The sequence below is a fragment of the Passer domesticus genome, chromosome 1 (assembly GCF_036417665.1).
Source record: "Passer domesticus isolate bPasDom1 chromosome 1, bPasDom1.hap1, whole genome shotgun sequence".
NCBI lineage: Eukaryota > Metazoa > Chordata > Aves > Passeriformes > Passeridae > Passer > Passer domesticus.
This window is the reverse complement of record NC_087474.1, coordinates 40,955,832-41,243,267: the sequence shown is the minus strand read 5'-3', so window position 1 is coordinate 41,243,267 and position 287,436 is coordinate 40,955,832. Positions and strand designations below refer to the sequence as shown.

The window sequence follows — 287,436 nt, the reverse complement described above, 5'->3', positions numbered from 1 at the left end:
ACCTTCAGAGGCTGCTTTTCCATTTCTGGTCACCTGACACAAGATAACAGGAGAACAAGGGAAGGAAGAACTGCAAGGTAGACGTGCCTGGCACTAGGCACTGCTCTGTGCTCTGAGTGTTGGTGTAGCAGGAGATACCCACAGAGAATTCGTTCCCCCATCTGTTCCTCTGTAGATCACTTTAAAAATTAACTTACTCTATTAAAAAGAAAATGTGATTGTTACCGTTAAGTGGCTGCAGCGCTAGAGATAATTTGTTCTACCCCCCTCAAATTATATCCAAAAATGCACAATTAATAACACATTAACTTAGACAGGAGTGAGAATAAGTTAAAATTTTGTGATAAATACATTATATTTTATGTAATAAACAGATTTTTTTTTTCCTGGCCTATAATGTTGCAGAAGAGATAATTCCTCCCGACAGCATATTTCACACTTACCCAGTTTCAAACAGATTAGCACAAATGACATTTCTTGCTCAACTCATCTGATTTTGGAAAGCACTCCTCCATCAAGTTACACTACGTTCAGATAATTATTCTATAAATATATTCTTAAATGAATAGTATGAATGGAGCAAAAATACAGCCACATCAGCCAGACACTCCTTCTGAGCCCAGCAGAGGAGGAGAGCACAGGGAGCTGCCAGGGTCCTTCCAGCAGTGGAGGCAGTGGACAAGGTCAGTATTTGTGCACAGTTCACAAATAAGAGAGCAACCATTAAAATCAAGGTAATACAAATAAAAATAGGTTTTAATGTTTCAAAAAGCTCAAAGGAGACTTATAAATCCATGAATTTTTCATTAAGACTGAATCCATTGGAGCCCAGATCCTTCTTTCTAATAAATTCAGTTGTCAGATGCAGAGGCCTTTACTGCAAATGCTGACAGTGCTCTATCAGTACCCAGGTTAGGGTCTGCTACAGCAGGATTGTCTTCCTTTGTATTTAAATTGATCATGTAATAAAACCTGCTGTTTGAGCAGTGGGTCTTGCATCAATTAAACCACTTAGTTTATCTCCTTTTTATTCCACACCATATAAAAATAAAATGGCTACAGGTAGCATTTTGTTGTCTTCAGAGCTAATCTGGGATCAGTTCTCTTATGAGAAAAACACTGCCTGAAATGAGATGTGAGTTCTGCCTTGTTACACTCCAGAGCACAGAGCAGCATAGTAGCACTCCAGAGAGCCATTTTCCAAAACAGTTTCCTGGCAAGTATTACACTGATATCTTGGGCAAAGCAAAATGTAGAAACATCTTTGTGCAGTTATCAGTAAATTTGACCTTGGAACACTGAGTTCTGTCTCTGTTTCACAGAATGTTTTAACCACCTTTGGATAAATCCTACATGAATTTTGCCAGTAATGTTTGTCCTGGCTGATGTTGTGTCAAATGCTTCTCTAAAAGATTCTTTGCAAGCATGTCACTGCAGTTCTGAGTTTCTGACTTTTTTGATAGCACTGCCTGTTAGTATCAATCCTTGCCCTTCATTAGGTCTCCAACCTAACTTTCCACAAGTTAAAAGAGGTCATAAAATCATAGAATGATTTGGGTTGGAAGTGACCTTAAAGACCATCTAGTTCCATGGGCAGGGACACCTCCCAGTAGTCCAGGTTGCTCAGAGCCCCATCCAACCTGGCCTTGAACACTTCCAGGGATGGGGCATCCACAGCTTTTATGGGTCCCCTATGCCAGTGCCTCACCAAGCTTGCAGAGAAGGATTTCTTCCTAATAATTGAACTCCACCCTCTCTGAGTTTGAAGCTACTCCCCCTCGTCCTATTGCTACATGCCCTTGTAAGAAATTCCTCTACAGCTCTCCTCAGCCCCTTTAGGTACTGGAAGATGCTCTAAGCTCTCCCTGGAGCCTTCTCTTCTCCTGAACAACAGCAACCCTCTGTCTTTGCAGAAGAGTGCTTCAGCTCTGATCAGCAGCCATTAGCAGTCAGAACAGCATTTCACCCTCCGAGCTGTAAACAGACAGGAGTTTGTGACCATTCCTTTTCTGTTTCATGACTGCACCTCCGTGCCTGTGCATGGATTGCTGTTCTTCACTTGCTGGTTCACCTGGAATCCAGTTAGCTGGTTAAGAGGATGCAGGAGCTGGTGGTAGTGCTCTTTGCTTCGAGCAGTGTCTGTGCTACAAAAAGGTGCAGTGGATTCCTGGGTGGCTCCTATGGTGAGAAACTTAACTTCAGGATTGCCTCACCACTGATGCAGCTTGGGCAGCACCTGGAAGTTCAGCCAGGGAAGATATTTGGGATTGAGTCTTCATCCCACCCCCCATCTGCAAATGCAAAGCTCAATTAAGTGCCTCAAAGGCACACAGGAGATCTGCAGTGAGACAGGCTTGGGGTCCACTTTCTTATATATTATAATACATTTGAAGAACAAAGTACGACTATTCTAAAAGGTATGTGAAAATTATTAGTACTCAGCTGATTCAGAAAATGTATGGAGAATAACTCTAATAAAGCCTATGACAAATAAAGATGTGAGGGATAAAAATCCCCGCGGATTTTTAATCCAAGAAATAAAGAACATAGTGTTAATACAGCATAATTGTTTCATTAAATATTTAAAATATACCTTCCATACTAAATTCTTATTTTAACAAATATCTATTCCGTTTATAAACTTGTAACACATTTTATGAATATTGCATACAGGCAGGAGAAACTTCCTCAATAAAAAGAACTTAATCCTTACATATTCAGCTTCTTGATCGAACATTTCCCTTTCATGTCAGGATACATTTGTATAATTCATTATAATTTATAAATTTTCTACTTAGAGATAATGCAATTACAAATGTTTCTTGCAAATCTTTCTTACTGGCCTTACATACCGTTTCATTTAAATATCATTCTGTTATTTACAATTGCTTCATTTTAATGAGAAAAGATGTTCACAACCAATTATTTAATTGCATGGTGCTTTGCCACACACTATTCATCTCATTCAAAACAATTTGCATTTTGTGTATTTGGAGCAGATATCAGAAAACATTATTGTAATTTTCTCAAATAACATTTTTGCAACGTGCCACTACTTGGGGCAAGAGCTGATACAACAATGGAAATCAGCAGTCTCAGCAGCCTTACCAAGCTTCTATCCTCCTTTACTAGGTGGAATAAATATCCCACTGTAAGCAGAACTTTATCCAGCAACAACTTTAATCCCCTGGAAACTGAGCTGAAAATGTTCATTTGGATGGGGCTTGTAAATGTGCCTTATTTTTCACGTTCCTAAAAGAGTGGGCAAATCCACCAGAAACTCTTGCTGTGAAGGAAAGCTTCTCAGCCCCACCATATCTCAGTAAAGACATCCATACAATGCTCCTTTTTGTTCTTTTTCTCTTTATTTTTTCCTTTTTTTTTTCTTTTTTGTCTCTTTCATTTAATGAAAGTCCAGGTTGTTAGAGGAAAAGGAGCTGAACAAAGAAATCATCTGTAGGCAGACAGCATCTCTATAGCACAGCAACACCTTTCAAACAGTTTTGGTGAGGTTTTTTATGGTGTCTTTTTGGGTTTCCCCCATTTCCACATCATTAAAATTCATATGAAATAGTAGTTGCAGGAGGCCATCCGACATTGCCAGCAGAGGTGCTATCTGTGCCTTGATGCTCTTTGAAACACCAGTGTCAGTTTTTAATCTGATATAAAAATATCAATATGGATGCAATCATATTTTCTTAGACCAAGGGGATGTGCTCAGACCTCACTTCTGCAAATACTAAAGCAACTGGTGAATGGTATTACACAAGACCTCCTAAATGAATGTTTAATTTTGCATGGTTGTCTGAGCAATTGTTACCACTTCCTATGGGCACATGGGTTACAAAACATCTTTAATTACTTCACTATACGACTGAGGTTTTTTCCCAACTGACCTCTCCCTCACTAATTGCTCCTCAAAAATCCTGCCTGTCCTCATCATCAATGCATGACTGTCTTATTTATTGCACACTTTTCACACCCTGCTCTGAAAGCAGCATTTCACAAACACTGCACTGACTCTCACGGTGCTTCTGGTGAGATGAATTATCAGTGGAGATGGTTCTGCATAGAGAGCCGAGACTCTGAGCAAACACTCCAAACTACCCACTAAGTCAGGATGGAAGGTTTGAAATGCCTAAGGCTTATCATTTCATAGTACATCATATTTTCTACAGCACTTTATAGGCTCAGAAAACAGCTTCTATTGATTTCAGATGCAACTGTGCATGCCAAGTACTCCTGCAAGACCAGTCCTGAGATTTCAAGCTGGGTACCACAACGTGCAAACTGCCATCTCTGAATAGCTTGGTTCATGTGCCTTTCCACCATCACAAAGGCATTCTGTGGCAGAAGACAAGGCTAGGCTGAGGTTCCAGGTGAGGATCCAGCTGTGCCATAGAACAGGCCCTTGTCTGCCCACAGTGCATGGCCATGTGCAGCCCATGTTCTGCTGCTGTGAGAAATGAGATGTGGAGAACCACTCAACTGCTTTTGCAGCTCTGATTGATTCCAGAAGCAAACTCTTGGTGTACACAGTGCTGATCTGTTGCACTCCATGGCCCAGTTGTCCTTTAGAGTTGTCTTTTAGTGTCATTTCAGTTTGGCCCTGAGATACTGTAGATGTACCACAACCGAATGACAGTGGTCCAGGCTGTCTTAGCTTTGGCAGCTTTTAATGTTTGAGGCATTTCCTTTATTGGCTTTAAGACAGTTCCTTTTTCATGCAGTCTTCTGCATCCTCTTTCTGAGAAAGATATTAAAAAATTAATCCCATCATTTAGTGTCAGATAACACCCATGTGGTCAGTAGGACAAGTGGTTAATAAGCAGACCACAATACAGGGGCTTTTTCATATTCTTGTACTTTAAAGAAGTTTGGGATGGGGATGGTGAAAAGGATGTCCTGACACAAGATCTTGGCCACAAAAAATTGTCAGCCCTCATCGTGAAGCTTTCAAAATTCAGCTGAGAGATGTATGTTTTTCCTCAGTTTCTTTCTGAGAAAAAATAATGAGCAGCAAACATCCAGCACAGAAAACAATATGCAACAATAAAATAAACACTTTTCTATGTACAGAAAGAAATGTTTTATCACATAAAATACCAGCAAAAGGTAATGGCCCCAATGTCTTCTGTAAGTAGAATAGCTTCTACACTTGTAAATAGTAATTTTAAATAATAATATTTTCCGAGGTTTTTTAATTGATTAAATAACAAGCAACAATCAGGAATCTAGAAAGATCACTGAAATAGTTGTAAGCTATTTGATATGCAATCCTGAGCCTGTGGGCAGGTGAGTGTGGCCCTCTTTGGGAGGGGGAGGCCAATGCCTTCCATGAGCATCACCTCCAAGTGATCACTGAAACCCTTTTAATCTAACATTTCATGTTACACCTTTCTTTATGCCTGGGGCTCTCTGACCAACAGCATTAGGATAGATTTCCTGTACATGCATGGCATGGACAGATACTGGCTTCATTGACATGATCTGTCTTCCTTTCCTGGTCCCCTACTTTCAGGCAGGTTTGTGGTACCTACCTGCAAAACCTCTGGCAGATTCTGCTGCGAAAGGTTCAAAAGTTAAGCAGAGAGGGCAAATTGACATGATGAGGTCACAAGCATTTTTATGAAGGAGCTGGAGTTAGGAAGGTGTGTGCATACATGGTCACAGAAGGGCACTGTATACAGAGCACAGCTGGAACAGCTGGAGCCACGCCAGTTGACAGGAACAGAAGATTTGGCACATAATTTGCGTGGTGTGCGAATGGTTTCCTTTTCTTAAAGCAGTGCAACACTTGAAGTAGATTTCTAGGGCATAATTGCTGTAGCTACTGCATGTATTTATTATCTTTGCACAATAACTGACTCCAAAGCTTAATAGAATGGGGTATCATTTCTTGCACAATAGTGATGTCTTGTTAAATTATTCACATTATTTATTTGACAGATACTAATAACCGTTATTTGGTATTCAAGAGGGAGACAAAAATGGCTATTTGTCACATTCCTCCATTATCTAATATTCATAAAACGTATGTGATGCAAAATGTCTCTGATGGATGGCTGTCTAGGATGTGTTTACATGTTTTGTTTTATTAACAGAGAAAACAGCTACTGAAACTTATTTACAACTGTCCCCCGGTGCTCAGGACAGAAAAATTGATTTCTGATCACCGGTCCTCCTTCTTACACATTCAAAAAATATCCTGATTTGGACCATATCCCACTCTCACAACATTCCTCAGCCTTTCACTGTGTGGTTGCCAGCCTGATCTCACATCTGCTAAAATGTGGGCATTGGATTCGTGCTCTGACCCCTCCACACAGGGCTGAGATCCCTCAGGAGGTCTCATTTATCCCAGAGGTAAATGATGTTGACATTTGCCTTCAGAGATGAAAACCTATTATATGAACATTGGCTGTGCTTTCCACCCCAGCCAATACCCCACCAAGAAACCGTACCACTCATAGGGTCAATTCATATGACAGAATGGGCTGCAGGCAGGAATTTATTTTCCCATTGTCAGTTCCCATTGAGGCAAAGGGTATTTAAGTGTTTTAACAGACATTAGTCATGTAAATCCCCAGTTCATCAATGGGAAAAAAGGACTCTGAAAATTGTTAAATCTGATTTTCCACGCTTAACCTGCTGCTTCTATCACAATTCTTCTTTTTGTTGTTGTTTTTAAGAATGTTATTTTGTTTATTCAGATATAATGACCTAAATATATTCAGCTATGCATAACAATGAAGGGAAATCAAATGTCCTTGATTCCCTGACATGCTCCTATGGAAATAACTGATTGAATTGTTCAAAGCAACAGATTTACTCATCCTCCATTTTAATTGTCACATTACATACCACTACTGTTCGAAGGCAAAACTAGAAATTTCTTTTTAAATGGACATCCAGCAGCTTCCTTGTTTGATTTAATCTTTTAACCCCCACAAACACGTTTATCAGCTGATTTTATAACCTCGAGCAATGGTCTAATTAGCAAAACAGGACCAAACAAATCCCAAAAAAGAACCATTCCAGGTTTCCTTTCCAGTACACCCCAATAATGGCACAGGAACCAGGATGTAAGCTCAAAAATGGGAGTTCCTCAGATTTCTTTGAATAGCTTAGATATTTGTTTTACTTGCAGAAAAGATCAAACTAAATATGTTTACGAGCAGGCTGCAGGTTGAGATTAGCCAGCTTGGAAAACCCAGGGTCTTTTCTCCAGCAGCAGAACCCAACCCAATAAATACAAGAACAAGATAGGAAAAATGCACTGTACAAGAAAAAGGGTGGTCAGGCAGCAGTGCTGCAGGGAAGGCTGTGGGCTTGAAAGGGTTTTTTGACCCAAACATTATCCCTGGTGGTGTGCTCTGGAACAGCCGAGACATGAAGCCATCCCTCAAAGAAGAATCAAATCCAGTCTTGGATACTGTTTCTAAGCACCCACTGTATGTATTGTAGCTACAATATTTATGAGTAAGAACCCATTTTTTTCATTATTATTGCCTCTGTATATCACATAGCACTGTGGGGTTTGTGTTAAGCTAAGGCACTCTGTTAGTGATGAAGATGATGATGATAATGATGATATTTACTGACTCCACATCCCCAGTAGGAGCTCCAAGACCTAGTGAGGTTTGTCCAAGTGGGGCATGAGCCACAGCGCAGGTGACTCTCCTCTTCCTCAGCCCCTGCAGAGCTCGGTCCAGCTCACACACAAGGGTGAGAGCAAAACTCAGTGCATATCATCAGCACTACCACCACAGAGACTCATCTGTGTGCTTTCCTAAACAATAAGCAGACACCTGGGTGACAGACCTGTCATCACCTTTTGGGGAAGCCAAATAAACTGTGGCCAGAGAGTCATCCTCATCCACAGACCTACCAGTTCTTCTCGAGGGCTGTAACAGATCTTTGGTATCAATTCAACCTGTCTCTCTGGTCTTTTTTTCATCACACTGCCTGACAATTTTCTTGGAAGGGAAGGCAGACAGACAAGACTGTGGTTTCCTAAAGCTCCTTTTTTTTTTTTTTTTTTTTAAGGAAAGTATCCCATTTACCACTTCCATTTCCTGGCACATGACTGATGGAAGGCAGGGGTTACACACTGTAGTCAGTAGTTTGGCAGTCTCGTAATTGAGTCTCCTCGGGAGCCCAGGCTGAACCCCAGCTGGACCCAGTGATTTGTTGCTATTCATTTCATCAACTTCTTCTAAAACCTCCTCTTCTGACAGTTCAATCTGAGGCTGCTTCTTGCTCATCTACAGCTGGAAAAAGCTGTGGCATGGGAAGTCTCCTGAGGCTCCTCTCCAGCAAACACCAACACAGAGATCTTGTCTGCCTTTGCTCTTAGGGTCCTGTCATCTTTAAGTGCTCCTATTACCCGCCAGGCCTCTCCAGGCCCTATGTGCTGGCTGGCAAGTAGCCTCTGCCTGATGTAGCTGAAAATGGTTTTGTTGTTGGGTTTATGCCCAACAATGAAATTATTCCACAAAAATCCATTTTGGCTGCTTTTACTATGGGTTTCCACCTGTTTGCTTTTCTGCTTTCCCTGGTGTGGACACAACCTATGCTTCTTAAGGACAACTCTGACAGTCTATCCAGCTGCTTGCCTTCTGCCTGTTTTCATTTCCTTTTAAAACATTTCCTCATAACTGGAAATACCTTTACTGTAACCAGGTAGTAAGGTGCCTTTTGAGAGAACCTGCAAGCATTTTACCCTCTTGGCTGTTGCTTCTAGTTCCCTTCTAACAAGCTGCACACCAGCAGCTCCTTTTGAGCGTCCAGCTGCTCTGCAGGCTGCATTGCTGCTGCACCTCGAGCAGGCATGGTAACCCACATATCTGCTAAGCACTCAGAGGATGGGCACCTCCACTTCCCACTGGCCTTCCCCCTCTGCTCTGCTGTGCCTGTAGTCCTTGGCAGGGGGGCTGGGGAGGAAGGGAGAAGACTGTTTCTTAATTACCCACCCTACTTTAATGCATCTGGTATGGGTGCCGGGGAGTGAAGGACTCTTTTTTTTGGAGGTGGGGATGAAGACTCTTCTTTCCTTCTTCTCCATCACCTTGTCTCACTCAGCCAAAGCAAGAAAAGTGACCAAGGCTGCCCTACAGTGCTGTCCTGCTCCTCCACAGCTCCACACCACCATGGCCCAACAATGAATGAGACAAAAAACTGCACTGAATGTGGAAACCAGCTCCACTGTGAATTCTGTGGTCACAGCAAGAAATTACCTCTTCACAGCCTCTAATTTTGACTCCTATAAAGTCTTCTTTTGTGATGCCTGCTCACTAAATATTAATCTTCAAAATGCAATGGCTCATCTCTTAATATGCATGTGACTGGACTCATGCCTGTGTGCTTCCTGTGCATTTCACAATGCAATAAAAAACCTGCTCCCTGCTCTTAATGACTTTGTGATTTATTGACTTGCCCATCTTTCCTCACTTCAGCTCGCCAAGCTTTATTTATCCCTTTTGTACATCAGTTGAGGGAAATAAACAGCACACACACCCCACCTTTGCAAGCAAACAAATGCCTGATGGTGATACAAACAAAATCATCATTAAAAAAAGTCCTTCCTTGGAGGTATTCACATTCACTGCTTTTTTAGCTGCTTGCATAACCAGGCCTTCTAAACACTGAGTAATTATCCCTGCTTGGGATTCTCCCTAATGCCATTATGTCTAACAACATTGGCAAAGATTTTGCTTCATGTACAGCCTTCAGTGATCATGTAACCACAAATATATTCACACAAATTGTCTCCTGCATGTTGGAAGAAATGTCTTGGTATAAATTGCCGAAATTCAAAAAACTTTCAGCACAAAATTTCTCAAAACTTGTTCCCTCATTATCTCTTGTGGTTATCCACAAAGCAAACTATTCCTCTTTTCTTGAAAAGAGCTTCCCAGCTCTGATCCCAAACCACACTCCCATTTTTTTCCCCAGAGACCCAAAGACCTAAACTGTCTCTGATTCGACAAGTCTTGCAAAGTCCCTCTAGATTTCCGGGAAACCTTGTTTGTTCAAAGAGATCCTTCCCTGGGCGACGTGGACATGGTGCAATGCTCTCTGTGCTCTGTTTCTCTCTGGCTACTCCTGCACTTCATATTTGCTGGTTAGTCCTGTATGTATGAGAAAGGGAATCAATAAAACCTGTTAATCTACGCCCCTAGAATCCCTTTGCTCTCACAATGTAACAGACACTAAAAAATAAAGGGCCAAGATTAAGCAAGTGCCCGGACGCCTGACTGAATGGGACTCAGCAAAGAACGGGTGAGCCCGCTCCAGAATAGGAGGAGGGATCTGTATCCTGAAAAACAAGTGGTGGCTGTGGGGACAAGCAGTGCAAGGTGAGGTGCAAATGCTCGATGCTTCTAGAAAAAATGTGTGCAGCCTGGGATGGGTCCTTCAGAGAATCCAGGGACCCCAAAGCCAAGGATAAAACAGCTATCTATTAAAAAAAAATCACATCTGTATGCAGCACTGACGAAACTAAACTGGGAACACTGAGTGTATTTCTGACATCCATGTTACCAGAAGTCTTTGGAAAGAGAAAGCAAAGAAGAGAGCTCCAAACCAACTGGACAACCAGGGAGTGATTCTCTGGTGGAAGGCTGGGAGTTCAATCTGTCTAGCTCATCAGAAAGATGACTGAGGAATGATTTGAGAGACAGCAGCTTTTTCCACTCTAAGAGAGGAAAAATATTGCGCACATAGGACCTCCTTTAACCTCATGGAGGAAAAGGACAGCAAATATCAAAGACTGGATGGTGAGATCAGACCTGTTTAATTGGAAATATGGCACACATTTTTAGCACTAGGGTTGATGGGCAGTGGGAGCAAACTGCCACAGAAAGTTATGGATTTCCTCACCCTTAATTATTTCAATGAATTATTAAAGTTCTTCTGAAATATGTGCTTCAGGCAAACATGAACATCCTGTGCTTCATACAGAGATTAACTGTGCTACACCGAGGGGCAGAGGAAGCAAGAAGAAATGAGAGTAGCCTTCTGGCCTTGGACACAACCACCATGACTACCCTCCTTCATGCTCTTAGGGGCCCTGATGCCCCTTCAGAGGAGAAAGATTTTTCTGGGTGGCAGTGGCCAGATCTGGGGGCCTGTTTATTTCTTATACAGGGAGGCTCTGATGACTCTGGTCCTGGACTTCTGTGCCTGAAGACCTTTGGAAGCACTGAACAAGGCAGGAGAGTATTGGTTTCGTTTGCATCTTGGTATTTGCAGAAATGTCTCGTCAATTAGCCTTCCCTTCTGACATATGTCCAGTCAGCTGTCACTGATTGAATTATTGCCTTCTGGATTTTATTTCTTTTTTTTTTTTTCCTACTAAAGAATCCATCTTGCATATCTGGTTCTGTAAAATTAGCATTGTTTCATAGGATTTTGCTGGCATTTTCTTGGTTACCCTTTAAAACTCTCCTAACCACCACCATGTGTCAACATTGGTGTCCAATGGTTGCTGGCTGCTGTTGGATACACTCAACCAACACTAGCTGGCAGAACCACATTGCCTGCATGCATTGGCATATTAGCCTATAGAGAGTTATTCATACCAAAGTGCATTTCTGCTGCTTAGTTGAAATCCTATCATTTTTACCCTTGCAGGGCTTTTCTTGGCTGAAGATGCAGTTATTTTTGTCGTTTCCTTGCCAGGCGCAACACAAAGGCCTTATTGACTATTCTTGCTGGAGCCAAGGGAAGATACCAAGCAGAGTTTTGCTTACCTGGTAGACTTCAGCTCATAAAAGACTTAGCCTGATACTATTTTCAGCACAGTGGGAGCCAGGGTTGCTGAGAGCCTGGGTTAGTCATACCAGGTTTTAATTTTTTATTATTGCACCTACTACAATTCATCCATTGATAAAAATAGTTCTTTGTACACACACTTCCTATCCTGTTTCCACCTTTGGGCAGTCAGTGTCCACAATCCTGTAAACTGGGAATCATCTCTGGGAACACATTTTTTCTTTTTTGACAGGCTGAGAAAGCTGAAGCTGTTCCTCATCATGCAGAGGAGGAGCCTGGCAAAAGGTGTGCCGGAGTGGGGGGCCCAAGGCAGCAGACACCCCATGGATGCTCTCTGGGGTAAAACCCACGAGAAGGCATCTCTCTAGCACAGGAAGAGATGCTTTACTCATCCTGCGAGCTCACCTGGGGACCCTTGCACTGCCAGGGCAGCTGACATGTGCTGGGGATGACCTCAGCTGCAGAGCTCTGCTGTTTCTCAGATGTTGTCCTGTACAACCTCCTGATCTACAAAATCCCCTGGCTGAAGCTGGGTGGCATTTCTGAGCCAGGCAAACTGCCAGGGCATCCACTTCCAGCTGAGCTGGTGAGGATGCAGGTCATAAGCATTTGCATTGTGCTGGTCCCTCAAGACCTGCACAAGGATGGGTACAAGTTATCTCCCACTGAAGGCAGGAGGGAAGAGGGAAGCTTAATGTATGGCGCTTGGGGCAATATATGCCATGTCCTTTGCTTTCTGGGATCTAGCCAAATGAAAACACTCTAATTTGGAGCTGGGAACTGCTGGTGTTGGCTCTGAACACAAGGACAGACACAAGAGGTCAAGGTCCCCATGGCTAAAGGCAGAAGAGCAATGTAGGGAAGTGCCTCTCCTTTAGACATTCAGCTGCCAGACACCGACAGCTCAGAGGGTACCTGAGGCTCAGCTGCTGCCTTCACATTTAACAGCCTTTGTGGGGACTTCTTCCCATCAATCTACTTTGCAATCCATGTCATTTTGGAGGCACCATTAAAAATGTCTGCTGCTGCAAAAGCTACCACAGACATAATTCTTGCTTTGGAGTCAAACCATTCCACCAAGACTTTAAGCCGTGGTATAAATTACAGCAACCTTTGGTCCTTCCAACGCAGCAGGTGGCAGAGGAAGAGGAAATTGAGACTCGTCTCTGACAACCACCTTCATTCCCTTTGCTGAACCGCCTCCAGCTTTGGCTGACAGTCAAGCTCTGCAGCACAAAAATTCTGAGACCTTGTACATGTAGCTCACGTGAGCAGCTCTTCCTCCAGAAAAAGTCCCTTGTAAGCCAGGGAGCTGGCCCACAAACAGGTTTTCTTTTCATCAGAAAAGGTTGCAGGTTCAGGCTCTAATTTGTTTGATAATTTTTTTATTGTGCTGGCCAACATGCTAAAAGGAGATTTATTCATGAAAAGGACAACGTCAGCATCTATTCCCTGTGCAAACAGATGAGAAAAAAAATCTGTAAACAGCAAAAGTAAGACACAAAGCACAAAGAGCAGCATACTAAATTACCCCTGCCATGTGGGTCACTTTGGAGCATGTTTTTATTTTATTATACAGCTCCTGCACAAAGTGTGGTTTTGCTCAACTAAGGCATAGTACATTTAATATTAAAATGATGCTGAGGGTTGTAAGTGCTGGGTGCATGGGGAGAGTGGATACGCCCCTTTTATTCCTGGAGTTATTGTTTTACAAATATAAGGTGCTGATGACACTGTGTGTACAACACAGATAGGGCATAAAAAAATCACTGCAGTGGCTCGATAGGGATGATCTGTAGCTGAAAACCCAGTAATGCAGGTGAGGCAAATGTGCTGAAATGTCAGGATGTGGAGTGCCAGGAGAACAACCCTTAAAATAGTTGCACCAAAAATAGCCTCTGTGGACAATAGGAGGGGGGTTCGCCTTCATTTATTTCTATTACCAGCTTCTTGACACGCTGTCCCTCGAGCACTCCTGGTCCCAGACAGTGCAGGAGGCACCCCTTTGTCCCACAATATGTGCCACTGCTGCAGTTCCTGCAGGGATGGGAGCACCCACCAACAAGCAAAGTGTGCTGGGGCTGCCACCGCCAGGGGAGGAGACAGTCCCTGGCGTGGCTGCAAACACACCCGCTAAAACTACACCTCCCAGGAGCTTCAGAGCAGCTCTCTGCAAATAGCAGCAAATCCTCTGGCAGGGCCCAGAGGAAATAAGCTGAATGGTGCCTGGTGAGCTGGCAGGGTCTGCACAGGAGCAGGGGACAAGCAGTGATGGTGCAACTCTGGCGGGGGAAGCAGACTCCTACCTCCATCATGCTATCCAGTAACCTGAAAAAATCACCTCTTCCCAATATATCTGCCCTGCAAAGCTGGGCCAGCCATCAGGAACTGCAGCGGTGCCCACACAGTCATCATTCCTCTGGGCAAGCACTTAGATGGTTCTGGAGGAAAAGCCATCCCTCAAGGCTAAATCGGCACACAACTTCAGAGTGAATCAAGAGATGCTGAACAGTACCAGTGTGACCTTAGCAAGGTTTAAATGGAAGGACCTTTGTTTTCTTCAGGTAAAAAAGTTGAAAAACCAGATGTGTAGCCAAGTCACCACATGTCTGAGCACAATGGTCTCAGGACTAGTTATGCCAGACTTAACTCTCGGTAAGAGGCAGGACCCAAGGCAGGGAGGGGAAACCTCCAAGGAGAACAAAAACATAGGAAATACTCACATTTTGGCACGCAGTGAAGTGCAGCTATGTCAGCAAAACTTGTTTTCCAATACATGCAATGAACATAGGTGGGAATTCAGAGCTGGATTTGCAGCCAGCAGCTTACAATTCAGTGTGATGACTCAGGACTTTCAGTTGCTCTGCAAGCAAAGGCTGCTCTGAACGAACTTACTCAGATAGAATTTCTATTTTCCATGACAAGAGGCCATGTCTCACTCTCCTAGCTCTTTTCCTGATAAAGCTAATATTGCTCACTCACAGCATTTCAGAGATTTTGTATGCAGTCACCACAGCCCTGAAGTGCTGTAACCATTGTTTGTTGGCTTTATAGTCACCGTTTCTGTTCTTAAAAGCGATGTTGTCACACTTTTTCTGAAATCTATTATCTGATGCTGTATCTGCCAGGTCTCCCTGTGATCAGAGGGTGAAACAGTCATTCATTCTGTCATTCCTCTCCCTCGGGATGAGCTGTTAGAGGCGACTCCTACTCCTGATTTTGGTTTTGTAACAGGGTCGTGGTGTATTTCTATGTTCTCCCTGTGCAGCATCACCCTGTGCAAGTCCAAAGGGTCCAACCTCTCCTTGAAGCAGAGGGCTCCCAACACCTCCAGTGCTTTGCCTGCCTCCAGGTGACAGCAAAGATGGGAGTAAGATTTATTCCTAGGTCAGGGGTAATTAGGTAACACAGGGTTTGGAATAAATGAAGCATAAACAATTCAGGTGTTGGTAAGTATGACATAGAAGTAAATCTGAGTGAAGCTTTGACTGTTTCTAGAGTTGAGTGAACACAGACATTGAAGTGCTTGGGAAGGTACAGGAAGGAGGCAGATTGTAGCCTTCGGAAGCATAAATCATAGACTGTATCTATCTTCTCCAGTCATTAGGAAAAAAGAATGAATGGCAGAAAAAGAGAAAGGAGAGTAGGTCAACAGAGAAGGGTTAAAGGTTAATTTCCTGATTGCTGGGATATGAAAGGTAATGGCCCCACATGCCTGTGAATTTCCTTTCAAAAGAGGCATCATCATTTAATGCACTCTTTTATTGCCCCTTTCACATCAGTTTCCTCGTATTCCAAAACAGCCTTTTCTTCTGCTGTTAAGCATTACATTTCACATACTGTGGACCATGACAGTTTTGACATGCTAGGTAAGGGCAGTAAATCTCCTAGAAAAATAACCTACTCCTGCTGAAGGTAACGGGACCTCTGCCACTGGTGGCTGTGGCAATGCGGAAGGTCCACTTCTGATGACTAATGGCATTAGTCACATTTTTACTGGAACCCCTTGTTTCTGAACAATTCCAAAGCATTTGTTCAGAGAGCTCAATTTAAATGCAAACATTGCAGCTTGTGTTCCATTTTATGACATCATGAGCTCCTGAACTCCGGTTTATGTCACCTGTAGTCTGCAGGCTGCCCACTGCTCTCATCTTAAGTGGAGGATTTGCATTTTGGAGGGCAGGTGGCAAACAAAGGACTCTTTCTTACAAACATTGTATGTGAAACTATGGGAAAACTATATGGGAAAGCACAAGAAGCAGTCTATGTGTTAAACCAAAGTTTTACAAGGTTGAAAGGTTGCAAGGTGATGGTGGCAATCGTGATCCCTCCCTGGTCATTTTCTGCTGTTATATGAATTGGCAGGCCCGTTGAAAATGATGAGCATTGACCCCTCCCGCCAGATTCAGTCAATTCAACTCAGACATCCTTCAGTAATAAATTATTTTTTTAGGCCTTCTGCTATGGCCCAGCTCCATCATTCCTGATAGAGGACTAAGGACACGACAAGGGATGCCCCCCGGGCCACTCTGCAGCTTTGTAGCCATATGTGGGAATCTCCCCCAGGGTTTCCTAAGTCCTGTCCCTTAGAGGGTTTCCAGACCCACATGTGCTGCAGAAGGGTCCAAAAAAGTCCTTCCTGGAGTAGAGGGAGGGAAGCAGAGGGCTGTCTCTTCCCCAAGCCCCATGGGAAACTGGCAAGCCTCTGAAGGTCTGAGCTGCAGCCTGCTGCTTTTAGCACTTCTATTACTGCAAGTGTGTGGCCTCATGTGGGTTCTAGATGGGCAAATCATTTTTGCTGTGCCTTGATCTCTCAGCTAAGTTCAGGGCCCCATTTTGTGTATGATTATTTTGTGGTCACTGGTGTCTAGGTCCTAAATAGACATGGCAGAGCAAGGCAATATTATCTCTCTATTGCAGGGAAAAGGGCTGGCAGCTGACAGGAGAGCAAGGCAATGGTACCCACAGCTCAGGGCAAGAATAAAACCAGATCTACAAAGTGTGCCCCCAACACAACCACAAGCTCACCCTTTGTCTTTGTAAGGCTTTTCAAGTCAAGCTCTGCTGCTCAGAGAGAAGAGCCCACAGGATTATAATGGGTAAATGGGGTTTGCCAGCTTCTGACAGGGCTAATACAGCACCCACCCTGTTCTCACATACTGCAAATAAATCAGTGTTCACCTGCTGCTTTTTGGAGAGGAGCTAGAAGTGTCTGGGTAATCAGAAGGCAGCTCTGAACATGTCATGAAGGTTGCCTGATGGCTGAACTGCCTGCCCCTAAAAGGATGTTAAATGATGACGTACAGATCCAGTGCATGCAACTTACTTTTGTGTCCTCCAACTATGCCAAAACACTATTTTCACTCCAGCAGAGAGCTGGGATCTACGTAAACAGGCCACTAAATGGAGTTACGTGGTATTGGCATTTCTCAGAACATCAGACACGGATATTGCCATTTTTTGAGACGTGGGATGTAAGATGAATAGATTTCATACCATGACTTCCAAGCCTCCATACCAGGACTTCTGATCAACTGCCCTATTCACTGTAGTTATGGAAGTTATTTATGTTAAACAGATTAAAGGCTGAGCAACTTAGATTTTCTCTGAGTGATTTGTTGTTTCAGCTTCTTTTATGTTAACATCTGTTTGCATTAGTGCGGAAATACCATTCTTGCCTTCCCTTGAGAAAAAAATTTGCTTGTGGACTCAAGTTTATCTACTTCTTGTTAGAGTAGCAATGTCTACTGGGGTGGGGCCAAACAGGCTGGTTCTTGGTGGCCATTACTCAAAAAGCACTTAATTCTTTACACACCTGGTGAGGAAAATTCTATGGCAGAAGCAGTGAGAAAGACTCCATCTTCTTCCACAAAAATAATTTTAGCAGGTTTTCAGCCCAACTCTTTCCCCACTTAAGTCACCAGCCTAATTCCTAGAAATGTACCTTAAAAGCAATTTTATATACTGTAAGTTGCAAGACTCAAAAGTAATCAAGTCCTTCTGCTATTTGCAGCTTTGCTATTCGTTGGCATTAGAGGCAGACTCTTTGGAAACACTTCATAGCACTGTTTAAAGACTTTCAATTTTCTGTTTTGTGTAATGTAACCTAATGTATTCAAAAGTGACTCTGAAAGTATTCTTCTACCGTAAGTATAATGGGATGATTACATTACTACGGAAATTTAGGACATTTATACAAATATGATGACAAATTCTCTCTTTGACTCAGGCTGCTTGTGCATGTTCTCCCCCTCTCTCTCTGCCCGCCCCGCCTCTTGGTCTGTGCTAGTCATGGATTAGTAGATTGGTTCTTATTTTGGAACAATTACCAAAACTCCTGTAGTCCCTCTTGAAAGAGTCTCTTAGGCAAGGAGGGAGAAGCTACAGGTGTATCATACTCAAGCAGGGACAGAGCCCTTGTTCTTCAGCGCCTTTGCCAGGCTCCAAAGCCCCATGTCCCCACCATGGGCAAATGCTTAATTCTACTGGCTGTGCAGCCTGGCTGGGAACACCTGAGCAAGGGATGAGGCAAAGATGTGTCAAAGGGGTGTTTCAGGTGAAGGTGAGCCAGAGGTTTAACCTGAGTACTGCTAGGAGCAGAACAAAGCAGAGTTTTGCAGTATACTTCTTTTGCAACCTGCTCCTCCCGAGCTTTGCTGCTTCTTAGTAGTGCTAAGGGTTTAGAGCATCTGTGCACCAGAAAGCTTTCCTAAATCAATAGTCTCCTGCAGCTACATAAATAGCTAACTGGAGCAAAGATGTTTATTTTTGAAGTGGGAGATGCTGCTCCCGCGACAATGTTTTATTATAATGATTTTGATCCTCAACCTGCAATCTTTACACCAAGACAAGACTCCCCTTGATTTCAGTGCAAGCTTTGTCTGACTAAGGATTTCAGAATTAGCTCTCTGCTTTTATTTTTATTGAAAAACAAGCCTGCACTTGACAAGGAAAAAACAGTAAGTGGATCATGTCAGAGAGACAAGTTCCTATGAGAAATTTCTAGCAGGAAAAACACAGCTTTTTGATTACATAGCAGGAAACTGCAAGGTTAAAGCTTCAAGAGTTTTCTGGGAGAAAAAGATGCTAATGTACTAATGTGAAGGGTACCTATTCCATCAGGGAAAAAAGATGCAAGCCAGCATACACCTCTGCTTCCCCTGTGTCAGAGACTACACCAATGAGTAAAGGCTGCAGCAATGAAATTAATAAAATATAAACATTAGAAATATATTTCCACAAAAATTTAAAACATCCATGGAAATGGACACATTTTGATCTAAGGATTTGATCTGAAGAATACACATCAGTTTAGACATATTTCATGACACTAAAAGGGCCCTGATCCCAAGGAGGATATGATCCTACACAGGAGTGGCAGCTCGGCACCAGCGCATTTCCCTCCAGGAGAACCACCTAAAAACGTGCCATTTGCAGGGAGGAGCCACATGACAATCAAACCCTGCAAAGATGGGGAGCACATAAAGCTCTACAGCTATCAGCAATTGCAGAGACGTGGAAATGGCAGCAGAGGGGCTGGGGTGTGCCTGCCCAGGGTGGGGGGCTGCCCACCAGCCCTGCTGTGTGGTGCAGACAGGCAAGAGGAACCAGGGAAGAGGGGCGGCTGCAGGTCTGGAACACTGGGAATGGAACAGGCAAATGCAGAGCTGGGGCTTCACTCTGGACTTGTCCCCTGCCCCCCAGCATCAGTGGACCCAAAAAACCCCCTATGATAAGATGTCAGCAGGGTAGGGGCATCTACTGCCTGGTCTGGCAAACAGAGTGTCTGGGTGGGTTTGGTGATTGGGGTTTTTTTGGAGGGGGAAGTGCAGTTTGGGAGTCATGGGGTTTTTTCCTGCTTTACATACTAAATCTCCCCTGGAAGCAGAGGAGGGTTGTGAACGTGTCGCTCAGCCCGCTGCTTGCTGAGCCCTGGTATGTGCTGCGGTGCCCTGCTGATGCAGGTGGGTGCTCCCAGAAGTTCGTCCCAGCTCTCGCTTGTCCCAAAGTCACGTTTGACACAAAATCGGGATGCAGGCACAGACACAGCAAGGTGAAATGTGCGGGTGTATTCTCCGGAGGGGTGGGGGTAGCGAGATGCCACACTGAAGAGCAGCAGCCCCGCTGCCCAGAAGAGGGGTCAGGAGCCTGGATTAAGTAACTCGGTGTCCTCAGGCACCAGATTTCAGCGGAGGGGAGCAGCGGGGGTCAGGTGCCAGCCAAGCCTGCTGCTTCTCCAGCTCTCGGCGTGGGCAGCAGGCAGGAGACAAGGACCCTGGCAGGGCGGGTGTTCCCCGCAGAAGGCTGCACCAAACACTCATCTTCAGAAGCGCAGGTTCACCAGCACCACGCTGTAAAAGCGAGCTGTCAGCTCACCCTCACCGCGAGCTGACAGTCCCTTTCAGTGAGAACGTGCAGCCCTCCCGACCCCGCTTTTCCAATAGAAAACCCCGGGGTCAGCGTGCTTAATGAAACTCATCCCACCATAGGCGTGGACCGCAGGCGCTGTCCCCACGCCAGCAGAGCGCGGGGTGCGGGGACAGGGGCGGCTCCTCCCGCCGTCCCCCCCGCACACCGCTCTGCCCGCCTGGGCACGGCCTGGCCACGCCGGCTCCCGTTCCCCCCGCTCGCCCGAGCCGCGGAACCTTCGCCACCGGGCACTCACTGCGGCGGCGCTACGCAGCGATCGGTACCGACCCCGGGGGGGCCAGGGCAGGGCAGGGCAGGGCCCCCCGGGAGCGGCACCTCCGACGGTGCGGACCGGCCGAAGCTGCGCGGGGTCCCCGGCCGGCCGGGATGGACGGGGGTGGGGAAGGGGCGTCGGGGACGCGGCGCTCCGGAACGGAGCCGCTCCCGATCCGCCCCCGCTCCTTTCCCGCGGCATTCCAGAGCGCGGCGCGTCCCGCCCGCGGCGTGGCACGGCGTGGCACGGCGTGTCGCGGTGCTCCCCCCGCCGCCCCCCGCGGCCGCCGCCCGGCGGGTCCCGCCCGGCTCCGCAGTGCCGGGGGCTGCCCCGTCACCTGATCGCCGCCGCGCGCGCGCGCTCGCCGCACCGCCCCCCCGGCACCGGCCGGCCCCCCCTCCCCGCGAACGGGGGCGGGGGTGCCTGGTATATACGGCCCCGCCGCCCCCGCCCCTGCCTGCCTCCTGCAGTACGGGAGGCTGCGAGCCGCCGCCGCGCCGCGCCGGGCCGGGCCCCGGCAGGTGGGCGAGCCGTGCCGAGCCGGGGCTGCTGCGGGGTGAGTGCGCGGGCGGCGGGCGCGGGGCTCCGGCCCCCCCATCCCATCCCATCCCATCCCCTCCCCTCCCCTCCCCGTGGGGGGCGGGGGAGCGGCGCCGCTGCCGCCGCCGCCGTGGGAAGGTGCCGGGGGCGGCGGCCCCGGGGCTCTCCCGGGGCGAACCTGTTGCGGGGCTCGGGGGGCCGGGGGGCGTGGGCGGGGGTGCGGACTTCGTGGGGGGCGCGGTGCAGCCCCGCGGACCCGCAGCGGTGCGGCCGGCCGGGATGCGGAGCGGAGCGTCTCGTCCCGCCCGCCCCGGGGTCGCGGTGCCGCTGCGGGCGGATGCTCGGCCGGGGCCGGGCACCTGCACTACGGCAGCCCGGGGGCGCCGTCCTGGCTGGCCCCGGGCGCTTCCCGGAAAGTTTCTAGAACTCCTTAAGATGGGGAGTGGCATTAACAAAACCCCGATGCCGGGGCCCGCCGGCCGGTGAGGATGCTGGGGTGCGGCGCTCGCCTCGGCGCGCTGCCCTTCCCGCAGCGCTGCGCTGCGCGGAGGAGCCGTGCGCGGCCCTGCCCGGGCAGCTGCGGGGCGGTGCGGGGCGATGCGGAGCCCGCTGCGGGCGCGGCGCAGTCGGGGCTGGCAGGACACGCGTCCCTGGGAGCAGCTGCGGGGAAGAGGGTGCTGCTGTACCTCTGCTGTCGGGCTGTGTGCTTCTGGTCTCAGTTGGGTTTTGTGGGGTTTTTTAGTTAAAATTCCTCCAAACTTAGGGGGCATCACGTTCTAGGCACTATGTACCCCATAAGGGGCAAGCAAAAGCACAATTAATTACTTTAACCTTTCGTTGGGAAATACAGTATATGAAAAAGCGCTCTTCTTGAAAAAGCTGGTGTGTCGGGAAGGGCAGCCGCTTTCCAGGAGTGCGCTTTTGCCAGGCAGATTTTGGGATGCAGGCACTGGGCTGGCATGCGCAGGAAGGTTCCAGAACAGCGGTGGCGCCTGTTGCCCGGGCAAGGGGACACTCCAGAGCGCCCACCTCTTCCTGGGGACTGCGCGAGGGGAATGAGCAATCAGGCTTCCGCACCGACACGGCACATGTCGCTGTCACCCGGGAGGGGGATGCCAAGGGGAAGCTCGAGCGCTGCGTGCTCGGGATGAGGAGAGCTCGGCTGCCCTCGTGCAGTCGTGGTTTGGTGACCAGGCTGGAGCTCGGTGCAGTCATTAGCGGGGAGCACGCCTTTGCTGTGCTGCTTCTGAGGACGTGGTGTTGAGAAATCCAGGTTGCCACAACCTGAAAGAAGTCTAAAATGGCCATAGTGGGTGATGCTGCTCCCTTTTAGCAATAATGGCTTCTAGCAAGCCCTCTCCCTCTGCAGTAGGGCACGAGCTCTCCCGGTAGCATATGCTGCAGGATGGGTTCTTTTTGCTTTTTAACAAACTAGACCAATTACACAAAATCAGCTGAGAGGGGTGACCTACTTGGAGGGAGAAGAGGGAAAAAAGTGTTTGAGAAGGAGACCTTGATTTTAAATGTCACCTTGTGTGTCCTACCTTTGTCCTAACCAAGCAGGGTCGTGAGCTCTGAAGGTGTGAACTGCATGGCTCAAGGGCTTGCTCCCCACCCACCCCCGACCCCCTTTCTGCTTCAGCAGGAAAGAAATAGTTACTCATGAAGGGACATTTCAGGTGTTTCTTAAACATTCTTGCATTAAAGCTGTAGCATCAAGAGGTTAAAATACCTAGAACGTTTCTCCTTACCCTGCCTTTCACACACCACGTTTAAAATTAGAACGTCATTAGCAAAATTGTAGGTGGCTCTGGGGAAGCAGGGGATATTTTGTGGCTGAAAGTCACAAAGCCATCAAATAACCTCTTAAAAAATACCTGGGTCTTGCAGGTCTTCAACATGGCTGGCACTGACACAGCTACCTTCCTGCATGCGGCTCAGTGCAACGTGTAAGTACAAGAGACTTTTCCATGAATTTTGTGTGTGTATGTGTGTGTTTGTGTCTGTGTGTGTGTGTGTATTTTAGTAGATTAATGGTCGCTTCCCCCCGCTTTAAATAGGTGGGTTGATTGCGACAAACGGGGAACGTAGCATATTGCAGATGTTTTTGGTTCTGGGGCATCATGGGTAATATCTGAAAGGCTCTGCTTTTCATACCAAAAAAAAAAAAGTAATTAGGAAAGAATTTACCTGTGTTTTCCAGTGCTTGCATTATCAGCACATGTCCTGTGTTAAAGAATGAGATGTATTTCAAATAATTTGTGACAATGTGATGGCCTTGCTTGAACCATTAAAATGTTGGAAGGTAGGTACCCAAGGCTCCCATTAATACCACTCAACAGCCAAGGAGCAAATGAAAACTGAAAAGTAAGGTATGGTAACGAATTCAACTTATTTAATGCGGAAATAGTCTTTTTAATGTAAAAACAATTAAAACTGTCTTACCAGCATGAAACATCGACGTATTAAATGCGCGTTCAGAAGGGAAGAGTTGGCCGCATTTCACCGCAGGTTAAGTAATTGTGGGTTCACACGGCTCTGTCAAATACATCCTGAGGAATATTAGTTCGAGAAGTAAGGTTTCTTCACAATATGCCTGCATTTTACCTTAAAAAGAAGTCCATATTTCTGAAAACTCTTGCTACTGCATATAGGCATGATGGCTGTCTGGCTGTGTAAGGGCGGTTTTTAAAAGATGCTGTGGAGAGGAAAAATAATGGGTGCTGATAAGATCAGTTTTAAAAATAGAAGGAATGGAAGAATTGGGCCTTCTTGTGAAAACTGTGTCCTACCTTACTATTTCCCCTTTAATCCATCAAGCTGAGATGCTCCATTTTGACTTGTATTAACATAATATTGTTGGCCACTGTTAGAGAGTCTTGCGTTTTAAAAGATAGATGAGGGGTTTAGTTAAACAGAGAGTACATAAACCCGGGAGAATGTTCTATTACTTTAAATTGTTTTGAAAACAGAACTTGTTTTCTGTACTCTAGCAGTGTCTTCAATATTCTCTCACAGTGTGTACTTGGTATTTCATGATAAGGTATGTCTGCCTCAAATCACATAAATGGGGGTTAAGTAAATGTGACATTCTTTCGTGATAAACTTGTCCTTTACTGTTCTTATGAATGGTTAAATTCATGTGTTTATTGAAAATCTCATAACCTGGGTTTCACAAGCATAAAGTTTTTAACATTCTTTTCACATACTGTGCGTTTGCGTAGCGTCAATGTGTATGCATGGTGCAAGGAGAGAAAAGAGCACTATTTACTTCATCTTATTTCACCCATTGCATTTGATAGCTCATATGCAGATAGAGTGAGGTTGATATACAGGATGTGTGCGTGGAAAAATCCTCGTTCTTGAAATATATTTAGAATTAAAAATTGACCAATATAGGCTTGCCTGGTTTTGGGGAGGAGTGGGTGCTTTGAAGACGGGTTGTGTTTTTTCCTTCCGGTAATTAATTTTTAAAGAAGTGGTTTCCTAGTTTAAGAAACCAGCAAGGGAGGGAGAGATGCAAGACGTTATTACAAGAAAAGGTCAGTACTATCCTGTTCCTTCATTGTTTCATTCATGGGTTTGGTTTGGTTTTTTTTTTTTCTCAGTGTCTGACGTGCCAAAAGATTATTCTGGAGGGGAGGGAAAGAACAGAATGTGTTTATAAGGTAGACACATGTATCGGAGGGAATGCTTAATTAGGAAATTGTGATACAGCCCTACAGCCTAATGGAGTGAGAAGATGACAATTCTCAGCCAGCTGGGTGGGGCACAATGCAGTGCTAACTGTAAGCCTTTTGTCTAATAAAAATGCCTGAAACAAAGTGGTTGACTGGCAGTCAGCATCCCACTTGACCTTTTTAAAACCAGGAAAACAAAGTTAATGAATGTATCTTTCAGTCGCCATCCTGTATATCGGGATTTTTGTGCATTACTGGGAGAGCCACGACTCTGGCAGCTTTGGTTCTTATCGCAGCATGGCTGTTCAGAGTTTGAAAGATGATTTGTGAAATTGTGCCTATTGAAATTACTAAAGCCTCGAGCGAAAGAAAGCCCTGTATACAGCTGCTAAACTACTTTGCCTGACTGGTTTTGAGGCTTCTTTTCTTGTCAGTGCAATGAACTAACTTCACCAGAGTTTCGCAGGGCTGCTGGAAAATACAAATCTTCCTGTTCCTAAGCTGTGCTTTAAGTCTCCTGTATTACTGAATAGTTGGAATTACTAGATAATTACAGCAAACCCAGTGCATTATGTAAGTTAAATGTAGACATTGTTTAAAACTTTATTTTAATGAGGTAAGGCATTCCTAAACGCTCTTGCTAGAAAAATGATTTTGAGCTTTTTTTTTTAAATGCTGAAAATACTGCATGACTATTAAAGAATTTGTAGCATTTCGTAAGCAGGATACTGACAAGACGCTGTTGTTTTTTAATGCTCTAGAATGTAAAATCAAGTCTAATAGTCCCAGATATGTGTGAGCAGCTATTTACGTGTTGCTAAATTTGAAACAGTATAAATTGTATCGCTTGTGCAAGACTCTGGTAAGCCTGCATCTATTGAAAATGGTGTAGAAGAGTCTGTTCTGATGCAGATCATCAGCGTGAGGGGAATTTTATATGGTTGTGAGATACCTTGGAAACAGAACTAATATTTGTGCTGGTTTGTTAGTACATTAAATGCTTAATTACTTCCTTTGAACGCGATTGAGGAGGTTGATTTACAAATTAATACTTGTTTTTAATGCTAGGTGACAGTATCGCCGCTGAAATGCAGAATTCTCCGTGGTTTACACTTTCTGTAGAGACAAACAATTTAATTTGCATGTATCAAAAAGAAAATGGTGGCTTCTCATCTCTCGGTGAAGACTGAATAGAAAACTGATGTGGTGATGCCTTAACACTGGGGCACTGTTTCGCAGAGAATAATGTATGTGCTGAACTGTCATCATAAAATTAGACAAACTTTTTAATGAGCAGCGAACGTTTCAAGATGCAGTTCCTTTCTGCTGCACTTAACGTCTGAATGTTATAACGGGTGTCTGTGTTAACAGAACACACTCAGGCTCACGTATTGTGTTAGAGATAAAACAGGGAATAGGCTAGAGAGGGGAAGTGTGAGTGCTATCCAGGAACTGATTTTTCTTAGGCTTGCTGTAGAATATTCAATAAGATGAAAAAGTATAAATGGTAAATGGTACATATTTATCATCTGAGCATTATTGATCTGGATGAAAAGAAAACAAGTAAAAATCAGCATTTTAAACAGAACTTAAAAATGAATCTCTAAGACTTTGAAACCTGTAATCAATGTAAATTGGAGGGGAGGAGAAGGAAAGGATTGGGGGAACAGTTGCAGGCACTGAGCACATGTTCTACTTCTTCAGCTTTGTCAAGGAAATAGGTATCGTGATGAAGAAGATAAAGCAACCACCTAAATTTACTGGATTTCAAATCAACTAGTAGCACTTCTGAATTTTGCGGGGTATTGCTGCAAATCAGCAGTGTTGTGTCTGTGCTTTGTTGGAGCAGCAGACCTATTTGCAAAGCTGTTTGTCACACTGTCGTTTTTATTATAATAAGGCTTATATGGAAATACTCCTGCAATGCATCTGAAGAAAAGACGAATGGCAGCATTTATAGGAGGTGGCAGATTATACCACAGTGCCTGCGTGGGGAGGAGGGGGTTGGTGTCATTTCTCCCAGCCCCCGTACTAAAGAGGGATTGACATTACTTTGTTTAATTATGAGGCACGTTGCGCTGGACTAATGTAAAGATTAACACAATGGGGCCCTTAACCTGGTTAAGGAGCCGGGGTCCTGCCCCAAGGTAAATAATGAATACGAGTTTGTTTGCCCAGTGGGTCTTACTGGGTGGAAAAATGGCTGGGAGTCTGCTCCTTTTTCTTTTTAACTGTTTGTCTAGCATATAAATCAATTAAAATTAGGAGTGTTTTGCAAGAAGGCTGGCCTTTCTAAACAAACCAAGAGACTTGGATTTTGTTGTTTTATTTCCACTGAAGGGTCTGATCCCATTTTAATACTTTTGAACTTTAAAAGCAAACCCATCAATTTCAAGATAAGGAAAAATAAATGGTGACCACTTTAGCTGATATAAAGCCACAGCTGCCCTTGTGGACTCATTCTGTTCATCCTCTGTAGTGATTGTGGTCCTCTGTAATGCAGCAATATGATGTTAATTCTTGCAAATTTGGAATTTAATTTTTCTTGACGCATAAAGGAGACAAATCTGAGCAGGGAGGTAGAGATGAGGAAAAAAATGTGGATTTTCTCTTTGTGAAAGACTGTTTTCCCTCCTGAATATATTTAATTTCTCCGTCTTACTTAAGTGAAGGATGTAAATCCTGAAGGAACATGCAGGCTTTATGTGCAGGAAGTTGCAAAGCTGGACTCAAGTTCCTTGGCATTCTGATGGGTCACACATCCCCTGTGGACCTCACCTGGGATGAATAGCTTTGGCTGAGTTTTCGGCTGTTCTTGATTCTGCTGAAAACCTATGTTTGTCTTGGAGGCTGACAGATAAGAAATCATTAATTTTTAGGATTTACTAAAGTGTGAGCCTAAATTAGAATGCTTCTGAAAACAGATCTAGTTTAGATTTAGGCTACAACTGGGGGTGAAAAAAGATTGTAAATTATCATTTTGGTTAACTATCAAGGCAACGATGCCGCAGACAGTTTTGGAGCACTCTGCAGGAAAATGGCTGCCTTCGTTTTTCTTGGCTGGGCTGACAGCAGTGAGCTCTGCCCCAAGTCATCGCTGCTGGCTCGTGGTCCCAGTAGCTCAGCTGAGGTGCACCTTGCACTCCTGGCATCCTCTGCTAGCACCGGCTCCGTGCTCTCACTCACACTGCCAGCAGGCTGTGAACTTTCATCCTGAGCAGCTTGACTCATCGAGACCTTTTAAAGCAAATATTAACAAGGCAGGGACCAAAACACTGCTGGGGAATGGTGCTGCTGACTGCAGTTGAGCCGAGGTGTTCCCTGCTGGTGGCCACATTGTGGCTGTGCATCCCCTTCCCCTGGCACAGCATCCTCCTGAGAGAGGAGGGTCTGCAAAAGGCAACAGAAAAGAGTCTCTTACCACCTGTTTTCCAATTTAGAGTTAGCCAGCTTACCAGAACAGGGTAGTCTTGCCTAAAGAATGAAAAATCTAGCCCTCAGTGACTGATGCCACATGTGTCACAAGTGATCATCAGCCTCGCTGTGCCAGAGCAGGTACCAGTGCTTTGGCACTAGCTCTGCTTGCAAGTCACCATTAAGGGCTTGCAGATCCATTGGAAGCCAGTGGAAATGCTTTTGGCATGCTGTGGCACATGTGGTGTAGGTGAAGATGCTGGTGGCTGTACCTTTACAGCTCTGCTCTTGGCTGATGTGCAGGTGCAAGGGGGCCAAGCAAAGACCAGACACGAGGCTGGACAAAACCCCACACTCCTAGTGTGGGTTATGCCCTGCTTTCCCCCCATCCCACTCTGGTATGTTACTGGTTTTGGGAGCTATTGAGTGTGGGCACAGCCTGAGGAGCCTGGAGCTGGTACTGGCAGGGAAAAGCTTCCTCCGGAAAGGGAGGATGGTGTTGCAGCTGATTTCAGAAGTACAACCTCTTCAGGTCTTCCAGTGGGTTTCCAGCTAGGCTGTAAAAGTTTTTTCTTTTCCGTCAATGCTTCTTCTTTAAAAGTTAAAGGCACTGCCTGGTGTCTAATTCTAGGACTGAAGGCTGGATGTGCAGGGACTTAGGATGGCTCAATCTGTCACAGATGCCAAGCCTGACCTTGGACACACAGATAAGCTTCCCTCTAGCATTACTTTTTCAGCAAAGACTCAGGTGAGGTGGCAGAAATGATGTTTATCGACATCTTCCAAGCATGCTGTGAGGTCTAATATTTGTAAATATGTTTGTGGTTCTTTGAGAAGAAGGGCAGTCTGCTTCTGGCTGGCACTCCTACTTCCTAAGCCACTTTGGTTAGGAGTGAGGTGGGAAGCATGGTTTGAATCTCCACTCCTCAAAACCTACTCACCAGGGGCTCCTTTAGCAAACAGGGACAGATTTCCTGGATAAAGGGTTTGATCCCCAGAGTGCTTGAATGCATTATCCAGCTGGCTGTCAGTATCAGAGCTGCTGGAGTGGGGAGTGTACAGGGTTGCATGCAGTGTTCTTTTGGATAACGGAAGATGCTTTTTCCTTTGTTTTGTGTTTCAAGTGAAAACAAAGTCTGCTGGCAAGAGAAGACTCAGAAGCACAGTGTGCTCTGTAGTCTGCAAAGGGGGCTTTGACACTGCTTGGAGCCGAGCAGCTGGAGTGAGGATGGGATTTACTGCTGTGAGTGATGTGCTCTCTTCCCTCTGTGGTGTTCTCAGTGGGAAGGCTCCACATCTGCCTGTGACTTTTGCCCCTGGACAGCAGCACTTGCTGGATTATGGAGGCTGTCATTTATCATCACTGTCTCCGACTGTAAAAGACAGTCCAGTGCTCCTGACAAAGTGATGGGAGGACTGGGTATGGTCGAGAAACAGCTTGCAGGCTTTTTTAACTAAAAGTGATTTCAGAGGAAGTAAAGGAGGTTGGGAGAGAGGTAAAGACTCCCGAAGACCTACAGCAACAACTTTAAAACCTTGCACAGAGGGTTGAAATTTGCATAAAGAATGGGAAGTTGAAAAAATAAGTGTGGCTGGCTACAACTGGAGATAGGGATTATTTAAGAAAATAAAGACCGGAAGGACTTGTATTCAGAAAGGTCAGAAGGATTAGGATTCCTTCCAGGGAAAGCCAGTGGTAGGGGAGTTCTCTGGGAGGGAAGATGCAGCATATGTCAGAAAAGGGAACTGGTGGATCACCCTGGTGCTGCAGGGGACTCATCAGGGGTTGTGGGTGCACCAGGTACAGGGAACCTGGGAGCATTTTCTTGCTCTTCATGTGCCAGGAGGCTGGTGTCCAGCTGGGCAACAAGTAGCCTGTTTGAGGGGTGCAGAGGTTGAATGGTAATGGGATTGTAATCCACTTGTAATCCAAAAACCAACATGTCCTGGTACTTGCTAGTTCAATTCTACTCCGATTAAAATCTGCTGGTTTTCTTTTGGTCTCAGCAGGTACAGCTACTATGCCAAAAAGTGTATAAACTACCCAGGTTCAACATGAGCATCTCTGAGAAAGGTGCTGAGTATTCACCTACCTCTTTATATTGAGAGCTGAGGTGCACTGTACTGGTTCTTTTGATTTTTTTCATTTTAGGGCTTGTTAGGTATTCATGCAGTGTCAGTACTCTGGAGACCTCCTGGTTTTCCTCCAGACATGTTTTCAGCAACATAACAGTGACTGTGCAAAACTCATTTGCCTAAGTCCTGAGCAGGGTTGATCAGTTTAAAAGATAATCCAAGAGTGTTAGGAAAGCAAGTTGAAGGTTCCACAAAAATGCAGCAGACACTTCTGTCTGAGTGCATACGGTCACCTAGCAGGGTGCAGTGTGCGGCACAGACGAGTGCACCAGGAAAGTTCTGCTTCTGTCTGGTGGCTGTGCTGCCCCAGAGATACAGGCAGGACCTCTGGTCACTGCCACCAGGTGGGGGGAGAGAAGCTGCAGATTTTGTGCCATGTGTGTCCACTGTATGTCAAATCCTGGTGAGGCTCACAGTTTAGCAACTCACAGTGGAGCAAGCCTGTGGAGTTGGGGTGAGGGTCCCTCCTCCCACACTCCCATACCATGATGCCTTCACCAGCAAGGTGCCTTAAAAGCCACTAATCTGCTCTCTTGTGGAAAGTGGGGTTTTTCATGGCAACTGCCAGATCCTGCCCAGTTATATCAGTGTCACACACTCTGCTGCCTGCCTGTGTCTCAGTGTCCATCCCAGTCTTGGTGAGTTCCCTTCATGGCTCATCTTCCTCTCTCCTGGCTGCCACTGTGCCCGCAGCAGGTCTGGGTGCTGTCACAGGCTGGCATCCCCATGCAGCGGTGATGCAAATAACAGATGGTGCAAGAAGCTGCTGTCTTCAGTGCGTCCCAGCAGAGGCACAGATGAAAGTTCAGGCTTCTCCTTAGGAGCAGGGATTTCTGGAAACACCTACCCCATTAGCAGCAACGGTGGCAGTAGCAGTAGAAAGCTTTAGTAGGTACCTCCGCCCACACCCTATTTCAAAATAGTAACGAGAACATTCAGCAGTTGGCAGTCTAATATGTCCAGGGATATACAGATTGATTTTTTTTTTTTTTAAGCTGTCTTTGCTGGTTATTCAACAGTCATGTGACCAAAAGTTAAAAGGGTTTTCTTTTTCTGCATCTCGAAGGTTCAAGTGGCAACAGTTTCTTTGATTCTGCGTCAAACGGTTTTGTGTTTGACGCAGAATTTAGCCACAGCCCAAGAGCACCGTGGCTTCCCTTCAGTGGTGCGTGGCTGGTGGATGATAACATATCAAATGCCAAGGAACAGCTGAACAAAAGCTCTTTTTAAAGCAAACAAAACAAGCCCTACACCAAACCTCACAGAGGCCATAGCATTGCTTGTTAAGCTGTTTTGGACAGCTGGGCTAGGATTGGGAAGCACATTGGATACATGTGCTGTGTCAGGGAAACAGAAAAAAATAAGTAATCCCTCTACCTCTGCTTGCAAAGATAATCCAGGCTAATTCATACCATTCCTTAACTCCACCTATCCTGAAAGCCACCATTCCTGCTACTTTTATTAGGTCAGGAAGTGTAACTTCCATGCCTCAGGAGATGCAGAGGGACAGGGCTGCATTGTTGACTCTAAAGATTCTTAGGACCTACCCGCTCCTATGGAGCCACCAAAAACACAGCCAAGTTGTTGCTACACCTCGTGGTTGGTGGGGGCAATGTTAGAAGCTGTAGTGTTTGATTGCCTCCAGACTTTTTGGAAGAAATTATTGAGGTGATGGAGGAGATTTTTTCAGACAGGCAGGAAAAGGCATGTGCGTTGCTTTGCGGGTAACAATTTTTGCATTGTCTGCATCTCTCTTTATATTGCTTGGTCATTTTGTACATAGATCCAGTCAGGAATATGCCTTTATACAGATCTGCAAAAAACATTATAGCTTTTTGTGTGTTGTGTAGCCAGCCTACAAGGGATTTTGTTCTTGTATCTGATTCTGGAGAGACCAGTGTGTGTGATTTGCAGTGCTGATGGGGATATAAGCAAAAAATGAAAGGCAGGAGGGTCTTTGTGCAGAGCAGTGGACCAACCAGACCAGGAGGAGTTCAACCTTGCAAACTGCCAGCTGTTGGAGGATTTGAAGAGGTGTGATAGGGAACACATGATTTGGCAAAAATCTGTTAGGGGTTAATGCCACCCAGAGCATTTCAACCTCACAGGCAGGCTCCTGGGGCTGGTGGGTAGGGGGGCCAGGCAAGGGGTTTCAAGGAGTTTCCCTCTTGTTGTACCATTAGGTTTTGGGAATTTTTGGTTGGTTGGTTGGTTGTTGTTGGTTTTTTAAAAATTTTTCTGCCTTCAAATCCTCTGGAGGCTATGGCCTCTCTGACTGGGTAAGCAGGGTGAGGTCCCTCATCTGCCAGCACCATCCCAAGCAGGGCAAGGGAGCCAGGTTATAGGATGCTGAAGCATCCCAGCTCAGGGACTCGCCACACTGTGCAAAATGCAGCAGCACCTGCAATCCTCCTTGGTCCCTTAAAAGTAAACCCACATGGGATTCAAAAAATGGAGAAACCCAGGGTAGTAATTCTAGAGAACAGCTATTATTTTATTATTGGGAAGAAATCGTCTCTCTGTGTGGGAAGGAAAAAGGAAAATGTGAGAAAGAGTGTGTTCTGCAAGGACGCAGGGTGTGGCTCAAGCATCAGTAACAAATGCTGGAAGAAAAAATGCTCTTTGTTCTGCAGTCAGGTGGGTTGACAACTATTCTCACCCATCCCCTGGCATGCATAACACCCAATGCAATTAAAAGATCGAGGAAGGCTTGACATGCTGAAACTGCTGCAAGTGCAGCAAGCAGAGAGATTCAGCCTGGAATCCGCTTCTTTTTTTGCTTTCCAAACAAGTAAGTTCCGAAGGTTGTAGCTATCAAAATCAGTATGTTTGTTTCATACTGCTGCATTGTTTTAATGTCCACGTTTTGTGTGTTTAATGCTTCAAATGGTAAGTTAAAGCTCTCTAGCACTAAAATTTATACTGGCCTACATGAGACTAGAATTGGACCAAAGCGTGCATTAGAGTGTATTAAAAACCTGTACATCCATATATGCGTGCAGTACAGCAAATTGACTTGTAATGACAGTCTCGCTAATTGGAAAATAATTTCAAAGCTATTCCTTTTAAACTACCCTTGTTTGTCTCGAAGGTTTAACACTTTTTATTTTCCATTTATTTAACTAAAAAAAAAAATTACATTCACAGTTGCTTTTAGATTGCTACAGGCTAAAACAGTACCTTGAGCTTAAAAAAAACCCTACTATCCTGGTTTTTTATGCTTTGTTCATTCTGCTGTGGGTTGGTTTGATTCAGTAACTAAAATGCTGCTGTCTTTTCTCCCCCTAAGCATCGGAACTAAAACTTGGTCTTATTGCAGTTGCTGGCAAGAAGTGAAAATCTCGTGCAAGTGAAATACTGTATGAACTTGTTCATAGACAGGCAAGTGGGACTGGCTGTGTAAAGCAATGAAAAGAAGATGTGACCAATATACATCTTCTCTCTTGCAATTTTAAATAAATTCTCCTAAATTTGGGGTCAGGAATTTGGGCGGTTACTTATTTTCTGTGTCTGTATAAATATATATTTCTATCTTCTAAAAATGTCTTATTTCTTTTTCTGTGAGGATGAGAAATCTACTTGCAGATTTACATCTTGTGACATTTCCTTACAACTGCACGCTGGCATATGTACTGCTAGAGGCCAGCCCATCATTTCTTGGTAAAAAGAACCTTTCAGCTCGGTTACCTCCTGTAGAGAGCTAATTTTCCAGCAGTCAGGCTTGATCTGGATAAATAATTAGAGAGCGCGAGAGAGAGATGAAGATGATCACATCAGCGCTGTCTGTAATTCAGTTAATACAGCCAGACCCTGTGATTTTGCGTCTGCAGCGTACTTGCGTGGTCTCAAAAGCCACAGAGGCGAGCAGGCAACAAAGCCAATCGGTTACATTTGTCTTGGAAGAATTAGCGGCACTTTTCATTCATTTGTGGGAAGCCAGCAAACAGCTGCAGCATGCATCTGCAGCACAAGAAGGTGATTCTTGACACGTTCACTCTCCCCAGCCTGCCCCCGCATACGCAAAAAAATTTCATCGTGCAATTAATGCTGGGGTATTTCCATCCTTAAGGATGGCTTTTTCTTTTCCTCTGCAGTTTGAGATGTTGAGGTGGGGGTTTTTTATTTCAATTAAAATAGGTATTTTGTGTAGTATAGTAAAAGCCGTCTTGGGGAAGCCTACTGTTCTGGCATTTTTGGATTTTTAGTTTTTTGGTTTTTCTTTTTTTGTCTTTTTTCTTCTTTTTTCTTTTTTAAGCTGTTCAAAATTATCTGACAGCAATGCTAAAGTGCAGAGATGTGCCTGGCTCTCTGAGAAGCAGTAGCATTTCACATGACTCTTAACACCAGTGGAAGAGATCCAGTTAAAGCAAACTGCATTCTCGTGCAGTCTTTGAGGGTATGTTTGTTATTGATGTGCATTTGTTCCTCCTGCGTACGGTGCTATAAAGGGGTTAAAAATACATCTTTGGTTCACTTTATTCCCAGTGGTAGCTCCATTGCATTTATACACGGATCAGATTAAAATAGGTCAATATCTTTTGTGGAAGGTCTTTTGACACTTTGGTGCATGACTGCAGTACACCTACCTTGAGGATGAATGGACCCGGAGGAAATCCAGGCGTTAACAAAACACAGCCTAGGGATACTTTAGGATCACATTCCTTTATTCATCAACTAAATCAAAGGCTCGACAGAAGATTCTTTATCGTCGAGTCAGTCTAAATTATACTTTTTGAGGTGACAGATAACTTCTGCTGAAGAAATAAACTAGGTATTTTGGTAAGAAAAATTTGAATGGTGTGGGATTATGCTTTTCTTTATGCTGCATCATTTGCATGGGAATAAATGTATGTGCTCTAGCTGAAACATTTCAGAACCTTATTAAAAAGAAAATTGTGCATTCAGGAGTTGCCTTATGGCAGGAAGTCTTTGTCTGCCTGTTTGCTTTATTGCAGTTGTTCGCTGCTTTGAATCGATTTTGTCTACCAAATCAGTGTATTGAGGATGACTGGGGAAGGCAGGGTGAAGCGAGAGGGTGCAGCTCTGCAGTTTGCAGGACCAAGAAGCTCTTTGCTGCCTCATGGTGTGTAGGGTTTTTTGCTGCCTTTTTTTTTTTTAATTAAAAAACCACAAACAAACCTAACTTGGAATTTCGGAATTTCCATAATATAAAGAGGAAGAGGCTTCTTTTCGATATAATGGCGCCATTAACATCTATTAATAATGCAGACAGGGTAAGTAGCTGGAGTTGGAGCTCCCTGGGGGCCTCGTAAAACAGATGTGCACTATATCTTCCCGGATTTGATAGCGGCTGGGGTCGAGGGGGTCGCTGTGGTTCCCGTTTATTTCCTCTGGCAGCGGTTTTCTAATTTAAGCACCTCTGTCTCCTGGCTACAGTTGCCTGCTGTGCCGTGGAGGGGGTGTTGGCGCATTGTCGTGCCTGCTGCCGGCACAGGGGCCACGGCCACCGTCGCCCCTGCCTCGCTCGCCGCCGCCTCACGGCTCCACTCGCTCTCGCCAGCGTCTTCTCAGATGCGTTTGCTGCTCAAGGGGCTGGAGACGGGCTCTTTTGTTGATATTTATCATTATTATTATTATTTTTCTCCAAAAAGAAATTAAGGTAAGTGTTTCGTCCTCTGCAGATTTTTTTTTTTTTTTGTCATGGGAAGGAAGAAATCTTCCACCTTGCGAGAGCGTGTGGTGTATCACCTGAGGTGAGGTCTGGCTCCTGGTGGGAAATGCAGTTGCCGTATCCCCTTTTTCAAGATGATGCTTCGCAGTTTTAATTGAATGCATTCACAGTGCTGCTTCTGAATAGAGAGCTCTGCATGTTCTTTCTCTAGCTGTCAGCATTTAACTCCGGGGGTGGGTTATACCAGAAGGACTCAAAAATATTTCATTCTTTATGCTATCTCTTTAATTGCGGATTACTCTGCAAAAGTAGTGATAAAATATTAGTGGTCACGGTGTATGGCAAAAAGTCTTTACAATTGGTTCTGTATCAGATGTATTCCTATCTAAAGGTTCAGGTTTGCCTCCAGTCCAGTGTGAGATGTGAACATCTGTCCTTGTGTGCACTTCCTTTGCAAGGCAGTCTTCCTATTCGTATTTAAATGTAGAGGTATGCACTTTTGCTAGCTTGTCACAGACATACGGCAGGGGAAAATCCTGGTATCAGGTCCAGATCCTTTTCAGCTGCTTCCACCCTCTGCATTATTCCAGTTGAAAGTTTTGAAATGTGCAGAAAGGTAGTGTAACTCCTTGAAAAGAAAGAGAAAGAGCAGTTACTTCCTTGCCTTTTTTATTCTTCCATTACTACATATGCAAATGACCAACAGCATCTGACTGCGAGGAACACCATATTGTATAGGGAAGCATGATGTCTGCTGTATACACTACAGTAAGCCCCTCGGCTGAGAATCAGGTTGCACAGGTTTTTTCAGCAAGATGAGGGTATGTCAGGTAGAAGGAAACAGCCGAGGTGTGTGCAGGATGTTTTTGGAAGTGCTGCGTAAGCCGCTTCATGGGATTTCAGCAGGCAGCCTTTGAGTAGGATGGATGGACCTTACTCTTCCCCCACATTCACTGAAAACTTAAAATACAGTTTTCCTCTGATTTATCCCGTGCTTTAAAACCCCTTGCTGTACTGCTGTCTCCTCCACACCGAGGCAGTGTCCTTGGGTATGTGCCCTGACAGACCAGTGCCTCACTTGAAATGGCACCGCGTGGTTTCGACCAGACCCGTGGTAAACTGGGCTGTCAGTGGACATGCTCATAACTTCACTATCTGCCATAATTTAACAGCATAAATATTTATAACATTTGTTCCTCCAATATTTTATTTGTCTAATAGTATCCAAAGCTAACAGTTAGAAATTAAATTATTTTTTAAATGTATGTGAGACTCAAAGTCAATTTAAAAGCAAAACTGCACTTTATATAAAACTTTAGGGTTTTTCCATTTTGTTAGTCCAGGCTATACTTGCAGATGGTTGTCTTTTTTTTTTAATATATCGATTGCTCTTATCTTTCTGATAGAATTGCAGTATAATGCTAATATCATTTATACTTCAAATGTAAATGCGCAGATTTTACTGGTTAAATGGGTTTAATTTTAAAATGTGAGCACATTTGCAAATAACTTTTAAAAACAGAGCCATTTTTCTTGGGGAAATTTGCTGTCTGTTACTTCTGGTAATTTTGTTTGCTGAATAACACAGAACATTTGCCCCCTCATTACAGAAAAGGTCAATAAGGCTCATAATTGACAGGTTCAAAAGAACAATAAAATGCTCTGTGTTTTTAATCAGATACTTGAGTCAATGGTTTTTATTGATATTTTGCTCATTTATAGTCTATTCAGTAAATTCTGTTACAAATGTATACAATATTTGTATCGTTGAGACCTTTCTTTGTGAAATTGGTGTGTGAAGCTATGACTGCTGTTAGTGCTCAGTGAATCCTTTTCTCCTGACTCTGGGAAACAATCCCTTCAGAATTAACTGAAGACCTAAACATTAACCAGCATAAGGAGAGATGGTAGGACCAAGATTTGCGTTTTATAATTTATACACAAAACCAACAAACCTAAAACCTCTTTTTTTTTTGTTTGTGGCATGAGTTGTATATTTGGGGCTCCTTTGGATTATCAGTGGCAAATATAACATCTGAAATGCTGTTCAGATGCATATTTGGTGGCTTAAATTTAATGACTGATTATGATTGAGTTTATATATAATTCTCCTTTGCCCTGGTAAGATTTTATCCAGGAAATGAAGTCAAGACTATATGGATTTTGAGGCATTAGTGTACATTTTCCTCTTATTTTTCTACAAGGGGAAAATATACACACAGATACAATCAGTAATAGGAAATAAAAAAATTAATTACTTTTATTGCTGTCTGGATAATCAAAGCATTTTTTTTTTAAGGTAGAATAATAAACAAATCTAGAAGCAAAATTGTCCGCTTAGGGAACTTCTCTGAATATAAAAATACATTGCCAGAATTCAGGCTTCCGCATTCTTTGGGAAACAAAGGAAAGATCCTCTTTCCTTTGTTAATGGTATTTATCATCTTTAACTCATTAGTTGCTGAAGGCACAGATGAAATGTTGGAGGGACTGGAAATGATCCATTGATAAAATTCACACAAGTTCTTTGAGGACTGCCTGTGTGCTGGTATTTTGCAGTTAAAATACATGCAAAAGCACACAAGCTGCTGGCATTGCTCCTCTTTAATGCTCCTTCAAGAACATAGAAATTTTGTCTTGTGTTGATGCATGTTTCATGCCTTCTAAATAAAGAAGAACAATTGCAGGATTCCTCTTTATCTGAACTTTGGGTGCGCCCTTGTGTAAAATGGAAGTGCTTTGTAAGGCATCCACGAGAAGGGAACAAAGTAGAAGGAAATATGGGGCTGCTTTACATGACAAGCTGCGATTTGGCCTCTGCTGAAAAAATATCATTTTAGTTTTGTCTGAGCCCTCTTAATTTCTTGAGAAGTTAACCTTTTGTAAGTGACTGTCTACAAAGCAAGGTCAATTATGTCTTGATATAGAGCAGTATATACATATATATAAAAGTATATAGATCTCTTTATTTTAAAATTATCTTCATTTTTCTTTTTATTTACATGTTAAGGGAAAGGATATACATCCAAAATGTGAGGGATATTTTTTCCTTTACGTGAGTGTAGCACTTCCGCATGACACATATTCTTTGCTTTTTCCAAGTCCATAGAGTTCTCCTCTAAATTAATTTTAAAGAATGGTGTTTTGGTGGATGCTTCACTACACTGTCTTGCTTATAAACCCACAAAGAATTTGCACCTTTTTTTTTGTTTATTTATTCCCAGTAAATTGTATGTACATGTTCCTTAAACTTTCTGTTAAAGGGATAAATAATTTCTCCATCTAGCAACTCTTACATTTTTGTGTGAGATTTTGCAAATCTCTAACCAGGATCTGTACTGTAGCTGCTTATGATAACTGCCAGCATATTGATGTGAGGGGAGGAGCAGAAATCTTAACAGCTCACACTCCAGACACCCACACTGATTGCAATAGAGGAAACTCTGCAGCAGCAAAACAGAATAGTAAATACAGAGTAAGAAATCGTGAAAATGTGGCAAGTTATAATTACAAAGAGGGCACTTGCATCATGCTGAATGCTTTTTTTTCTGTGTATGATACAAGTGAGATTTTTTGCATGGGGAAAATCCCCAAATTTGTCTGTTGTATTTTTTGTAATTGCATGTTTTATGTCTCCTAACTGAGTGACCTCAGAAGGAGGGCTGCTTGTTCTCTGGATTGTGACTGGTTTCCTGCTCCTGACAGTCAGGACCAGGTACAAAAAGAGGCAGCATTGGTGGTAAGAGTTGAAGAGCAGCAATGATTCCGTGAGGATACAATTTTCCCCTTCTTTCTCTTTTGCTTAAGTCAGATGTACACAGTCTTACATATATTTCTGTACACGTGGCACGGTGGCAGTGGATGCACCCTGGAGCCTGCAGGGATTCAATGTGCAGGTACCAAGGATGTGCAAGGACAGCGCTTCCAATGTCCCTTTTGGGTTTCCACGTGTGGGAATTTGAATTACTTCAGCGAGGTTGTTCCACAGGGATAAGGTTATTTGCATTGCAGAAGGAGATAAATTAGTTATCAAATGTGCCTGGGAAGATGGGAGGCTGCATTTGTGTACAGAATAGGAGACAAGTACTGATTAATTATGCTGTAAAGCACACATAGCTTATAAATGTGCGCATGATAAATGTCTGTATCGTGCACCCTTGTCCACTTTATCCACGGACAATCCATTTGTCTCCCTGAGGACTGCTGCAAACATTCAAAACACCCACCCCTTTTAAAATAAAACCAGTCAATGTAGTGAGTTTTTTTCTTTCTCCTCATTGAAATAGTGAATTCACCCGTTTGTTGCTCGTAAAAAGTTTGGAAATGATTGGCATGTTATAAGCAGCCTGACCTGAAGGAGTGGGAGCAGGGACCTCCAGGCTGGCTGTGGGGCACAGCCTTTGCAGGAGAGATGAGCACTGGGCTTGGTGTGAGAAGGGGCTGGAGACAGTGTTTTGGGTAGAGCCTCTGGTGTCCATTCCTTCCAAGGCCTCTGGTCTTGGTGCTCTGACAGGGAGGGGAGCGCTGCCTTTTGGGGTTGAAGGAATTAAGAAAATGTGATTCTGCACCAACTTGCCTTTCATGTCTGCATTTACAAAATTGTATTTTATTAAAAAACAAGGTCACTTTCCTGACACTAGCTGCTTTTGCTCTGACCTTCCCCCAAGGGCACCTGTTATCACAAAGGTATGGTTTGCTTCCTTGAGGAAATAACGTCGCTGTCCCTCCCTCCTGCCTGTTTTATGCCCCAACAATTAATTTTCGTGAGGATCAATGTATCTTCTTTGTGTGTTTAGACCACGAACGCCGCGTAGGGAGATTAAACTGCTGTGCATGACAATTAGGTGTACATGAAACTCTTCATTAGCCTCCGTACTAAAGAAAGGAGAAAATAGATGTCACAGAAAAATTTCTGCCCAGTTCTGCTTCCTCAGCAGATGAGTGGGAGTGTTGAAGTACCTCTTCTGACTCTGGAGCGGCAGCGTGCAGGTTTCCAGGCAAACCTCATCCCCAGGGATAGATGAACTGCAGCGTGGGAATGTAGGCAGGGACTGCAGCGTGCTGCCAGGTGGTCCTGGTTGTGTGGCTGAACAAGTGGCTGGGGCACCTCGTGAGTGAGGGAGGTGCCTCTGTGCCTGAGCATCTCCATCCATCTGCATCGCTTTGTCCGTGAGCCTTTGCTACCTCTGAAATGAAGCAGCAAAAGCCAATCCTTCATGAGACTGTGGCCCCCAGCAGAGGGGCTGGAAGGGCTCAGGGTGTGGTGAGAGAGCTCTTCATGTTGAGTCACTGCTGAAAGTCCGCTGTGGCTGGTAAAGTGATGCATCATTTTCTGCTTGAACAGTGGAGACATTTTTCTCAACACCTTGCGTGCTCCTTGCTCTGTTGGGGTTGTGCTTTGAACTGGTTTAAATTCATAAAACATCAAGGAATATGCAGATTTTTTGTATCAAAAGTCTGATCCAAGAGGCTATTAAATACTATAAGTACTCTATAATTGGCTCGATTAGTCTAATATTAACTCTAAGTGACACTTAAGTGACATCAACTGTGACAACAGAAGTGACATTTTTGAATTGCCTTATTTTTAGGGAGAATGTTGATCATGGCTTTTTCAATTGTCACTGTGGCATAATGCTCATAGACCAACATATTTCTGGCAAGCGTGACGTGTCCCTTTTCTCTGGTGTCAGGGGTGTGGACAGTGAGCCTTGCTGCTGCTCAGTAGGGTTCCTGCACTGACAATATGCATTTGTGTCAAGAGGAAACCATGGATATGGTTTTCTAACTATATTCAGAATGAACATATTTCTTGAGAAACATTTTTTGATTACTTACAGTAATCTTTACTGAGGCAAGGAAGAAGAAAAAAACCACCTCTGTTAATGGCAAAGCCTCTGAGGCAATGACTTCAGCAATCTGAGTGAGTGATAAAAGAGCATCAAGATTGCAGCATCCTTTCTTTTTCCTCCTGGTCAGTAAATTCCATATTGTTGATTCTGCTGCAGCTTTCTGAGGTACAGTTCCAAGTACTTGGCATCTAGAGAGGAGCAGTTTTCACCACTGTCTATATCCTTGGTTCTGGTGCTCTGGTTCCCAGGCTGATACCAGATATAGAGAGTGACCTTCTCTGCCTTTGCTAAGCCCTGCTTTAGATCTTGAAGGTTGTGTTAGCCTCAATCATATAGGCCAATACTATTCTTCGAGCTTATGTTCTGGCAGGCTTAAATCCCAACAGTCTAAGAAAGAGATCTCTAAAAGTGTTTGTCCCCTAATCAAGACCCAGTGGCTGTAGGCAGTGTCTTTATTGAGGGAAAAAAACAACAGTTCCAGTGAAATTCGATTTTTTTGGTAATGATTGTTTCACCTACATTTATAATCATGTGGAAGACAATAGATGCAGAATAATTCTAATAATGAAAAAGATGGTTTAGCTAATTTCCAGTCCTGGTGGATTTCTGTGATTTTGGTGACTGTTTCCCAAAAGATTCAATGCAGAATCTCTGGTTGGTTTTTCCTGTAGGAAGTGCAACATGGATTGTAGATAAGCAGATTGAGGACTGTCACTGTCTCTTCTGATTGACTAGAAGTAGCCACATCCACTGTTTTATTACTCTGTTCTTTTCACCTAATAACTCTTAACTTAAAAGGCCTTTGAGATACAGGCTTGCACTTTTTCAGTCCGTTTCCTGGACAATGGAGCCTTGGTCAGTTTGGCCGATAAATTCTGCTGTAATACATGTCATAAGCCTGGGTAGGAACCTAATTAAATTTGCCTGTGGTTCCCTTTTGCTTCTTCCCTTCTCACAGTCATTGATTGGACTTTTATCCAATATCTCCCATACAGCTTGAAGGAGTGCAGCTGTCTGTGCAGAACCTGTGCTGCAATACAGCACAGATCCAACTTTTCTTAGTGCACCCAGCCATGTATGCAATAATTTCGCTTCATATCCAGATCTTAAATACACTTTCTTGCTTGATATATTTTATACAAAGAACATTTATGAACTAATAATTTTTTTCTATATGTTCCTGTTGTATTTATTTTCCAGTGGGCTTCTTGAAGTTAGGCCTGTGCTAAGTCTGTCACTTCAAAAAATCAGAGATTCTTGACTGTCATTCTCATGATTACATGAGATAAAATCTATTAAATATATATTTACTACATATTTGGTTTCATATAATTAGTTGATTTATAAAAATTAGGCGTTTTTAAATTCCTTGGGTTTTGTGGTCTTAAATTCTGACATAAAACATTGCCTCCTTCACTGCCATTGTTGATGGCAAAGTGTTTTATTCATAATTCAATATTTTCCATATAAGCATTCCAAAGGCCTTTTCCTCAGTGCTTTGGATATGACAGGGTGGAATCTCATGTGATTAGCAAGGGCAGTATGTGTTGTTATATGCCTCTCCACTGACATTCTCTTCATTCATCTCACATGTTACAGCTCAAAGGCTGATTATCCAAGAGTCTCAGTCACGGTCAGTCTGCTTGAGTGTGATGTGAAGTCTGTCCATTTCTGCTGTATGATATTCCAGAAGACAACTTACTGCGATAACTTTGTAATTTCAAAATTGTTCCATGGCTGTGTACAGGTGAAGCACAGCTGTGCTGTGTGTCCTGCTTTATTTAAAATGTTTTTCTTGCCTGATCATTGAATTTATTCCATATGCTAATGTAAGACTCTTCTCTCCGGTTTCCACCACAGAACTGTGAAGCTTGGAACACCATTACAACTGGCAGGATTGTTTTTATTTGCTAAGTCCTGGAAAGCAGTCTGTTATCCTGAAGTCAAGGGAATGCAGTTCATGCAAGAACCAGGAACAAGACGGTTTTCATGGGGTTTAACACCACAGTGGGTCACAAGGGTTTAGTTTAGTTGGGTGGTGTTAGGTAGACATGTTATGTTTGCCATTTGACATCTTAAAGGTCTTTGCATGCAGCTCTGTTTGTGTTCCCAGCAAGGATCATTAGGTAATAGCAAAGTTCATGTGTTGGATTGTCGAAGCACATAGAGGTGACTACCAACCCAGAAGAAGACTCTTGTGAATTCTGAATAAGATTTGAGTTCTATTTTCAGGACTGATCTGTGTTAGGATAATGAAAGGCTCTTGCTGGCTAAGTGGCCGACAGGTGCTGTACTGTGTGTCCCTTTTACCTAATTTAAAAATCTCTTTTAAGCACTATCACCAAAGATCCTGCTTAATTGTTTCTTTGGGGATTTTTAACTATATATAAAAAGAAGAAAGATAGGGCTGTTTCTCTTTGAAACGACACAAAGAAGAAGAGGGAGAAGCACATGGATTAATCGTTACCTGGACTGGAACATCTGCTAGGTGTTCAAATAAAGAGGTTGTCTGGTTATTTCTAACCAGGCCTCACAAAAGGTTTTCTCTTCCAGATGTAGATCTGTAAGACCTCTGACCACACAGATGATCTTCTTAAAGTATCTGGTCAGTTGTGCTGGTTTTGCTTATATCTGAGAAAAGCCTGCAGGAAACAGTGGTAGAGCTGGGCTCCACAGTCACACCCTAATACCTCACTTGCCGAACAAAGCAAACCCTTAATTACAAACTCAACCACATTAAAAAAACTGTTGAGGGCTGACATTTCTGCATGAATTAAATGTGTGATGTGTTTGTTGTGGAGGCATGAGGTTGTAATTAGGGTTTTATACGATATTGTAAAAGGAGATTAATGTATAGTGTGTTTCCTTATCAGCAGGAAGCAGGAACCAGTTCCCTGTGACAGCACAGAGACGGTCCCTGTCCCCAGATGTGTGCCATGCAGGCACAGGCTGTAGGAGCCTGTCGAAAGGGTTTCCATTAAACGGAGTTTAAAAACACTGGGGAGGCAGAGGTTGGTGAGATGGGAGTTGAGAGCGCTTTTTGAGGTTAGTTCTAGGATTTCCTAATTAGCTAGAGTAGCAAAATGCCTCCTGTCTGACCATCATATGGTGCCTGGCAGTGCCAAGCAGGTCCAGCTGGCTCTTGGGCCAGCTGGGAGCCCAGTGAGGAAGCTGCACAGGGACAAGACTGGGCAACTTCAGGTAAAGTCCACTTGTCTTTTGTTTCTGCCGTGGTTCCCAGATTTTGCTGCACTGCAGAGTTTACAGAATTTCCTGTTTCAGCCCTAACCCATCACCAGCCGATTTTTCAAAGCAATTTGCTTGTACAGCCATCTCCCGCTTCCCACACCTACACAAAAGTTTTAAAAATTGTTTTCTTCTTGCTGCCTTCTCCCAGCTTCTCCCTGTACGAACTGAGCCACACAACAAAGGTGGTTATGAAATCCTTTGCATATGGGCAGGATTGATGTTTTCAACAGCTGTCCTCCACTGAGTTAAAATTATGTTTATAACTTCATCTATGAGTCTTGCTTTTTATGTCCAGCACAATGGATAGGACAGGCCCAGCCCTCTGCATGCACTCCTGTTCTTTCTCTCCTTCCATGGGAAGCCCCCCGTTTCCCCATCGTGTTGACATAATTTCAGGATTCTTGAAAGCCACCCACGTGCGTACGTAAGCGGTGTGCTGAGCCGTGCATAATGTGGTCACTTGAATGCTTCTGGAATGCCTAGGTATCATGTGAAGATAATGATCCATATAAATGCATTTCATAGCAAGAGACTCATCTATGGATGGTGTGCGTGTAGGTTGCCTTAAGCATTGGAGCTGCTTTTGCGTTTTGTTCCTCTCTCCGCTCACTCGGCCTTAGATCCCTTTTTTCAGCTTTGTATCTTTAAAAAGCTTTGCTTTTGTTAGCTGCACTAGAGATATTAATTGTGCTCACAGAAAGCCACAGCTAGGTGCATATATATCAAAAGCCACTGTGCTCTTCATCTGGAGGAAAATTGCAGATTGTTTTTTTTAGTGATTTGAGTGGTTGGTTGCTGCTCAGTGGGAGAAGAAAGGGGGACTGGTTTTCGTACAATTTCTACATTCTTTCCTTTTTGTGTGTTTGAAGAAAAATGTCAGGTTTTCCACACATCCTGGGTCTGCAGCCCTTCAAAAAAGTTCTGTTCCTACGGACTGAAGAAACAAAAAAATGTAGATTTGCAAAACTATTATTAAAATCAGCTCCAAAATTCATTTTTCTCTTTCTTTCTCAGTGAGACAGCTAAGACACTTGTCAGTTTTAGGTGTTGGCTGGTGAGGGGTGGAACTTCCCATTCCTGTCTGTGTGTATAAAAACACATGGCTTGTCTTTGATGTGCCAAAGCCTCATGGTGGAGTCATCCCCACGGCCCTCAGTCTTCTCACTCACTTTTGCATCATCCTTCCTCCTGCTGCCAGGAGGAGCATGACAGCCCCGTCATTTCCTGCTGACACTGTGAATCATGCCCTTCAGATGCCTGAAGCTGGAGAGCAAATTTCTGCAATTAGTGAGCACAGAAAGTAATCCTGCCCTCGCCGTGGCCTTACGAAGACTGCAGTCTGATGTATGAGCCAGTTCTTTGCTTAACAGGGACTGTGCATACTACCAGCATGGTCTGGTTAGGGCTTCTTTGATACTTCATGTGAGATAGACCCATCTCAAACACATTTTCAGTGTTTTCTTATTTTAGTCTCCATATTGAATTCCTGTGAAGCCTCTCTTGACTTGTGCCTGTAACCCTGTTTGTTCATGAGGGCTGAGAGTTACCATCTTCAAATGCCACATCGTTGGCATTGAGTGAGAACAGGCTGGCTACCAGGCAAGCTGATGGGTCATGAGGTGTCATCAGTCTGGAAGTGCTTCATTTGAAGCATATTGCAAAAAAAGAACTCCAAAGCTGGACTGGTTCTTGGTTGGGAAATCCGTGCATCCTCTGACCTCATATCAACGGGAGAGTTCAGTGATTTCTTACTTGTATGTTCCAAGAAAAACCTCGCTACAGACATATGAACTGGAGAATAGGATAAGATTTAAAATAGTCTCTAAAAGATATTTTCTCAGTTAAAGAGGAAATTAAGTGATTTTTGATTCTGATAATCTTGCCTTCATTTTGAAAAAACACGGCCTATGAAAGTAAACCTGCTAGTCACAAAATAATGCTTTCATAAAAGTTTAAATTAAAAAGAAAAAGAACCCCACTATTAGCATAAATATGATCAGAAATGTGAAAAATAACTCAATTTAGAGCACCACGTTAACATGATTAATCAAAATACTGAAGACAGACTGCTGACAACACTGATCTGTGTGCAGCATATTACGGAAACAAGGAGTAAGGCTTGTATTCTGGGATCATCTATATTCTGCAAAGCCAGGATGTATCCATCATGTCACTAAATGTCATTTATTATCCATTGTAGAATAAACTCCTGAGTTAACACTTTTGCAATGCAGGCTGCCAGGAAAAGCAAGAAGCTTCTTAATGCTGTTCAGATTTGAAAGCATTCATAATTTGGGATGAAGTTAAAAGTACTGATAGAGCATCCCTATCAGAGTCTGTGAATGAAGAGGATGCACCCCAAGAGAATCCCTGCCACACAGCAGATTGTTGGGTTTTCAGGACAGTAAATGGATAAGCTTTTCTGGTAGCCAAATAACTACCAAGGCATTCCTCCTGGGCCTGAAGTGGCAGTGGCATGAAATCAGTTTGTAAATCACATTGTGTATCACAATGCTACCTCTAGTGATTTTATGTATTCTAACTTTCAAATAATTTCTTCTCCAGAGTCTTCAAATATTGCCTTACCTAGTCAAGCAAAACCTTTTTTAATGATGCGCTCTGTCAAAGGAAAGCTGAGACAGGGTTCTGGGGCTCCTGAGCCAGTGGTTTTCCTTCTACCGGCTGACCCAGGAACACCAAACTGCTGAAATACCCAACTTTCCTGCCTGGCAAATCCTGACTAGAACAAACTGTTTGTTCCAGTGCTGCAACATCAAATTTATAGCTTCTCCTTGGAAATAAATGCAGCACTGGAAAAAGGTGCCTGCCAGAGAGCAGTAGCAGGATTTTGGTATCATCCCCTACTGAGGAGACAGGGAAGCCATGCCAGCTTCTGCTAGCTTGTCATGCTCTAAAGAGACTGAAGGGACAAGGATACAAACAAGCAGGTTTTGGCTTCCCTGCCAAGGTTGCCACTGGTTTTAAGGGCAGGGCACCTAACCCCTGCAAGTGCAGTAATCCCCCTGCTGCATATAATGAACCACCAAAGAGCTGGTGTGGTCTAGTGACTTTTGGGTTCAATTGTGCAAGAATTGTGTCTTGCTTGGTAAAAGATGCTAAGCTGTCATCATGTTGGTTTTTTTCTTTTACCAGTTCTGTATGACTCTTTTTAACATCATCAGTGTGAAAGACAATAGCTTTTGTCCTTCTTCTGTCTTATGCAAATATATTTATTATATCATTATTTATGTCATGAAACATGATCATCACTTTCATTCTGGTCTGTGTCTTTTTGGATTTGCTGCTAATTCCTTTAATGTACAAGTAAGACTACAAAATTCCCAATAAATGTTGTTTTCTATGAGTGCTTGAAAGAAAACTTAAAATACTTCCTTTCAGAAAACCTTCGGAACCCCTGTAAAAGACATAGTATTTTGTACAGATATACAAAGATGTGATTCAAATTGCTGATAAAGTACATTAGTGAAGAATTCCTACCTGGTTCATCACATTCCCTGCAGTTTCCAGGTGTGTTTGCAAGTTCTGTCACCAGTGTTGATGCTGGCACTCGATACCTTTGTTTGACTGTCTGGTTTAGCACTTGCCGTGGCAGTGGACTTACACAAACCAGATGCAGGAAACAAATGGCACAAGAAGCCTTGTGCTCCAGTCAGTGTTTGATTGCAGCTAGAATATCTTTACAAGTTCAATATTTTATACACTTAATTAAGCAAACGGATCTTTCCCATGAAGCAGATTCTGGGTGTGTATCCACTCCTGTTGAAGTTGGTTGGCCTTGGGGGCTGTGTCAGAAGAGATGAATGTGATGCAAAAGAGAGTGCCAGGGTTTACAGGAGAAAAACCTTGACATTAGCATTATCCCTACAGTTAAACCATGAACAGTAATTTCTTTCTTGCTGAAGAAATCCCCACTGATGCGGGGGTTACCTAAAACTATGATACCTGGCTTCTTTGTAGTACGTGTTGAGGTCCTAATTCTTTAGATGGTTTTAAATTTGCATTGAAATACTACTTTGCACTAGGACAAATATTTCAAATCTTGTTTTCACTTTACTTACATGTCGCTGAGCTACGATTCAATGTCCTTTTTTCCAGCCAGCCTCATCAATGTCACTTAGGTCAGAACCCAGACATGTGGCCCCAATATTACCTAGGTGTGACATAATTTTCAGTTGCTAAAGAAATACAGACTCTGAAATGGAGGAGGAGGTGGAAGGGAGGCAGTTATAGACTACTGCAGGCTGTAGTCTATAATTGGGAATCTTTACTTTTATTAAAATATGTCTTAGCAGAAGCTTTGTTGTTCATCTCTCCATATAAGTGGATATATTCTCATTGTCTCCTGTTAAGAGGAGTATTTTTAACAGCTATTGAAAGGTCGTTGGGGTGCATGTGTGTAATAATAATTTTTTACTTTTAAAGGAAATCATCTGTAAATCCCATTAGTTATCATTTTTCAATTTTCATCTTTCTAAGCGTGATTTAACTTCAAGTGTTGCAGTTCTTAAATCTAATTAAAGAATCGCCTTTAGTTCCCATCAGAAAGTCGACCTACTGTAGATTGTTTGATTGAACGCTGGAGATGAGCAAATTAAAGGCTGTACCCATTCTGGTATGAAAGAACCGTGGGGACATTCCCAGGGAGTGGGACAGGACTGAATGTGGCTGTTGTCCCACAGGAAGTGTAGATCTGATCTCACGCCAGTGGGGCTGCAGGAGGACCTGTGGGGCTGGCAGTGGGTGCACGGAGCAGGCACCATTCTCCTGATGCCTTCCTGGGAGGACATCCCTGCCGAGGGGAGAGGGCCAAAACCGGTCTCTGCCCCTTCAGCCAGGGTCCTGGTGGGCAGCAGTGATCCCTTTCCCCACCAGCACAGTGTGTGGCTTCCCCCTGCTGCTGCAGCCCCACTTTGTGCTCTGCAATATCCGATAGCAGCAACCATGGAAACCGCTGCTGACGGTGGCTTACAAAAGAATTTGTTAATTAAAACATGTTTAAAATTATAATAAACTCACTATCTTAAATCCACCAGGGATATTGCAAATGGTATCCCACTCTGCCATCACTCTCCAAAGCTGAAATGCAGCTGGAGATGAAATGCCCCTTTGCATCCAGTTCTCATCTTCTGTTATCTTAGGACACAGTCAGAAGGCATATATTAGTATTAAATTTGTTGTAGTTGAAGCAATGAGGGCTGGAGCCAGCCCTGTGGCCACCCATAACTCTGTTATCTGTCCCCCAGTTTAGCAGTGCAGGGTTTGTCCAGCCCTTGCTGGAGGAGGCTCTGCAGTGGAGACTTTCTCAAGAGAACAGGGAAGATAAAGGGGAGCAAGCAAGGAGACAGCTGAATAGGCTGGAAAACAGGGCAGAAGCACTGCAAAGATGATGTGAGACTGAAGATCAGACTAACTTCACGCTGACTGAAGGGAAGTAAAAAGCTAAAATCTCATGGAAACTTGTGGGTGATTGAGCTGAGGAAATACTGCATGTTCTGAGTCCAGTGGGGTCTCACAGGAAGTAACCAAGCTGCCTTTGTGCGCTGGATCTGTGCTGCGTGTGAATCCAAACATGGTTTGCTGCCTTGGCAGGCAGGAATCACATGGTGCAAGAGGGCTGTGAACCTGAGAACCCAGCAGTCTTTGCTAAAAACAGCTCTGAGCATCACTGAGTGAGCACCTAGATGCTGTTCTTTAAGAAAAGGTGATGGTTTTTACCACATGGAAAAAAAGCAGGGAAGAGTAGAAGCCAGTAAGGAACGCTCTTTGTGGCAGAAGGGTTAATGAAGTTCGAGTGTGAGTCTCTTGACTGATCTCTTTCCTAGGGCAGTTAAAGGTGAGCCTGTGAGTAGATGGGCAGAAGCACCAGCACTTCTGCAGGAGCTCTCTTCCAGCAGGGTTTGTGGTATGCAAGAATCTCTGTAAACTGAGGAAAGCTTTTTTGGCATTCTTATGTACACATGGACAGATGAGTTCAAACCCTGCTCTGTTTTAAGGCATCCAGAATACAGAACATTAATTTATTAGTGTTTTCTGTTCATCAAGGTAATGCAAATTGCCTTTTTAAAAATTATTATTAGTTTCCTTTATAAAAGACTGTATTCAAATCTTTCCAAGGAGAATATTCACTTACACTAAGGTCAAAATTTCTCAAATTCTTATCCTTGTTATTTCTTTATAATTCTTATCACAAATTGATCTTTTCTCCCAGTAGAAATAATTGGTTCTGGTCAATAACAAACCCTCATCTCAATTTCAGTGGCTTGTATCTCGGGCGACACAAGAGACATTGTGTAATGCCTCAAAATATCCCTACTGAATAATGCAGACCACCAAATTAGTCCTATTAAACATTTTAACCTTTCAAATTTAAACCCCAGGTATTTGAACACTGCCCACAAACAGAACTAAACACGCTGAAATCTTTTTTCTGTATGTAATTTTTCCATGTTATCATACACTTAAAAATGCAGTGATCTCTGTGGGCAATTTCTGTGCAGTGATCTCTGTGGACAGTTTCCTACTGTCACCAATAATTAATTTTGTGGGTAAAATAAATATATTAAAATAGAGAACTGCATTCCAGCAACATACCTACAGTTAAACAGTGTTGCACCTCTATGTGTTGATGATTCAAACCAGTCAATTTGTAATTTGCTTCCCAACCTCCAGGAGGAACAAAAATGAACTGTACAGAGAAAGAAAAAGGATAGAAATTGTAATGGCCTGTCTTGCTAAGTAAAGTGATGGACAAAAAGTAATTCTGTGAACAGCATAACTTGTTTTATTGCGGAATGAAACAACATGCTTGGAAAATTCCCTCTATGACATGGTTGTTCCACATCTGACACCAGCAGTGCCCCTCACAAAAGTGCTAATGGCAGCTAAAAGTTGCATTAAGGGAACGTTTTCAAGCTGACTCATTTCAATAGGTGAACAAAATGGCTGGATCATCTGACAATGGCATGTAAAAAGTACATGTTTGTGTTTTTCCTTTGCTAGCAACATGAAGTAGAGGTACCAGGATTTTTTTCAAACCCTTCCCCTCCTCTTTTATTTAATGAGGTTGATGAGTGATGAAAAAGAGCAGGGAGCTCTGTAGCAAGGCCCCGTGTCATTCAGACTGCAAGAAGACAAGAGGCTGCAGTTTGCCTCTTGTCTTTTTCCCTGTAGAAATGAGGCTCTCCATCACTGATATAATAATCCCCAAGAGTATAAAAACTGTAAAATGCCTGTTTGCACCAGGTACAAGTGTACGTTGCTTTGACTTGATTTCATGAAACTTAACAGAGTTTTTGATTACTTTTTCTAGCATGTCATTGTTACTCAAGTTCTGTTTGAGATAGAGGTGCAGCAGAGAGCTGTGTTGCTGCAGGCTGCAGCCAGAGGAGACTCCCTCGGCTCTGTGGCCTGGAGAGGAGTTTGCATTTCAAATTCACTGTAAAAGTCTAATGCAAGTCAGAAGTGGGGAGGGATGGAAAAACCCACAACCCAGAAAAAAGAAAAATCCTTTTAGCCAGCCACCAAGATGGTGTTTTGGGAAGAGCTATCCCTAGGCCCTCCTCAGAGCTTCTTCCTCAAGCAGAGACCAAATTGCAGAGGTCTCATTTTCAGGTTCCTGGAGAGATGCTGAGCTGTTTGATGGGAAGCAGGTGCTTTGTTGTGGGCATTGGCTGGGTTGTTTCATATCACTGGTTGGAGTCAGGCGTTGTGGTTTGCCTTCCAGCTGAGCTTGGCAGCGGGCACCAAGGATGGTGTGAGAGGCTGATGGTGAAAGGTGAAGTTCAGCACTTCTTCAGGTACAGCTCCCTGTAGGGGAGGTGGCTGTACCAGTCTTCTGTGGTCCACTGGCACACCATACTCTTGTGGAGTGTGAAGTTCCATGAGGCAGAGGGTAGTGTTCAGGCTGCTCAATTCACTGTCCAAGCAGGGGATGACTCCTGAGGGGTGTCTTTCTGTAGTCTGAAAATTAGGTGTTAGTTGGCAGTGACATACTTGAGCAATCTGACAGCTTGCTGGACGTGAACAGTGTTGCATGTGCGACACATGGATTAATCTTCTAAGGTAGCTGGTCCTGAGAAGGACTCGGCTGGGGCCTTTGTGTGTCTGCTTTGGGGCACAACCCTTCAAGGAAAATATAGGGAAGGGCAAAGGTTAAACAAGAACGACAACATATTTAGGAAATAGGATGTGGGACAGCAAGTTGAAGTCATGGAAGCTGTCATCGGGTCTCTTGGCTGGGCTGTGTGACCCTGGAAGGTGTAAATGCCTGCTGGAGAGAAGGAATGGCCTGTGATGTGTCTGCTGTGAGTTGGATAAAGAGCAGTAAGTTGCAGCAAGGAAAATGTAGGTCAGATTTGAGTAAAAAACTTTGCAGCAGAGAAGGGAGAGCAGCACCAGAGAATCCGATTGCAGCATTCCTGCACCAGGGGAGTTTGAGGAGAGCTGGATAAATGCTGGTCAGGAAGGGTTTAGTTCACTGGTACTGCTGACAGGAGATGGGAGGAGGTTTCTTTAAGCCATGTGTTTCCCGCATTCTCATTTTATGATAGTTAGCATTGGAAAATTACCACTGCAGATGTTAAAAGTGGGAACCTGCCTTATGTCTGGCAACTGATGGACACTGTGTGCACACATGAGGCTGGAGGTGAGCAGTGCAGGAAGGCAGCTCTCCCAACCTGCTCACCCCATCACAGCCACTGCAGATTGCTGCATCAGTAGGTAGCTCTGCTCCTCTCAGAAATATCCCCTTCTTTGCATAGAAGTAATTTCTTAAACCTTTCCAACCCTTTTGATTCTGGGATTTTTACCGGTGGCTAAGTAGTGGTTTTGTATCTGATGTCTGCTGCATAGAAATAATATCAGCACATCTTCCAGCCTGGATTCTGCATTGCCTCGTTGGGGCTTTTTGTCATGTGTCAGGTCACTAACATCACTTCAGTAGGGTTTTCTAATTGCATTTAATATGTCACTTACTATGCACGCCTCATCTGATTTCTATGGCACTAATGAGATAATTTATCTTTGCTGGGTAGCAGGCAGTTGTGTGTTGATAAGGCATTTAATTTTACCAAGTTATAAAATCTTGGCTGATTTTAGAGAAGGGTCAAAGCCAAGATAATTTTGTATTTTAAAATGCTTATCAACTTCAAGTCCCTTAATGTTAGCTTTCTTTTTGTCTTTTCAGCTAGGGCAGCTCCAGCCTGAATTTTATTCAGAGAATTCATAAAACTTCTTTTGTCATTTGAGTGATAAAGGAAACCATGAGAAATTCTGTGCTAATATTTATTAGCTGTTTAGGGCTCATTTGGGGAGAGGGAAGGTGGCAGGGAGACAGAGCCAGTTTTCAACTACCAAAGCAACAAGACTTCTTACCGTGCAGCAGTGAAAGCCCAGCAAGCAAATTAGTGTGTGGGAGGAATATCTTCCACTAGTTTAATTTTTTTTATTTTGTTTTAATTTTCAGGAGTATCTAAAGCTGTGTTCTGTCATTTTAGCCTGATTAAGGGATATCATTTGTAGGAAGAGTTTTAGATTTTAGCCACTTTTTCAAGCACTGTATTTCACTCCTGCACAACAATTTTCTTGCAAACTTAATTGCTCTTTTATTTTACAGCAATGCTGACTGTGTTTCATATCTGAAGAAAAACGACATTTGGGTTTTCTAATTTAGAAGCACAAAAGGGGTTGATAGAGGCGGTGTTAGTACCTGATTCGCATGCTGAGAAAAGGTGCTTGTGTTAAATTGCAGGCTGCTGAAGCTGGGGCCAAAGATAACGTTATTAGACTTTCGGAATAAATGCAATTAATGGGACCACGGGGCTATCATGTGGGTCACCTCTTATGCAGATACCAGATTCATTTTCATGAGTAGGACTTCATCATTTAAATCAAGTATGTGCATGTGTGTATTTTTTTTAAGCTTTCTTGGTTTCCTCACATTTGGGGATTTTAAGTGTCTAAAAATGTTACTGTTTTCTTAAGTCCACTCTGGCAGAATTTTGGAAAAGGAGACATCTTCACTTATGTATTGTCTCTTCCTCTAGGTAAGATCTGTGAGATTCAGAATACAAGTTACATTTTGTAATGGAAAAAACCCTCTCCTGAGATATGAAAAGAGTAGTCAATTAGAGAATGCTACCATGTTTTTCAAGGCTATGAAAAGGTAGGATAAAATGAGCACTCTGGCTCGTGCTGAGCTCCTTGGGAACAGCTGCTGTGCAGGATTCCTCCTGAAAACCTTGTCCAAACAAATCATCATTTAAATACAGAGTTGTCACTTTACCAAAGCCTCACTCTTGCAAGATCTTTCACGTCTGTGTTTGAGATGGATGTATTGTAGTACGGGAGCCTACAATACTTATTTCTGTAGTCTCTTTAGCTCCGTTTGGTATGAGGGGAATCAAAGCATAGGGCAGCACTCAGCTCCTGATCACTCCTATTTCCCAATGGCTCAGGGTTTGTTAAACCTGTGAAGAAATCTGGGGTACAGCAATGATGTTTCTTCCCCTTGCATTGCCTCTCCAAGAATGGGTACAGATTGTGTAATTTTCCCACTATTTTTAAGACAGGGATAAAGGAAAAAATATCCTATCACAAAACCTAAAGGTTTTTTTAACCTTTTAGATGCACAGGCATGGTAGATACTGGTGGACTGTGGTATCAGTGTGATGGATTGGCACAGTTCCCATGTCTCCCATGGGGCCAGCAGAAGCATGTATTATTCTGACATGCCATTTTGAGAAGGGAAAAAAAAAATCATTCAGATCCTTAAATCATCTTTTGTGAGCAAAGATCAGAAAAAAATTGCTCCGGTGGCAGACACAGACATACCAGGTTTTTGAGCCACTCCAAACATTGCAGTGTGCTTTGTTCCCCACTTCATTGCCTTGGTTTCAGTCTGCAGGACAGGGTGCTGTGAATTCCTTGAGTATGTCTGATTTTGCACCAGTCTCCATCACATTTGTGTTTTGAAAATCAGCGTGCCTGTCATGTCTCCCCTGGGAAACAGCTGATTTCTTTGTTTTGGCAAACCAAAATAAAAGCTGAGAGCAGTATAAGCCCTTTCTTCAAACAGTGGTAGGACCTGATATGCTGAGAGCTTTTGTTTACTCTGATGTCTCTGACCGAGATGTTAATCGCCATCTCAGAAGTGTAAATCAGTTAAAATGGCAAAAAGAGATTTGACCTATCTGAAGGATGAAATTCTGATTTATTTATTTATTTATTTAATTAGGGTCTGGAAATCCCCTACCTGTTAGCAAGATGAAATAATTGGAAAAACTTCCTAATATTTAACAAATGGCCAAAAGCATTTAGGGTACTTTTTTGCTTTTGGTGGAAAAAAAATGCCTTTTAAGCCTGTGGATTTGAAATATTTTCTGCTTGTAACTACCTGCAGGTGGTAATTGAGTGTGGGCTGAGTTCTAGCAATAGTTTGAGATGAAAGGAGGTGGCCACCCATCCTGCTTGGAGTTCCTCTCCAGATTGCTATCACCGATGACTTTGGGAGTCGGGGTTTAGCAGGGACAAAGGCAGTTGTTCTTGGGTAATGTGCAAAGTGTTCTTTGCATTTGCAAACTTCATTGGGGATTTTACCAAAATTGCTTTATTCTGGTGTTGAGATTGCTGCCCATTGCCATTTCACCCACCAGTCAGCAGAGCTGTGTTTTTTCACCAGACAGCTTTTTGCTGAGGTAGTACATCAATTCCAAATCCCGAAATGTTGGTCCCTTTCTCAGCCCCTCTTGTGCAGAGAATAAAATAGGAAGTGCAGCTCCCCAGTGCAACATCTTATCTCCACCATCCAAGGATGGATGAAGTGTGTTTGAAGGCATTGGCTCCCTTCTATTACCACTGTTTGAAGCTGGTTTCCCTGCTGCAAAGCTGGCTGCCTTCTCCTCAGTAAAATACAGTGTCTGTTCAGGAACTGAGTTTGAAAAACCAGTTTTAATCTCTGCATGGGGTGTTAAACTGCTGTAAACCTCATGAAGGGTCTGTCCCAAGAAGCACAGCAGATTGTAGTCCATTCTCTAGCACGTGCTGTCTTCTAGGCTCTTGCTTTTTAAGGCAACAAAGCTAAACTTAACCACAAAGCAGGAACAGCTTGGCTTTTTGATCCCTATGCTGAAAGACATCCTCATTTCAGGATCAAGGCAGCTCTGGAAATTCCTACATCTTGAGCAGTTACATGATGTCAAAAGCTCCAAAATGAATATACATGTGTGCAAAAGAATTACTGAAGTGCTGAAAGCAGCGTAACTGTGTCAGTCAATGCCAGAGCCCAAGTGAATAAATCCAGGCCCTGGATTCTTCCTGGCTGGTGAGTGGGTCTTGCTGTGGCCATGCTGCTCACCCTCTGGCAGAGCTGGGGCTTGGCAGTCTGCACTACAGGCCCTGCTCAGCTGAGATGTGGGCTCTGATTTACACCTGATATTGGAAGGGACTGTCTGCGGGGAAGCCCTTCAGAGAAACACCAGGACTGGGTCACATCTATTTCTGCTCTCTGTAAAGTGGCTCTCAACTGATGGATGTGATGCTTAATGGCAGTGGTGAATGCATACATATTTCCCAGGTTCTCACCAGAGTGGGGGAAAAGAGCTAAAATGTAGTACTGTGTCTTCAAAAGAATGTGGCCTCTGTGCTTTTTACTGACACAAATGTGGGCTTAGAAGGGAAACCTGCCGGGTAGTTCTCATCCCAGATACTAAGGCAGTCCTGTACCAGTAACAGAAAAAGGCTCAGATAACTCTTCACAGAGTCGCTCTGTATTTGGTATTAGAACCCATTCTTCTTTTTTTTTTCTTTTTCTTTTTTTTTTTTTTTAAGCAAGTGAATATTTTTATTAAACATCTTGATATTCCCTTGTATTAGCTGAGTGAGTAGGTATTTGCATCTGGCTGGTCTGTGGCCAGTTTAAGAAGTGTCATCACATAAAGAATTTATCTGGGAACCACATTTAGCTCTTGAGTTGATAAATATAGAAGAATGCGTGAATTTCCTGAAAACTGGTGCATGAAGAAATTAAGGGAGAACAGGAGGAAGTTCAGTTTTAATTTCTGGCAGGTCAGGGCATAGAATTACTTACTCGTATGTGTCTTATTTGCAGCATCAAAGACACACAAATATTTTTCCTTATCTAGTATGCCGGTTAAATTATCGGCTTGGAAATGAGATGTGCATTGAATTTTGACACCAGGGAGAGTCCAAGAAAGCGATTGGTATCATTTTGGTACCAGGTGACATGGCTGTACCATAGTTTAGCAGCTGGCTTAGTGATCTCCAGGGTACAAATTTCTTCCACTTCATTGCCATCATCCTCTTCCGAGGAAATCAGCGCGGACTCTTGCAAATAGCTTTGTCCTCTCTCTGACTGACTGTGCTCTTAATAATCAAAACGAGTTGCAGGCATTCCATTAATTGTCCAGATAATTAGCTTTAGGCAATCTGGCATTTCATCTTTGTCTCCGACTTAATCTCAGCTAGTTTTTGTTCAATCGCTGGCATGTGTAATTCCTCATCTATTTTGACATTTCTCTGTCACATTACCATTTGTCGTATTTCAATTCCTCCGGACTCGAGCAAGCTTCGATCAGTCGTGCTGGTCTGCAGCTTACTTATGCTACATAAAACGCAAATAGTTGTAACTTTGTGTGCCAGCTGACTTGATAAATGTGCATTTTGTGCTCCTGACATGCGCTCGCAGCCTTAGCTGGCTTGCCTTGCCCGTCCCGTAGCGCCTCCACGCAGGTTGTTAAAACCTTCTGTAAGAGTTCTCATTCCCTGGGTGCATATGTGGTGTTTTAAACCTAATTTTATTTTTCTTTTATTAATCCCTAGAAGGATGCCAGATGGCAAAACGCAAGGATACGTGATAGGGCTGCGTGTGCACACACACACACACACGTTTTATTTCTCTGTGTGTGAAGGCACAGGGTGATTCAGTGTGATGGAAGGTTTTATTAGATAATAAAGCTGCTTTTTTAAGTTATGCAGGTCACTTTACGTGAGGACTAAAAAAAAAAAAAAAATTATTTGGCTCTATGCAGTGTATGACTTTATAGAAAAGCGGTTTAAAAATATCTGCTACTGCTGTATGGGAGCACTTACATTACTGTTCCCCAGAAGTTGGATGCCTTCTGCTGCTGGGTCCAGATGAGAAAGGAAAAGCTGTTATTCTGTGTTCATTTGGAAAACTGTGAACCTCCCAGTTAGTCACATTGGTCCCAAAGTGCCAGTCTGAAATGCTGCATGGCCATCAGGGGCTAGCTCTTAAATCTGTCACTATTTCCCTGGGCATTGCACACTTCACATCTGGAGCCAGTAACGAGGTGGAAAGATTTGGCAGTAAAAAAGAGGAAAACATCTTTCTGCTAAGTAGATTTTTTTTTTTTTAATTAGGTTTGAAACTGCTGAGAAATTCAAAACATTAGATCAGTGTCAGGTGGAGAGGTGTTGCATGTGCAGAAGAAAACCAGAAGTGTGTTTCCTGTTTGAAAACTGAGAAAGACATTTGTTTTGTGCTTTACTGAATTTCCTATCCTCAGTTTGCTCTTAAAGGGAATGCACTGGGCTTCTTCCCCTGAGGATAGAAAACATCTCCCCTGGTCTTTGTTTTGTTGGGTTTTTTTGCTTTATAAGAGCAGGAGATACCAGGCAGAGAAAACTTTTCCAAGATACAAGTGCTTTGAAGATCTGTATATGCTGAAAGTGCTGTGCTTGGGACCTAACCCGGACCAAGCACTGCGCATCCCAATATTGCACAGCTGCTCAGAGATCAGAATGTATTTTTCTCAATGATGCCTCCGAGTCTTGTGTCCATTTCTGTGTGGGAAAAATGCCTTGGGCTGCTTGTCTTTGAGACAAAAGTGCAGGAGGCTTCAGAGCTGCTGTTTTGGCCATGAAATGCAGGGCTGTGGCTCAGCAGTTCCCCATCAGAGACATGGGCTTCTCAGGAGAGGTGTTATGTGCAAACACCAGTTTGGGGGAGAATAACATATTGGGCACTTACTCTAAATGTAAAGGACAGAGAGCTAAATTTCTGCCTTTGTGCACACAAGTCGTCCTGTTAAATACATTGTCAAGTGGAATCATGAAATCCATTCCTTCATTTATAACTAGCTGTTGTGTAAGTTTCTAAGTGGAGTTTAAGGGCAGTTAGGCTTTTTAATATATTCTAGTTCCCTTCGGACTGAGTGGAACAGGATGCAGCATTTTCTTTCTTTGGTTTTTTTTGGGCTGAACCTGATATGGTCTCTGAAGGGCAGGATGCTGTGTAATGGCTGGATTTTTCATGTTCAGGGTTCAGTTTCTGAAACACTGTGCTAAACTAGGTATTTTTAGCTTATAGTAGAGTTGAGTTCATACACTCTTCCTTGTTATATACAATTTCCTCTTCAAATATAATAGTGTTTTATGGCAAGAAGCATTCTTTTACATAGTCTTTTAGAGCTTAGTACAAACTCATCAAAAGTTGCAGGCTCTGAGATTTTACCAAAACTCATCTTTTTCGCAATGACAAATTCCTCACACACTGGATTATGTGGGGCTGTGGTTGATTGGTTTTAAAAAGCCCTGTTTATCAAGGCCAAGCTTACTCTTCTCTTGGTAAAAAGATTTACCACCTGTGATGCAATACGTAGGTAGATTTTATGGGCAGAAGAGGCTGCTAAATTATTTTGTCGGTGTGACACAAGGTATAAAATGTGATTTAAACACATTAAATGTGATTTAAACACAGGTAGTTTCTGCAGTGAATCCCCCAAGTTGAAGTGGAAGCTGTTTCAACCCCCTTGGCTGGAAAAGCATATCCTTGGTCTGCTCTGGGGGAGCTGGAGCTCTCCTTGCGATGACTGAAGGAAGGGAGACAGCTGAATTTGCTTGTGTACTGTTTTGGTAAATACAGTTTGTTTTTAATAAGGACAGCTTTAAGAGGTGTGAATCCTTGTAGTTATGGGTGACTCTTTCTCAGCCTCTTCACACATTTTGCAGCCGTGGGAGGAAGTATTTGAACACAAACATGATTTGGGATTTATGGAGACTGCTTGTGTGAGTAGAGTTATTCATTTGCAATGCTTTTTGCCTGACTAAGCTCATGCATTACGCTTTGCCTTTTATTTTCCCTCCATGGACCCACTACTACCCTTCACCACGATGAACTTGCAGGGAGGAGTACAAGCACACAGCGGGATTTGGATTCAAGTTCCAGCTTCAGCCAGGCTGTTACACTCTTGCCTTTCAACACCTGGGCTAAGAGCTTTTCTCTGATTTACTGCAGGTGTTTCTGAAATAAGAGGTGAGCCGCTGCATCCCTGCTACATGTGCTGGCTGGAGATAGGCGTTTGTGTGAGATTTCCTGAGAAATGGGGTAGGGAAACCTTAAAGGCGGCAGCGCTAATCAGCATCCTGCATGCCCGCTTTATCAGGCACATCAGATCCAAGGCAAGGACAGAAAAGTGCGTGCAGGAAATAAGGGTCAGGAGTGACAGGTGGGGAGGAGGGAGAGAGACGGTTAACAACCAGCCAGCAAGAAAATGGAAAGACTCAGAAATGCATTTGCTGTAGCTGCCAAAAATCAGAAGCTGGTGCATGCTTATAAAAGAAGCCATTTTTTGCTTTAAGATTTCAAATTCTAGATTGCTGCTCTTCATTCTGCAGTGGTTGGACAGAATATACCACACTGAGGTCCCAGGCTGTGATTCTTTGGTTGTCAGTTTTGTGGTACTCTCCTAAATTAAAGTAGCAAATGTAATAGATTAGAGTAATAAGATACAATGCTGCATTTTTTTTTTCTGGGTGTGACAACAACAATTTACCTTGAATGAAGAAGTTATGTCCTCCTGGAATTTAATTTATAGGCTGTTTCCTAAAATTAGGAGTCTAGACTATTTCCTGTCAGTCTTATTCTGCACAATTTCTCCTAAATTATTTAAAGATATTAAAAATGCACAGCACATATACTGTACAAAGTCTAATGAAAGAAAGGATTGATCCTGACTTTACATTGAATTACACATTAGCTGTTATTTATTGTTGCACTTTATTTCATTTTGGAAAGAGAATTAACTCAGATGAATACTGTCTGATGGACACTACTCAGTAATCCCCGCATGTTATTTAATGGGTTTTGTAGATCTACACATAAATGTATGCAAAGAAAGCTCATTTTCCATTTAAATTGAAATGGGCAAAGTCACCCCTTTTCATTACAAGAATTCACCATGTTAAAATCTAGTGTATGTGTGTTGAGCTGTTTTGGTTTTTTTTAATCATGTGTCTGTTCCTGTCTCCAGTAAGGGAAGAAGGAGTCAAATAAAAATTTAAGACAAATCCCTTCTTCCTTGCCTCTGTCTGCCATTCTCCTCTGTGATATATTTACCTTTTGAGGGTGTGGTGTTTTGCCTTGAAATAGTAGAAGAATGTCATGAGGAAGCTGCAACCTTGTTAAAATACTATGGAATTAAATGAGTCTCATATAAATGGTTAGTTATTGTATGAGATTTGTCTGATGGTTTGGAACCTTCCTTTGACTGGAGAGTCTAATAGGTTGGTAAATAGTGAAGCAATTCCACTGCTAACTGCACATGTATTAGCCTGTCTTGATACTGAAATATATTCTTGGAAAAGCATATATATCAGTTACAGAGAGACATAATATTTCTCTCCTGATGTCATCCATGCAGATTGAGGCAAAAACTGGCAATGCTGGGGACTGTGGCTGAAGGCCTCTGAGTCATGGCTGAGCTCTGGGGTTGTGCATCACAGTGGTGGGAAGAGCATTTCCTGGCTGTGTCCTTCTAAATCATGCACTTGTTCAAGAGAAAAAGAAGTAATTTAAATAACTGTTCACAACAAGGCAGTAGTTTTGTTCCTTAGGAGAAGGACCTGTCTACAGTTGCCCTGATCTCTCTTTCAGGCTTGTGAGGTTCTATTTGTCAAAGGGCATCTTATGTGAAGCTTCTTTTCAACCTGTGACCAGGAGTAGGATGGTCCCTCTCCCAGCCTGCAGACCATCCAAAGCCCAGTCAGTTCCTGCATCTCTCACTCAGCATCTTCTGATGGGTGCTTGATTTGAGGGCTCAGATCCCCATTTGCTGTGGGACTCATCTCCTGCCCGCCTGACATCCTGTTGTGTTCTCGGGCAGCTGAAGAAATGGTCTGTCTTATGGAAAGACATCCCCAGCCAACGCTGATGGTCTCCACCAAGAAAATCTCGGCCAAAGCAAGAAGTGACCTTGTCAGTCAGGCCGGGCACGGTAATTATGCTCATTTGCATAAATGCCGCTAACATGTGCCATTGCTTCTAGATGAGCGGGTCCTCACTTAACAGTGGCACAGCACTAAGCCATTAATTACAGGAGTCAGAGGAGAGGTACAGCTGCAGATGTGCCCCGTCAGGGTTTATCAGGCTCCATTTTATAATCAATGGTTTATTTATTAAACCATCACAAATGGCGCATGCGCTCTAGCCACGGCCGGCTGCGGCTCGGCTTGGATATTTCATCTGAATCAATGGAAGCAATCATCTGCTTTACATCAGGTATTGAACCTGTGCGGGTCCTTGAGTGACAAATGACTTTATTGTCTGGGTGGAATTGACTGGAGCTCATGCTTAAAGCTGGGGATGGGGGGAGAGGTGATGAAAACACTGAATTCCTCCATAACTGGTGCTTTTGTCTGGTTTTTTTCCCTTTTGATTTTTTTTTTCTTTTCTCTCTCTCCCTAGCTCCTGAAAAACAAATCAGAGTCTTTATCTCTGTGTGGCTGAGACTGATGCAATGAGGGGAGAGGCTAGTGATCTTGGGGTGAGAGGGAAGCTACTGGAAGGCAAAAGGGAAGGGGATTTGTCCTGCTTTGAATGTGTTAACATTCAAGAGAACAGCCAGAAGCAGTGGCCACTGCACTGGTCTTGGCTCTGACCTCTTTGGAGCACACATCACACACAAACAGTCCCAATGTGCTTTGGGGATGCCATGGGGCCCTTTGGTTTTAAGGGCTGCTGCCAAAAAAAGGCAAATCAAACAAAATTTCATTTGAAGCAAAGCAGTGTCCAAACCCCTGAAAAGCCCCCCTCAGCTCTTCTCATTAACATTGAACAGGCAGGGAGTTGACACTAAAGCTGTATGATTTGCATGTTGCATGGGGTCTGTTATTGACATAATGAGGTTTTATTGGATTAAAGGCCTTGCTGCCAGAACTAATTGTTCAGCAGAATATACAGGTTTTTATAAACCTCCAAAACTAGCCTTTGTAAGATCTGTGTTAATATATTTCACACCCATGCTAGCAGTAATTCAGACACACCGTTCCTATGTACAGCAAAGTAGAGGACTGACAGGGAGACATTTCTCCCTGTAAGACTGTGGCATCCCACAATGTTATACAAAGAAAAACTTGGGCCAGTGTATTATAAAAACTCTGTATTAAGTAAGTATTTGTACTGTATTTGTACACAAGTACAGTAAGTACAATACAAAAAATATTTGTATCTGTATTTGCTAAGTTATATCCATGATACTTTGTACCCAGTTTGCCTGAATGTAGAAGGGGGTGGGAGAGAAATTTTGGTTTCACATGGAAATAACGTGATCTTTTGCCTTTTCAAAACAGTTAAGTCTGAGTAGACTTTTATATGGGCTACTGGTGATGTTGTTAGAAGAAAACACAAGGCATTGAATACTCCAGTGTATTCCTCACCATGCACTCATTTTCAGAAGTGTATGCCAAACTTTAAACTAGCAAACATCGCTACAGTCTGCACCATGTGCAACCCAGGCTTATATTTCCAGTTCTGCTGCTGGCATTTCACACTGAGCGAGGCATTTAACATCAGTCTGGATGTCTTCCCCTTTTCTGGGGCTTGTTTGGTGATGCATAGCTCTAAACTTAAATGAGCATGTGGCAGCTTACTTCCCTGAGTGGGAAGAAGCAGGGGAGAGAATTAATTTACCACTGGAGTTCACAGTTGAAGCTCCATGATGGGGTGGCACCAGGGACTGGGAGATATAGATAGATAGATAGATAGATAGATAGATAGATAGATAGATAGATAGATAGATAGATAGATAGATAGATAGATGATAATTGGCCATCTGGCAGCCCCAGCCCACTCCCTACAGCTCTACAGCTTCCTCAGAAGTGCTGCCTGGACCATATGAGCTTGACCTGCAGAGTGGGAGACAAGGGACTACCCTTTAGTTACATACTAAACCACACAAAGAGATAAATATTCACCTGTCATCTTGGCAGCTGTTCCAAAAACCTGCTGCCAAAGGGCAGTGTTTTCAAAGATTTGCACAGATAAAGGAAAAAATAAACAAACAATCACCTGAATGTTTATCCAAGCAGCAAGTGTCAGCATAGGAACAGAAAAGCACAAATATTCCTTTTCCTAAAGACTTGCTCCTGCCCATCAGTGGGAGATCTGTTCTGGGGGGAACACCAGTGTAATGTGTGCATGGACAGGTCTGTTCCTGCTGGCACAAGGCTTTTGGGGTGTGTCCCTGAGAGCTGCAGCCCAAACACACATTTGCTCCTGGCTGAACAGTCCCCTGGGAGCAGATGAGGATCACATCAGCATCAATTAATGCCAGTGCCACCCCAGCAGTTGACATCCAACCAAGGAAGCTTTCCCACAGCAGCCTCAGTCGTCACGATGCTTCCTGCTCTTACAGTCTCCAAATGTTCACAGCTGAAATTCAGCTCAAAGTCACGCTATCTGATTTATAAAAGGCAGAGCTGCTCTTTTTCACTGTAAATGTACATCCCAGTCATTTCTGGTGGTGTGTTATAGTGAGAAGTTATGTACGCAATGGAGTTCCTAACTGGTGACTAACACAGTGAGACCTTTCACGTGTGTGTTTACTCTTGATGTTTTCCCCTCCAGAACTACTAGCAATAAAAACTTGGTGAATGTAGGAAATGTGTAGAGCTGCAGATGTTATATCTTCTTTTCATTGACCTATTTTCTGTATAAAAGAGGTCAAATCACATTAGGTTTTCACTACTGAGATCCCAGGGCTTCAAACATGAAAATTAAACTAATGTATGCTTATTTAAATGCAGAAAAACCTGCACTGATACATTTTCTTTTTTCTTTTTTTTTCATTAGAGAAGTTAATTATCTGACCATAAAAGTCCTTGGTAAAAGATCATAAATAGAAAATGAATGCTCTTTTAAGCATTTTATTTGACAGTAAGGTACGCAAAAAGGATGGATTGTTGCTTCAGAGTTACTGTCTTGCTCCTCACTTTGGTATTAAATGCATTCAAATTTATACTAGCCAGTTCTTTGCTGTGCAATTTGTGTGCATGTTGATAGGGTTTCAAAAAGTGGTGGGTTGTTGTTTTTTTAACCCTCCAGGGACTTTTTATGTGCAAGCCAAGTGCTTCTGCACGCATGATAGAGCAATTTCTTCGCTCCGGAAAGTGCTACTAGATAGAAATACGATAGCAGAGCAAACATCGACTTCCTCAGAATTGTTACTTGTTCAAATAGGGATACCATAGCAGAATCTTACACGGGGTCAAAAGTGCTCGTCCCTGTACTGATGAAATCTCTCTCAACAATTTTTGGTAGGTTTCCAAACAGGGAGCATAGTTTATTGCAAGTTGGCGCACAGTGTAGAAAAAAAGCTTATATATCCTTCTGACGTGGAATATAACTTAATTTAAAATTTGAATAAATAACTAAGTATTTTTATAATTATTTAGGGTTTGTTCCCTAGCTAGAATAGATCGGTAGGGTTTCATTTTGGTCAGAGGATTTGTACTAATTAACCCACTTGAGAAATCTGAATCTTGATGGAGATGTTTTGGCAGATTTTTTTTTGAAACAACTTCGTCTTACTGGAATTCTTTAATGCAGTGCCAGCAGAGCCTGGAGAGTAAGGGTGGATAGGTACAGGTATATGCAAACACACATGCATCCTTGTAAGAAGAGTGGATTAATACAGGCTACTGTTGTACAGAAGTCTATCATGAAAACCTGAACCCCAGCTAAGCATATGTGCATATATGTAAAGCTCATTTCAATAGCAGATTCACAGCACAGACCTATTTTAAGGGGATTAATAATCTATGAATAATACATATCCAAGATAAACAGCAGCAGTGTGGGTTTGGAAATGGAAAAAATTTCTGTGACTTTTGGTGGAGGCTGTGTCCACACTGAAAATGGACTTACTGGGGCACATCTTGCAACAGTAAAAACCAGCTCGAGGTCTGCTGGCTTTGGAAAAGGAATAGTGATATAAAACAATGGAGCACCTAGTTCAGTCTGTCTAGCATACAGATCTATTACCATTGCATATAAGTAACAATTTCATACTAGCATTTTAAATTACTACTCCCTTCTTAAACCGTATGCTAATTTTCTTAAAGAGAAGTCTAATTGCTCTCTTTATATGCAACTCCAAGTCAAAAGCTTAATTTATCCCTCCAGTTGGATAATTAAATCATACAATGTTCATCTCTTGTGACTCTTCCTGTCCCAGAAATCTTAAATTCTTCTTCTCTAGCTGTCTTCCACAGAGCACAGCTCCTGACAAAGCTTTCACCTTCAATTTACTTGTGCCAGGAAGACAGCCGTTTGTCCCGATTCAGAAGCGAGGCTTCATTTTCCTTTATTTGAGTTTCCCTGTGTATTTCTTTTCCTAGAAAAGAAACCCCATCTCTCCCACATCTACCTTCTCCAGGCATTACAAAACAGGATTTTTTTTTTCCCCTCCCTGTGACCTGGTTTTGCAAACCTGCAAGTATTCCCATTTAAATCAGCAGCCTGGCTTGTATGCTTGTGGTTTGGGAAGTGGAAAGAGTGCAGTTTGAGTTCCTGTGTAGTGCAGTTTGGGTATTACTGCTGGTGGGCAGTCAGAGCTCAAGCTGCAAGGGTGAAGCAGATGATGACAATCCCCTGCTGCAGGGAAGTCCTAGAAGTCACTGGTGCATTGCACCCCACAGGAGCGAGCTGCAGGAGTATAGGCTTGTATTGGAAAATAAATTGAAGGTATAAAAGTTCATGCTTGGTGAGGCATTTCTATTAGAATTCCTTCCTTTGTAAGGTTCAACCTCCTTGCTTCATTTCTTTACTTCAAAATAAGGAGTGTTTTGAAAGCTCAGCTGTAGATTAGGTGGACCTGGAAGTGAGCGCCCTGCTGAAATCAGGAGGACCATGCACATGTCAAAAATGAAGACCTCCTAGCAGCTTTGCTCCAACATTTTGCAGGATTGCATCCAATAAAAGGGATCTCCAAAGAATTTTCTTGTTGTGCACTTGTGGCATTGTAGGAAATGGTATGACAGGTATTTTGCAGAATGGCAATTCTGGTGCTGAAACATTGGTTCTGTTACTATTTCTTGGGCATAACAGTGCCTACAACTGAAATCGTGTTAGCTTTTCTTAGCCAGTATGCTCTGGGTGGAACTGCTGTGTCACTGTACATTAAGGCAAAGGGTTGGTGAAGCACGAGAAGCTGACCCTAGGAAAGCTAACTAAAGGACTGGCTTTGTGCTTTGCTCTGTGTTAGGGTCCTGGTGTGCTTCCACAGCCTAGCGTGCGTACCGGCACTGCTGACTGTCCTTTACTGGAACTGCAGATCAGCATCTCATACCTCCCCACTGATTTTTAAATGTTTTGTGTTTTCCAGTACATTTCGTTCATGTCACTATTCAACACTGGTATTTAAACATCATTTAAAACGACACCACTGGTTTGGTAGGGGCTGAGACACTGCTCACCCTCCTTCTCCATCTTCCCCATAGGATCCTCTGCATCTGCTGTCCTCCTCACAGCTGACTCAGGATGATACCCCAGGAATTCCTGATGGAAAAGCTGAGACTTCCTTGGAATTTAAATTAAATGTGCTTTGCACCCAAATGTACGTAAAGTACATTTATTTTGAGTCATGCAGCAGCCTGTCTTGTGGTGCAGTATCTGGTTGAAAAAAGCATCACTGTTCCTGGTGACATTTGTAGTGTTGGCTCTCACTGGTAAAGCTCTGCCTGCTTTGGGCTTAAATAGGACCACAGAAGTGATCGAAATTCCATTCTCCCTGCAGCTGGCCAGAGAACAGAGGTGGGAGTCGTCACAGCTATGGATTTTTCTTCCCTTCCCTTTGATTCGGAAATAGCTCATTTGTCAGATCCCAGGCAAGGATCTTTGCTTGTGCAAAGGCTGTGGGTCCTTAAGCGAGCGGGTTTGAGTGCAGATGTGCTGCAGAAGGTGGGTTCATTTCTTCTCTTGAAATCCAGTGGTACCTACACAGGCATCATTAATGGTTCTTTTTAAGAGTTGTTTTAAAACTTGTTGAAGAGTGATGCTTAAAGAATAGCCTGCAGTTGAAAGATGGCACTGAATTGCCTGAACTACTTTCCAGAATAGTGCAGTACATGCTGCGGGTCAGCCTTAGTTCCTACAAGTACATTTTTGGTGTGTGTGCATATTATCCTTGAGACAGCAAGGAGCCACGCAGGAGAAAGCACTGGGATATGAGGGCAGTGACTTTTGTCAGAGGTCTTGTGTGCATCTTGAAGGGTCTGGTCCTGAGATTACCCAGATTGCTGAAGTTGCACAGAGATATAGACAAGGAATCCCTTTGAACACTGACCTTTTGCTTTTCCCTTTTTAGTGATAAAATATTCAAGGGAACAGAAAGTGACCCATTTTGTGCTCTGCCTGTCAAGCCAAGCAGAGGAAGGAGAGTACAGTGAGGGCCCAGGTGGAACCCAGTGAATGCAAATGATTTATGGAGTAGCTGCTTTAAGCATTTCAAATTACTTCTAGCATCATCCAGTAGAGTCTATTTATGTGTATGAGCTTAAGCACATTGCCCAGAACAAACTGATGGCATAGGCAGCTGTGAGACTGATACATGCTCCAGCACCTCTCTTTGTCCCTCTGCTCACCAGGTATTCCCTAGGGCTTTGCAGAGGGAAGAGATGCCCTGCTTGGCAACCCTTTCACATGAGCTTGGCTTTTCCTCACTGCACCTCAACTAAGCAAGCCAAGTTAGGTTCTCAGTGCACCCTGAGCTCAGAAATATTTTGCCAGCTTTAGCAGGGTCTTTTCTTGGAGGCTGCAAAGAAAGGTAGTTCACCTGACCAAGCTGCAGAAGAGCAGGGAAGATCTTTGACGTGGCAGCTGGGCACACAAGTGTGTGTTCTTTGTGTCTGACCCAGAAGCATCTGTGGGGTCTGCCTATCTGAGGAGAGTCTGGGCACCTTTGGGATTCACAGGCACACCATACCATGGGTGTGGAAGCATGGCAGTCAGCTGGCTCAGAAGGAGAGCAGGCTGACTTGTCTTTAATTTCAGAAAAGGTCCAGGGCGTGTCTAGTGGTACACATTTTCCCAAGGACTTTTTTAGAGTAACTTTATGTAAAAGCCAGCATATCACTCCTTCTAGGTGCCAGAGGTTTCGTCTGGGGTTAAGCAAACAAGCAAGAACACGGGGATCAACCATCAAAACTCCAGCTCCACATTTTACACTGTTTAAGGGGCACTTGGGAGATAGTTTGTGAAGCTGAGCAGCTTGGTGCACCATGGAGCTTTTATAGGGCTTCAGCATCAGTAAGCAGCATGCTTCATAGTCCTGGGAGGCCTGAAGTACTTTTTCCACCCTAGTATGACCGTGTGAAGAACATATGTACTTACAACTGATGCCAAGAAATCAGCTAAAGGTAGGACTTCTGGATGTGCTTTAAAGGATGTTGCCAGTATTCTGCCTCTGTGACAGAATTCTTGCCCATTCTCACTCCAAAGGAGAGCTATTTCAGGGCATCTTCTTTATATTCCCTGCCAGGTTTTACTTTTTTTTTCCTTCTATTAAGCTGTGTCCTATTTCTGTTTAATGCACCAAAGAGCATTACACTGATGATATACCTCCAATTCCTTAGCGGCATCTTTAGGAAATGAAAAGTGATCAAATTCCCTTGTCAAGTAGGACGCTGATTTGGAGATTCCTCTTTTCTTAAAAATCTAGCCTAGACATAAAACTTCTAAAAAACTTGCAACCCAGATAGTAATTATGTACTTTTGAAATGTAAGCCGGGACAGTCCATCACACAAAACCATTCAAATAGTCCCCAAAAAACATTATTCTATCTTTTCTTCACGGGCATTTAGGTCCTATACAGTAACCAATTTTATGAAATACAGTATGTCTGTTAACCAAGAGAACTGAACACTTCAGTTGCTTAGTAACTAATCCAATCCAAGGAGGAAATAAAAATAGCATACATAATTTTAGAACCTTTAGGACCTTTGCCAAGCAAAATATTCTCACCAGCAGCAGCCAGGTTTGTGATTTGAATGGGTTATCTTAATAGGGTAGATTCTATTTGTTTTATGTAGATAGATGGTCCTTCTTTTCAAATCTGATTAATTACATATCCGGGCCATTAGGTCTTGTAGCTTCTGTACTTTTCCACAACTTTATTTAACTAAAAATACAACATAACTAAATATAATACAAATAAAAAAGGAAAAATGTTTTAGTTGCTGGCTTCTTTTTCAGCCTTAATCTGGTTAAAAAGCCGAAGACTGCAGTGTAACTCAATAAATCACATTATATGGCCAGGAGGAATGTCATAAGCATCTGCTTAATTCAAGTGTGGTTTTTTTTTCCTATACTCATCTGTAAAGCTTGTTGAGGGGAAAAAGGATATTATTTTTATAAAAAGATATTATTACCACCATTGGTGGAAATTGCCATATGGTAGCATAGCGTATTCAAGCAAGGTAGGAACAGTTTCTCTAAAATTATGTTTTAGCTGACAAAATATGACTCCTGTTTTAAAATATGTCTTCAAGAATTCAGCATTTGCCTACATTTTTAGAGGCTTGCTCTGTTCATGCACATTGCCCATGCGTTTGACAAGTTTCCTACACCAGACTTTTGCAAATTACGGCGAGGATCTGCATTTCTTCCCCCCACATTTTTATCAGCCTCGCCACTGGATGAAGGATCTGCAGGACTAAATTATAGTGTGTGTGAATAGCACGGCCAAGGTTGGGTCTCTTGCCTTACCCCTGAATGAGGTAGGCAGTTTGGGATCTGACATTCATGTAATGCCTGTGTCCTGCAGCAGTCATGGAGCTTTGGGTTATCCAAACAGATAGAGCACTCCTTTCACAGAACAATTTGCATACCAACTTCTGACTACATTAATTCTGATTTAATTCCCCGCTCCTCTGAAGCATGCATTTGGGAAGGTCTCGGGTTTTCCTTAATTTCCCTCAGTTCAGTAAGTATTTTAATGTAGGGTGAAAAGCACTCAGATTCAGTGTTACATGGCTGGTACATTTTGCTTGAAGAAGAATAGCTTTTTTTAGATGTAGTGATTCAGCACATTTTTCCTTCCACTTTAGGATTATCATCCTGTAGGGTAAAAAGGCTAAATATAGCAAATAAGTGCCTTGCACGGTAGTTTTAATACTTTTTGCTTAATGCTTTTTTCTCTTTTTTTTTTCTTTTTCCAGTGCAGTTTCAGACACTGCTATTCTTATTTTTGGTGTTTTAATTTATTAATACAGCTGATGAGATCGTCTGAAGGAAATTAAGATTGTTCATCATTGTGTGCTGAAAGAATTGTGTGCCATATCTAAGAGGAAGTTTCCTCTGGAACATCATTCTAATTAATTTACAAGGAGAGATGCAGTAGGTATGTCTGTGACAGAAGCAGAAGCACAGGATTTACCCTGCAAGCCCATTGCTTGGCCCATGGAGCTGCCCAGAGGGAAATTTCTGAGCATGGCAGCAGGAGCGTGGTGTGCTCCTCTGTTGGAATTTGGGGTGAAATCCACAGGAAGGGAGCTCTTGCATGGAGCCAATGTCCATTTTCTGCTGAGAGCTGCTGCTCATTGCTGCCCTGGCTGCTCGTATGACCTTAGAGATCTGCTTTAATGTTTGTATTTCACTGACAATAAAAAAACACGAGCGCTGTGGTGAGATGCAACTTGATACACAACTGATGTTTTTCTCTAAAGAAGTTCAGAAAACATTGCCTTAATACCAGGATTTCTGGCCAAAATATATTATGGAGTTAATTCAAGTAAATTGCAGTTACTCTGTAGCAAATAATTGCCACCTGTTTCACATCTGTCTGAAATCCGCTCAAAATACAGCAATCTAGTCATCATTCTTGTATTATTTATGTCATTTTATTATTTGCTGTTAGACTTCTATTTACTTACCCGATTCACAACAATTTTTTCATGCCTTCTGCACACAGAATGATGAATTTAATAACCTCCTTTGGATTTGTTTATAAAACCTTTCAAAATATGTTTGCAATGCATGACAGGGCTTCTGAAAAGCCGCAGACACCCGGTGGCCTGTTTCATCGGGAGCTGCTGCTGGGAGCGTGCCACTTGCTGTCCTTGCACCTCAGCCCCTCCGTTTCACCTTCAAAAAAAGTCCACATTAACCTGTCACATGCGTGATCTCATGAGCATTTTCAGTCACATTTTACTCTGTTAATCTGGGAGCTTCTGGGTTGCTTGCTCAAAGCATTGGTGTGCTTTGATGTTGGATGGACAGTGAGGTAAATGAGGGGATTTCAGCAAGAATGATCGCCTCCTGCCAGGATGCCCAGGTACAATAGAAATCCAAAGGAAGGACGGGAACAAAAGTCAAATGTGGGCTGCTTTAAAGTACTCAAGCAGTCTGCAAGTAGGGCTTGGGCTTTTTGTGCTTTGTGCTGCTCATTCTCACGCACAGCGAGACGTTGTCGTAGTGGTTTCTTTCGATATTACACTTCACAAGAAAATGGCAAGTGCAGGAAGGAGGGTGAGGGGTTAATTCCTTGCAGCACATCTAGGCCATCCCCTGAAATCACAGGAGCAAAACCAGCTGAGTGGTGAATCAGGGCACCCTGCCTCTCCAGGACAGGAATAGCAAGAATCAGAAATCTTGCCCTCAGCTGTGCTGGCATGCAGGGATGCAGAGGGAAGGCATAGGGAGATACAGCCAGTCACTTGCCTCTGAGTTTCATGGTCTTTTCCATTACATCCAACTGCTATATGTGGTTTTGCAGCTCCCAGTAGTGAGAACAAAACATGGTCCCCTGTATACTTCCAGCCTGAGTTAGGGTGATTGGCCTCCCAAGATGTGTTGCTGTGTTAACACCCCATCTCACCCTGGATTTTTCACCTTAACTCCTTTTCATTTCTGTAGTAATTCCTTCACATTAACCTCTCTCATAACAGGAGCGGTGTTCTCCTCCACTAGAACCAGTCCTGCTCAGCTGTGATGCAGTGCCTGTGCCCAGCATGTGCAGATGAGGGAAATCTGGATGCATGTTCTAACACCTTTCCTTGGGAAGGAAGGGCAGCAATGGGTTGGGTTCTCCAAATAATCATTGGAGGTGGAAAAAAAATAAATTACAGCTAATAAAAGTTAAGCTTGGAAGATTCCAGGGGAGTGAGTTACAAACTCAGCAGCACTATTGCATGTCTTTATGATACCTCTCAAAACTGCCTGTCAAAATCTCCCATTAAGGAGCATCGCAGATTAGTAATTATGCGCATCTATTAACTAAGCATCCATTCTTTCTCTCAGATGCTTTGTAGCAATATCTCTCCAAAGAAGCACATATCTCATCTAGGTGTCTGCTAGATGGCCCTAACCCCTCCCCAAGGGAGATGCCTCTGATAACACTATATTAAAGACAGGGCTTGGTTTTGTCTCTTAAACCGCTATCACACAAGCCAGTGCACAAGGAAAGACACCTATTATGATTTTATAGACAAATGCTAACAAAAGCTGCCTGCACGCATGCAGACACAGAAAAAATTAATGTTAGCATTGCAGGAGGCTGTGGTGATGACAGGAGTACTTTTATTGTCAGCTCTGCTGGGGAAGGGAAAAAAACCCTCTTATTTGTGCAAATAACCCCAGCTTAGCTTTATTCCCAAGCATCCTATTTGCACATATGAGTATGTTTTGTCAGCCATGTCTTTAGATACAGGTTTTCATCTTCAGCTGCTTATGCTTGTTTGTGTTAAACAAATTAGTGCCATAATAACACACACCTCCATAGAGACATGAATATTGTATAGTAAGAATCCAAAACACACGGTAGTCTTGCTTTTTTTTTGTTGTTGCAGGTTTGTTGTTCTGGTTTGTTGGGGCTTCCAAACCACACCCACTTCCCCCCCCCGAAAAAAAAGCTTAATTAAACTCTTTTATGTTTAATTTTCCTGATTATATTTTGTTCATTAATAGAGAGCAAATATGAAAAGAACTAAGAGCAAAACTGGAGGCAGTGGATAATAAAATCTATGGCTATTAATTAAACGGAAATCCTCAAACATGCCTCCTTCCAGCTTGCTCTCTTCCAGATCCTAGATTGCTTCACTCTTTCAGTGACTACTGCTAGACAGACGCATCCTGTTCTGATGAAGGAGACCAGCTGGATTTAGGACTGTGACTTTGTGCGTGTGGTACAACTGACCATATGTGATTCTCTGTCAAGTTTGCAGCTTTAATGGGAAATCTCTGAAGTATTTCCACTTTGATTCGTATTTTCTCACTGGTTCAATAACAAAAGAGGGGCTGGCTTTGTGCAGCTGGGTTGCACTAACATAGGTTGTATTGTGACTGCAAAGGAAAGGGAAGCTTTTGCATACTTATCCTTCGGAGTTGCTTTGGGCTGTTCCAATTGTTTGTTTGTTTGTTTGGGGGATTTTTTGAGGGTTTTGGGGGGGTGGGATTTGGTTAGCTGGTTTTGTTTTGTTGTTTGTTTGGGGTTTTTTTTAGGAAAAAGTATCTGGGATCAGAAACTACATTTCATTAGGGATATAATTTTGAATTCTTATGCAGATCGTGGTTTTTATCTGGCTTCAACAGAACTGAATAATTCTGTTAATTGTTATTGTCTTCCTGCCGGCTTTGAGAAGTGTGTGTCTCCAGCCTCGCTAGGTCTGGCAAGAGAAGGGTAGCTAGTTGTGAAAAAAAGCAAAAACAAACAGCAGACAGAATATAAAGGAGTGTGGGATCTTCTTTTCCTGAAGAATGATTTTCATTTACTGATCTTCCAGACCTGAGAGCAGTATATGTAGGGGCAAAGGACCACGATGGTCATAGGGATATGGAGGAAATGGGAATCAGAAAATTCCCTCCCTTTTGCACTCTGTGTAAGTTTTACATAGAACATGCAGTGAATTATCATTTGTAGTGGGTTACTTTCACCTGTATTCTGTCTGCTCCTCAGCTCTCTGGGCTTCAGGCAGAAAAGTCAAACGCCGCAGGAAAATCTCATCTTCTAAGATTTGGAGCCTCAAGGCAACTGGCGAGGCATCAAAACTTCCAAGTCAGCCAAGTGTCTGAAGTCTCCTGTTAAACAGGCACACAGAAGGCAGAGGTTAACACTCAGTACCCAGCTCTGGGCTCACCATGTGTCCTTTAGTCGAGTATGTATCACTTTTGTATTTTACATTGCCAGTGAGTTGTGACCAGACTGTATCTTCTTTGCACCTTATCAAACACAGCATGTTTGAACAGTGCCTTAATTATAGCAATCAGTGTTTGCAAACAGCATCTTCACACTTTTCATCCAGATTTTTTTGGCAAAGGAGGGGCAGAGAGGAGACATCCTCAGAGTCATGCAGGTGCCTCTGCTCACAGATGTGGAAATCTCCTTGCTGGTGGTGAGGGAAGATGCCCTTTGCTGTGGCTGGGAGGGAGGCAGAGTTGAGCCGCTGGCCACTCAAACGCTCTTCCTGAAGCATCCATCATTTCAGGTTAGATGCCAGCACCCCTGGTCCAAGGGCTCTCCCTCTGTCGTGCAGGGAGCAGATAAATAGAGGTGGGAGGATTCAGAGCAAATGATTTGTAACTTGGTTTTGCTGGCTGTTCCTATAAACAGTGAACAGGCAATCTGGTAATGGGCTATAGATTTCCCAGATGAAAGCCCACTTGTTACCACATCGATGTATTTTCCAATAAAGAAATTCTAAAATGGATGTGTTGGCATCCAATTCTTTATTAAAATCATATATATATATATATATATATATATATATATCCAAGTGAAGACTGCATAATTTGAGTCCACTGAAAGAAAATGGTACACTTGGGTATTTTGGTGGATATTTGAGGTCTCTTTTCCTTTGAGGCAAAACTTCTATTTTTGTGGAGATAAAGAATGTTTAAATTAGAAAGGAGCAGTACAAAATAAAAATGATCAGCCTCTGTCCTGAAAGAGGGTATACCACAGCAGAGCATTTATCAAGGACTGCATTGTTACCAGATGCAATGGTGGGATATTGATGGGAAGAAGGATGTTTCCAGATCTTCACAGGCCTTGCATATGAGGCTGCAGTGTTGGCAGTCAGGGAGATAATACCACACCTGCATTTTATTCTGAAGTGTGATTATACTGGTGCTGTTCTCTATTGCTGTAAATCAGTTTCCTAAAATATATGGGTGGCTTTTTCTCTTCTCAGACATGTACAATTCAATATTTCTGAATATTTGGCCATGTAAGCCTTTGACCCTGTGAAGCAGCTTGTATGAAGTACCACAGAGTGAGGTCTGTCGTGAATGGTAGCAGCTCTGTCCTGCTGCTGTTTGCCTAATGGGGAAGAGGGTGCTGACTTGTCTCAATATTGCACTCAGCAAGCAAATCTTCATATTATTCCTCTATCAAATCAAAATGGGCAGCAGCACCCTAGACTAGTATGGTGCCTATCAGAAGTGTACGTTCCATCTGAACATGTCTCAGAGAGTATTTATTTTCTCATTATAAAGAATATTCTGGCCCAGTGTAAATGTCAGTGAGCTCAGTGCACTTTGTGCAATGAAACAGATGGATCTAAAACAGTAGAAAGAGGCAGGCCTGGGTCCTCAGAACTGCTGAAAAGCACATACTTATCCCTTTTTGTTTTTTAAACATTGTGCATTTGATTCCCTATGCCCACTAATTTGAGTCTTGGTTGGCCTCAGAAGGGCAGTAACTTTGCACATACCTCTTTCTCTGAGAGGGCAGGAAGTTACTCTTCATGAAGAGGATGATCTAGCAGGTTGTGCTGTGGGGGTGTTTGTTGGTTTCTTAATAAATATTTCCTTAGTCTGGATTTTAAACATCCCCACACACATAAGGAAAATGTGAACGAGATGTCGTTCGTGACTGGATGTGTTGGTGAGAAGGAGTCTCCTGTAAGCAAACCAGGCAGTGAACACATTGACTTGTGTGGTGTTCAGTCTGGTTATCTGCAATCAGTAATGCTTAGCAGGAGACAATAAAGCATCTGGAAGATTATTTTGAAGTACACATGTATTGTTTCAGTGAAAACATCAGAAAAAAAACAGAAAATCCTTTTGAATTTTGTTGTGATCAAACAGAGTCCCACCATCAGGACATCCAAAGGCAATCCTACAGTCCTCAATGTTAATGATCAACATTGATTACAAGGTGATTTTTCCAACAAAGAATCAGCTCACCTAAAAAAGCATCTTGCTGTGCATATATAGCATGTACCAGCCTTTATTAGAAATAAGCTGATTATTATTCTGCTACTAGCTTTTATTTTCTTTTACTCCCTCCCTTGCAGGAAGGCTGCATACAAATATAACAATCGATTGAGAGGAGATGTTCTTCCTTCACGAGATTAATTACAAACACAGGGATGCTGTGTCTGGCCCCTGTGTGTATGATTGATCTTGCAGGAGGAAATGCAATAGGAAACTAATGCTTCCTTTTATCCAGTAAGCAAAGTTCAGAGATGTTTGCATTCTGCTAGGTAAGCACAGCTGTCCAAAGATGTGAAGACGGATGGACTGTCCTGTCAGCACAAATTCATGCCGAGGTAATAGGCTATGCTGTCTCTGCGGACCTCTCTCTCTGGCCAGGAGGCTGTAGGGCCAGAATCCTTCATTTAGCAAACAGCTTAATTGTTTCACATTTTAATTAGTGGGGAGATCCAGAGGCAGGCAATGTACTGCAAGGGGAAGGTGCTGGTGCACCCGCTGCCGGGGCCGGGGGTGAGGAGGAAGGCTCCTAGTGACACCGGGCATGCGGCAGCCGTCACAGGGCAGCTGCTCAGAAATTGCAAGGGTTTGTTCTCTAAAACCTGGCTGGTGTAAGGAGAGATCTGCGTATTCACTCACTGCGTGTGGCTGTGGAAGCATCTGCAGAAAGTGCAGCACTTTGCTGCCCTTGTTTCTATTTGTGTATAAATATAATCTTAAACCTCTGGATTTGGCTCAGGGTACTTCTGCAAAGATTTGTTCTGTTCTTGGGCACAGGCTAGCACTTGTGTTTAGGCTGAGAAGCAGTGTCAGAGGTGACAGATCCAGCTTAGTGTGACTCAGCTTTCTTCCTCAGAGTATTTTAAATAATGGATGTGCTACTGCTGGCATTTAACTCCTGCCAGAGCTGCTGAAATATATGGTGTCTTTAAAATACTGCTACAACATCGAATCTCTGCTCAGGCAGGGGAGGAGGCCTCCACCTGGGATTGGTTTTCTCAAAAAGAAAAAGAAATCTGAGGAAGAGGGGAAGGGAGGAGGAAAAAGCCTGAGCCATGATATCTGGTAACTGTGAGGATGCCCTTCACCTGAGGCAGTGAGCAGTCAGCTCCAGCAGCGTGTTGATGGAGAATCCTGAAATCGATGCTGCAGTCTGCGTTATATTTATACAAGCATATGCACTGCGCTGATGACGAGGGAGAGAAAGGGCTGTTCCCTGCGTTAAAATAATTAGTGTAATAAATACAGCCTGGCAAGCGCCAGAGGAAGTAGGGATCCCTTTGTTCACATCTCGCCACTTAGAGCTGGGTAAGCAAGTCTTGTGGAGTTAACCTCAGAATTTACTCACGCTTTTATTCTCTGTCTAGAGGTCTTGAGCAGGTCGTGCTGCTGATGCCAGACTTAACAAGGGACACTGGATCTCTCCTTCTTTACAGTGATGTTGAGGATTTTATGGGGTTCTTTTCTTTTTCTTCTTTCTGTCCACGCAAATCCTGGCTGGTAAACGAGGATCTGTTTGCTGTTTAGCAGTCAGTTTGCTTGACTTGACAAAGGTTATTGCAATAATTGATGTTCCTCTTCTAATAATTAATGTTAATGAGTCCACTAAACAGTAAACAAGACAACAAAGAACTGTTAATGAGACAGTCTTTACTCATTTGTTTAATCTTTTACTAAGATAATGGGCTATAAATATGTCGCTATTCAGCCATCTTCAAGTCCTTAATGCATGGGGAGTGTTTTAAAAGGAGATTTGAGCTGATTTTTTACACTTGCATTTAGTAAATTCAGCTGACTGGGTAGGTGGGGCGCCTGAAAGAATTGGGAGACCTATATAATTAAGTGCCTTGACATTCTGCTTCTGAAGGACACTGGCAGATATCCAAATGCTATGTTCTGCTCTCAAACTATTTAATTGAAACCATACAAAAGGGAGGGGGGCGGAGGGGCAAAAGAGAGGGAGATCTTGGCAAAAACCTTATGTGCGGTTTTTCGCTATTGGATTGACCAGACAAGGCAACAAAGCTGATAAAACAGGATTAGCAAAATTGCATTGTTGGATATTATATGCTGTGTGACATGTACTACAGCAAGGGAATTTGGCAGGATTAACCTGCAGAGGATAAAGATGTACCAGACAAGAGGGCTGAATTAATAGACTGCTGTGACCAAAGCAAGAAAATCTATTTGCATGGGATATTAGGGGTGATAATAACCTTTCAGGGTGGGGTTGCAGTTAATGCCCCGAGTCTAGTGCTGACCCCATGCCCAAGTCCTGCTCACCACCTGCAACTCTGTGTACAAAAACCAGTTCGTTGGCACAGCTTCTTATTACTCTTTCCTGTTTCTAAATATATATATATATAAATGTATACACACACACAAAAAAAAAAAAAGCTAATTCCTAGGCAGGATTATCTGTGTTACCAAGTGGGTTTGTGTTGGTGGATTTTTTTCCCCACAAACTGAGAAGTTTATTTTCCTATTTATAGGAGATGACTTTCCTCTCCTAATGCACTAGTGTTATCCTAAAGTAAATATTTGGGTTTGGTGGTTTTCCTCAGGGCTCCTGGACCCAGCCGGCCATGGGGGAATGCTGCTCCCTCGCTATGTGTTGTTACTCAGCTGTTCAGGAGATTCTACACTTCCCTGCCTGCAATCGTGCTGAAATCATAAAAAAGCTTTCAGACCATGTAGTGCCAAAGAACCTGAATGCTATTGCCAGTAGATGACTAATAAAATCGTACTAAGTAAAAAAGGAAGAATATTAAAATTAAAAAAATTTAGATGTACACAAAGACTACTTTGGACTATTTGACCAAGGGGATACAGAAGCAGAAAACCAACCTCCATCTTTGATGTGTTAAGGGGAGAGAGAGTAGATTAAGCGTTCATTTCTCATTTGTACAATATATAATTCTGGGTTTTAACTTGAAAAGGCCTTTAAATTTGCTTCTTCTGAACTACAAGCAATGCATATATGGTAGTGTGCTTTTTTAAAGTAATCTGATATGCTTCAGCACAGATTGTATTCAAGGATTCAGAAGGATTTCAGCAACCTTGAAAAATGCTTGTATCATTTGCTTTCCCTTTTCCCACCCACAGTACTAGTGGCAGACTTTAGTGTTCCCAGGGAGCAGAGAATGTACTAAAAGTATTTGGCATTGCTCTGTGTGTGACACAGTGTGGCTCACTGAGTGTGCTCAGTGCCACCACAGACAGTGAAGGATCCACTCTGGTGAGATGATTCCCCTTCACCCAGCATTAGCATGTCACTGTTGATCAGCACCAGCCACAACACAAGTTCAGCTTTCTGGTTCTTCCTGTCAGAGTTGAAGGCTGGTGGGAATATTAGATACACTTAAAATGTAAATACTCTTTTTTTTTGTTTGTTTCAACATGTTAAAATTTCGAAAACTGCTCTTTAAATAAAACTTCTGTTAGTACAACATTACTGGGACTTTACAAGTGTGCACACATGCACAAATGTCAAGAAATTTATTTCCATTTCCTACAGCAACTAGATTGCATAACCTGTCTCTCTGGAATATTTTTTGCTGTTGCATATGTTACTCGTTTCTCTGCCCAGGGACTATACACATCTCCCTTCGCTGCAGGGACATGAAGTTTCCCTTGGATTAAATTGGGCAGTGGGCATGGAGTGGGGGGGATGCTTCCTACTTCCAAATACAAACCATTTCAGGAGAACTATTAAAAACCAGCACTTCTCCCTCGAGGTGTGTTGGGCTGTATAACACTTTCTTTTATCCATCCACTGTGCTTAAGGACTTCCTCAATGAATCCTCATCCCATGGATAGTCCTGTACTACCTCACAGAAACTCTGCCTTCTTCTGGACATTGGTTGCTGAGGAAGGTCCCTAATACACAAGATCAAGTTTATAATTTGCTTATTTTTCATGAGTGCCTAAATTAGTTAACCCAAAAAGGAGTTGTTGGTGACCCCTTAAGAATGACCCAGCCCTGACAATTGAGTCATTGTACCACCAGTGCAGCATTTTGAGGGGAATCAGGAAGAACCGCATGTCTGTTTCCACCTCTTTCTGTCTGCTTGAAAAGCTGCAGGAATACCTGGACCAATTGCTCTCCCCAAGACCAATTCTGGTGCAGCATTTGAGCCCTGAGCCCTTGTGCTGCTCCAGAGACACACTATGTGCATGCTGTGATGGTTGGCATGCTCACCAGTGTCAGTCCTGCACAGGGAGGGAGATTTCCTTTTCCCTTGAGTCCCAGAATCCATAACTTCCCCTGTGATTTTACAAGAAGCTCATTTTTCCTGGTCAGCAGTGGGTTGTGTCCTTCAGTTTCTGAGAGCTCCTACGGGATGGGTGCCTTGGAGGGGAATGAAGGACCTGCAGGCTGGGACATTTGTGGGGTGGGGAGCACCTTCCTGAATGCCAGTGTGCTGGGAAGCTTCTGGGGATGGACCACACACATGCTGGTGTCTCACCCACCTCAGAGGAGCAGACAGGGTGCAGGCATGAAGGTTCATGGCCACGGTGCACTCAGGAAGCAAAGCGGTCCCTCGGGCCCTGCTCTCCTTTCAACAACATCCTGGGATCTGTGAAAAAGCAGCCTGCTTCTCCCATGTCTCTGAGGGCTTGGCTGAGTTTCTAGGTTGCTTCCTCCACCTTCCAGCCTCCGGCTCTCATGAGATGAGCTCAGCGAATGAGTTGCAGGAGTGCAGCTGTACACGTTTGCAGTACTGTGCTGCAATGGCCACCTCTGCGAAGCCTTAGATCTTGAGTGCCAAGCCAGTTTGCCACTTCTATTTCTTTTTTTTTTTTTCCTTGGAGGCATACACCCTTGACACGTTTGTATTTCAAACAGACAGGGGTATATAACTGCTGGGGTCGATGGATCTAACCCTGTCCCTTTGCTTTCCAGCACTCGATGGTGTAGAAGATGGACGCAGAGGAGAAGGACAGAGCACAGAGGAGCCCAGGAGCAGGGAGCCTGGCCAGGGGCCCCCTCAGGTGCTGTGCAGCAGCTGGTGTTGTGAATCAGGCCGTCACCAGTCGGAGAACGGCTACTTCACAACACCAGGGTCGCACCGCACCACGCTTCGACCGCGGCTGGACAAGAGCAGCTTTCCTGTGGGCAGGCAAGGGACGTGGAGCACCTCCTGGCTGCTTCCACGCGAGCCCAGACCTGCAAAGGTAATCAGGTGCTCAACTCCTATTTAGGCACCAGCCTCCCACTGAAGTCTGAAATAGAAGTTAGGCCCCTAAATATCTCTGTGGGTCTGGCCCCGAAACCCTGCGTCGCTGTGCAGTGCAGAGCTTCAGCAGGCACAGGGCAGCACTGTCAGCAGCATGGTCACTGCCTGTTCGCATGCCATATGAAAATAAGCTTTTATTAAGCTGTGGAAAACAGTAAAAAACTCCTCTGCATGCTCCACATGTGATTCTCCCTGACAGTTGCATCTGTGGTCCTTGCCTGTGACTTGTTCTGATCCCTTCCCTACCTCGACACCCAACCGCGTCGTCTTTGTAAAAGGTCATGGACGTACCAGGAAAAAATGGGCTCCTTGCTATTGATACTGCACCTGGTCAGTCTCTGCCAACGTGCCTCTATCTAAACCAGCCCTAGGTGTGTTGCGATGAATGAAAAAATAAACGGTGGCATCAGCCAGAAGTGGTACCAACAACTGCAGTCCTTAAAATAAAGAAAATGTTGCTAAAGCAGTGCCTCACAAATTCTTAGGTGTAGAGGGACAGTGAGCACACTCAAACCAAGTGACCCGCATGTAACATGTGCCATGCATTTCAGATTTTAAAAACAGGCTCTTCTCTGTCTCCTCCTTTGTACCACACCACCAGTGTGATGCTAGTTTGAGAGGAGTGGGTTACAGAAAAGTGCTTTCCATCCAAATCTGGATCATGTACATGGAGGGTGGCACACACCTGATGGCTGGGGTATACAATCCCTTAAGTCAAACTGAAATGCTGTTCAGTTTTGATCTCAGAAAGCAGGCACGTGGTCTTGGTCTCAGGATGGGGTTTTCTTTGGTGGGTTTTCCTTCTTCCCACCCCTCAGGATGGCTCTGTGTTCTCAGGTGTGTCTGGTTGTTCCCTTGTATGATACAAACCACTAGATATGTCTAAAGCAAAGAGTGGAGAAGTGCAGAGAGAAATAATTCAGGTAACATAGAACCAGTGACAGTTTTTGTGAAAGTTTTCTTCATTATCCTAACTCACCTGATGATGGCTGTAAAAATTATTTAAATTCCATCCTGGATGTATTGTTGCTGGTAGGGAGATAGATGCAGGGGAGAGTCAGGATATGCACAAGATCTGAAATAGTATGGGACAGCCTGGAAATGCAAATGAAAGATAACAATTGTGGTTTCACTCGACCCATCTAATCTTTCTGTTCAGGTGGACTCCCTGCACAAGTAGCCCTGAACTCCTTTTATAGCAAAAAGTCAAATACCTTGAACAATGGGAGAGGTGTATGGGAGGCTCATTCGTATGTTAGGAAGGCAACCTGTGGGTTTTTGGCATTGATGGAAAGAAAAACTAGATCATGTTTCTCGTTCATGCACTATGAATGTGTGAATCCAACATGCAAGAACACTGTTTTATTAAACTTGTTCTCTGCTAACACAAACTGTTTTCTCTGTGTGGTAATCTCACTGGTTGTTATAACCTTGTTTTAAAGCTTGAAACTTTTCTCTACAGAGTTTGTTTCTTGAGGCAATGCACAAAATTCTTTATAAACAGGAGGCATCAAGGAAATAGTCCCAGCAACCCTTGCATGCACACACACTGATTTACATGAGCAGCTATTCGTATATGGAACTAAACACCATTTCATCTTTTATTGTGAGCCAGAAACCTGACCTATTCAGTTTCTGTCAGCAAATACACATAACATTTGAAATACATTAATGTCTAATATCCATTGTCAGGTGACCTGATAGACTATCTCCATACTTCTCCAACTGTGATATGTAGAGACAGGTAATTTTCAGCTCCTTTTGTTAAAGAATTTCATGGAAAAAGCCCACTTCAGAGGTACCTCTGGAGCACTTACTGTACTACAACTCTAACTCGGATACATCACCCTTTATGCTCTTCTAAAGTGATTTCCTAGTAAATTAATGCAGGCCATAATGCAGCTCTGCAACTGAAAATCGAGCACTTCTGCTTGCCATCAAGCAGCCTAATCATGTCATCTCATGAGGAGGATTGCTGGTTGAAAACCTGACTGTCAGCTTCAGGTGATAGAACCCATTTCTGTTTGCTCCCTTCAGCAGTTGGCACGTGCTGCAGTCAAAGGTGAATGCACAAAATATAAATAGTTCAGTATAGGTTTTAAATTTGTGGAGTGTTATTCTTAATTAGCACCTACAGTTCATCTTCACGTCAACCCCAGTCCAAGATGCTGAGGTGGAAAAACAGGTGCTCACCAGGTTTCTGGACAGCCCCCCAAAAGAGAGGCAGGCCTCTGCAGTGTGGGTACACTCAGAGAGTTTTCTGGTGCTTTACAGATCCTTTCTCCTACTTGTGTATTGTCGTTTTAAAAAAGTGGAATTTTATCCTGCAAAAATACCCAATTAGAATTGTAGAAAGGCTTGATTTTATAACCTTAATAAAACACTGTGCTCAGCAGTGAGGGATAGAAAGAAGAGCAAAGGCTCTCAAACTTGAAATGCTCTTGAAATGCTGGGATGTATTCTCTTGTGAGATTTTTTTTATGGGGTTGTTATTCCAAAAGTGGTTCTTATATCTAAGCAAATGCTATTTAATTTCACCCTTGAACCCTTTGAAATTTGAATGTGATGGGTTTATTTTCCCAGCACATCCACGCTGTTCTTCAATTGTTTTGAATAGTTTTTTTGTTTCCTTCTCGGGCTCACCAGCAGCTCACATACCACTTCAGAGAGCAGCAGCCTTGTAAATTTTGTTCTCTTTTTCCCTGCATACAACAGCCAAGCTGACAGGCACAGTAGGGCTCACCATCTCTCACTTTCTGTGTTCGCATGCACGCTGCTTTGTTACTGTGGTGTTCCTCATGAAAAGTGCCATTAACAGATTTCTTCTTCGTCTCTTTAATTGGGCTTCCTCTTTGGCAAGCAACTAATGTGAAATTAAAATGATATTTCAGGCAGAATTGCAAAGCAAACAGTAGGTGGGGCTGAATTTTGGTACCCACAAACCTGAGTCAGGTTTTATTTCAGTTTCAGCTATAAAAGCTTCACAACAGGAGGGGAAAAATACAGAAACAGTCTTCAGGCATCTTAACATGGTGAGCAAGAGGTGAGATTAAGGAGGAGGAAGAGAGGCTTGTTCACAGCTACTGCTTTAAACACAGCATATTAGGTGTATTAGATAGGTATTTTTAGAAAAATCAACAGTCCTTACAGTATATAGTCAGGCCCCAAATGTGCACATAAAAGGGTCAGAAACATCCCCATTGTGCAGTGGAGTGGCACCACAAAGAGCATAAAAATCATTAGGCTAAAAAACCAAGGCTAAATAACTTTCACTCAAAGGTTGATGTAAACAACAGAAGGGAGCAAGCAGTCTCTGAAGATCACATAAACTACTTGAAGAAGTTTTATAACCTATCCTCTAAGGAGATTCTCTCTACTTAAAAGCCAAAGCAGCAAAGACTGCTGTGTCATACTCTTTGTGTTTATGTATATGGGAAATTCCAAAAATTAGGATACTTCTTAGAAAAACAGTTGCCTCCTTCCTTAACAAGACTAACTACGTGTGCCTCAATAAATGAGTTTTTACCGTTGCATTTGATTAGACCTAGTTCTCCAACCATGCATTAGCAGGAAAGCGCTGCCCACGCATGCAAGCTTAATGCACGCAGCTCTTGCTGTCAAAGACCATTTTGCAAAATATGATGTGCAAAGCAATCTAGCCAGCTGCATTCTGATACCCACTTCATGCCAGGAAAACTCAGAGGGATGTGGTCTGGGTGTCAGGAGGGAGGCTGGCACCAGGTGGTCACTCTTTTACCACTGCAGCTTTGCCCCTGCTGCTGCTCCGTCTGCAAAGTCTGGGGCAAGGGCTTGGGATGGTCTGGTTCATTCCAGGTCTGGAATAGTACAAAATAAATGGAGCTGGGAAGATGTCTGAGGTATATATTAGTACTTTGAGTGTATGGCATCTCCGTGATTCAGCTAAAAATTTTGGCAGTTTGGGAAGAAAAGCTCCATTTTAGAGAATTCTGGCATATGTCAAAAACTCAACATCCCACTACGTTGCCTGCCATGTGCCTTTAGTGAAGTGGTTATTAAGACAACGAAACCTTAATTCCTTCCCTTGCATTGGGGTGTCATGCCCTGAGCTCTTCCTACCCTGGTCTCTCTGCCACTGGGGATGTGTAGCTGTGGCAGCATGTGTCCCTGGGCTCTTCAGGACAGCCAGCATCCTCTCTGCTGTGTGAATAGCAGCTGTGGACTGAAACAGCTGTGAACTCTGCAAATGGTGTTTCATTTCCAAATCTCCGGCGGAATCTCACCACTGCAGATGTGAGATCTGGTGGAGGTCTGAGGAGGCAGAGCTTTGTGCTGGGTTTTGTAGGTGCCCACCACCCTCAGCTGATACTGAGCAGGACAGTCTTCTGGAAAAGGTGCTGCTATCCCCATACACCTGGCAGTCCTATTCCTTGATAAATGGCAAAAGGCTTAAACCTTTTTTAGGGCGTTTATGTGACTACTTTTTACTATGTTAGAATAATGGTTTCCATTGTAACAGCCATGTGGGTCAGCACATACCCCAACTCTGAAGATATGTTGCAGAAGACTCTTGGAGATTAAAAATCCCCAAATGCCTGGGGAACCAGGCACATGCACAGGGTGTTACCAGGGAAAGTACTCCTGCACTCCATAACCTCTCCCTTTGCTGGATTTCAACACATCTAGTTTACTGTTTTATTGTTCCAAATAAACTTCTTGTTCGACTGTGGGGACCTCCAGAGAGACCTGTCACACAATGACAGCATCTCCCATGTCAGCTGCAGTGTGTGATAAGTCTCTGGTGAGAAGCAGCAGCTCTTTTCCTCTAGGAATGGGTTTTGATCTCTTCCCACTTTCTGCTAGTCTAAACCCAAAAGTATTGAATCACATTCTGGAAGCTGTGTTGCTGTAAGAGCCCTTCTAGTTTTATCACTCAAATTAAAATCATACTGGCTTCGAGCCTTGAATTCAAAATGGCAATGTCTCTGCTGCTTAATGACAAGGTAAGGGAAGCGGAGCTGGTGACTGCTCCCAACAGCACATGCAGAGGAACAGCATCACTCATCCTGTCATGGGGGAGCTGTGTCTGCTGTCAGGAAAAAGAAACGCAGAAATCCTCTCTGCCCACAGCAATGCAGCAGCGAGCATGCAGGCAGCTGCCTGCGTGGGAGGTGGTGCGTGCCCCAGGGCCAGGGCAGCCACAGGCTCGGTCCTGGGCAGCTTTGGGTGGAGTTGGCTTGTTTTAACCTGTGAGAAAGACAACCCACATGGTTGGGGTTGTTTTTTTTCCTTTAGGAGTTAAATTTGTGGTGGGGAAAAGCACACCAAAAAAGCCCCCCTGTCCCTGCCAGGATGAGTAAGCAGATTCCCAATGGCCAAATACTATTAACACTGATGCTTCCATCATGATGAAGCTGAGCTTCCCCTTCAATCCCTGTCCTTGCCTGCCACATCACAAATTCAGGCATCTTCAGCAGGGCTGCAGCTTCATCCAGAAGAAGCTGAAGATTTATTATTTCCAAGGCAAGACCCCAAAAAATACCAGACTGCAAAATACAGATGTTTATAGTGACTGAAATACTCAGTGACCAAGAAAACCCTCACATGAGCTTTCTTTTTTAATAAAGCAAACTGCTCTGCCTTGTCATGTGAATTAATATCCCCGCAGCATGGCTTTGTCTATTTACTCCTTGCTGATGTTGTTTTTGATCACTACTAGATGAAAATGAAATCTTGGATGCTTTGGGGCTGCTCTTAGGACAGATTCAATGAGATGAAAACGCATTTCAGGAAATATCACTGAAGCCAGTTTTTGTTTTAATTTCCAGGGACACACAGGGCTCCAATTCCCTGGAGTCAGGAGGGATTGCAATTGAAGAAAGGCACACTGAAAACACATTGGAAGTGTGTCCTTCCAATCCTCCACAGCAAATGTCACCTAGAGGCATTGCTGTTACGCCTCTCTTTCAATCAAACTCTTCTTTAGAAGGCAATGCTTTGGCAGTCCAAGTCCCTTTCTTCACAGGCTTTTTGAATATTAAATGATCCCTGGGCACAGACAGGGGCCAGGGCTGTAGCACCCTGGCACACTTGCTACTCGCTGGACCCACAGCATCTGTCCTTCTGTCAGTCTGTTCCATTAGTTCTGTCACCAGGTTGTTCAAAGCCCCATTTCAGTGGCTGTTTGTCTGGCTTGCTCGTGGCCTCACAGGCAGGTCCCCAGCTGAAGGGGAGCACGGGGACTTCACCCTGCACTGAGGTCCTCTTCTGACTCTGTTATGGGGTAGCCTCTTTTCTCTTGTTGAGCTCGCGTCCCCACATCTCCAGCTGGGAGGTGTACCTGGCTGGGGGGCGGTATGAACATCAGGTAACATTCTCTAAGTCAACACTTGTCATTACACAACCAGCCTAAGGCAAAGAGTGCCAGACCAGATGATTCGCACTGTGTAAATCACTGTTTCTCACAATCTGTTTGGTTCAAACCCAAGACAAATCTGACTCTGCATCTGAAGAATTAAGTCTCTGAATTTAAGCACATGACTGGTGTCCACCAAGTCTCATAGCTACATTTGATCAAGGGGAAAAAAAAGTACTTTTTCTCATATGTTTATAGAAGGAAAAATCCATATTTGGAAACAGTTTGATAGAAAAAGTCAGACACTGTTATTGAATATAACCCAGGTTAACAGTGACAGACTCTGGGATTTTCTTAGAGGAAAATAAAAATCCAAACCATTTCTAAATGACATTTTTCTGACAAAAATAAGCATTAAGGCGGAGAGCAAAACTTTTGCCCACACTGACCTTGCTCTGCAGTGCAGTGGCAAGGGTCTGGGTGCCCTGAGTCGCCTCCACAAGGGAGCAGGGTGGGCAGCCATGGGTCTCTCCTTCTGCCACTCCTGTTGCCAAGGGAGCTTAAAAGGCCAAGAAATTTGTCCCCTTTCAGATTTCCTTTCAGCATTTCCCCAGCTTTCTCTGTATATGCATCACACACAACACAGCAGGGTTATGACCCACAGCAGGGTTTCTTTAAACACTTAAATTAGTAATAATTAAAAGCCCAGACCATCCCCATCTTGCAGAAATGTCTCACAGAAATGGATTTAAGAGAGACTGACCAAGTCCCACCACTGCAAGCTGGGGAAGAGGCCTATGATGCTCTACAGCCCAAAACTGCCTCTCAGCCACCTGCTTCAGCATTTTGGCCCAGTTTAACTCCTGATGCCTACACCTCTCCAAAGACTTCCAGATTAGAGAAATAAACAAATTAAGTTTGCTGCCACATCACCCCAAAAACCTCGCAGCAAGGAAATGGTGCTTTGACCTAAGATTCTTAGCAAGACCTAATGAAGCTGTCCACCATGTGTGAGGCTTACTGGGTTGTCTTTTTATGTGCAGGTCAGCATCAGTCATCTGCAGTGTAAATACAGTGATGTAAACATATCAGTGAAGTGATTCAGGACCTATGGAGTGAGGAAACTTACACTTCCCTCCCATCCAAAACTGTAGGTTGGGAGAGGAGGAGATAGCTGAGCACCTTTGGGAAGCAAAAATATTTATATGGTGTTAATTTCAATTGCCCTGTGATGGAGCACAGCAGCCTGGGTGAGTCTCCTGCTATCCCATGGCACGGTGTTGTTTCAGCATAGTAAAATACAGCAGAACAAATACCAACCCCCACATGGGAGTTTCTGAAACTCTCCATCAAGACTTTCCTCTTTCCCCAGATAACCCAAGTTCTCCTACATGGCCACAGCAATTTCACCTTCATTTAGAACAGAAGATACTGAAATGGAAACTTGGGCGGGGGGGAGGAAAGCCCTTCCAGACTCAAATCAAAACTAGTCACTTTTTTGCATATTAATAAGTCTCCTGATTGAAAGTGTTCTGGCTGTTCAAGGAGGAATATCAACAGTAGATGTTGCTAATTTAAGCCTGGCTAATTAAAAGCAAAATGAAAAAAATTACTCCCGTAGAAACACCCTCATGCAAAATGCACTCACCCAGCACATTTCATCAAGCTGTGCTTATTATATCTGGGTTTAGGGAAACAATCCCATTACTTCTTTCTCTCTTTCTGGGTTGGGTTTTCCCACTGCACATTGCTTCCAGCACCCTGCCCCTCTGCAGAGCCAGCAGCAGCAACCAGCAGGGCTTGCAGGACATCCACAGCTGTGACCTGTGTGGGGCTTTGACCAGGCTGTCACCAGTGGCATGGGGCACTGAGTCAGGACCATCCCTGCCTGTAAGAATTGACATCTGCCATCAGGAGCTTGTCATGGGTGTGCTCTGTCTCCTTACCCAGCTCATCAGAAGGAACATTGAACTGAAGCATCCCCAGAAATGACCCCCTAACCACATCTCACCAGTCTGGCTACAAGGGTAGTGTGGGCTGTTGTGGCAAAAATATGCTACAGCAGGGACAAATGGCATTCACCACCACCCCCCCCAGCCTGGCAACCAAGGTGGTCATCTCAACACAGCAAGTGATCTGGTTGGGAACAATCCTGCTTCCCCCCAAAACTGATTACAAACTGCTCATAGAATCATAGAGTCATTAAGGTTGGAAAAGAACTCCAAGACTGAGTCCAACATTTGGTGGAACACCACCATGTCCACTAAACCACAGCACTAAGTGCCACACCCAGCTGTTTCTGAACACTTCCAGGGATGGTGACTCCAGCACTTCCCTGGGCAGCCCATTCCAATGTTTAATCACTTTTTTAGTGAAGTTTTTTTCTTTATGATGTCCACCCTAAACCTCCCCTGGCACAGCTTGAGGACATTTTACCTTGTCCTGTTGCTTGTTACCTGAGAGTCAGAGGCCAACCTCCACCTTGCTACAACCTCCTTTCAGGTAGTTCTAGGGAGCAATAAGGTCTCACCTGAGTGTCCTCTTGTCCAGGCTAAACAACCCCAGCTCCCTCAGACATTCCTCACAGGATTCATGCTCCAGACCCTTCCCCAGCTCTGTTGCCCTTCTCTGGACTCACTCCAGCACCTCAATGTCTTTCTTGTCGTGAGAGGCTCAGAACTGGACACAGGATCTGAGGTGTGGCCTCACCAGTGCTGAGTACAGAAGGACAATCCCCACCCTGGTCCTGCTGGCCACACTATTTTTGCTGGAAGCCAGGATGCCATTGGCCTCCTTGGCCACCTGAGCACACGCTGGCTCATGTTCAGCTGGCTGTCAACCAGCACACCCAGGTACTTTTCCACTGGGCTACTTTCCAGCCACTCTTTCCCCAGCCTGTAGCAATTTCATTTGACAGCAGCACATACAAATTATGTAAAAAGTCTGGGGAAAAAAAAAAAAAGTCAGACACAGTGTAGGAGGAAGGAAGGCTGTATCCCTCCTTCCAGAGCACTGGCAGTGTCCAGCAGGAGTCAGGAGAGTGGGTGGCAGTGAGATGTGCTTTACACAAGCAGCAGTTTTCAAACAGAGCTATTGTAGGAAAAGCTGCTGCTGGGCTCTAAAAAGCCCATCAAGAGCTTTACTTTAACAGCTTGGAAGGCTTGGGCAGCATTGCTGCTTATGTTCACTGGTTTGAAATAGATGAGGGGAAGGGTTTGGTCCATAACCATGGGTTCTACACACACAGGGGGTCCCTGCAGTCAGGCAGTGCCCATCCACAGCTGCTCTTCTCCCTGAACAGGGTGTGTCCTCTGCAGCCCAAGCAGGGAGGAGAAATGTCTCCATGAGTCTGCTGTCGATCAGCAAATTACCACTGAAATGGGAAATGGGTTTCTGTCCTCCTTCTTTCCTTTTTTTCTTCCTTTTACAGTTATTTACTGTGTCTCTCTGAATTTGCATCCCAAGGGCTCTTGTATGACAGAGTGTAATAGTATTAGTCACCGTTATACACATTAGAGAACATAATATTTAGCGTTCATAACAATTTCTAGCTTAAAAGTGCCACACAAACATTAAAATATACTGTATTTTTCCCTGTGTTTTTAAGGGATAACTTGTTCTTGCCTGAAGCTATACAACTTCCCTTTTTATTATCCCTCACAAGAACTGGGGTGTTTCTGTCACCACCTCTGTCACACAAGAGAATGCCAGTTTTGTGGCCTCTCCCTCACAGCAGCTCTGAAGAAAAGGAACTTCCCTGGCTCCTTCTTCTCCTCATCCATTCACAGTCCCCACACACCTGCCATATTCCCAGCTCCTGAAATCCAAGTCCAGCATTAGACAGCACCAGCAGCAGTCAATCATTCTTTTCTTTGGCAGCTTGTCCTGCTGCCTGTATTATAAAAACTACAAGATATTAAATTTCTTTTTCCTTTTCCGCTGATGCTTTTCTCATGGTGCCAATAAGCTCATTCTCTGTTGGGCACTAGAGATGTGTGCTGTAACCCACCTTACAGCCCCGTGGTTTGAGGCATGGCAGGGTCCAGGAGCTTACAGCTGGTACAGTGGAGGTCTGCAGAGCTCCTGGAGGTAATGGTGAGGCTGCCCTGCACCATTCTGGGGAGGAAAAAGACCTTATCCAATAAATCTGCTTTCTGAGAGGAATGCTGAATGCATGTAATGAAAAAGCAGTATCTATCATGTTTATGTGGCAATATCCAACTTGTGATACAGTCTCATAAATTTTATTTGTGTATTTTGGAGGCCAGAAGAAATACAATTTATATAATTAGTAACATAATGTTTTACATCCTATGTTAATGGTATTATATGACTTAGTCCCATAGAGCAGCATATGAAAAGTAGTTAAGAATTTAAAATCTGTCCTCTAAGCATCAGTGATTTTTCTACCTGCAAGAATCAGAAGTTTTCAGAATCTATAGAGCTACTCCAAGTGTTCTGCAAAGGAGGACTAAGATAAATGAGCTTGTCATTTGTCAGTACATGTCTGCATATCTTACCTTTCCAAAGCACCTCTGCTTTTGGGAACCCCAAATCAAAAAACACCTCTTAATGCTATGCCTCAAAAAACATTTTTTTATCCTGTGCTTAGCAGGTCTTAATCTCGCTTTCAATTTTACTGCCTTTAGACAACCGAGAAAGGAAGATTAAAAATATGTCTCAGTTGGAGACATCACACAGGATTTGTATTCATTCCCCAACTGTGATTTGTAGTATGATGAATTCTCAAGAAATATCATAGCTTGGCAACTGTATTCCTGAAAAAGAATGATTTAAGCTGGATAGAATCTCTCTTGGGTCATCCAGCCCAGTAGTGATAGCTATGCTATGGCCTTCATTGTGCTGGAAGGTCTTCCATGACAGAAAAAACAACAAAAAGTCTGTCATGATATGTATGACACACACACACACCAGATTTGACAAACCAAAATTCCAAATCTAAGAACAATGAAGCATATAAATATGCCAATTCAGGAGTCATAACAATCCACAGTTTCCACAAATTGCACACATTTTTCTTCTACCAGCCCCAGTCTTACACGCCTCATGCATTTTAATGCACACTTGCAATGCAAATGAGTTTCCAATAATTCCTGTTTGTCAGCTGAACAAAAACCAAAAGTCTCAACCAGAAAAAGTTTCTTCAGCCTCAACAGATGATCAGCTGTGCCTTCAGCCTCAGCCTCTGCAGGTGAGTCAGTGCCTGACTGGCTGGGACACTGATCCTCAAGCATGCTGCTTTGGGAAGGGTGGAAAACTTGAAACAGGAAGTTTTTCTCTCAAATTAAATTTCTTGTCTATGTGCAACTGCCAGGCAAAATTAGTTCTGGAGACCATTTTGAAGTGGAATAAAACATGCTGCCTTTTGAACCACCAAGAAGCTCCTGTAGTTTCTACAGTGTTCAGTGAGCTTGTAGACATCTCAGCTGAATGGGAACCAGAGACCAGGGCTCATACAAGCCCATGGGACCCTGGGCCCTCACCTCCTTCCTTAGTGCAGGCAGCCAGTGGACAGATCCTTCCATGATGGAATCCCTTCCCTATTTCATCTGATGTCTTCTGCTACTCCCTTAATCTTATTTCATGATGACTGGGGGAAAAAATTCCATCATGGCTTATATTTCACCAAGGGCTTTGTAAAATCACTCATTTGCAACAGAGGTAAGCATGGATGGATTCAGCACAGCTTCTCAGCCACACATGAAAATCTCTCCAGTCTGATTATGGAGGCACTGAGTCTCAAGATACATGTGCATACATACATACATACATCCCTCTTCTTTTCCTGGTTGTCTGCAGGGACAGAGCCCTGTAACATGTTGCCACTACCCTCCTGCATCTCCAGAGTTCAGCTATGGGCCAGAAGGTGCCTGCAATTTAGGCCCAGTACGACTGGTACCCACTCTCAAACTCTCTCCTCTCTTGTCATATTTAAGTGTCTTGTCCAGTTAATATTTGTGTATTTTATTACCTCAAGGGAAAAATAGGGGGATAGGAAAGAAAAGACACCTCTAAGTTAGTTGTGATTGACTACAATGAAGTGTTTGTCAGCTGGTGTAAGTCAGCAGCACCTGTCCAGGGTGCAAACCACTTGTGTTGAGGGTCTTCATGGGCTCTGCCTCTAAACCTGTGAAGTCTGAAGCTCTGTTTTGCAAGATAATTGAGCTTAGACCATAGGACAAGTTGAGCTTGATGAGCCTGACATGCTTGAGCAGGGAAGCTGGACTTGGTGACCTGCAGTGGTTCCTTCAAACCTTACCCATTCTGTGACATTGTGATATAAAAACAGTTTGGTGCAAATTATGCGCTGTAGTCTCCCTGTTTAAACTGGATTTTATCACGACCCCTACTACATGGCTGTCTCCAGCCTAACCAGTGGTCTTTGCTCCCAGGCTGGAGGAGATGTGGTGAAGCAAAGTCCCTGTGCAAGCATAATTTCTAAACTCCTCCTAAGCCTTTCTCTTTGCTCCAGTCACCCAGGAAGCTCCCAGGAGGCAATGTGATCACCTCGGCTCTAATTCACTTCTTCAGCAAATAAAAAAATTAATTATACAGAGTACACACATCCCATTGCTGTAAGAGCATAGAGGATCTCCGTGGAGAGGACCTGTGGAGCTTGGATATATGGGATCAGGTCCATTCATATGTGTGCCACGAAAAGATCAGCTGCATGAACCATTCTCATCTTTGGTTACATCTAAAAAGTCTGTGGAGTATGGGCTTCACCAGAGGCCTATCACAGTTTTGAACACTCTTACCAGCTGTGTTTGAAAAGTCCTCCCCCAAAGTAGTCATGGGGTCCCTAAGATTTTGCAGGGATAGACAGAACTTTCTGATACTTAGTTGTGTCATAGTTTAACCCCAGATGGCAACCAAGCACCACCCAGCCCCTCACTCATGTCCTCAGTCCCAGTGGGATAGGAAGGAGAATTGGAAAAAAGTAAAAACTCATGTGTTGAGATAGTAATTGAAATTAATAAGAATTGAAACAAAGTAAAATATAACAACAACAACAATAATAATGAAGTGGTGGTGATGATGTTGTTGTTTGTTATTATTATTATTGTTACTATTCAATGAAAGCAGAAAAACAACCCCAAGAAAAATAAATCCCAAGTAAAACAAGTGATGTTTGATATACTACAGTTGTTCACTACCCACTGACTGATATCCAGCCCCTCCCTCACTGAGCAGAGATTGGTACTTCTTGGCCAGCTTTCCCCAGTTGATATACTGGGCCTGATGTTTTGTGGTATGGAATTGCCCTCTGGCCACTTCTGAGCAACAGTCCAGGCTATGCTCCTTCCCAGCTTCTTGTGCACCTCCTCAGCAGCAGAGAATGGAAAACTGAAAAGTCCTTGACTTAGTGTAAGCACTGCTCAGCACCAACCAAAACATCAGCATGTTATAAACTTTATTCTCAAAACACAGCACTGTACCAGCTACTAAGAAGAAAATGAACTCTGCTGAAACCAGGACAAGATGGAGATCTTTAAAGTATTTATTTCTTTGCAAAATGTCATAATTTCAATAGGGAACACAAATGTAAGACTCCTCCCACTTTGGGACAGACATTTTCTAAAGGCTTAACTGGATGCCTGTACCCCCTGGGTACCCAGCACTCTCCATATTAACATTTGTAAATGATGCTTTGAGGTATTTCAGATCTTTTAGGGCAGAGAGATTTCTCAGAAAGGCAAACCGAATAGGCTGTGATACACTGCTCTGTCTCCTCCCTCAGCAGCTCTGTAGTACCTGGATATTGCACTGACAGGCAGCTGGTGAACTGCAGGCAGTTAAGAACAGCCCTTTTTTAAGTTGCTGATTCTTGTATGCAAAATGTGGGTACACGGAGGCACCTAAGATCTAATATGAGGTTAAAATCAGGTCCTGACCTTGTGCTGGCACACAGCAGAAGCAGGTAATTCATGGGTTATTGTCAGGAGGCTTTGCTCCAGTGACACACTTAGAGAGCAGCTGTGAGCAGGTGAATCCTCCCCATTGCAACACAGCATCAGGGCTGTTCAGGTTTACACTGTACCTAGTAAAGAGATGGTAGAAACTGCTCAATTTCTGCCCAACCCACAAACCTAAAATAGACTCTGCAAAAAGCTACAGCCTTGTGACCCCCTCTTGTGCAGACTGAATTAAAGATATAATTGAAGGTGCCCTATTGGCAAAGCTCAATGTCTATACATACTGTGTTTGGACAATGCAAAGAACTCATAAAAGGCATTGAATAGCTTTAAAACTACAGATGCATGCCACCTGAAGAAGGAGGCATTCAACCAGAGCCTGTTCATTCCCTGTGACCCAGATGCAGGCTACTAACTGAGCAAACCAAACAGGAGAAGTAGGCAACAAAGAGAATTTGGAGTGACTGAAGCTCAGAATGGGTAGAGAGGTCATAAAATAAATAAGGAGATAAGGACCAGCCGTGAAGCAGAGACATCACGCAGAGCATCAAAATGAGCAATCACCAGTGGGCAGCACATCCATCACAAAGACATGGTGTGTCACAGGGATCTCACAGGTGACATGGGGAAGCAGAAGAAAGCCCTGCACTGCTACAGGACCTGCTCCAGGCAAGGGGTTGTCACTCCTCCAACAGAAAACAGCACTGTTGGTGAGTAAAACAGGGCCATAGGTGAGTATGAGCAGTCTCAGCCTGTTTCTGGGAGACGGTTCATTTAATGCTGCTCACAGCATAACTGCAGCAAGAATGCAGAATTTCAAGTGTCAAGTAAGTAAATTTGTATTAAAGTAACTGCAATTATACACAGCCTGCACTCACTCCCACGGGAGGCTGTGGCAGGTTTGTGATGGACTTCACTGAGAGCAGAATTAGGATGATAATCGATACAAGCACAGCCATCATTTTGCATTTTCTTGTAGCTGCCAAAACCTACCATAGTAAAAGCAAAGGGCTTTTTAGATTACAGAGCAAAGGCCTGCAGAGATTTCAGCTAGTCTCTGAATAATGGCATGTGATCAAGTCCTTTTGTGAACAAAAAAAAAGAGAATTTCCCAATACGTGAATGTCATTCCAATGCTGTGATAAGTTATTTGTTTCACTGCGTAGTGTTCAGTGGCACAGAAGGTTTTGGTCAATCAATGCATTTTTAATTTCTCACCTCTCATCTAAATACTGGTTTGTCCCTTAACTGTGTTAGTGGCACATGTATCTTTGGTCTAATGAAAGAAAAACTAATTTTAGTCCTGTGAATAACCTACTGTGCTCAAAAATTATCCACTTCCTTCAATTACACAAACAACCAGGTAACTGAAAAAGTAATTCAATTTATTACGAATTTGGTTGCTTTTTGAGTTTTTTTTTTTAAGGTAATAACAGAAAGAACTCATCCAAATGGCAGGAGGCCAAAGGGAATTAATGGGAGGCAACCAGGGCTGCAGGTATCCACCAAAGGTTGCTCCTTTGGTGCACCTGAAGCCGGCTCAGAAGAGAAAGGCTTGCTGAGCACCACTACCAGAGAAAAGCTGAGGCTGTGAGACTGAGGTCATTATTACATCTGTGAGTGGCCAGTGCTAAATATGACCATATCTTCCCAGGTAACTGCAGCAGATCCCATACTTCTGATCTGAAGACTATGCATAAAATAAATCCCCATTTGACTGCTGTGCCTGACTAACCTGAAGAAATAAGTTCTCTAACAGGATTTATTTTCCAAGTAATTACCTTGACCTGCTTCAGGATGCGCCCATGTTTGCCAGGGGGAGCAATACACAGGGCATGCTTGCTCCAGGAGGAGCTGAAGGACATGAAGGAGCTTGAAATGGAGAAGAGGCTCTATCCAGCAGTAGGGCATGCAGAGACCCAGCCCCAGGCAGGGCTGAACTCCCTTTTGCACAGTGCTGAAATTAGAAAAATATTCATACACAAGAAGCGTTTCTTGTAGTGCCTGTTGTAGAGATTGGCCAGGAGCAGGTGAAGACAGGGAGAGGACAGTGACAAAGAAAATCTTTACCTTAAGCTGCTATTTGCAAACTATTCAAAAAGAAGAGAAGAAAGGTAATGATGAGGACATGAGACTTTAGGCTGGGGAGTTAGCAGATTTTTTACCTCTGCTGTATGTTGAAGCTCAAGGGAGTTGCCAGCCTGCTGCCTGAACAGAGGTGAGAAATCAGGGAGTGGACCTTCATGGTGGCCATTCGTGACAACAGGGAGTGGAAGACAGAAAAGGGTATCCAGCTCCCTAGTTTCTTACCAGTCCCAAGGCAAGCACCCTGCTCTGTAACAAGAAAAATCCTTTCAACAAGAGCTCTCAGGATTTCTGCAGTTTTCACAATCTTTGGGTTCCCTCTATAGTCTTGGGGAGATACTGTCTCCTTTTTCCTAAGCTAACCTCTTCACTGCAACGCCTCCTTCTCCATCGACTCTAGAGCAAACCTTTCCTCTTTCCCCTGCATCCCTAGTTAGAGGGGCTCCTTGGTACCAGGGGGCAGAAAGGGATATACCCTCCCTTGCTCCTGCACCTTCTAGAATTTCTCCCAGAAAGACAGAGATGAACAGAAAGAACTGTTCAGGCTCACTTATTCTCTGACTCTGTGAGGATGCGATACTGAGATGAAGGGCTGAGACACTTCCAAATTGTCCTGGACTTTGTTTCTCTATCAAAAAAATGCCAGTACCTGGAAAGGTGCACTTTTCTCCACTCCCCACCTGCATGCAGTCAGGAGGAAGGATATGGCTAAAAAATGGTTGCACAGTTCTCTTGGTAGGAAGTCCTGGTAATATGCCAATTGATCATTGGGATTAAAAGTGTTTCAATTCCCAGCACTTTGCTCTGTATACACTCTCTTTTGACAACATGATGTCCTATTGAAGCTATTCTGCAAATCTTTTTGCTCTTTGCGTGGGAGGTGTGATGGGCAGATTTGGCTCTTGCCTTGTGCCCTCAGACAGGCACAGGGATAAGGGGGGTCATGGCTGATCTCTGCCTCCCACTGGTTGCCCTGGGGTCAGCTAGATTAATGTTTGCATTTTGTTTGATTCATTCACCATGCTATCAGGGTAACCCAAGACAACACAGGTGACATTTATTGTGAGCTGGCCCTTCTTTCATTAAGAATTGGCCTAAATCCACACACATTTAATGGTAATTGCTAGGCAGGCAGCACAGAGCAAATACCTTTTATTTCAAATCCAAGACAAGTCAGTGCTGGCTGATAGTTTGTTGGCACTTTCCTACATTAATTAAGTACCTCTCATCTAATATTACATGCGGTCTTTCTGAAAACCTCTAGTGAAAAGTCTATTTGTTAAAAGTGCCAGTTGAAGTCAAAACAACATCCAATATTGCAAATTAGGATTCCAGATTCCAGGATGAGATCTATTAGTCTTTCCCTGCTTAACTAATTAAAAACATGGAGGGACAAAATTTGTTTTGTCATTCTTCCGTCCGTAGGAGTCCTTACAGTAACTAAGAAAAGAAAACAAAATTCCCCTTCATTTATCTTAAGATATCGGCTGGCTTACCCATCTGTGAGCAAAGAATGTTTTTGCTTAGCTTGCTTAGCTAAATGAATCTTGGTTCACTTGCTTGCAGCTGAAGACAAATTAGGCTGATTATACACGAAAGGGCATACAGTACATCTAGGAATTAAACTGCGACTGGGTATTTAGGATGAATGAAATGAATAGGCAGCAACAGCTTTGCGTGGCTCTGAACAATCAGCAGTCCCCTTCTCTTGCAATCTTTTTAAAGCACTTTCAAAATAATCCTCGGTGTTATTCTTGTGTGTAAGTCGCTGGTTTGCAAGTATGGATTTTTAAAGAAACAAAAAAAAAAAAAAAAAAAATCCCCATGCAAACTTTTCCCCCTTTGGAATGGGAAGCATTGCCGAGCTCAGCAGCTTGCTGCGACTGCCTTTCCCACTCAGCGGAGGAATTCCTGACACGCTGCTCCGTGCACACATCGTAGAGGCGGGCAACAGCATCGCCCCCTCCAGCAGTTTGATTTCCCACATCTCTTACCCCGTAGGACTCTGCAGGATGTGTGCTGTATCTGCTGCAAGCGCTTGACAGGTGGTATTTCACATTCACCGCTCTCGCCGGTATCCGGAGCGGGCTGAAATACTGAGTTCTTCACGTGTCGGTGGTTTTCAGTAATTAGCATAATTCAGCCCAAATCACAAACATCCTCCCTTGAAAAGAATGATAATTGGTGACAAAATCCATGGCATGCAGTTACATCAAATGCAAATTTGGGCTAGTAAGATAGATGCTGGGCTGCACTAGGAGAATTAAATGCACCACTGTTAGCAAAAATAATTTTTGCTAACGTTTTGGGCATAATGATTTTTGAGAAGACATTTCTAATTTTAGTGTTTAGGTGATAAAAGGAGGGATTTGAAATACACAGATTAAAAAAGTCTTATTGGACTGTTCTTGTGGCATACCACTGACCATTCCCTGTATGACTGCTTCTCAGTATGACCATGAAAGACCAATAAATCTCAAACAAAATGGAGATTTAGATGTTCAGTTCCTCTTTGAAACACACATCCTCATTTGTTCTATTCCAGATACTTGCTGACATGCAGTAATTCCAGTTTTGTGCTCTCTCCGCTCACTGTGCATGTAAAAGGAAGATTGGAGAGTCTCTCTGGTTTGTTTTCTGGTGTTTTTTTTTTTTTTCTTTTTTGAGCCAGCAAGGGCTTAGGTTCATACTATCTCTTTTGCAGTGCTGGTTTTAGAGCTCCATGACCCAAGCAAGGGTTCAGGAACATGTTTGATACTGTGATTGGTGTCAACAGGGGAGAGAAAAGCAATCCCTCTAGCAAGAGAAAACATACCTTTCTTGAATGGTGGGTGTTTCCCATCTACTGAAATCAGATGAAAACTGAAAGGTAAATATTTGTACCCAGATAGGACAAACGTGTATTTTGAAAGCAAGAGACAGCTCCTGGGAAAAGTGGTAGAGGCTTGAACTGTACAGAACCCCAGCAAGGAAATTCCTTCAAACAAAGAACACTACTAAGGTGTTTAGAACTTGCTGACCAGAAGTTTTTCTACATTGTGATCATCTTAAGCCTTGAGAAACTCCTTGGGTGCACATGGGCAACTGAAAGACAGAAATACTGCACTTGTTTTACCCACTATGACACAGGGAGCCCCAGCCAAAGTAAATCGTGAACCCAGGTCCTGGGGGTCTCGCTCACAGTTACAGCCAAAGTCAGCTTTTCTTCCCAGCTCTTGTTTCCAAAGTGTGACTGTTCTTTCCATCTGTACTTGCTTTCCTGCAGCTTGGCCATCCTCTCTCCCCAGCCACCCCCTCCTGTACTGCCATGGCCATCCTCCTTCCCCAGCACACCAGGACTCATCACAATGGGTGTGATACCTAAAGCCTCCAACACCTGCTATGTTTGCTACACTCTGTTCTAGCAGCATGGACAGTCATGGTAGGCTGACTCTCTGTCTTCTCATCTCAGCTGCCCTAACACATATTAAGGCTCTGGAGATGCAAGAGAGCACTTTCCAGACCACAGGCACAAAAAAATACCCAAAACTACAGCAGCACCTGCAGACCCGGCCACTCCCTGTTGACGGAAATGTGATTCTCATCTCAGTAAGAAATCAGAAGAAAAGTTTTCTTTCAAAGACTTTCTGGCTACAAAAACATGGGAAGCAAATATAACAAGTCAAATCCTCAGGCTGAGATAGCATTGTCAACACAAGGCAGGATATGGCATTTGGTGTGAACTCGATGCTATTTTATTAAAAGCTGATAGGTGCTCATGAATACAAGTTAGCAGTTTACTTTTATCTAACAGGGGTTTTTTTCCTCTGAAATGGCAGGTTCCTATTTTAGTATATAAACTTGGTTTTGATGTACTGATGTAACACAGAATTTATCACCTGTGGAGAAAACAAGACAAACCATCATAATACTGGGGGGTTGTAACACAATTATTGAGCTTTCATGATATAAGCATCATAGCGAAATTATTAACTACATACAGGAGTGCATATCCAGCTTGCTTTTGAAAAATCACATTGCAAACACACACACACACACACACACATATATTTCTATAACAGCCATATAAATAGACATTCAGTCATATCCTAACTTACAAAACATACACTACTGACAATGGTCGTGATAAACCCTTGTCTAACACTGAACAGCTTTGTCTCTTTCCTCTCTACAACTCTCTACCATGCAGAAAACAATTCTGCATGTGCTGCTGAATCCAGGCTCTGAAATCTGAAGACTGTTAGACCACCATGCTGTACAATCACAAAATGCAAGATTAAAGTGTACAGAGGCACCATATTACTCCATTATCAGTAAAGCACAAAAACATCTTCCTTCAGTTATTATTTATACAGTTTAAGAAGCTGGATTTCTTTACAGAAAAGAATGTTTGAGAATTTCCAGCCTTATAACATAGTAATGTTATGGGTATCTAAAGAAAAAAAAGCATAAATGCAGCAATTCATTTTGTACATATTTTGTATATAATTATAGCTTTTTAAATTTAGGATGAAGTTACACCCATCAGATATGTGAACAATTTGTAAAACAACAGTGCTTTCTTGGTGTCATGAAAGACTTTGAAATTTAATTTAAATCTTACATTACTGCTGAAGTACATTTAATGTAACAACACAAAGGAAAATAGCAATGTTAATAGCTGGCTTGCTTTAACAGCCATCAGTAAGTGATCCTCACAATGACTTCATGTGGCACTGAAAGCTGCAGTATCCCCAGAAGTCTACATGCAGGGAAATATTAAAAAGCAGTCACACAGAGAGAGAGAAACTAGGATCAGAACACAAGTAATCGCAGAAGCTCCATTTCTTTTCCAGCCCTAGAGACGTGCCAGTCCTCTCATCTTCAGCATCAATGCCATGTCAGTGAGAGCCCGGGGGGCCGATGCTCCTGGGGCTCGGCGTGTGTTAGGAAATTCCTCCTCTTTTCCGCAGTCTGGGCTGCACTGGCAGTAGGAGCAGCTCAGGGAAGGGAGGAGGGCGATGTGCTGCAGGGGCCTGGGGAGGTGGGAAGCAGCTGGGAATAACCCAAGCCACACTGGCCTTCTGCCTCATAGATGTTTGCAGGAGTTTCTGTGGGGAAATCCAATATACAGACAAAATGGAGTGGCTGTTTTTTTCTACAACACGCAAAACCAGGCTGCATGATATGCATGTGAAATGAAACCTGCCTACTCATGATGGAACTGCAGTCTCAGTTCAGCTGCATCATTTTCCATTGCTGTTGTATAAAGAATAGCATTTAAAACCTGACATCAGCCCTTTCAGTCTTACAGGGCTTCCCCAGATAGATGACTAAACAATCACCCAGGTAAGAGGTTTAATGAGCACTTTGAAGGCTAGCTTCATCTAGAAAAGACCCGTATGCATATATATAAGCTTTGGCCAGAATTTGAAGTGATTCTTAAAAAGCTGGTTGTCAATAATCTAAGATTTCTCATGCAGGGTCTTCTCCACTGGAAAATATGGAGGCATTTACAAATTAAGCATTTTTTTAAAGGTTGAAAACTGTGGAGTTGGTATCACTGAGATGTGCTGACAATCAGCAGGGCAGGTCATTGTTATTAGCCAGAAGCACTGGCTGTACCCACTGCTTTCACCATCCCAACCAGTGGGTAACTGGAAAGCTTCCCTGGGAAACCAGCTTATGGAGACACCAGCAGGTGTCTCATGCAGTGAACACAAGCATGTTCCTCATGCAATTACAGAAGGACAAAGATTTGGATTTTGGGCTTATTTTGACTAACATCTACCTGCATGTTGTGCATTCAGATAATGAAGGGATGCCAAATCATTCCCGAGCCCAGCATTTGTGTGTCCCTAACACTGAGCAAACACAATCTTGCTGACCTGTGAGCCACAACTGACAGCTTGGAAAAGTCCACTGTAAGGAACAGCAAGCCCTCCTGAAAACTTTTCCCAGGATAAAACTGAGTTGCCTACTTTTCTGCAGTGATTTTTGGGTTTGTGCATGCTGGAGCTATTTCCCAACTGTGTGAAACTCAACATAAATCCTGGGTCTCTTCTGCAGAAGATTGAAAGCACAGACTGCTCACAACACTTGTGACCAAATTTGCAGACTCATTCTTTCCCCAAACCATTAAAAATACTGGGTTGCTAATTCAAATCTAACCAGCAAATCCTTCATCCAGGATTTCCTGGGAATGGCCAAGTGGTTCAGGATGCCCAGCAATCCTATTTTCTAGGAGGTTCAAAAGCTAGGAAAAATAAATATGTCAAACAAGGATTTTAAAGTAATAACGACGGTGGTAGAAAACACAAGCCCAAAATGTTGGCTGTACACACTATCCTGTAATATTTTCGCTTTCATATTATCAAAAGATCAAGTTCTTAAGCCTGCTGAACTCGCATGGCTAGGAAAACCTGAGCTCAAACAGAAGCTGCTAATGAGAGGCATTTCCTAAAGCTGCTTTAGCAGGTGCTTCCTGCTGAAATGGGGAGGGTCACGAATGGAAATCTCATTTGGAAAGTTTCTAACCCCGAGGATAATATTCAGTGGTGCTGCCACTCTCACTGCCATCTGCACTAGAAAGTGGTTCAGACTGAACTAGATAGCACTTGATCCCACTGAGTGAGCCCAATTGTTTGCATTCTTGCACAAATGTGTGAATGGCAGCCTTCCGGCGAAGCAAATGCTGGGTCTGCTCCCTTCAAAGGCTTTGCCAGTGATCCTTGCCCTGCTGGCTTCATCCTTAATTGGCCTACACGGTAGGGAGCAATTAAAAATAAATGGTAGCTTGCTGTGCTGCTGTAAGGGGAAGTTTTGCAGCTCCAGGCATGAGCGCAGCTACCTTAGTCCATGGCGTATGCCATTCACGGGGAATGGCACAAGGGAAAGGGGAGAGACCTGGCTATTCTGAGTAAGAGCCAAGGGGAAAAAAAAACTCACACTGTAGTCTGCAATAAATCAGCATTAGCTTTACAATTAAAGGTTTGATTGTCTGGGGCCAAAGCATGTTTTCCCTTGTGTGTCTGTGGAATGTGGGAATGGCATTCCCTATCATGCCTGTCGTCCAGAAATGGGATTTTTCATACCATCTTCACAAGCCCCCCTCCAATTCAGTCTCACCAGAAGAGAGAAGAATGGCTCTTATCTGCTTCGAAAAAAATGAGGTTTCTTCAAATGAAATACCCAATACCAGAAGCTGTAAAACTAGTCTTTAATGAAAGACAACTAATCTCAAAGAAAAGCAGTGTCCCATAACTGTGTCATGAGGCTCTCTGAAACTTTAATCATAAGGAGGGAATTTTGAACCAGCAATTAACTTGCCACAGTCATCTGTATCAGGCAATGGTTTCTTAGATAATTTCCTACTACTTATTAACGAAAGTCTGATACAAGGATGAACTGAAGAACATGATCATTTATGGAATTAAAACTTGAATTAAAAATACAGATTTTTGCTACACAGCAATCCATATTTTCATTACATTTAGAAGTGGATTAAAGCACAAAAATAAAAGGTAGAGCTGAGAGTCACTTGATTTTCCTTTACTCCCTGAAGATACTTGACACTGAAGGTGGTCAGCTTCAGGTACTAACCACGAACTCCTGTCAGCAACAACCATTTCACAAACATGACATGTATGCAATTTCTTAATGATAGGGTTGCACATCATTTTTTGCATCTTGCTGCTTTACTACAAAGCATCTCTGTGCTTCCTGTATCATAAATGTGTGATACCTTCAGGGATGTCTCTTTGTTTCATGATGGAATAAAAAGGGATAAAGTCTGCCCTAGAAAATCTCCAGGACATCCTTTTCTTTTATCTCTCTTTGTTGATACTAAATAAAGGCTAACAAAAGGCTTTACTCAGCTGATGCCCTGAAAAAATTGTGATGCAGTATATAAGAGCTTAGCATCTCTGGAAAAAGCTACCACTCTTTTTAAGCAGATTCAGTGAGCATGGAACAGAGCTAGTGTAGGACACACACTCCTTGTTGCACTGATTTTTACACCCAGTGTTTAGAAAGAAATTCTAGACATACATCTAAAAATTATGTCTCCCACAGCTAACTTGTGATGTCCCAGTGTCTCCAACACACATGCTGGAGTGGGACAGAAAGGTTTATTGGCTATGGCAGGGCTACTGGGACTAGATGGCCTTTAAGGTCCATTCCAAGCCCTTAACATTCTATGATCCTATGTACCAGTGCAGTTCAAACTCTGTGATATACAGATCTCACTCCTCCCAGGAAATTACCTAAAAAAAGCAGTACAGAAAGAATTTTTTTTTTTTTTTGTTTCAGTAGCTTTCACCCTCAGGGGGAACAAGTTATATAAATTGGATTTCTGCATAGAAGTATCTTGTGTCTTGTGCTGCAGTGTAGCAAACCACCTGAACTGCACTGACAGCATATGATTTACTCAGTTGCTGAACTAGGACATTTATGTGCAAGCACATACATTTGCTATGTTGTTTGCAAGCACCTCCAAAACTCACCTTCTCCAAACCTGCAAAATTTCAACAGCAGTAGGATACTGTGGGGGTGGCAGAGACACTTTTCATGTTCTCTTTATAGATGGCTGGAGAAGAAAGAAATGTCACTCATCCCAGGCACTTTCCTTTTAGTCCATTAATTCCTGATGCAGTTTCTAAAGAGAAAAAGTTAAAAATTAGGCAAATCTCTCTAAACCAGATCTGAGCACAGAAGCAGTGAGGGGCCAGTTGCTTAGTGATAATCACAAAGGCAAAGAAGAAAATACTGCAAGCCCTGCTATATAGCTACGTGATCAATGTGAGGAAAAGACCATGGCCTTGCAAGGGAAAAAAACATTGAGCTGGTTTTGTTTTGTTGCTTGTAAAGATTTCTTATATGCTCATTCTACCTGATTACATTCAACACTGACAATCAGGATTTTTAATTCCAGGATTGATAAAAAATTACTACTAAATAGTATTAGGGGTTCTAATATATTGCTACCTTTGTAGTAAGGTCTTTAAAAATCAAGTACCTTTGTAGTAAGGTCTTTAAAAATCAAGTTGTATTCCAAAGCATAGAGTAATTCACAGCTTTTTTGAAAATGCTTTTTCTTCCTCCCATATACTTCAAACACAGCATTTAAGCACTATGAAACATATTTAGATGAGGCACAAAAGATGCCAGTCATATGAAGGCTGTCCTAAAAAGTTCATCTGTTCAGACTATTAGACAAAATCTGTAAGAAAACTTTAATATTAAAAAGCTACTTTTGCTAGGGCTGGTCTTGTCAGCCATGAGGTCGCTTATGAGGTCCCTTCCCCACTGCTCAGGACCTTTGATTCCCTATTAGCCACTACATGGGTCACAGGCAAATGGTCCTCCACATGGCAGGAAGATATCTCCAAAATAATTTCTGACTGTTGCTAGTCACTTCCTGTTCGAGAAGCACTAGCCAGAGCTTAGTGAAAACTCACCTTTTGTTGTGTTAATTCCTGATTACAGTGCTTTGTGGTTCCAGTGGCAAAAATGTACATTTTAGAATGCAAACTATAAAAATTGCAGTTTTACTTACCTACCTGCTAAGTGCCTTCCACATTTACAATTTGAAAGAAGGAAGTGAGATGACGATTTTTTTTTCTTTACCAAAAGGTTCTACAATTCTTGAGTGAAGAATGAAAGAGGAGCACTGCCCTGACCCATCTAAGAGGACTGACAGAATGAAGGTGCACATAATTTCTATACCCGGAATAATTTGTGTATTTATACAAATTATGCAAACCTTGAAGGAATACAATACAAAGCCTAAAGTGCAAATGAGCTAAAGATTAACAAAAACATAACAAAACACCACAAGGGGAAATTCAGATTGCACAGTACCTATGGGTAAACAGGCCACTTCCACACTGCACAGTGGTGACTTCCAGCGTCCTCTGGATCCCTTTCGCTCCATAAACTTTGCATCTCGAGTTGCATCTCACAAAGGGCTGGAGGAGGGACGGTACTGAACGAGGAGCTGTCAGTCCTGGACACATCCCTCGCTCCTGGCCACCAGTGCAGCACCATCTGCTGGGAGCACACACACTTTGGACATTCCAGCACCAGCGTTTGTCCTCACCCGTCCTAAACACGACACACAGAGAAAATGTCCACCTCCCTGCTTTTCTGCCCTTCTTTTCCGCAAATATGAAGTGATTAAACACCACAGGCTAATCAGACTATTACACTTGAGCAACTGGCAGCTCAGAGGACTTTGCAGAAAGCAATAGGGTACACAGAAAGCTGGCATTTTAAGGTCCCATTCAAGTTACACAGTTACAGGTTAGTGATGCCAAAATGAAGCCAGGAACAGGAGGAGGCAGGGCCCATGGACTGAGCCATGTTTTTCAGTGTCCAACCCTTGCAAGGAGACTGGCTTCAGACATTCAAAATTGAGACAGAAAAGGTAAGGGTTAATTCAGCTAAAGGAGCTACTAGGTATGTAAGCTACAAGGAGCTACTAGGATCTAAGCTAGTGAGCATAGATCTTGCTGAGTTACTATGTCAGTGTTAAATCTGTGGAAAAATCAGTCACATTTCCACAGTCAAAACTAAGCTTCATTATAAAGTAGGACATCAACATCTTTATTAGCTATGAAAAACACCATGCGTCCTCTCTACGTTAACAACAAGAGCCAGCTGGAAAATTTTGGCAGGCTTTTATTTTTTCTCTCAGAAAAGCATCCATTGGAGGAGTCTGAACCTTTGACAGAAATTAGAAAACTTTTACCCTGAAAGGATACTGCAGGACAGAATTTCTGCAACCTCAGAAGGGCTGGTTAAGGTATAGGCAACACATTGAGACAACCATACTGCTGCAGGTGTGAGAAATACCTCTATTTGTCCTTCCTCAGTAATCTCCTCATCCCATCCTGTTGAGTGGCACAAGCATGGCCAGAAAGACATTAATGAAAAATGTCAAACTTTTTGCTTACAGAAGGAAATACAGAGTAATACTCCTGGAGTATTACTTACTTACAGTTTTGGGGAGGGACATTTTTTGTGAAACCTTAATTCTTGGATCTCCTTCAAAAGCAACCCAAAACCTCCAAAACCCAAGGATCCCTTAGTATGATGTAGCTTAGAATGAGTTGAACTAAATGGTATCATCTTAAGCTATAAACTTTACATTGAGTAAAAGAGAGGAAAGACGTCCAGGAATTCTCAGTGGAATGGTAGGCATTATCCAGTATCAGCTAACCAGTTGTGCATGCTGTAAAGTGGCAAAATAGATTTAAAGACCGGAGACACTTGGAGAGCCAATTCATCTAGTTTGTTTGAAAAACTCTTCCCCTTCTTTTGGTAACCCCATGGACTGAGTTAGCACAGACAAGGCTGCTTGTGTGTTCAGACTTTTGGTGAGAATTAACTTTTTATTCACTGAGAATGTTGTCACGGATTAACAATCAAGAAAGGGTCATCCATCATGCTTTTCAAATAAATGCTCCCTGTTTATCAATGAATCCAAATATTAGCAGGTTTTCATCACTATCTGGCCTCAGACTTACAAATTTGCAACACCACTGTGTCATTTGCTCCACAATTGAATTTGCAAGCAGGGCAGCCATTCGTTCCTGAAAAGTCCAATCTACCAGCCACAGCTTATATTTCTCCTAAAACATTTTATAAATCTGGAAGACAATTTCTATCATGAAGATTTCATAAAATAGCAGAGAAAATTGAGTGTATAAATCTATATAAATACCTAAATAGTAAAAACCTCTGGCATTTTAATTAAACATAATTTTGTTTCCTTCTTATAAAAATGGTTTCATTTCACAAAAGATACATTTTAGCATAGGCATTAACAGAGTTTGGACTATTGAATTATCCAAATGAATAATTTGGATTATCCAAATTCCTGATAGTCCTGATTAATTTCTTTTTCCAACTATTTTTAGTAACAAAAAATGAACAGGAGGGAAGGTCACTGCGGCCAACAGCATGTTCTGAATCCAGCTGGAGACTGCTCACAGCAGCTATGTACAGTTTCAGAAGACAAATCCACAAGCCCCAAATATTTCTCAAATGCTAAATCAATTAGTCAATATTTAAAGGCCAAATACAACAAAATTCTTTGTTCAGTTGCCCCTGTGAATGTTACCACTGTTATCTCACATGTACAGGGCACAGCAGCAACTTGCACTCTCTCCATCAGCTGATGCCTCACTCTGAGAATCAACACCCAAAATAACTGTCCCTGACCCAAAAGCCTACAGTTTAAGTGACAAGCCTCTCCAAAAGGATGACATGAAGGGTTACCTGGAAGGGCAATAAAATGTATAGGTTTTGTGTCCTAGTGAATACTATTGCAGTGTATATAATTCCTTTTCAGAACAGTATCTCTGTATCTCCATTTGACTAATGAGGCGTGCTGGTTTAGTTTGGTTTTGATAGCAAAACCAGACTATATACTATAGCCTTTTTATAGGTTATGTAATAATTCATATTATATGGCTTGAAGCCTTCATGCATGGTAGAGCAGCAAGTAGAAAAGGGAAAAGAAATTATAGTGTCCTCACAGAGCATGCCAGAATTTCCCTATCTGTAGTCTCCTGCTTCTCCTGTTTCTTTTTCTTCTCCCAAAATTCAGAGATCTGTACATGTGTGAAGCCTGGTCGTGGAGGCAGAGCACACACTCCAGCTCATGGGGCCAGCACACGCTGGTCAAACAGATTTACCTGTCACCCTGAAAGTGAAAAACAGACACAAAACCCAAGCTGAGTGTTCAAACATGAAAAAGGTGAGATTATAGCATGGAGAGATTTATTGTTTGAATTCCAGTTTTCATTCACATTGGGGTGTGTACTTAGCATCTACTCACACATTAAAGGGCAAGATCAAGAAAACCCATCACAGAACTCTACACAACCCCATGTGCAGCCTCTTGGCAGTGCAGTAGGTGCAGCTGCACCCACAAATTCCAAAGTGAATGTAAGGACTAGGTGCAGCCCCTGAACTGTTTACAGTAACTTTCCCATCCCACTCCACAGAAAACATTTATTTAGAGAAAGAGGAGGATGAGGGTATCAGAAAACAGGTCTCTGAAAAAGCAAATGCTGTATATAGTGCCTCACTTTTTTAATGAGGCAGCAATTTGTTAATTCACCTTTCTGTTTTAATAAATACAGCCTGTAAAGTTAGGAAACATATTGTATTCACAGAAGCCTGTAACTACTCCAAAGAAAAAAATGTTAGTTAAAAACATCTAAACAGATTCCTGATTGGAAATAACTCTTTGGCTACATGTACTAATTTCCTCAGCAGACAGAAAAAAAAAAACCAAGCTAACAGCCCCCAGAAAGTCCACAATGCAGATTTATGTGACAAACCACCACTACCTGAAGATGAAGTGTAAATGTTATGGGTGAGTGGGGAAAAGACAAGGTACTGAGTGTATCCTGCAGCACAGGCAGAGGTTTCAGCTCAGCATTCACCCAGCCCTGATCACCTGAATCTCTGCCAGCATCATTCTTAGCCCACATAAGGCAACTGACTGATTTCAGTTGTCTCTTTTCAGACTGTTGAGCTTGTGAAATGAATACAAATACCTGGCTTCTTTCACGGTTCAAAACAGAGTAGGAAACTCAAACATAAGCTGCAAAGATAAATAAATACCTATTTGCATGTCTACAAAAGCAACTTATATCAGTCTAATGCAAATAAATATATTGTTTACATTTATTTGAAATTTCACTACACAATATAAACTACATATATAAATTATTTTCCTTTAAATTCCCAAGGACCAAGGAACAGACCTGAAAAACATTCAGACGTGCCATGTAAGGAAACATATTATTCCACAGAGGGATTAATACTGATTTACAGCTTGTGTGCCCCAACTTTAGGAAGCTGTTCCCTCAGGGACAACAATTAGGGTCTTCTGGTCATAAAGCTCTGCCAACAATTTTAACTCCTGTGGAAGCTCTCTCCCCTCACAAGCATATGGCCCCCGCCACCCAGTCTGGCCTCAAACCCTGTTCAAGATCTTATAATCTGTAGCTTTGTAAGCAGCGGGACAAGACTGGTGTTTGACATCTCTCTTCTCTGTGGATTCACTCATATCTAATAAAGAGTGAGCCTTTTTTTTCACAGGTGATTTCTCATCTCCATGTATGTCCATCTTCCTGAAGTATGCACAAACTTAACAGCCCTGGTCTCTATACCATGACAGCCAAATTTAGACAAAATTACCCAATACTTACTCAGAGACCAGGAAGGAATGACTGACATAAGCAGGCACACAAATAGTGAATGTAACACAATTGCTGCAGCCAAAAAGGAAATTGACTGCCTTGCAGTTCTGACTTGTGTTGGACTGTGACAACAACATTGCTACTCATTGAAAATTATCACTTATTGCCAGTCTTCTTACAGGTGAAAGAAAGTACAGCATTTGAAAGAAAGGCTCCTGAGGTGCAAGGAAGGTACTGCATAGATACTGTAACATCAGAGAAGACCTACTCTTCGTTTCTGTACCCTGTGCTGTGTGAATATGTAACCTCATTTCCTCATTATTAATGCAAAACACCCCAGTTTTCATTTCGAGCAACACGCCAAATGTTGTGAATGTGAAACTACAGTTTTAATTACCATCATGAATTAAAGTCTTTCAACTACCCCATGTACAGTCTCTGCTCAGAAAGTCTTCATATCTTCATGAAACTAGCACTTGAGATGGCTCATTCAGTTGTCCTCAGCTGACTGACCTGAGGACCAGGAATATAACTACTCACTTAAGAATTCTACCAATGTAATAGTAATGTTAGTATTAGTAACAGGAATATTATGCAGAAAACCTACAGTGGAGTCATGACTCATAATGGGATTTCAGAGCTGTTGTGTTATATTATTAAATAATGTTTTCTCTTGTGTCAAAGAAATTGCTCTAGAAAGTGGCAAGGCTGTCCAGCAAATAATTCCTCCTATCACAGTGAAACATCTAATTTCTTCAGTAATTACATATTTGTCTACACCAGCAAGCACAGCGACATTCTGATCAGCTCTCCTCAGTAAGAGAGTCACTCAGTAACTTGCTTGCAGGGCAATGACTGCAGAAATCATACTTTCCACAATTACTGTGCTCAGTCTGACCCACCAAATGACAGCCAAGCCAAAGAGTGGAAAGACACTCTTGCAGTTAGCACAGCATGGAACTTGGGCCATCACAAACACATCAACAATCCTCATGCTGATAAGAAAAATACTTATCTAGGTGAAGAGGTGAAAAAGAAATTGTCTGTCCCAAATTCTTTCTGGGGACAAAATTCTCTCAGTTCTCTCCCCTTTTCTGTCCCCTACAGAAGAGGAGTAATTTAGATTTTAAATGAAACTGTCTTCTCATACACAGAATGCAGATAGCTGAGATGCCACTCAGAGGTTATGACCCAGCCACTCAGCCCACCTGAGTATGAAGATATGCAAGTGATGTCAGTATTAAGCAAATAATCTAGGCTGGATGCATCTCCATGTTGAATGGGTGCCTTGGTTTGACTAAACATTGATGAATTTTACCTCCAACCCTCACTACAGCACCTAGTATGTGCCTGGTTTATCTGAAGATCATTTTCTGTTGTTTTCAAACAGCATAATTAATAACATGTGAAGAAGTAAGCAGATGAATGCAAATGTAGGTAAATCTCTGATCTACTCTGCTCTTTCCTACACAGCAAGCTGTTGCACTCTTGTATATGTGAACCAATAATGTCATCTTTCATGCAACTCCTCCCATAGATTACCCTGGATATGTCAGTGGGAAAATGTTCAGTGGTAAAATCAGTATACATTCCAAAATGGTTGTATGCTGCTTTGGTTAGGGAAGCTATATAATTAGTGCACTGCACAACAGTCAGCATGGTTTCATCAACTCTAGAAAGTACTTCCATTGCTACAGAGCAATACTACCTCAAAAAAATTATAAAAATGTAAGACATATCCTAGATCTGCAGTTCTAAAAACACAGAGTACAAACACACTCCTCAGGTTCGAAACTATATACACAAACTGTGTAATATACTGGTGGATGTGGAGCAACCTGATGCTTATGGATGAATCACCTAAGAAAGAAAAGACACAGCAGGTTGTTCTGAGGCTTCACACTCAGCACGTCAGCCACTTTGACACTGCTAAGCAGACAAAGATGTAAGCTCATCCTTAATGGATGACCATGGCACAAGAAACTGAATGTAGAAGCCAGTCTCTTTCAATGCCTAACAGCAAGATGAATTAGGTCTCAGATTAGGGTCCCAGCTTGCGATTGATCACTGTCACTTTTCAAAGTTCAGGCTCTCATTACTTTTCTTAGGAACACTGCTAAAGACAATCCCCCACTGTTTCTTCAGTCAGTCTAAACCACAGGAAAGTTTTCTATCACTGTGTTTAGTCTTTACCACTCCGTTCTGTTTGTTAAGAGTGGTTTTCTGAAGCCATTTGGGGAATTTTTTTTTGTCTGTTCTGTCTAGCACTGTCTTCCCTGATTATCTACTAGTTTACTGCATTCTATCTATACCTTACTGCACCCCTACCATTTGTAATCCTATGCCTTCTCTAGCTCTGATGTACTCAACTTTAATTTCCTCTTTTCCTTTTTTTAACTTTCTCATCAAGAAATCACATTTTATAATCTTTTTTTGGCAGCAATATGGAGGTGTCACGTACTTGCTGGTGTGCAGATGCTTTCCTCCTAACTCCATCTTTTTCATCCAGCTACTAGAAGGTGTTGATTCTAAAGGCAGACTTAGTGGTAGGTGCATGGTATGTATTATCTACGTGAAAGCAAAGATATGTTTTATTTAGAGAATTAGAAAAATAAATCAAGACTGAATGTGTAGTCCTATACTTGACTAGTTAATCCTCTATTGCTTGTGTATTTTTTAAATTTCTAATTCCAGATAGCTAGCTACTTTATTCTTAAACTTCTAAAGATACATGAATGAAAGGGAGTAAAACAGAATACAAACTTTACAAAGGAGTTCCCTTGTGGAACCTTAAAACTGATTCCTGCCATTTTCTGTAAGGTTCAGATCAGATGTGATCATCTGGAAAGTCAGTCTTCCAGAATAAATGTCAAGCAGAATAGTTACCAAAAAAAAAAAAAAAAAAAAAAAAAGGCAAATTATACAGGTGACTTTCAAGGCTTGCAAAACCCAGTGTGACAGGTTCTTATCCCGCCTATGACTATCCTTTGACAGAAACAGAATTGCCAGAGGGAAATACTGATTCCATACAATCAATAATTTTGATTTTCTTGCTGTCACAATTCAGTAGCAAATTAGGAATCAGAGGATCTACCAAGAAATGCCAGATGGTTCATTACAAAATATAGCAGCTGTCCTTTTTCCTCCAATGACTCATTTTAAACTGGTGGAAAATGAAGTTACTTTAATCTGCCCTGTACAGCTGTATAATAAAAACAGACATGAAAATAAAGATTGAGGTATTCAGCTACTCACTGGATTCACCTAGCCTGCCATGTAGTGTAATCACTCAGCAGTTGCACAAAACAGACCACGCATTTCCACCAAGGTGTCTTTACTCTCCCCACCCTACTGGCCCTTGTCTGATGGAGTTCACAGTGTCAGGGCAGACAAGGAAAGAGCTGTCAGTATGAACTGGGTCAACACCCACACAGGGGAGACACCAAGGACATGAGCTGACCACGAACACTGTACCTCAAACCAATACAGGGGCAGTTAGCAGCATTCCCATTAGATGCCATGTCAAAGGTGGCTCCTGACTTAGGAGCCTGGTAGTGAAAAGCAAAAGCAATTTTAGAGAGATATACATGAATGGCTTGAGAGAAAGAGCAACTTCTTACTTCAACAGTTTAACAATACATCTATTTCCAAAGCACCCCTGTATTTGAACAGAAAACAAGGGATAAAGAAGTTACTTAAAAATCGTATCAATATTTAGGATCTTTGGGTTCTAACTTTGCAAAACCAATAGCTCAGAACTGTTAATAAATCCATGGGGTTATAAAAGGATAGTTTCTTTGACATACTAGACTGAAAATCTTATCTTTTTGTTTTTAGTTGTATCACTTAAGACCTTAATTTGGTGTGTTTTAAGAATGCAACAGACTAGACACACTCTTCAGAGCTCAGTCTCAGTTATTACAGCACAGCCAAACTCTTTTCACCATGGTTTGCTAGACATAACAACTCTATCCCTCAGCCAAGCATAAAGATGCGAGCAGTGTAAAAAGAAGTGGTCCAAGGGGACATTTTTCACATTGCTTCACTAAAAAAAGGTTCATTTTCAAGTTAATTCTTTCCAGTTCCCTAGCTAAAAAAAAAGACAGTTTAATTCCTGTTGCTAGGTGAGTATATTAGCAAAGCCTAAAATACAGCCCAATAAAAAATTTATATGATCATCTCACCTATACAGCTGGATTATGTGTTTATAAATTTCAATCTTTCAAAAACTTTTGGAAGATTGCTCAAATGTATCATTGTTAGATCTGCAGCCACAATTTCTCCACAGCAGCAATGTAAATTACATCAGTTGGAGAGATAAGTGCACACACTCCTCTGAGAAAACAAAAAATAAAAAATTTTATGGGTTTTACATAAATGTAGCCACACAAGTTCCTTTTTCCCACTTGAAAATTCCCACTTGAAATTGCCATCTCTAAGTATACTGGTAATTCTGGGGGAGAAAATATTTTGGGCACCACAATTGCCTTTTTGTTTTCAGACACCTGGTACCTCATCTTTCTGATACTGTCTTGAAGTGTCTAGAATGAACAAGAAATCAGTGAAACAAAGGAATGGATCAGCAAAAGTTGAATTAGTTCTAAAATTTAGATATGGCATTGAGATAACTATAAAACTCAAGAAGAACAAGAATTTATCTTTATTTCTAAACAAGATATAATTTTAAAATGAAGTTTAAACATTTCCTTGCAATATTAGTAATTCAAATGTTGTTGGAATGTGAAAATAACTAATTTTTCATCCTTAAGCTGTTTATATTATTTTTCGAAAGTTTTTTCCATGTTAATAACCTACAGTTTTAATAAACACTTGACACAGGATTTCTTTAAATATGCCTATATATTAAAATTCTCTTATCTTTCAAGTATTTTTAAAAGATGGTTAAATTGATCCACTTTGCAAGACAATGTTTATACTACCTCTTTTTAGCAGTATTGTAAATTGAATGCAATCTGTTTTTTTAACATAATCCACAGCTGCTTCAAAATGTCCTTTCTGAAGCTCTAGTGCTTTTTTCAAAGTACTTTAATGAAGAATGCCTTTAATTAGTATTCATTTCAAGTAGATTTTTATTCATTTCAAAAAATCTGGTCTGAGGAGAGTTCTCATCATTGCAAATAACTGACTAAATACTAACATCCTAAAAATTAGAGCTAGCAGTAAGATCATTCATATGCCATTTTTTCCAGATTTCCTTTACTACAGCTTTTCAGCATATCTTCATCATGCTATAAAACTTAAAAGACTGTTACACACTGAACAAAGTTTGAAATGAAAGGTTAAATGGTTAAATGTTACCAGAGCTGAATGTTTTATGTAATAGCAGCCTTGCAGAACACTGACAATGATAAATATTGTGCAGTTACCTCCCTTTTATTGGGTCCCTTCTGTCCCAAGGACCAGAAGCACAATACTGATCTGCAGGAGAAAATGCCTAAGAAATCTGTATTTTCTGCTTTAATTAGCTTTAATTAGTAATTTTCTGACTTTTTGTCCTTCAGCGTGTATGTGCAATCTAAAAAGACCATAAGAAAATTAAAGCTAACAGTTTCCCAGCCTCCCTGTTGTTCTTTCTTCATCTGCGGAGAGACTTTAGAAAAAATGCAATGTTCTCTGTCTTTATTTGGACTGAAATGTCTTATCTCTACCTCTGGATGGAGAAACAGAGATTAAGTTAGTTACGTGGGCTGAACTCATATAGTGAGCCAACGCCAGTTAGTAAATACACCTTTCCAACTACTCTTTTAACTTCACAGTACTGCACTTCTAGCAAGTTGTGATCTAAAACACCTTATTTCTTTGCAAGGATCTCAAACTAGGATGTATGAAATGGGAACACCAGAAGGCACTAAGCCACAGTGAAATGAATTTGAGTGAGGTATTTCATCCCTCAGAGACCAGCTGAGGCAAACACAAGGGAACTGCTTGTAGGACACAGTCATTTACCAACCATGTGCAATTTTGCTGATGGCATTATTGGCATTAGAGTACCACTTTATTAGGCATAATAACTAGGGATTTTCATAACACCTGTCACTTAGATTGAGACTTTGTACAACATTGGTTTTTCAAGCTAAGTTCTACATGTTCACATTATCATGCAGCGGATGGTTCTGAAGCTTTGTTGTTCTCCACCTGTGTTGAAACTATCACTGCCATTCAGAGCCCAAACACCAACTTCTACTGTTTTCTGACTATATAATCTTTCTGAGTGATTTTCTCCCCCTAACTCAAGGCCTAAGAAGCTGTGTTACTTGAAATACAAAGTTGATGTCCTCAGAACAAGAGAGACATGGAGCTCTTAGGTCCAGTGGAGAGCTTTAAAGTTAATCACAGAACTAGAAATCCCTCTTACAAGAAAAAACTGAGAGAGCTGGGTCTATTTAGCCTCCAGAATAGATGGCTGAGAGGGGACCTCATCAATGTCTGCCAGTATCCAAAAGGGGGGTGCCAATGGAGCCAGGCTCTTATTGGTGGTGCCCAGCAATAGGGCAAGAGGCAACAGCCAGAAAGTGATGCACAGGAAGCTCCATTGGCATGTAAGGAAGAACATCTTCACTGTGCAGGTAACTATGCACTGGAACAGCTTGCCCTGAGAGGGTGTGGAGTCTCCCTCACTAGAGATATTCAAGAACTGCCTGGACACAATCCTGCGCCATGTGCTCTGGGATGGCCCTGCTTGAGCAGGGATGTTGGACCAGGTGACCCCACTCTGCTCTCTCCCAGCCTGACCATTCTGCCATTCCATGAAACAACCGCATGGCCTCTCAGTGCTGGCGACCTTCTGAAGCGCTGTGCCGGAAGAAGGAATCACTGAGGGGGATGGAACACCCGACAAAATGGGCGAACCTGGGTGTTTACCCACACTACTCCGAGCTCGGGGCGAGCTGGGCGTTTGCTCACAGGCTCTGGCAGTTCCACACCGAAGCCCGGTACCCTGGGCGGCCGTGGGCCCGCGGCCGTGGCTGTGGCTGTGGCTGTGCCCGCGGCCGGGCCCGCAGCCCCGCGGGGCGCCTCGGGCACCATGCGGGCAGCACGACGGCTGCGCAGCGCAACCCAAGGCGCTCCCGCCCGGCCGGGGCCGCCGACACGGGAGCACGGCCGCCCGGAGGAGCCGCGCTCGCCACCCCCAGCGCTGGGGTTTCACCGCGCAGGCGGCACCGCCGATCCGGCGAGAGAGCGAGCGCAGCCCGGCGGGTGTTCCCGCCGCCCCCCGCCTCGCCTCGCCTCGCCTCGCCCGGAGCCGCCCTCACGCCGCCGCACCACCGCTGCTCCCCGGCGCGGCAGCAGCTCGGCTCTTGGGCGGGCTGGCGGCGCTTGGACGAGGGGAACGGATCGGTAGACGAGGGCAGATAGCGAAGGAGCGAGAGAGGGTGGGAAAGCGGCGCGGGAGGCTGCAGGCAGCGGCCTTCTTGAGTATGAAGAGGCGCGGGGCCGCTTCCTTCAGCGCCCTGGTCTGTGAGAGGTTGCTCGGGGTGTGCGTTCGGGGGCGGGGGCAGTGAGGGTGTGAGGAAGGGCTTGTCGGTGGCCGTGGTCTTTCTCTGGGCGGCCTGGGCTTCCTTTCTGTCGGTGTGGGCGCCACGGGTGTCCCCGCCTGGGCGGAGTTGTGCCCGTGCCCGGTCGGGCCTGCACCCACCGTGCGTGCCGGGCTAGCGAGGCTGCAGCGAAAGGTGCGCTGGCCAGCGGGATTTTGGGCTCTGTCGCTGTCTCTGCGCCACCGAGATGCCGCAGTTGAGGTCAGGGAAGGTGGTGAGAAGCAGCGAGGTGAAGCTGGTTGAGCCGGAGGTCGGCAGCCCCGCCTCTCCGCCGGCAGGGTGCGAGCCGGAGGGAGAGCTGGTGGTCCTGCGGAGTCGTCGTCTGGCACCAAAGAGAAAGCCTGAGCAGCCCTTGGCTTCCTTTCCGCAACCTGCCAGGCTCTCTTGCGCTTCCTTTAAGTGTCTTGCTTTTCCTGTGCCCATGCAGAGGGAGCAAGGTGAGAACAGACAGAAATTCCCACGTAAAAAAACCAAGGGAATCCAGCCCAGGAAGTCTCCCCGAAGAAGTAAGGGTGTAGCTTCACTAGTTTCAGACGCAGCTGAGTGTGAAGATTGGCAAGCAGCAGCCACGGGTGCAGCAATGTGCTGGGAAGTGACTCTGAGAGGGACAGGTCAAAGTCAGCAGCCGTTCCAGTTCTCAGGAACTACTTTGCAGAAAAAGTTCTCAGGAGGGATTGAAAGGAATGAATGTTGCTCAGAAGACCTGAACTTCTCAGGTTTCCACAAGGGTTCAGGGAGCTCAGGAACAGAAGGCAAACATTCCTGTATGGAAATAAAATTACAAGTCCCAAACTTGAAGAGGGAATTTGAGAGCACAGAGAGACACGGAATATCCGGTTTTCCAGAGCCAGAAGTTCTTCAACCCAAAAAGGTCACATGGAGTACTGAAGTGAGATGTACTGACTCTACGATGATGCAGAATATGCAAATCCCAGATTTTAGGAAGAATTTGGGTGCTCAGGAAGTTGTCCTTGAACCAAAACCTCAGGAAGAGGTTGATATACTAGAGAAGTTGAATGGCTGTCTGTTAGTTGGATCAAAAGCGCTAGGGACACAGGAAAAAGAAGGGAGATGCTTGGGCAAGAAAGGCAGATCAGTGAGGAAACCAAAAGTACATGGTCCCAAGGAGAGGGGTAGTTCTGCCTTGCTTAAACAGCATGCACCGTGTCCAGAGTCCAGGAAAGGAGCTCAGAGTACGAGGAACAGAAATGCCTTGCTGTCACAGCAGCTGCAGGATCTGAGTGGACAAGAACAACCAGCAACCAGAAGAAAGACTCAGAAGCGTTGCATGAAAGAAGAGCAGCAGAGCTCAAGCCCTCAGAAGCGACCAGACAGCCCAGGGGAAAGTGGTAAGCACATTGTAGAAGTACAGGTACAGAATTTGGGCTCCCAAATTGGTCCTGCAGAAAGATCCCTTTAAAAACTGGCTGCTGACTTAGTTTGAGAAAAGCTGGGGTGTGTATTCACAGTGCTGTGAATACCACCAGACTTAGAAGAAGACAGATTTTCAGAAAGAGGAAAGGCTTTTCCTGAAGGAGAAAAGCAGCCTGTTTTAACATGAAGGAGAGGAGACCAGTTAGCCTTTCAAGGGGGTGTGGGGAGGGAGAGAGGAAGGGGTATGGACAGTAACAGGCGTTGGTAGGGAGTGCTGGGAGTTTATGTCTCTCACAAGCATTCCCTCTTTCTTCAGAGGTGGTCAGCCACTAGCAAGAAAGGGGGCAGTAGTTTCAGCAATGCCAGAATAAAGGACAGTTAATTCCTCATTCATCGGTTTATTTTTGATGATGTATGATGATATCTTGTTTCAGTGTCTGCCTTTATAGGATGCTGGGGTTTGCTCTCTAAAAAATAGCATTTTTTAGTTGCTGTTTTCTGAAAAATCCCAAAAGATGTAGAAGAACACAAACAATGATTGTGTTTTGATGAATTTAAGAGAATGTTGAGTCAAACTGGAACAATTCTGAAAGAGGAGTTTTTAAGGTCTCTTTCTTTTCAGGGTGACTGTCTAAAACCATTCTTTTTACTTTTGAAGTGGATACATTCAAATGACATATACTTAGTGTAGATTATTAATACTTTATCTAAAAACCATATTCTGAAAGACTGAGGTATTAACATTGTGTTTTACCTTGAAAACAAAGGTCTAAAAAACCCAGCATTATACTAGTATGCTCTTGAGTCCATTCTCTAGTCTAAATTTTCAGATATACAGTTCTTTACATAATCTGTATTTGCTTTTAAATAAAAAGTAGTAGTCTCTAAAAATGCAAGTCCTTCGATTTTTCTGGATTTTCTTGATCAGTTGGATGCATTTGGTTGGACTGTGTCTCTGAAAGATATTAATAAGTGTTCCTACTGCAGAGAACCTTTTGTGTAAACAAGAGATTTTAAGGCTGAGCGTGCAAACAGCATCTGTATTTTCTTGCCAGATTTGCTCTTGTTTTCCACTTATGTGGAATACACAACAAATACACAACTTCCAGTGTCCTTATGACACTGTTTGGTTCTGTTCCACTTTGCATTTGTTCCTGAAGGTAATACATCCTTTTTACTCTAAGTGTCCCAATAGTGTTCATTTAAAAAAAAAAATCATAAAACTTCACAGAAATATTTTAGCCTTATACAGTGTCATGTTCCTTAGCAGCCTTTAATGTTTGGGGTTTTTGGTTCTCTATGAAATAGGGTAGTCTTTTTCTCTTAGAGTTTTCTTTAATGACACTTCTTTGGTTTTTTAATCAGCAGAGGAACAGTTGAAAGCAATTGAGCAAGACTCTGGTACTTCACAGGCTGTAAAGAAGGTTAAGACAAAGCGAAACAGGGTAGAAGATTCTAAGGAAAAGGAATCTCACTATTCTAGATCTTCTACAGTTTCTACTTCAGGTGACACTGAAAGCAAGAGCTTTCTATGCCATGCTGTGACAGAAGAGCCTGGTGTGCAGTATAGAAAAAGGCAACACAGATCTGTTCATATCAAGCACTTGCAAAGTTTAAGTGGGACTGCAGCTGGAAAGGTGATGAATACATCTGCAAAATGTGGTGCTGAACATGGCAGTAATGCCCTAAACCATTGTAGTGGCTTGCTCTGTGCAGCTGAAAAGAATCCATTTGTGGTATTGGAGGACTGTAGTTACATCAATACATTAGTGAAGCCTTCAGCTAGTGGAACTACCAACAGTTACAAGTTAAATGGATTCTTCCATGTAACCCATGGTACTGGAGACCTGAATGACAGAATTTGCAGCACTAGTAGAATGCAAAATGAGAGATCTCTCATAAAAGATGGTTTATCACCTAATAAAGAAAAGAATGAAAATGAAAAAGGCTGTGTTTCACGCTGCCTGAGTGAAAGCAGTAAGTGTTTAAGGGGAAAAAAGTGTAATATTGGTAGAAAGCCTAGAAAAAAGATGAAAATCACAGAGAAATCTGCAGACGTGGCTAGTAAATGCAAGAAGTGTGAGTTACAAACAGAAGCAGCAGTTGCCGTGTCAAGCTCATTTTCAGGTTCAGGACTAAATCATACTTTCTCAGCTTCATGTGATCATACATCACATTTCGATACAGAAAAAAATACTCAGGAAGTACAAGCTGTATCAGCCTGGAGAAAGAATAGAACCAAATTACTTGCATTTGAAACTGGCTTTAAGAAGACATCTGAGCTCTCTGCAATAGTAAAAGGAGAAAATTCAAGCAGTGTGGCACATTATGCAGCTGCCTCAGATAGTCTTGGAGCGTTAGCTCAGATCCGTGATGTTTCTCATCGTCAAAAAAGCAAGACAGGAGGAAATTTGAACAAAGTTACTAAGAAATTGCAGCAGTTTACCTGTCAAAGAACAATACCCATGACTGGTAAAAAAGTTTGGCCTGTTGAATCTTGTGCCAGGACTTCTGAATGGTTTCTTAAAAATCATAGGTTCATCTCAGAAGGAAAAAGACATTCAAAGGCTGCTTTTGAGGATTCCTCTGATAAAAGCACTGTGAAAGCTGTGGAACATAGTGCAGTGACTGGGAATGTGAGACAGCTAGATTTGCATACATCATTGGCAGAAATTGGAAAAGAAATTACACCTAAAAAGATTGATCCAAATATTGACTGTCAGGCTTCACTTGAAACAATGGAATCCTCTTCTGTGGATATTTATCAGACTTTGACAATGAACAATGAAAATGGGGAATCACCAGTTAATACAGATAAAAGTGCTGTGGCTTTTGACCATGATGATGTGCAAGAAGTTAAAGCAAACTTGAATTTTACAGCAAAACAAAGAGATGAAGCTGAAGGAGATGTAATTGAAAGAAACATGTCTGTGACAGTCCAGAATGGTACAATAAAACAAGAAGATAAAGATGAAGGAGTTGTGACAAACAGAGACCTGTCTGTGACAGTCCAGAATGGCACGACAAAACAAAAGGATAAAAATGAAGGAGAGGTGACAAACAGAAACCTGTCTGTGACAGTCCAGAATGGTAGGACAAAACAAAAGGAAAAAAATGAGGGCGATGTGACAAATAGAAACCTGCCTGTGATGGTCCAGAACAGTATAACAGAACAGAAGGATGAAAATGAAGGAGGTGTGACAAGTAGAAACCTGTCTGTGACAATCCAGAGTGGTACTTTTGCAAGTAACACAAACAGTATAAACTTCAGCCCTAAAGTATCAGTAGGGAACCAGACATTTTCTGATTTAAACCTAATTAAACCATTAACCTCTGGAAACTTGACAAAATTCAAAATTCCTTTATGTAGAAACAAACCTAAATCCAAGAAACGAGAATTTGTCCATTCATTTCAAAGCAAAACTTGTAGTCCACTGCAGCTTCTTGAAAGCACCAGTCAAGGAAGGCAGAAGACAGGTGAAAAGACTGTCTTGGTAAAATCTGAGCAGCGTCCTCTTGCTGTCATGAGTGATGCCACATCTCCAGTTTCCATACAGAAAAAAGCAGATGAGATTGATAGTAAGGACTTCCAGCATAATGGCTCTGTAAACCTCTCTGATGAGATGTCTGTGCTCCCTGAAAGATTTTCTACATACCCACATCCTCTTCTTGATGGACAGCCAGAGCCATCTGTGCCTGATTTCTATGGTACTGAGTGTGTGCTGAAATCTAGTTTTCCTGATCATTCTTGGAATGCAGTCGACCACCTTGTTGGATTAGAAATAAAGGGTGATAGAAAATCAAGAGGGAATTTTTCACAATGCAAAAGTCAAAATTTACCAGATGTCCTTGAAGCTTACAACCAAGATGTTCTTGTCATTGATGTGATTCAGGATGACCCTGACCTTTTTGGAACCAGTAATGAAGAGGAGCCTGCACCTACACGCTGTGAAAATTGTCCAGTGAAAGCATCCTCTGCAAACTGCATTAAAGACACAAAGGTCTATATTAAGCCTGAGTCTCCTGTTACCTCAGAAAAGACATATTCGCTAGAGAGTAGTTTTAGGTATGCTTATAATTATTTTTTAACACTATATTCCTAAGTACTTTTATCTCATTTCCATATGCTTTGGTTGTAGTGGTCAAGCTTCCTTAGAGAATTTCACTAATTTCTGTTGAAATTATTTCTTTATTTGATTTTGAGTGTGTAAGTTTGATTGAGCTATGACAGTATTCTGAATGCAAATACATTAATTTGTTCTTCATAAGAGCTGGGATAAACTGTGAATTGTAGGACAAGGTAGTCCTAAAGGGCTTGTTTAAATGAAGTGAAATATAAAAATAGAAACAAAGATAATTAAAAATAATATTCTTGATTTGAGATAGCAGATATCCCTTTGAAGGTAGTTTTCTTAGTTGTAAAGTGGTATAATATTTAGAAATGTTTTTACTTTTTAGGTGTAGCTTATTCTTCTCTTGAATCTGTAAGAGTAAATGGTTGTCACTATAGTAGTGTTCTGTTCTGCCATTCTTCTTCCCTCTTTTTCTCCTATCTCCAGACATGTGAATATTTTTCAGATGTGTGATTTGACTAAGGTGTTGTAGAGGTTTATCATCCTGCATCTTCATTCAGCAAGTTCCTGGTGTAAATCATTAGGTGTTAATGTTTTGCTGGGTTTTCAGATGATAATAAAAGTCACAAGGGGAGGAAAAGAAATTTAAAGTAGAACCTAACTTTCATAAATGAGATAGTAATTCTTCTTGGAATCAACTCATCTATTGTTTAGCCTGTTTTCTCTCTTAAGCTTTGATACTTGTGTTCAGTGAATAGGTTTTAAGATTGAATTTTTCATTTAAAAAAAAAAAGCTTAGATAGAAATAATGCAAAATTTTCCTCTGAAGATCAGGGTTTTTATTGGGATGGGTGTTTTAAGTTTCTTTGTGTGGTCTTTCTAGGTGGCTTTATGTTACCTGTATTTTAAGTAACACTTCAATTATTTTCAGGATTGTACCACCTTATAACTGCATTCTTTTTTTTTTTTTTTTTTACTCACTGCTCTCCTTATCCTTTCCTTTTCATTAAAGCTGTGTGCAAAAGAGGAAGGGAATCTTCTTTGAGGTGCTCAACACTTTTTTTGAACATGAGAATATAAAACTTTTAGATGTTAACAGAATAAAACAAGCCTTAAGAGAGCAGGGCAAGTCTGTAGTAGGAGCATCCAACTTCTTGAGAAGCAGCTAAGCTGTAGCATAGTAAATATATTAGAAGGAGCATTCATTTCTTTCTGAGACCTGTTCAATTTGTTTGCCATTAGCCAAGGAAAATAAAAATGCATGGTTCTTCTTTCTTAGAATTTCCCCTGGATTTGCTAAAGAAACAGGCAAAATTTCTTGTTTTGCTTTTTACCTTCCATAATTTGATGCAAATATTATTAGATGATGATTAAACATAGTTGGTAGCAGTCAGGAACATACTAATATTATCATTCAATATGAGAATATATTAATATATATTATTTATATTAATATTATGATTTAGTATGAGAATATTGAAATAAGACAATAGACCTTACCACAGTTTTATCAGGTAACTTATGATATCACCAGATAATACCAGATCGTGGCCAGTTCATACTTTTTTATTTTGTGTGGGGGTTTTTTTGAGGGGTTTTTTTTTGAGTTTTACCAAATACAGCTGGGACTTCAACAGGTTATTTCTCTTGTGCTTGCATTTTATGAAGAGAAGAGTGCTGGTCACTTCTGAGCATCAGGAAAATATTCTGGCCTGAAGCCTGAATGAGGCAGTAAAACTAATTTTTCACGTATGCTTTTGTTTGCCATTTTCTGTTGCCTTGACTGGACAGCTTGCTGTCATTACACTTGGTGCCATTCACCAGGTACAAGTTTCTAAAATGTGTGATGATCATGATCATATATGATCATGTTTTATATGTTCTGTGTGTAAAATTTAAGATATTTGTCCCTCCTGTGCTTTTCTAAGGAGAAGTATTTATTTTATCCTACCTTATCTTTGAAATAAGTGAATTAAGTATCTTCCTATGAACAGTTCTTTTTGTTACTCTTTTTAAGATGCATTGTTAAGCAAATGATGTTGAGTATAAAATTACTATAAATCACATTTTTTTGAAATTGATGAATTGGCTCATTAGCACAGTGTTTTCTTGATTTGCTATACAGAGAAAATTTCCCTTCCCAGTATTTTAGGCAAAGATTAAATGAGATCATGAGCTTTTACTGAAAATTTTGGGTTTTGAAATGTCTTGGTTTTACTTAACATGTTTAGGTGTACATCTGAAGGGATGAACATAAGAAAGCCAAAAGAGAAAGTTAGAAGGAGTCTTTAAACAGCTTGTTGGTTGTACGTGTTCTGTCCATGGCTAAAAGTGTTACTGAGAACTTTTGATTTTATGTAACTGATAGATTATTATGCTTTTGTGCAAGATGGAAATCTTAAGTATACTTTTTGTTCAAAACAGATGCATGCAAGAATCTGGAAAGTCAAGTGATACTGAAAATTCCTGTAATTTGGTGTTAAAAGGTAAGGGTCTCTGGAAATTTTTGCTATGTAATCAAAAGAAGAAAAAACCAAAAAAGATGTTTTGTGACAAAACCAAGGCTTTCTGCTTTCCACAAAAAAACCAAACCAAACCAAAACAAAAACAAAACAAAAAAAAAAAACCAAAACAAAACAAAAAACACAAACAAACCAACCACACCTTTTTTGTATTATCTTTTTATTGTTACAGCAGTTCGTTTCCCAATGCGTATTGAGTCAACATCTTTCAAAATGACACCAGCCTGAGTCATACAGGGAACATGTATTTCTCTGTAGTACTTGTCTGTTGGTAGGACTAGTGGGTTGGAGTGAGGTTTTTTATTTGGTTTTGGTTCTAGGGTTTTTTGACATTTCTCTGACAGTTTCAGGCAAAGAATTCTTTTAGTTGTTGAGATCATAGTAAGAAACTGAGTCCTGTGATAGTGCTTTGGAGTTTAGGTCAGAGTTAGATGTGGTTGTTCTGTTGTGTTTATCAGCACACAGAATTTTGTAGTCAGGTTTGTTTTCAGGTCGTCCTTCTGGGGTTCTTTGTGGATGCTATGCCCATTCCACGGAGACAGTGTTTTGTTTTTAAAGGATGTCCTTTTTTAATGAAGTAAGGTTACTTCTGATTCGGTGGGGTTTTTCTTCCTGTTTAAAGCAGAGCAGTCCAGCTAGGCAGTACATGAATGTGAATTTATTTTGGTTTCTACACCTTGCATGCCAGACCTACTGGTATACCAGGGTATACCTAATGTAGAAATTTGTACTAGATAGTTTGGAAGAATGGGATTTTGATTTTCAGTAGAAGCCCTTTACTGACAGTGGTGAACATACAGAGTGCTGAGACTGGTTTTGGAGGTTCATGGTGTTTCCCTTCTGGTATCAGTTTATCAGCTTGTTGTTAATCTTACATTCTGACATTACATGTTGATTTTGCTTCAGGCTTGAAAGGTGTCTGTGACAGTACCTCTTGTGCTGGTTTTCCACATGAATGTGTTATGTTCACATAGAAAGAGTGATTTCAGCAGATAGTGCCTCCTGGAAAGGAGAGACTAGAGGCTATTAGGGGAAGAGAAGATTTCAGGCTTCAGGTATTAGAAGCAAAATAAAAGATAATGAAGTTTTAAGAGCTCAGATACCAAGAAATAGACACAAATTCCCTGAGGAGGAGTCAAATTGAGGAGGAGTCAAGAGGAAGTGCACAGTTATGCCTCTGGTCATGTAAAGAGACCGGGGGCTCTGCCATGGATTCTGCAATGCTGAGGTGATTGAAGCCAGACCTGGCAACAAGTTTTGTACTATTCAGTAACTTCTGCATATTCTTTATTGTTTTGCTTCATGTTCTAGGAAAGTTTGAGGCTGAAAGTCTTTGGTTCTTTTTGTGGTGCCTAAAGTCCTTCTTCCCAGATCTGAGAAGCAGGATCCCATCATAATCTTAGATTAATATGCACACAGTAACGTACTGTTTAATACATGACTTTTGAAAAAGACCTGCACAGAACAAAAGTAGGGTGCTTGGTTTTGCTAATTACTGGCTATTTATGTATTTATTTAGAAATAGGTGTTACTGCTTTGGTTTCCTGTGTTAAGTTAGTGATGTCATGGTTCCTTGCCTTAATGGCTTCACCATTTAAGAAGGGGAAAAACTATTATAGTTAAAATATTCTGGATGACATCAATCCTCTTCACCTTTCAAGTGGAAATCTTGTGTATGTTGTCTTCAGCCAGATGTGTCTTGTACTTGGTGATCATAGTGACCAGTGACTACAAGAGAAATGCCTTTCCAGTACCAACCTGATTCTTTCTTCCTGTGTCTGGACAACACGGTGCAGTTGGAAGTAATTTGTGTGACCCAGTAGTGAATTTCTTTTCTATGCAGAACTCTTCTGTTGTACATAAACAGCCCTTTCAGAAAGTTGCAGCCAGGTGTGTCGTTCATTTCCTGTTGCATCTTCAAAAGGTGCTGAGATTTCCTCACACTGAATTCTTCCTGAGTTCACTATATTACAAGAATTTAGAGTTGCTCAGAGCTTTCTATATTTAGTTCAGGGTTGCATCATGTCAGTATGATTAACTTATGCCCTTTTCTAACAAAGACTAAGTATTTTTGCTTAGCAAATTGCCACTCATATTTTGTCTATGTTTTAATAAAAAAAGCTTAACTGAATTTATTTCTAAAGTATTGAATTCTATATTCTGTAAGTAAATGTGTTGTACTGTTCTACAGGGACCATTAAAGAACATACAGCTTGGATAGAATTTTAATTGCAGATTCAGCCTAATATTTATTTGAAATGGTTCCTGCCTTAAGCATGAAATATTCTTCCATATAAATTTCACATTTAGGAGGTCCTAGGAGTTCTTAAATGTCATTAGTTCTAAGCCTTTGTAATATTTAGGAAATAAAAGCTTTGTTGTTTTGTAGCATGGGAAACACATAAAGCAATGCATTTATACATTTTCAGCTGAAGATGTGAAGACCCACAACTCCTCCAGAGGAAGCAGTCCTTCAGGAGATGTTAGTGAGGACTTTCTTAAAGATAGGCAACAGAGCAAACTAGATGATCTTTTGACAAGTTTGGACGTGGATGAGAAGGTACTGAGAAATTATGCTTTCTCTCCTTAATAGTTTAAGAAATTACAATCCACCTAATTGCATAATTTTAACTACTAATGCTGTTTTATCAACAAAATCTTAAATTTCCTGAAATTTAAAGAATATTAGCATTTCATAGATGACTGTGTATTGGCAATGTAATCTTTGCTTAACAGAACTTGATTTTTTTTTGTCACCAACAATTAAGCTTCAAATTGGAAGTGAAACAGGCTATTCTTACATCAGTTGTTGCAGTAATGCTGGATTCCCAATGGTATGAAAATTACTGTTGCAGTGTACACCTATGAGTACTGCTCTGCATGTATGACATTTCTACATAACATACCTAATTTTAGGTGTTGCTGTTAAATGCCTCTCAGTATCAGAAGGATGGGGCAGTGTTGGAAAGCTGGGGAGCTGCACAGCCATCGTGCATCAAAGAAGAGTCATTCTGGGCTTCATTACTTGGGCAAAATGGCCTTTAGCATAAAGATTTCTAGCTGTTCAGAGGGAATCATTTTCGTGCTTACTGACTTCATCTGACCTTTCTCTGTCTTCCCTCCTCTAGATAATAAGTCTTGGTCTTTTAAGATTTGCTGAAGTTTTATATTATTTGCTTCTTTGATAATGATGTGGAATTTACGTCTCACTGCCACTCATACGCAGTTGCTGATAGCATTTACTGTTTTCCACTACTTCAGGAGTGGCTAGTGGTTTTAACTGGATAAGTTAAACTGTAAAATTCAAGGTTTAAAATTGGGAAGTCATTGGGAAGTTAATCAAATAGCAGAGAATCAGTTTCCCTTTCAAAATTGTTTAAAAGAAGAAAAACATTTCCTTCAGCAAATGGAATTGGGGTGGCTAACATGGAGTTCACAAAGTTAACAGTGCTATTTTGTTTGCTGATCTTTTGGAGAGACAAAAAGGGTCTGTTAAATTGTAAGGTTTGCTGAAGGTGGGGTACTTGTTGCAGTATTACCAGGTCAGTCCCATTTGGGTTGTTTCATAGCTTTGTGGCTTTATAAAACCAGTGTCCTAGTGCTTGCTTTTCTGTGATGTGTTGGACAGTAGAAAATATGTAGAAATAATTTCACCCAACCCAAACTCAGACCACAAAATGCATACTAAGCCCTACCTAAACCTGTTCTGTATGTGGATAGAAAATAGCAGTGCACACCTGCAGGGGGAATGCGATGGCAGAACACTTACTGCAGGTACTCTGCCATCCAGGGAGATTTTCAGATTATGCTTTTTGATAGTTTTTCCAATTAATAATCCTGTGAGAAGGGCAAAAACTACACATGGAGAAAATGCTAAAACTATTCAGCTGGTAAAATAAAGTTTGGAAATCCAGTGACAGCATATGCAACTCTCTAATTCTTTGGCTATAATCAATTTGTGATAGAATATGAACTCCTAAGTTACTTCATTAATAATGGATGAAACAAAACCAGGATTCTCTGACTTTATTCTGTATTAGTCTTTTCAGATTCTCTCCTCCAAATATGTTTTGTGATGTCTTTTTCTCCATATTGTTGGGGATTTTTTAACTGTCCATGATTGTGTAGAGCTGAGCAAAAGGCTTAAATTCCTCCTCGGTGCTGTTTTAAATTCATTAAACTTGATGGAATAGCTTTTTTAGTGTTCCACACATTTGTCAGGCACAGTTAAAGTTAGGCAGTGGGTGTAAAAATTGCTGAGATTATCATGGGAGCAAAGAGAAGACAGTCACATTGTCTTTTTTTCCAATTAACAATCACCATTTTAAAGAACACAGTGTATAAAGGCAGTAGGTCCATTAACAAAGATGTTGTAAGTATAGTCCTACACACCAAATAACAGTTTCTACAGTTAAGACTGTCTTATCACACTTTGCAATGATCACTAACAGTTTTAAGTTTGTAGAGTAAAGCATAACAGGCTTAGTAGTGCTTTTCTGTACCTGAAAATAACTTTGAAATATCTTCACAGTTCAAGCTTGCAGATGCAGTGCCTGATGTTGAAGAAGAAAATAAGAGTGAAGCTGGAAAAAGGTACATATAGAGTGTCCTTCATGTAACCTGCAATATTCCCTAGTTACTATACAAATAAAACATGATGTTGTTACCTGAGCACCACCAGTATTTAATTCAATTTTCCGTGTTACAGTACCTATGTGATGAAGAAAATAAATACATGAAATAATATAATCTCACTCCACAAAGTACAGAACAAATGTAGTCATAGCCTGACAGGACAATAGGGTTTATTTTGACTTTTGACTGGTGACAAAATATATTAACTTCATGACAATGTCTCACTTTTGCATCTCTATGTGCATGTAGCATAAGATGCATTTCTTGCCACAGTAGCACTTAGCAGAACTTAACAAAATGAAAAAATAGTAATAAATAAGTAATGAAACCTCCCTTTTTCTTTTCTGCTTATGAAAGAATTGAAAGATCTCATTCAAATTCAGGCTGACAAATATTTGTACAACGGTAGAAAAAGGTGCTTAAAAACATGTCACATACAGTTAAGGACATGCTTTACTGTTCTTCTAGCTTCAGGCTGTGTTTGCAGTGTTTATTGTACACATTTCTTAGTCTGATCTACAGAATCACAGAATCACTGAGTAAGCTGAGTTGGAAGGGATCCATAAGGATCATCAAGTTCTATTCCTGGCCCACCACAGCACTATTCCCAAGAGTCACACCACGTGCCTGAGAGTGTTGTCCAAATGCTTCTTGAATTCTGTCAGGCTGGTGCTGTGACCACTTCCCTGGGGAGCCTGTTCAGTGCCTGACCACCCTCTGGGTGAAGAGCCTTTTTCTAATATTCATCCTAAGCCTTCCCTGACACATATTCAGGCCATTCCCTTGGGTCCTGTCGTGAGAAAGAAGATATCAGTGCCTGCCCCTCCTCTTCCCCTCGCAGACTGCAGTGAGGTCTCCCCTCAGTCTTGTCTTCTCCAGGCTGAACAGACCAAGTGACCTCAGGCATTCCTCACCAGGCTTCCCCTCAAGGTGCTTTACCATTTTCATTGCCCTGCTTTGGACACTCTCTAATAGTTTAATGCCTTTCTTATGTTGTGGCACCCAAAACTTCACAAAATATTCAAGGTGAGGCTGCACCAGTGTGGAGCAGAGCAGGACGGTCCTGTCCCTTGGCCAGCTGGGGATGCTGTCCCTGATGCCTCCCAGGACAGGGTTGGCCCTCCTGGCTGCTAGGGCAGTGCTGACTCACATTCATCTTGCCATCAGCCAGGATCCCAGGTTCCTTTCCACAGTGCTGCTCTCCAGCCTCTCATTCCCCAGTCTCTCTGTACTTCCAGGGTTGCCCCATCCCAGATGCAGAATCCATCACTTTCCCTTGTTGAACTGCATATGGTGGGGGATTGTCCGAGCCTGAATTCCTGTCAGACTGAGAAATTTGCATTCATCAGCAGTCCAGAAATGACAGAGAATTAGTTTTCGTAGGAAAGGTATACTTAAGATGAAATTCTTAAGTAATTAGAAGAGAAATAACATACTAGAGTGTTGTGGTTTAGGAGCAGTAATCACCAATTGGCTACTGCAAAAATTGACCCTGTCCTGGCTGGAACTAGAGCATAGTAATTTTCAAAATAACCAAGAAACCTTAGCTGACATAGGAGAGAGTGCTGCTTTTTTTTTTTTGCAACAGCGCTCACATTTCTGCGACAGACTTGAGTCTGACAGAAGTCTGTTAGTGGAGAATACTGCATCTTTTTGTTAATCCACTAGAGAGCTCCAAGCTCCTCCTTCTGCTATAAAATACCCATTTTAATTTGTCTTAGTAGCATAAATAGTGCTTTATATTACAGAATAAGCGGACTGTGCTGAACAAAATATGTTTGTGCAATGAGTGTGGTTAGAGAAGAGGCCTTCCTTTGGAGTTAAACTATTTTCTCTAGTTTTACTGAAAAATGTTACCATTGTGAAGTTTTATCTAGAAGAAAACAGTTGTTCTTATTTAACAAACTCCTCTTCTAGTGATGCTGTTACTAAAAAAATGCTTGCAGATGTATATAGTTTTCAATTTCTGGCAAAATTGTGTGTAGTTTCATGTTTAGACTAAAGAAATCTGAAGGGAAACTGCTATGAAAATCCCGTTGTGTCAGAACTGAGGCTGGCATCATGAGGAAGCAGATAATAAGATTTTATGTGATAATTTGAAATTTCTGAATAACTAAAACTGCAGATTTTTTGTTCCCTCTGGAAACCAACCCAAATGCATTGATGAGAATAAAGATTCATCTTGAAAGTTTTGGGTTTGTTAGATGGAATTTCTTCCTCTCTGCAGTAGCATTTTTATTTCAAATTGTATTGAAAACCTCCCAAAGTTTAGGAACTATTTAAATTATCTTGACTATGAGGAGTATTAAATAACTTGAATCCCTTATAGGAGGTGGCAACTGTTTCTGTCTGCAGAGGAGCAAGCAGGTTTGTACTGAACCAGGATTCTTATTTGAAAGGGAGAAGGGGAGGATGATCTCATGGAAGGGGATGATATTTTTCCTGTGGATTTGTTTGCAAATATGAAAGAGATTTGCTAGCAATATTTTTAGCTTATTTTTGAAAACACCACGTTTTAGTAATTTAATTCTCTGGAATGTACATATTTGGAAATAAAAGCAGAACAGTCTTTAATTTGGCTTCCCTTTGAGATCACCTAAATCTTCTGTCCAGTAGTCAGTTTTTAGGAAAGAAAACAGTTGATTCTTTAGATGTAATTTGAAAAGCCTTGGGGTTTACTCTGTGGCACATATTACATTACAGACTAATGTAAAGTAGATGCTTCTTCAGAGGTGACAGAAATCATCTCAATCTTCTTGTCAGCATGGGAGGGGGGGAGTGGTTCACAGGTGCCTTTTCTACTTATTTATTGAATAATAAAATTTCGTATGGTTATGCGTTAGGGCAGAATAATCTCAGCTAAAATCATAATCAGATTGGACCAGGCAAATGAGAGTAATGAAAGTAAAATTGTTGGGACTGCTGGCTATTTAAATTTATGGCAAGTTTTGAAGTGTTGCATAAAGTGTTGAAGAAATTCTCATCTTTTATACACTTAATCCCTCTTTTAAGGCACGCAGTAGATGAAAGAAACCCCTGTTAAATTTGATTAAACAAACTAACAAATTTTGGTTTTTAATATTCAGCAGTGACTGTAAATACAAAGTGAACTGTGAATTGCTATCACGAGTGCCACTGAATGACCGAAAAGTAGATCTCTTCAGTGGAACTACAGAGATGAAATCCTGGACAAATGGTATTGTATGCTGTGTTGATGAGCCCTTCAGAATTATTTTTTTTGTGCTTTATTTGCCACTGAAATCTTAAGGACTATCTTCAGTTCCTGAAGATATTGGCTGGAATTTTACTTTGAATATATAAGCAAAACTGTAAGATTTCCTAGTAGGTTAATGAGAGGTTTGGGGTTGAGTTTTTAGCAGAATTCTATTCTAGAAATAATTCTATCTGATATTTATGCCTTTCAGATACTTTAATGGTACAGGAATGCATGCATTCTTAGTAGTCTGACACATTGTGTTTGACATGTGTTATTAGCAAGTAACTTCTTTTCCTTTATTTGTGGTCAGAGAATGTTGACTGCAGATTTGGTTGGTTGATTGTTCTTAATAAGACTTGCTAAAATGGTTTGCCCACCTTGCTGAAGGTCAGAACTTTATTGTTCATTCCAATTCAAATGTTTTTGAGGCTTTCACCAGACTGGGTCAAATAATTATATGGATTTAATAAGTAGCACTTCATGTTGACCCAGTGTATTTCACACGTGGGACAGATGTCTGTGCCACCAGAGAAATCATAATGGAACTGCAATCACTGCACATAACAAATCTGACATTTAGCTTTGCATAAATGCATGGTTTATTTGGTGTACAAGATATAGAAGAACAGGAATCGATTACTTGTGTCTAGGTACTGCATGCTGTTTCTTTGCGACAGGTGCTTTGGAAATCAGTGTTTTTAGTATTATAATTAATATGGATATTTATATGGATTTCTTGAATTAAGATCAGTGACGGGGGTTCTTGTTGAGTTTCAAATTGTACTGTCAGTCTGAGCTTGTAGAACAATTTTATCATGTTTAACAGTATTTTCAGGTAGTGCAAGAAGCACATGCTATAAAAAGCTATTTTGAATATGTCTTCAGTCCTCAATTGTTTGAAACTATTCATGTCTTTGGTCTTCAAAGCATATGCAGCTTTTGAAGAGTTCTTCAAAGTCTACCTTCTTAAAGTTATTTGAAAGTTACCAAAGCAAGAGTTTCTGTGGTGGGACAGGGCAAAACAGCCTTTTATTCATTATTTATGCAGGCAGGATTGGCTATTTAGCTTTAGGGCCTGCTTCCCTACAAGTCTGACTTGCTGTCAGCAAGAGAGAATGCAACTCTTGAAAGGACCTGGTCAAAAACTTCGTGCTTGGGGGTGGCAAGAAGCTGGAGGAAAGATCAAATTCCCAGTGGTGTTGTTCTATAGCTAGTGGTTAGCTCTTTTCTGAGTCTTTTTCTTGTGACTAAATCCAGTCCTGAACTTACTGAGTGACCCACTGTCATTCACAAGTTTTTGCAACGTGACAATACATAACATTTAATACTCATTGTTCTACATTATGCTCTGTCCTTCCTATCCTGTGATAGCCCTATCTGTTAGGAAGACATGGAGATTAAGAACCATGTGCCTAGTGCCAGTCTCTAGAAGAACATTTGTTATTGGATGCTCTTTAGTAATTATGGTTTGCCAGAAGGGGCTAAGCACCCTGTCTTTTGAACACTCAGTTCTTTGAAGGGGCCAGATGGGAATCCTAGAATGCAGGGCATTCAAAAACTCTCATTTGCCTTTAGATATGGACTTGAAAATCTGAACTTTTATCTTCCATTAACATTATTCGTTTTTCAGAGAAAGAAAACTGTCATTCAATAATAATTAAAGTTCTAAAACCAAGTTTCATGATTAAGAAATGAGTAATTTACACTGGGCTTAAACTTTCTACTTGCGTTGCTTAAAACATAAGAGTATGAAAGGTTTTCTATCAGTTTGGAAAAAATAGCTCAAATTTAGGACTAGTGATTTTGGAATGCAAAGATTACTGATAAAGTGGGTAGGTTTTGAAATTAAAACTTCTGGATATTTTTATTTCTTCTCTTATCTGTGTAAGTTAGAGCAGGAATCTTGGATAAAGTAGTGAAGTTTTTAATTTAAATGTGCTTACTCTTGAAGTTTGTGTAAAGTCTTACTTTTAGGATAATTAAGAAAACTGTATTTTAAATTACTGGCTTTAGACTGCATTAATCAATTTTTCATTAATAATTGCTGTGACTTGAAGGAACTATAAATATAAAGGAAAATAAGATGGATAAGAGTGGTTTCCGTATGATTAATTTTTATTATGTGATTTGTGCCCTCATCCTAATTTTTAGGTTGCAGATCGTCAGGAAGAAGTACTTCACTGCCATTGAAGAATTGTGCAGATTTTGAGCCATGGCAGATGGAGAAAAATGCAAGTGTGAGTTCTTAAATCTTAGATTTCTGATCCTTTGGCACTAAATTTCTTATGGCTATTCAGACAATTCCCCATGTATCAAGTCAGAAACTGTGAATCTGTATATGTTTATGTTTTTACACCTTTAAAGATGTTATCACTGAGTAAGTATAATTTCTGAGAACAAAATCAGTAATGAAGGGGCTGCTATTCACAGTGAAGTTTTCATGATTTCTGTTTTCAGCTTAAGCAAAATCAAATAATGGTTGTTGCTTTATTGATGTTTGTACAACTTAAAAGCAGACAAGGTTTCACATATTCAAGACAGCCTCCTCTATCCATGATGCTGGGCACTGAAAAAGGGTTAAGGAAATTGATGCCCCAGAATTCTCAGATGATGACTCAGAGCTGTGCAGGAACTTGTCATCTTTCTCCCTCCTCTCTACTCATTGTCCATCTCATTTAACAGTTCTTGCATTATTCCTGTTTATGGTCTTCAAGGCAAGCTTTTGTTGTATGAGACACTAACATGACATGACAAGGGATTGATCTTTGTGTCCTTTGAAATGCTGCAGATACAGTATAGAGATGAGGGTTGTTTCAGAGGCTTAATTATAGCTCACATTTTCTGCTTTTGTTTACGGTTTGTAGATATTTTGAAACTTTAAAAAAACAAAGACCATGTTTGCTTTCAATAAACAATATTTGGCTTTTTCTGCTTGTTGTAATTTTATTTTATTCCAGGCTTCTCCTTCAGTCCAGCAGATCCTTGATGCACTTAACTTGCCCCGTAAATACTGCAGATATTATTTCATGACTTCACGTGGGTGTGAAAGGACAAAATGTTGGTTCTGTCATGTTCCAGGACAAGGGGATGAAAAGGTAAAAGTCATTATTGAAGTGAGGAAAATATTCTAAATGTGAACACTTTTTAAAACCAAAACATCATCTCCTTTGTTCATTTTTATATGGGTAGTAAGTAATGAATCAGAGATTGATGGATGAAAAAATTGTTGCGAAATTCCTCCTCTCAAGGTCTTCTAAAGTTTTTTTAAACATGATGTTAATTTTGAACTAGTAGATGTTTTAACACACATTAACAATTAGGCTGTACTATTACAGAGTAGTAGAATGGGCAGATTCTGAGACATTTCTATCCTGAGCATCAGAGACTTCAAGCAAACCTTTGCAAAGACTTTGTATGTACTGTTATAGCCAAAAGCCATCTATAGTATATTACCTTCTGCATATTTTGTGCAACAATGGGCATGTTTGTTTTAAGATGCTCTAATTTCCTTAAATAGAGCAACAATTCTCATAATATTTGCAAGCAAGAATAGTTTTCCAATGATGGGCAAAGTAAATGTGTTTTTAGATCATTTAACAGAGGGATTTTGAGTTTAATGCTTCCAAGAAATGTGCAAGGCAAGCTAATTGTACTGACAAGTAATAAGTTTTTTAAATTTGCTGTATGAAAGTTTTGTAAGTTAATTGGAAGCAAATAAAAACATCAGAGCATGTAACCAATAACAAATGCCTCACTTGTCCTCATTAGGTTTTACAAGATTTCTTGCTTACCTACCATCTTACTGGTATGAGTGCAATTTTATCATTGATGTCAATAAGTAAAAAATTTCAGAATCAAAATGTAAAAAAATAACTTGCAGTTAGCCTGTTAGACATAATCACTAAAAAAATTAATGCCTACAGCACCTTGTCCATCTTCCTGATATCTTAAATATACTGTGTCAGAATTTTTAAAATACATCAGTGTAATTTAGTTTTATTTTTCTTAATGTTTTCTCTTTTCCTTTATATCAAAAAAGCTGGTTTATATTTTTGTTTATGCTTTCTAACCCCCTTGAAAATTTATATGACATCTTAAAAATCCTAAGATAATTTGAGAGTAATTTTGTATGGAACATTTTTCCTTTTTTCTCAAGTGTGATACACCTTTGGCAGGCTGTTGTATTTGTAATTTTCAGCTAGTTTATCTGAATTATTGTGATTTGTGCTTCATTATATTACAGGCACATTAAAGAATTGTTTGTATAAGACTATTAAAAATCCATTCAATTTGATTTTACTTGTGGTACAGCATTCCAGCAGACTTTAACACTTCTACCCACCAAACCTAGACAAACTTTCTTGGTAGTCTAAAAGTATACCTGAGTTTTGTTTGTGTATGTATTTATGTTTTTAGACCTGTCCATTTAAAAATTATAATAGGCCAAGCACCTCATGGTGGCACCAAAGTACATAAAAGAAAAACAGGTAAAGCTATAAAGGCATCTAATCTTATGCAGGAGGAATAAATCTCTTCAGGAGAACTGTTATGTAGATTGATAAGCTCTAAGCAAGTCCACTTGCTTAGAGCTTAGTGTTCTCAGTGATAATAGTTACCAGAGTCTTTGAAGAGAAATGCCTTTCCTCATAATGATTTTTTTTTCATGAAGTAACTGGTTGATGCTTAAGGCGTAACTTCCTAGTATTTAACACTTTACAGTTGTAGTTGATCACACAACACAGCAGTGCTTGAATTCACAAAAACATTGTATGTTTCGAAAATCAGCATATTCTTGAGCTCAGCAAGTTGTACAAGTTATCAATTTTTTTTTTTTAAGGGTGCCTTTCGTTTTCAAGCAGTGAAATCTGTTTTGTATTAGATAAAGTAAACAAAAGACTGTTTCAAATACTTGCCAGAGAATTTAAAAGAAGGGTGGGTCTTCATATATATCAGTGGTGGAGAAGAGGGTAAAGGAGGTGATGCTGGACTCTTCTCCATAGTCCTCAGTGAAAGGACCACAGTGAGCTTAATACAGTAAATTGTTTTGCTCAAATGACACTTCAGAGTGTGGCACAGGCAATCATTTCGTGGTTAAGTGGTTTCAGAACATGTTGTTATGCAGCTGTATTTCTCTTTGTGATTTTATTTTCGCTTTGTGAACCTTACTCATTAATTTTTTTTGGTCTCCTATCAATTGAAGAAGTTTTTACTTTCTGTGACTTCATACTCTCCTTTTCCTTCACCGGAGGAACCTCTGAACTGGAAAGAAAAAGGATATAAAATAGGATGATTTCTTCCTTCATTAGTGTTGTCTTACAACTTCAGGGCCTTGGAGATATGCTTCTGTTGTGGTGGATTTGGGTTTTGGTTTTTTTTAATGTGGCTTCCTAAAGAAATGTGGTTCTAGATTATCCTTTTATTACTGTCTCTAACCACCACTAAATAACCTCTGAACTTTTTGATCAGTTTCAGCTACACTGAATGGGAATTGTGCATTTCAAAGCTTCCACAGCTTGCATGAAACTTTCTGTGAGAAGGATCCTGATTTTGATCTCACTTAGATAAAGGCTGCAGTATATGGGTTTCTCCCTTACTAAACAATGGAGTGGGCACTGACTGGGAGATGCTGAAGTATTTAGTGAATTCCTGTACTTGTTCTTCTGGATAAGCACCTCTGTGTTGTTGTAATAGGATCATGTTTTTACTGGAGAGTTGGTTGGTTGGGTGTATAAAATGCAGAGGCCTTTATTATGGTTTTATTACATTGTCATGTTAAATGAGTCATGGAATCAACTGATAGATGACAGAATAGTGTGATTTATGCTGCCTTTTGAAAATAGGAATAATCTCTTTCATGTACCTTCATTCAAAATCTATTACAGCTAACTCGAAATTTAAAGATTCTGACATTTTTACATAGTCTGTGGGTGCAGTTACACGTTTCAAAATTGGAAAAACTAAATCAACTGAAGCCTTCTAGAAGGTGTAAATGAATAACACATTTAGTTTCTTTTATTAATGTAATACAGCATGTCCCATGATTGAATACTACTACAGGTGGTTGTCCAAGCTATTTACTAATACTTGGAACAGTCAGAGCTCCAGGTGCAATCTTGGCTTTTTTGGGAGTCAGTCCAAAGGAGAAAAACTGATTCCATGAGAAAGTAAACTAATTTCCATACTGTAAGCTAAAGTTTATTCTGGAAATGCCCTCAGCCACCTGGGAGTATAGATTTGGATTAAGTGAGTTAACTTGTTCCCAAGTGACACTTCAGGTATATTAATGATCAAAAATTTGATAGGATTTTATGAAAGGTATATCTTGGAATATAGCTCAATATTGCAATGCTGCTTCCAAATAAAAACCATAAGCTTTATTAATATTTAGATGTGTAATTTTTGTATTCTTTGGCTTAATGATCTAAACAGGTTAATGGCTTTAAAATAAGATGTCTTGGCCATAAACCAGTATCTTCTGCTTTGATGATAATTCATTTGCATAATGATCTTCATAAGTGAATCCTGTGTCATTTTGAAGTTGCATGTAAAAATAAACCTGATTCAGTTATCTATTACCATGACTACTAATTTAGAGCATTTTCTGTCTCTTGATGTTTAACTATTTCACAAAATAGTATATAAATATGATAAATATGACCAATTTACATTGTTCTGCAGAAAGACTGTAAATGTTCTAGAAGTAACAGGGGATTTCGAAAACGAAGTGTTGAGGGGTGGTCCCTCACTTGGAATTCTATTATATAATGCCAGTAGTCTTTATTTCTTCATCTGCAGAGATAGAGCAAAATGTGAAAGTATCACAAAGCTGGCAGCTTAAGATGTTAAGACAATAATGTTCCAATTCTAAATAACATTAAAATATTTAGGTGTGGATTTCTTTTCTTTTTTTTTTAGTTAATTCAGTCTGTCGTGAAATGGCTCATTAAATCAAGTTAGTTCTGAGCTTTTTGTTCTGTTCCTTATGATGATTCTTTGTGCCAGTCAGTGTTACCAGCTTAATTTCTGGATGATTTTTTGATTTCTTAGTTGGTACATTGATGAATTTTTTACTTTACAATGTTTCACTTTCACATTTTTGCTTCCCTTTCTTTGTTTACAGTCTGCCACATTTATACTAATTCTGAAGTAACTGCATTTTGAAATTCTCTTTTTTCTTCTTGTTTTTGCTTGCTATGAGTATATGTATACACATGCAAACATTTGTGGTCCCAGCAGCCTCTTTTCCAAACATTGCATCTGCATTATTTTTCTGTTTGATTTGTTGGCCTTTCGACAGAGCCTTTGCCTACAGACCCCATTACCTTCTTATTCCATTTATCATTACGTGTGGCTTCCATGGAAGCAATGTAAAGCTCATTATGTAATAGAACTCATGCTTGTGAGTAGTTCTTTCGTTCAGCATAAACTGAAGTTACATTTTACTATAATTTTTTTCCCTTTTTTTACAGATTTGCATGGCAATTCTTAGGACATACATTAGTATCAAAGAATCAGGCCTCCTAAAACGTGCAGGTATGGCATAGTAGTAGCTGTTCATGTATCTTTGTTGCTTAGCTTATTTAAAGCAAATTGAATAGGCTGTTGAAAGAGAAATGGTTGCCACTTCATCAGTGAATAAAACGTTCTTCAAATTAAAGAATACATTCAATCCCTGCATTTTAATTGTTCCATTTCCCAGTAAGGAAATTTAGATAAGCACTTAGTTCAGGAGGTTCTTAGAAATCTTACTTCCACATAAAATTAACATACCTGACTGTAACTAGACTTGGGAGTAGAAATATGTAAATAAGGCAGGTAGGAGGCTTAACAGAACCCAAATTTTATTAAGGTGCTTTTGAACACCCTGGCCAAACATCAAAAACCCAAGAACTTGAGAATGGAAGCTCTAGAAATTAAGTGTTGCTACTGCACCCCACCCCCAACAGCTTTAGTTTAGTCCTTACACCATATATGCAAACGATTTTGATTAACACATTTTAGGGACTGCAGTTCATTCAGGTCCATCTGAGCTTTTGAGTTCAGTCAGAAAGGGCTTTTGTTTTGTTTTTACTCTGGACAGTGATTCCTTTTATACCAGTCCTGAGCAGTCTTAAAGTTTTTAAAAGCTTCTTAGAGTGTAGCAGAATGAGAACAGGGAATTCAGTTGCACCGTGTGACACTGCAGTGTTCCCGTGCTGAACGCAGGAGTGTTTTAATGTGGGTAACACTGGATTCCAGCAGGCCACAGTATGTGTTTGTCAACTGGAACAGATTGTAAGACCATCCACTGTAACAGAGCACTTCTGGAGCTTCCTGGCTGGAAAGGCCTGACTGCCTTGATGCATGTAACAAATCTAACCTGGGGTTGTTAATTCTTCTTGTGCTGCACCAAATCAGCTAAACTTTCTGGGAACCTACAGGGCTTACAGTGCTCAGCACAATCATACAACATATTTCAGAATAGTCAGTCTGGTTCTGGTAAGGTTAACACTGTATTTCAAACTGGATCCTTTCACCTGTTTTTCCTCCTATCCCTGTTCCACAATGTCTTGGACAATTAAGCATTGTTACACTGCTGTCTAAAATGTAAGGAAATAACTTGTTTAAATAGTCAGCATCAGTTAACCCCAAAGTGAAATTCACTTTAATTGCTTTTTCAGTCCAGATATTTGTGCAGTATTACAAAGAAGTTAGTCCTGGTGTGGATTTTGCTTCTGAAGTGCTGAACAGTCTTCTTGTTTCATTGCTCAATAACTGCTTGTTGCAGGAAGTATTTCAGATATTGAATGTAATTGTACAAATCAAGACACTGGTAGGTGACTTTGTAATATTTTTTAAATCTTAGTTTTACAATTTTAGTTTTTTGATTACTATGCCATTTATTATTTAGGTTTGTTTTTACTCTGGTACTTAAATCTTGGGTGAGGGGAGTAATTCAGAATACCCTATTACAAAATCTCTACGCTTTCTTATTGAAGGGAATTGCAAAACTGAATGTACTTTTTCTGTCTCTATTAGCCAGCTGTAGATGTTCTTCTGAAAGTTTTTGATCATGTGGCTTCTTTGAATATAAGAAATGCTGTGCCTACATTAATCAGTACCTTCTGTAAGGTATGAATTTCATTTGTACTACTGCTGCTTGTTGGAATTTCTGAAATACGTTGCCTGTTTGAAAACTCAAGCATATCAATTTAAAAACCAGTACTGAAATAATATTGAAAGTGTTACTGTGAGTAACTGAATTCGTGGTATCAATTTTCATTTATTCCTTCATTTTTGACTGAGATTCACTGCGATGTGCTTTTCCCAATGTTGTTTGCCACTTACCTCTGAAGATGCGTTGTCATCAAAAGTTTTAACATGCTTACTTTTCTTACCTTGTTTGATCTTACAGCTCACTGATGCTGGTATGTTCCTTGAGTCAGAACATTTTGACTACATTATTAAGGTACTTCGCCAATTGCAAGTTTCCAGTTGGGAAATTAGTACTGTTATAAACATGAAATCCAGGTATGTCTTTAAGGAGCTATTCTCTAATTATAGCTGCTTAGCTCTTTCTTCAGCATCTGTTTTTATAAATGTATGTGGAATCTTTAAAAGATGTGTTGGGTGAAAATACTACCATATCATGCTTAATTGTATTTTAAAGTGCAGTCAATCTACTGTGTTTTAAAGATCAAGTATTGTTAAATCAAAATTTAGATTCTGACCACAATTACTAGTTTTTTCCATATCAGTCATCATTGTACAATTTGCTGCCAGCTGTGATAGAAGTTTATATAGCTAGCCAAATTAGAAACATCATGGTTTAATATGTAATTTAAAATACTAATATATCATTTACCCACTTAAGCAAATGGTACTTCTGCAATAAACAACCCTTCTAGGATTAGTTATAATCTGTCGTTTTCTAGTTTCCTTTACAGTGTGACTACATAAACATTTGTGCCAACACTGCTAGGGAGGAGGGTCATTTTTTGAGTACTGCTGGGATATGCTGCACAAAATGTCAAATCTGTTCAAAAACTTCTAATACTTCCCTATCTCTTGAACAAGATTGTGATCCTTTTTCATTTTTGTATCGTCTGCATCATACACACACACACAAATTGAGAAACTAAATTTGTGATTCATGAACTTACATTTGATTCTTAGTGGAAACCAAATATGCAGCATCTGTGAAAATAGCTCTGCTCAATTATTTGTTTAATACAGGCAATAACTTCCCTTGGCAAGATTTTAAATGAGCTTTTCAGTGTGCAGTTTGTGTAATGTGAAGCAAATAGGATCAAAAATCACATCTGTTTAATGTTCGTATGTGATAATTTGTTGTTCAATAAGATGTGTTAAAATTCAAGTATTCTTTTTTTCATATGGAAGAATTAAGGAAAGGTGTTTTGAAAAGACATGGATTTTTGACTTCAACTTGGCAGTGGCTGAAATTCAGGTACAGTATGTGTGCTCTTCGTGACTTCTTTTAAACCTACATGAAATAGCATTTTCTATACATTTTTTAATTAGTGGGCTTTATTATCAAGTATAGTGAGCTTATGCAAAGCCATGTTTGGGAAGGGTTAATGTGCAGGAGAAAACTGTCTTTGGCCTTTCTGTAATGTCAGTATTTTCATTTACATACTTGTAGTTTTTACCTTTGTTTTGCATCAAATTCAAAGATTTTGTAACTTTAAGCAATTATTTCCTCTGCTTTACATTTGTTGTGCTTGTAACTAGTAGTGGTATATCATTCCTCACCAAAAAAATTTATTTAATACATTATTTAGCAAATAGAGTTCATATCTGGTATAAAAACACACAATTGTAAAAGCAATTGACAACATTGAGCAGTATTTTAAAGAATAAGAAAATATTGTAAAACATTCTTTATTTGGACACTTGTGTCTTTCATATTCAAGGTCAGATTACTCATTATGCATAATTATAATATAGTTTGCATATTCTCACACATCCTGTGTAGATCCGGAGATTGAACTGTAAAAAGGGAAAAAAACAGTACTGATTTTTTACTCCTTTAACACCAGCATTATCAAGTGATCTGGCAAGCAAAAGACTAATTCAAATAGAAAATAACCATAAATTCAGCATGCATCATGGGAAAAAAGTACTGAATAAATGCCAGTTCCTAAATAGGATGAATAAGTTATGAGCTTTCTCAATTGGGGTCATGACACGAAAAAAGGAATTTAATTTCTTGAGTGATAGAAGTAATTAGCAGTCCATGCAAGTTTGGCAACATGTAACTGCCATATGACCATGAAGGTTCTTGGCAGTAGCTGCATTTGTTTTCTCCTTTAAGTCTATCCCAGGTACAGATCTCAAATTTCACTATATCTTCTGTTTGGTTTTCTGGAAGCAGTTTTGCTTATATTTATCCTTTGCCTCCTTTACAGCATTGCAAGGAAAAAAGGGATTGGACTAAGTTGGGAGCTTTGTATCTTAATGCAAGAACTGGATGTGAAAATTTTGAGGATCTTCAGAAATTGTTTTTATCTATTGCTGAAATTTTAGCCAAAGATTCTGAGACAGACAGACCAGGAGTCCCTTTTTGTGATTTTGCTGATATAGGTAAAATTAAGATGCAAGGCTTTTTGTAGAGGTTTTAAAAGAGATAAAAAATTAATTAATATAGGTTTTTTATTATTAGTTAATTTTATGTTACAATATTCTGAATCTTTTGAGGTGTAAATACAGTCAGCTGTAATGTTCAGTACAAGCTATTTTCCAGTAGACATAAAATGCTTACACTTGAGGAAGATTCTGAAGGAGGAACAGTAGAGTTTTCTGAAATCAAAGAGAGAACCCAGAATTCATAATCTTTCAATAAAAATGGCCTATGCTCAGGACAATGGCAAATGTATTTAAGTATTCTCATGTAAAGTGTCACATGAAAATGTTATATTATGTTAATAGCACAAATAAGTTTTACTGCTGTAAGTATATATATACCTGTGTGTTTTAGAACACATTGAGCAGGTTACATCCTGTATATAATTTGTACCTTTTTTTTTTGGTAAGTTGGATTTTTAGAATTATTTTATTCTCCAAAGAATCAATGGTTTCTGCAAGGGCTGGGTGCTCAAGAACCCAATGTTTTAATAGTTATGGTAGATTTTCTTGCCTCTTTCCTTCCCATGCCCCTTCATTTGCATATCTGTATCATTCTTCCTAATGAGTTTGCAGATTACTGAAGCTTGGTGAAGTGTCAGTGGAATATTAAATTGTTTTGCAAAGGATTGCTTAGATATTTTTCAACCTGTATTATCTACTAAAACATGAGTATTTATTCCAGATATGTGACATGTCCTTTCTGACCACACACTTTCATATCATAAAAAGCTTCCAGTTGTTTCACAGGGAGATTTTGTTGGAGCTTGGAACTTAGTCTATCTTTCCTAAAGCAGTGGTCTCCCAACTGATAGGCACTTCCATCAGTAAAAATTTTTGAGCAGTGACCCACAATTTATTTATTTATGTATTATATACATGTGCTACTACACCAATATATTAAATTCTCTATAAACCATACACAAAAAACAGGAATTACAAATACAAGATAAATATTAAACGAACACTGTTTTTTAAAGTATTTTACTTATTTTTATTTTCTAACAGTACAAATCAATATTTCCTTCACACAGCTGAATGGATTGTTGTACTCACACCCTACTTTAGACCACTGCTCAGAAATTCTAACAGTGCTTTCAAAGAGGTTGTAATTACTCAGTTCTGCAAGTACCAGAATTTCTTTGTGGTGCTAGAAAATGTAAAGCTTACTTTACAAATAATGATGTTACTAAATTATGCCATTACATGTCCAAGCATTTTGTGGATGACTTAGACTACTATGAAATATTGTCTGAATAAACTACAGTTAGAATAGAATAGAGTTAAAATAGAATATGGTTATAGAATAAACAATAGTTATTTACCCTACTTCTGATGTTAAGACTTAGGAAGTTGCTGCTTTCAATGGCAAATATTTCAGAAAATGTATTTAGTATTTTCACAATTGCTGTGTTTTTGAAATGTGTGATTTCTTTAAAACTGGGTTTACATATTAAATAAATAAACAAATAAACCTTATTCTTTTTCTTTCCAGTAATGAAAAATTCACAGCATAATAAAGCAGACAAACTTTTCATTGGAAGGACTGGGATAAGCGTAATGTATTCATATCACAAAGTACTGCAGTGGATAAAGGTATGCAGTGCTACAGGAACCTGACTGGAAGAAAAAGAGAAAAAGAATTAGTAATTTCTCTTCTGAAAATTAAACTCTAGTTCCTCTAGTGGAATGATTGGGTGTGCCACCTGCCTCCCTGCCATCTTAGTACTTCCTAACTCTCCAGGTGGACCAAAGCATTTTATTGTGCCTTTCTGAGCAGTAGTCTCCTAAGGAGCCTGTCATAACTTACAACATAGAAACTGATTGCTCATGTTCATTTTGTGATTTTTCTGAGCTGATGTTGAACCTGAACTGAGACAGATCTTCCTGAGATTCTGGGGTGAGGTGCTGATGGAATTATTTCCCAGAAACATTACTTTCTTCTGTCTGACAATCATGTTGCATTCTGAGACCTTCCAGCTGATATTTAGAGAAGTTTGGGCAATTTCCTGCGCTGGTGCTTGTGCATCTGACCTCAAATAGAATGAATAAGGCCAGGAAGACAGAAAAGCAGTATAGCACGTCTGCACTTGGTGAACTGCCTGTTCCCAGAACACTTGAAGTGCTTTTCTTCCACTGAATCTAGGTTTCTAAGTTCTGTGAATCTTGTAAAACTCCAGTGTCACAAAGAAATACCTTTACAATCATGTCTTTGCTGTCAGACATTGCACAGGGCCGGGGCTAAGAGACTAGACTTTTGACTGGATGTTTTACATTCCTTACACCTCAGGCAGTATTGGTCATAATTTCACTGCAGTAAGATCCATTTCAATGTTAAATTAGTCTTTTTCTTCCTGGAATGAACCAGTGCATACCAAACTCTATCTCTTATAGAAAGCAACTTGAAAAGTTACAGCATAAGAAATAATATAAACCCCCAGTGATTTTAGATTGTGATTTGGTCAGTGATCCCGTTCTGAACTTGGGTCTGATCCCTTCAGCTAATAATTATGCTGTACTGGGAAGTTCCTCATCCCCTACAAGATGATTTCTAGCATGCATTGTTATGAACAGAAGGAAATGCTCTCAATCCCCTGTTGTCTCTTGAAGTTTTGGGTTGGCTTTTCTTAGTGAATTACCATTAGGGATGCGAACCTTTCTGGTTCGCATTGAGGAATTAAATTGTCTTTTGTACAACTCTCTCTAGGGGATGACCTTCAGGAATTCTGTTATGTAAAATATCTGTGCACAGCTCAATCTGTTTCCAGGGTCAAGCTAAGTCCCAGGAGATATATGGTAGAGGTGCTTAGTCTAGAGACAGGTTACCTGTTCTGATGAACCATTAATTTTGCAGTATCGGCTTCATCATTGCATGGTTTTCAGCAAGTCACTTTCAAGCTGCAGCACAGTGTGGTACTGTTTAAGAGTAAAGGGAAGGAAAGAGGGTCTTTGCACTTGAGTAATACTGCACTAGAACTCTGAGCATTTTTGTTCCACAAAATTTAGCAGTTAGAACAGTTAGGATACTCCTTACCATAGAACAGAGACTCTCAACTTGTGGCATTGAGGAGTGGTAGTGCTGACATGCCCACTGAAGAGCTTAGTTTGGCTTGGATTTTGGCTGTCTTCTTCAGCATATAGTGTTTGTGTGTCTTCAGACATTTTAGCTGTTTTCCAATCAATCTTAAGGGAGAGCCTTATCTTGGATTGCACAGCCCCTGATATTTCAAGGAGATTCATCTTCATGTCCTTATTTCAGAGGTCCAAGATGTGAGAAGCACATGTAGTGTTATTCTTGTACAACATGAGTTACTAAACGTAGACGCTTCTTACAATACTATGATTTCTTTCATGTCTAGAGCAAAAGATCTTTATTTATTTGAGAGTGTTGTGTTAGGTGTCAAACCTACTTCTCAAGAGATTACTGACCAAGATCCTCAAACAGCTTTGTAGACAGCCTGTGTTGACCATATTAGTGTGTGAATGAGGCTCTGCTCTCAATGATTTTTATCAGAACTGGCAGATCCCAAATTTATCTCTGCTTCAGGAAGCTGTCATTCTTACCTCTCTCTACCTGTTTCACTCCATTATATTTATCAGATAAATCCCTAATCCTGGGCTGATGGGTTAGTATCTACTTGGTCCATATCTTTTTTTGCCCAAAAGGTAGTCCAGAAAGTAAGATAGAAGTGAATTTCCTGTTCCTGCTCTGCCCAAATTAATTTTGGCTTTAGGACATGCCCTGTGCTGTTTTATGAATATGTTGGACTGCCTGAAACTCTAAATGTGCTTTTCATATAATTTTTCCTTCAAGAAATCCAACCCCTTTATTGCAGAGCTTTGGTGGCTCTTGGGGGTAAAATATGTATGCTGCTTGACCTGAAGAGAATTTTCTTGGTAAGAAGTAAAGAAAGTTCATAAAACAGATGTACTTAAAAAAAACATGCAACAAACAGCCAAAAAGTTGTTAAGATGAAGTTTCTGTAAAAAACCAGTCTAAATACCAATCTGGAATCTGATGATACAGTGTTGGCCAGATAGGCCCAACCTCTTCCTGGTTTTTGTCCTCCTGCTTACACTCATAAGTTTTCTTTGACTTATGCTGGAGTAATTATTTCAGTTTAACAATTAAATCTCTGTTGAAAAATTAAAATTCTCTGTATGATCTTTTAGAATGTTGTAGATTGTGTAGTACTGAATGAAATCAAAATTAAAAATATTAATAAACCAAAGTAAGCACATCCAAATTAATTGCAAAGTATAATAAAAAGACTGTATTGAACATGATATAGTAGAAATAATGTTATGGGTCATAGTGTGTTGGGAACTCTTCGACAGTAGGTTGGTAGAGTTTTTTTGTCTACATGATAAAAAAAACCCTAAACCCTTAATTTGAAATTCTACTGGACTTCAACCCTGACTCATTTTGGAACAGATAACTGCATTGATACCTATAAATCTGTCACCAAATTAAATCTGTTCTGTTTTAGTAAATATACTCTGTGTTCACTGATACCATTGCTTTCTCTGACTTTCCCTCTTTCCCTGTCCCTCTTACATCCAGGGAAGGAAGGTTTTGGATAAACTGCATGAGCTACAGATAGATTTTACACTCTTGAAAGGACTTGTAGGTACAGGGAGATCAGCATCCAGATGTCAGATTGTTAATAAAGCCACAGAAATCTTTCTTTATTCTGGAAATTTGGATGGAGCAACAAGGGTATTGAGAGGTAAGCCTGTCTTAAAATTTTGACTTAAATTTGAACAGTTCACTTCTATGACAGATTTCAGATAAAAGTTACAAGCTGGTCTGTGTTACTAAATATAGTCAGTAATACTGAGGCAACAAAAGAAAGGTGATCGTCTTACTGGTTAATATTCTCCTTTATATGTATAAGAAATATTACAACTAATTTTTTCAGATGTTTTCACAGTATTCTACAATCAACACCATTCTACCTAAAAATCTGCTGTAATGAGGTAGGAGTGCAGCTTGGATAATGACACTGTCCCATGCTGGGAGTGTAGTTTTCCTTTCAATCAGGGGACATCCAGTGTCAAATTTCTGGCTTGGGTCAATGCAATGTTCCTTTGCACCTCACAGTATCCTCATTTAATATAATTGCTTTAGAACAGTACCATATTTCTGCAATTATTATGTATGGATTTTTGGAACTCTGATGTGCTGAAAAGATAAGAAATTCAGAAGGAAAAAGAATGGAGTGTATGCTGTAAAGTGATATTGAGGATGTAAATTTGCTGTTCGGTTTTATAGCTGTACATAGATACACACATATCTATATATGGCACTGACAGTCCATTTTACTGCAGTGATATTTCACAAAAGGGGTGATTTACAATATAACAGTTCAGAGAAATAGTCTGAGGAGTATTGGTCATGAGGAACAAATTATTAATAAGTCAAGCTGCACTTCCTGTGCAGTTCTGAAGTTTGTGTCATGGTACAGTTTACAGTAGATTCTTAATGCCCCAAAGTCTCAACAAGCAGAAGTTCCAGTTCCTAAAAATAACACTGCACTATTGTTTGCTGCAGAGTCAGAGTGGATCACAGATGCACCCATGTGGCCCTGTGATAAAATGGACATCCTCAATCGACATAATCTGTTATGTGCAATAGCACACAAATACTTGAGGAAGAGTTTGTACAGGCAGGCATTTGAAGTTCTGCAGAACTTACCGGGTTTGCAGAAACATTCTGGTAAGTAAAGAAAAAGATACTGTGTAAAGAGCTAAAAATGTAACAGATGATTCTGTGCTGTTCTTGTAGTGTTTTCTAGCTAAAATTTGTTGAAGTAAGATGGGTTTATACAAGCCTGTTTCTATTTTCCAAAGAGTATAGTGTCAGTTAAATATGTGTTGTGCTCTGCAGCTCTTGCTGCACTTGTGCACACACACTTGGATGTGCACACACACCCATCCTCTTTTGCTCAGTTACTACACAGGGCAACAGGAAAAACTTATTACATTTTTAAGGATCTATACAGTGAGATAAAACAGGAATATTTTAATTTTATTTTATCTTAATTTCAGGTGAATCATGTGGGGATTTTTTTCTTTAACTGAGCTGGCTAACCTAAGTGTCTCTTACATACCATGTTAAGAACCAAGTGCTCTTTCAGGCTTAATTTATCTGAGTTTATCCAAATTTTGGATGAGTACTTCAAAATGAGATATGTACTTACTTAGGTTCCACTGAGGAAACCTCAGCTGATTCCTGTGTGTAGGTCTCAGTCTACTGCCACTTTTAGGTATGTTAGGAGAGATTGGTTGGAAGACTATCTACTTTAGAGAATACTGAAAGGATCTAGTTCTTCTAATTATGATGTAAATACAACAAGGCTGCTCTGCCCTGCCAAAAGCATGACAGAGTAAGAGTAGAAACAGAAAACCGAGGGGGTTTTTATTGGTTGAAATCTTAAATCTGAGAGATCCGATGAAGATTATATTTACAGGCTGGAGCAAGTGAATGTATTTTTATGTGATTCTATTGGTTTTGGCAGCAAATTGTTACTTGAACCTTAACACTTGACCTTCACAATTTGAATGAATTACTGTATGAAAAGTCTTTTGATTAACAAAGCATTCATGTTATCACAACCTTGTTCCATCTTGCTGATAAGGGCAAGAGTTCTGATTTAGGTACTGATTGAGAAACGACCCTTGAACTAGATTTGCATTTTCATTAATTCAGTAGTTAATATTTTTAATTTCATTTCAGATATTATAGAGGCTTCTCAATACAGTTGCCTTTTTAACAAGCTGATAAATGCCTGTTTTGAGAACAAGAACCTTGCGGTCTCATCTTCTGCAGTAGACTTCATGCTTTCCAAAAAAATTGCTATTGATTTTGTTTTACTTAGAGGATTAATCACAGCTTTGGGAAGAAGTTCTTTATGGTCCAAAGCTAGGACCTATTACAAATGTAAGTTGCTTCTTAAACAATATTCTCCCCTTACATTCTTTAGATAATGTGCTAATAAGGTTTCAGATAATGAATAAAAAGAAAACCAGTAATTTCTGTGTCACTCTCAGGAATTTATTTGTAACCAAAAATACTTATTAGGAAATCGTGAGTTGAAAATAAGAATCAGTGCATACTACCTGGTGTGAAATAAATGTAATAGTGATAAAATTAATTTTTTACATTCAATTCCAGAATTTCAAGTACGTGAAATCTGAAATGGTTGAAAAGTGTATCATCTTCACATTTTCATCTAGGCAAATTAGATTTCTTGTACTTCTCTCTAGAAGTGTACCAACATCTCTGTGGTGGTAAAATTATTAATATTTAAGATTTGAGAAGTCTGGCTAATTGTTTTATCCTAACTATAAGAAAATTCATTTCAACTAAAAGCTAATAGTCTGTGATTGTTTTCGACTCCCCATTTCAGAGCTAAGGTAATAGTGGGTGCACCACTCTGCAGAGGGTCTCTCCATACGGTCACATTATTACTGTTAGAGTCTGTCTTAGAGTCATTGAGGTTAGCAGACTGCTTTAAGAGACCATCCTTTCTGGGATGGATACTTGATTTTGTTAACATTGGAATTCGATTTTTTCCTCATCTCTTTTTTTCCCCTTGAAATGCTCTGTATGTTGGGTTGCTGGGATCACTTGGCAGAAGAGAGGGGAACAAAGCAGGAGATGCTGTTCAAATGTTCTCTCATTTGACCATGATTAACAACTTCTGTCTGACCTGCCTACATTGTACTTGTGTTATCACAGACTTGCTGTCTCCAGACTTCTCACAGAGCTTTTTAATCTTAACTGATGAAACTCATTGGAAAAAAAAAAAATCCCAACATTTTACAACTGTGAATATTACGTGTGAATGCTGTGTGCTGTGTTTTCCAATCAGGCCATTTCATAGGTGAAGATCCATTAAGGCTTTGGGGTTGGGGTTTTTCCACTTTTAGTCACACAGAAGAAGACACATCTGTGTTTAGTATTGGTAATCCTAATTCCTCATTTTCTACATTTACTCTCAGATGCTTTATCACTGGGTTGCTACCCAGAGCTGCAGGGAAATTTATATCATAAATTCCTGAAGATTCCCTCTTACCTGTCTGAAGTTGAGATGCTGTTGGCCATTGAAATATTTCTTGTTTCAAATGCCAGTGATATTCAAAGTTCCAGGACTACTATTCAGACTCTTCAAATAGTGCTGAAAAGGTTTGTTGTCAGATGTGTACCATTTTGATTGTATTTATTCATGTGATCGTGTAAGTAATGGATCTTGTTTTCCTTATTCTTCCCAAAGAATACCTCTCTTCCTTTTGTTCCTTGGATAAGTGAGAAGTTTTTTATCTCTTGTTCCCATGTGTATGCTTTTGTATGTCTGTTTTCTTAAATAGTAAGTTCTGCTCTTGCAAAAATGTAGGCACGTCACTTAGGCACCACCGTGTTCCAAAAGTAATTAATTATATACCACAATTGAGTAAACCTTCTGGATTCAAGCATGTACATGAATTCTTGCTATATCCAGTTCATTAAATGGTTTGCATTCCTTTGCTGAATCTTCCAGTCCAGAGATATTTTTTCGTGAAATGTGCTGTGAATATTGCAGAGCTACTTTGCACTGGTATTAAAGCTTACTACTTTTCATTACCATTAAAGATGTTAAAAATACTCTTTCTATAACTTTTTAATTCTTCAGAACAGTAATATAATCTGTCTAGAAATTAGCATAATGCTTATCAGTGAAAAATACACTGATTATTTTAATGTTTTTGTAATTTTCCTGCCAGTACAAAGTGTTAGACAAGTGACATATAGGCCTGTATGGTAACTAATTTTATATTTGTTAAAATTCCCTTACAGATCTGAAGATACAGTTCAGAATAGCAGTGCCTATCACGAGGCAGTGGAGAGGCTGATGCAGGCAGCTCATTTATCTGATCCAAAGCTCTTTCTTAAGCGTTTGACAATGAATGTTAATATGGAAGAAGTTTACAGAGTGGAGCATTCATTTGCTCTAAAATGGCTTCAGGAGAATATGAAATGGGCTGAGAAGGTCTGGCTGTCCCAGTAGTTACTAAATAGTTTCTGCTGTATTCAGACTGTGCCTTACTGATTTACACAAGGTTTCAAACTCAAGTTGTGGTTTTAAATACTGTATTGATGATAATGCAGATAATAGCACAGAAAGAGCAATTTTTTTCCCTAACCATCACACTGACTTATATAGATGTTTTGCAATGGCATCACCAGATAATGAGGAAGCTGCAGCCTCAGAACCTACATTCTCCATTCTTACAAAGATTTAGCACTTAGCTTGTTTCTCCCAGCAGGTAATCATACAAGTGTAGTATAAGCATAGATAAAAGTGTAGGTAAGTGCATTGGTTGAGTGCATCTGCTGTTCTTGGGTGAGACATTTTCCATATTCATTCATTCATAGTCTGCAGTAGTAATACCTATGTCCTTTTGTCTGCCTCACAGTAACTTGTGAGGTCACTGTCCCACCTGTTTGCACCTTAGATCTTAATTTCTTTGCTCCAAAAGCCCAATAAAAAAGCACTAAGAGTAAAGTAACTTCAAAATCAGTTGAGACATGCCTGATTTAGGATACCTTTCTTCACAGAACTGAGAGCCTACACATTGCTCACAGCTGAAGGTTTAGTTGACAATTTAATTAGATATTTAATATATTAATTAGATATTAGATATCTAATTAAATATTAGATATTTATTTGATGTAGATGATAGCTTGTGTATGGTTTCACATTGGTATATAATGATACTTCCACTGAAAAGGAAAACTTGCATTCTCCCTTGATTGTGCTCTTAGAGAGAGGTAGGTTTGCCCATTTTTTAGGTTCTGCCAACTGCATGATGAGATGGAGATGGAGATTTCTAGCACGCTTGTTTCATCATTCCTGGTTCTTCAGGATTTCTGCTTTTTTTTCCACCTGAAAATTCTGAATCACATTCAAAGCATGAGTTGCATAAGTCACATTCTACAGCCTGAGTAAGAAGAACCAAACATTTAATACCAGAAAACCTCTCATGACAAAACAATACAGCCTCTGTCAAAGTTGATACTTACTGAGCTCACCACTTTTGTAGTGTTAGTTTAGATCTTCAGCACCAACCTTCACAAACTTGCCAATAATACAGCTCTTTTGGTCCTGCTCTCCATCCCCTCTAAAGCCTTTTGTTCTAAACACTTCAGCTTTTTTGGGTATAGAAGTTCCTGAGTTTTTAGGCTGTTCCATCATAAGTGAGATTAAGATGGGAGCGCAGGACCTCAGTGTTTGAAAAATGTCTCTCCTTTGGTGTAGCATAAGTCTGTTCTCAGCTGCTGCAGCATTATTTCACATGTCCTTTGCAGCTCTAAATCATGAAAGCCATCATGACCTTAGTACTGGATGGTTGTGTGGAGGGTTTAGGTGTCAGGTTTTTCTCTTTGGGGGAGGTTGCCATTCCAGTCTTGCAGTTTATGCCATTGATCTGATGTCATGAATCTGATTGTCAGTTGTTGGATTCCTGACCTCCTGAGGGCCAGGTCCTGAACTTTTTCAATACCACTTTTCATCGAGTCTGTTAAGGAGTTGCTACTGGAAGAGAGAGGATTGAATCTGATGACCACCAAGATCCCTACTTTCCTCCTGTGCCACCTGTACAGAAAAATACTAGGATAGAGGCTCTTGTTTTTTCACAGGGTATCATTCTTCTGTAGGGATCATCTGCCTGCCTTGTAAAAAATGGTAGATGCAATACCAGTGGTACCAGATGGCATTTCTGGGGGAGCCATTCACCTCAGTCTTAGAGTAAGTTTGCGCTGGTCCAAACAAACTCTGGGTTCTGCCCCTTCACATTCATGGAGATGATGACTCTGCCATTTGTAAGGGTATCCACCTGGTAAAATCTAACTGGATTCTGCTGATTTTGCTTCCCAGTAGCTGGAAGACTGGGTAAGAAGTAATCAGGTTTCAGGTGAGGCATCTAAACTGATGCTCTTGCAGGCACTCCAGCATTAGTCTAAAGAGCAATTTTGAAAGGTTCCAGCAAACTAAAACTGGTAGTAAGAAACAAAGTTATTTTTGCTAATTACTTCTTGTAAGATCCTTTGTGGCTTAATCTCCCTTGGAATTAGACAGAGGCTATCTGAACCTCAGCTAAACCCCTCATTTCTGTGAGTGGTACCCAATGTGGCTAATAGTGTGTTTGACAGACACAGAAGGACAAAATTCTCTTTGTAATTTGTATGGCTACAAAACTTGTGATGTTTTAGAGACAGTAGAATTTTTTCATCTATAAGCAGCCTTGAATTTTCACTTAGATCTTCCCCAGAACAAAACTCCAAATGTTGCTTTGTTTTTCAGACAAAGGTTGATCATTGACCTTCAAGCTTAACTTGGAGCTCTGTAAAATATTTGCAATGTTTTGGCTCCATCTCCTGAGTATCATCTTCAGTTGATAGGATGTAATCTCAGTTATGTTTTATATTAACAAGCAAAGCAAGCTCCCCACATCATTGCTCAGAAGTTTTGTTACAACTGAAGCTTCTAGTGTGTGTCAATATAGTGTTTCTCTCTTTATCACCATGATAAACCAGTAGGCAATTGAAACAACTTTGCTGTTAAGTCCTGTATTTCACTTTTTTGTTCTGTCTGGGTCCACGTGAAATACAATGCAAATCTCGTCATTTTGATGTGTATCAGAAGGCCAGAGTAACATTCTCGGTAACATTCTCAGTATTTTGGTTAGAGAAATTCCATGTGCCAAACAGGACAAAACTCCACTGTGGAATGGAAATGAGCCCAGAAAGATGGAAAAAGTATCCTGAAGAATAACATTAAGTACAGCAGAGGCAATGCAGTTTTGCAGAGCCTACTGAGGACCACTCAGTAGACAATATCCATATTTTTGCTTTCTCCCATTATAAGTTAAGCTGAAAGAACTTCTGTTTGACATTAAACAACATATTTGGTATCATTTTTTCATAGGAAATAAAATGTATGTTTACCTGTTTGCAGAGAGAGAGAGATGGAAAAATGTGCAAATAAAACCTTCCCTGTGCTGTGCTCAGTAGCTTGGAGTAGACAACACCGTGCTCCTTCAGTATGTTGCTAGATGCATGAGAAATTCCCTCTGTGAAAATCTTTCTTCAGTTTTCACTGATTACACACTATGCTCTTGGGAAAATTATTTTTGTTGGGTGTGGACAGTTTCTTGTAACTAAAACAGAATAATGTGGAAGACTTACCACAGTTTTATTTCAAAATACTGATAATTTTGAGAGATTCAAAATGCAGGACAGAGGTGAGAAGCTGGAAGTAGGACCTTGATGGTTTATGGTGTTTTATAAAGAGCAATGGGGGAGGAAGGGGGAGCATTTTGGAGGAGTTGTTAAGTTGTTAATAAATGTTTTTTTAATATTTATATAAAGCATTCAAAATATCTGAGTCTGTATTGTCATTAAATTATTTAATTATATTCAAATTCCTGTAATGAACACTCTTAGATGCAGCAAGATAGGCAAGCAGCAAAGTAGAGGTGGAGAGTTTAATATCTTGTAAGCACTACAAGAGCCTGGAGAATGATACGCCACATGAGGAGGTTAAGAAAGTGTGAAATCAGTCAGACTATGCAGTTCTTCATCACACCAGAGCCCACAATGGAGCAAATGCTCATGAATAAATTGGGCTGAAACTCCCAGCTGTGGAGATGGCCAGCTTCCAGCTTTAACTGGAAGTGGAGGCTACAGCCAGGGTTACAGGCTGTGCTCAGTTCACTGAAGAATTCAAATGGATGTTAGTAAGAGTTTCACTTGAGGAGAAATAGTAAGATTAAATATCTCTGTAGTAGTAGAAGTTTAATTACTAAAGTCTCAATGTCATTCTTCTCAGTGTAATAAACTTTAGCCACAGTAAAAGCAATTATTCACATTTCTTGTCCTTTTGCATTCTCCAGATGTATCTTGCACCTTTGTGGTTTTATTGGAGAGGGGTTTTTTTGCAAATCCAGCTCTATTATTTTTGAGTCTAAACTCCTGCATAACTTTTTTTTTTTTTAATTACTAGAATGATGTGTAGTATCAGAATGATACTGACATGCTTGTCTCAGAGTTCTGGACCATTGCATGTGATAGGATTGGAGAAGCTGTTGCTATTTTTTGACCTTCCAGAGACCAAGGACCAAAACAGAAATGAGTAAGGAAGAAAACAGTTCCAATTGCCACTTGTAGCAACTTAGAATTAAGATGCAAGAATGTTTAAAATTCTCTGTTAGGGCTCAAGACGTCAAAATACAAACTTTTTCAGATTATAATTTTATCTGGTATAAAACAAGCTTTCTGTTTAGAAATCTAAATCAGCATTTGCTGACCTAGTGGGATGTGTTCTGGGTATGGATAGGGAATATTGTGACCAGATAAAGCCACAGTAGTACTCCCACCAGCACAGTAAATGTTGAGACTTAGATAAAAAGCAGGAATTAATTCCTGAGCTGGGGCAGGATGGGGGTGCTCTGTTTGAAAATGTGTACCCTAAGCAGTGGAGCTGGCATCTGGCACTGGCACTTGCTGATGACCTTTCCCAATTTATTTTATTCCTCAACAAGTTAAAATAAATTCCAGGTGAAACAAACAGCGTGCTTTTCTGTTGAATCAATTAAATTTATTTTTTCATTTGCATAATTGTCCAGCCAATTTGCTCACATAACTGATTGTCTTCTACTAGGAAGTGAAAAACGCACTTCACATTACAGATATTATGAAAATCACCCAAGGGCTGTGAGAATGTTAACTTGATTTAAAGCTTCACTGAACTACAGATAGTTCCTAAACCTTGACAGTTCTCTTTTTAACCTTTTCTGGCAGAAATGCAACAGATTGCATGCAACTAACACCAATCCCTAGCAGTTAATCTCCCTTTGTTCTGGACACTGGCAGCAGTAGACATTTTTGCTCTGAGGTTCCGTGTCCCTCTATCAGGTGCATTTTGATACCAACTACCTTGGTGTCAGAAAAAAATAAATGTGTAAATGTACGTGTACATCGAGAGTTACTATTGCAGAACATAGTCTAAGCTGTGCCAGGGGAGGTTTAGGTTGGACAACAGGAGGACTTTCTTCTCAGAAGGGGTGATTAGACACTGGAATGTGTCTAAGGAGGCGGTGGAGTCACCGTCCCTGGAGGTGTTTAAGGAAAGACTGGACGTGGCTCTCAGTGCCATTGTCTGGTGGCCGGGTGGTGTTCGGTCACAGGTTGGACTCGATGATCTCAGAGGTCTTTTCCAACCTAACTGGTTCTGTGTAACTGCAGGAGAGCAGCTCTTGCATTCCCCTCGGGACTGCAGAGCTCACGCCTGGTTCTTCTACTTGGTGGTTTTGGTTTTTTTTTTTCTGCAGAACAAAAGGCGACGTGAAGCGCACGCAAGCATTTGGCTGAATTGTTCCCATCCCCTCAGCAAAAGGGCAGGCATCCCTTCTGTCGGGTTATCCCGTGTTTTCTGTGTCCGTGAGGAAGCGCTGCAGGCGCACCCGCACCGAGCACCCTCAGCAGCGGCAAGGGGCCGCTTCCCTCAGGCGCCCCCGAGGGGCGGGGCCTGCGGGGCGCGCGCCCGGCACCGGGGGCGGGGCCCGGAGGGGGCGGGGGAGCCCCGCCCGCCCCGAACGGCCGCTCAGCGGAGGAGCCGCCAGGGGGCGGGAGCGCAGGCGCGCGCCGGCCCCGCCCCCGGCGGGAATCCCCCGGGCCCGCCCCCTCCGGGGCCTCGGCGGGGGCGATGGGGCCGAGCCCGGCGGTCGCCGTCCGGCCTCGGCGGTAAGCGGGGCCGGGCGGGCGCCCTCTCCGCGCCTCTCCGCGAGGGGAGGCCGTGAGCGAAGGCAGCGCGGCTCACCGCCCACCTGTGCGGGGGGTCCGCTCGGACGGCGGCCGGAGGACGGTGCGAGGCCGAGCCCGGGCGGTGGGTGGGGGGATCTGCTTTGAAGCCGCGCCGCGTCGCTCGGTGACCGCCGGTGGGGTGGGGGCCGGCGGCTGCCCGTGCGTGGCGGTACGTGCGCGCGGGCACGCGCGGCCCGGGGCCGGGCTCGGCTCGGCTCGGCTCGGCTCGGCTCGGCCCGGCCCGGCTCGGCATCGGCGGCTCCTCATCCCGCGTCTGGTTCCTGAGGGTGCGAAAGGCCTATGAGCCGGATCGCGGTCAGCTCTGCCGCCCTCTGGGAAGACCTTGCCTTTAGCGGACCTTAAAGAGAATTCTAACAGGGCTCTGTTGTCGGTGCTGTAAATCATTAGCGCTCGGAGCACTGCCGCTGGTTCCCTTTCCAGCAGTGAGCGTGTCGCGTTCACCCGAGCTAATTCTCTGAGCGCTGTCGTCTTGTTGGTTTTCACGGTGTTTTCTCGGTGCTGCCTCAAGTGTGGGTGAACACCTGAGACAGCAGCGGGGTGGCGGCGATGTCCGACCCGGGGGTGCCAAAGGCTTCTGCGACATAATTCGTGTTTGGTTGTGTTTCGGCGCGTTTGTCTTTGAGGTGGGGTGCAGGTGAAGCTTGGTCGAACCCAGGAGGTTTTGGTTTTCAGCTAAGCCGTGTACCGATTTCCAAGCAGTTAATAGAGCATTTAAAGCAAGAAACAATGATGCTTTTGTCTGTTATGTAAAGCGTCACCGCGGATTAAGTGAGATTGTTGAGTTTTTTCCATCTTCTGCCCAAATGCCTGAAGCTGAAATTACAGTGAGGGAAAACTGTTTTATGACCAGAGAACTTGTTAATGTAGTTAATTTATTATTAGGACTGTTGTTACAGACAGTGAAAATGACATGATTACTGTTTTGCCCACCTATCTGAAAATCAGAAGACAAAAATTACCAAATGTTTTGGGGATATTTTAGCTAAGTATATTTCTTTCCTCCCACTATCTGCCTCTAGTGAAAATTTAGGTTCTTGGTTAAGTATATTAGTATCAGTAACATGCACTTTTGAAACTTCAAGTGTTTTGCGAAGTAGGCATAGGAAGTGTCATTCTCTATTGGAACACAGATGATGTTTCTCTGATAGCTGTGCATCTTGGATTCTTTAAAACAGCATATATAGCAGGCATGTTATTTTGATAAGTGTGAAGTGTATTAAAAAAAATGCTTGAAAACATTGCCAATAGGGAGCTTACCTCATAATCCCTAATAATTAGGTGTATATTTGCACTCTGACATGCCAAGTGGTTTGTCTGCCGTTGGCAAACTCTAGCCTATAGTTACCTAGTGCAGAAGTTGCTGGTAAGAATTGCTAATTCATTTTTCTAAATGTCAGCAAACCTTTGATTAAGATTCCCAGGCATTGCTGTATGTCGGTGATTTTCTCTCTGGTTTTATATTACCCTCCCATAAAGTAGTTGGCACATGTGATTTAAAGTATTAATATTTGTTTGAGTGTAGGACTTAGTAAAAGTTTACATGGAATTCCATGTGTTAGTGCTTAAAGAAAGCTTCTATTTGTTTACTTTGCAAATTCTTAGAAGTTCTTTTTCATTGACTGGAGTACCTTTAAATGTTCATTCTCAAATCAAGATACTGTAACTACTCATAATATTGGCAAAACTCACTGTTACTAGAGGAAACTGGAAGCATTCTTTCTTACACAAAGCTTTAGGGTTTATGTGTGCTTGCTCAATTTATATTACTATTGTAACTTTAAAAGTTATCACCCAAGATTTAGAAAGGGTACTGGTAAGTAACAGGGGAAAATATCCATGTCCATTTCTAAAAGGATTTTTTTTCTCTTTTTTTTTTTTAAGTGAGTTAGTGAATGGCTGAAATTTGGCTCAACCATTAAGTTGCTGAAATGTTTTGCTGCTTGAGAACCGTGAGAAGGTATGGCATGTTACTGACCTAATTTACCTTTAGCATGTGTTTCAGTGTTTGCTTATGACTTGCATATTTGTGAAACTGGTTTGGTATTTTTGTTTCATGCTTATTTCTTTGACATTCTCATCTTTACAGCTTGGAGCTTTCAGCAGAGCATCCACAGTTGAAAATCCTCCAAAGCCATATGCCTGTCCTCAAGTGAGACATTAAAAAGGCTCTCAACAATACAAGAGTTTTTAAATAGCTTAATTATGAGAAATATGAGTATGATATCCAACATATTATTGTATTACTGAGTTATTAAAGCTTAGTGCTTCAAAATGTGTGAATACGTCTGTAACTATGAACTTAATTTAATGGGGCTTTTCAGTGCCAAAGCTATACGCCAAAAAGTTGAACTTTGGAAAGATGTGAAGAAAAAAGAAAGTTGAAAGGAATTATTTAACCAATAAATTAAATCAGTCTTGGAGTATGATTGCATAATGTGTTCTAGTAGAGATTGTGTTTCATGTCTTTCGTGAAGTAGAGGCGCTGCCCTCAAAGTGGTTGTGACCTTGATTTTAATACGACGCCTTTCTCTGCTCTTCAGATCTAAATGAAGCTCTTGGAACAATCTTTGCTCCTTGTGAATGAAGCCATAAACATCTTTCTTGCATTTTGTCCCTCTAAATCCATTTTAATTCACTTACTTTGTCACTCCAGTTGAAAGATGCCTCGGAGTTCTGTCTTTCACCTTCAGTGAATGAATTCCTCCTTCTGTCACGCAGACTAATTTTGGCCCTTGAGCATTTCTCTTTTAAGCAAGTTCAAAATAGACTTTTGGCTGGAATCCTAAGCCTTCCTTCTAGCATGACAGTGTTGTTTAGATACAAAACAAGGGAACTAAAGTTAGCCATACTTGGCCATTTTTCATCTAGAATAACAGATGGAACTTCATGATTAACAAACTCAGAAGTATGATTAATGGTTTCCAGCTGTGTTGAACTTTCTTTCTGAACTATTGGAAACATCATGCAGTGTAGCTTGAGAGTGGATGTGGGAAATGGTGTACAAATAAGGTGAGCAGAGAGCTGAGCTACTTTTTCTCCTAACACCTTGGTCTAGGAGGATGTGAATTTCTTGCCTGTCAGTCAGCTGCAGTCAGAAGGGTAACTGGTTAGTTTACTGTTCTCCTTTGCTGAAAATATTTTTGTTCATTTTACTGTTTTGTGTACACTTTCTACCCGAAAAAAGAGAAAAATTCACTGTTTTTTTTTTTTCTCAGCAAGACAATTATTTTGGTGCTTCCATATCCAAACTGCTAGAGCATGTGACCAAGTGGACTTCTGTCCAGAGTGCTTTGCTTCCTGTCTTGCCTAGTCTAATAGAGGTGTTTTTCTTGCATCACTGGGCAACTGTGGCACGATTTTGTTATTAAGAGCTTTCACTCTCTGTAATAACATTATATTGCTGTGGTATTTCACCATCTCCTGCTGTTTTGAGTAGGATTGTGGTCTGTAGTGGTTACTAGTCTTAGTTTTAGAATCTCTGAGATGCAGCCAGCAAGGAGGTAGAAGTGTTTGCCAGTGATATATTTTAGCTTTTTTTTTTTTTTTCAATCTTATATTTCATCTACATGCATGAAAATTGTTATTAAGTCATAGCAGATTTGGAATTCCATTGGTCTTCTTAAATCATGAGGGTTTTGTCCCACTTTTCTACAATAACTTCTCTTTTCAGAAAGCTGATTTTTAAGATTCACTAATTAAATATTTGCCCACCTCTTAGGCAGAAAAAATTAGTCTTCACTCCTTTCATGTTTCTAATTGAAAAGCTGGGAAGGTTGACAGAAAAAGGTAAAGTAAGGGTCACTGCTTCTGTTTGACAACTCAGATATTACCATTTATCATTTGCCAAAATAAAACATTCTGCTTATTGTCTGAGCACAAATTTGGGGATTTTTTTTTAATTAATTATATCAGTTGGGAAAGTCTCATGTGTCTGTGTCCAGGATGATTATTTGGTCTAGGATGCTGGATACATAGCTCTCTGTAAAACAGTCCTGCTAACTTTTATTAATAAAATTACTAGTTTTATGTGAGTTGGAAGCAGCTTTGTCCATAATCTGCCATATATCTTCCTATTTGGGGGTTGCAGTTTGAATGATACTGTGAGGATTGAAACTGCATTGACAGAGCCGAGTCCCTGCCCTTCTGATTTGCAAACTAAAATGGATGTTAATCACTGAAATTGGCCTAATCAATTTGTTAGCTTGTGAAATTGGCTGAAGGATAAACCTATTGTTGTATATCTCCCAAATTCACATTTTCTTGCTGCTTTTATGTGTACCCTCTTGTTTCTTAGTTTGCTAAAGCTGAATATTACCTTTGAGCTATTGGAAGGATATTTTGGTGGTTTTTAATGCAGGACTTAGGTTTCTTTCCATTTCAGTCTTCTGTAACACAAGTGTGCTCGTTACAGAACTGTTCTTTAATTTCTACATAATTGCAGGCATTCGATAATTTGAACTTTCTGAACTTCTTCAACTTAACTTTTCCTTCTTATCTTAGGTAAAACAATCTTTTTCTTCTACCATTAAATTTCTTTTAGTTCTGGTTTATTGTAATTCAGTGAAGGTGAAAGTGCAAAAAGTATTCTCTCTTTACTTGATGTTTTCTATAAAAGAGTATGTTCAGGAAAGTAGGATTTTTTTTTTAATGGACACAAGTATGGAGCTCAGAAACTAACGCAGAACTTTTTTTCACTGAACTGTGATTATTATTCCTGGGTAAAATTTAATATTCTTTGGCACTGCTTGAAAAATACTTGGCTTTTTAACTTGGTTTGGCTTTTTAACTTGGAGGTTCAGAGGTATGTAAAGGTTAGCTTTTAAGAGCAGCTTCAGCAATGTCTACAAAAAATACCACTAAAGCCAGTATTGGCAATTTGAACTACTTGACTGGGAATTTTTATTTGAGGCATATTTGAGAAAGTAGAGAGAAGTTTCCTGTACTTATTTACGTGTGTTATTCAACCATTAGCATTCACCATTCCTCAAACCTATTGGATTGGCACTGTCAAAACACCACTTTGTTAATCCCAAGGGGAAAGATCCAGAATTCAGACTCCTAATTTAAATTCTCCAGTTTTAAATTATTATACTTGCAAATATAAATGTTTACTCCACTCTATCACATTTTAATGTAATTATATCAGTTTGTCACTTGATTGGTAGCATCATACATAAACATTTTACTACTTTGTTAGGTTGTGTCTGGACAAGATATTGCTGCAGTGCATTCTTCAGTCAAGAACTTTGTCAGGCGCTGATGCCATCAATGCTCTCAGACCTTTCTATTTTGCTGTGCATCCCGATTTCTTTGGCCAGCATCCCAAAGAGAGGGTAACAATACTTTAGTATGCTTTCTTTGTAAATATTTCATGTATCGAGGATGGAAATTTTCTAGTTTTTCTGCTGTCAGAGAGAGAACAGTAATGTTAGAATTAATTATGGTTGGTACCAGAGAACAAAAATATGCACTTCCTTAATTTTTAGCAGAGGTAGGTCCCTTGAAAGTCCCTCATTTGTTAATCATATTTTCTAATTGTTATATAGAAAATTCTGAATCCTTCCAGGCAAATTTATAATACATTTTACTTTATCCCTTTGAAATGCTGTGCATTATATTTGAATTTCTTTATGCTTGAAAGCCAGTGGGTTTTGGAATGTACACAAATGTACAAGTGTGTACACCATACAAATTTATTCATGCAAGGTAATTATAAATGCTGACAGTATGAACCATATTAGTACTTTTTAAAAGCAACTGACATTTTGTGAAACCTAATTCTGCCTGTAAGATTAAAAAGGGTTAGATGAAAAACGGCCAAATCCATCATCTGTAATTTTTGTTTGTTTGGTTTTGTTTTAAAACAGGAAGTAAATGAAAACTCTCTGAAGAGGCTAAATGGCTACTTGGAGAACCTACAGAAACCAGGATTTCGTTCCTTTAAGCCAACTCAGCTTACTTTTTATGTAAGAGAAAGAGAACCAAACTCTTCTAATGTTCAGGAATCCTTCAGTGCTTCAGGTGCTTTTATATCGTGTAGAATGTATCTTCGTGTATTTAAATTCCTTCAGACCATTGCTTAGCCTTGTGCAGTCATAACAACTTTTCAGCTGAATAAAATCCTGTCAAACCATGAAAATCTGTCAAACCATTAGATCAGGCAGGTGGGACCATCCCATGTAATTAAACATCTTAAGTTTTACAAAGCCTTGAAAGAATGAGACATTACTGCCCTGAGGTCAAGTTACAGTATAAGGAAGTAAAAAAAGGTAGATGTAAGTGATAATATTTCTGCTTTTGATCCCATTGCCATGTTTAATTGTAGCGAAGGTTGGGTCCTTGTCCTCATTGCAGTTCATGTGTAGTACACAATCAGTAGGAACTTACTCTCTAAGCTGAAGCTGTATGATACCTGAAGTTTCAATTTACTTAATTGTCTCTTATCTTTGAGACTACAAAAAATATTGCCAAATTTGGAATGTTGCTTTTGATTAACTTTACAGTTTGTCTCCAGAACCAATGTGCCTTACCTAACAGAAGAGTTTTACATTCTATATCCTGACAGTCTAAACACTTGAGCAAATTGTGAGGCATTGTCATGCTAAAAAATAAAATCCTGCTGTTTTTCAAGAAAATTATAGTGTTATGTCTGGTCTCCTTAACGTAACATTTGAACTGGAAGCTGTCTTATGCTCTTGAGTCAAAAGCTCACTTTCTAATTAGGGAAATTAGGCCCAGTAGCTAAGTGATGGGATATAGTTAAACTGCATGTGAATTTTGCAGTGAGTATTGAAATAACAGTATCATCATAATTTCCAACTACCTGTACCTTGTTTAGCTTCTTCTGTAAGAAGAAATAAATGGGAATGCATTTTAAATAATTTTAATTAAATAATACTTCTTTTTACAGGGTTTCGAGCAGTCAGTTTTACGTTACATACTCGGGATCTCCTGAGCACAGTACTAGATATTCTCAACTCCTGCAGTTTATCTACAGAGCATGTTCAGAGTTTGAATGTGAACTCTCAGCCCCACAAGGAAGCAAAAAGCACAGTGAACAGACCTATCAAGTGGGATAAGACTTATTATTCATTTACTGGATTCAAGGATCCTGAGGAGGAACTAGAGCAAGCCCAGAGAGTGGAAACAACTTTACTGTATGTAATGCTTTCATTGAACTGAAATTTTGAAACCTAAATTGGTCTTATTCTGATACTGAGTTTTTTAAAGGCAGGCAATAAATATTCTGAACAACACAAAACTTTGTTGTCCAACATAATTAATTGTAATTTTGCCATGCTTGTTATATAATTGGAGTTCAGATGAGCTCCTGGAATAACTGCAGTGCCAGCAAAGCTGAAGCATTCTTGTCTCTTTGCCCAGCAGTCATGTTTGGTTAGTCTAGTTTTGGTTGATCCAGTTTTTCAGATTTGTGGAATATGGATGGCAATTCCAAAGGAGGCAGGTGCTTCACTTAGCTCCAAATAGGTCCTTACCTCTTACAGGACTTCTGTAACACAAACCTATATGGCTGTTAACTTTATTGTTAATACGTGAAAACTAAGGTTAAAAGGTTTTAATATGAATGGTATCTTAGTGTTGTGCTTCTCATTTGCTGTTCAGCAGGAAAACTTGAATATTTAAGTCAATATAGTTATAAATGCTGAACTTGCATCACAGTATAGGATATTTTGTAGTAAATTGGTGTTTTAAAAAAAAATTGTATGTGCTCATTTTCGGGCACATACACATTTTGGGGCCTTGAAAAACTTTTTGTAACAATGAGATTTAAGTGCCATTTGAAATGAATGCAGAACTGTGCTGGAAGGATCTTCAGAGCAAAGTATGTCCCTTGTCCTGCCTACCACCTCATAAATGAAACTACTCTAAAATACACAATTATAAAGCACTTAACTGAGATTTAACATGCTAGAGAATATTTTTACTTATTTTTACACATTTACAAAGAATGCCCCAGACAGTTACGTATTAACAGTCTTGTTTTAATACATTGACAGCTGGCATCAGGCCTCCCTTTTTACTTCAGTTTGAAATTTTTTTTTTGCTTCAAATACAAATGAGAATGCAGCTATTTGTTTGCAAAAGTTAAGAGTATAAAAATTAGTTTATACTATGACCAAAAGCTAAATCTCTTAAATAGTAACCTTTTCCTAGAAACAAAATTACCTACTGAAATTTTACATGTACTCAAAGAGTCATGTTTGTCTGGTTGTGATTATTGGCAAAAAAACTATAAAACTTTGACCTGTTTAATCTAAGTTCATGTCAGCTCTGTAAAAGTTACCTAACTTAGTCCTTTAGTACCACCTCCCATATTTGATAGTCTGCTATGATCACTTTGGGGTTTTTTTGTTAGGTTTTGGTGTGTTTGGGATTGTTTCGGGTTTTTTAAAGGCACATATGTGGAAACTTCTGAAATTAAATCACAGAGTTCTGAAGATCTCCCCTGAAGTCACACTGATCTGTTGTTTTATGCCTTTTACACATACATCCAAGTGATTTTGATTGTTAGATTTCTTAGGCCACTCCAAAGATACTAAGTGCCAGGGTTTCCTTTGTAGATATCTTAAGGTGAGGTGTTCAGCAATTTCATCTTCTATCCTCTATTTTTAAAAAATCCCTTTACCTGATAATTTGACTTGAAACATATTACCAGTAAGAACTGAGTTACCTGTGCTGCTTACATGATAAATCACAGCAGCATCCTTCTACTGTTGAGTATTTTTCCTCCTCTTTCAGGTCCTGGCTAGATGATAATGAAGCAAGTGCAGTAAAAAAGCTGAAAAAGAGTTTGCCGCTCAGAAAAGAATTAGAACGTTTAAAAATTGAACTTTCTCATGAACTGCAGCTCTCCGATATCAGGTAATTAATTAGATCAGTTGAACTTGCATTAGGACAGTCAAAGGAAGGAAGTGTTGTCTAATACTATGCTATGAACTTTAAAAGCTTATTTCACCAAAACAGCTATATTTCATATATGGAGAAGTGTTACTGCACTGAGTAAATTGCTAGAAGTGTTCTACTGGGACAAAAATTTCCTGTTACAATCTGCTCTGAGAGATCTCCTATTTGTAACTGAAAACATAGGCTGCAGTTGAGGCAAACACAGAAATAGAACTGGTTTGTTACGGTTTAAATGCTGGTTAAAATTGCATTTCCTGAAATCAAGTTAATTGATTTACAAAGGTAACTAGACCAGCAGTGAAGTGCAACTTTGCCCATGGTACTGAATGACATCCTCTGAATGCTTAATAAAAATGTTCTTTCTTTTAGTGTTTAGTGTCTCACTCTCTGGAGGAGAGTTGTTTGTTTGAAGGATCTGAGTGCAGTTGGAGATCTTGATTCTTCAGAATATTTTTCAGAAAATAATTTGCGATCCTTTTTAAATTTTTGTGCCTTTGAGTGAGGATGTTGTGAAGTGAGATATTCAGGGTGGGGAAAGTGGCAGTGAAGGTATTCAAAAATGGAAAAATAAACTTATTTCAAGAGCTGGTCTGTTAGGTTCTATTTTTTTAACCAGGAAAGAGAGAATTGGAGCTCCTAAAATCATGCTTTTGTCCTTTCACCCTGCAAAAGACCCTGGTTTCCTTTAAGCTGAAGCCAGGTTTTTTGAACACACTTTCTAATGCTGTGCTGTGGTGAGGGTTTTTAACATTCTGAAACAGTCTTCAGTATTGAACACGTAAGTTTGATTTTATTCATGGCTTATATTAATTTTCTTAAATAGCTTGTGCTTCTAAAATACATTAAAATTATTGTGTTCCATGAAGAGTTATTTATCATCCATGAGTTACATTGTTATAATTCAGAAAAGAATGTGAGTTTTGGAAATCTGACAAGCCAGTATCTTAATAGGACACTATGACCTGTGGTTCTGGAGCCTTGTGCTAGTGTTCACAGAGATCTGAAAAACAGCTGGGTCACTGGCATTATTCCACGTGTAAGTTTAGGACAGATGAAGAATTGGCCACCTTTTTCTGCTCCCGTCTGGTGCTGCTGAAAGCAAAGGATTATTGCTAAGTAACAGTAAATAATTGTTTGAATTACTTGGATTTGGTTAAATTGCCTCACAAGTGCTGTGGCATAGTGCCATTCTCTGCATCCCACAGAGTGAGGTTTTGCCAGTAGGGTTTCCTTAAATGAGAAGATGTGGGTGACCCCAGCCAGCAGCTGAGTACCCATGCAACCACTTGCTCATTCATGCACTCCCAGTGGAATGGGAGGAAGAGAATAGAAAGAGCACAAAATTTGAAGGAAGAGCACAAAATCCACAAGAAAATTTGTAGATTCAGATAGAAGTTTAATAGCTGAAATGAAGCAAAACTGTGAGTTCAAGCAAAACAAAAGGAGAAATTAATTTTCTGTTCCCCATTGATGGGCAGGTGTTTAGCCACTTCTGGGCAGCTGGGCCTCAGCATATGTGATACTTGCTTGGGGAGACAAATACCATAACCATGAGGGTTCCCTTCCTTCTTTCTCTCAGGATTTATTGTTGAACATGACATACAGTCTAAAATATCCCTTTTGTTAGTAGGAGTCACCCAGCATGGCTGTGTCTCCTCCCAGCATCTTGTCCACCCCAGCCTACTTCCTGATGGTGGGGGGCATAGTGGGGAGAAAAAGTAAAGACCTGAACACTGTGCCAGCACTGCACAATAGCCAAAATATTGGTGTGTCATGATCACTGTTCATAAAATACAAAATATGAGTGTTATGAAGAAAATTAACTCAATTCTAAACAGACACAGTACAGTAAAGGAATTTTCCACTTTGAGACAGTTTTATATCAACTAAAAGTCTGTAAAAAGGTGTATTTTTCCAAAACACTGGGACTTCACAATTTAGATGCTTTTTGAAATTTGCTTAGCAATTGATCTGATTGGTCTGTGATGGAAAAAAATGTCAAAACTGTGTGTATTAAAGCCAGCAAGGTAACACCTGGCTCTTGTATGGTTTACAAAAATCACTCCACTGTAAAATATGAATAACACATAGCAACTTTCCATTGGAATCATGGTAATGTTTTGGGCTAGGAACAAAAAAAAAAAAAAAAAAAAAAAAGAAAAAGACAATGTCCTTACATACTGTATTTGCTCCTCTGGACAAACATTACACAGTGTCCAAACAAACTGCATGGTCCATGACCAAACCAAATACTGGGTTGTCTGGTGCTGTTCTCTTACTAACTCCCTTCTTTCTGGGGGAGAGATTTACAAGTTCTCTACCTGGTTTTATTTTTTTTTTCCTGGTGTTCATTTTCTTTGTTTGGCTTTTGGGATTCACTTTAAAAAACACTGGAATATTATTTAGGTTTTTTATTAGTTCAAATAGCATATGGCATGGACAGCTTTGGAGTAGCATTTGCTTTTATTACTGTTGGGGTGCTATTTTTTTTTTTGTCTTATAAGGCTTTGAGTTGCATCTCAACTTCTGTGACTTTTTTTTTAATAATATTGAGGATTAAATACTTTCAATTACATTTTTATTTAGGTGGCAGAGAAGCTGGGGCATTGCTCACCGCTGTAGTCAGCTGCACAGTCTGGGCCGCTTGGTCCAACAGCGACCTGAAATATTAGAGAATGTTAAAGGTATTTCTGTTGTTTGTTTCATGTATCCTAATACAGTATTGATTCAGAAATGAGCATGGGTCTTCTGTGACAAGGGAGCTCTAGTTCTTTTTACAAATTCTTTTGATAACTGCAAAAACAAACTTGTCAGACTTACTGAAAAGCTGGTGAGAACTTACATTTAAAGCTACTGGGTATTTTTTGAAGTGACCTTTCCTTAGAATTGATTGACTGCACTCAGCTTCTAGTTTGCTTCTTAATAAATGCAAGTGGAGTCTGTTGAAGGCACTAGGCTTAATATTAGCAATGAAAGTAAAAAATCTAAACTGAACCTCTCAAAGTATTGAGTTAGCAATAGATTGTTGTCCATGGTAGATTGAAGACTAAAATGTGAGTACGTCTCTAACCCTAGCGATGATTTACTAGAATACCTTAAAATGCTACTTGCTTTCTTTTCTCATGTGTGTCCCATAAAATAGCTATATTAAAGTCAGTATTTTCTCAGGAAAAACTAAAATGTTCTGTAAACCTGACCTACCATTCTTCTCATACATCTGTTTGACCTGAGGCAGTAGCTGCTTCCTCTGATTGTAATTCTGTATTTTATGCCTGTCTGCAGATACTCAGTTTTGAGTGGCTTTCATTTGAGGGTTCACCTGATCCTTTGCCAAAAGACAGAGTGGGAAGGACAATGAGTAGTAGTTTTAAATTGTATCAGATTCCAAATTAGTTTCTTTTCCTGAGCATGCTAAAGATAGAAAGCATTACAGAAGTCTGTCTTGTGAACCTGTTGTAGTCTCCATTTTTGAAGATATTTAGTAACGCACTGGATAAATACCCATCAGTAACTATACAAGTTCAGTTGATGCTGCCTTAGGGTACAAGGATGGATTAGATGCCTTGAAGTCAGTGTTGCTCTTTCTTTGGGATTTTGGAAAACTGATTTCTGAGAGCAAAAGCTTCTACTTAAGCCTGGTCTTGTAGACTAAACATCACACTGAAGACTTTTGTGGAAGCTTACTTTGATAAATAGTTGCCTGTGCTTTTATCCTAAAGAATTCTTGAGGATCTTTGTATTCAACTTAAAAAAACATACACTCAAAACTTATTTATCCACCTAGAATTAGCCTTTTATGTTCTCTCTATTTTAAAAAAGAATGAAAACATAATGTGCAAATGTTTCTTACAGCTTGCATGTTGCTGAGAGTTTGGAAATAGAGTTGAATGGCCTTAAAATTATTTGACCAACTTTTAATTTGCATATGCTTCAAGCATAAAGCATGCATTTCCTACTTCATATATGATTTATGCAGTCTTTGAATATCCTGTCTGATGAGATTTTCTCATAATTTAAAAGCAGTCTTTAGAAAAAAAATCCAATTAAAAATCTATCAAGTTCAAACAGAGAGAAGGCAGATGCTGGGTCACGTTTGTATGAAAAAAAAATCTTAAACTGGACTTCTCAGGAACCTCTCAAAACTTTGAGAGTAACAGAAGCACCTAGTCATGTGCATTTATGCTTGTGATGTTAGCAGCCTGGTTAAGCCTTCAGTAATTGCAGGAATGATTGCAGCAAGCCAAATCAGTGAAGAGCTGTGTTCAATCTCTAGGACGCACGGTGGTATTTACAGACCGCTCGGGTATGAGTGCAGCAGGTCACATCATGCTGGGGACCATGGATGTTCACCATCACTGGACCAAAGTAAGGAAATTTCAAATCAAATGAAAATGCCCCTTGTTGTGACATCCTTTTTTAAACTATAAACAAAAAAATTACTAGGTGGAGATAACCAATGAGTGTTTCAAAGCACACACTTAGCAAATGCATTTAGCATAATGGTGTACACTGCATTTGAAATTTAATCCTGTGTGTGCTGTTACTAACAGTCTTTGCTAGATCTTTGCTTTCATTAGTAAGTCAGTACTACTTCTGATTAGAGATAAAGAAAACTAATTTGTTTTGCACTGTTCCAGTCTGTGCAGTGAGTCCTGGCAGAATACTTGGTGATCCATAAAGAGCTCATTCCCATGAAGAGCTAATGGATTTTATTCTGATCTTTTGTAAATATGAGATTTAAAGGGAGCTGTGAACTCATTATTTCAGTCAGTGACTCTAACCAACCCTGACATTCCATTTTGTTCTTTTAGGCAGCTAATGTGGATGTTGCAGAATTTTATCTTTAGTGACTATGTCAATTCTGCTACTGCTTGTGTAAAGTTCAGAGTTGATAAGCTTTCTGACATCCTAAATGATAGCATTGTATGCAAAGGACCAAAAAGTAAATATGTTGCAATATAAACATGTCTGTTGAGGAATTTTTCTTTAATCTTGGTTACTGAAACATTACTGATAATTCTATCAAAAAATTTCTTCATAAAGAAGAAATATTGAGATTATTGATGGAATTTCATAGTTGGGAATTTCACCCTGCTAGAATATCAGAATATTCTATTTCTGTATTCCAGTCAGTGAATAATATGAAAAGTTAACACTTGATCTTCTTTTTTTGGTGGTACTTTGAATTTTTCCCTATATATGTTTCACTAAGGGGGGGAAAACAAACCATGGCTTGTTAGTGTGAACAATTTACTAAGAACTTAAACTGAGAAACCAGATTTAATAGAAAATTTTGAGATTTGAGAGTGTTGATAGTCATTGCAATAAAAGTGTTCTGATTGTACTAAAATAAACACCGACTTCCTTGAAAATATAAATGCTTGAACTTTCTAACCATTGCTGCAGGTTTTTCCAAAGGTATCATAAAGCCACACAAAATGCCATGCAGATGGAACAATGTGTGTAGTTAGTTATAGTGATGGTATTTGCTTGGGAAGACAAAAGAGTGGTATATATTTGAACCTGAAATCAGAGGTTTTTTATTTTGAAATGCAGTGACGATTATATGAAATGTCTCTTTTATGGTTTGTTGTTATTTTTTTAATTTATTAAAATTAACTTTTAAGCTTTGTAACATAGAAGATGTTCGTTCATGTGTATGCACAGGTTTTTGAGAGACTGCCAAATTATTACAAGCTTCAAAAAAGGCTGCTGCTTTTGGAAGATCGGATAAGCCAACTTCTGGGAGGCATCCAAGTAATATATATTGAAGAACTGCAACCTCTGTTCACTCTAGAAGAGTACTTTGAGACTCTGAACTCTTTCTATAATAGACTCCGTGACAGCAGATTACCTTTTCATCCTCGCAGTCTGCGAGGCTTGCAAATGATTCTGGAAAGGTACGTGTTGGCAGGGAAGGTTGATTTCTTTCAGAGCTTTTCTTTTTTTGTTACACTGCTTATTGCTCTCACTAAGAAAAAGCGATATAATCTCGGATTTTCATTATTGCATTATTTTGTTTCTGAAGGTTTTAAGTGCATTTTTATGGGTTAAGAAGGAATCAGATTGAAGAAAATCCTGCTTAGTTTCATTCAAGCTAGACTCAGTTCTGTCTGGTTTAGAGTGTTGTGCTGGTTTAAATCAAAAGTTTTGTGCTATCATGATGGTGATTATATTTTTAGAATATTATTATCAGCTCCTTTTGAAATGTAATTTTAAAAAAGCATAACCTACTATATTTCTCTATTCTCATGAACCAAACTTGATAGCTTTTTACCAATTATTCTGATTGTGATTAATTTATATTCTTTTATCTTCAGTTTTTTTTCTGAAAGTAATTTATGTAAATAGTTGCATTAAAAAATGATACCTCGTTCTTTACTTCCATTGTGTTTCATTAGTGACAGATATGCACCAAGCCTACATGAACTTGGACACTTTATGATCCCAACGGTCTGTGATCCAGCAGCTCTTCAATGGTTTATTTTTGCCAAAGCACAGGAAGCAAGAGAGAATTTGAAAAGAAAAGAGGAGTAAGTGTTCATGTGACTCAATACACTTAGCTCTTTAAAATCTTTGCATGTCCTGGTTTTTTATTTGGAGAAGGAGGAGCATTTTTAAAAATGTATTCGTACCCTTTTGCTGAAAAAATCCCATTTGTTTAGAACTTCAGAAAATAGAGCTTTACCCGTCAGCTTTACTAAGTAAAGAATTACAGCATTAGTGAATGCAAACAGTTATTACAAAATAGCCTCTTTCACCTTGTACAGACAATTGTACATCATTCAGAAGTAAAATACCTTTGCTTACAACACAAAATTGCATAATTCTTTTTACAGTTACGTCCCCAAAGAAGAGGTGGAAAACACCTTCTTAATGAATAAGAAAAGGAACAATTTTTATTGATGTTAATTAAAATGTGACCAAAAAAAAGCAGTGAAATCTAAACTCAAAATAACTGAGACTGACTAGAGAATCATTATTTTGAGTTGTTGGTCAGGTAGTTGACAAAAATATTAATTAGTACCTAACAAGGCAAAGAAAAAGAAATGGGAAAGAATGATGAGAGAAACATTGTGGGTACTCTCTCATAGATGACAAGGGTGATTATGGTAGGGAGTCACAGCATCATACTTAATATTGGGGCCATGGTCTGTAATATCCATCAGAACTGTGAATTTGCTTCTAGACCTTGTACCCTATATGTGTCCTTGAGAATGAAGTAGAGATGCTGGGGTTTTTAACTAAAGTACTGTTACAGGTCAGTGGGTGGTACTTGTCCTTTCAGAGACCTTTACTGAAAGTCTTTTTTTTCTGCTTTGGAAAGCTTTTAATGAGTTGTTGAACTATCACACTGTCATCAGTATACATGATGTATATCATGATATGTTTATGATCCAGATATGTTCCTGTGAAGTTATTTTAGGCATGAGTCTTGCTGAGGGCTCTATGGTTTTAGCTCTGTTAAAATCTCATTACTCGTAAAAATGTTTTGCAGGTGAACTTCAATAAACATGATTTGTTGGAATTTTTCCACAACCCTAGTCAACTTGGAAGTTAAATTTTTGCCATATAAATTGTAACTACGGAATAGCTCTCTATGTAACTGTCCACATGTGACAGCTGGGAAAGTATAGTCCATAGATTTTGGGAGGGATGTTGTAGCAAATATATGCATTTGTATCTGGGTAACTCACTCCATAAAACCTTGCACTACCACACTTCATAAAGATACCAATCCAGAAAAACTGTGCCCTCAGAGTAAAAGCAGCTGTGTTGTAAGAATGTGAGAGCCAAGATGCATATCTTGTGTGCTGGAGGATTGCTGGTTTGTATGAAATAGTAAACAACTGTACTAGGTCACAATATCTGTCCCCATAATCCATTAGCTTGTGGAGAGGCTTTATGCACGGGGCAAAAAATGTGGTGGGTTTTTTACTCCATACTCCTTCCCAGTTTGTGTCTGACTGCACTTGAGAGAATACTTGAAGCTGGAAACATTATCTCATGTTAATAGCAATCAGTAGACTTTCTTTTCCCCCCTCTTAATTACCTTACTACTTTTTGAGCCAATTTGCATTTTGTGGCTCCAAATATGTAATGGCAGCAAATTACGTATTTGAATCACATATGACATGTGTATGTGGAAGAGAGTGGAGGTATTCTGTGATTTATATACCCACAGCCTGATTATCTCATTTGTTGTTCTTTGATTCTTCTGTGATAGGAAGTACAAAACAGTCATTCTGTATCACCTCTGCCTTTGTTTTGTAGCTGTGTCACATTTCCTCTTACTTGTCTTGTATCAAAGCTGGAAACTCCTTTTCCACTTAATGCTTCCTTGGACTTACTCATGTCCTTCTGATTTTACTTAGCCTTGTGTGGTGGTTAAAAAGGCCCTGTGATGTACTGGCTGTACTTTGCACATGGACTTGAATGCTTTGCATGCAGTAAACAGCATAGAGTGGCTGTAATTCTCACCTGAATGCACAAGGAAATCCAAACACTGCTGCTCTAGGAAGTTCTGTTATCTGTGTGGATAATGTCAGTCTTCTAGTAATGCAGGATTCTCCTTCCCATGTTTCTTTAAAGTATCAGGTGTGTGTGGTGATAAAGGTGCAAGCCTCCCTGTGGAAGTGACAGAAAACAAACCTGCAGTTCTCCAGCTAACTGGAATTCCTTCAAGGGAGCTTAAGATTTCACAGAACTGGAAAGCTTGGTGCTTAGGTATTTGGGAATGCACTCAGGAAGGTGGTGTGGAAATGGTCCATAGAGAGGACAGGCTGGCTCTGGGTTAACTCACTGGCTGGCTCCTCACTGGCTGCCACAGTGGGCTGGCTCTTGGGGCTCAGCAGAGCTCAGTGCCACGTAAGTCCACAGAGGTCCCAGCCTGAGCTCTGGGGAGTAGTGGAGAGGCCCTACAGTAGCGTTTTCATGTGAGGCAAATGGTGTCAGTAGCTGTGTCTGTGCTTGGCTCGGGCTGATTCACATCCCAGTGGTGCTGCTGCTTTGTAGCTCCTCCCCTGCCTAGCGCAGGGTCTGTGCTGTGGGGCAGCACTGGAGCTGTGTCTGCAGCCAGGCTGGCTTGGAAGTGCAGCTGTGTTCGTGTGGCACAGTGCCCGGGCTGGTGGGGCTGGCTGAACCTGAACTTGTCTCTTCATCAGTTGATCAGTCACAGCTCCAGTGCCTGAATTAAATCTACACATTAACTTTCTGAGTAGTTTGAGTTTGCACTCTTATTTGGTGTCTTATTTCTCTGGGGTGAAGGAAAAAATCATCTGCAAGCTTTGGATCCAAAATTTGTAGAATCATTTAGGTTGGAAAAAACTTTTAATATCATTAGGTCCAAACACATCAACAAAGTTCTACAATTGGGAAGTTACTATACACTTAATATGCATCAGTTTACTGTACCTGTCAGTTGTTGGTTTTGGTGACATACAGAGTACTGGTTTAATTAAGACAGAGTAATTATGAACATGATTTTATATTTAAAACCTAAGCTTTCAATGTTATTTCAGCATTTTCATTCCTTACATTAAAAATGGAACCTGGCAGGATTTTTATTTTTGTGTTTTTCCCAGTTACCTAGTGAGCAAAAAAATGTCAGGGCATGGGCTTTGAAATGTGAGTCCATGGGCATGTGGTGCCCAAAGTCATGGAAGAATGTTCACTCTGGCTTCTGAGACAGTCACGTGTCACAAAAACCTCAGCTCCACCATACCTGTATATGAATTGACACCTTTGTTTACATGCATTTAATCTTCTTATTTCAGTATTTCTTGTTTTACTATATGTTCAGTATACATTGAAATGCTTATTTTAAGGCGGGGGTTTTAAGAGATGAAGTTACAAGTTTGTCACTGTGTGTTATCTCCATTTGCTAGGATGATGATTACAGAGAAGGAGCTAATCAACACTTCTACAGAAAGATTTTCTTTGGATCGGCTGTACAAGGAGCCCAGTGTTTCCAGTGCACAGATGATAGATTGTTGCAAGCGGCTGCTGGAGGAATCCTTACCCTACCTGCAAGGCATGCACCTTTGCATTTCGCATTTCTACTCTGTGCTGCAGGATGGAGACCTGTGTATACCTTGGAACTGGAAAAGCTGAGGGATGTATCTGATAATCAGATGAATTGTTTTATTTTCTGTAAGAGGTTATAAATATGAATGTTTTTAAGAGTAAATTATTTAAATCTGTATTTTGATATCAGTATTCAGCTCACAAATTTTCTTCCAGCTGCTGCTGAGGAAGGATTGCAGTTCTAGACAATTTGCACAATGCGCAGTATTGGTAGTCCTGGGAAAGACATCTGTACATTATCCATACTACTGTAGGAGTCCCAATGTATGGTTACAGTTGTGAAACTGCATTTTTGTAGTGAATTCTGAAAATACATTAAATTTCAAGTCTGCAGAAACTCGCATGTGTATTTTTAATATATGTGAATATCACCAGATAAATAAAGTGTGCTACTCCAGCCAGACATTAAGTGCCATCTTAAGGGGTTTATTGAATGCAGAAATACAGAAGTTATCTGGTGACAATGCTTGCATTTCATATTGCTGCCTATCACTGAATTAGAAAAAAAAGCAACAAGGGAAAAAACATTGGAATGTTTATCCTTTGCAGAAGACAGCAGTACATTGACCTGGAGTCTACAGCAGAATTTCACATGCTGGTCCAAAGTTGTTGCCTTAGAATTCCAGAATATGCCAGTTATACTGTCTGTGGTTACCTTAAAGCAGATGTCATTCTCTTCTTGTTTTCCGGCATTTGCTCCATAAATACTGACAATCCTCTTTACTTACACTATAACAGATTGCAAATCCCATACACAACACTTAAACCCTGAGTAGTTTAATGTGACATCTAAGGGAAGGAAGCACTGATTTGTGTGGGATTGTCTGCAGAAGTACTTCTCAGTAAGAACAAGGAGTTTGCAGTATGGCAAATGCGTGGATCCTTACTGGTACTTTATTCCTTGAAAAAAAAAAAGAAATAAAGTGTGAATGCATGTCAACACTTTTTCATTGTAATACATGCCAAGATGCATTTTGGTATTTGGATTACTGCTTAGCAAAATATCATTTGAGAAAGGCCAACTGCTTAACATTTCTGGATTTGAATTTACCATAACTGGCAAAAAGAAACGGAATTGTCAAATGCTTACTTGCCTTGTATTTTTATTTGTATTGAGCCGGGAAATTGGTGTGGTTCTCTGCTTTCTCCTGTTAGAAGGCTCAGTATCAAGTTGTTTATTAAGATGTTAAACTTAAAGCAAAAACCCCTACTGTGATCTCAAAAATATCTGCTCTAAAATGTCAGGACAGAAGCGGTACTTCCTCAGACCTTAAATCCAGGGGATTTACTGGCAAGGCCTGGAGAGGTTTTGAAGATCAATTGACAGTTTTTTCCAAGCATTTTCCAAGCAAGTTAACTCCCATGGCACATGCCCTCCCTCAGTCCATCTGAGGAGGACTGCTGATACTCTCTGTGTCCCACCTGAGCTAAGCAAGTGAGCCAGTCTCATCAGCTGTAGCCCAGCAATATTCCCTCATGCAGCTCTTTGAAAGAAGGGTGTCTTTGGAAACAAAAAGACTGTACTGTGGGGTTTTTTCTTGCTTGGGTTGAATGACCCCCTATAGAGCTTGAGGAATGAAGCAGCTGTCCAGTTTGGTTGTAGAGGAGATGATAAAAGGTCTAAGGGAAGGTGAGTGGATGCAAACAAGAGCCTGAAGCCATCCTGTGAGGACTAACACTAATGTCACTGAAAGCAGTGACTGCACCTTCTCTGTGCAGCACAGAACAGACAACTGGAACTGGCTGGAGAAGACATAAAGGGCCTTTATGAAATAGACCATGGGATGTTTCCACAAGTAATGGGGACTTTGACATGGAGAGGGGTTGGAGGAGGCAAAGCTTGACAAGGGGGAATGGGATTGAGCTTAAGTGTAGAAGCAGTGAAGCAGTTGTTGTAAAACCTTTCTAGTCTGGGATGCATCTGAAGAGTCACCATTCCCTCTAAGGAAAAATAGCCAAAATCCTCTGGCAGAATGTGTCAGCCCTCAAAGGGTAGCATGGCAGCTTACTTTCCTGATGGTTCATCCAGGCTAGGGACTTGAGTCTAATAAACCAGAGTTCCAGTCCTGGAACCAACAAGGTGGCTGTCTCACATGCCAAGGGGTGTGCCTTCCCTCTCTATTAGGTTTTTTTCCCTGAGGTCTGAAGGAGATGCATTATGAAATCTCTAGAACTGCTCACAAGTTTAGCAGTACAAAAATGAGAGTTGATTATAGGTCAGTAATACAGCAGTGTAAGGTCAGGGTGTAACTTTTTTATGGTGCACTTTGTGTAAGGTGGTTTTGCTGCGGAATGATTAAGGTGCCTTTACAAATATATGGGGCTCTTTACATTCTTTAACATACTTAGAAAAACGGTGGGGGAAAAGGTGCATGTTGTAGGTGTTTATTTAGTCATGTTTGATTTATTTTGAAGACTGTCACCAAAGTAACAGAATTATCCATTTAGGTAAATGTATGGGTTAAATCTGTCAGAATTACATTTTGATTTCTAACATTTTATATATGGCAGGGGGAAAAAAGGAGTTAGAACTCCGAAAATGTTTTATCACTATGGCAGCGTGGAAACAGATGATGAATTGAAACTCTTGTGTTTTTAAATAGTGCACAACACCTCAAATTCTGTTCAACAGACAGTGCTATCTCAACTATGTGGAAATATATTTGAATGAGAACTGACGTCTACTGTAGTTTTATCCAGTACACCACTCCTGCTTGCTCTGTGACCAATAACTGAAAACGTTTGGTATGAAGTGTCAAGAATCGTTCCTCTTTAAAAACAAATCCTAATATTAAATTAGGTGGAGTTGATGTCTTCCTGTTTTAAAAATTATTGTTTGCCTTAGATTTGAGTTTTTCTACTGTTCAGAAATTTGCAGCATTCATTTGAAAGGTAAGTAAGAAACCCTACCACTGATCAAAGAATTGAAATGTGTGTTGGTTATCTGTCATGAGTCAATAAACCGTGATGCCCAGATCGTGTCATTCAGCCTCTGAGAGTGGTTTAGTATTTTAGTGCAGCTGCCAGAAGGAAATCCAATGCTAAAATAAAAGAGATGGGGGCTTGAGACAAAATTTATCACCTTAACAAGTTATTTTGATGCTGTTTAATGCCGTGACCTTGAGATGCAGGCACTGGCAAACAACATTTTCCATTTTGTCAGGTGTTGGTGTAACATTTTACAGTATCGGTTCTTTGTGAATTCCAGTGTTACAGAACTCCTGCCTGTGTTTTAACAGCTGTGTATGAAAATTGCATGAAATTGCATGCAATAGTGCCCATTTTGTCATTGTTCTTATGGGTATTAACAGCTGGGATACAGTCTCCAGCACTAGCAGGCTTGTATTCATGTTTTGTAAGACATTCAAAAGGTTGATAATGAATCTGGAGAAAAACTTAAAAAGGGAAATTCTTCCAGAAGATTAGAGCTGATGTATCAAAGCATACCCAAAATTCATCAAAACTCTTCATGGAAAATGTAAATCTCATCTGGTTTGTGTACATGACAGCTTGAAAAACCTTTCTGAGGAAACTGAAATTTTTACACTTAGTAATTCCCAGTTGTTTTTCTGAAAATATGTAGTACTTATCTGAAAAATGTTATCTCTGTGACTCCTTGGACATACTCATGTATGATACATGTGTAGTACAGGTATACAAAGATGAGACTTTCCTAGTATTTCTTTATAAGCTTAACATTTTGCAAATTTGTAATAGAGAAGGGCAGGAGGTTTTGTTGGGTATTTTTTATAGAAACATAGCCTAACTGAGAAAGAGAAAACATAGCTGTAAATACAGTAAAAATGGTAATTTCAAAAGTTGAGAGAGCAGTGATCCTTTTCAGATGTATATAAATACTAGAGTAATTTGACTTTAAAATACAAGATTAAAAGCTGGGGTCTCAATTCTGTGCATGGGAAAAATGTCTAGATATCTCCCTGGAAAGCCCTGTTAAAACTACAGTACATACTGATGTAATGGGGAAATAATCTTGGTTTGCAGTTTGTCCTTTTCAGCTACATATTCCTTACACAATTGCTTAAATGCTGAATAATTTAGTACTTCATTTTTGCTAAATCCTCCGATGGGGTGCTGTGTCTAAGTAGCCAGACTGATTGATTATGAGCTCAGCAATCTCTTTAAGACAAAAAACCTTCAGAAGATATTTAATTTAGTAGAGTTGAAATTTAATATTTTCTTGCCAGCTTTTATATTCTGAAAGTGTCTCTTCTGTGATCATCTATTTCCATAGCTTTTGGTTGTTGTGTGGCTCCATATTTTAGTGACTTTAAATGATTTTTAACCCTTTTGCTTTTCCTGACATATTTACCAAAAGAGGTTTAAATGTCTATGCTGTGAACTGTGCTAACTACAGACTCCCCCAACATGCCTGAAACTGGGCTGCTTACCCTCTTTGTAAAGTTCTCTTGGATTTTAACGGGGAATAAGATTCCTCAGGACAGGGAATAAGATTTCTCAGAAAAGTGAGAGCAGCCCAAATTTGTGCCAAATGTAACGGCTGCAATGGCAACATGAATGGTTCTTAACATCAAGATTAAATAAAAAGAGCAGGGTTAATTTTTTTCTATTTAGTACCAACATCCCTACCTAGCTATTCAGGACAACACAAGGCAATATACTGTAGATTAAGATACCGGTCAGTTTTAATTTCTTTTTGATTGTTTCTCTTTCATCAGCTCCTTTGTCATTTTATTTTTTTATGTTGCAGGGACATAGTTGAGCAGTCAGCTAATGCCTGTGGTAGCCGTGTGCACCCTCTTTCTGTAATGGGATATTCTGGGACCATTTAATAAAAGCAGCAATCGGATGGGAACCTGATGTCCTCCCTCAAGACTGCTCTGTGATCTGGCGGCCACAGTTCAAGATCAAGGCGTTTCCTTGATAGTGCTTTGTCCAGCCCACACGTTATTTTATTTTACCCACTGGCTTGTCATGCTCCTGGGAACTTCTCATTTGGAGCTGGGTTTTTTTTGTTTTTGTTTTTGTTTTGTTTTTTTTTTAAATGGGATGTTTCAAGTTCATTGAGTCAGTGGGTTGTAGTTGTAGACCGAGTTTCTGAATCCTGCTTGTGTTATCATCCAAGGGCATGGCTAACTTCTGTTTTCAGCTTGCATCGATTTCAGACAGTCCTTTGAGACAGAGCTCCAACTTTTATGCAGTGCTGAAAAAAAAAAAAAAGAGTAAATGCACATATTTCGTGAAAAGGTTTTTGTTTTTTTCCCCTTAATATCCTATTTTGAAAGAAGAGCTTGCTTTGTCCTGTAATTTTACTGTCATGACATGAAGAAGAAGATTGTTACATTCTTCCTTGGTACATTCTTATTGTGCTTCAATTTCATGCAATTCAAAGCACTATGAAGTACTTAACAAGGAGCACTAGGTGTGACTTTAATTTGATCTCTCTCACCAGTTGGCAGCTAGGGCACAGACTCTGTCATTTGGGGGTCACCCTGCTAGCAGGGCACAGTGAAGGTGACATCTCAGAGAAGCTGAGCTACCACAGGCGAGCCAACGTTGTCTTCATCAGGACTGCCTGTACAGCCCCAGGGGAGGACACCTGATCACAGCAACCTTCCAGGTGGAGTGATCTGAGGAGCCCTGCTTGTCTTAAAAAAAGGATAAATAAATAAGTAAAATAAAAATTAAAATAACAATAAAAATAAAAATAACAACAGAAAGAGAAGTGAGGAATACCTGAGTTTGTAGCAGTGCTGAATTAGAGACAGAATTAACAGCTTATGGTGTTTGAGTCAATTCTTTGGTTCAATTTTGCATAATTCAAATAAGAGAAGATTCCTGGAGGATGATGTTGCTGTCTTCAAATTCCTCCAGCCAGGTGATATTTAAACACAGGGCCACTAGTGTATTGCATGATCAGATGCACATTCCTCTCTGTTTAATCTTTGAGCTTGTAAGACCTTTCTCTAAAAGGTCACAAAGTGTTAATCTAGATGTGACTAACCAGTTCACAAAGGTTTTAGTAACATGGGAGCTTGTCTTGGTCAGTATTTGTGTGATGGCTGGAATAGCTCAGTCTCTTGCACTCCACAAACAAACAAACATAAAAATCAAATTAATGAATAAGAACTTAAAAGCCCACATGGCTACAAAGTTTTCTTCACTGCTCAGGTCTTTGTTGCTCTGGCATGACAGACTTTGGAGGGAAAATAAGCTGTGCTGTAAATTGAGGGATAGATGTGCATCCTGGTTTTAGCCAGGATGAGATGAAAAGTGAGTGGGACAACAGGCCCTGCAGGTCCAAACCCTTCATGGCCAAAGTCAGTAGGTCAGAAAAAAAAATTACATATACTGTATAGTTCTTTTCCTCTTTACTGGGTATAAAAACCGTAACTGTAATCTTCTGGCAGAAGCCACAGTTCATCTACAGTTTGTGCTCTGGCTTAAAAATGAGGAAAAGGAACAACCAAGTTTAGGATTATTTCAGCTTGGAACTTGTGACTTTTTACCCACCTCCTTCCTAACGCAGCTGAGATTTCTAACTATAATTTAGTAGCATATCCCTAACTGGGTGGCAGGGGAAAGCCACAGAGACCTTGCTGCATTTGCAGGTGTCTTCAGATGTCTTCAAGGAGTCCTAAAGGACCTTCTCAGCTCATGAGTCTCTCTTAGAAGCCTTGACATTTAATCATGCCTTTATTTGAAAAATCTCTTGAAGATACTATCTCAAATACTGAAATGAAAATATATTCTCTCATCCAAGTAAAGCTGTGGAAGTCTGCCTAGGGAGCATGGTGTATCTGCATACAAGAAATTGCAAGCCAGGGTTTCCAAATCTGCTTTCTGCTTCTGACAAAAAAAAAAAAAAAGCTTTGCTGGGCACAGGCACAGTGTCCTAAACCCTCATGCTCTGTCACAGCTGTCACAGGCCCTCAAAATGTAGTCTACCTGCCTTCAAATATGTTCTTGCATGCTGCCCATCTTGGTGGTAAACTGTAGAAGTTCTGTACAAATACTGAGTCATCCATGGCACAGGGTACTTGGTAACTCCTCTGTTCTTTTTTGGTGTAAAGTTTGTGCTGATTTTGTCATTCCCTCATTTTTTCCTTCTTTTATTATGTTCATTTATTCCAAAGATAAACCAGCCTTTCTTGAGAACAGAGTTAATATTAGGTGAAACTCAATTATGCAGTGATTAATGGAAGCCTAGGTGCAGTTAGCAATTACTTAAAATGGGCTGGATTTCCAAGTGATTACATTGTTCTCTACAAATTTATTTTGCAGACAACCTTTTATACTGAATTTTGCTTGGATAATAAATTTGTGAAACATTTGCAGCATCACCCTGAGGCACTAACAGAAATTGCCTCCCCACTGATAAATAATTTAGATGTGTAAGATGTTGTGTAGACCCCGTACACACAAAAGACCTCATCAGTTCCCAGCTTCTGGAGGGAAAAGGTGACCAACAAAGCAAGGAGAACTGCCCTGGAAAATTTGAGTATTCACACCATGGGGCACTGTTAAAGTCATGGAACAGGTAGGTAAGAGGCACAAACAGACAATATCTGAAGAATAACTTGGAGTAGCTGTAAGATGTGCTAACGTTTCCCTTTCTGCTTTTTCAGTCATTGTGCACCTCCTGCTAGGCAGATTATAACCTTGGGATTAGTCTTTATATGATGAGTATATTTAGAATGAATATTTGTGTCCTATAACTTTAGCCATAGCATATGTTATTAAAAATTAATTTAATGGTCCTCTAGGATCCAGCTCTGGAGGCAGCAAACAAGCGTCTCGGTTATATATTGTCTTCAATTATTCATTAAGAGCTATGAGGAGATTTTCTAGAACATATCTCTAGGAAAGCTCAGAGCTGTTCTAATGCCAACAACAAAGCTCTGCTACTTAGTTTAACAAAAATGGACAAGATTTCCCTGTTGGATTTCTCTGTTTGAGCTGTGTAATATTTTATCACATTTAATAAAGTTTATTATAAATGTGACTAGGTACAACAAAAGTCCTCATGGTGAGGCTAAAGTATCATTTAATTTTGAATGGACATTTTGCCAACAAGAATTTTAATATATCACTATTTGTGTGAGCATAATAAATAGTTGAGGACACACAAAGATTCTGCATGAATTATTTTCTTGTACACTGGAGCCATTTCTCAGCAGTTTGCACTCCCAGTTGCATTTATTCTATCCTCACTGTTGTTCTGGTTTGGACTTTGTAGTTGTTGCTGATTCTTTTTTGGTAAAGCAAAGCTGTTTTCTTCAAATACTGCCAGTGCTGCATCCTCAGTGTGGGAAAGGATCTCATTCCACTCTGTGCACCAGATGAACAGGTGCATAAATATACAAGGATCTATGGGAAGAGTGTATCCAGTAAAACGTCAACATTCTGAAAGCCTGAAACACTGAACACTCTGAAAGAGTTGAATCTAGGATGCTAAAATACTATTGTATGAGTATTTGTTCCCATATTCTGTTTTCTTTTTGGTTGCTCTATTTTCTTAGCCATAAGTAAAATTTTAAAAGTTTATTAACTGTTACAGAAGTGGGTTTCCAGTGGGGAATTGCACCAGAGTTACTGTAAGCTAAATGTACAGTTTAATTGCTGTTAATTTTGTGATGACAAGCCCTTGTGTGGCTTCAGTGAAGTTCTTTCTCATTTACATGACAGCCAGCTAATGTGTTTTATAATATTTCCCCTTTCCTGAAGGATTGCATTGCATTTCTATAATCCCTGTTGGATGCTTTGCATCCAGTAATTACTGTTGAAACAATACTGCACCAAGTGTCCTGGATTTCTTTGTAGATTTTTCATTCCTGCTACGAACAGGTCAAATGCACAGATTTTGTGAAAATTTGTTTGGGTTTTTTTTCCATTAATATCATATTTTGAAAGGAAGAGCTTCCTTTGTCCTGTAATTTTACTGTCCTAAGAGGAGGGCACAACATGAAGGAGAAGATAGATTGGTACATTGTTCAGCACGGTTATAACTGAACTTTCAAGAGAGCAATGCTACATTTCCCTCCCACTGTAAGAAAGTTCTGAAGAGAGCCATACCACTGACAAATTGACTTGACTGCATTTTCATCATGCAGGGATGTGGCTTTCCTGTAGGATGCCTCTTGGAGAAAGGTCCTGTCCACGTGCATTCCCAGTGTTGTGCTGCTTCCATTAAGTTACACTTAAGGAAACACCTGGCCAGTCCTCTTCTATAGCCTGCCTATGTTCCTTCTAGACATTCTGTTTATAAAAAGCTGGATCCTCTGCTAAATTTCCAGCAAACAAAAGCTGACTGGTGGTATTACATGATCCAGCAGCTCAGAACAATTCAGCAGGCTCCAGCCTAGAGGGGAGGACTGTGAGCCCATGAGCTGTGCTGGAACCATGGGGACCCCCAGTTCTCCTTCCCTGGCATGACCTCCCCTCATGCTGCAGGAGGAACACTCTGTTGTCTGATGCTTGTGAGAGGAGATCCATGCATATGGAGAAACTGGATTTCTCCATCCACATCAGCTCTGCCATCTCCAGAATCAGAGCCAGAGTTCTAAGAACCTGTTGGTCCATACAGAAAGATCAAGAAAGCAAAAGCACTGCCAGCAGTTTCTGACCATCCTTCAGGTCATGAGCTCTAGGGAGAAAGAGCCCTTGGTCCTCTGATGTGCCCACAGTGGAGGCCAGGTAAGGACCCGAGTCTGCTTGCAGGACTTGCCAAGACCTGAGTGAAAGGCGAGCATTTCACTCCTCCCTGCAACAGGCTGTTTGCAGCTCCCCTTTGGACAGACTCGGCTGTCGTAAGGGACGTGAGGGACAGCGCTGTGTTCTTGTCACACTGGTTAGCAGCAATCAGTGCTACAGCTGATCTTGCATCTGCTGCTGCTGGGGTCACAGGCCAGCCAGGGAGTGCAGGGACCACACTGGGCAGCGACTTCTTGGTAAGGTGAGGGGCTGGACGGTGCCAAGCCTCTCCCCAAGAACCAGGACACCCCACATGAAAGAAAATGCTCATCCTCTGTGGGGAACCCAGCCAGGGAGCTGGAGGCAAGGAATACCAAGGGCAGGGAGAGCGTGGCTGTGGGCACGAGTGCTGCAGGCTGCAGCTTTGCACCACGCTGTGTGAGCACAAGCGCTGTGCTGAGGCTGAGGGCTGCACATCTGCACCAGGGATGTTCATTCGTTCTACAGTGATCCAGGACATGTGGGGTGGCTGGGCTACTCCTGCTCACCTGCTTGTAAAAAATGTGCCAGCCTCCTGGAAATGCTTCCTTATGATGGGAATGTTTAGGTTTGGTACAGGGTAACTGTGAGAACTGTAGTCATCCTGGTATGGAGGGGTCACATCTAAAATGACCATACTGTCCCCACCCCAAGCTCTATGAATGGGCCTGCTCATGGGGCAGAGGTGGATGGACAGGCTTCTCCCATTTGCTCACATTTTATCTCCAGAGGTTTGCCTTATCTCCAGGTCTTACAGGTTGCTTTTCCTTCCTGAGTACAGCAATGATAGTCAGCCAGAGCCCCTAAGGTGCTGCCAATGGAGAGCAAGGGTGTTCCAGAGGAACAGTGCTGTGTCTCATGGAAGTGGCCATGAGACCCCGCCACATCCCACCCAGTGCCCATCAGGCACCTCTCAGGATGGGCAGAATACCCACCTCTCCATCACCACCATGTGCTGCCCTCCTCCAGCACAAGGCAGCAGTTCCTCAGCACTCACTAAGGCACAACACTGTTCCCAGCCCATTCATGCTCTGCCATTGCCATTTCCCCCAGGGGCACAGCCAGGCCCCTCAGCTCCAACCCCTTAAGTCACAGCAGTGCAGAACATGCTGTTTAGGTCTCCACTGGCCAGTAAAATTAATTATAGTCTGTCTTTCCTTTATATCACCTTCAAAGACAGAGATAGCCATGTTACTTATGTATTTGAGGGTTACGTTCAGTCTCTGTCCAGGTGAAATCTTTGGATCTTGGTTTTCACACAAAAAAAGAAAATTTCTAATTTTAACTTAGCTATTTAAATGACAAATCTACGATGGGGTGTGGTCTAATGCAGAATGAATCTCTCAAATGTTTTAACAAGGGAGAGTAGGGCATGTGGGACCTGGAGCTCTGTCCTGCCTGAGGAGCAGCCGCGCCAGCACGATGAAAGATATTCCACTGTGGGACTTCTGACACATGCTGCCCCTACATTTCTGGTATTTATTATAGAGGGAAGGGAAGACAAAAGCTCAAGGGAAAACAAAAATCTAGGTCTGCCTCAGGTTATTATAAACTGAGAATTGATAGGCAGGCTCAATTGCCTGTTGCTAAGCAGCCAAGAGAATTGGTTGACCATACCCTGGGCCTTTTAAAGAAAAAACACAAAGCAGAAAGCTTTGTGTGTGTGTGTATGTGTCTGTGTCTGGTATATGAAATTGCATGTAAATATCACATTGGAAAACAGACACACAATTTTTTTTGTTGTTGAATGTTTGTGAGATGCTGCTGCATGGGTGATGTGAAACAAGCCTTGGGTGGGCAGGATAACCTTTGCTTTAAAATAAAAAGAGAGAGAGGGATTCTGCCATACAGAAAGACCAAGCAGCACTTTCTTAGTGCTTGCCCATGGAAAAGTCCCTTTAGGGCATGATCTCGCATCCCCCTGGAAAGCTGAAGGCTGATGATCACAGGAGCTGATTCCTGGGGAGCCAAGTCCACCCCTCTCCCAGCATTATCCCCAAAGTCGCTTTTAGCATTATTTTTTTCCAAACTCCAAAGTAGTGCAGAGCCCCAGCCCTTATTTTCACCACTGCTGTTCCCAGCTTGTTTTTGGCCAGAGCTTTGGGAAAGGCAGGATGCAAAACTCATACTGGGTGAAGTAACACCAGGTCCTGGGGAGAGAAGGAAAGCCCAGCCCCACCTGGGGATGACCACTATGCTGCTGGCTTTCCCCCTTTGTGCTCCTGGTAGTCAGACAGCCAAAGTGGGAGAAAAACTGGGTCTGCCTGGCAAAACAGTCTGCCAGAAGGTTATGGTGGGTTTTTTGTTATTGTCTTATTGCTCAGGCAAGCTAAAATGGCAAAATAAAATAGACATTATACCTTATGAAGACAACGTTGTCTTGGGAACCAGCTTTCCTCTCACCACCCATTATTATTTCACACCCTTTTCCTTGTTGCTTCAAGTGTGATTTGGCCTGCCTCAAAGCTAAAAACCCAAAGCCTAACTTGGTTTGCAATAATCAGTCTCAACGCTGGCGATTTCTGTGTTCTGACTCCGACATCCCCAAGTCTCTCCTCCACTCCAGGACCCTCCCAGCAGCTCCTCACTCACCAGCAGCACCCACAGGGTTATCTCAGTTCAGAAGGAGTCTGCAGCAACCTCACTCCTTTGCACCCAGAGTGAATCCCCTTGGAATCTGCTCACTATGGAGTATTCCTCCCTGTCCCAACCAGGTGTAACCTGCGCTCCTGCTCCTCACACGTGCCAAGCAGACCTCAGTCTGCAGGGGTTTTGGGGGTGGTGAGAGCACCCTGGTGCCATTCCTGGCTCACTCAGTGACTTGGGGAGTGCGTGGGCACACGAGGCCATGGCTGCAATGTGCAAATAGGGGCAGGCACAAGGAGGGGACGCAGCGGAGCTGCGCCATCGGCCAGGGTCAGCCCACCCCTGCTCCCCCTCCTTCCCTGAGCACGGGCCTAAAAATAGATGTAATCAGGTTTCAAAAAGGAAAAGAATTGGAAAGGTCAGGTGTCACGACCTTAGACATGCTCCGAGGCTGCTTTTCTCCTGGCATAGCTCGCCCTCGCTGGGCCCCCCGATGGCGTTTCCGGAGCAGGAGCAGCCGGGCCGCGCGGCCTGGGCACGGCCATCAGCTGTGGCCTCTGCTCGGGGCTCTTCCTTTTCATCCCTCCCCATCCGCCTTCCTGCCGCCTGCAACCGGCTCCTTCCTCGCCTGGGAAAAGCACCAGTGGGCCCCCAGGGCTCCATCCCTGTCTCCTCGCTGCAGCCACCTCACAGGGCCAACCCTCTCCACTGGGGCACCTGCCAGAGCCACGCTGATTTTGGGGTGCTTGAGCCCCACCAGGGGGGTGCAGGGAGGCACCCAGAGTTTTCCTTTCATGAGACCACAAGTGTTGGCTTTCCATGGCTGGCCCACATGGCTGCGCTGCTCTCTTTGATTTTGTCCCCATCATAACAGAATAAAGCAGCACATTTCGTGCTGGGAACTCCAGACCTGGAGCAGGGAAGGTAGAGGATATTGCATCTTTGCAATTATGTTCTCATTTTTCCCAACTGGTGAGAAATCCCTCCATCATCCTTTGCTTTTTCCCTGCTCAAAAAACATCTGAAAAAATCTGGTAATTTTTTGTGTATGTGCTCAGTGCAGGTATGAGTCAGGATTCACATTCTGCTTTCTCTCCTTTTTGTGCAGTGAAGAGCACACAGTTCACCCTCTGGATCCAACCAAAGAGCCACAGAGACTATTCTCTGCCTCTGCCAGCCCTAAGTCTGCCCCGGCACTCTGCATTTATGAATGTTGCAGAAGTCACTATATTGTTCATCAGTGCATATGGGACTGGCATGGCAACAAAGCCCTTTCCCGTGCTTTCCATTTGCAGATTTTTGTGTTTTGTACTGGGAGTATTTTACTCAACAGTTTAATTTTTATTGCAGCAGGAAAATGTAACAGTGCAGCAAAACAATCCATGAGTGCTGTCAGCTCAGAGCATCCTAGGGACAGGCAAAATCTGCACCAGCTCCTGACCTGCAGATGCAGGAGCTGGCAAAGCACAAATATTGCAAGCAAAGCTCCCATAACACATTTATTCTGCAGAAGAGGGGGCAGGATTTGGGTTTCTGGGGATGCCATGCAGCTGCTCCCTCCTCTTCAGGGCTGGGGGGAAAGGGCAAAAAATGACATGTTAAATAAACCATGGCATTTCTGAGGTGTGAATGGTTATTCTAACTGCCTGAAATATTCAGCAATGTAGCACTCTGTCTTTAGCATTTTATTTGTCCCCTCAGTGTGTCCTTGTCCCCTGCTTTTATCCTCTAAAGCTCCCACCTCCGTGTTTCCTTCTGGCTTGCCCGTGCCTCCGCCCTCCTCCCGCATCCTGCATCCCTGGGATCCTGCCCTACAAAGCACAGCGGAGGATTTCAAAGCCGGTTGTCTCTACACCAGTCCACCCAACCTTGCCCAAAATAACCATAGCACACACAGAGGTGGTGGCTGTCACACAGAAAACAAGTGTTTTCCAGGAGCCACCAGCTCTGTGCACACACTTTGCACAAGCTGTCCTGCCTTCAGTTAATATCCTGGATGGATGCATGGGATCTCTAGCAGATATATTTTTTTAAATCCAAAATATTGATACTAGAAAACCACTTTGAAAGGGTATATTCCAAATAATACTCCTTTTGCTTTAATTAATTCTATTAAACAGACATATTCTCTGCTTTAAAATGTCCATTACTTCTGCAGTTTTCGGCTTCTGTATGTCGTAAATCTTTTCTGAGCACGTGGTTTCCTCCATAATGATGTGTGGAAAACCTGGTGCATGTCATGTTATTTACTACTGGTTATTTGCTTCATCTGCAATACCAGGATCTGCCATGTGAGGTGGGATTTCCTTCAAGATCCTTAAAAACTTTAGCTTGGAATATAAATCAAAGAGATGCTTTAAAAAAAAATCGTTAAAACTGAGCCCTTCCAGTAGGAAGTTTCCCTGACCCAGATGGGAACTCATGCCAGCTGATGAAAAAGTTTTGGTAGGAGACTGGCTCAGCCTGGCCAGTGGTGCCAAGTGGTACCTGAGGACATCAGGTGTTGAATGAGCCCTTGGCACTCCCGGTTGAGCACAGGGAAGTTCATGGCCATTGGTTTCTTCAAACCTCTAAGGCAGAAGAACCCCTGCTCACAGTCCAAAAGGAAGTGTGTGAGCCACCATCTCCAAAACACCCTCCGTGACCCCTGGAGGAAAGGCGAGGAATGCTGTGAGACCCCCAGGTTTAATGCACTCGTGCCCCTCTGACCTGCATTTTGTAAAATAGGATCCATTGGTCATTGTTTTTATCCTTCACACTGGCCAATTCTTGCTACAGCTGTAGATGGCAGCACACTTCCCACCTTCCCCTCGCTCTGCCGGATCTCTGGGCATCAGAACTGAAAGCACTCAGTGCCAGACCACACACAGCCCCAGGGAAGGATGTGGGAGCTCAGGGGGTGCTGTTCCCATGGGGCTCGCACAGACTGTGCCTCAGCTGAAGGGACATCATCATCATCGTCATCACCTGTGGGCTCCCAGGACACCCCAGAGACAGCAGCACCCCAAAAGCTTTGACAACTGGTCTTATGGACTAGAGCATTGTGTGTTCTGGCTTAGAACACCCTGGTACAGCAGCCCCACACTGCTGCTCAGTGAGGAATGTTGTTTTGGGGATTGAAACCTTGCTCTTACCAAGCTGTCAAGGCTTGCTCTTCCCCCTGGCATTGTGAAGGATTGTCCCCCAAACCGTGTCTTGTCAGCCACATGACTGCTGGAATGTGTGGGGCTGTGTTGGGGCTGGAAGTCACAGGATTACCTCGTGTCAGGCCAAAAAAATCTGTGAATTTTTATTCGTATGGATTGTAACTTCTCTTAAATTTGCTGAAAACTTTTCCCAGAAACTGACTTGTTTGTGCAGGGAAAAGGTGCTCCTATATCTACCCAAGCTGAGCACCTTCAGCAGTTTGAACAGTGTAACCAAGCTGAGCTGAGAAGGCTGGACCCAAACCTTGTGATGTGCAGTGTGACCTCTCCAAGCAGACAAGAGTTGTGCTGGTGAGCTGGGTTCTGCATGTTTTTCTTGAGGTTTTTCCAAAAGCTTTGGTTGACACTGGCCATTTACCCACAGCAGCAGCATTGCAGAGCACATGGCAGGGGAACAGGAACATAGAAAATGTGCAATGAATTGGGCTCTGGTACACAAAGCACATGGCCATGGCATGATCTGATGCAAACACTGGACCCCTGACACATTCAACAGAAGCCCAACATGGTTGTGCCCCATGTCGTTTGGGGCTCTGCTCTGAGTGGCACAATTACACACAGGCAGGGTCTGTGGGCTGAGCTATGAATTGTCTCTGTACTTTGTAGCTCAGCTCGGGGTCTGCACCATGAGATTGCCCCACCTCCTCTCACTTGTCCAATGAAGAAAAATGTGTGTTGGAAGTGAAACCTTCCTGAAGCCTGGTTTAGACAAGTTTGAAAACACTGAAGGATAAACACACCGACTAAAGGAGAACTGGGCTTAATTTAAAACATTTCTTATGAAAAACATTGATTCCTCATGGCATTTTTGCATGAACTCCTAAAGCTCCACCAGCTTCCCAAAGTGCGAATTTTGCTTCAACTGTCCTTGAGAAACTTCATATGCCAGCAGCCAAGTGGTGCTGCACAGAGTGTGGCTCTTGCTGTGGCAGATGGAATTCAATTACTTAATGAATGTGGTGTCACAGCCGTGATTTTCAGGCTCCTGCTGCCTCACATCTTGAACACAAAGAGGGTCAGGAGCCATCAGCCTGGGTGCAGCTTCTCTACTCTGTTTGCACTTGTAGAGCAGAAAATGAAAAGCAAATCCCTAGGGCTAGAGGTTTCTCTGAGGTTGTGTCTCCATAAAAAGTAGTTGGATTCCTTCTGGCTTGTAAATCCTGCTGCTAATCCTTCTATGAGAGGACAGCACCCTCCAAGGTGTGTTCAATTTGGCAGGCAGACCTGACAGATGTTAACAAAAGCTTTTTAATTACCCTTTGGGAAGTACTGATGAATTATCAGGAGGACATTCAGATGGGGAATTCTCAGAAGGTGAGGAGCAGCTCCCAAGGAGGGTGGCAGATAAGCCTTGCTGAGTTGTTCAAAGTCAACTGGGCTTAAAAAGTGAATACCACATAGCAGAAAGTAAAAGAATTATGGCAGTGGGTCAGATCTGGTGTGTCTCCTCATCCCAAACCTCCCTCTAGCAACAATGAGTAGCAGATGTTCAAGGAAAGATGAGAAACAGGGTAAAAGTGATATCCTTGTATGTTCTCCTGGATTTCGGCACACAGCGGTTTTGGCAAATCTCTAAGTCCCAGGGATAAATCATACACTAAGTCTTTTATAATTCTTATTTCTGTGATGCATGACTGTGAGATTTTTGTCCTGAATCCTCATGAACTCATTCAGCCACTGAACTGGCTTTTCAGAAAGACTCTGAAAAATGGCATTATTGCAATATCCTGACCTTCTCTGCGGCTTTCCACATGACTGCTGTGGAAGGGCAGCCTGCTGGGCTGTCCAAATCCAGCCAAGAAGCCTATACCAGCTACCACTCCAGACACAGCCCGCTCCAGTTTCCCAGCAGTTCCATTAATGGTGGCAGGTCTGACCACAGGGGGAATGGCGTGTCTCCCTCTTGGAGCAAGAGCAAGGCCACAGCGTTGGGTTGCTCAGTCCTCCAGGGCTTAAGGGCCATTAAAGTCTGCCAGGACAGCTGCAGATTTCTCTGCAAATTGGTGACATATCCTAAGGGTTTCTTCAAAAAAAGGAATGCCTAAAAACACAGGGGAGAACATTTTAAACATGTAGTGCAGGGGGCTCTACCCATGTTCAGGAGGATGGGTTTTGAAAAAGACAGAGTAAAGAGGCAAATGCCTTTATTCCTTGCAAAATTCTCCATTTCAGCTCCAGACTTTGCACAGCAGAGGACAGAGCGGGGTTGTAAATTGCAGCCTCAGGCAGCTCCCATCCCTGTGCCCTTGGGGTGCCCTGGGGCACACACCCAGGCATCAGCCACCTCAAGATGCCTGAGAGGCAGAGGGGCTGTGGGTCGAGGAGAGGACGTGGCCACTCCGAGGGGCAGTCCCAGGCTGTAACCCACACCGGAGACCGCCTGCTTCCACGGGCTGAGCTGCTGGTAGGAGAAAAAGGGAAAACTTGGGGCAGCCTAATCCAGCATTAAAGTCCTCACTAATTCTCTCCTTCCTGAGGACACCTGAGCCGCGGGGTGCTGCGTGGGGGCCGGCGGCTGCCGTCCCAGTTGGCTTGAGCAGCTGCAGCCATCTGCAGTCCTTGTCCCAGCAAGGTACAGTTTCCTCAGGATGGAGCCCCGGGGTTGGGTTTCTGCTCCTCAGGAGTCAGCCCAGTCGTGGGGAGAGAGGGATGCAGCTTTCTGGACAAAAGGAGGGGGAATATGTTGCATAAATAACCCTGGTGCCAGGTGGGAGATGCTAAACTTCTGTGTCTCTCCAGTAGCAATGCCTGGGAGGAGGGAACCTGCCTGGAACAGAGCTCTCCCCTTACCCCCATAGTCTGAGCTGCTGGGAGCCAGAACGCTGTTGGAAACTCTGCAAAGGGCAGGCAGAGAGAAGGCAGGGAAGTCCTGTCCCATGGGGTGAATAAGGCAGGTCCTGCTGGAAGCAGTTCACACGCAGATTTTATCCCCAGTTGCTGCCAACGATAAGGAAAATTGCCGGGTCTATGAAAAGGTGAGGTGAGGCAGCAACCTTCTGTGCATTTGTGGCTTTGCAGCTTTGCATCTTCACAATGTGGTGATGGACACACTCAGACCCAACAGTAATAGAAACTGACCTGAAAAAAATCAGATTGATGCAAAAACCCAAAAAGGAGAAAAGATACAAGGACAATGCACTTCACATTTTCCTGTCCTCTTGGGTTGTTAGAGCCACTGAGGCTGAAGCAGCTTTCCAAATGCATAAACAAACCAAAGAACTAAAAATAACACCAAATTATTAATTCACACACCTGTATATTCACAAGAGGTGCTTACTTTTCAAATGGAAGAACGGGATTTTTAAAATCCTTGCTATGTTATTTAAGTACACCATAGGCTGTGTTGAGCATACAAATCTATATCCTTCATCAGCTTTGCTTTCTACCCTGCACACTGATTTGTTTTTCTCCTTATCTTTATTTTCTAGTGCTTGGAGAATGAAATCAGTCCAAGGACCAGAGGAGCTTGCTGGCTCTTCTGCCCTCCCTCAAAGCAGCTGGGCAGTGCATGAACATCCAGCTAAGGGCTGTCACCAGCCCAAGGGGCAGAGGGTGAGATCCAGCCTGGAGGATGCTGGTGCAGGGCAAGGAAAGTTGAGAAAGGCATGGGAGTGATTCTCAGCTCAACTGAAAGATTGCTGAGTGTTCTCAGGGGAGGTCCCAGGCCAAGTCTTGGGCCACAGTCCCACATGTGTAACACTGGGATAATGTTTTCAAAGCTTACCCATTCAGGAAGGTTGTGGCTATGAATGGTCATGAAAAGCTCCACCACAGCAGACTTCTGGTCCTTATAAGGGCTGCTGTCTCTCACTTGAGAGAAAAGGCTTAATTCAAATCAGCTGTCCCCATTGGTATTAAAATTGTTATCACCATTCCTCTTTTGGCTGTCTTAGAGCAATTGTCCTGGAACTAAAACTGCATTTTAAATATTTGAACTGCAGTTTGACCTCCACAGCTCAGCCAGATTCCTTGGAAATAAAGGTTGGAACTTGCTTTTGATTTTCTACTCAGAGTGCTGGCCACGACTGGGCTTGAAAACATAAACACCAGTTATCAGCATTCAAACAAAAATCACTCGGAGGACAAATAGTGCCATTATTTGGAAGCCACAGCACAAACTGCTGGCTACCCTCCTTCAGAGCAATAAAACACAGATAGTTTCAGTGAAGAAGTAAAATTAGTGCCTGAGTTTCCTACCCCTGACTGCTATTCCAGACTGCAGTTTAATTCAGCTGTTTATGTGAAGATGCCCTATTGGGATAAGGCAGTGAATCTATCCAATGTTGCGGAGATGAATGCCTTTATTCTTCCTGAAGTGAAAATGGTGTCACGGGATCTCTCATGCCTCCCCACAGACAGAAGCATGATTTAAAATGCTGTCTGAGGGATCACATCACTAGAAGCACATATTACTTCCTAGCTCAGTGCTGGGGTGTTGACAGAAAGCAATAAAGTGTCCTCAGCCATGACATGCAGTGAGATGTTGTGTTCCCAAGTGCAGCTCAGCACCCAGGCACCTGTGCTGTGGCAAGGGACAACCAGGCTCTTCATTCCCTGGATCATGATGGCAGATTTGCACGCCTTCTCTGGAGATACTTGTCTATCCAAATCAGTATAAGCACGGCTTTGTAAAGAGCTAATGAACTTGAAAGATCCCCGCTGCAGCATTTACTCAGCTCAGCTTTTGACTATAATTTATATTTCCCCGTCCGCACCACTATTTTCAGACAGGGTTAGTACAAGGATTTCAAGTGTAAAGATCCTTTCTAAGCAGAAACTTCCCCATAATTTATCTCTTATTTGAACCATCCCTTGAAATGTGTTTGCACAATGGTGTCAGCAACCCCCAGCTGACATCACCGGACATCACAGACACCCTGAGGAGGGCTGGAACCTGGGCACTGGAAAACACATCTGGGAAATGTGCCTGCCATCAGCTGGGAAAGATGCAACAGCAGGACCATCCTGACCCGGAAAGGAGCTACAGCATCCTCAGGGATCAGTTGTTTTTGCCATGGTCCCCAGAGAGTTTCCCATTATGGGGAGAAAAGAGAAGCATTTTGTGGTTAAGGAAAATGTAACAGTGGGAGTGTGTGGAGGAGCAAGGCTGTGCTAACTGTAGTGGGATTGCACTGAGGAGAACAGGTCTGTGCCCAGAGGTGGAGAACAGCCCACATGTGGCCCACTTGGAGCAGCACTGTGAGGTGAAAAGCACTGCTGTTAGCAGTTTGTGACAGCCCAGCCTTTGGAAAACAGCCAGCCTGGGGGAATGGAGGTATGTACCTGTTGTGTAACTTGCAGGTACACTTGCAGGAGGAGTGAAATTTTCACCAAAGTTGCTAAAACATTAATTTTCAGCCTGGCTTGATGTCCTGCCCCTCCCACTGCCCAGTGGGTTTAGGAGAGGCAGACAACAGGCAAGCAGGACATTGCTTTAATCAACACATGAAGAAATTCCATGTGTAGCCACAGCATGGAAATCTCACTGCACTGAAGTTACTACCAGGAGTAAGGCTGTCTCACCAGCACCACACAACATGCTTGGCTTTCTTCCCTGAGGGCCCATATCCTTTGGAATGAACCCCTTCTCTGCACTGCATCCATTCCCAATCTCCTTGTGGGAATTTGCTGTGTTGAACACCGTTTTGGGGCTAACTTGCTGGCACAGCACTTCAAGGTCAGCTCTGCTCTGTGACAGCTTGCTCAGGTCTCCTCCAGTGATGTTTCCAAGACAGTAAGTGAGCTGAATAAACAAATTGTCCTGAAAAAAATACCCAAAAATATATTATTCCATGATTTGCTGTTTGTACAACATAGGCAACATAGAATAAGTAAGTAGACATGCTTGTGAAACCATTGATGTGAGAGGGAAGAAGCTGAGCTGATGGGGGAATGATGGCTCCACAAGCATTTATGATGCAAAAGGTTTTAATGGCATCACACTGGTTCCTCAGCAGAATCTGTTTCAATTCCTGCACTGCACAAATCCCTGTGTTGGTGGGCACAGCCCTGCATCACTGCTGACCATTCCTGCAAGTGAGGAGAACTGCTGGGCAGCAAACTCCTGGGTTTGTCTGCAGCCAGGCTGAGGGACACCTTCTGTGCAGCATTGCTTGTGCCACCAGAAGGAAAGGGCAGCTTTTCCTGCAGGTCTGGTCCCATGAACAGCTTCTGAGCCCAATCCCAGAAACAGCTCAGTGTGAGGCGTGCTGGCAGAGGCCGAGGTGGCAGACTCCCCTCTTGCACTCCTACAACTGCTGCTGCTGAAACACAACTCTGGTTTTAAATCAGCTGCAGTGAAACAGAAGGCTTTGAGAAAACAAACTCCTTGCAAACATATCCTTAACTTCATTTCCTCTGGTGGCCCTCCTTCTTTCTAGGCTAGGTTTCATGGGTCACTCTGTATTTTAGGGGTTTTTTTCTTCTTCTTCTAATTTTAATTCTTGTCCCACCAGGGGTTGTTCTTTCATAGATCCCAACCACGAATTCTCAGATGGCAATGAGAGCTGAGATAGGGACTTGCCTGTGTTCTCTCTGCTTTTTTTCTTTCCTCTTTTTTGCTCAGTTTTAAGCTGAGCTCTTTACATATCCCATATTTTATTCATTTAGGAGGATTCTTTTACACCACATGAAAAGTAGATTGTCTGCCCAGTCTGTAATCACGCTAAAAAGATTTAAACCAATAATAAATACAGGCCTTTTTCCTAAAATATTTTTTTCCAACAAACACCACTTCTATTGAAATGCAGCCATTTGAGCACTATTTAGTTATCTATCAAGTTTCCAAACCCACAGTTGGCTCATCCTTATCAACAGTCCCTTCTTACAGAGACAGCAATGTTCAACACCTTAAACAGGGGTAGGATTAAGATTCACTTCCCTTTGGAGTTCCACTGGAGCAAAACGTGACAGAACTGGCAGAGTTTCTGGATCAGACCCCAAGGAGGAAGGTGAGGGATGGGCTGTGGGCTTTGTGGCTGGTTCACACAAGCATGCAGACCATTCTAGACATGATTAATGTGTATTTGTTACTCTAAGGCAGTGGATTAAGTTCTTTTTGCCAAAAAATCTGTTCTTAAGTGCAGTACTCCCAGCCCACAGCAGCTCCACTGAAATGTCACTGGCTGGGATTACAGTTAAGTCTGACAGATTTTCATCTCCTCTTCCACTTCCCCTGTTGCAGAGAAAGGTCAGGTTTGCCTGATGCAATCCAGCCCTGAAGCTCCCTCTTGGTAGGATCCCTCAGGTCAAAGCTAGTGGGTAGAGAAACCATTCTCCCTGATATTTGTAACAGCAAGAGAAAGGTCCCAAATCTGCAGCTCCTTTTCCCTTCCTGCCCCCAGCAGAGCAGCAGCAAGCCCAGACCTTCTCTCTGGCTTCCTCAGGCCTTCCACTCCTCCATGTGTGTGTCATTTTTATTAAAACAAAAACAAAAGCAGAAAGCCACACCCATTTTCAAGGCCTTTCCCAGGGCTGGAAGTCACAGAACAACAGACCCACTGAAACACAGACTCACAGTACCACAGAATCATAAAATCATTGAATGGCTTGGCTTGGAAGGGACCTTTATCATTATTTAGTTCCAAACCCCCTGAAATGATCAGAGACATCTTCAATAGACCAGGTTTTTCAGAGCCCTCTGCAACCCTGACCATGAAGGTTTCCAGGGATGCTGCATCCATCCATCCATCCATCCATCCATCCATCCATCCATCCATCCATCCATCCATCCATCCATCCATCCATCCATCTCCCCTCTGGGCCGCCTGTGCCAGCATCTCACCACGCTCACTGTAAAAAACCTTTTACTCCTTCCTCACACCCAGTCCAAGCCTGCCTCGCTGCTGGGGCGGTGTCCCTGTCCCGGGGCGTGCCCGGTGTGTCCCGGTGCCGCCCCGTGCCGCTGGGTGCCGCTCTCGCCCCGCCGAACCCGCCGAGCCCTGTCCCGCTCCCGCTACCCCGGGCCCTCCGCCGGCAGCCCCGCTGCCATTTGTCACCCTGGGAATATAAATGAGAGCATGGACTCTGCCCGGTCCCCTCGGCCCCGCTGTCCGCGGCACGGAGCGCCCAGGGTCCGGCGGGACACACGGCCGTGTGCCCGCTGGCTCCTGCCTCCGCAGCGAGCCCGGCTGTTCCGGGGCATCCCCGGCTTCCCTTCCTTCCCCTGGGGAGCGCGGGCTGCGGCACGGGCCGCAGCTCCATCGGGGCTGCGCGCACTGCAGGGCCGGAGAGCCCGAGGTTTTAGTGGGAACAGCCGGGAGCTTCACTGCCGCGGTACTCAGCGGGAGTCCGGCGCTCAGACAGCTTCGGGGATGGGGATGTTAGAAGGAGAAGGATCAAGCTAGCGCGGGTTTTGGAGCTTCCCGTTTGGCACCTACATGTCAGGGCATATTTTCATAAAGTGAGATCGGTTTGTCCCTCTGGTAACAGAAGCCACTGCATTTTTTGGTGGTTTTTTATTGAACAGAATGAACTTTTAGATGGAAAATACCGGATTGTGTAGCATGAGGATAATACTCTAAATGAACATCATTTTAGTAGTGGATGTTTATTTTTAAGCTGGCAAAGAGCAGATGGGCAACTATCAGCAAGCACAGGATAGTGGCAAGAGCAGCTGGACAATGCATTAGCTCATCTCTATTTAAAAGTACCTAATTAGGACTTCAATATCAGAAGTCACTTAAAAATGGAAAGCAAGTTCTGACTACAAACATAAAACTAATTTCCCTGTGTTCATCACTGGGGAAGTTCAGCAACCAGCTTTACTTATGGACTTTTCAGTCTATTTAGAATATTTACACTGACAGTTTCCAAGGAAAATAAGAAACAGGTCATGGGAACAACTCAGTAAACACAGACTTCAGATGTAACATCTACTGAAAAATTCATTAAGTACCTACCTATCTGTTTGACCCCAGGCCCATTAATCCCAGAGTGAAAGGTCTGACAACCCAAGAGGGTGTGGGCTTTCAGAGAGGTCTTTCTTCTTGGTCCACATGGTTTCCTCACAAAGGAAGCCCCCATCCTGCACATGCACAGCAGCAATGTCCCTGTGTGACTTTTATATCCATTGGAGATTGATGGATCTAGATATCCACTGACTTGTGACCATTAAGCTGAGATACCTTTCTGTGAAGCTGCCAACTATGCTCAGTCAGAGGAATTCCTCCTGGAAATGTGTACATTGAGGGAGTGTGGATTGTATGGGACTTTAGTTGCTATAGGATTAACCTTTACTCAGCCTGTAGGCTGGGGAGGAGGATTTAAGTGATGTGCTGGAAAACGTCCCCTGAAGATACTAATCTTCCCCTTCTTTCTTACTTCACTTTAAGCCTTCTTCAGGAAATTGCTTGTGGTTTAAAACTGAGATCTCTGATGTACCAGCACATACATCTCCCAGAGGCCCAAATCTGCATTTCACACACAAAACCCACTTTATCTAGCTCAGGTGTCTGTCAAAGCACCAGTGTGTAAACCAAGGCAAAGAAAAGATGCAGAGAATAGAGAAACATGCTCCTGGAGCCATGGCACACGAAAGAGCCCATCTTTAGAACTCAGCACGAGCTCTGAAAACCAGAATAACGCATGACAGAAACTATTTGAACAGCCAAGGAAAAACAGCGATTTACCTGAATGAAAAATTGTTGAAGGTTAGGTATGTCTTTTCTTGAGCAAGGTCTGTGAAGGTTGGGTATGACTTGGTATTGCTTGGATGGATTGAATTTCTAAAAGGCTGGGCTCCCAATATAGTCCAAATACAGCCCGAGTGGGAGTTTGGCCGTTTATCACCCTGGGAATATAAATCAGACCATGGACTGTGCCCAAACTGCACGTTCTTGTAGGGTAATCGTAAATGTGAAAAAGGCTTACGTGCTTCCAAACTGAGCAGCCAGTACTTAGCATGGCAGGCCAAAGAGAATTTAGTATCCCAAATCCTGCAGCAAGCTGTAAAGCTTTCGGTTGTATCCAAAACATATCATTAGGCCCTTTCATGATTTTTTGGTAGTCAGAATCTTCCCAAATATCTCTGAGCATTTTCATTACTTCGTAAATTTTCCCCAAATAGTTTAGACAAATTATTTTCAGCAGATGGCTTGTTATGAATAGCTTGTGAATTTTTCACTTTGACATCTGTACTGTGTTTACTGGGTGGTTTAATCAGTTCCTGGGCTGAATGACTGAAATGTTTGCAAGGGAGGAAAAATGAGCACAGGATACTAAATAAGAAACAGTGCATTTCAAGGACAAACATATTCAGCTGACTGTTTTCACAAACACTTTCAGAGATTTCCAGCAATCGCTGGCTACCCTGTGGATTCTGAATGCTGTGATATGTCTATGCCTGCCAGCCAAACTCATCTCACAGCCCAAAGGGTAATTGTGAGCTTCTTCTCAATTTTGAGTAGCCATGCCATTTGGCCAGAACCCACCAGCAGAATTTTTGCTCCAAGTAGTTGTATTTTAACCACTGCCCAATCCTGACTGTCTCCACTCTGATGTGGAGGCAGTCTAACATTGTTAGGCACAGTTGCATGTCCAAACTGTGCTTATCTCCTTGCTTTGTCTTCCTCAAAATAACACTGGAAGATAAGGTACGCTCTTTCTTTGATCACTAACCTCCAACTGGTGAACGTTGACCACAAGGGATAAGTATGCATTGAACAGAAGTCCTAATGATCAGCACGTGGTTACAGTTTCAAGGAATGGGAAAATTAAAACAAAAAGAAGGAAAAACAAAAACCATAAAACCCAACAAACAAACAAACAAACAAACAAAAACACAAAAAAAACCCCCAACCAAACAAACAAAAACCACCAAACCACTAAACATGAGGGAGGCTGAAAAGGAGGGAGAAATAAGGCCAGTATAAAAAAATTTCAAATATCTTCCACAGAGCAAGACCATAAACAAACATACATTTGCTGATGAGAATTAGCACATTCTTGCTTCATAGTGTCCTATCCTACCTAAAGATCGTTTAATCTATAAGAAAATTGCAGTAATGGGGAGCAAAGTACAAGGATAAGGATTGTCTCTGTTGTAGTTTTTATGGCACGTGGTATAAAGGGGTTCTAGCACGGCCATCATGCAAATATTAAACAAAAATAGCACTGGGAGGAGTGGCAGGAGGTTGTGAGACTGCAGCAGCAGTGGCAAAGCCATCTGCAGCAGCGCAGGCTGCATCACGCTCCAGGCTCCAGCCGTGCCTTTTCTCACAGCAGATGCTGCTGCGCCCACCACCTCGGCTCACCCCCGAGTCCCCGGCATGTCTGGCACGCAAAGGCTGGCCTCAGGTTTCCTGAAAGGCTTGTGATTTTCTGCCCTGAGTTGCCATCCAAATGGTAAGTAATAAACACTTTAATAATTCATGACCAGTCAGTAGTATCTTAAATAATTTAGCGAAAAATTTGTCATCTTTCCTTGCGATAGAAGATGCTGGCTGGAAAAAGGCTGAGCAAGGTTTTGTGTCCACGTCAGCCCTCCCCAGGAGTGAGCTTTGCCCCTGCCTGAGCTCAGCCAGGTGGGTGCAGCCTGCAGGGGAGCAATGGGAGCCTACCCTGACCTCAGGGAGGGGTGAGCACCGACCAGCTGGTCAGAGGAACAGGGGGAGCCACACACCCTCTGCTGTACTGGTTGTCTACACTCAGAGTTGTATTTGTGGAGCTGCTTTCCTACCCACTGCCCTTGGTGCTGAGACACTCAATTCCCATCTCATGTATCCCTGCTTTCTTCCAGTTAAGCATCCAGCTTCTCCGCAGCACAGTGCAGACCCTGGAAGTGGCAGCTCCTGCTGTCACCCAGGCTGTTAAAGGATCACAGCAGGCCCAAGGCAGCTGGAGAGGCAAATGGCCCTTCATTCCCACACAGTTTAATCAGCAAGTCCCAACAAGGAGGATGTTATCTTCCAAAAGCATGGAGAAGACCTTGGAGCTGTTCCTAGTCCAGAGAACCACTTCAGAAGATAAAACCCCAAGGGAAATAAGAGACAATAAGAGACAAAACACAGTTAAGTCAAAACCAGTAGTTTTACCTGTTTAGACTGTAGCACACACTGCAGCACAACCCTGGCATCAGGCTGAACAGAAGTAGCATCCAGCGAAGCGAGCCAAGGTCTCCAGGTGCTTGAAATTATACAAGTGCTTAAGAATGTAATTGAGAAAAGCACATAAGGAGCACAAGTGGTGTCAGCCTGAGCATAATGAATATATAATAAATCATACAGAAGCATTCTTTTTTATGATGCTTCCAAAGAAGTCTGTGCTGTTATTTGCAAGCAGTTCCAATCCTGAAAACTGATGTGATCCCTGGCATACAGGCTGTATTGGAAAAGATGTTGCATTGACTCCATTGAAGTTACGCAGGCAGAAAATGTGGTTCCCCAAAAATTAGCTGTTCCCCAAAAGCTAGAACATTTGCTGTGTCTAAGTATATTTTTTCATGTAAGAACAGCAGACCACCCCACTATGTTTAAGACAACCCCAGCTTTGCAGTGGGCTCCAGCTAGAACAAAGAAGGAGCCAGCCCAGTGGAGCACTGGGAGAAGGATGGCAAGAGGAGCAGGACAGAGCATCAATGGGCTGCACTGCCCAAAAACCACACCAGAAGGAAGTGCAGCCCATTCCCGCCATCCATGAGGGTGAGAGCTCAGACATTTTGCAGAGCTTGCTCACAGGAAATGGTCCAGCTGAAAAAAGCAGGGGAATGTCTAGTAGCACCCTTCTTACCCTGAAAACACATCTGCAGCTAATTGGCATGGCACGTTTTTAAAAGCACCAAAGCAGGGCTTAGGAGCTTTACCCATTCCCAAACAAGTGTAAACTTCTAAGCGTTAAATCACTTTAAAAATTCCCTCTGGGAATTAAAAGTCACTTTGGTGACTCAACACATGAGGCTGCCATTTCTGAACTTTTTTAATGGCAACTCCAGGATAAGGGAGAGCAGAGGGAGACAAGCCTTTCCTTGCATGGGAGGGTTCTTGTCCACTGCAGGGAGTTCCCTCACCAGGAGATGATTCTGCCCTGACCCAGATGATCCTGGGGATCCAATGGCTCCCAGAAACCACCCCAGCCCAGCAAGAAACAGCTGTAGATGGCAGGCAGCTAATCTGAAGCAGTCCTGGGATTTCTTTGAACCAAAGGACTGGGACTTTACCCTGTAATGCCTTTTCCATAATGAATGACATGCAAATTATCTCTCATAGCGGGTAGTTTGTGTGTCAGCACTGGCATTTGCTCACAAAGAGAGCTTCTTTGGGAATTTCTAAATGACCTCACAAATGTATGTCCTTACTTACCGTGTCTGCTTGCCCACCAACACTAATACAGCACTAATTAACTCCTCGGAAGTTCTCTCCTAGCCCTCAGTTCCCGCTTTCTCCAGCCCTACTATTTCTTCTTTGATAGATTTTGTTGTGCTCAGGGGAATCCCAATGTTGCAGCCACCATGTGTTCCAAAAGTCACACGTATCTGATGACTCCAATACTTTTTGACTTCTTTTTGAAGCGATCTTTCCTTTGCCTTACAGATTTTCCCCCTCAATAACCCAGAACCCTTTTTGAAAATATACAAGCTGACACAGTAGGTGGATGTCAGGAAAACTGTCAGTTACTGAACGGGCAGAAATCAGCCTTCTGGGAGATGCAATACATTATTCATCATGCTCCTAAGATCATCTGGAGGTCAGGTTATTTTGGCCTCAAGGTGGCAAAGATGTGCACTGGCTTTGTGGGCTGGCCACGCTCCCTGTACCTGGAAGCCTGTGGTGTTGCGCAAGGCGCTTGCATCAGAAACCTGAAAAGCAGAGAGGGCTTCATAGCTCTGCAGATCCCTGCTGGCAGGATCAGATAGCTCTGCACTGGCTTTTGGAGACACCCTCAGGTCTGACAGAGTCAGCACTTCAGGCTTTGCACAAAGGTAAAAGCTTTGCTGTTTTGCCGGTGGGGAACTACAGGTTTTAGCAGTTTTTCACTTAATTTTGGGATCTGTACGATCAGAGAATACAAGTTCAAAACTTCATCCTAAAAGACAAATGTATGCTTTCGGTTCAGAGCAGCTACCTGCCAGGGCCAGCGTGGTGGGGTGCCCAAGGGCAATCGAGGCAGTGTAGATGCTGCCTCAGCCCTCAGCTCCTGCTGCCAGGGACCCTGAGATGCCCAGATTCCTAGTGGAGTTCTGGAAGTTTTGTTTTGACAGCCATGGAGCCAATCATCCCCATGTCATGCCTTTGGTCAATATTCAAAGTATCTTTGGGAGCTGTTTAATATTATGTTTAATATTATTAAGTTTAAAACCTTTCTCTCTTGCAAACAAAATATAATTAGCCAGTTAGGTGAAAACTTTTATGGTCCTGCATATAGCTACATCAAGGAAAGATATAAAATCAGTTTAAAAAATAGAGTTTTTTCATGTCTGGGGTTTAAAAGAAAATGAGTGAAAAGTGATCCAGCATTACCAGGTAGAAATACTGTTTGCATCCAGGAAATATAAAGAATTCCCTCATACTTCCAGAAAAGACACAGTATTCCCCAACAGCTCTGATACTGCCTTTGTTTTCACTATTGAAATAGCCACACTAGAAAGGCCTGAATTGGACCAGATTCTCATGTCCAAATTTGTGCCTCTCATTCAACTCTGCAATATACATGCAGTTGAAAGGATTAAGGAGTACCAGCAGAAATGGAAACACTTCAGAGGACTAACTGTAGTTCTTCAACCTGACGAATCCAATATAGTGAGTTTTTCAATTGTTTGAAAATAGGCTGTAACACCATAGAGTATTTATTGGTCTAACTGCAGAAGTTCTGCAATTTTAATTGCAGTTATTTGCTTTAATTGTTTTGTATTGTCCCCCAGAAGGAGCATTTAGGCTGCATTTTCCAGGCTGCACAATGCTCGCTGAAGTGCTGAGCATGGTGGCTTCTACAGCAGCTCTCACTCTGCACAGAGATCTTCACTTGCTGCTTTTATCATACTTGAAGGCTGCTTTGTATATCCGCCAGCTTCAGCCAGGTCTGTGTTTGATCTGACGATCAATGCTCGGCGTGAGATCTGCCTTCAAAACAAAGACCAAAAAACCAAAACCAAACAAACAAACAAAAAAATCAGGCAGAAAGAAGAATCTGGGGAAGGACCAGATGGTCAGACTCAATTCAGTGCCTGGGAAAATTATGAAGCAAGTCCTGAGGGACTCTATGTCCACCTCAAGAAGGACAGGAGAGTGACTATGAATAGCCAGCATGGGTTCTCCAACGGTAAAGTGTGCCTGAGCAGCCTGCCTGCCCTGCTGATGGAATATGGGCCCTGATCTGCAGGGATGAGGAGGGCAGTGGATACCTCTTTCCTTGGCTTTAGCAAGGTTTCCACCATGGTATCCCATTGCATCCTTGTAGCCAAACTAAGGTGACACGGGCTGAGTGGATGGACTAGAAAGCAGGTGAAAAACTGTCTGGGTGCTTGGGTTCTGGAGGGAGTGGTCACAGATTCAGAGTCCATCAAGCAGTCCACAGGTGGGTTTTGGGGTCAATACTGAGGCTGTGATTGGTTTACAGCAATGTCACACACAGCCTGCACACTGAGGGACAGCACCTCCTCAACAAGCTGAGAGACAATGTCACAACAGGAGGAGGTCAATACCCTGCAGAGCAGAGCTGCTGTTCAGGACCTGGACAAGATGGAGAAATGGGGCAATGGCACCTCATGAAGTTCACCATGGGAAGATGGAAAGTCCTGCACCTCATCTAGAATAACTCCCTGCTTTACTGGGGACCTACTACAGATCAGCAGGGACCTACTACAGGGCAGCAGCTCTGCAGAAAAGGACCTGAGGGTGCCTGTGAGCAATGGCCTGAATGTGAGACAGCAGAGTGAAGGCTAATTCCAGACTGGGTTTGCTCAGCAAGCGCAAAACCAGCAGGTGAAGAAAAGTGATCCTTTCCTTGTTTTCAGCAGTGAAATTGCACCTGTGCTACTCTGTCTCAATTGGGTTTCCCAGTGCAAGAGAGTTATGAGTATGATGAAGTGCAGCACAGCAGCACTAAGATGGTTGGAAGACTGGGGTGTGATGTATAAAGAAAAGCTAAGAGAACTGGGTTAATACAGCCTGAGAAGACTGGGAGGACAAGAGGCAGCAGTCAGGAATTGCAGCAAGGAAAATCCCACCTGGATGAAAGGAAAAACCTTTGTTGTGATGGGTGGGTCAGACACAGGAGCAGGGTCACAGAGAGGCTGGAGAACTGAAGATTTTCAAAACCACTCTGTGCCTGCTACCAATGCAACAGTCGCTCTCACAGAGGCTACAAGAAATAAACATCTTTACCTGACTTATTTTCAAATTCCTACCAGAAGAGTGACAAAAAGTACCATTTTCTCAGTGAAGACTTGAATGTCTTTTAGGAACAGAGATGCTGTGACTGGCCCATGGGCAGTGTAAGGGCAGGAAGGTGAGTGCCTGGGGCTGCAACGCTCGGTCTCATCACCTTGGTATGGGACTCCTTGGAATGACTGAAAAAGCTGCTATGGCCACAGTTTAGCTGGAATTTGGCCTGGAGTGAAGTCAACAAGAAAGAAAAAAGCCTCTAAGATCAAAGCTTTCCTTTCAGGGTCAATTTACACCCTCAAATTGTCTGTTGTCTGAGTCAATCTAACAGCTCGCTGCTGAACGGGGAAGGTTCACTTACCTCCAAGGACCCCCGACCTCCTCGTGCTGCAGCTCCCCATCCCATCACCTCCTCTGCTCGAGCACTCATCAGACCCTGCTGTCAGCTGCCTGGGGTGTCCCCTGATGAGCAGCAAAGAGCAGGAGCTGGAGGGAAGGAGCAGGACTTGCCCCTTTCTGATGTGTTGAGCTGTTAGATTGGCTCAGCCACCTCCTGTCACCTCCTGCCAAAGGGCTGGGTGGGAGGAAGAAGGAGCTGACGGAGCTGTCTGGCTGCAAAAGAAAATGCTACCGCTGGAAAGGCACAGGAACAAATTTCCCTAACCTAGTGCTGGCAAGGTCAGTTGAACAGGCTCCTTGTGGAAGAGGTTCCCTGGGGTGTAGTGGCAGCAGACAGAGCAGTGGTCCTGTCAGAGTGCCACTGGCAATGGCAGGACAGGCACTGGCTGCTCTGCTTGGTCTCTGCACAGGGGATTGCAGGGTGCATTTACCATTTTCAGAGGGGAGGTCACTGACTCTGTCCCCTCAAGGGCCCCCAAGGCCAAAACAATTCCAGGAGGATGCTTTTTCATTATCCACCCAAGGCCAAGGAAGCAGGCTATCTCATAGTGCCTGGCATAGGGTCTGGTGAGAGGAGATTACTGAGTAACCACTAATTTTTACATAAAAGAAGCTAGCAACAAGCGTGGGTCAGATTGTCTTTCTTCTTTGTGCATCACAACCTAGAAGACTGTTCCCTACTGCTGCTGCAAATCAGTCAGTCAAAAGTTTCCTGGCTTGGTCTCCAAATAACTTACCTTTGATTATTTCTAGTTCCACTGTGTCTTGAGGCCATGGGACAAAAGCCAGAAGTCCTATAGTGCAACTGCTCTCTTAATTCCTTGGGTGTCTTCCCTGCTGATACATAGCAGAGATTGGCAACTAATCTATATATAGTACAGCACTGCAGCCGGGACACAATGCCTGCATTCAGCATGCATACGTGATGATGTCAGCAATGGCTCCTTAATTGCATCATGGGAAGTGAAGGGAGAAAAGAATTGGAAGAAAAAAAAATATAAGAAAGGGCCCCTGCACTTTACATAATTTCCTTCACTGCCAGATGGAAAAGCATGGGAATGCTGGCCTTGCATCTCAGGAGCTCCCTCCCCAAAGCCTGGCATCGCCACATCTGTTTCCCTGATTTCCTACTCTTCTGATCTTCTTCACCTGCCCTGCACCCCACCACCTTGGGCGAGCTTCCTGAGATGCTGCTACCGCCATTTGATTTGGCTTCCTGAGGCTCGCTCCCTCCTTCCTTATTTTTACTTCTCCAGATTGCAGTAGCACCCAAAGGCCTGTAGTTGTGAAACACAGCAGGGTCTGCATGCAGACACCACACAAGCCCCCTGGCTGCTTTTATTTAAATAAGGGAGCATCTGTACTGCCAGGCAGTGGTTCACAAAAGGGGCTGTCAGGCTCAGCACAACCCCGCTGCTCTGCAGCTAGCAGAAAACAGAAGATACACAAACTTCTCTTCACAGCAGACACCCATCACCTTAAATTCACGTGGGTTTTAGGTGGAAGAACAGACAGCACCCTCCCTGCTTTAGTACAGCAAAAAAGGGAAAAGATCCTCACTGACAGCTAAGACCTACAGTGTCAGCCAAATCAACAGCTTTAAAACTTCCCTATAGAGTTCCTGCTCCTGCAAACAGGACCTGTGGTATCCTCCATTTTAAGAATGCTTCCCTTTGTCTTATCCCCCAGCCTATTTATAGCTGCTGTGGTGGAGGTGTACTGGGAAGGCTTTACACCAGCAGGAGCAGGGCCCTTCCATGCTCAGTGAGGAGCCACGTGCAAAGGGACATTTAATAGCCTCCAAGAAACGTGTGGCCCCTTGGGGCTCATTTTGTGGGAGGAGACTCTCACCCAAAGGGTTTTAGCTGCCTTTTTTCCCAGTGGCATGCAACGGGGGCTTTGGGCTGCAACGTGAGTCACCAGCTGCTTTTGTAGGTCCACTTTTATGAAGGACTGTAGGGATGCCACTGGGGTCTCATGTAGGAGAGGAGGCAGCTGCCTTCTCCCACTGCCAGAGAAAGCTGGCCAGACCAAGAACTTCTTCATTCTAGGCTCCCTGGTGGAGCAGTGAGGAGGGGAAAGGCCTCTTCACAGGTCACTTCTTGTTCCCAGAGTCTTTGCAGAGAAGCCAAGACAGAAGACTCCAACCTCTTGCATGTCTGTGAGTACACAAAAGCCTCAACCTGTAACCTGAGCCTAGAGGAACAGCATGCTGCAAGGTAGCAGAAGTTTCCTCTGAGTCCACCTTACAGCTTTCCCTACAGGAAACACAATTATAATCACAATAAATACTCACATGAACCAGAAAGTTTGACTAGCACCCTGCCTGGCTGCTTGCTTGCTCATTCCCTCTTGTAAAGGAGCACATTACCTTCGTATGCACTGTCTCTGACCAGTGTTGGTTTTGACATATAAAACCCTAAACATTTCAGGTCCATTAACTCCAAGCATGTTTCCTGCTAAAGACAATGCAGAAATAGCACTGCTTTTCCCTCTCAGCATTCAATTTATATCTTTGGAACTGACCTGTCTTGAGCAGAGCAGCTGCAGGAGAGAGCAGCACCTGAATGTGGGTCAGGATTAGTGCTGTATTTTACATGGAATCATCTGAGCGAGCCTGCCACTGGCTGAGGTTCACTGTTTGCCAGTGCTCAGGGAATTACACTGCATGGCCCCCGATGGAGAAGCGATCTGCCCACACTCCCCAGAGAATAATGATGAGGAGGCTGAAGGGGAGAGGCAGTGTTGGATGCAGGCAGTCTTAAGATGGAGAAAGATGTAGGTGACCTTCACAACCATTCAAAGGGACGGGAGACGCTATTGTCCCTCTGAACACACTGCACAAGCACTTCACCCTTCCCAGCACAAGGTCAGTGCTGCAGCCTGTTAGGGGACACTCACAGCTCCCAGTTTGGGGGCTGGTAATGAATAGCTGAGGGTGCCAGGCTTCCCAGCTCCCACCGCCAGATCTGGAGGGGAACAGCTGCCTGCGCCCAGAGTTTACACAGCTGTGGGGAAGCGTTAGCAGCTGACAAGCCACTCTCCCTTAGAGCCAGCATACACCACCTCTCGCTGCTAGGGGCACTCCCCCAGCCGAGTAAAAGCATCTTGCAGATGTGAGCAAGAGCAGCAAGAGAGGTAAGGAGAACTTCTGAGTTACAGTCAAGTTAACTGTGTGGAGAGGACAAATGCAGAGTGAGGTATCGGAGCAGGAGCAGTGTCAGGAAACAGGAGGCTAATAACAAAACTTTTGCAGCTTTGCATAATGTTGGCACCTTCTTTCTACCTTCACCTGCTCAGAGCTTGCATTTCTTGACCTGCAGAGCCTGTTTGCAAGGTATGTCTATTTTGCCAAGTTTTTCCTGAAAGGGAAAAGTGATCTGATGGGACATTTTGTTGAAGGTGAGTTTGAGAACATTCAAGACTACTCCAGCATTAGTTTTCACTCCTAGTCAGTTACTTCTTGTGATTGAGACATGGATTTAGACCATTCTTAATAATACACATCGCATTTAAAAGCTGTTTAGAACAGAATCAGGGTGAGAAGAACCAGACATTTGCATCTTCTGGCCTTGAGCCCATCCTTGGGGGGCAATAGTTGAGCTGTCATCATCAAAGATTAAAGCCAACACAGGTACTTAGCCTAACAAGAAATCTGATTGAACAGATGGTGAATAGGGAGAGATTTGAGAAGTCTGGAAGAGGAAACTGGCTTTAGAGATACAGTCATTGGGAGGTAAAGTGCTAAAAGTCCTTGTGATGCTAAATCCCACTATATGGTTAGAAATGGATTATTTTCAGCCATAATTTCTGAAAAGATGAAGGAATTTATCAGAATGCACAGAAAAATTTTAAAAAAAAAGAAAGGTCATTTAGCTTTGTCTCAAATGCATACTGTCCAGTAGGAAAGCTAGAGCAATACCTAAGAATAAAGGTGCTCTTGGAGACATGATAACAGAAGTGAAAAAACCCAAAACTTTCTATAGCACATCGAAAAATCTTTGCATCAGCTGCCTGCAGAGCTTAGTGCTGTAAACCAAGACAGTAGGTGCTTGCTTCTTCCTGGGAACAGAGGATTGATGCCTAAACCTGGGAGTGTCTCTGGGGTTAAAAGCAATGTCAGCTGCTTGGGTGCAAGATCCCTGCTTCCCAAAGGCAGCCCTTGAAGACTGTACGGATGCAAAGATGCACACCAACAAGATCTATAGATTTCACATGCACATGTGCACAGAGGAGGCTCTCTCTGTTCCTTTCTGGATCCCATCACACCCTAACAAGCACATCTTTAAACTCAAGGTGACCCTGCTGTAGGGGAGATGGATGGGTGGAGGAGGGGGTGTCAAGAGCTTGAATTAATATGCTGAGCAAGCCAGTTTCCAATGATTTATACCATGGGGACAACACTTACTGCTTCTTTGCTCCCCAACCCTCCACCCTGCTCAAGATCCAGCATATCCTACAGGAAGCTCAGTAACACATGCAGAAAGTTGAGCTTACTACTGTACTTACTAATGGATCCAATGACAGATATATGGTTGAGCGAGAGTCAGTGTGCAGGAGCAGGCATGGCAAATTTGGAATCTGAGGCAAATTTAAAAGTTTGTGCTTGCAAGAGGAAAAATGAGGGAAGGAGAAAAAAACCCAGCACAAATCAGAGCTAAAGTGGCTGAACTTAAGTGGCACAGTTGTCCATGGAGCACAGTTGTGGTGAAAACCTAAAAAAATATGGGTATTCCTCTGAGCATAATGAATAAGTCAATAACAGTGAGCTAAAATCCAAGAACAAAACCTTCCTCTTTCATTTGTCTGGCACTATTTGACAAATGTGAAATCTCCAAAGGCTGCAGCAGCACCAAGACCTTGCTAAAGACTTACTTTGTGAGTAGACCTGTTGTAGGTGATGGTTTTGTACATTGATTTACTAGATGAATTCTTGAGCAGGAGAGGCAAAGATACAAGCAGGTTGTAATGCTGAGTCTCTTGTCTCTTTGTTAACAGATAAACAAAGAAGGGGATTCTCAGGGGCAACAGGACAGGGAGAGTTTTAGATCTTGGCAATCCCTAGGAAAGGCTGTGCAGAATTTGAAGCTACGAACCACTGTATTGGCTTTTTATGATTGTGGTATAGCAATATTGGAGTTGGGGTTATTTTCTGGGTCCTTAGGTGCAAAATAGCAACAATGATAACAGGAGTCCAGACCCCTCTGTTTCCCATTACCTGTGCACATTCAGGGACTTGCACCAGCTCCTCAGCTACTCCTGCTCACCCGTGTGAGCTCTGAGCTCACAACGCTGCCTTGGCACTCAGCACAGCAAGGCAAACCACATCAGGCTGCTGGACCCCTTCACGCAGGTGGCATAGGGGAGAGCTCTTTCTGTGAATGTTTGCCTCTAAAATTACAGTAAAACATCCCCAAACTCACGATTACTCTACCTGGTTCTATTTAACAAAGCTTTTAACCTCCAGACCCCTGGGTTTTCCAGCTGTATTGCTTTTGGCAGGAACACCATTCTGTTTGTCCTGTAGTGCTGCTGGCAGAAAGCAGATGCTTTCCTTCAAGAAAACGGAGCTTCCAAGTGGAAAGCACATCCCGTTATTCTAAGCAGATGCCAGAGAATGACTCAGGTGCGGTGTATTTTCCACTAAAATTTAAGGGAAAAAAGAAAAAAGAAGAGCATTTTTAATGCATCCTTTAGCTGCAGTGGCTGGGCAGTTAGTCAAGGACAGACAAATGTTGCCAAATAGAGATTCTTGAACTAGAAGCTGGTAGAAGCTGGCCCAGATCTTCAGAGCTATTTCAATTCTTGTTAAGTGTCTCTGAAGATCTGACCATTCATGCCTAGGTTTCAGCATTGTTAGAATGTTTTAATGGTTAATGTTTGAACACAGTTCTGACACGATCACAACACAGTTATGATTTCAACACAGTTTAAAAGATGGGTTTGCCTTTAGTACAAACCACACAATTTCAAATTCAGACCAGCAACAGTGTATGAATGGAGGACAAAAGAAAGATGAGAGAAGTGGGTTGAAAAAGACTGGAAAATGGGGGATAAAATGCGAGAAACCTCAGCAGAGTGACACAAAGGAAAGCTAGCAGAATGCAGAGAAATGCCTCAGACGCTCACGTAAGCAGGGAGATTTCATTTATTTGGCACAGAGGGACAATAGCCCTGCTAACCAGGATAGCTATTGTTCTTTTGTTTTTAACAAACAAAAAGGGAAAATGCGAAGCACTAGCTTCCCAGGGAAAAATCATAAAAATAAGTTCTCATCCTGCTGTCCAACAAGGAATGAGAAGCCTCCCGCACTTCACCTATCGCCCCCACGCTGTTACTCACTCACGGTGTTTGTCGGCTCAGAAAACAAATTAAATATATTGAGGCCTCACTCTGAGGAGAGCTGAGGGCGTTGTTATAGCAGAACAAACTTGATTGAATCGAAAACCACTGAGTCAATGCATTAAGCAGAAAAATGCACGGTGCTGTCTGCTGTGTAGCTGAGCGCACAAGTGCTCCAGCAGCCAGTGTTTCAGAAGGATTATAGTGCCCATGTGCTCCCTTCAGCTTTATTTCAGCACTTTTCATAGTGAAGACAGCAAGCCATCCATAACTGGAGGAAGCCTCAAAATGTTGCATTCCTTCAGTGGTGGAAGTGGTGTAGAGAAGAAAAGGAGGACTTTGATTCAGCAAGACAGAGGTGCTCCAATAGGAGGGTGACAGCTGGAGAATAAGGACCCTCTGTTCAGGGACAGTGCATTGCTTATAGCCTTTCACAAGCTCAGGGAGGGTGTAAGATGTAAACGAGCTTCGGGAGCCTTGGCACAAACACAGAGGATCCTGTCAGCAAGAAGGACCTTCCACAGGGCATAGGTAGCATCGTGAGCCCGTTAAGGACCATTTGAAGCAGTGATGTGCAGAATTGCCCCCTTCAGCCGGCTTGCTGGAAAGCAAACAGCTGTCACCGAGGGAGGCAGGGGTGTCAGATATGCCTGGAGACACGCATTGGGAATTTCTGCCCAATTAAAATATTTCTGAACACAAAAGATGACAGTTTCCATTGAGGGAGCTGGTGCAAAGCATTATCTGGGAAACCCAAACAGATCAACCTCGAGCTTGTTGTTTGGGAATTCCCACTCTTCATCCGGGAAAGGACAAGCTCTGCAGCATCATAACTCTCTGCAGCAACCACAGGACAAATAAACAGAGCTGAGGCAAGGCTCAATGATTTTTTAACCTCTGGATAGTCAAAGCTGTGATGGATTTCACCTGCATGCTCAAATGTGAACGTACGGATATGTAATATAAAGAACACAGCCCCAGAGCCAAATCCTTTAGTGATACATAAGGCAAGTTCTCAGCAGAATATACTACTGAGGGGCATAATAAATATTCATGCTTGTTTACAACTTAATGCACCTGTCTTGGCCCATGGAACTTCATCAACGATTCCCATTGCTTGGTCTTGCATAAGGGTGAGGTTAGCATAAGGAGGTTAGCACTCCTGAGTTTCTCAGTTCTCTGAAGGGCTTTTTGAGATACAGCTTGAGCTGTGTTCAGTACCTGCCAGCAGAAGACAAAAGGCATTTTTAAGCAGACAATTTAAGTTAGTCTTATTTGTGCATCTAAGGCCTAAATAGCATTAGTTGTTTGTACATCTAAGGGTTAAACAAAGGAGAAACATAACTGAATGTATTTTAATAACCAGTTTTCCTGTTCTGTGGTGGTTCTGAGAATTTGTTGTCATTACTGAACAGTAATTAGTTTTGAGTTTATTTTGGTTATTTACAGATGCTTCCATTCACTGATCTGTATAATTTCCCATTTTCATCCCTTTTCCTGATTTTTTTACTTTCCAATCTCTAAGCCAGTTCCACGTTTTACAGTTTCTCAGATCTCCCGTTTCCTTGTTAAGGGTGCAATACCATGCATCCTCTCTTGCTACCGCAAGCCCCGCTAACCAAGAGGGTGGCCACTCGGTCGTGCTGCAGAGCCGAAACTTTCCACCCACACGTTGCTGGTGGCGGGGAGTTTCATTAAAACAGACATAATTGTTGCGAATTTTTATTTAAGTGCGGTCTCGCAGCGGCGCAAATGGCATCCCCGCTAATTTTCGTTTCAGCGAGTCACTTTGAAGGATTGGAGGCGCCTGTCCCTGCCCAGCAGCAAACCCCCCCAGGGCTCGCCCGCCCGGGCACCGCAGACCCGGCGGCAACCTCAAGAGCGCGGAGAGGAGCCCGTCACCTCTAAACCGGGCGTCAGAAAACAATTCCCCGAGAGACTTAATGTTTGAAGCTGCATTAACGCCTCGGTGCTTTCAAAGAACGGCCCGAAGCCCCGCTCGCATCCCAAACCCAAAAAGGGCGCGAGGGTCTGGCGACCGCCCGAGCGGCGGCGCGGCAGACCCGCGGTGCCAGGGGGGTCCCGGGCGCCGAAACCGGGACTGAAAGACGGGGGGTGGGCGAAGGGGGCTGGATGCGGGCGGATGGGGGCAGGTCGGGCCGGAGGAGGGCGAATGTTTCCTGCCCGCCGCCGCCGCCCCCCGGCCGCCCCCCGCAGCCGGGCGGAAGTCAGCCCGCGCCGTCGGAGCTTAAAAGGCTCCCGCACGCCGCGCCGCCCCAGTGCCGGCGGCCGCAGCGGGGCCGGAGCCAGCGCCGCCGCCAGCCCCGCGCCCCCCCCGGGGCCGCCCTCCGCACCCCGCCCGGCGGGGAAGGCGCCCGGCGCGATGGCTCTCCCCGGATCCCACGCCGCCTGGGACGGTGCTGCCGCATCAGTGAGTAATTCCTGCTAATTTACCCCCCGGGGCCGGTGGGCTCCGGCTCGGCAGACCGCGGGGGAGGCGGGCGTTTTGGTTTTCGCTGCTTTCCTCCCGCCGCCCCCCCGCTCCTCTCGCCTCTTCTTCGGGTTTTATATTATTTTTGTTTTCTCAATAAAACACCACGCGAAGAGGCGAGATGACAAAGGAAATGTGATCCTAGGCGCTGCAGGGGCTCAGAGCGAGAGAGAACCGGAGAGGAGGAGGAGGAGGAGGGGGCGAGCGTAGCGCTCTCGGATAGCATTGCACAGCGGCTCCAATTTGTGCGAGCGAATATAATACACCCCCCATGAATAATTCAGGGCGGCCGGCGGGGACCTGCCGCTGCTCCTCTGCCCGGCCGCCGCAGCCTGTGCGAGCCGCGCCGAGCCCGCGGCGCTGAGCGGGCGGCAGCAGCCGCCGGGTGCCGCGTGTGCCGCGGCTGCTGCGGGCTCGGCGCTGCCCTCCGCGGGAAGCCCCGCGAAAAGGAAGGCGTCCGGCGGGAGCCGGCACTCGGGAGGCGAGAGAGGGGGACTGCCCTCCTCGGCCGTCCTCGGAGCCCTTTTATTCTTCCCATCTCCTCCTCCGCGTCCCGCCAGCGTGAGTCTCTGCCGGTGGGGTGGGCACCAACGCCGCCCTCCATCCCCACCCCCCAGTCATGCGGTGGTGGAGCAGGCGTCGGCGGGGGAAGACTGGAGCCGGAGAAGTCTGCCTGGCCACTGTGTTTCAGTGCCTCTCTCTCTCCTAGAGCTGCTCTGGATTGCAAAAGTGGAGGGGGGAACTGAAACGAAATTTCCCCTTCCCCCCCGACAAGCACAGGTTTAAAGGAAAAGAGGAAAAAACCCAACGCCCCAAGAAGAAAGAGCGAAACTTGAGTTAAGCCCCCGCTGCCCCCCAGCCGCCCGGCCGAGAGGGACTTGCACTGCCGCTCCGACCCGGTTCTGCGGCCGTGGGAACCGGAGCCCAGCCCCGGCGGACAGAGTTCGGTCCCCGCTGGATGCGGCGGGGATCGGGCGGTCGGCGCCCATGCACTTTCCGTTGAGGAAGAGGACAAGTAACCAAACCACGTTGTCAAACTGCTGACCCGAGGGGGAGATGAGAAGACTGTGTGAGGTATTGACCGATCGGGGAATCAATACAATTTGTCTAATGCAACGGGGGATCGGGGGTTAAGTACATGAGAGGGACGAGAGGATCCATTTACTGAGGGAGAACGGGACCGCTACACCTTGATACCAAAAATACTCCCCCCTCCCCGCAGCAGCCAGCCCGGCAGCAGCGAGGTACGAGGAGAGGACCCAGCTCCCTGCAGACCGCCGGATCGATGACACCGTATTTGCAAAACCGGCCCATCGATCCCACTTGGCAAAACGACTGATCGATGCCAGCTTGCTCGTAAGCTGCTTGCAGAACTACCTTCTCCCCGCGCCTCTGCTTTTCCGCCCACGCTTTTTTTTTTTCTTTTCTTTTTTTTTTTTTTTTTTTTTTTTTTTGGGAGGAGAGACACGTTTTTGCCCCCCATCGGGGAGTCAGGCCCATCGCAAATGGCTTCGTTTCCCGAGTCCGACTTCCAGATCTGCCCGCTGTGCAAGGAGATGTGCGGCTCGCCGGCTCCCCTCTCGTCCAACTCCTCCACCTCCTCGTCCTCCTCGCAGACCTCCAGTTCCTCCGGGGGCGGCGGCGGCTCCTCCTGCGGGGGCCCGCCGCGGCGGCTCCACGTCCTGCCCTGCCTGCACGCCTTCTGCCGCCAGTGCCTGGAGGCGCAGCGGCACCCCGGCGCGGGGGACGCGCTCAAGCTGCGCTGCCCCATCTGCGACCAGAAGGTGGTGATCTCGGAGCCCTCGGGCATGGACGCGCTGCCCTCCTCCAACTTCCTCCTCAGCAACCTGCTGGACGTCGTCGTCGTGGCGGCCGCCGCCGACGAGCAGAAGAACGGCCGCGCCGCCGGGGCCGGCCCCGCCGCGGGCTCGGGCGGCGGCGGCAACAACCGGCACCACGGCCGCCCGCCGCCGGGGCCGCCCCGCGCCGCCGGCTCCTCGCCCGCCGCCGCCGCCTCGGCCGCGCCCTCCTCGACGTCGTCGTCGTCCTCCTCGTCGGGCGGCGGCGGCTCGGCGGCGCTCCTGCTGCGGCGGCCCCACAGCCGGCAGGGCGAGCCGCGCTGCAGCTCCTGCGACGAGGGCAACGCCGCCAGCTCCCGCTGCCTGGACTGCCAGGAGCACCTGTGCGACAACTGCGTGCGGGCGCACCAGCGCGTCCGCCTCACCAAGGACCACTTCATCGAGCGCTTCGCCGCCGGCCCCGCCGCCGCCGGCCCCGCCGCGCCGCTCGCCCTCAGCCCGCCCTACCCCGCCTCGCCGTACAACATCCTCTCCGTCTTCCCCGACCGGGCCAGCTACTGCCAGCACCACGACGACGAGGTGAGCGCGGCGCGGGAGGCAGGGAGGGAGGGAAGGGGCGGCTGCGCTCCCGCCCCGGGCCGGCGCCAGAGGGCCCCCGCCCGCCCCGCTGGCTGCCGGGGGGCGGCGGGGACCGGCCGCGGGGCTGGGGACAGGGGCAGGGCCGCCCCGGCACACCGGGGAGGGCGGGCGGCCAGGCGGCACCGGGCGCTGCTCCGCGCCGTCGCCCAGGAGGAGGAGGAGGTGAGGCGGGGGCCCCTCCGCGAGGTGCGGGACGTGCTGTCCCCGGAGGCGGCCGGCGGAGCCCCGGACTGCCCGTGAGCGGCTTGCAGCGCGGGCATTGGGCTGCTGCGGGAGCTGTGCCGCTCCGGGGGAGCTCGTCGGGCGCGTACCGAGGGGTGGCGGGGCCGTGGAGATGCGAGAGAAAAAGGTTTGGGGTCCCCCAGAGTCCCGATGCTAAGTTGAATTGGTTTGTGGAGTCTGCTTTGCACAGCCGTGTTCGGCGTGTAACCCACTGGAGAAAGAAAAACGAATAAATAGGGAAGGCATATAACTGTGTTGAAAAAATGACACCTTTTTGATTAATTAATTATAAATAAATAAAAGGCAGTGAAAAAGTTAGCAGAGATACTCACGCTTGTGTATGCCAGCCACATTACTGCTCCTGGTCAACATCTTGTCTGCTTCTGTGGTGGCAAACATCTACTGATGCAGAAACAGGAACTTGCTTTACGTGGTGTTAGTTTAAAACGCTTTGGCTTTGCAAGGTTTGATTCTGGTGACCCTAAGAATTATTTCATAGATCTTAAAAGAGGTAGTGGCTTCTTCAAAATGTACTTGGAAGTGTCTTAAGTTTCACTGGGATAGTTTCTTGCTGTGATAGTTTGAAACTTGATTTTTCGTTTGAAGCTGGAAAATGGCGATCTGCTGGCTTTCCCCTTTTGCTCTGGGGGTCAAGGCAGGGGGGATTTTCCTGGAATTTTCCAGTAACTGGTGTTGGAGGTAGTTTCCTCCCAGGATGAAACTGGACAGCACAAGGGGCTTCAGGGGAAAACCTGCCTGAGGACAGGGGTAGTACAAGAGCTTCCTGTTGGATGCTTGCTTAACTGATACACGAAGGCATTTAGCCCAGGGAAATGTGGTGACGCCTTTGTCTTCAGTTTTCAGGGACACTTTTTCTATCTCCTCTAATGTTGCTATAGCTATGGAATAATTCTATAAAGGTCTGGTATTTTATGTTTCTTAAAGCTGCTAGTGGCAGAGGACAGGCTGTGGAAAAAGAAAGACCTTAAAATGACATTTGGGGGGCATGAAGTGTGATTGAGGAACAGTCAAGTTTTTAACAGAAAAGCTGCCCAGAAACGTTATGGCAGCTGAGCTGCTTACAGCTTTTTGTGGTATCTCAGTATCTCCCTGAGAGTGGGCTTCCTAAAGCACTTGTGTAACGCTGAATGCTAGACTGAAATGAGGCATGATGTTCTTAAGACACTAGAGAAAAACATCTTTCTGCATTCATTTTGGAGTATAACTTTGGTCTTGTGGTACAGGCTAGAAAGCTTCTGGTTTTTGTGTTCTCAGTAGCATGGAAGTTATTTTTGAAGTGTGTAAAATGAAACGATTGAGGGCTTTTGGCCATAGCATAGAATATCCAGCTTCTAATGCAATGTACTCTGAATCCACTGAGTAAAAGAGTAGCTGGGATAGGAGCTCCAAGGTATTTTGTGGACTTAAAAAGCTTAAACTGCAAAGGGGACAAAGGTATTCTAGCCTTGCTTAAGCTGTACGGCTTTTCTAGGAGTAACTTCTGAAAAAGCTTAATTTATGTTGCATAAATAATTTTACTTTCAACACTGCACTCTGAAAAGAGTACACCTCTTAAAACGATTGGGTTTGGGTGTTCCTGTGTCCTGTAGACCTAGAAATTGTTTTAAAACAAGTAAGTATTTTCAAGCCTTCAGCTCCTGTTGAGAAAGGCTTTTATTCTGCAAATTAATGATCTACTACTGTTCTTGATTAGTGCGTTTTGGTGGCTCCATAATGCGGGTGTGCCTGATCAGTATTTGCAACTATTTATTATTCACTCGAGAGGAATCGTTTGGGAGAGACTGACTGTTGGGAACGGTTTGTCCTGTAAATCTTTATCACTTTGGCTAAAAATACGGGTGAGGTTGTACAACTTTTTTTTTTTTCTGAGAAAGGGTGGCTGCAAAACTGTGAGGGTTATTGCTTGTTTAAGAATGCTATTTACAGCCTCATAAAAGGAACGATAATAGAAAGGCAGCCTTCCAGGAGAGTACTTAGTGCATCACTTAAGCAGTTTCTTGGGCTAATAGTGTAAAAACAAACCTAAAATGCAAGTCAGGAATGGTAGCCTGAAACCTTAATATTAGTAGTTAAAAACTCGGGTTCTGCTCAGTATGTGAGAAAAGCTGGTGAGCAGGATATTCCCTCCGATTAATTCATGCAGGTAAGGTTTGGGCATAGGCAGATCTCATCTGCAAGCTGCTGGAAGAGTAATTCTCTTAAATGCAGAGTTCTCCTTCCCCAGGATATATCCTCCTACCCTGTTATAAGAAGTTTGACCCCATCTCTGAGGGTTTTCTGCATAAAAGTTGCTGGCTCCTCCCTTATTTTGTGCCTCCTTGCCTAGAACATGATACTCCTGTCCTAATATTGCTACTCATTTGTTACCTTTCATCCTGTTCCTCTCTGGTCTTTCCACCCCTCCTTCTGGGAGTCACTGTCCTTTCCCCATAATTTTCCCTCATTCCACCTCCTTTTGAGACTCCCTCGAGTGAGAAGGGAAATAGCACTGTGGGTGGTTACTTACTGGGTGTTCCAAGTCTCAAAACAAGACTACACATACACATTTGCCAGACAAGATCAGTGTAGTTGCTCATCCTCTTAATGCAGAGAAATGCAGATTTTAGCTCTTAACTGGGATGTCTGACGTGTTGTCTCTTTTTAGTCGAGGTGGTTCTGGTCTTGGTTGAGCTGTTGAGTCCTGTAGTGTGCTATGAGTATGTAACAGTCCCTGAAACAGAGAATATTGACTGTAACAGTAGTGGCAAACATCAGGGAGTGGAACCCTGAACGTTGCTTTCAGGGTGGCAGTGCCTGCACATACTACAGTGATGCATGAAACAAGGTGAATAAAACTGTTATGGGGTGGGGGGGGAGCAAAAGCCAATTCTTTGTCATAGAGCTTCTGCTGAAATCCATTCTGGTGGTTTACTACTGGGAACCTGATGTAAAATGCTACCGTAGCAGTAGGGGAAATGCTAAATTTCAGATATTTCTGAAAGCATTCTACAAAAGCAACCATGTTTGCAACCCTGGTGATTTTCTTTTGTCTGGCAGTGTTTTTTGTGTGTACAGCACTATCAATGCTACAGTAACAACTAGATTTTTTGTTACAAAACCCAACTAGACAAAGGACTTGAAAGATTTACTTTAATCTTACCCATAATTAAATCAAGTATCCTACCTGATATGTCAATGTGTTCTTGATTTTTCCATCTTTTCTAGGAAGTATGAATAGATTGTAAACGAAACCACGATCTTAGAAAATGTTGGGACAGCAGTAGGACACTTTGCTTGTATTGGTAAACTATCTGAATTCGAGTGAGTTTGCAGAAAGTGGAAAATGCCACAAGTTGCATGTTAAATAATTGGGGTTTCATTTTTTCCAGAGCTTCAGCTCCTGTGTGCTTGAATATCATTTCATGATAACAGTGGTGGATGGTCAAAACACTTCAATAGCAGACTTCTAACACTTTCTAGGGAAAGTGTGGAGTTGCCAAATTCAGTCAGCTTAATGGTGTGTGATCCTTCTAGTTCTCATGTTGCTCTACAGATTCCATTTTAGAAGTGGTTCATGGGCTACCAACATATGCAAGACAAAACCCTGTAGCGCCACAGCTCCCTCTGTTGCAAGGAAGACTTTTAAAATCCTTTCTCCCCTTGCCTTGGACACACTGTTCCTTCCTTCTCCTTGCATCACGTCTGTCTTTGGTCAGGTTCTTAACTGATCAGATTAATTTACAAACTCTGAAGTTTTTTGCTATATCAGTGAGTTGCAGTGGTTCATGGGGCTATTGGAGCATGCTGACAAGACTCACTAAAATCAGATTGCTGTGTTGAATTCTGGGGTTGTGCATAGTCCTGGATTTCTTATCTTTTTAGATTACAAATAAAATGCATTCCTTCTTATTGTTTTACAAATTGTGAAAGATGCAATTTTTGGAGGATTGTACATGTATAGGGGAAAGCATTCAACTGCATAGCTGTCAGCTGAACTGAAAGCTACTTACCTGGTACCTTGGCTAAATTTGCTGATTGAATTTATGTCTAAGCTGCTGTAATGTAGGATAAAGCTGTGTTTTCACAACAAGGAGCAAGCTGTCTTACCATCTCATGGCTACTGAGAGAATAGGGGATCTCACTTCTTCCTCTGTTCTCACCAGGCTTGGCTGTGCACCCTCAGGAGATGCTTCTGTGAGCCGATTTAACTCGCCTAACATGACGGAAAAGTTTTTTCCCTTTTGTTAGCACTGGTATAAGTTTATTTTAATTGCAGGCTGAACTGGTACGAGGGGAAAGGAGGAATGGAGTGGTTAGACAGGAATGGTAAGTTAAATGTGGTTGCTTTTGTGTCATGGCTTTACATTCTGCCAAATGCTGAGCTTTGCTCCGTGGTGCTCCCAGTGCCATCCACCCACACGTCTCGCCAAAGTGGTTGGCTGATGCAGAGGGAGCATGCCTGAGTTCCCAATTCCAGTTCTGCATCTCTTGCTCAGGGGTTATTTATATGAAACTGCGGTGTGTGGTACAGGCTCTTGCTGTTTTTCTTTGTAATAATTAAGGTTTTTGCCACTAACAGATTAAAAATCTTAGGAGTGTATCTGGAGGCAGTGGTTTTAAAATGCAATACTTTGTGTCGCCAGTGTTGCGACTGCTTGAGCTTCAGCTTTAGAGGAAAAAATGTGCACATGAGCTAGAGAAATTCATGCTTCCAGTGTATATAAGAAATTGCATATAGCTCTTTGTACTCATGCAGCCTTCATTTATCATACTTACTGTGTCCTTTCTCTGTTGATATCAAATGCACATACAGGTGCCCATCTGAGGACAGTGCTTCAGATTAGATTACTGACAGTTGTGTTTTCCTTTTTAACTTTTTTCTAATGAAGAAAGCAGAGTAGTGAGTTTTGTTCATATGTGATTTATGGATGTGGATTTAACATCCTTAGGATAATAAGGGGTTGGAATAATCTTTTGTTTCAAAATATTTGTTAACTTAAAAATGCTGTTCAGCTATCAGGTGTTAAACCTCTGGGATTACTCTGCCTTACCTTCCCTTTAGATGCCTCTTCCCCATCACATTTTTAGCTCCTGCCTCTTCCCTGCGTGCAGAAGTCTTTTTAACTCCTTCTCTTTAGTAAGAGAATTAAAACCTTGGGTTTTAAAACAGCTTTAATACCATACTGAGAATCCAAAACTCCCCTGCTTTATAGTTGACTGGTGTTGAAATCCACTCACCATTTTAGATTAAATACAGCAAAGTTGTCAGGTTTTTCTCGTGGTGATAATACAATGTTACACTACTGGCTTAAATAAACATGACTTCAGACAATTTTCAGTGAGTAAAAATTGAAAGAATCATAAATGCCTTGGATGTTCAGGCAACTTTCATGGACTGTTTTTACTTAGAGCCTGTCTTTGAAAACCCAAGAGTATTGCTGTGTGTAAGGGTATTATTAATGCTTGCAGGCTGCAGCATAGACCTCTGAGGTTGTAGTGACATGCAGCTGGAGATGTGCATACAATAAATAACCATGAAACTAGACTACTGTATACCCATATTTTTAAGTTACAGTTTTGTTAGAACTGATGCTCTCTCGTAACTGGGAGAGAAGGTCTAGCTGAATTTTTGCTTCAGTTTAGTGATGAAATCTTTCATCATATGTAGTAGTTTCTCATTTCAGCTAAATCTTCAGAGCATGTAAACATGCTTGCTAGACCATGCTTCCTTTAAGGAAAACTACTTAGTTCCTCTGTTTTAAAGTCGAGGAGGTATCATTCCTCTTTCAATACTGTCTTGACCCAGTCTCTTCCTAGTTTTCCTCCCATACTCCCTTCCTTCCTGCAAAGTTGTTGGTGTCTTTCCATCAGGCAAAGAAAGAATCGTAATGTGTTGAGAGCACAGATCTTAAGCTGCATGAACAATGCACTGAATGCAAGACTAATGTTACCACAGATAAGATATCACAGAAGGGGTTTATTGTCTTCAGCTGTAACCCACTTTCAGTAAAGCAGTTACAAACATAGTCTTGGATCATAATTATGTAGTACGTATTTTTTACTAATGCTTTTAACCTAGCATTCAAAATCTTTAATTAAAAAGTGTAGAAATACTGGATGGGACTGGCTACTGCTTGGCAATCCAAGTATTGGTTAATGTAATGAATGGATGTCCCTCATCCTAAAATATATTAGGCATATTGACTTTGTTTCAGCTGTTCTCTTTGTGGGCTCAGCTGCAGCCCCTTCCATGGCTTGTTTTCTCCTTTCCCTGCCTGTGCTTGAAGAAGGGCTCTGTGGGTGGGATGGGTTTGGTCCTCCTAACAAATTAAGCTTGTGCATCTGAATCAAGTTACAGAAATGGAACAAAAAACATGTTAAGGAATTGGAGCAATACTATCTTCCAACTTCTACCCTGAGTACAAAAACTTCTTTACTGTGTAATGTCACCTCAGAAATTATTTTATTATTCCTCTTTGCTCTACCATCTCAAAGAAGAGAAATTGTATGTGGCTAAGACAGTAGTGTGCTTTTTTCCTAAAGTTCTTTTGATTCTCAGCTACTTGTTTCTTCCTCTGCTATCGACCTCAACAAATTCTTTTCAGTTATAAGGTCCATAGCTGCTAATCTTTTTTAGCAACTAAAAATGTTGGCCAGCTTTGAATGCTCTAGCTGTATAGCATAGTATGAAAAGGAATAAAACTCAGTACCCACAGATGAGGCTCATGAATATATGTTCTGTGTTGTTCAGGCATCTTGGATATGTGTGCAATACTGACAGAAGAATTAATTCATAGTTACATGTTCAGCTCTAAGAAATAAGAGCTCTGTTACTGTTATTTCACTTGAGTGTGCAACATGCATTGCTAAAACCCCAGATGGTGAACTTGTTGGTTAGCTTGATGACTAGTTAGCAGTTTCTTTCATATGTGGTTGAAATATTTTGGAAGTGACTAAGATTTGAACTGGAAACTTAAATGCTTATTGTTTTATGGTTCTGTATGCCTCTGCACTGGTGCTGACTTGGAGAAAATGGGTTACCTCCCAGCAGCAGGGAGGTGACTTAAGGCAAGCTCTAAACTTGTTGGACTGGCAGTGGGTGAGAATCACTTTTCAGAGCTGAGTACTTAAAATTCTGGGAATTGTGAAGTATGCCTTGAATGCTACAGAGAAAACCTCCACTGAAGAAACATGTGGATTGTCTTTAAACTCATTTCTGAAGTAGACAAACTAACCCTACCAAAGGCAACTGCTGTCACATCAGCAGCTATGTTCTACTCCTGTTTGTTACTACAGCATTCTCTCTCCTAAGAGCACACAAGCAATCGCCAAAGCTGCTCTTATACCAGTGCTTCCCAGGGATGTGAGAATAGCCCACATCTGTGTTGTGGGGGAGAAGGGTGCTTCGGTGAGCTAAAGGTAATAGCTGAACTTGTGTTGTATCATTTTCCCTCTAACATTTAGTCTCCACACATAACCAAAATATGTAAAAGTGTTCTGTGAAGTTTGCTAAACCCTATCTTTTTCAGTTGGTTGCTTGTATTACATGACCCCCCCAATATCTTTTGTGGATAGCCAGTGTTATAAGCTACCATCTACTGTAAATATTTCCTTTTGCTAGGCAAGGTATTGTGAATGTATAGAACTGTCAAATGCTGTGTTTGGCTGGATTAAAAGGCTGTCAGGGACCTGAAATTCAGCAATGAAACTTCAGTGTGATTCTTGGATGGTAGTGCTGGAGCTTGTTGCTGTAACTTCCCCGTGTCATCTTGAGTTTTGTGGATTCTGTTTGGATATCTAGGCAGTTGCTGTCTGGAGTGGCTGGCATATGCTAAAAAACTTATGTTATACAGCCTTTTGTTCAGCTGCTCTTGGTTAACAAAAGGCAAACTATTATTTAGGGTAAAATGTCAGCTATCAAACTTCAAATCCTCCCCTTTTCCCTCCCCCTTCACTTCAGTGGGTCTTTTTACGCAGCTATTCACACCGTCAGACAGTTAAGTGTACAAAATAAAAATCCCTAGCCTTAAATATTGGGTGTGAGCAAAGCTTGATAGCTGCCTGCATTAGGGATGCCCTTAAGCTTTGTAATCCCACCTAGTGCTGGATGAGGGACTAGAGAAGTGCTGCTGTCTTGTGTCAGGGTTGGTAGTGTGAAGCACCAGTGAGGTTACTATTGCTGATCTTCTGTCACCTTGAATAATGCCATGTCAGGTGGTGGAGGGTGTAAGGAGAGCCACCAGGTGGGTGGCTCCTGGGGTCTTGCTGTGCTTTGGAAGTCAGCTGTGTAGTTCCAGGATGTTTTAATGAGTGCATGTGTATGTGAGGCAGAGCGCGTCTGTTACTGTGAGGAAGAACTTCCTCAGAGCATAGAAATAAGAAGGAGCAGCATGCCTCCTCCAAGCCTTCCTTTTTTTTTTTTTTTCCCCCCTTTAGAAGCAGTGCTGGTAAAGGGTTAAATTCCAGCCCCCTGCAGCACACCCCGCCCCCACCGCTATATATGGTATGCCCAAAGGCACTGGAGATTTAATACATTGAAGTTGGAGCGTGAAGGGGGTCTGCAGCCTGCTAGACAAAGTCACTCAAATTTCAAGAATACTTGATCCATACAAGGATGTTACTTGAGAAAGGCATGGCTTCTCTGTTCAGAAACCGGTTGCCGAATGAGCCGGCTGAGTGTCCCAAACACAGCTTTTGTGGCTAGATGAGCAGATTGGAAACCAGATTTTCTTTAATCGATGACTGACTGACCAGCAAGCTAGCCAAAGCTGTTGTGAGAACCGAACAGCCTCCCTTCAGAGAAGTGGTCATTTGAAAATTGTTGTTTCTCCCTCTGAAGTGCTTGCAAGTGATAGACACTATAGTGCAGATAATGATACAAGAGAATTCAGTTGAATTGACCGAATGCTAGACTGAAACAATGGGAAATAATTTCCCCTGGCTAGTTACTGTAGAAGTACCTACATTGTGGCAGTTATGTCCCAAGAGGATGTATTTGGTGTCAACTTCTGTTAAAGGCTTTTAAATGAATGGGAAAATATTGGATGGGAAGAAAGGAGGGACAGTTTGTGGAAGAAAAAAAGAAAAAACCAAAATTATCATAATAAAGAAATTGGTATTGGAAAGATCAGGCAGTGGTCTGGAGTGGATTCTACTCTGAAACAAATAACAAGCAGCACTAACAAAACATTTGGGAATTGGGAAGGATGAAGTACAAAATAATTCCTAGAAAACTGAGGTCCCAGTCTTTCTGGTGCTGTTCTTGTATGTGCTAAGATTTAATTCTCTCCTCGCTTCTTCTCTTGTGCTTAATACGGTTGTCACTGAAGGGGCAGATGTAATAATCCCTGCCTCCCTCAATATCATGGAAGCATTGATAAGATTAGAATTAAGAATTGGGTTAGCGTTCTAAATGGTGGCTGTTGACAGAGTTCCAAAAGGTAACTACATGCCCTCTCTTACCACGAAGGTCTGTCTTCTTCCTCTGTTCCAGACTACATATATTTTAGTTGACTATATTCCATGGTAGCCCTTTCAATCTTCTTGCATTACTGATTTTTTCAAGGGCTCTGAGCCTGTTGGTAGATAATGAATATATGGCCCCTGAGCTTTCTGTTGCTGAAGCATGGCTCCCTTACTAGAATTACCCTGTGTGGTGGCTGATGGGATGGTTCGTAGGGAGGTTCATAGTGGGCAGTCCAAGCAGGCTGGGCTGAGTGGAAACAAGGCTAAGTGTCTTGAGGTGCTTTTGCTGGGTAGCTGGCAGTTTGCTGGAGGGCTGTCCACTCCAAAGCTCCAGTCATTCCTGAGATGTGCTTTTTTCCATTTGTATGCACTTCCCAATGCATACAGATTTGATAAACTTCCTGAGTTTTAGACAATTGTGACTTGTCAAAACAAACATGACTTTACCTTCATGCCATTGCTTTTCTGGCAAAGGTGGAATTATCCCACCTTTATATCTTGTCAAAAGTAGTTCATTACGTGCCTGCCTCTGAATCTGAACTGTTCCTCAGGAGCAGTTGTGGCAAGTCAGCCTAATTTCTTTGTCTCTTACCAAAACAAGTGGAAAGCCTGTAAGGTGATGTTCTGCTGAGCCTGATGGGGTACATGTGGGCCCCTCATTCCAAGTGGCTTATTCTTCAAATAATATTTCCAGGGAGCAGTTGTATGCCTCGATGCTGTTACATATTGGTACATGGTTAGTGCATGTTGGTAACTCTTGGAAATTCCTTATGATTTAGGAAGCTGGGTCTTCTAGAGAACCACTAGGGAGACTTTTGCAGGAAGTTCTGAAGCACTGCAGTTATAACTAATATAATGTGTGCATTTCATTTCCCCCTGTAGGAGGCTTTGGCATTGACTTGTCATATAGGTAAGGTCAGCATGTCTCTGCAAAGACTGGAGTAGTTGGATTCTATGGCTGGCCACTTGAGCTTGTAGTGGCATACTTGGGCTTGGCTTAGATCCAGAGGCTCTTCTTTCACTGGAACACTTCCTTGTCAGTCCTTTCATTTCTTTTCCTATGCCTCTGAGCCAGTGAAGGGAGTTCAAGTAGTACGTGATTACTGATAGTCTTTACTAGTGCTCCTATCTCAGTCTCTTGGCAACGATGCCAAAAAACTTTATACGCTGTGAGAACAAATAGGAGAACCATCATTTAAAAGTGCTGGTGTTAACATGTGCTTACTTTCACAAACTGCAACAAAAAAACCCAACTTGAGACATTTTTTAAGTTAATAGTTTCATTTTCATATCTCAGTCCTTAGATGCAAGCAATTAACTTATATTTTTCTTCTTTCTTTCTGTAGCTGTAGAAGTTATTTAGGGTGTTAAACTACTTACAGCTTTATTGTAGTTGGTTTCCAATTTGCCTGTCTAGCTGCAGAAACTTTGTGAGGAGGAGTTACTCAGCTGTCTCGTTTAGTTAGCCACCGGTTTCTTAGAGTGAAGTCATGCCTTTCAATTAACATCCTTGTAAATACAATTCATAGCATTTTTATTCTTATATCACTTCTGACATGTGTTCTTAATGCCAACCTGTGCCATTCAGCAGAGAACAGGAGCTGCTAAGGAGCTTCAGCTGATGAAACTCCTCAATGCTGTGGACCAAAGGTGTACTGAAGGTCCCTTTCTCTTGTCCAAACCTGTTAATCTTATTTCCCTCCCCAGCTCTGACTTAAATTGATAGAATGAAGTTGAATATCATGGATGCTTTGAATAAATTTTTGGTGAAAGCCATACCTGTGCATTTCATTATAATGCATTCTTGTGACTAAGCATCTCACTTTTAGAATGCTGTGGTTTTTGGTAGTGCAAGTCACTGTGTAAACGTGGAACAAGTGTTCATTCCTCTCAGCTGTTCAGTAATACACTTTCTGTTGCCATTCATTTGTCTTCATTATGTATTGTCAGTGTATGCATGTAAACATCATTTTTATAAGGTATTTATGAGGGTTTGGCTAGCATAATAAGACCAACTTATTTTCTCCTAAATGAAAGATAAATCTTGACAGTTAATCAATCTAGGAATAATGTATTGAACCAGTACTCTGTCAGAACTGCTGTTTTGTCTTCACCAATGTTCAATACAGCTGTTTCAAGAAAAAAAAAAAAAGGAAAGCTGTTTAGTATGTGTTTTAGAGTAACTGGTCTACAATGTGTCTTTCCACTTAAAAATTTAAATTTTCATGGGGAAGCCTTGATCTTGTCCTGTCTTATTTTAATATCAGTTTTCTCATATGAGCAACAGAAAAAAAAATCATGCTCTCTACTGAAAATACCATATAATGCATGAAATTCAATATGATCTTGTCTACAGGAGAACACAATATTTTCATCAATGTGTTTGTTGTTTGAATTTTACATTCATTTTAACACCATCCCAGGAGGAAACATAAAAGGAAACACTTTTCACCAGCTAGGGGATAGATTGTGAAGAGGAAGTGTTGCATATCAAAACAAAGACCAAAATAAAAAAATAGAATAGTGATACCTCCCAGCTGAGATTACTGTATGCTATCAAAATGTGCTGTCAGCAGGTGAGAGAATTACTGACATGGAATGCTGTCTTGGAAATCTTGTTTGTTTCATCCAGTTATTCCTCAGCATATGAGAACACAGTGTTAACCTCATTGCAGAATTCAGGTACTTTTGTATATGGCTTATCTGGGGATGGAAATCAGACTATTTGGCATAATGATAACCTCCCTCATTATAACTCCATCCTAATTTTCAGCTTTTTGCAGTTTATTCCTTCGAGAACAATTTTCTCATTATATGTAATGGTGTATGATTTTGCTCCAAAGCTTCCTGGTCTGAATTTTTTTCCTTAAGGTGTGCATAAGTGTTATCCACCTGTGTTGGTGGATCAGATTTTGGATGTAGATGGGCAGTTTTCCATTTGGCTCCCCTGGGAGAGGTACTTTGACAGACAGCTAGCAGTCCCTTGCAGAAGGAGGGAAGGTAGTAAAGGGAAATAATCCAAGGTGACTGACACAGCTCCAAATCTAGCAACTTGTTTTGGATGCATGTGTTCTAATAAAGTAGCACAAGTTTTTTGGGCAGCATGGTGTGAAATGATATAAAATGCTACATTTATTACCTAAGAAAGGAAACTCCTCTCAGAAACCTCTGAGGAACAAATGGCTGTTGTTGGAAAATACTTTCCTAGATCAGTAAGAGTCAGAATATCATGGTGTCTGTTGTTTTTCCCCATTTCATGTATCTGTTTTTCTCCAGGCAGGGGAGGCATTCCTGCCAAATGTGTATGCCATCACTCTTTTCTGTTACAGCTAGGTGGAAGTGCTTTCAGAATGAAAGATCTTTGTAAATTGAAGTTTAAACAAACAGAAAGAAACAAAACCAGCCAAAACAAATTCTCCAAACACCCAGCTCTCATGTGGTCAAAGAAGCCACTTCTTGGAGTAAGCTGACTTATTTCATGTTTGATCCCATATGGAGTTACGGAGGGAAACCATTCCTCGAGTGCTTTTGTTAAATAAAGCTGTTGCCATGAATTAAGCAACACTGCCCTGGAATGTTTCTGATCATGGTCTTGCAGAGCTTGTGACCTTTGCACTGAACATGTGAACTGAAACTTCATCTTCCAGTGTTCAATAACCATGTTAAAAATTCAGAGGTGAGGCAGTCTTGGGATTTCCTTAGGCTAGCTTAAATGCCAAGTGAAATTTAAGTACCAATTTATAGAGTTACTCTTCCTTTTTTTTTTTTTTGTTCTAAGGTACAATTTTTGTTATAAATCTGAAAGTCTTTGTCAATTAAAAGACCTCCACAATTGCATAGACAAAAATGCTTTCATTTATAGAAGCCTACTAAAGCATTAAAATATTGCCATCTTCTTGTCTAGATGCATTCAATTACTCTAATTAGAATGTTAGTAGTGCTTCTTAAGGCAATTCCTTTGACCAGGAGCTGGTTGTAGTGCCTGCAGAGGAGTATTCAGTTTTAACTGGGCTGCAGCTGAAAGGGGGAGAGGAGCAGTTTAAAAACTGTGTCTCTTGCAGTCCATCACTTTGATGCCATTGGACTTCCTACCCAAAGAGAATGCTATTAACAATTAATCTTTTTCCTGTTTACCAGATAGGAACACTGCCACCTCTTGGCTACTCACCATCCTGACCTTTCTGAAAACTTCGTTGTTTCTTGTGATGTGTTCTGGTGCAGCGTTCCTGAATAATTAGGTGGTGCTGTAGTGAAAGCCTTAAAATATCATATTGTAGACTTAAGATTTTTGTATGGAGAGCCTAATAATTGTGGATTCTACCCTAGAACAAAAAGATGGAGTATTGTTTGGTCAAGTGACTTTTAGCTTTTAGTTTTGCAGTGTACATCCCTTAAAAATGTATTAAGATGGATTTCTGCCCTCACTAGATTAGCTGACCACACAATTTGGCAACAGTGCTGGCATCTGAAAGTAGCCTTTATGCCATTAAAAGGGAGTTGACAAAGTATTTTCTACTGATTGTTATTTGGTTCTGGTCAAAGCTATCAAATGGTGAATTCTACAGTTGGGGAAAAAAGGCTGTGTTAGGTTCTGACCATGTTTCTAATATCAATTTAGTGAAGCTGGCTTGAGAAGTAATTTAAATTATTGCATCTTCAGGATTCCTCATATTGTGAGGGTTTATAGTAGCTAGCTGTTAATTCCAGAATGCTTTCCAGTTAGGAGGGAAGTTATGCTTCTGCTCAAAACCCTTTTCTTGCTGTAAGCAGCTTTGTCTTTTTCTGTAAACATCCAGTGTTTTGCTGGCCACATGTTTGTGTGGTTGTGCAGTGAACTTAATTCTTGAAGATGCACAGGAGGGTGACTTCTTCAGCCCAGTTCGTGTGCCACAAACAAACTGAGCCTTGAGGAGCACCCCCAATGCTGGATTTTTCTCTAACAAGCCAGTCCAGTGAGTGCTGGGAAGAACTCCTACTTAAACCTGCCCATGTGAGAGAGAAGTCTGACTTCTCTCTGAGAAGTGCTGTTTCTCAGAGGGCTTTTCCCATAGGAAATGCTGGTGCAAAGCAGTGACACTCAAAGCCCAAAGGGCTGTAACACCAGCTAGTGCAATCCCCACCTCAAGCAGCAAGTTTTAGTGGAATGTAGAAATTTGAGAGAGAGACAAGGTGCTTACAGAACATGAGAGGACTTCAGTGGCTGAGTGGGATTGTCAGGATGCTAACAACATCCTGACTCCTATATTAGCAACTGGAATTAATTTCTGGATGTGTAATTTAAGCTCCATAATGGTAATAGAGGATCTGGGTTTCCAGCATCTGTTCATAAGTTGCATCTCAAAACCCCTTCTCAAAGGTGGTCTCCTTCCTGCACCCCCTACCCAGCCCCTTCAGGTGTGGGGGCGGGAGGTCATGGTGGGGAAGCGGCTTTGTGCTGCTGTATCCCTGTTTTATGCACATCTCAAAAACGAGGCAGGTGCAAATCCAATTTCCTGTGAATGAACTTTCAAACATAACTTCTGAGATGGTGGTTTGGAGCCTCTTGTGGGAGAGACTTTTACAGAAGAACAAGAGTGACTGGCTTGAGAAGGAGAGTAAGGAAGAGCCCGGCTTCCTCATCAGTAGGAGAGGAGGGGGGCCTAGAGTGCCAGTGGCTCTTAGCTCATAAATGACTTATTTCATATAAATAAATTACTTATTTCAAAAAAAGACAAACTCCTTTATTACTGCACTGCAAACTAGAAAATAAACTGCAGAGCTTTAAAGACTTTCTGTAGCCATAGCAAATAAGGCTTCACTGTGCAGGCTGTATGCTTCCTTCTTGCAGATCCTAGTGAAATAACAAAAGGGTGAAAGTTGCCATATAAACTTTTTAAGCCTTCTGATCTGGCTTCGTGAATCGAGGTTTTAGAACTGCTAAAATTTCATTATTGGATTTAAATGACAAGTAATTGGATAGTCTAGAAGCTACTAAAATGTTTTTGTTTAGGAGAAAACCCCCCTATGTTGTGTTTAGTTTTGATGGCCTTCAGATTAAAAGTGTATTTTGCTGCTTCTGTGGCATTAATGGAAATGCTATTTAGTGCCTATTTTTCAGCATCCTTATTAGTGCAGAGTCAGTCACACTGTATGAGCAGCAGTGATGGATTTTTAAAATGGAGGCTTGCTGGAGGGAGGAAGGATTGGCAAATATATGATGTGTCTAAAAACACTGGAAAAAAGTAATTTTCAGAAGTGTTTCTGTAGTAGCAGATTCATTAGAATAAAATGTTAACGAAATAGTTTTGACTAATTTGTGATAAAAGTGAAGCGATAATGGAAAATTCAGGCTTGCCTGTCGGCTATTATGATGGCTAAGTATTTTGCATGGAAGAACAAAAACCTACCTTAAGGATTTTTCTTCAGCCTTTTTGACAAAGCTTAAGAGTTTTTAACATCTCAAAACATGTTTGACCTCCCCACCCTTAAGCCATTTTGACACTCTTTACCATTGCATTTCAACAGGAAAGAAAGATCCTTTTTATAGCCAAATGGCTTCCTCCTTCTCTTCTGCCTCTTTTCCCCTCCATCCCCCACCCCAGAGAGCCTTTCTAGTGCTCAGGCTTCAGCTGCTGCCTGGATACTGGCTACATCTGTCTTGTTTAGATGGTCCTAAGAAAAAACAGCACTGAATGTGACCGGAGGGCCAACAACAAGATATGTTTCTTTTCAAATTTGAAAGGAAGCCCTGCACTTGCTTCTGCCTGTTTCTCTAAACTGTTTTTAAATCAATCATGGCTCTTGCTGGTAAATGCTTTCAATCCCCTCCCTCCCTGAAATGGTCAAAATCCAAAACATTTGAAGAAAGTCTAACGAGTTAAATATGGTGGCGTTCACAAGCCTGTTTCCCCTCATACAGGTTCCAATTTGATGAAATAAACTCTTTATGGGCTCTTGCTTTGAGACAGCCATTGGGAAAAGTTTCAAAGAGGATAGTGTGACTCTAGGTGGAATTTGGAGGTTTGCAAGTCCATAAATACTTACACTGATGGCAGACTGGGCTTTTGTACTTGCGTTAAAAGGGACAGCATTAAAAACTGATTTTGGACCTAAGCAGTACTTGATGTTTTGTGGTGAAAAAGATGGTGACTGTCAGGGAAAGAGTAATTATGTGGGGCAGATGGAGGACCGAGTAGTTCCTATTTTGGGGGGAATCATCTGATACTTTTAGAGCACAGGATTAGGGCTGGAACAGTGATGGTCTCTGCCAGTCAAGAATGGAGTTACAAAAATGTGGGGTGGTGGTTCTGTTTTATAAAGGTTCATCAGCTGGGTGGGGGGAAGCTGTGCAACTTGATCCTGTTTGTAAAATTCAGCCATAGCAAAAATGGATTTGCCCCTGTGACAATATCTTGTTACACACAAAATAGGAGGAGACTGTATTAATGCATGAGAACACGCTGATGTTTTTGCATCACAACCCGTGTGTGTCTGGCTGGAGGTGCTAACTTTTGGTTAGTAGTGCCTTTACCACCCCCCCACACCAGAAAATGCATCTTTATAATTAACTGCAGGGAACAGAGGAGAAAGAAATAGCAGAAGAAAGTGGTCTTTTAAGAGTTCCTATCATCCCTTGATTAAATAATGGTTGTTACTACTTTTATTGGTTAAGGAACTTATTATCCATTTCATTTTTAATAGGCTTATGCTGCAGTGAATACTGTGTATGAGCTCTATTTTATTGCTAGCTGTGATGTTTTTAGTCATGAAAATAAGTGTGTAGGAAATGCACCCTAAAAAGTTGGCATGCTACAGGTGGGACTTTGGGTATCCAAGAACCTTGTCCTTTAAATTTTGTGGAAATGTTGCTGGAGTGAAACTGTGCTTCATTGCAGCATTTCCTCTGTAGTTACAGTGCTTGAACTTTGGAATCCACTTTCCTGGCTTTTGTGTGGGGAGGCAGAGCAAAATGGATGTTTGCCCTGAACTCAGCACGTGCACTGAGCTTCAGATAACAATTATTTGGCTTTTTAACATCCTTGTCTTTGGCATGTTGAGCCAGCCACGCGGGGTTGTCCTGTGAATTCGCACACAAGGAGCAGGTCAGCTCTCTGGGGCTTTAATTTCCACTCACCTCGTGTTGCTGCACTCGTGGTTCTGTGCAGAGATGTATAACCTCACCCAGCTCTGAGGTAGTTTTGGCTTGTTTTCTGGAACAAAGATTCCAAAGTTTGCTTCTTGGATGCATTGTAAGGACAGTCTCTACCTCAAGCCAGTCTCTCTAATGCATTCTTCAGGATTTGGTATAGAATGTGTAGCTTACTCCTAGAACAAGAGGAGTACTTTTAAAATGTGTTTCCTTGTGAAAATCTGGATTAAATAGGAAAACAGATTTTCAGAAAGTGAATTTAATAATTCTGACTCAATTTCTTCCAGACTTGAGGGGTGAATTTCAATTTAATTCACTGATTTAATAAAAATTAGTGGCCTGACATCTGCTGGCTCTCAGCAGACCTGAGAGAGGTCACAAACGGGAATTGTCTGTCCTGGTGGGTTTAACGCTGCTGGCACAAGGTGACATGTACACTAGCTAGATTTTGTCTTCAGCCAAGGGAGCTGTGGAGCCCTCAGTGTCCAAATTCTCTTGCAAGTAAGCTATAGCTTTTGTTTTTCAGACTTCTCTTGAGAGGCGTGGAGTTCCCTGAAACGACCTGCTAATGCCCAAAGACCTCTCTGATTTGAAACTCATGTCCCATTTTACAGCCTGTGGCTTTAACCCTGCAGAAAAATAGAGGGCTGGAGATTAATGTATGAATGGTCAGCCTTGCTTTAATACTCAGTTTGCTAAAAGAGGAGGAATTTTGAGTTTGTCATATTATGCTGTAAGGATCGGTCTCGCTGCAAGAACCCTGCACTTGGACCATATTTAGCTGTGTGTGCAGCCCTGTTCTGCTGGTGTGGGGTGGAGGATACATGGACACTCACTGCCCACAGGAGTGGTGTACAACTGGGCGCACTAACAATACTGTGTCAGCGCTAACACCGATCTCCCGATGATTTTTCTTCCTCGCCTTGGGAAGCTGAAGTTTGCCCTCCAGCGTGGGCTCAGTGCCTGCAGCTGCTCAAAATGGAGGCAGTTTGCCGATACAAAGGCGACGGGCGATGCTGCTGCAGTTGCCGGAGGGCGTTCCCGCCTCCCCTCCTGGCTCCTTCAGGCGCTGGGTCTGCGCTGGCCCCGGCGAGCCGAGGGCAGCGCTGCTGGGCCGGGAGGAGGGGCAGGCCGGCCCTCGCCCCCCGCCCGGCCCGTCCTTCCCGCCGCGGCCTGCTTGGGCATCAGCACCAGCTCCTGTACTCCTGTCACTGCCACCAAGCTGTACCCGTGAGCCGAGCTGGCCGATGAGCAGCTTCATCACCAGTAGGCTGTGGATGAGTTTTCAGGGTAGTCTTCACGTGGCGCCGCAAGGTGCTGGTGCTTGAAAGGGTGGTGGTGGCTCTGCAAGAGGTGGGTTTGCTTGGGCCTTTGTGGAGCCTCTGCTGTGTATTTGTGAGCACAAGTCTGAGGTACTGGGAATAGATACATACTTCATGTAAGCTCAGAATCTCTTTGGAAAGAGAGCCGACAGCATCCACAATGCAGCCCTGGGGACTTGTAATTCTGCCTGAAGGAGAGAAGTGGTGTGGGATTGGGATAATTACCTGAAACTTGGAGCCTCTTGGGATTGAATAGCTTCTGTTTGATAGCATGAAACCACAGTAGTGAACAGCTATCTCTTGCAGTAAACCTTGAACCACATGCACCTTCAGGTCCAAAGTATTGCCTGCAGTGAATTTGCCTTTTTTTTTTCCCCTTCAGATTATTAAACTATGCCACTAACAGAAGATCAGTCTTTATCAGAAGAGACACTGGTCTACTGCATGAGTTGAACACAAAAGTCAGGGAGAAATCTGTAACAGAGGGTTCTTGCCTTGTTCCTCAGTTTACCAAAGCCTTCTGCAAATACCATCTTACAGTGGAGCTCTTTACACTTTGACTTGTTAAGCTGTAATCCTTTATCTTTCAGATTTCCTGCTTGTCTGGCACCACAACTTTTCACCTGTCTTCTAATTCAATACTTGGGATTTTTTTTTTTCAATGTGGCTTTAACAAACAAATATAACTTCGGGTAAAGGGAAGAATATTAATGTACAGTGTAACTGGGGCTTCTGTTCACTGTAAGGGTCTTTTGACCTGCTTATTAGTGGGGGCATTGTTCTGGTAAGCCATTCCAGGACCCATCCTGCCAGTCTTCTGCACAGGATTAATCATTTCCTCTTGACCTCCTGCTCTCTTTTCCTAACATGTTGCATTGATCAGAATCCTTAACTCACAAGTTTGCTCCTGTTTTTTAAAGAACGGGAGGAAAAGGAGGGGGGAAGGAATGCAAAGAAATTAGATATAATGTCTGCTGTTAACATTCTTAGTAAGCTTTATTCCTTTTTTTCCTGCTTGACTCCTCCCTTCTCCCAAGAAAAGAAATCCCTTCCTGGTATGTATTAGCTCCAGATCTCAAGCATCTTGAGTGCCTCTGTTTCACTGGAATTACTTTTTCTGAGCATGCAACTTTCTGCAAGATCAGCTCTGCTTAGAAAGGTCACATTTAAAGCTTTACCTAGCTGGGGCTTTCATAGACTGCTGATCTACCACATTAGAGCACTTTATTAATCTTATCTGCAGTATTTCCATCATGGGTAAGGCAGCATCAAAAATACTGCATGTGACTCTTAATTTCCCTCTTTTTTTTTTTTTTTAATGCCAGCAGAGGGGAAGGTATTTATGGGATCATATGGGGTACCTCCTAGTAGGGGGTAAAAACATGGGAAAACCCTCATGTTTGTCTTTACTGACAACATCTTTGTTACACATTTAAGGGAGCTGTTGACTTTAAGGTACAAGGGTCTGCTGCCAGCCAGTCCCAGATTATATCAGTAACAGAAAGGAGGACTTGTTCTGTTCAAATCACCCACGGATCCCTGTATTCCCCTACTACCTGTTGCTGGCAGCTGAACCAGACTTCACTGTAGACCTCTCTAGATCTCAGATTTTACTTCTGCATGACCTAATTGTTCCAGCCCACTTGTGCCCCAAGTGTGGTCTGGTTTTGAGACGGCTGCTGCAGCTTGTGCTTCCTTTTCTGAGGTGTTAACAGCAGCTCCAAGGGAGAGAGTTAAGCTGAAGAAAGGCAATGGGATAAAAGCAGAGGTCTGTTTCCTGTTCTCATAGAACCTCTTTCTGTGAGGCTGCATGTCAGAGGTAGTCTTCCACTCTTAGCCCTTGCTTAAGACCTCACCTCCTGGAAATAGATCATTTAACCTGCCTTGTATCTCTGAACAGTGATGCTGGCTGATAAGCTGTTCTAGGTGCAATGGCCTTGCTCTGATCAGAGGAATGCTAGATGTCTGTACCCGTTCCCAGGAGTACTTTGTGCTGCTCTGGGCTACCTGGGGATTCATCTTTGTACCCCAGTTGAGGCTCGGAATGGTTCCAAAGGGCACTGAGCCATGTGACTGACGATGCACAGATTACTGAATAGCAGAAATGACAAAGCTAGAAGTAGACCACTGAGTATAGTTGTCCTATCAAAAGCAAATGGATTGGAAGCTGTGTCTATCTAGTGATAAATTCATAGTCCTGTGGAGTGAGAGATCTGACTTAGCCCATCCACTAAGCCCACAGTACCTGAGCATGAGACACAATAGCCCATTGTTCCTGAAGCTGTGGGGATTGTTAGCTTTTTTTTGTTAACTGCTGCTTTTGGAGGAATCTCCAAATTCCGTTTTGTTTCCTGCCCCGAGGTAGGGTTGTGGGACTGTCCTCCCTGTAAGAAAACTATGGTGGTTTGTAGTGTCTTCTTACTTGCCAGAGCTGTGTGTTAAGACCAAGCAAAAAGGCTACCCCATAAAGCAGCATTTCGCTGTCACAAAGACACTGGGGGCAAGAATTCTGAGATAGTACAGGATACTTGCTAGCAAAGAAAGCTCCGTGTTTGTGTTTTTGCTGGCATCGTTTTTGTTGTGTTGTGAGGCAAGGCCTTTCACAAGAACACCTCCTGTGCTTGGCAATAGACAAAGCCAAACAAATCACCTGCACTGAAGGTGGCTTCAGGCTGAAAGCTCTGGCACTCAGCATGGAGGGCTGGAACTTGGTAGAGGGAACTGTACATCTTTCCTACTTCTCCTCTCAGAAGATGCTGTGGGCTGGGGGTGTTTTCAGTGGCCAAGACCTTGCATTAAGTGGTTGTTTGTAGCTGCTCTCGGCCACCACACCCGAACATGGAGGCTATTGTCCCTGGCTGCTGCTGCTGGCTGTTGTGCTCCCCTAGCATCTGGCTCCAGTGATAAGGGACACAGTAGCAAAGATGAGGAGGACTGTGCAGCCACAGAAGGGGGCCTCTTACTTGCCCCTGGTCCAGCTCCAAAGGTCTGTCTTCCTTTTCCCCAAGCTTCCTCGTGGAAGGCTTCAAGGTTCCTTGCTGCCATTGGTTGATATCAAATGGGCCCCTTCAGTTGGGGTGTGGAAAGGGGTAGTTGCATAACATGCTTCTCTTTTCATGTGTTATCTTGATGGACTGCCTTGGCAGTTATTAGCCTGTTCAATCAGGAAAAAAAAAAGTGTATTGACTTGTTTCTAAAGCTTCAGCTGTGTGGGCATATATACAGTTGTTTTCAGCATTGAGACTACATGCTTGCAAAAAAGTTACAATGGTGAACTCCTCTCTCCAGGAATTTCCTGTGAATGGTTTCAAGATACAAGATGTCTTTCCACTGTAAATTTGAAGTCCTGCCTTCAGTTCCATTTACTCAGATGAGAACTCATGGAAAGTGTTTTTTTTTTATTATGTGATGTAAGCAGAGAAGATATTTTTCAGTTTCACATGGCAGTCAGAATAGGGCTGAGGCAGGACCAGGGCCAGTCAGTCACACCAGCATGATTCACATCTTGTTCTGCTCCCATGGCATCTTCTGCTGAAGAGCACATGACTGACTACCTGCAGTGCTAGTCCAGCATTTGGCTGCTCGTTCTGGTCCAGGGAGTGTACTTGAACCCCTGAAGAACTCTAGGGCATTGTCCAGTCTCATTTCTAGCTCAAACAATAAACAGATCTCTCTTTTCAGGAAAGAAGGTATCTAAGTAGCTGGATTTTTATAAGTTTTTGTCGTAGAAGCAGTATCCCAATTCCAGAAATCGCTTACCATCCAGTCTGAAACCAGTGTATTTTGCTGGCCTGTTTGTATGAGAATTATTTTTTTAAACTAGAGATGTGAGGAATAATAGCTATTTCTAGCAAGGCCTCTTTTAAGCTTTGCACATCTTTACTCAGAGTGTGGTGATGCACTGGCACAGGTTGCCCAGGGAAGTTGTGGGTGCCCCATCCCTGGCAGTGTTCAAGGCCTGGTTGGATGGGGCCCTGACAGCCTGTCCTAGTGGAAGCTGTGTCCCTCCTCCTGCCATGGGGGATTGGAGCTGGATGGTTTTTAAGGTCCCTTCCCACCCAAACCATTCTGTGATTCTATGGTCTTATATTTCTTTTGGAACCATGGAAGGCAGTACAGCAACAACCATGAGAGCTACCTGAAGTAGCTTGCAGATCTGATGCAAGCTTTGATTTTCTCTTTTTTCTCTTTTGGAGGGAAGATCTACAGTGGTAGAACCTATCCTCTGTCTAGGAAACAGTGGGCACATTCAGGCTGCATGAAGTGAGGGTGATACTTTATGGTGTCTCAGCAGTGAATTTGAGTTTGTGTGAGTAAACCAGAATACTAACAACAAAAAAAAAAATCTATTTTTCTCAGAATGATCTTGATGAGAAATGTGTCTTCTGCAACAGAAGGCTTCTGGTTACTTGTTTTACTCCTTCAGTGCTACCCGAATTAAGTGCAGAAAGGATTAAGATTGGTGCCATCTGTATGTTTTGATTTGGCAAGTAGATTAAGTTTTTGGTTGCTTTCTCTAAGCAATTACCAGTGTGGTCTTTCAGCATTCTATTGGAAGTATCTGTTATTAATACAGATTGAAATATTCCTTCACTTGTCTGAGCATTAGATTGTTGCGCTCTTTGAAGAGAGAAGTCTTAACAGAGTGGTTTAGCTCAGTGGCCTGTGTGTAGCAGTCTGTATAATCAGAATGTGCTATGTTTGTGTTGTTTTTGTGATCACAGACCTTTTCATAGAAAGAAAGGATGTGGGAAGAGAGATGGTTCTGCTCATCCTTATTCACTGAGGTAGGTGTTAAAGGCGGTGTGCTTTTCACCTTGCTGGTGAAAATAGTGATTGCTCATGAAAGAACTCTGACCAACTGGCTTACAGCTTACCATGTGGCTTACAGCACAGAGAGGGACTTTACTGAGGGTGTTGGTGCCAAATTACAATTCTCTGAAAATGTTATCCCCCTTCCTCATCGGAGGTTGTGGATATACAACTCAGTCCATGAAGTGTCTGCTGTAGTTCAGTTTCTCACATGAAGAGCTGGCAGTGAGTAATCCTGGGACACTGATGTGGCCTGGGGAGGGGAGCTCTCTATGTTCTATTTGGAAAACTTGTGCTTTGTTGTCACAAAGGAAAACACCAGCTTGCATTGCCCTGGCAATAAAGCCCGAGTTGTATGACCCTTTTAGACGAAAGAAATTGCTTGGAGCTGCTTAAATATGCATAGAAATGCCTTAAATCCACCTAGAAATACCTTAACAGCTGATTGCATGCAAACTGGTTTTCCCTGCGTGTGCAGGGGCTCAGCTGCTGTGGAGGCTCTCAGACATGCTCTCCAAGTGTCCTTTGGCTGGTCGGCAGCCCCTCTGATAGCTGTGCTGCCCTTTGCCAAGCAGCAATAAAACCAAACCCTTTCTAGGAACTTGGAGCAGCCAGGCCAGAGCTCTGCACGTACAATGCCAACATTCAGCTGAGCGGTTTATAAGGAGCAGTTGGAAACAGAGGGCACTAGCAGATGAAGTTTTAAGATCAGGGAAGCTAGAGAAAGAAAGTCTTTCCTACTTCAGTAAAACGTAATGGGGGTATAGGTAGACTAAAAGCATTGTTCTGAGTCCTTCATCTGAAGAAGCATGAGCTCTATCTCAAGTATATTGTTAAAAAAAAACCACGAAGTAAACAAATTTAAAGTGTAATTTCTAAAAACTGAACTCATTCCAGGAAATAAATACAATATTCTGGTGTTCTCTGCAGTGAATTCTTTATATTCTTAATTTCTGCTTAAATTCTTTCACTGCTTATGATTAAAAGATACTTGGATGATTCAAATGTTGGAGTGTCTTCTCCTTAAAGCTGGAAAATTTAATATTTTTTATTTGCGCTTGCAGATTCACAGTGCAAGTTTGGTTCAGAGAGATTAAAGTTAGTTTAATCTTTGCCTTCAAGACCTTAAACTCCTCCTTCCCACCCACCCCTTTCAAGGATAATATTCCACTGTGCCAGATTGCCCATATTGCCACCAGAAAATTGCTTGGACCACTTCTTACAAAATCAAAGGTCAACTCCATGCCTTGGTGGCAGCTGGGAAACTAATGATTTAATGCTGCTTTGACCTTTGCCTTCCTCGTCCGTTTGAGTCTGACCCAATGTTTTAATTTTCCAATACTGCTGGGCAGTTGGCTTTTGTCTGTTTCCAGATGTAACTTGCATATTGAGGCCTGTTACTGAAGTGAGAACAAAACAACAAAACATCTCAGCCTCCAAGGGGAAGGAAAAATAACAGCACCTACTTCTTTTGCTACAAAATACAGCTGTCTGATGACACTGATGCTTCTGCAACTAACCAAGGTCAGGTTTACAATAACAAAATGTGAATATTTGTCCCAACATTGATATCTCTAAGTATATTAACAGCAGTCTTAGGTAAATGCTGCTTTTTAACGTGTCTGTAAAAAGTAACAGAGGAAAAGCAGTAGCTCTTTCACCTCCATTCTGCCCTCAATCTCTCAAAATAAGTATTTTTTTTCACTGGAATAAAAGTCAGTGTTTGTTCTGATACTGGGAAATACAGAAAAAAATACCCAGTTAGTTGTTGAAAGTGCACATGCTTGCTGTGGGTTAGGGAATTGAAAGAAGTGTAAAGTGAGATGGAAACCAGTGGTGGCATACCCCTTTATTGTGATTGGGAAGTTTCCTTTTCCCCCCTCCCAAGACAAAAAAAAACCCCAAAACGCCAGCCCTCTTCAAGAGTATTTTGTCATGGATTTTTGGTGTATACACAAGGTGAATAATGCATTAGGCTTTTGCAATACCCGTAATTTTGCGACCATTGCCAGTAGAGTTTGCATTTGCTGTTAATGGTGTGATAATGGTGGGGAAAGCACCCTGAGGTGACTCTTCTTTTCTTAATGAAAAGACTGCTGATTGTTTGGGAAGCTCCCCCTGGAGTGCTGGTGCATATGGAAGCTCCTCTTTGCCTGAAAGTGCAAATCTTTTTTTTTTTGCCTGGTCTGTGTGCCCATCACGAGCAGGATTGGACTGGATTCCTGCCTTAACTACACTGCAGCTCTCAAAGGTCAGCTCCTACCCGGGCCTGCGTGTGAGAGGTTAGTTTTGCACAGCAGATGGGCTCCTAAAACTTTTATGGTTTCCAGTCAAATCACCTCAAGCTGTAATCTCATTAAAACTTAAGTGAATCAGTGGGTCTGGTCATTACTTGAAAGCAGTGTTGCAGGAAGTGATGTTCCTGGTGCAGTAGGTCTGTCTTGGCAGTAAGCGACCAGAGGTACTTGCCTGTGTGTGGCTCTGGAAGCTGCTCCCTCACTTTGATAGCAAGGGTGGGATGTGGGGTGCAACGAGTTAACCTTTGGGCACAGCACTAAGGCAGAAATGCAGCTTTTCCTGAAACCCTGATTGTTTTAGCTTCGGGAGTTTAAATTCTCCCTCGCATTCTTAATCACACCCATTGCACTGTCCCAGTGCTCATTTGTGTCTTAAAATAAATTAACAACCACTAATTTAGGAAACTAGCATGGTGTGCTTAATGCTGTGCACAGTTGCTGAGAGAGCTGCGTAACAGCACTGTCCAAAAGCCTGAGCTTCTTCCTGTTCATTAATTCAGCATAACTGTCTTTAGGAGAAAATAGTACATAAAAGCATCTTCTGGAGGGAGGCAGGTAGCTAAGTTGAAACTCATTTGACCAAGCAGGGTTGACTCTTAGTTTAATTGTCCTGTGCTTGGAAATCTGGTTAAGCGTGTTTTGTGCCTGGATTGCAGAAAGGCTTTTTCCTCTTTAGAGAGAATAAACCTAATCTGTGACCGCCTCGTACTTGCTTCTTAGTCAACAGGGTACACGTAGGACTAGTTTGGCAATACATAAAAAATTAATGATCATGGCATAACATGCAAGACTTGTGTACACAAGAGTGTTCATAAAAACACAACCTGCTGATTGTGCAGAGATAATAAAATTTCTTCTGCCTTGCCTACCCACTTCCTCCCTCAGGATATGTGTGTGGTGCATGAGACCATACCTTGTCTTAACCCAGCCTTTTGGCTAGTTCATGTACCTAAACTGCATCAAAATCCTGCTGATCCTTGTCAGAAATGGCTTGTTTCTAACTTAGGTGTTAATGGTGCACTTCAACTGTAAGAATGTCCTCTCTCTTAAAATTTTATATCACAAGAAAATGTAGATAGGGATTTTTTTGTTGTTTTGTAGTGAGACTAATGTATATTTTTCTTTTCAATAAGTGGCCAAAGGTTTAACTATAGCTTCTTTCTTGCTTTGGTAAAGTGAATCATCTTCCCCTCTAGTTCAAATCTTCCCCTCTAGTTCAGCCTGGATAGCTTTTCTTTCCTTCACTGATGATTAAGCAAGCTTTCTGTATTTACATTTATCCTGATTTAAAGCTTAAATGAGGCTACAGTTAAAATTTAGGATAAGGCTAACTTGCCTGCTCAACATAGAAGCAATTTAAAGCTAGTGGAATGTGAAACAGTGGATGCTGCTGTTGAAAAGGCTGGTGCTTTCACCGAGGGATTCAAAGTATTTAAGCATTTTAAATATTCAGAATGCCTCTAAATTCTTAAAAAGGTCCTTGAAATATAGCGCTGAACCATGACAGCATGGCATCAAACTGCTAAAGTTTGGTTAGACCAAAGCTGTAATGCTCTTCAGCAGAATTGTTCTGGTGTTTGTAGGAATGCCACACTGTACACTTCACCCACGAGAGCACCATGGAATGGATTAAAAGTAGTGCCCATCAATCATAACTTAAACCTTGACTGTAATAGAAGATTGCTCTCGTTCTCCCAAAACTGAAGCTGCTGCTCAATAATGGCATCTGTGGCACAGTGACAAAGTGTAGTTATTAGTGTCATTATCTGTAAGCGCCTCACATCTGTCCTATAGTTGGAAGGAGTAGTAACCGTGCTGTCAGTTTCCACTTCCTTGAATATTTGTCCTGGAAAGCTTATAACTTTCCAGCATTCCCACATTCAGAAGGAAAGCAATCTGAAGTCCTCTCCATGGAGAAAAGGACTATTAGAATAGGACACTGTGCAGCTCTTGAATCTTTGACAGAAATGCTGAAAGTACATTTTTGGGATAAAAAAAAAAAATCTTCCCACAATCAACAAAGACTACTTGGTGGAAGAGGGGCTTTAAACCTGTTTTACATAAATATTAGCCACTTGGAAATAAATGTGCAGTGGGTGGGTAATTCATTCAGAGTTCTGAAACTTCGAGGTTTTGATTTTACTCTGTCAGAGAGGTGAAGGGGGATAAATAAAGACGCACTTAATTTAAGTTGTCCACCAGGACTTGTCTTTTCATACATAAATATATAGGTTCTCTCACTTCATGCTAATGTCTTGTTAACAAAAATTTTCTGTTGTTCATGTTCTCTTATGGTGATGAAGAAAAAAATTATTCTGTGCAAACACTTTTGACTTCCCACCACAGCTCTTTCTTATTCTTAGATGCCTTTCCTTTATGATTTACAGTGCCTTTTTTGGCTGTAACTACAGAGCTGTGTAATTGTATGATAGATGGACAAGAATTTACTCATTCACTCACGAGGGATTAAAGAGTAACCTGCAGTAGTGTTTGTTATATGATTATTGAAATGCCCTGTGGCTGTTGAGACAGCTAGGTCTTCCAAAACAAACATTAAATACTAGAGTTCAGTTGGAAGTAATAGTGCACTAGCACCCATAGGATAATGCTTGCATGAGTCTTTCATAAAATGTGATTTGTATAATCCTCCTTAAAATCAAGAGGAGTTGTAACAAGCATATTAATCTGACAAATGCAGTCTGGCATTGTACTACAAGCATCCTAGTTTTGGTCCTCAAGGACAGCATTGTTTCTCTGAATAAGATACTCTAGAGTAAGTGCCAAGCCCTATGCTGGGTGCAGATAATGATGATTTTTGACATGGATAGTACAGTTTGTTGGTGTTAGCTAAGGAAGCCTATAATAATACACTTCCAGAAACTACAGCCTGGATTTGGAGCAAACCAATTTTGTCTTTTCTTTCAATGCCATCCAAATTTGGTCTTGCTTAATTAAGATTTCTCATTTATGAGTAATCCCAAATGAAACCTCAACGTGTTGTAATTTTTTTTTTCTTGCCCTGAAACATGTGCACTTAAGCTAGTAAAAAATTTTACACTTGTATATTTTTGGTATGTTAGTCTTTAAAAGGATGATGGTATAGGGGTAGTACTCAAATGTTTTTGAAGGTACCTTCCAAATGTACATATTGGCTGTTTTGGTGAAGAAAGTCCCCTTAAATGCCCTATTCTATAAGGACTTCATATGTGGGTGTATAGTTATAAAAAGAGTGTTTGGGGCAGAGTAAGGCAACAGATTGGGCCAATTCGGTGCTGCCTTTGTGCTTTCCACAAAAGCTGTTCCACATAAGCAGTAACTTAAAAACATTGTGGTATAAAACACTTGGAATGGTTTATATGTCAGTTTTCCCAGACAAGCGTCTTGCCTGTATTTCCTAATAAAAGGCCATAGTTGGTCATATTCACTTTGACCTGAGTTTGATGTGCATATGGCACTGGTAGTAACTGGACTTGTTTAATAGGAACGGATTGTTTCACAATTAAAGAAGAAAAAATTTAACAGTTCCTGCTGTGGGGGTCCAGTGCCATGGCTGTTCTTGTTACAGCTTTTCTCTGAAGACAGCTATTTGAGGCAGAAGTGGGAGGAGCAGAAGAGCTGTGCTGTTCCCATTAGATATTGGGGTGCAGCAGTGCCCAGAGCCCAGGGGTGGGGTGGGGAGAAAGAGTGGAGAAAAGGATGCCACATTCTACCCCTTCCCCAGTCTGCCTCGCACACTTGGCCAGCTTCATAGCTGAGAAAAAAAGCAGGGAGGAGGAATTCCTTCCTATGGTATCCCAGGTGGTCGCTCATGCCCTAATGGGTAAATTGCTTTTATTGTTATTTGCTTTTACTCCACATAAAAACAGAACCATAGCAATCCTATGGAAGTTTAAACTAAATTTAAACCTGATAGGGGTGTGTAATGTTCTGCATATGTAAAGTCTGGTTCTCATTGCAAGGAGCCTAATCCTCCTTTGGTAATTGCTGTGCTATCTCTGTGGGGATACTCACTCCTGTAATGCTGGGTCACTCTCTGGAGAGCTGATACTGGAAAGCAGGGGAGAAGGGACGGTGTCTTGTACAAGTTATGTGTATGGTTGTGCTTACTCAGGCTCTTACTCAAATTGGAGTTACCCGAGTCTGGTAGTGGTGGTGTTAAGATAGCAGAGTTGCTTCTCTTTGCTAAATGTGTGCCAACTATCCTCTTTGTTAAAAGGGCTTTGAGATTTGCTAGTCTACAAGTTGATGCATTTTTCTTCCTAACACAACCACGCCTTTAAAAAAGTATGAAGAGAAGCTTTTTAAAAATTATGTCGAGATGATGGATATAATGTTCCTAAACTTTAAATGAATAATCAGTGCAGAGCCACATCTCCAAATGATGGATGCTCTCGAACATTCGAGATTAAACATGTTGAGCTGCTGCCTACTCCTGGCTTTATGTTCATGTTACTTCCATGTAAAAGCTTTATGTAAAACTTACAAATTCTTGAGCACTGTTCTCTACTAATTGTTTTGACTCTTGGCTCTTCACAGAGGCTTTTCCTCTGTGATTGTCAGTAAGGCCACAAGCAAGGGGTAACGAGGAGACAGTGAAGCTGCAAAGTGGACTTAGAATTTCTGCTTCTCTAGTACTTAGATTTTCAGTGTTCTCCAGCTTCTGCAGTTTAACTTATCCATGTGGTGCTTCAGCTGTGGGAGTTTTCAAATACATGCTTTCAATATTTTTTTTTCTTGTAGCAAATGAGTACTAGATGATTTAATTGAAGCATTACATGGTGTGAAAGAGTCCAGACTCAGGTTCTGAAGAAATACTTTTCTGAACCAATATTTCTATATTGCTCACAAAAAAGCACAAATCCCTGCCCCCTCCCGAAACCTCACATGAAATAAAAATTTTAAAAACCCAGAAAAACCCCTGAAGTAGAACTTGCCACAAAGTTCAATTAGATAAAGCAGAAGTTTATCTGGATAAATGTGTTTTTGCTTCTCATACTCTGTTTTTTCCTAGCAGTTGAACATTATGAATTTAAGATGTGTACCCTGATAGGCTTTCTGACCCCCCAGAGAAGCCCTCTAACCATATTAATGGGAATCAGTTGCATCAAAGTGAATTTTGTTAGGTAGTGGTGGAGTGGCTAGAGACTAGCTGTAGAAGAAAATCAATCCTACTCAAGACCTGTTTGTGTTGGGATCAGGGAAATACTTCTGTCAACCTGCACACAACCCATCTGCTTAACTTGTTGTTTCTCAACTGGTTTGTCCTCACCATGAGGACTAGCTGCCCTTGAGTGAAATCTGGGAACTTTAGGGTTGGTTGTTTCTCTTCCTGCTCCCTTCCCCCATCAAATCAAGAAAAGAACAAGGTTTGTCTCCAGTATATTAAGAGACAAAACCTTTTGATTTGTTTGCAAGACATAGAATGGCATCCTTGCTGTCATATTTCCATGTGAAGATCAGCAGTTGCCAAGGACCTCAACGGAGAAAGTGTTCTCTGCAGTGGTGTGGGAACAGCATGGGTTTGAGGAAGATAAATGGATTTTGAGAGGTGAGGCCTGTGCTGATGATAGTCACAGAGCTGGCACAGGAGCCTTGTGTGCACCCTGACTCTTAGTCCAGCCCTTTATGTGCACAGAAGGAAAATTTTCACAAGGTCTTACACTGAGCTATGTGGAAAAGGGGGAAACATGTTACATAAGGAGTTTGTAGAGATGTTAACGTTTGGTTCTCTCTAAAATACTCAACACCTTGTGCAACAGCAAAGAAGTTGTCAACCTGTTGCTGTTTACAGCATTGCTGAAATCATGGCCAAGCTTTGGATCAGAACTTGAAGACACACTCTGGCTTTCAGAGAGCTGAAGAATTTACTGAGTCTCAGTGGAGGATTTTCAGGAACTCACAGCAGTGCCTTGGACAGATGGGCTTGAAAGTAGAACTGTGTCCTGACCCACTCTGTCAGCTACCACAGCAGGCTATTAGCTTGCATGCTTGAGCTGTTGAATATTTAGATCCACCCACTGTCCCCTGTGTGCCAAGACCACCCTGCTGCTACTCATGTCATGCAGATTTGGCACAGGAGCTGCATTTAAACAGCTAATGAGTTGCATGTTGAAGCACAGGCTGCTCTCCCCTATTGAAATCCGTGAAAGAGCTGTGACTTATCTTGGACTGAGTAATCTACTAGCTACTGATACCATTGCATCTTTCTCTAGACTGGCTACATTACCTGCTTCAGTGTGGAAACAGATGTTGTGACATTTTAACAACAAAGCAGTGATTTTTTTTTCTCTCTTTTTTAAACTCCAAACAACATATTTAAAAGAAAATTGCTGAATGTCAATTTGCCATTACGTAATAATTACACAGTAGTCCACTGTGGGATAATTATACCTGCATCACCTCAGTATTAACATTAAAAATAATATTAAGCCTTGCTTATCCCTGTTTAGGAAGAATTGGACCAATGAGTTAGGTTGGAAGCAAGATGCCCTTTCCAGTCCGTCAATAACTGGAACCTCTGAGGTGGTGAGTTAGATCAGCTGGCTGAGTTACCTTGCACCCAAGAGCTTTAGAAAGTTAGCTGATGAGATGGCCAAAGTCCAGTGACTGGTGTGGTGCTCCCTCCACAATCAGAGTGGATCAATGGGGCCGTAGTGCATCTGGCAGAGGTGTGCCAAGAGAAATGTGTGGAAAGCTGCAGTGCCAGGCGAGTGCCTAGAACCAGAAGCTGCAGTCATCACGTGAAGTTTCATTTATAAGATTTTAACTTAAAACACAGAGAATGCAATTTCATCCTGGGCTGGAGCCAGCAGATCCTTAAAACAGCTTTGTCAAAGGTGTGACTTCCTGTCTCCTGGCCCGGGTGGCAGCCTGTTGTCACACCATTCCAGTGATCAGAGTGAAGTGGAACTTGATTGTCACTTCTACCCCAAATCCATTTAAATTTGCAAATGCTGTTTGTGTTGGCAGAGGCAACTTAAATGGTCTCTGCTCCGCTCCCAGCTGGCTGTTAATACCTACTGGGTGTTCTAAAAGTGATTAATGTGGCTATGCGTCTTTCAAAAAACTTTGCTTTTAACCCGGATGGTTTGACTGACTCAGTGCTGTCACCACTCCAAAATATGTAGCTGTTTTTACTGGCTTTGTGACATCACAGGAGGATTGAAGAAGGTAAACATTAGGAATTTTAAGAGTATAGTAGTCTGTTTGATTTACCAGCCTGTTTAACTCCACTCTGCTTAGATACTGTTCTCTTCCAGTTAGAACTTGAGACAAGAAGATTTACACTGATTTCCAGCTGTGAGGTTGGCAAAGTACCAGATAGTTGTCATCAAATGTCTCTATGCCCTTAATTATGGGTTCTTCCCCCTTCCCTGTGCGGGTCCCACTGATCTTCTGATCCCAGGCTCAGCTGATAAAAATAGTTTATTCAAAAATGAATTTTATGCTTTTTGTAAAGATACCCAGATCTTTTCACTGAGACAGGATCAGTAAAGGGAGGGAGATAGGAGCAAGACAGGGGAGATTTAGGGCTTCCTCACAGAGTAGCTGTCAGTTTAACTGCAGAGTGAAGTGGCAGCCTTGAGCTGTGTGTGGTTTCACATTTGGGGTTTTATTTGTGAGCTTCCTTCCCCTTCATGTGCTGGGCCAAGAGATACCTGTGTGGCTGAGAAACAAGGAACAGAATCCACTGGAGCATCTGGGGAAGGAAGGGTATTAACACTAGTGCTGGAAAAAAGCGTGTGGAATTACAGCTTTATTTCCTATAAACAGACTTGCATGAGCCAAGTCATCTGTTAGCTGGGCTTTTACTATTCCAGGTGGGGTAAGGAAATCAAGGTGAATTTAACAAAAGGGTTGAGTGATCCTCTTACACTTTATGAATTTCTAAATGGAGCAAAACCTACCTCTGTTCATCCAAGCGGCAAAGAAAGGTAACAGAAAACATATTTCACTTTTGCCACTTGGTACAGCTATCTGTGCATCCATCCCTGTGTAGGATAGGGATGTAACACTTCAGAGTGCCCATGCTTTTGTAGAAAATTTGTTATTAGAATATTGAGCTAAGTTCAAGAAGTAACTCTCTTGTCTGCTGCTGTGGAGACCTTCTGGAGTTGGTGTGCAATTTCCCATTGCCACTGTGTGCAGAGAAGAAGGTTGGTGTTAAGCCAGTCTCTTCTACACCAGAGCATCAAGTTAAAATACAAGTTCTAGGAGCAATTAGATCATTAACTGGTATCTCTGAATGCCAAGTGTTTAAGGTATACTTGGAAATTGCTTGTAATTCTGATGTGTATCATGTGACTTGCCCGTGTCTTCAGTCTTTATATTTAGCACTCAAATTTCAATTTAAGGTTCCTAAAATACTACTTTCGTCATGGTGTGAATCAAATTAATTGTCACAAATTGCCATCGAGGTGGAAACTGAGGACCAGTTTTCTACAGAGTAAAAATATTACCTATTTTTGCTTAAACCTGCAACAATTATCTGTATCGAACTGTATACCACTCAGGAGGATTAGTTCATTTGAATACTGTTAAAAAAAAAAGATACAAAATTGCTGCTTTCAGGGAGGCAGCTTTTTCTTCAGGGAGGGAGGGAAGGAAAAAAAAAGAAGAAAAAAATAACACCACAGTGCTGAGGAAGTAGACCAAAACTCCTTGGCAAATTGCTTTATACTAAACTCATCTAAGCCTTACACACTACCCAACAAAGCTGCTGGTGTTTGAGGTACTGTCAAGGGAACTTGATAATAAAACACCTTTAGTAGTGGAAAACTTTAAACTGACTGTAGTAAGATTTTTTAAAATCATAAAATCAGCCTAAGTTAACTTACAAGTACCATACCGAAACTTTTCCAAAAGTGGAAACCAGGAGGCTACTGTTTTGTCTGTAGACTTCTTTTATTGTTGGTTAAGATTACAGGGTAGCTTTTTAGAGCAGGCTTGCATTTTAAAAATTTTGTGGCCTTATGTGTTGCTGCTTTGTACAAATTCTTAACGCTGTAGGCTTAAATAAAATCCCTGCAAGATTCTGAAACGTCATGACAGAAAACAAAATTTTAACGTGATTAGATTCCCCGTGCTTTATTGTCCATTTGCATGCACATGTGCTCTGGAAACGAGAGAAGTGAAGTGTTTGCAAGCTGGGAGGAGAAGGGCACTGAGAGTATTGCTGAAAGAACATTTATTTAAACACAGTGTAAGGATAAGCCTCCTCAGATGCTGTTTCTGCTGAATTCTCCTCTGTCATGGTGCCTACTACATTCCATTGCTTTTGTCTGGGCTTGGTATTTGGGAAATTTTGGTGAGGGCTGGAAGGTGGGGGGGGGGCACGCTGGAAGCTGGTCAGCAGTAAGGAGAGGAGGGCTGGTGTGGGAATTGTGGAGTGGGGTCAGGGTTTAACTTTAGTGGCCATTCATCAGATGATGATTGATTGCTGTGCAGTCCCGGGGGACGTTTAACAACATCTCCGCCCATCCCCCTGCCCCCTTTGAAAGCAGATGGACCAAAAAATGGGGAGAGCGACACCCAGGAATTCCTGCTGTTGTAAAATGTTTTTACGGTGCACTGTACAGCCTTTCCTGAAGCAATCACATTTATGGCCTTGCTGTTGTATTTCTTGGGCTGCTGTGGCTGTAAAAGATGAATAGCCCTGTAACATGGTTCACTGATTCTGTTTAAATTGAAGTAGGCTCCCTTTATTGTTTTGTGTCTAAAATTGTATGCCACCAATTCAGGAAATATTTCCTGTTTGGGAAATAATCAACCCATAGCTGATTTATTTTAAAATAAATCACTTTTAACTATCTCTAAAACTAGTCCCCTCTTCCTTCTGATTTCTCTCTTCACTTAATTCTGGTGGAAATTCTAAAATACTAATTAATTGAGTAGAACAGTTTAAAAAAAGAAGTAAGAGCTCCTAAACTTGCTTATTAATCTTTTTTTCCCCTACTGGATAGGGTATTATAGGGCACCAATTTTTATCTTTGAAATGGTATTTTTACCTAATTACTTAATAATTACTACAGAAAGAAACAATTCATTAAATGCAATTTACACAGATTATAAATTTCTTTGGAAGGAGAAATCTCTCTCTGCTTTCATACTTCTTTCCTTGCTGCCCATCAGAGCATTCATGTGGTTTGGAAAAACCCACAGTGTTTGAAGGTGTTTGCTTATAAACCAGTTTTTCCTATGTTTGGGTAAATAGTGAAATTAACAGGACCAATAGTTAACTTACAGCTTGATGGATCTTTTGGCTGAATAATCTCTGCCTCTTCAGGTAGGGAGGGGGAAAAAATCTTTAGGATGTTGCTATAGGTACTGTTTTGGTTTTTTGGTTTGGTTTTTTTTGAGGTGGTGTGTAATTTGTTTTTTACTGAGTGTAAGCTGATGTCCACTAAGGAAGACTTAGTCTGACTCTTCCCTCCTGCTACTTCTGCCCATCCACACTTCAAGACCAGTCTGGTTTTTTGTCCTGAGAGGAGCAGGAGTTTTGTGCAGGAAGGAGCATTGCAATGAACTGAGATGTGGGGAGGCCGTCTCACATTGCTGGAGCTGGAAGAAGGGGGGCTCTGCCAGTGCTTCGGGTGCACTGTGTGTGCACCAGTTCTGAGCTGAGAACACAGCTGTGCATTGTCCTACACCTATCCTCGGTATGATTATCTCTTTTTTTTTTCTTTTTTCCAGGGAGTTGCTTGTTTGGGGGATGGTGGGGAAAGGGGAGCTCTGGCTCCCCCCACCCCCCTCTATTTAGAACCAGGCATAGAAACTTAATCTAGCAGTACGTGACCTTTGTGGCCATGACCTAGGGACTGGGATGTGAGCAGGCTTGAGCTTAACAATAAACTCCTGGCTGTAGCTGCAAGCACAGGCAAGTTGGATGCTGTGCCCAAGCCCCGTCAGCCCAGCTGGCACAACCCCCCCCTCACTATTGTGCCCTGCACAGGCAGAGATTTCCCAGGTTTATTCCCTGGGAGTGTGCCCCCTTTGCTGGGTAGAGCTGCTGTGCAGCCTCCTGGGTGCCCCTGACAGGCGTGTGTGACACTGGCTGCGGGAAGAGACCTGCCCTTGCACCTCTGCCAAGTTTGGGACTTCTCTTGTAGTCTTTGTGCCCAGGAAGGACTTTCTGGGGAGTTGCTAGTTCACCTTAAAGCTGACTCCTTCAGTGCTCTTCTGGTGGCTGGCTGGCTAGTTCCCCTCCCCACGGAGAGCACTAGGGATTGTGCATTTGTGATTTTCCTCTCTGTGCATTAAGGTAAAGTGTAGTGATGGAGATCAGACCAGCATATCTACTTCATTTTGCCCCAGCTTGCTAACTCTTTTGCCCTCCATTTTTAATCTGTGTTGTTTTTACCTTTTTTTTTTTGTTTTATTTGTTTGATTGACTAAGAAATAAATAAGGCCTTATCAATGGCTCTATATTATTTACCCAAGACCTTCCCCTGCCATGTCCTGTGTAATATGCCTATTTCCTAAATGAGAATATGGTTTTTGTCACTCTTCACTCGAAATTCAGGAGTGATGTTTCCCCACCACATTTTGGTGGGTGGCAAGAGGCAACTGAACAGTTTAAGCTTGTTTTTTTCTTTGGCTTGAACAGCTGTGGGTGACTGTTTTATCCAGTGGATGCTGCTACCTTGCAGCAGGAGAGGACTGAGCTTTTGCTCCTGGTATTGACTGATGTGTTGGACTAGTAATGGATTTAACTTGCTTCTGGTCTTCTCTTCATATGGTCACCATTTTCTTTTCAGCTGCTCTGCTTGACTGAGGCCCCAAATCCCTCATGTACGTTTTTAAAGTATATCAGATTCATATGACTTAACTTGATACCTTGTCTTGGTTTTCATTCTCTCTCAACTTCTCTGTTGTTTAAGTGGAGTTATTCAGGAACATGTAATAAACATTCCCTATAATTTCAACAGAAAAATTACAGAACTTCATGTGCAAGTGAACATATACATATTTAGACAACCACAGTGTAAGGACAAGGATCCCTCTAGTTGAGGAAGATGATGTGTTTGAACAATGCATTTCAGAGTGAAGGCATTTTTTTACTTGGAAAAATGGGAATCTGAGACACTGCTTGAGGATTTAGTGTTTGAACAGAAGCAAACATAAGTCTGTTCCAGTTTCCCTACAGCAAAACCTAATTTGAGAAAAAAAGAGGGCAGGTTTTAGTAAAATCTGACATGTGCACATGAACACACACATACCCCTTTGAGAAATTAATCCGTATACCACTTCAGCTGTTGTGCTTATAGGAGCTTAAATTGTCACTTTATGCAGGCCAGGCAATCCAAGGGGGGAATCACCTGTCCTGTCCTTCCCTTGCTATTGAGGGAGAGGGGAAAGGGGATGTAATGCACCATATCAGGAGCTGTTAGCTGGAGTCGGGAGTGGCTGGATGACAGCTGGGAGAAGACAGGCATATCAAACACTTGTCCCATCTTTGTTCTGCTCTTGCTCCTTTCTGTGAGGTAGGCTTCAAATGTCTGGCGGTGGAAAAGTTTGTAGTGTGAAACCTCATGCCATTGTACTTTTCCATGGTAATACAGATTTTCTATTATTGCAGTCTAAGAAAAATAGTGCGTGTAGTTAGGAGCAAGACTTGAATACAGAATTTTCTTATGTTGGAGTGTTGTGCTCCTTCATTTGCATCTTTGGAAAGAAACTTAAGAGAGCCAGTTTCTGCTTCCCTCTGAGAAGGCAGGCTTCCATGGAAGTGACTATTTCTGTGTGTTACTTCCCTCTACTGGATGGAATGGGAGCAGCTACGGCTGATGAATGGATCGAGCTTTCTAGGCTAACATCTTGGTCTAAGTTGTGATATGAATGTAGGGTTTGGGAGTGCTTTGTGAACAGAATGGGGATTTAGTGGTTACCCACAGGTCACTGTAGCATTCAAACGCTCTGATGAGTGTGATAAAGTTCCAGTCTTGTTTTCCAATTCAAGCATCTCGAAGCATCACTAGCTTAGAAAACACTGTCATAGCAAAGGATTTTTGCTTTGTTGATGGAAGTGGCAGGGGGGAGTTTTGCCCAATATTGTTGCTGTCCTGAACATAAGGGATTTGCATATTTTGAAAAGAGAGGATGGTTCTTGGCATGCATGGTTGGTTTTCCCCTTGTGAACGGTGGGTGTGCTGCTGTTATGCTCTCCAGTATATTGATTATTGAATGGCCCTCTTAAGAGAATTCGGTGTTTGTATTTGCAGGAAAAGTCTTCACCTGAAACTTGCCATAGATGCCATCTCCAATCTGTAAGTGTTGGCAGATGGCTTCCGCTCCTAAGAGGAGCTGATGTGGACACTCTTCCTAGTATTGTATTGCAAAGAAAACAATGACACTTCCATCTAACTGTTAGGGCATGGTTTGGACTTTACTGGGAAGGATAGCTCTTCCTCTGTGGAGAAACTATTGTGAAGTCTTTGCCTATTGCTACTGCCTCTAACCATCTCTTTTATAGTTGAGCTTTTGGAATGTTTGTTTTTTGTTTTTTTTTAAACACATCCTGGCTCTGTTTTCATTTCTTCTTTATGTAATGAGAATATTTCCTCCCCTTCTTCCAGGTACTGCATTTCTACTGTGATACCTGTTCTGTCCCCATATGTCGGGAATGTACCATGGGACGACATGTGGGTCACAGCTTTATCTACCTCCAAGACGCCCTACAGGACTCCAGGACTCTCACCATTCAGCTCCTGGCAGATGCTCAGCAAGGACGACAGGCTATTCAAGTAAGATACTCCCAACTTGAGCACTTTATTTCCCCCTCCTTCTTCTCCCCCCTCTCCCACCCAGCTTGTCTGTTACAGGGCAAGGTGTCAAGGCAAAAAGTTCCCTGCTTCTGCTGTCAGTCTTCTCACCCCTTCTGTTTTCTCAGATCTCTGACAGAAGTGGCGGTGGAGCTGAAAATAAAGTGCTGTTATATGGGTTTTGCATTCTTGCAGCATAATCCTGTCATGTAAATCACAATATATATGAAGCTCTGTACAAATGCACTTGAGTGTGAAGTTTCAAGAAAGCTCAGATCTTGTGTGGCAGTGCCAAATCTGGTTTTGTTTTTATGGTTGAGACTTTCTTTGAGCATCTTCCTGCCTGTATAGCTTCTAGCACTCTGCCTACCTTTGACTCTTGTTATGTCTTAGCGTTGCCACCAAATACAAAATAATAATCAGCCGCTGGATTAGTGTGAAATTCCTTAACCTGCATGTGCAGAGGATCTAGAGCTGCTCTGCACACACAGATGCACACTCTGCCTGTTACTGTGCTCTACCTCGGCTGTGTTTTATAGCACAAACATCAATACCTGGCAAGGGCTGGAAAGAAGGCAGCACAGTGCTTCGAACTAGAGAAGGAACTTTCACAGGGAATTAAACTGCAGTGATATGTAGATGCTTACTTTTGCTGAGTAACACCCAGTGGTAGGTTTGATATTGTATTAATAGTAGTTTTGTCTATAGGGAGACTTTGGATGGGGAGACCATAGTGGGAAGCTTCATTCCACACCTATTGCCGTGTAGTTTTGTTAGTGTCATGTCCTAAATTTAACTTGGATATTACAAAACTCAACCCTATATGCTTTAACTACTAAGATTTTGTTTCTTTTTTGAGTAAACTCCTGTAGAATGTAATGGATGGGGAGTTAACTTACTTTCCGAATTGGATGGGCTTTCCTGGCACGTGTAAGGCACAAATAGTAATTAAAATAACCCAGAGCTCATTGTACTCCCTTTGCTGCTTGTTTCTAGAAAATGAAGGAACTAAGCTTGTTCTGTGAGACAAGAGCAACTAATTAGTCTCTCATTAAGTCTTTGCACCAGTGGAATGATAATAGTTTATGTTGGTAAAGATAGTAATCAGTCGTTGACATTTTCCTTCAGCTTCTGATGTTAACTTGTTACATTGGCACAGAAAAAAAAAGTTTTTGGAGCTGGATGGCTAACTTTCAACTCCAGCTTCAGGCAGAATCCTGGAAAACATAACATCTTCCAAGATTTGTTTTAAACTGGGTTGTAAAGCTCTTCAGCAGTATCCATACTGAAATGCTTTACACATCCCCAAAATGACAAGAAGGAAGGAATTACTAGTTTAAAGACCATCACTGAATTTCTCCAGGCTGTCCTAGACAAGGGCTTGCCTGTTAGTAATTAAATTACTGCTTTTGACCTCCAGGGCTCTTAATCATCTAACTGGTACAGCTAAATCATCTAAGGGACTGTCTTTTGGAATAGAAACTAGCAGGAGATCATGGAGCACCACTCTGCTACTATTGCATAAATGCTTTTGTGCCTGATTTTCTTCCCACTGAGTTTACTTTGCTCATTCCTCCCTTATCTTTTTCTGCCTTTTATGCTGAAGGCTCCTGCCATTGTGGTGGGCTGATTGTTGCTTGATGGTGCAGGTAAAAGTTTCATGGTACTGGCTTTTCTCATGTAACTTGAACAAGCAACTCTACTGAACATAGCTCATGCAGCTTTGCCCAGGTCTGGCTACAGCCCATCCAGCTTAAGAGGCCGTCTGTAAAATTAACCATGTTTTCAGGAGCTGAGCTGTTTCATCAGTTCAGTGGGGTTCTTAATCTGGACCACTGCACAAAAGAAGAGTAGTAAGCAAACAGAACAGTGATTAGGTTAACAGGGTGGAAATCTGCATGTGCAGGAATGGGAAAATTGTTCAACCCAAGCCAGCTACTCCTGAAGCAACATCAGCAGCAATCAGAAGAGCACATGATGCTGTTAAAAGCAGAAGTGCTCAACTCAAAGTTTTCATGGAGCAGAGCTCTCCTTATTCTTGGGACAATATGGCTGTGAAGCTGTATGTTTATTCTAGGGAGGAGACAGCATGTCAGCATGAATTCAAAACAAACTCTAAAATAAGTAGTCTCTAAATTGAAAGAAATTGGCTTGAGTGGTTTTCTTAAAAGTATGGAAATAGCAGAGAATTAAATGCCAGTACAAGCTGTAATATGAGGGACACAAGACTGGAGCTGTAAGAGGCTTGAAAAGTAATATGTTGCAGTAACACTTCTTAGTGGGACTGATACACACTGCTGTACCGTGAACTCTTTCTTAATAGGCTCTGAAAGTGATAGCTCCCCTGACAGGAGATGTTGAGGATGGATGAGGAGGGGTAGTTGAGAGTAAATGGGAAAAGGTGGAATTTGAAGGGCAGCGTTGCAGGAGAGAGGAAATCAAGCCATGAGTCAACTGGCTGGAGAGTATCTGGTTAAGCAAAGTTGAAGGCTTTTAGGAAGAAATGTTTATTTAAGCTCTTCCTGTGGCTTTGGAGGAAAGATTGTTTTTCAGACTTAAACAAAATGCTGTGAGTTGGGATACATTTCAACCTCTTGATCCACTGAAGCCTGATGTAGCCTGTCACTCCAGAAGAGTCCAAACCTCACTTTTCAAGGAAGTTGAAGTCCTCTGTAAGAAAGAGCAAGAAGCTTGCTTTTTTTCCCCCCCCCCTCAGTGATTTTCTGCAACAGTGGAAAGCCTGCCATGCTTCCTTGTGCTATGATGTCCTGGTCTGCATTCCTAAGTCTGTCTCTAACTTGAGAACTTGTGTCTGTGTGATGAACTGATCCAGCTGAAATGGTAGCTTTTCTGTGGGTTTACTTTTTGGCTGGGTCAGCCCTCTGGCTGGTTCACTGCAGTGCTACAAGGACAGTTGATGGTGCCAGGGAATGAAGCAGCAGCATCCAACTGGGTTGCTGGTAGGACTCTTTCTATTTCAGCAGAAAACTATACTCCTAGCTGGGATACTTTTCCAGCCTTTTCAGAGACTCAGATTAATTCACAGGGTGATATGAAAGCCAAAGTTGACACTGGATAAATGGTGTGGGAGGAATCAGGACTGCTGCCTTTCTATATGTGGGGAGCATGTCCCGCTGCCTTGTTTTACCTCACGAAAGTGCACACTTAGCTGTCTTCTTTCAGAATTTTTTCCAAGGACTAGGTCACAAACTGAACGTAAATCTGTTATGGTGAAAGATAGATGGCTTCTTCAAAATGTCACCTTCTTAAAATACATCTATACGTGTGTAACTGTATATATATGTATGGATGTATGCATGTAATCTAATGCACTTGCGTAACAGTAAAGCACTGAGTGCTCATGTTCATTTAGGGTCAATTTCCAGGTGAACATGTCGAAATACATTTTAATCTGTTCATCTCAGATGTCTTAAAAAGTGGGTTTATTGGAAAACAAAATAAATTCTTTCTTAGCTGAGCTTATAATTGTTTTTTCTGGGGTGCTTGACCATGCAGGCTTCTCACTGCCTGGTGAGAGACTGGCCATGTGCAGCACATAGCAGGAGCTGCTCTCTTATCTGTCATGAAAGGCTTATGAGCTTCCCTCCCAAATTTGTGGGGGAAGTGGTATGAAATAGATTAACACCTTTATGGGGGGTGAGGGGGTACTGTAGGAAACTCAGCTGGCCAGAGGAGGAAGCTGATCTGTTGCCTTGAGCCTCTGCCCTTCTGTGGGAGCTTCCCTGTGGGTTGCCATATGGATCTGTGCTGCTGGGAGGTCGATACCTGAGAAGGATGGCACTGCTGTACTGCAAGGGATCTTTTTGGGGTTGTCACATTGAGTTAGCTCAGGCAGCCTTGTGCGTGGCTTTGAAGTCAGGCTTGCAGGTTTGAGAATTTGAAATGAAGCTTTGTCAACGAAATGGAGTCAATTGTGCTTTTCTAAAGCTGGGATTGATATCAAGAGGCTGCATTTCTTTGTGCTTTTAGTGGTTGTTTTGTGTGATATTTCAGTGAGTTCCTCCGTGCACATATGAGCAGATGGTTATCGGGGAAGATGGATTTGACACATGTCACTGTCCAAACTACTGTTTTGCATAAAACTGTAGGCAAAAAGTCTGTTCTTGCAGCACAAACCAAAATGATTGTTTAGTTGTATCTGGCACGAGTTAACCTGGCCTCTAGCCCTCCCTCCATTAAAGCGTCTTTTGAAATTATCTTTGAGAGGAACTTCAGGTGAGGATGTTGTAGTGTTTTACATGCATTAGACTGAAACCTTTAAATTGGTCCAGCTATTTGTGCTATAGCTGCACCAGTATTACTGTAAATCCTGGTACCTGCAATTATGTAGGATCTTCCAGTCAATTTTTCTAGTGTAAAAACATCAGGAGTTTGTATCCAGTTTTTGATGCTGGGGAAAGCCAACTAATATTATGTCCTGGTTGTTTTATCCTGCTTTGACACAGTGATAAGTAACTGGAAAAGTTCAGTGAAGCAAGCCCACTGTATCTTAGTGTGCCTTAAGGAACTGAAAACAAACCACTTATGGCTGGAACAGCTTCCATTTGGTGGAAGAGGGCTAACTTGGGACATACTAAAAAATTTCCTTCAGGATTTTTTGTGTTTGATGTGCTTTTAAAATCCAGACAGGAGTTCGTCAGAGAAGAAGCATCTTAGTTGTTTGTTCCCCTCTGATTAGGGTTAACTTAGTCTTAAATTCCTTAATGGTTAAACTGAAAGTCCTCCATACTGAGGTAGGAAAGTGTATATTTAATATTCTTTATTCAATACCTGTGGTTCATTCACCCCTCAAATACTGAAGAATTCCTCAGTACAACCAAAATTTGCTTTTGAATTTGAATTTTCTCTCCAGAGGTTTGCACCTTCATTGGAAAACTTGGATTGGGAAACTTAAGTGCTGGAATTAATGGCTGAAAAAATATACCTCCCTCCCATCTTTGGATGGATGGATGGAATAAAAAATCCTAGGGACTTTTTCAAATATGCTAATGCAAGCCAGCACTGATGAGTTGCAGTAAAGTTACCATAAGCAGCCTTTATGTATCTCATGGTGCTGCCACTGTGGTGTGTTGTGCTGCAGTTTGTTCAATTGGATAAATTCCTGGACTAAACTGGTGTGATCTAACATGATGGCTCAGCACCTGGATCACCCTGGTTCAGAGACATGAGGCAGCCTCTTCAAATAGCTGTGTGCTGGGTGGACATACTGATTTGATTATCAGACAGCAGAAACCACTCAGTGAGGGCATCAGCACCTCTGTCATAGCTCTTCAGAGCACAAGCTTTGTAAGTTTTTCTTTTTCCTGGAGCGTTTTATGCTTCTGATCTTTTTTTTTCTATTATTATTTTTATTTACCAAAGCAGCACTAGCGAAAACTTGGGAGTCTAGAATGTTAAATATCCCATAGGAATATTTAGGTAAACATGAAATCATAGAAATTTTTTTTTGTAACTTGAGGCTCTCATTCCACAGTTCCTACTGTTCCACAGAAGACAGGAATGATGACATTCTGCAAAATGGCAAACCTAGATTTGGGCACCTCTGTAGTCAGCATAGACATCCAGAAGCATGGCCAGGTTCTGTGATGCTACCCTGCTACTTCTGATTCTTGCAGTTGGTTTCTTCATTGGTTCATGTTGTACCATCAGTTGCTGTAGCCAATGGAGCAAGATCATCACTAGTTTTGCCCTCAGCTGGTAAAATGTAGATAAAGGGGAGCACACAGAGGTGTCCAGCTAAAGGGAGCTTGTGAAGGACACTGAGGTTCTGATACAACTTTGCCCTTCAGCTTTTACTCAAAAATGAAATGTGCTGGTAGCAATAGCTAGTGATGGATGTCTGCATTGCTTTCCTCCATGCAGATATGTTTGTCTGCCTCACTGGAAGCTCTGTGTGGAGTGTCCTTGTGTGGTGGCCCCCTGGAGCATGTCACCTGCACAAAGGACTGCTGCTACTTTAATTTTACTCTTGAGGAATTGGAAGTACCAGTTTCAGCTGTAATGTTTACAAGATACACTGCAAAGCAGTGTTTTTCTTGTTTTTTAACAAAAGGCACTGGTGACTTCTCTAATAGAATGGGGAGTGGGGTTGGCCATCTTTAGAGCCCTGAGATGCCACAGGTGGAGAGGTACAGCTGCAAATAGATTATTTACTTTATTGGCCAACAGCAGGAAACAGAACAGTTGCTTTCTATCTCACATTCAGTAACCCAGAACAATTCTTGGATAAACACAGGCCTTGTCTTCTGTCTCCCAAGTGTGTGAACTGATTGACCATTCCACTAGTCCTGGAAAAATTGACATACCATGAGGAAAGAGCATGATAAAAGCTATTTTTCTTTACAAGTATTGGTTGTTAAAAAGATTGCATGGTGTCTGACCATAACAAGAAACACTGCTGCTTAACATGTTCCTAAGAAGTTGACCTCTCCAAGACAAGTTCAGCACAGAAAATGCCTGCAGAACAGCAGGAGTGAGTTTTCATGGCAGAACTCTGACATCTTACAGTAATCAAAGTGAACAAGGGATTTCCATGTGAGGAAGACTCCCAAAAGTTGTACTTAAGTTGTACTCTTGGCTTTTGATTCAGGTATAGATAACTTGCTATTGCTGTTCCCCCCATTGAACCTCTGCATGTTTGATGCTGGTCAGCCTTCCTAGGCTGTTCTAGCTTACTTGGACAGAGTGCAGAACCCTCTGAATTTTACCAAAATGTCACCAATATCCTGGATGATACTAGAATCTTAGCATTTTGGGCATCCCCCACTGATCTGAGCTGTTCACACTTGGGCAAGTAAAAATCCAGATGATGACTTGAGTAGTTGGTAGACAGCTGGTTTTGCATAACTGGTTCCTATAGCTGAAAGATCCCAGCATCCACAGGGAATTATTGCTGTTCCTGCTATGGTGGAGTTCTTGAAAGGTGGACTCTAGTTTTAGTGGGGATTAATGAGGGAAGTTGGGATTGCTCTTATCCCTAAGGTCTAATAAGGGATGCGTATATACAGATCATAGTTCTAAATAGCAAAAATAAGTAAATCAAAATTTTTATGCTTTCACAGACATCATTGTTAGAGTTGGAATATGAGTGGATAGTTTCCCTGACACTTCTCAAGGTGTGATACCTCTTTCTCTTAGCAAGAGAAGGAAGGTGTTTTGCTGTATCTGATGGGAACCCTGGTCTGTTTTGGGAAGAAATTCATGCTTTTTCCCTGCTGTAGGCCAGCTTCTGTATTTGAATGGCAAAGAGAAGGTGATAGAGGCACAGTGTTCTTACCTGTGGCCTCTTCTAGCTGGGTCTGAGGCCTCCTGGCTTTTATGAAGTCTTAATCCATGGCCAGTTGTGACTTCATGTCTACTTTGCTAAACGCTGTAATGAGATTTTAATTTTTTGTCGAATTTCCTTGCCAGAAGCTTTGTGAGAGAGCAGGTCAGCCTCCAGTGGGACTGGGATATGTAGGCTGTCTGTGAGTTTGAAGACATTCCCTATTAAAACTGTAGTGAAGGTGGCTCTGGGAGTTCGTGAAGGAGGAAGAGCTGAAAGACCTGTTCCTCCTACTGAGCCCTGGGCTGCTGGCTGGCTGTCAAGTAGCACTCCTGGTTTCCCCTGACAGTTTGCAGGAGAATTGTTTGGCGTAAAGATAGAAATATTGTCTTGTCTGATTTTGTCTTCACCTTGTCTCCAGAGAGCAATTACCTGGCCAAGTTAGTCTTCCTTTTTCTTTCAGAAAAGGATCTCCTATGTGACCTGGAAGAATAAGTCTAGTTTAGACTAGTTGTCTTAAAATAACTTACTTGGACTGAAAGATGTCCAAGTAACGCTCTATTTAAATTTTTATGTTTTAGCATTCCAGTTGTTGGCATAAACTAGATGCTAGATGTTAGCATTTCTGAACTAGAGTTCAAAAGTACTAACAACTATTCAGTGAAATATGGCAGTGTGTACTGTTTGATGTCCTAGATGATGCTGGATCATATTGGGTAGTTCATAGATTGTTGCAACAGGTGTTCTTAGATTGGTACATCCTTGTAAGTACAGTTAAAATGAGGATATCTTCCTGGAGGTTCTGAATGTACGGTAAAGCCTTTAAATTCCTTTTTAGCTGATTTCAATGAGCCTGCATTTCTGGGGGAAAATAAGTGTTTCCTAATGTTCAGAGGGAACCTCTGTTTCAGTTTGTGCCCGTTGGCTCTGGTCCTGTCACGGGGCACCTCTGGAAAGAGCCTGGCTCTGCCCTCTCAGTGCCCTCCCTTCAAGTGTATGTATACTTGTAAGAGCCCCCCTCTTTTTTAGGCTGAATACCTTCACAGGCCATCATCTTGTTCTAGAATTTTGTAACTAGTAAGTCACTATCTTTTTAACCTATTTGAGGGTCACAGGTTTGTCTGCTGGTTCACTGTATAACAGAGGTGTTGAAAAAATTGTTAGCCATTGCTATTGAACCTGTTCCATTGGGAGCTATGATCCTTCAAATTGGCCTGATCTTTGTTTTTATGCCCCTTTCTGTAGTATTTTGTGAAACTTAGGAGTAGTTTAGGACAGATTTTTTTTTGAGGAAACCATTTTTAATTTGAGGGGGGGGGAAGAGCCAATGCTCGTTCTGGGTGCATTCTTCAGAATACCACTACAGAACATTTTAAAAATGCTAATGTTGCAAGGTTATAGTAAAAATAATTTGAATATTAGAAATACTTCACACCTCTACCCAAGGTGTGAATAACTATATGAATACTTTTTACTGATAACCATTTGTTCTTTGTTTTTTCTTTTAAAATTGGTTATCTCCATACTCTTTTAGGAGTATTTCTGTGCAGGTCAAATCCATAGGCAACACGGTCTGTTCACTATGGTGTCTTTTTTTACTAGAAGCAGACCCATCACACAACAGCAGTCTGAACCATTTTGAGAAAAACTGGGTTCTTTACATGGCAGAAAACATGATTATGAAGTTCTGTGCAAGTCTCTTGTTCACCGTATTAGCTGCTTGCTGCAATTGCACATGGAATTTAGTGCTATGGTGTTGGTGCAAGGTACAATGAAGGTAAACTCCATGTGATGGATGTATTTAAACAATCCTGACAGATTTTAGGCTGCAGTGTATGAAATGGGTGGAGAAGGCCCAGTAAGAAACAAAGAGTTGTCACTTTATGCCTTTACCTGAAGGTGTAGCATGTAATGTAAAATGTAAGCAGCAGTCCTCTGATGTATTTTTAATTAGTTTGGTCAAGCCCTAAGTGTGTATCTTTTTTTCCCCAGCTGAGTATTGAACAGGCCCAGGCTGTGGCAGAGCAAGTGGAGATGAAAGCGAAGGTGGTACAGTCTGAAGTCAAAGTAGTGACCACCAGACACAAGAAGGCCTTGGAAGAGCGGGAGTGTGAGCTGCTCTGGAAGGTATGCACCCTTACACTTCTGGTTTGTACTGCTGACAGGTGCTTTTCAAACTGAAAAATTACTCAAACTACTACACAGCCAGATTCTGATACCCAAGGAGAGCTGCAGGTTTCCTTAACCGGAGCTGCTGGAGGGGTTTTGCAGGGGCTGCTGGGTCCCGGGAGCAGCGCAGCCCCAGGCGCGGGCTGGGCACTCCCCCTGCTGGCCCTGCCGCTGCCCCAGGGGAGATCCCCTCTAAACAGTGTCCTCAAAATGCCTTCAGTGGGCTGCTCTAGAGTTGGGTACAGACTATAATTGGTTTTCTCATCCACTCCTCATAAAGGACAGGAGCAAAGCTGTATATCCTGTCCTGTCCTTTACTAGAGGCTAGTAAAAGTTCTGAGAGACCAACCTTCACTGTACCCATCCTTAAAGACCTTTACTGTCAATCAAGGTAGCATCCTCCCTCTAAGTAATTTTTTTGAACTAGTATAAGAAAAAGCGTATCTGCACAATTCTGAACTGATGGGGCTCATTTCAGCTCAACAATGGATGCATGGTATTTTGAGAGGAGGAAAGGAAGTAACAGGCAAGTTTCTTTTTCCAGAGGAGTAATTCAGTGGTCATGGTCCCCTTCAAGAGAAGCTTTGTTTTCTTTTTAAGTGTCAATAGCAAGATTAAAATTGCACTTTATATAGTTAGTGTACTTTGAATGCTGTTTTTTGGGGTTTTGGATTGAGGGCGATGAGTTCACTTCTCACTGTTAACCTTCTGCAGGAAGCTTGGCAGCTTTATCTTTTAAGGTATTCCTAGTACAGGAGGAGTAAGATCTGCCCCTGAGCTCTTTTTATCCTACTGTGCTGTACAAATGCACTTTGTTGGAATATCTGCACTGAGAGCAAGTTCTCTTCAAGTCAGAAAACATTCTTTTAAGGAAACATGGTGGTAGTAAATGATTTTAGCAAAACAAACTCAGTATATCAAGCTCTTGTATCAAGCATGCTAATAAACAATTTTGTATACCAGCGCTGAATCTAAGGATTAAACTGAGACCTAAAATCAGTAATTTGTCTTGGACAACTATTGGAAGAAGCATCTCCAAATTTTTTTTACAGCTTGGTAAAACCTACATATCTCAATTTATAGCATGTTTGTACATATGTTACCTAGTCAGTGTCTAACCAAGAAGTCTTCAGATATTGAGTCTTCCTTCACTAAAATGCATTCCAGATACTGTTCTGAGGCCAAGCAAGTATTCAGACAACGGGAAGTGTACTTTTGCAACAATAAAACAAAGACATGTTACATTAGTTTTATGAAGCAGGTGTCTTCGCCAGATGGTCCAAAGTGGTTTTTCACAAGTAAGGATAGACACAGGCTTATATAGTTGAGTTACAAAACAGGCATTTTTGCACCAACTTCAGTCCCTCAAGCAGGAACTGGCAGCAACCTTCTGTGTTATTTGAAGTGACATTCACAAAACATCCTGTTTTAAAGCACAAGCTCAGCATGACTGCCAGTATTTACAAGAAAATATTAAAATAATTGGACCCTAAAAATCCCTGGAGATAGATGTCTGGTATTATCCAGTCCCATGAGAAGAGTTCTGGCAGGCAGGAATGACAGGAGCCCACGTGCATTAGCTGATGCTGACTCCCAGCCCGAGCTCTGTGGGACAACCTGCTTTATGAAATTGGTCTCAGCTGTGGTTTGTGAAGCCTCAGCCTCTGCTCTTCTGGAGAGGTGGCAATAACTTCTGTCCTCCCTGGGGGCGGAGTGAGGTGTTCCTTTGGATGATCTGTCAAGTACCTTGCAACTAGAAAACAGAATAGCATTTGAGGAAGCAAATAATTACTGGTAAGCAAGTGATTCTGGCTTTCAAATGTCACTCTGATGGAGCAGATCTGCAGAGTAGGAATGTGTGGTGTTGCCTGGAGGGTAGGAGAGACTAATAATCCTAAATTTGGATAAGTAATTAGTTTTCCTTGTTTCTTCTTGTCTACATTGTGGTTTTTAGAGGTTTGTTCTGCAGCTGTTTGTCAGCATGCTATAACAACTGTCCAACCGGCTTTTTTGTAGAAGGGAGACAGACGTAAATCTGTGTTGTAGTCTGTCTTTCCTGATGGAACTGTGCTTTTCTCTCCCCCATTTCCCACAAGGTGGAAAAGATTCGCCAAGTCAAGGCCAAGTCACTCTACTTGCAAGTTGAAAAGTTACGTCAGAACCTAAACAAGCTGGATAACACCATCAGTGCTGTTCAGCAGGTCCTGGAGGAGGGTCGTACCCTGGATATTCTTCTGGCTCGGGACCGCATGCTGGCTCAGGTGCAGGAGCTGAAGAACGTCAGAGGCCTTCTCCAGCCACAGGAAGACGACAGGATCATGTTCACCCCCCCTGACCAGGCATTGTATATGGCCATTAAATCCATGGGCTTTGTCAGCAGCGGGGCTTTTGCTCCCTTGACCAAAGCCACGGGGGAAGGCCTCAAGCGTGCGCTGCAGGGCAAGTTGGCCTCGTTCACCGTGATCGGCTACGACCACGACGGGGAGCCTCGCCTTTCCGGGGGTGACATGATCTCTGCCGTGGTCATGGGCCCGGATGGAAACCTTTTCGGGGCGGATGTCAGCGATCAGCAGAACGGGACCTACCTGGTCAGCTACCGTCCCCAGCTGGAGGGAGAGCACCTGGTGTCTGTGATGATGTGCAACCAGCACATCGAGAACAGCCCCTTCAAAGTGATGGTGAAGTCGGGGCGCAGCTACATCGGCATCGGGCTGCCGGGGCTGTCCTTCGGCAGCGAGGGAGACAGCGACGGCAAGCTCTGCCGCCCCTGGGGGGTCAGCGTCGACAAAGAAGGCTTCATCATCGTCGCCGACCGCAGCAACAACCGCATCCAGGTGTTCAAGCCGTGCGGGACCTTCCATCACAAGTTTGGCACGCTGGGCTCCCGGCCGGGCCAGTTCGATCGCCCCGCCGGCGTGGCCTGTGATGTTTCGCGGAGGATCGTCGTGGCCGACAAGGACAATCATCGCATCCAGATCTTCACGTTCGAGGGGCAGTTCATTCTGAAGTTCGGGGAGAAAGGAACGAAGAACGGGCAGTTTAATTACCCGTGGGATGTGGCCGTCAACGCAGAGGGCAAGATCCTGGTCTCTGACACGAGGAACCATCGCGTTCAGCTGTTCGGGCCTGACGGCGTGTTCCTGAACAAGTACGGCTTCGAAGGGGTACTCTGGAAGCACTTTGATTCCCCCAGAGGTGTGACGTTCAATCACGAGGGCCACTTGGTAGTGACGGACTTCAACAACCATCGCCTCTTGGTCATCCATCCGGATTGCCAGTCGGCGCGCTTCCTGGGCTCCGAGGGCACTGGCAACGGGCAGTTCCTGCGCCCGCAGGGAGTGGCGGTGGATCAGGAAGGGCGCATCATCGTGGCCGACTCCAGGAACCACCGGGTGCAGATATTCGAGTCCAATGGTAGCTTTTTATGCAAGTTTGGCACTCAGGGAAGCGGCTTTGGCCAGATGGACCGTCCTTCAGGTATAGCTGTCACCCCTGATGGCATGATCGTTGTGGTCGACTTCGGAAACAATCGAATTCTCGTCTTCTAATCTGTGTTTGAATTAGGAAGAAACTGTCTCAGGGAAATTCTTCTAAGAGAAAATGAAAAAAATACAACGTTAATTCAAACCTACCTCATCTTTAATTTTTTTACAGATGAATGTACTTACCTTTTCTGCAGGGAGTGAGCCTGTAAAATTGAATTCTATCTACCTCATTGTCCTCCCTTCCCTCCCCGATTTCTCGCCCCCTTCCCATCCCCACATACTCATAGTTCAGAACGTTTTACCTCTTTTCCCCCCGATGGGGTTTCATGCACAAACAAGAATTGCTGTGCACATTAGGTGGTTTGTGTGGTGAGTTCTGTTAGACTAAGCCAAGAAAGGCGCTATGTAACTTTTTAAATGGAGAAAATGGTAGTAGATGTTTGTAGAGAATTTGTGTTCTTGACCATTCTGCAGTTCTGTGGGTGGGGACATGGGAGGGGAGGGACGTTTGTTGTTGGTTTTGGTTTTGTTTTGTTTTGTTTTTTTCATTGCTGCTGCAGCAGAGAACTTTTTCCTGTTCTCCTTTTTATACCTCAGTGTGTTTGATTTACTGGCGAGCACAGCATCTTGTTCCCAGACAACTTTGAACGTTTTATGAAAGTGAGATTCACTTGCCAGGAAGAGCAAGTTTGTATCTTTTTTGGCATTTCTGTGTATTTTTTTACTGAAACACAGTAATTTAACAGCACAAAGTGAAGCTGATGAAAATGCACAAAAATTCTTTAAGTTTAAACCAAATTGTTCATTTTAGTGGCTTAGTGCGGTCATTGTAAAGTTTAGATGAAAAGCAAGGCTTCCTTTAGTGTATCCTGTCATTAAGAATTTCATTTTTACCTCTTTTCACCTGAAAGCTAAATTAGTTTGAAAAAAGTTACTGTTTATTTTTATCAGTGCCCCTAATCTAGGTAACAGAAGAGGTTAGAAGGGGCATTGAAACAGGGAAAAATCAAACCCTTTTGATTTACTTTCTTGTGAAATGACTTAGCGTTTTTTGCCTCTTCCCATAGAGAAACCTTAAGGGAATAATGTTTGAATTTGTTAGAAGTGGTACCTTTTTCCAAAAGTAAGAAATAAGCACAGCTTTGGAGATTCAGGGTGTGATTTGGAGAAGTCAAAAGTTGTTTTGTTTTGGGTTTTTTTGTTCAGAGAGGATTGCAATAACTCTACCACTGATTAATTATTATTATTTTTTTTTAATCTTCTGGCTTCCCCAGAGAGTTGGACTGAAGATTTTGGGAATAGTACTGTAGCTTTTAGGGTGGGTGGGGTGGGCCTGGAGCTCCCTGCTGCAGGATCGCTGGCTGCAGATCCAAGTGAAGAGTTACCAGTACCAGCTAAAGGCAAACTGCATCAAGGTGAAACTTTGCTGCTTTTTTTCCCAGGGCAGTACCAAAGACTTCTGTGTAAAATTAATGTATATGATCCTTAAAAGCCTGGAGGCAGAGGGAAGTTTGCCCTTTCGGGGATATAGAAACTGGTGTTCTGAGAAGCAGAAACTTTTGGGGAGAAAAGAGATCTCTAGCAAAATGTGACTTTGAGTCCCTGGAAGGATTTAGTTTTATTCTTCAATTTCCTGCATTCCAGTTTAGCTGTTCAAGCAGATATGGTCTCTACAGACCTGCAGCTTCACCCTCTGGTGTTGGCAAACAAGAATTGTTCAAAGTGGGCAACAGAGGGCTCTTCTTGCTCTCTGCAGTGAGAAAACTGACTGTCATTACTCTCGAGTTTGGAAATGCCATGGGATTTACCTTACTGTTTGCAAGAGATGATCTTTGAAATGTAAATGTCAAAAAGTCTGAAGAGCCTTAACCATCCTGCAAGGAAAGGGTTCATCTCTCTGCCAGCCACCATGCACAAAAGTGACCTGAGGTTGAAAGGCTCTTTAGAAGTTTGTGAGAAATCACGAGGTGCACTTTCCTTCTTGCTGCTTTTCCCCTCCAAGGAGTGTAAACTTTCTGAGTTTCCTAGAAATACCAATGATGTGTGCAGACAGAGAGAGCTGCCACTTTAGAGGAGGCTTAAACTAAAGGACCAGAAAAAGACAAGAGAGATTCATGAGATGGCAAAACCTCTTTCAAAAGAAGGGTGAGGAAAACCACCTAAATGAAATGGGATAAAACAACTGTGCTGCCTTTCAGCCAAAGCCTCAAGGAAGCAAACTCTTCAAAGCAGTGTGTTTCAGTTAGGCTTAATCTTAGGATAGCATGGTTTAAAAACAGTCTTGAAAGGATAATTTTTTATACAGGTGTCTGTCATTAAATTTCTGTGGCCACACAAAACATGTATCAGAGAGAGCTAGTTTACCTTCAAGTTTTGCAAGTTCTGCCTGTGTGCATGCCTCCCTTCTTGGGGTTGGCCTACAGTTGTGACAGATGTCCATAGTTGTCTTGTGTTGTTCAGCCCAAGAATTATTTGCAACTTGGGCTGTGAAAACTAATAGCCTGCAAGATCCAGATACCAAAGAATAGTGGTTTAAAAAGCTTTAATTTTAAAGTTTGCAGTGTCCTTGCATTTTTCCTGTCGTGTCTTAATGAAGATGCCAGGTCTCTAAATACTTTGACCAGAGTGGCTGACAGTGTTGAAGTGTCCTAGAAATGCTCTTGTGCTTAAATGCTTGTGGGGTTTGCCCTTCTCGGTGGCTAGAAGGGAGTTGTTTTTCCACGCATTAAAAAAAAAAAAAGAAAAAAAGAAAAGAAAGTAACTGTGCAGTCGGGATTGTGTTGAACTGGAGGAACATTTTGCCCCCCCAGCCTGCACCGTGTGGAAGGTGACAGACACTGAAGTTGCCCTTTGCTTTTTGAATGGAGCCATTGCACAACCCCCCAGCCTAGCTCAGTCAGGAAGAGGCATGACTTAAACTCTTTCTAAGTTGCTGTCTATTTAACTCAGTGGGATTTGCTTGCAAACCGAACCTTGAGTGTTTGACCTCATGTTGTTGGGGAGCTTTTTCGTTTTAAAAACACTACTATTTAGCTACCCAAAAGAATTCCTTATCTTTGTGATAGATCGTGCTAAGCACACTTGGTCTCATTGAAAAGTGATAGTGTAGCTTATAAAATGGAGTGTTTTATATGCAATGAAAAAAAGTAGTGCTAATATACGATGCCAACATCAGATGCCCCATAGAGACTTACTAAAAAGTAATAAATGAGGTTCCAACCTTGCTCTGCTTTTCCATGCATGTTCTCAGGTTAATGCCCCAGTATCATAATGTCCATGCATGCAGAGAGGAAAAACAAGGCTTGGAAGCTGGATTGCAAACCAAACAAGCATTCAGAGTAACCTTAACTAGGGGAAATGGCCTGGAGAAGGGTAAAGCGAGCGTGTGCCTCTTCGTTGGGGAACAGCAAATGTGAGGGACAGAGCTGTCTACTCGAACTCCCAAAGGATTTTCTCTCTGCCAGGTTAAATCAGTGGCTCTCTGTAAACCTTTTGCTTGACAAAATGTTATCAGCAATCAGTGTGGCTGGTTAGGGTGCTCAGCATATAAAGCAATCTTGTCCTTTTCTCAGAATATTTAAGCAGGAACTTTAGTAGCAAACTGAAGCAGATTCAGTACTTAAGAGTGCAGGTCCTTCACATAACTTGCTCCTTTTGATTTAGTACATTTTAAATATAACTTATTTAAGGAGGCCCATAAACCTGAAACTTTACAGAAAGCAAGGAAAGGAAGATGGCACCTGAAAACTAATGCATGTTAGGGCCAGACATAACCAACCTGGGAGAAAGAACAGGTCACTTGGATGTGGCATTCCCTTGGAATTGAAGGAAAGTGGGCCCAGTCCATTATGTTACAGTTAAACCAAAATTGATTTCTGAAGAGAGCAGGTTTATAGACTCATCTTGCCATAACTTTGATCATAAGATTTCTTTGTTCAGTTTTAGTTTAAAAAAAAATATTGTGCCAAAGTTTTGTTTATTTTTTAAAGGAGTGTAAGCCAAATGGTGCCAAAAGGTAATAGGGTATTTAAAAGTAGAGATATTTAGAGAAACAGTTTGGAACTGTATAAAAAAGGAACACTGGTACTTGAGTTAGACAAATATTGTACCTTTGGTCTTTGAGTCCTTGGGAGTTGGAAACCCAGTTTGCTGTGGTACAAAATGCACAACTAGAGATGCCACTATCTTTTGCTTGAAGTTCTACCTCACTTTGCAGAAGTAAATCATCTACCTCAATTTAGCATCAGACAGGTTTGGGAAATAGTTGAGAATCTGCCTGGGGGAAGGATTCATCCTGCCTGTTGGAAAAGCATTTAAATTGAAACAGAGATACTAAGTGTGTACTATGTGGTGACTGCTTGCTTTTGTTTGCTTTTGTTTTTGCTGCCTGCCTATGGAGATATTAAGCTGCCCTTGCTAGAGAATCTGTAAATAAAACCAAATGTTCAGGCAAACTGGACTGAGACCTGAAAAGCTTCCGAGTTTGTTCTGGTTTCACTACGAGGTATGGAAGTGTAAACTTCTGTTCAGTATTATGACACTACTGGCTGACTTGACATACTTCATGTTCATTTGCAGTGTTCTTATGTCCTTAAGACCTTTAGGTCTTCTCTCTACAAGACAAAAACTTTTATGCATGCCTACCAATGTGTCCTGTTTGGGAGGACTGGTGTTATGATTGCTGTAAACACAATGCTATACCAAATGATTGAAGGGAATAAGGTCCTGTTTTTTTTTATTTTATTGACTTGGTGATTGTATTAGTAGCTTGCTTGACTCAATGGGATTTTTTCCACCATGACAAAGCAATCAAGTTCCTATTCCTGGAGGGCAGCTTAGGTTCAGACATACTCAGGAGAGGCAGTTTAAAACCAGTGTCTTGGGGTTTTAGGCAAGTTAAGTAGTGATGTGCAACGTACCCCGTTTTACCTGTGGAGTTAAGTTGCAGAAGCATATTTTCAGACTACTCTGTTGGAGGAAAAAGAAGTCCTTTTTCCTCCCCAGCTCATACTAAGGGGTGGCAGAAGTGGGTACAGGAGACCCCTAATAACAATAGGCTGTGTTTGGTTTGGTAAATGTTATGGTGGGAAATGTACATTGATGTCTCTAAGTGATCTTACGGGTTAACAAGCCAGACTGGCATCTTTTTCCATCATTGTTCAACCAATAATGGTTCTAAAAATGCTTTGTGTACCTGCATGGTCTTAGACCTTCTATTAATGATTGTATCAACTTACAAACTCAGGTAGATAATTTTTTAAGCTCTTTCATAGAGCCTTACTGACTGAATGTTAAGTGTCTGTGTACTGATGTAGTTAAGTAACTTCCTTTTGAACTACCAGACTAGTTAAAAAAAAAGTCCTTTTATAGGTTTGTAGAGTACTTTTCAGACAATGTAGTAGTTTTTCCTTCAGAGGGAGAGATGCCTGTTTCTGAGGGGTTTTTTTAGTGGTTTTTGTTTTGTTTTGTTTTTTCTCTAAAATGACTAAGAGGTTTTTAACTAGTTTGTAAGGTTTGCTTAGTCACCTGAGTTGGTGGGGGTTTCTGTGACTCTTGTTTGTACTGTGCATTACCTGTCATGCCCTGCTCACTTTGTGCACAGGTCCTTGGAGGAGTTGAGGGTGTGAAACACATGCCTGCAATTTAACTCAAATAGAAGTTGCAAGCCTTGAACAAAATGAAGCTCAGCCCCATGAAACCAATGTCAAACATGTGCTTTTTTTTCCCTCTCCCCCACACCCTTAATTGGCTGTAGATGTATGCCCCATCTTACAAAATTTTCACTACTGATTTATGAGTAGCATTGCCTCAGTGCAGGTTTGCACTGGGATCCAGGCTGATCTTGTCATTCTTTGGATGTTGGGCATCTTGAGTTGGTTTGATTTCTTAGTTTCCTCTTGTGTTATTTCTTTTCTACTTTAGTAACTAATCATGCTGCTCTCCTAATAATAATAAAATATCTCAGGAGGTCAGACAGTGCTCTGCTTTTAATGAGCTGCTCAGAGCTTTTATATCTAATTGAAAATGAGTCAGGCTGTGACAAAAATTGCTGTGCTCCAAAAAGGGCATCACATTTCTACTTGGACAAAAAGTGATACAATATTTACTTGTCAGATGTTGAGTACTGCAGAGAAGAAAGCATGACAGGTTATGTGCAAACTTTTAAGTAGAATAAGTGAACAAAATGTTAGAAATCTTGTGTTAATGGAGGCTTCTGAATGTATCTTTGTGGTCCATAGGGAAGGCTGAAGGATGTAGCAAGGAGACGATGTATCAGCTACTGGCAGCCTTAAAACAAAGTCAGTGTCTCTCTGGACTTTAAAATGTTCCTATGCAGTTTATTTTATTTTTGTTTAATCAAATAAATGTGAGGTTTTTTTCACGGCAGCTCTGTGTGCATGTGTGTTTCTGTACCACCCAGAAAAAGCCTTCTCTTCTATCGGGATGCAAAAAAGAAAAAGCCCCTCCTAGTTGTCTGTCTTATTAGAAAAAGCCCTCATTGTCATGACTGGAGAAGAGAATTGTGATATTGAACTCACTGCTTCCAACTCCATCATTTTTTCCCAATATTTTGCTGGAAAGTTTCTGGTTTAACGTTTTTAGGTCCATTTCTAGGTTTCCTTTCCTTGACCTTGGCCACTGAAAGAATGTTTCTTCTGCATGGCGGTTAAAGCAAAGCCACCAGAACATTTAATAAGTCGCTCTGGCATCTTACAGGGCAGCCTGTCAACAAATTTTGGGTTAGTGGAAAGCTGCCATTTTTCCTCACTACCTTGGAAAAGGTTTGAGAAGAAATGGTGAGCATAGGAAGATGCTTTTCAAGTGAGGTTTGAGAATTAAAGCCACTGACTGAATTCCCAGCAGTGGAGTGGATTCCAGGCTCTGGGAGTGCTGGCTGCTTTAGCTTTTCAAAGCCCAGCTGCCTTCTGGGCCTGCACAACTGTAGGGCTCTCGGCACCATTCATCAAAATCCTTCACCAGGCCACTGCTTTCCTCCTGCTGGGGCAGCTGCCAACATGTCAGGAGTGCAGAGATCCCTTCAAGAGGGAGGGAGGGAGAAGGCCCTGTGGGGGCAGGGACCGAGGCTGCCCAGGTGAGTTTGTGCAGCTTTCTGCATTACTCTGTATTCCCTCGGCTCCTTTTCCTGAAGCCAACTGGAACCCAAAAGCTCCCTGAACACCAGGAGACAGCCCAGGACAGTGCTGGGTGAGTGCTGTCCCGTCCTTGCAGCGGGGCCATGGGCAGAGCTAAAGGTTCTGACGGGAGAAGCAGCAGCAGCCACAGGCACACGGTGCAGGAGCAATCCTGAGGCAGCAGCAAGGCTCGTGGTGCGTGCGGGGGAGAAGGGAGTGCACCCCCTTTCTCCTGCTGTGGGAATGCGAGCCTCTGTGCTGCTGCAGGGGCATCCTGGAGGTAAGGGGAGAGCGGGGGAGAGGGACAGGCACCCTTTCCTTCAGGAAGGGGCCCAGAGCGAACTGCTGAGCATTGCTGGGTTTACTGCCTTAGCCCACACTCCCCGTTTCCCTACCGAAGGACACCTCACCGTTTTACTTGACCTTCCTTTCTTTCCTAGCAGAGATTGAAAGGATTGAAGGGAGAAGCCAGGTCCTTGGCTGCTGCCTCCCTTGATGTGTTACGGTATTTATTTTTTTCCTTTCTGTTAACAGCAAGCGCAGAAAGCTGGGAGCCGTCCATCCCTCTGTGGGGGCTGAGGCGCCGCAGGGCAGCGGGCCGGGGCTGCGATAAGATGTGCCTTATCTGGGAAACAACTGCATCCCTCACCGAGCCCGGGCACGGCCACAGCATCTTTTGCATGTGAATGCCCCGCATTCCTGGGGGGGCGGGGAAGAATCTTCTCTATTCAGGGCCCGGGACCACACAGG

General features: G+C 42.3%; 4 protein-coding genes and 7 long non-coding RNA genes across 25 annotated transcripts; 4 read left to right on the top strand and 7 right to left on the bottom strand.

Moving 5' to 3' along the window:
- Positions 1 to 18,390: 18,390 nt before the first annotated feature.
- Positions 18,391 to 20,838, bottom strand: LOC135297790 (uncharacterized). Its single transcript, XR_010359733.1, has 2 exons — positions 20,799 to 20,838; positions 18,391 to 20,129 (listed from the first exon to the last, which is right to left on the bottom strand). It is a non-coding gene; the product is annotated as an uncharacterized LOC135297790 (long non-coding RNA).
- A 10-nt stretch (positions 20,839 to 20,848) lies between these two features.
- LOC135297771 (uncharacterized) lies at positions 20,849 to 85,080 on the top strand. The gene is made up of 3 exons (XM_064415688.1): positions 20,849 to 21,017; positions 22,892 to 22,950; positions 83,356 to 85,080. Exons 2-3 carry the CDS (start codon positions 22,932 to 22,934, stop codon positions 83,652 to 83,654), a joined length of 318 nt encoding a protein of 105 aa, XP_064271758.1. The 5' UTR covers positions 20,849 to 21,017; positions 22,892 to 22,931; the 3' UTR covers positions 83,655 to 85,080.
- On the bottom strand, positions 45,822 to 51,741 carry LOC135287827 (uncharacterized). Its single transcript, XR_010351319.1, has 3 exons — positions 51,577 to 51,741; positions 49,044 to 49,135; positions 45,822 to 45,898 (listed from the first exon to the last, which is right to left on the bottom strand). It is a non-coding gene; the product is annotated as an uncharacterized LOC135287827 (long non-coding RNA).
- A 16,775-nt stretch (positions 85,081 to 101,855) lies between the features above and the next one.
- Positions 101,856 to 121,193, bottom strand: LOC135297777 (uncharacterized). 6 transcript variants are annotated; one of them, XR_010359724.1, is made up of 4 exons: positions 118,428 to 121,168; positions 109,886 to 112,733; positions 108,529 to 108,680; positions 101,856 to 102,209 (listed from the first exon to the last, which is right to left on the bottom strand). It is a non-coding gene; the product is annotated as an uncharacterized LOC135297777 (long non-coding RNA). The 6 variants fall into 6 exon arrangements; XR_010359723.1 differs by lacking the exon at positions 101,856 to 102,209 and having other exon boundaries at positions 103,757 to 108,680; positions 118,428 to 118,578; positions 121,126 to 121,193; XR_010359728.1 differs by lacking the exon at positions 101,856 to 102,209 and adding an exon at positions 103,757 to 105,135.
- Positions 121,194 to 121,851: 658 nt separating this feature from the next.
- TOPAZ1 (testis and ovary specific TOPAZ 1) lies at positions 121,852 to 162,788 on the top strand. Of its 6 annotated transcripts, none has more exons than XM_064415676.1 (21): positions 121,852 to 123,148; positions 124,539 to 127,239; positions 129,671 to 129,732; positions 132,198 to 132,328; positions 134,300 to 134,361; positions 137,490 to 137,599; positions 139,772 to 139,857; positions 140,578 to 140,715; positions 145,090 to 145,153; positions 146,281 to 146,432; positions 146,639 to 146,731; positions 147,015 to 147,130; positions 148,001 to 148,067; positions 149,029 to 149,203; positions 150,738 to 150,838; positions 153,807 to 153,972; positions 154,797 to 154,961; positions 155,982 to 156,185; positions 157,250 to 157,433; positions 158,082 to 158,274; positions 162,289 to 162,788. In XM_064415676.1, exons 1-21 carry the CDS (start codon positions 121,987 to 121,989, stop codon positions 162,298 to 162,300), a joined length of 6,144 nt encoding a protein of 2,047 aa, XP_064271746.1. In that variant the 5' UTR covers positions 121,852 to 121,986; the 3' UTR covers positions 162,301 to 162,788. The 6 variants fall into 6 exon arrangements, with proteins under 6 accessions (XP_064271746.1, XP_064271727.1, XP_064271707.1 ...); XM_064415657.1 differs by lacking the exon at positions 162,289 to 162,788 and adding an exon at positions 161,242 to 161,667 and having other exon boundaries at positions 124,542 to 127,239; XM_064415637.1 differs by lacking the exon at positions 162,289 to 162,788 and adding an exon at positions 161,242 to 161,667.
- Positions 162,789 to 163,918: 1,130 nt separating this feature from the next.
- Positions 163,919 to 183,456, top strand: TCAIM (T cell activation inhibitor, mitochondrial). Of its 3 annotated transcripts, none has more exons than XM_064415599.1 (11): positions 163,919 to 164,027; positions 165,990 to 166,065; positions 169,306 to 169,441; positions 169,976 to 170,129; positions 171,019 to 171,265; positions 172,869 to 172,991; positions 175,620 to 175,717; positions 177,307 to 177,398; positions 178,701 to 178,933; positions 179,435 to 179,566; positions 182,921 to 183,456. In XM_064415599.1, exons 2-11 carry the CDS (start codon positions 166,037 to 166,039, stop codon positions 183,144 to 183,146), a joined length of 1,470 nt encoding a protein of 489 aa, XP_064271669.1. In that variant the 5' UTR covers positions 163,919 to 164,027; positions 165,990 to 166,036; the 3' UTR covers positions 183,147 to 183,456. The 3 variants fall into 3 exon arrangements, with proteins under 3 accessions (XP_064271669.1, XP_064271674.1, XP_064271686.1); XM_064415604.1 differs by having other exon boundaries at positions 163,949 to 164,148; XM_064415616.1 differs by lacking the exon at positions 163,919 to 164,027 and adding an exon at positions 164,495 to 164,731.
- Positions 183,457 to 184,025: 569 nt separating this feature from the next.
- Positions 184,026 to 195,936, bottom strand: LOC135297753 (uncharacterized). Its single transcript, XR_010359680.1, has 2 exons — positions 195,850 to 195,936; positions 184,026 to 188,301 (listed from the first exon to the last, which is right to left on the bottom strand). It is a non-coding gene; the product is annotated as an uncharacterized LOC135297753 (long non-coding RNA).
- Positions 195,937 to 201,099: 5,163 nt separating this feature from the next.
- LOC135287820 (uncharacterized) lies at positions 201,100 to 208,772 on the bottom strand. Its single transcript, XR_010351318.1, has 3 exons — positions 208,252 to 208,772; positions 204,146 to 204,383; positions 201,100 to 201,700 (listed from the first exon to the last, which is right to left on the bottom strand). It is a non-coding gene; the product is annotated as an uncharacterized LOC135287820 (long non-coding RNA).
- Positions 208,773 to 212,675: 3,903 nt separating this feature from the next.
- LOC135297736 (uncharacterized) lies at positions 212,676 to 217,943 on the bottom strand. Of its 2 annotated transcripts, none has more exons than XR_010359665.1 (3): positions 216,075 to 217,943; positions 215,300 to 215,400; positions 212,676 to 213,675 (listed from the first exon to the last, which is right to left on the bottom strand). It is a non-coding gene; the product is annotated as an uncharacterized LOC135297736 (long non-coding RNA). The 2 variants fall into 2 exon arrangements; XR_010359664.1 differs by lacking the exon at positions 212,676 to 213,675 and adding an exon at positions 214,905 to 215,164.
- Positions 217,944 to 223,974: 6,031 nt separating this feature from the next.
- Positions 223,975 to 285,940, top strand: TRIM71 (tripartite motif containing 71). 2 transcript variants are annotated; one of them, XM_064415578.1, is made up of 6 exons: positions 223,975 to 224,110; positions 224,880 to 225,526; positions 225,630 to 226,548; positions 266,429 to 266,596; positions 275,892 to 276,026; positions 278,165 to 285,940. In XM_064415578.1, the coding sequence occupies exons 2-6, from the start codon at positions 225,513 to 225,515 to the stop codon at positions 279,614 to 279,616; spliced, it is 2,688 nt and encodes an 895-aa protein (XP_064271648.1). In that variant the 5' UTR covers positions 223,975 to 224,110; positions 224,880 to 225,512; the 3' UTR covers positions 279,617 to 285,940. The 2 variants fall into 2 exon arrangements, with proteins under 2 accessions (XP_064271648.1, XP_064271658.1); XM_064415588.1 differs by lacking the exon at positions 223,975 to 224,110 and having other exon boundaries at positions 224,171 to 225,244; positions 225,393 to 225,526.
- LOC135297733 (uncharacterized) lies at positions 241,879 to 245,579 on the bottom strand. Its single transcript, XR_010359649.1, has 3 exons — positions 245,260 to 245,579; positions 244,409 to 244,599; positions 241,879 to 242,125 (listed from the first exon to the last, which is right to left on the bottom strand). It is a non-coding gene; the product is annotated as an uncharacterized LOC135297733 (long non-coding RNA).
- Positions 285,941 to 287,436: the final 1,496 nt, after the last annotated feature.

Coding starts and splice junctions, on each gene's coding strand:
- TRIM71 (XM_064415578.1), top strand. Junction 266,597..275,891: donor AAGGACGACAGGCTATTCAA/GTAAGATACTCC, acceptor TTTTTTCCCCAG/CTGAGTATTGAACAGGCCCA. Junction 276,027..278,164: donor AGTGTGAGCTGCTCTGGAAG/GTATGCACCCTT, acceptor ATTTCCCACAAG/GTGGAAAAGATTCGCCAAGT.
- TOPAZ1 (XM_064415637.1), top strand. CDS start 121,987: ATGCCGCAGTTGAGGTCAGGGAAGGTGGTGAGAAGCAGCGAGGTGAAG. Junction 127,240..129,670: donor TCGCTAGAGAGTAGTTTTAG/GTATGCTTATAA, acceptor TGTTCAAAACAG/ATGCATGCAAGAATCTGGAA. Junction 148,068..149,028: donor TGGCAGTGGCTGAAATTCAG/GTACAGTATGTG, acceptor CCTCCTTTACAG/CATTGCAAGGAAAAAAGGGA.
- TCAIM (XM_064415599.1), top strand. CDS start 166,037: ATGTTTTGCTGCTTGAGAACCGTGAGAAG. Junction 169,442..169,975: donor GCCAGCATCCCAAAGAGAGG/GTAACAATACTT, acceptor GTTTTAAAACAG/GAAGTAAATGAAAACTCTCT. Junction 171,266..172,868: donor AGAGTGGAAACAACTTTACT/GTATGTAATGCT, acceptor CTCCTCTTTCAG/GTCCTGGCTAGATGATAATG.